The following is a 284,835-nucleotide window of genomic DNA, read 5'->3' on the forward strand; positions in this document are numbered from 1 at the left end:
GAATACTATCTACATAATAAATAAATCTTTAAAAAAAAGTTACAATCTGAGGAAGTTGAACATTAACCTCCTGAAGAGACCAAATTGGATGCCAAGATTTTGAAGAAATCATTGTTACATCTGTACCTATGTTTACCAAGCCCTGGATTTCAATGCCACTTATATGTATTTTTAGTTTTCATCCCAGATCAGCTAAAATACTTGTTTTCTGGTCTGTCCTGAAGTTTATCTTGTATCTATAGAAGTTGTTCTGTTTTTGGTCACATCCAGAGCAGTATGTGTTTTTTTGGATTTTCTCTGTGTAGTCCTGACTGTCCTGAAACTCAATTTGTAAACCAGGCTGGCCTTGAACTCATTGAGATCTGCTTGCCTCTCCCTCCCAAGGGCTGGGATCAAAGGTAAATTTAATGGATGATTGTAATAGAGTCCACAAGATCCCAGAATAGAGAGAAGACAGTTATTTATTGGGGAGTCACTCATGAGTGACAAATAAGATAGAGAACTGCCTTGGTCTTCTGCCCAGAGGTGCTGGAAGCTGCTGTCCCACCTGTGACCACCACCCAAGAGATCTGCAACACGCTTCTGCTTCCCCTTACAGTTCACATGTAGCTCCTGAGACTTAATGGGCTGGCACCCCAAAGGCTATTGGGCCACCACAGCCCAGCTAGTCCTTTTTTTTTTTTTTTTTTAGCTAGCAGTGTGGTTTTTTTTTTGTTTTGTTTTTTCTGTTTTTGTTTTTTGTTTTTTACGAGACAGGGTTTCTCTGTATTGTTTTGGAGGCTATCGGTCCAGCCCAGCCTCGAACTCATAGAGATCAGCCTGCCTCTGCCTCCCAAGTGCTGGGATTAAAGGCGTGTGCCACCACCGCCCGGCTGTTTTTCTTAAAATGCCTAGAAATTACTTCTGTCAAAGCAGCATCCAGCTGTAGCTGCATCCTGAATGCTGGGACTAGTCTTCAGCACCTTCTATTTAACATATGTGAATCTTGGTGGTGGTGGCACACGCCTTTAATCCCAGCACTCGGGAGGCAAAGGCAGGTGGATCTTTGTGAGTTCAAGCCCCCCCCCCCAGGTCTACAGAGCAAGTTCCAGTACAGCCTTCAAAACAATACAGAGAAACCCTGTCTTGAAAAAACCAAACCAAACCAAACCAAAACAAAACAAAAACCAAAAAATAAATAAAAACTCAGGGGTCAGATAGTAGGGTATGAACATGGTAGATCCAAAAAGCAATGGAGAAAAAGCCCAGCTGACCCTTCTCTTTCTTTTCCAAGACCCAAAAAGGCCTATGAAACTCCTAAGCTCCTCCTCATTCCCTATGTCCCTCTCTTCCCATCTGAGTGCACCAAAAAACAAAACAAAACAAAAAACCAAAACTTCTATGGTTTATATTGGTAAACTGAGCATGAACTGTATCCTCTGAGTCAAGGATTAGCTTATTGACTGTTTTGGGGGACAGAGTGAACAAATCTCATTTAACACACATCCACAGTCCGTTACACCAAAGGAGTTTCTGTGGTCTGTGCTGCTGTCAATGCCCATGGTCCCTGCTGTGTCCAGAAACCGTGTTGATGTCCATGATCCCTGTTATCTCCAAAAGCCATGTTGATGTTGTCTGAGGCCGTGTTGATGTTCAAGGTCCACGCTGTGGTCCTTGGTCCTGTTGCAGCTGGAGGCCATGTGGATGTCCATGACCTGTGTTCACCACTGACAGCCATGTGGATATTCCTGGTCTGCGCTGCTTCCTGAAGCCATGTTGATGTTCATGGGCCCTGCTGCTGCCGACTCAGGCAGTGTTGATGTGTGTGAGTGGCCTGGGCTGGGGCCTGGGCCATTTTGATGTCTGTGGTCTGTGCTGCCTCCAGGGGCCATGGCGGTGTCTGTAACCGACCCTGCTGGGACTGTGGCCATGATGACCTCTGTAGCCCATGCCGTAGCCAGACACCAAATGGAAGTCCACGATCTGTGCAGCCACTGACTGTAAAAGGCAAGAAGGCCTCTCTTACATCCATGCCTGCAGACTCACAGGTGAGAATGAGAGACGTAGAAGGCTTCTGTGTCAGCCTCTCTCCAAAACAGAAACATTCACACGTCTTTAATCCCAGCACTCGGGAGGCAGAGGCAGGCAGATCTCTGTGAGTTCGAGGCCAGCCTGGTCTACAGAGCGAGTTCCAGCACAGGCTCCAAAGCTACACAGAGAAACCCTGTCTCGAAAAACAAACAAACAAAAAAGATATGAGCCCTCATCTTCCTGGTGTCATGCCTTCACTGGACTCTAACCCCCTGAACCATAAACACTAATAAACTGTTCTATAAGTTACCTTGATCATGGTACTTGTTCTTGCCAAGGATCTGGGTTTGATTCTTCACAGCCACTTGGCAGCTCACAGCTGTCTATAATCCCAGTTCCAGGGGATCCCTCTTCTGAACTCCTTGGTCACCAGGCACACACGTGGTATGCACATGGTAAACACTCATACTCATGCACATAAATGTAATATGAGTAAATCTAAAAAAGAAAAAATAGCAACAACAACAAAAAGGTAACTGATGCAATAATACTCAAAGGCTGGAGAGATGGCTCAGGGTGTTGCACCCAAGTTCTGAACCCCCAAATCACCAAGAGACCAAATCCAATGCAAAAGCAAAGAGGCTTTTATTGTTTAATGCGTTAACTGTATTAACTCAGTTCCTTCGTCTATCCAACACAGCCGATGGGACCAGAAGGACCTGGAGGGACGGAGCAGTGGGGAATTTATTGGGGTGAGCAAGGGGAGTATCTGGGGGTCCACAACAGTCTCAGGATTGGTGTATTTCTGGGCTTGGACAACCTGTCCTGAGTTGATTGATCAACTGCAACAGATAAATTGCGGCCGGGCGTTGGTGGCACACGCCTTTAATCCCAGCACTCAGGAGGCAGAGGCAGGTGGATCTCTGTGAGTTCGAGGCCAGCCTGGTCTACAGAGCAAGATCCAGGACAGCCTCCAAAACAATACAGAGAAACCCTGTCTCGAAAAATCAAAACAAACAAACAAACAAAAAAACCCAGATAGGTTGCTATGGCCTATAGGCCCTCCCAGGGTGGTTGCTAAACTCTGCTTTCCACTGTTATCATAAATTACATCCAGAGCCCGCCAGCTAACTTCTAATTGGTTCCTGGCAACATGGAGGGTATCTGGCTTCCTGGGTAAGGGAGGGAGCTCAGCACATGTTGCCAAGTCAGGGACCTTTGTCCTGCTGGGTCTTTTCTGCAGCCTGTCATGGCTGCCAAAACAGGGTCCCTTCAAGGGGTTCAGAGAACATTCTGCTCTTGCAGAGTTTCATTCTGAGCACCCATATTGGGCTTATATAGCTTCCAGTGACCCCAGCTCCAAGGGATCATATGCCTTCTTCTGGAATCCATACACAAACATACACACACACAGACAGAGACAGAGACACAGAGAGAGAGACTGTAAACCCCTGAGTTTACTTACTCACCCAGGGTCTCCAGTTGGATTGAAGGGATCTCAGCCACCCTGAGGCTGAGACAAGTTTATTGCAAACAATCAGACTTTTAAAAATAATTATTTTTATTTTATGTTCTTTGGTGTATGTATGTCTGTGTGAGGGTGTCAGGTCCCCTGGCACTGGAGTTACAGACAGTTGAGCTGCCATGTGGGTGCTGAGAATTAAACCTGGAATTGAACCCAGGGAGAGCATCAGTGCTCTTAATCACTGAGCCATCTCTCCAGCCTCTGCAATCAGACTTTTTATCCCCTTCCTGGAAACACAATACAATGGTAGTTGCCAGAATATGATGACATTTGCAAGCTAGGCATGTATACAAGATAAATGTCGGGGCTGGAGAGATGGCTCAGAGGTTAAGAGCACTGGCTGCTCTTCAGAGGTCCTGAGTTCAATTCCCAGCAACCAATGGTGGCTCACAACCATCTATAAAGAGATTTGGTATAAACATGCCAGAACATTGTATACTTAATAAATAAATCTTAAAACAAACAAAAACAAAGCCGGGCATTGGTGGCACACGCCTTTAATTTCAGCACTCGGGAGGCAAAGGCAGGTGGATCTCTGTAAGTTGAAGGCCAGCCTGGTCTACAGAGCGAATTCTAGGACATCCTCCAAAACAATACAGAGAAACCCTGTCTCGAAAAACCAAAAAAAAAAGATAAATGTCTAAGACTAATGTCCAACCAAGCTTCTATATGCTTTGCTGACGTCTAAGGACAGGGAGATAGATACATAAGTAGCCTGAGGGAATACCTCACTTTTCCTGAACTGAAAGACATATAGTGCCCAGGCCAGGGGCCATGGCTCTAACCTGAAAAGCCTATGCTGCGTGCCTCTCAAAGCAGCTGGGTCAGACCAACTTCATGATTCCCTGCAACACACACACAAAATAGTAATCGTAGTAAAATTGAATCTTTTCTCTTTTTATAGTTTAGAGCTAGAGAGCTGGCCCAGCAGTTAAGAGCACTGGCTGCTCTTCCAGAGGACCTAGTTCAATTCCCAGCACCCGCATGGTGGCTCACCACTGTCTGTAACTCCAGACCCAGAAGATCTGATATCTGGTATGCACATGGTACACAGACATACATGCAGTCAAAACACCCATACACATAAAATTAAGGTTTTTTTCCATTAAAAATAATTACACAGAGCCCAGTGTTGGTGGCACACTCCTTTAATCCCAGCACTGGGAGGCAGAGGTAGGCGGAACTCTGAGTTCGAGACCAGCCTGGTCCACAAGAGTCACAGAGAGACCCTGTCTGGACAAATAACCACAAATAAATAAATAGATAAATAAATACACAGGCCAGGCAGCTCACAACTATCCATAACTCCAGTTCCAGAGGATCTCACACCTTCATACCAATGCTCATAAAATAAAGTTAAATAAAATTTTTTTTTAAAGATGAGTGGTTTAAGTCATTGGTAGAGTTCCTGGCACCCAGCCCTGCATTTGTTCTATCACCAGTACTACAGAAAAAAGCAATGCAAATTTGCGGGCCGGGCGTTGGTGGCACGCGCCTTTAATCCCACCGCTTGGGAGGCAGAGGCAGGTGGATCTCTGTGAGTTCCAGGCCAGCCTGGTCTACAGAGCGAGTTCCAGGACAGGCTCCAAAGCCACAGAGAAACCCTGTCTGGAAACACCTAAATAAATAAATAAATAAATAAATAAATAAATAAATAAATAGATTTGTGTGCTGCCTGGCATGGTTTCTCATATCTGTAATCCTAGTCCTCCAGGTGCTGAGGCAGAAGGATTGTTTTTAGTTCCAGGCCAGGCTGTTAGACTGAGTGAGATACAATTTCAAAACCAAACAAAACATAACATAAAGTGCATAATGGCACAAATATTTAATCCCAACAGGCAGAAAATAGAGACAAGGGGAACTGTATATGTTCCAGATCAGTCAAGGTTCCATAGTGAGACCATGTCTCAAATAAAAATAACCATTTTAAAGACTCTGCTTTCAGAGTGCCCATATGGCCTCATGTTCCTGTTGCCTTCCTCGCCATGATGGATAGATCCCCTCCAAATCTGTCAGAGTCTCATGCCTGCCTGCTGCCCTTCTCTGAAGGTGTGATGCCTCCGGGTGCAAAGAGTGAACTCTACCTATTAGAGACATCACTGGGTTGAAGAATTGTAACAGATCCAATGGTGCTTGCTCAGGCCATTGCTGGAAACGGGGAGAGATGGGTATTTCTAGCCCTCTTCTCATTTCCTGCTTGGTCACAGGACCAGCAAACAGCTGGGACAACAGGCAACTTTCACGGGCCTCGGAGAGCTGGCGCTACCACCATTGCTGCTGCGGCTCTTCCAAACACAAGACCTAACTGCAGAGCTAGAGGCTAGGTGGAGGAAAGGCCATCAGGCCACGGGCTCACAGAGGACCGGAGAACGAAGGCAGAGATGGTAACAAGTGCACAGAGACTGTTCATTTATTTTATTTCTTTAAAGATTTATTTATTTATTACGTATACGGTGTTCTGCCAGAGGAGAGCACCAGACTGAATTGTAGATGGTTGTGAGCCACCATGTGGTTGCTGGGAATTGAACTCAGGACCTCTGGAAGAGCAGTCAGTGCTCTTAACCTCTGAGCCACCTCTCCAGCCCCCATTTATTTTTATTTTATGCGAACGGGTGTTAGGTGTGACTGTATGTATGTGCACCACAGGCCCATAGGAGTCCTTGGAGGCCAGAGCTGGTTGTGGAATCATAAGCAGTTGTGAACAGCAGGTGTTTTTAAACCTGGACCAGCTCCTTGCAAACATTTCTTTTGTTTCATTTACTTATTTATTTTTGAGACGGATTTCTATGTGAAGTCCTGGATGTCTTGGAATTTTCTCTGTAGATGAGTTTGGCCTGGGGCTGGAGAGATAGCTCAGCCGTTAAAGGCTAGGCTCACAACCAAAATTATAAGATGAGTCTGGCTTCCAACTCACCGAGATCTGCCTGCCTCTATATCCTGAGTGCAGGCCCTAAAGGGATGCGCCACTACTGCCCAGCTTACAAGACATTTTCGTGTGGATAATTCAATGACATTTATTTAGTGTCCTTACAATGCCAGCCAATTACAAAACATTCCTTTCCTTCCTTTTTGTTTGAGACAGGGATTCTCTGTGTAGCCCTGGCTGTCCTCTTTCTTTTTCTGTGACAAGGTCTCATGTAGCTCAAGCTGAACTCCAAGTAGCCATATACTAGAGGATGACCTTGAACTCCAAATGTGCTATCTCAACTTCTATAATTCCCAAATTTTTGCTTTTCGCCCCGGGCCTGGTTTTCATTAACTGTTAATGAGGTAATCATTTATGATGAGTGTCAGATCCCAGGAAACAAACCCCTCATCATTGTAACTAACAGGAAAAAAAATGATCCTAAGGGTATACCATTCCCCAGAGAGAGTTGATTACTGAAAACCGGCTCATTAATTTCCCTCAGTAATTTCACAGAGATCCTCTAGGGGGCGACATCACCCCCTGGAGAAGAGGGTGAATCTATCTCTTCATGGCACCTTCTTGCTAAAAGCTGGTTTCCTTACAAAAGAAGAGGCAAAGAGAGATTAGATTGCACACAGCAGGGCCAAGTCAGTGTAACACCGCTCTCTTTTTTTCTCCAGTAGGGGGTGTCTCCAAGACAGTGCTTTTCTGTGTAGCCCTGGCTGTCCTGGAACTCACTCTGTAGACCAGGCTGGTCTTGAACTCACAGATATCTGCCTGCTGCATGCCTCTGCCTCCTGTGTGCTAGGATTAAAGGAATGTGCTACCATGCCAAGTTTTTTTTTTCTGATGGCTTCCTTCTTCCTTCCATTTTTTTTTTTTTTTTTTGGTTTTTCGAGATAGGGTTTCTCTGTATTGTTTTGGAGGCTGTCCTGGAACTCACTCTTGTAGACCAGGCTGGCCTCGAACTCACAAAGATTCGGCCTGCCTCTGCCTCCGGAGTGCTGGGATTAAAAGTGTGTGCCACCACTGCCCACCCTTTTTTTCTTTTTTTTTTTTTTTTTAGACAGGGTTTCTCTGTATTGCTTTGGAGGCTGTCCTGGAACTCATGTAGACCAGGCTGGCCTTGAACTCACAAAGATCCACTTGCCTCTGCCTCCTGAGCGCTGGGATTAAAGGCGTGTGCCACCAACGCCAGGCGGTTGTTTTGAGATAAGGTCTTACTATGTAGTTTGTTGTTTTGGAACTCACTAAGTATCCCCGGTTGGCCTCAAATGCAAGGTGATCCTCCTGTCTCAGCCTAAGAAGTGCTGAGAGGAAGAGGTAGAGAGACAGAGGTAAGAAATAGCTCCTATGCCTGGAGTCTTTAATCCCACCACTGGGGAGGCAGAGGCAGGCAGATCTACAGAGTTAGGACAGGCTCCAAAGCTACACAGAGAAACCCTGTCTCGAAAAACTGAAAAGAAAAAAGAAAAAAAAGAAAAGAAAGAAATTGCGCCTATTAGATTAGGAACTGGTTCTGGGTGTCTCAGAGAATTTGTATAGGAGATACAAGGGTTGGGACTCTGCCCAAAGAAATTAGATTAGGAATTGAATCCCAACATATACTTTGGTTAAAGATCAGAAGGCTCTTTAGTTTTTTAGAACTAAGTTTTATGTCACCACCAACCCTAACACGCATCTCAGGTGACTTATGAATTTTGTTTTCTTTCATCACAAGGCCCCTGTCTCACTCTTTTGAGAACCCATGAGATACTTGCCTCTCCATGGGGTGAAAAAGAGCTATTTCCTCCCTTCTTCCGTGTCCCTACCTGTACCCGGTCTTTCCCTTAAAGGCAATTTCCATTACTAAGTTCCACGATGATGTCGTGCCCATATTTTGTCACAGAATCTAGCAGTGTAGAAAGAACTAATGAAAACAAAACGTAGCTCTCTGGGTGCAAAAAGAATCGAACAACTTCTAAATTCGTGTGAGCCCGTGCCTGAGGTTAGAGGGCATGGGATCTGTCGGAAGTCGGTTCTCTCCTCCCACCGTGCGGGTCAGGATGACCTTGAATTTCTCATTTTCCCACTCCTCCCTGGGCCGTGCAATCGGTTTTAGCCAGTGCCTTGGGTTTCAGGTATGATGAGAATCAAGCACTGCCAACTGAGCCTTTTCCCGAGATCGTGGTCCCAAACCTATGATCTTAAAAGCCAGTTGAGCCTGCCGCCTTCGGCTTCAATCTCCATCTATAAACTAGGGGCAGGAACTTGGGCCGGTGGGGAGGGTCAAAGGGTTTCCTAGGTGGTTTAAAGAACCTTGACTTCCACTACGCCCGCACAGCCAGTCCCCGCCCTTCTCGCCCCCGAGGATGACGTCACCGGCCGAGTTATGTAGTGACGTCATCTCCGGGCCGCCTCTGCTCCAGCCCCTCTTCGGAAACGTCCGACTCCTGGGACCGGTCTCCAGCTTTCGGTTAAAAATTTTTTCCCTCCCATTCTCCCACCTAAAACTTTTTGGCTCTTCCCGCCTTTCTTCAAACTAGCAGTTTTCGGTTCTTCTCGCTTGCTCTGGGGCGAGTTCCTGAAAGTCATTTACTCTTGCGTTAATTAATCGCCTTTTCCAGCCCCACCCGTTCAGCTCGTTCGCTAATTCCTATTCGCTCGGCTCGATTTATTCCAGCTACTTCCGCCTCTTGCCGCGAGTCCCTTGGCTGACTTCGGCTCTTCCCGGATTATCTCAAATCCTCGGGGGTGGGGGGTTTCTCCAATCCCGAAGCGCTTCGGCTGTTTCCGGCTCTCCGCGCCTTCTGTAGCCCCACCCCGCCACGACCACCCTTGATTCTTGAGGTGGGTCTTTGATCCGCTCCAGGTTCCTTCAGTGACCTAGATCCTCCTTCGGCTCCTTCCGGCCTATCCCAGGCGCTCGGGTTGTTTTTTTTTTTTCTTCTCAGCGGCCTTCGGCTCTTTCCGGCTCCCCACCGCCTCGCCCTTCCGCTTCGGTTCTTTCCGCCTGCTTTCGGGCGGGCCGTCTCTGCCCCTCTCCACGTGACGCTCGCTCGGCCTCTCAGTCTCCCCCCCACCTCCCTCCACGCCCTTCCTCCGGCTTCAGCCTCGGTGCTCGTCCCGGCCGTGCCGCCATTTTGTGTGATTCCCGACCGCGGCGGGGGCCGGGCAGCTGGGGGCACCTAGGGCGGGCAGACAGTCGGCCCCTCTCTCCGCAGCCCGTTCCCGCTCTCCTCCCTGGATTTTTCTTTTTTTTTTCCCCTCTCTCTTGTTTTTTATCTAACCATCCCCTTGCTCGCTCTCCTCTGTCCCCCCACCCCGCCTCTTCCCCTCCGCTTGCTCCGTGGCGCGCGGCCCGCGCTAATTACACCCAACCACCCACCAGTGTCCGTGTGTCCCCCGGGGTGTGCGGCCTCGGCGGCCCGCACGTGCGTGTGTGTGCGTGCGTGTGTATCCGCAGGGGACCCCTCGCCCCGATGAGGGTCCCGCGCCGCCCGTGAGCGAGTGGCCGCAGGGGCGGGCTGCGGAGAAAGCAGGCGGCGGGCGGCCTCGCCGGGGCCTTAGGCCGCGCGGCCTACGTGGAAGTCGGCTCAGAGGTGATTCCGAAACCGAAAGAGAAAAAAAAAACCAACTAATATGATATACATAGGGACCTATATATATATATATAGAGAGAGAAAGATGGCCAGATAGACGTGCGCCCACCTCCCCCCAGGAGCCCCGGAGAGCCCAAGTGTGTGTCCCTCCCGCCACGCCCAAGCAGTCCTTTTTCGTGCATTAACATCCCCTCCCCCCCAAAAGGAACGATGGAGGCCGCGCCCGGGACCCCCCCGCCGCCGCCATCAGAGTCGCCGCCGCCATCGCCATCGCCTCCGCCATCGCCGCCGCCGCCGCGGGCATCAACGCCTTCGCCTCCTCCGTGCTCCCCCGACGGCCGCCCGGCCACCCCGCACCTCCTCCACCACCGCCTCCCGCTCCCTGACGACAGGTCAGGCCCCCCGGCCTGGGCCGGGCAGCATCCCCCGGGGACGGGGGGGAGGAGGAGGAGGAGGAGGAAGGGGACGGCCGCCATGTTGGGCCGGGCCGCGGCGGCGGCGGAGGAGGAGGAGGAGGAGGAGGAGGAAGGGCGGGGTCGGTGGGTGTCTCTAGCTCGCTCGCTCTTTCTCGCTTCGCTTTCTCTCCCGGCCTCATGCGTTGCCCCCCCTCGCGGCGTTCGCCCGCTCTCCCTCGCTCTCGCTCTGTCTTTTTTTGGGCGCCATGCTGAGGGGAAGGTGAGGAGGCGCCCCCCGGACCCCCCGCGCCCGCCGGTCTGTCCGTCCGCACGCCCGCCCGCACGCCCGCACGCCCGCACGCCCGGGGCACGGGGCCGCCGGGGGGGGGGGGTGGGCTTGCCGAGGCCCCATCAGGCTCCTCGGCCGCCCCTGCTCCCGGAGCTGGCCGTCAGCGGCCTGTCTGTCGCCTGGCTCCCGGGAAGGCTTGGGGGGAGGGGCCCCCGGATTCTCTTGTTTTAGGGGATCTCCAGCTTACAGCTCCTCTTTAGGAGTTCGGAGTTGGGGGGTCTTCCCAGCCCCTGACAGTATCCTTTCTCCTGGGGGAGGTATAAAACCCTACCCATTTTGGATAGGTACCCGAGGCTAACGGAGGCAGGATGGCAGAATGTGGGGTTTCGGATCAGCCTTCGCTCCATCCTTCTGTGAAGGGCTCCTTAGGACGGGGGCTTCTTGTGCACTCTTTTTTTCTTTTTTTTTTTTTGGCGGGAGGTGTTTTCTAGTTACTCCCTATAAGGCAGGCAGGGAAGGGGTGCATCTCCAGGTCTTTTGATGAAAGCTCCTGACCTTTTTTGGAAACCTGTTTTTCTCAGAGTCCTCTCTCCCTTTGTACATAGGTGATAGTGGTGGAGAGTCCTTAGTCCTAGGTTTTGGGGTTTTTTTTGTTTTGTTTGCGAGGAGGGTGGGTGGTTGAAGGTTGCTTTCCTAGCTGCGGTTGGGAGAGGAAGTTGGCCACCGCTTTTCTCTGGGCATCTCCCTTCTTTTAGGGTAAAATGGGGTGCGATTGCTCCTTCGGGAGCAAAGGAGATCTCCTTGTACTTTGGCAGGACGTGAACTGTGGCGCCCCTGGTCCTTTCTAAGTGCGAAGTGGATTCCCCCACACCCTTCTCTGGCGGGCGATAATGGGGACAGCCCCGGGCCTTTTCAGGATGAGGTTTGGGGGCCCCTTTGGCCCTGCTGGAGCATAAGGGTATGGGACACAGGGTTTGCTGACTCCTGGGGGCTTGAGCGAGGAGGTTTGAAAATAGAAAGGTGGGTTTCAGTGGGTAGGAAAGCGAGTCTTGAGGCAGTGGGGGTTGGGTGGGGTGAGAATGCGCTGGACAGATGGCTCAGCCGCCTGGGGAATCGCAGAGCACCCCTCCAGACAAGGGTCTCAGCCCTTTATCCCCACTCCCACGTCCTGTTTTCCCTTTCTCCTTCACAGACCCTCCTTTGCCTTTTAAAAGAAATGGCACCCACATTCAAAGACACAGGTGCAGCAGTTTGGTGAGCTTTTTACATTTTTTTTTCCTGTTTTGTTCTAATTAAATGTATCGTCCTGGGAATCGCAGCCCTTCGCAGCCAGACTACAGTTGAAGGAAATAAACAGATTAGCGGAGGTCTGTTCGCTAAGCCCACGTTGGGTTCCAGGCCCTCTCGGGGGGCAGGTGCCTTACTCAAAGGTGCTTACGAGCTTTATCCGACCTCTAAGGAGTTCTCTTATGTCAGAAGTGTATGTCTTACAATGGGTTGGGATGGTAAGTAGCCTCTTTTATTGAGTAATTCAATTATCTCCCTCTTTTAGTCCCTTTCCTGCCTGCTTCCTCCTCGCCTTTAGACCAAAGTGATGCTTGAGAGTGGATTTATTATGTTCAAATCAGGATTCTAATCCTATTGAGCCCTTTTTAGATTGCACATCCTTTCAGTGTTTAATTTTTTAAAATTTGATGTACACAGTTTTCTTTTTAAAAAAAAGTGTTACTGTAACATGACAAAAATCCTTGGAAAAGGTCCAGTATGTTTTCAGACCCTTGGTCTCCCTCTTTCCGGATCCATCCATTGCTTTGTCTCCAGCCTTCATGTGAAAGTGGCTACTTCAAGTGTAGGAGACAAGCTTACTCATTTGGTTTATACTTGTATTCAAGTTAAAGTCACATTCCCCTTCCCTTCCCCCCAAAAAGACTGTTTCAAGCAGGTCCAATCCTTATTTTACTCGAATGTTTCTTACGGTAATAGACGTTTAAATTGAGCAAGTCATTTGTAAAGTACTGTCTAAGCACAAAATGTATCTGTAAAACTGTGTCAAGCCCTGATCTCTCCTGTCTCCACTGCTCTTTGTTCGAAAGCACATGCCTGACCGTGAAAAGTTGCTGTAAAACGTGTTACACGCCCAGTCATGTTGGAGAGAACACCTCCCATCCTCAGTGTCCCCTCATCCTACACGTACAAGTTAAAAAGAAACAACCACAACAAAAACGGCAATGACTTGCAGGACCTAACACTGTCCTTCCAATGTGTTTTACAAGCATAAGTTCTTCTGTTAAAAGACAAAAACATGTTGAAGTTCCATTGTCCCCGGCCCACTTTTGGTCCCTGATGTACTTTGTTAGGAAAGTCTTTCTCACACATATGCCTAGTCCCTTCCAAAGGACTTTCTGCGTCCCTTTCTGCGTTCTCAGGAGAAATGATGCCCACCTGCACTTGAGGACCATGCAAGCTGCAGTTTGTCAGGGCCACTTGTTTTATACCTTTAATAATTCACCTGCCATGCAGTGGTGGTCAGTAGTTTGAGGATGAAGTTTCCATAACATACAGTATTCCTTCCTGCACAAAATGTCTAAAGCACGAACTCATCACACTAGCCAGTGCGCTGGGTCAGCTGGAGAAAACATTTGAAGGTTCCCATCTTGTGTAAAATCCCTCCTCCAGGAGTTCAGAGCAGAAACTGGATGCCAACCGATAACCCTTCTGTTCTACATGTTTAGGATAACTAAGTGTAGAAGGATATTTAAACTAGAAATAAAATGTTAGAAGGAAATGGGATTCCTTTTGGAAACGAGAATTTTAGCAGTCGTTTTGTTGAACTTGAAAATGTTTCCTCCAAACATTTAAAAAACAATCTTAGGCCTATCCACACAAGGGTTTGTTGTTTTCTGTTTTTGTTTTGTTGGTAATGGAGCCCCCCATATTAAGTCAACTGCATTTAGGTATTCCTTATTTTTGAAATGTCACAGTAGTACCTTTTTTTTTATGCCCCAAACTGATGTACCATTATTAGTTAATAATTAAATTAATGGATGTTGCAAAAGCAAAAAAAAAAAAAAGGGTGTCACTTGGAATCCCTGATTTTAACAACAAAACTTATATACTTTGTAACCTTGGAGGTTTTTGTTTCCTCTGGATGAAAAGTTTAATTTGAAAGCAAGTCAAAAATCTCTCAATAGGAGCACAGTGGGCTTTGACCATGACATTGCAGATGCACCAAGTCAGAGCTGCTCCCCTCCCCTCCCCCATTCTCCAGCTTACTCCTCCAAAGAGAAAATGATTGACTCAGAACAGGGGCTTTCTAACTCCTAGTCTATCTTCTAGGGCTTTCCTTCATTCACTATAAGGTTTAGATTTTGATTCCTGACAAGACAGAATTTTCTGGAAGTAAAGGTAGCTAGCTGTTTTATCATCTATGTGGTTCTGCCTTATTCAGGAACCTATCCCCAGGGGAAGTTGTTTGGAAAGGAAGGCTGCCCTGACTGCTCTGCCTGGCAGTTTAGAGGTGACTGTGGCTCTTGAGTTTGAGCGTTTATGTATAGCCCGATTCCAGGACAGGTTCCTAGGCTCTGACACAGCCTCCACCCTGCGCATCCATTGCTCTTCAGTGTTTTACCTTCCTGTGGGCTGTCTCAGAGCCACCTCAGGTTCTTTGCTATTCTGTGGCTTCTCTAGACACCTTTTTCATGGAGGTGAGGATTAGGGATCCATTTTCCAGTGAATCCTTCTGTTGAAAGGCACTGATTAAATTGTCTCCAGTTCTCTGTGGATAGCTACCAAAGTCAAACCAAAGTCAGGGAACCTACATGTGGTCCCTGTGGGTATCTTCTGGAAGTACCAGAGTCACTGGTTCTGCCCTGCTCTGGGATCTAAGCGATATGACTTGAGTTGAGCCAGGTCCTTGGCCACTGCTGGGGTGCAGGGCCAGGATGAGAGGGAAACAGGGTTGCAGTATTCTGGCAGTTACTTGCTGAGTGCTTTGAGGGCCTGAAGGAGAAGCCTGCTCATTGGCAGAGGTAATGGAGGAAATGGTCTGGAGTCAGTTACATAATTAAGGCCGTGGCAAGCTGCTTGTTTGGATAAGTTAAGGCAAAAAGTGAACTTGCCCAAAGGGAGTCAAACTTTCCAGCTCTGGCATTCCTGGTTTCCAGGCCTCATCTGCTGCAAAGCTCTGTTGTGTGTGTGTATGCTCTGGACACAGTGTGAGAGCCAGTGCAGGGTTTGTGTCGTGATAGTGTTATGTGGTGAGGTGGGTTGGTTTCAAAATCAACTTCAGGCACATTGGCCATTGGAGTGACTCTTGAGCTGGTGTGACAAATAAAGACATGGCCTCTTGGTTAGTGCTAGGTACAGCTATATCATCACAGATAATTTTTCATCAGCAGGATGGAGGTTGTCTCCTGAGTAACTTGTTTCTCCTGGCTAGATTGCTTCTCCCAATAGAGAACTGTACTGTGTTCCCTGCTTAGGCTGTGTTGGTGACTCAGCTCCCTGTTTGTCAGGCAAGCTGTGACATCTCTGGACACTGGAGGCGGCAGCAGGATGTGAAGAAAGAGTGTGTTCTTTGGAAGCACCTACTGCTGTCCAGGGCTGGTTCTCAGGGGCACCACAGTCCAGTGGGCCCTGCAGAGCACCCACACAGCCGCTGCAGCTCAGCACCTCTCCTTACAAGGAGGAAGTTGTGAATAGAACACTGGCAGTCCTTGTGTCAATAGAAGCAGGGTGTGTGTGACCGAGGGAGCTTACTCATCCTGGGCCTCTCAGGCTTTGGGTGGCTTTGATTTTGAAAAGAGCCTGGTGGGGACGAAAGTCAGTGGAAGCCATCTTGTGGCACTTGTTCCACAGTGCTTGTTCTGGATGCTAAAACGGTCCTGCTGTCTTGAGTCAATGCCTCTGTCCTGCCATGTATTTGCCTTTGCAATTAGAGTGGAGTGAGTCAGCGTTTCAGCTGAATTTGGCCCCCTGAGAACCAGGAAGCTGGGGATCCAAAGCCAACCCTCACTCCCACCCCCACCTCGTTCTGCTTCAGCCAGCCCTTCCTGGTCTGAATCTCTGAGGGCCAGGCCTGCTGGTTCCAGGATCTGTCACCCCTTTAATTTGGCTGAGTCCCTGAGGGTTATGTTTATTCAGCAGCAAGGCTTGTCCCGCATGCATTTTGCTTGGAACAGGAATGTTCATTGTTGTGTTTTGTTTTCAGTACTAGGGAAGGAACTCAAGTCCCTGCACCTGCTGGCTCTGCTATAAAGCTGCGTCCCCAGCCCTTGGTTGTCTTGTGTTTTGTCTGTGAGAAAAGGTCTCACAGCGTAGTCCATGCTGGCCTCCAACTCCAAGTGATGCTCTTCCTTAGACTTCAGAATGCTGGGGTCACAGAGGTGGCCAGCATGCCTGACTAGTGCCTAGTATTGTTAACAAGAGAGGTTCTCACACAGCCCTCGCTGGCATAAAACGCTGACTCTCTTACTATACTGAGTCCCATGGACGGCAGTAGTCCCGCCTCTGCCTTCTAAGTGCTGGAAGTGCAGGTGTGTTCCACTGTGCCCTTTGACTTTTTGAAGCTGGGTCTCAGTTTGTAGCGCAGCTACACCTTTATAAGTGGAAAGGTCAAAGGGTAACCTTCCCACACTGGCTCCTTAACCTTTGCTGGGAAATCAGCAAAAAGATCTAGTCACAAGTAGTGCTGAGGGTTGTAAGTGACAGATGCTGTCTCCCTACTGTGCTGTCTTGAGTCTTCTACAGTATTCTTCTTTCTCTCATATAGATTTAGTTTTATTTTCAAGAGTGTGTGTGTGTGTGTGTGTGTGTGTGTGTGTGTGTGTGTGTGTGTGTTGGCATGATACATTAGCTTAGGTGCCCCAGAGGTAGTAGTTCCCCTGAAACTAAGAGTTATACATACTTGGGGGCTGGGAACTACTCAGGTCTTCTAGACTAGCATTTAGTGTTCTTAACCACTGAACCATCTCTTTAGTCTTCTTTCTTTTTTGCCATGAGGTCTGATTCTATTGTTCAGGCTGGCCTTAAACTTGAGGCCGTCCTTCTCCTTCAGCCTCCCAAGTACAGTGGTATAGTACTTTTTTGTTGATTTGAGACAGGTTCTCAACTCAATATATAGATCAGACTGGTCTCAAACTCCAGATCTGCTTGCCTCTGCCTCCTGAGGTTGGGAGTAAATGCAAGTGCCACCATCCTCACCATACCTCATACTGGTACTTTTCACACTGTAGGCTATGGTCATTAGTAGGCTATGAAGTCCATTTCTCCATATCTTCATATTAGACAAACATCAGAAGAGGGTAGGAATGTAGTCAAATCAAACTTGCTTTACCTTTTACATACAATGTAAAAGGAGATATAGATCAAGGGCAGAACGTTTGAGCCTGGCATGATGATCAGACCCATAGTCCCAGCTTCCTGGGAGGCTTAAGGCAGGGGGATCACAAGGCCTGCCTGAGCTAAGCTCATGGGTGCCTGGGTAACTTTTGCAAGACCCCGTCAAGATAGAAATAGAAAAGGGAACTAGCTAGGGACGTGGTCAGTGGGGTTTAGTTTGCCTGGTATGTACAAAGCCATTCTCAGCCTCAGTACTGCAAAAAAGAAATTGACATCTTTATTGTGTTCAGCAGCAAATGGCAGAGCTGAGAAATTGAGACCTGCAAAAAGCTGACTGTTTTCTCTGGGCTCTTGACCGGGCCTGCTGGCCTTTGCACACAGTGGCCATAGTATGCTTATGTGGGAGCAGATGGGGAGTGCAGGTATCTCATGTAAGATTGGTTCTGCAGAAGTGGGCCACACTGCCAGCCACCCAGTCTGCAGAGTGTCATCCTTTTGTTCCATGCCTTGGCATGTAGAGGCCCAGGCCCAACCTTTTCAGCTGCAAAGTGGATGGATGGATTTTCCTTTTTGAGGTACTGGGGATTGAATCAAGGATGTTCTAGACAGATGCTCCACCACTCAACTATATCCCCAGCCCTCATAGAAGGGATTTTCACTCATGAGAAGAAACCAAAGTCTTCCTGAGGCCCAGCTCTAGAAGTGATCACAGCACTCAGGGCTACACAGAGAGACCCTATCTCAACCCCCCAAAACAAACAACAAAAACCCTAACTTTAGTGGTCAAGAGCACTTGGTGCTTGTCCAGAGAACCTGAGTTCGGATGCTTTATAGCACTGTGGTATCTGCCACCTTCTGGCCTCCATTGGCACCCACACAGAGGTACAGGTACATATCATACACAGAAAAATCGTTTTTTAAAAAGATCAAGCTGGGGTGGTGGAACAGCCTTTATTCCCAGTACTTGGGAGTTAATTCCAGCTCTTTGGAGGCAGAGACCGGTGAATCTCTGTTTGAGGCCAGTCTGGTCTACAGAGTTAGTTCCAGGACAGCCAGAACTATACAGCGAAACCCTGGGGGTGGGGGGTGTCAAACAAAGGCGGGGAATATGGCGCAGTTCAAGAGTGCTTGTCCAGCTATTGGGTAGCAGTGTTGATTCCCCTAAAAATTAGAAGGCAGAGTCTTTCTTCATATTAATTAGACATCTCCTGAGTAATAGAAATGCGGTAGATAGCCTTGCTTCAAACCGTCTGAAGCTCCTTAGCTGGTACTACATGGCTAGGCTATTTGCCAACTGGTGGGAGTCAGACGATGGCTACTCCTGCAAAGGAAATGGCAACTTTGTGTCTGGGAGGTTCCTCTGGGCTGGGTTTCTTAGGGAGTTGATTGGAAACTTCCGTGTGAGAGGTTTGTGTTTGAATTAACCTCACTGCTGCAGCTTGTGGATACAAGTGTCCATTAACTTTGAAAATTTCCTCTTTTGGGTTTGCATTGCTTCCTTACCCCTCCTACCCATCCCAAAGACAATGTCTTACTCTGTAGTTAACTTGTCTTCCTGATCTGATGGATGGCTCTCCTACCTTTACCTGGGTCTCACGGCTCCTATCATCAGAGGCAAGAGCTTTAACTTGATAAAGCATCTCACTGGCCCTCCTCTGCCTCATTTTGACATTTCATGGAATACTGTCATTTCATCCATTTCATATATCTATTGCTTATTTTGTTTGTTTAATAAGTTATTTCTATACAGATGATTTCTAGTTATCTTTAAGTTTTTTTTATTTACATATGTTTGTGTACAACATATGGTTGTGAGTTGTCTCACATGGGTGCTGGGAACCAAACTCAGATTCTCTGCTCTTAACCAGTGAGCAATCTCTCCAGCCCTGATTTCTACTCTTTTTTTTTTTTTTTTTTTTGGTTTTACGAGGCAGGGTTTCTCTGTATTGTTTTGGAGGCTGTCGGTCCAGCCTGGCCTCGAACTCACAGAGATCCGCCTGCCTCTGCCTCCCGAGTGCTGGTGTTAAAGGCATGCGCCACCACCGCCCGGCGATTTCTACTCATCTTAAGGCTGGAGATAAATGGCCTTTGGGATCAGAGTCCTGATTTCTAGTTCTGCTTTTTCTGTGACAGATTTTTTTTTTTTAGCCTCAATTTGCTTGTCTATAAAATGGTGATGAAGCACATGGTAGGCTGAAGGCAGTGTGGACTGCCTTCAGACTACCCAGGACCCCAGGGTACAGGAAGTAGGGCAGAGAGATGTCAACCTGCCCTAGTCTGCCTTTTTTTTTTTTTTTTTTTTTTTGAGCATCAGGCTGTCTCTCTTCCTGTGGTTAGTTTGTGCCAGTGGCTCATCTGGTTGTCACAAGGCAGGCATGTTACCATGGAGATGTCATGACATCACAGAGCAGGTTATGATTGTGCCTGCAAATGCCAGGGGTGGGGGCAACAGAGCCCACTTGTTCTTGGTTTCTGGTTGATGAACTGGGTAGTAAGGACACTGACAAACATGTGTGAGGTGCAGAGGCTTACTCCAGGCCTCTCCTAGCTCTGCAAAGCCCTCAGTGCTGTCCCCTTTGGCTGCTGTACCACTTTCTAGATGAAGGAAGGGAAGGTCATGGGTCGGGGTGGGAGGTTTCTTTTGGTATGAGCCCAGGCCAGCCTTCTAAAGGAGAAGCTCCATGCCTGGGTTCCTAGTGACCGACCTGTCCTACAGGGCCAGGCCAGGACCCTTGACTTCTGCACTTAGGCCGGTTGTTAAGCATTTGCAGAGGCAGCACCTCCTTAAATTTTTGTGATTTTTTTTTTTGACCCCAGTTAATAGGTCATTAAGAGCCTACCTAGGCAATTTGTTGAGAGTCCGGTCAGTTAATGATCATACCCGACCTTCACATTAACCTAGCAGCCTCATGAGTTTCAGGTAACAGCCACGGTTCCATGAATTTCCACTTCTGCCTGTGGTGTCTCTCGCCTCCCCCTGGCTCCCATGTAAACCAGAGCCACAAGCTCCGGACGTCTTTCAACTTGGTTCAACACTATGAGTTGCTGAGAGCTACAGGCTTTCCTACCAAGCTTGATTGGTCCCACTGTCCTCATGAGTTCTGCCTGTCTCAGACATTCTGAGGCTTTGTGGTCCCATGCTGAGGAAATGGAGACAGTTTTGTCAGCAGGATTGGTTGAGAGAGAATGGCCACAGGGCAGTGAAATAGTCCCTTGGTGGTGGGCAGTCAGCAATGTCCTCCAAGAAGAACTGGCTATTGCTTCTGCCCCTGCCTGTTCCCCAGGTCACATGTCACCTCCTTTAGACTTCTCCATGTTGTATGCTCTGGTACTCCTGTTGTATCTTGTTCTTTGGGTTCTGGTTTTTGAGATGGTCTCTTGTAGCTTACTTAGGCTGGCCTCAAAGTTGCTCTATAGCTAAGGATAACTTTGAATTCCTGATGCTATTGTCCTGTCTGGTGCACTAGCTCCTGCTTGGACAAGTGTAGGTAGCGTCTCCTCTGTTGCTTACTGTATGGCTGCTCCTTGTTCAGAGCGTTGTCTTGTCATTTAACTCTCCCACCCTAGAAATCTCTAAGCCTAACCCATTGCCCATATGAGAGCCCATTCTAGGGAAGCAGAGATGCTTGTGTGTCACTTGGTCTGTAGGAAGGAGCGCATTGTCCTGCTCCTGGACCTGCCTGGGAGTACTAGATCTCCCTTCTGGATATTTTTGTAAAGCCCAAGCTGTATGAGTGAGCCCTCAAACTAAAGACCCTGGGGGGTGTGACCCAGGAGGCATCACTTAGACTGGGCATCTAGGTGTATATGTTCTCTGAGGAGCTGCAGTGCGCTCTAAAAATGAACCTGGATGTCTTGGAAGATTTGTTCAGGAGGTTGGAGGCAAAGCTGCAAGAAGCGAGGTTATGTCTGTCCTCTTCCCATTTCTATCTGCTGGCCAGGCAGCCTCCTGGGGCTGGCTGGTTCTTGTCTCTAGGGGTCCTGGGAGTGTCTCCAGCTGCAGGCAGGCTGGTGCACTGCTAGTCGAGTCTAGGGAAATAATGCAGTCTCTGCAGCCCAGCTATAGCATTTTCCTCCTGAGCACCTGTCTCAAGAGTGTCTGGCAGGTCTAGATTGCAACTATTAGTGCAATGGGGCTTCCCCCACTTTTCTTGGGGGATTATGCCACAGTCTATTAAGTGTGCTCCCTTGGTATTTAATCCCACTCTGACGTGGATTTTTCTGGCAGTCTGCTAAAGTGCCATTTCGTAAAGCTGCTAGCTGTTTTCTGTCCATGGCCCTTGGGATATCCACCTCTCCCAATGGGCTTCCTTCCTTTCTAGTGAATAGTCTGATAGCCACACAGGCCTCTTAGCTGGGAGGGCATCTGCAGCATGACCATGCAGAGATCATATAGGTCTCTGAGGGCTGAGGGCAGGGCACAGCTGGGTATGTCTACAGATATAGTGTCCAGTCTACTGTCACCTTTCCAGTGCTTCTTCTAAGTCACAAGCAGTTTTTTAAATCAATTTTTAAAAAATTTTTGTCATTTTGAGACAAGCTCTTGCTCTGTAGCCCAGGTAGGCCCGAACTAGAGATCCTCCTGCATCAAGGCCCCCTGAGTGGGGTTACAGGCACAAATTGCCATGCCTGGGGTAGATTTCCAAAAAAAAATCTATTTTTATAAGCGTCTCTTCATTCTCCACAACAGTTTTAAGCACGTATGCATGTAGCTCTTACTGAGCCCAGATTTGTCTGGACCTGTTAGCCACATTATTGGTGAGAATGTTGGGCTGAAGTCTTTATAGGGAGGGGAAGCTTTGGGAAGGAAAGCTGTAGATTCTTGATGACAGTTAATCTTGTCACATGTTCTCAGTGTGTTAGAAGTGGGGCACCTTCATCAGAGCCAGCTGTGGCATGGGGACAGGGTGGGAGCCTCACTTGACCCTAGACAAGGTCTTCACCTAGCCCTTTTGCTAGTGAACTATCCAAGGCTGCCAGACGGACTGGATTTCATGTGGTTGCTGCTGTTTTCTTACAAGGAAACTGCAGGAAAGGAGGAAGTCGGCCACCCATGCCCAGCACCTTTAGCTTTCCTCCACAGGGAATCCCAGCCTTGCCCCTCGGCTCTGCCTGCTCTTCCCTCTTTTCTCTGAGGCGTGGCCCTGCCTCGCCCACAGCATTCCCATCAGAGACACTAGGTGGGTTTGTTCCCATCACTGCATATCATCACCAAGTAACAGCTTTTTCTTTGAGCCAAAACCAGTTTTCCTAGTCAGGTTTCCCCATTGCCACTGGTTGTGAGCTGAACCTGCAGCGCCTCACTTACCAGGAGTGCTGCTCCGTGCCCTGCCCCATTGAGGGTTGGCCGTGTCTGCTGGAGCAGGTGGGGTCCCACAGCCGAGCTGTTAGGTGGAAAGCCTCTGAGGCACACAGGCCTCCCTCCCTTCCCACTGTGGTTGTCTTTGACAAAGCATTGAGCCCTGTTGTCTGAGTGCTGTCCTTGACCTCCATCCACTCTGTGTGTCTTTGGGGCCAGGCCTCTTGGGTGTTGAGCCTGACTCCTTTGAATTGGGCTCTAGATTAATTAGAGAAGCACCTCTTGAAGTTGTGAAAGGGCTGTGGAGGGCTGGGGAGAGAGGCTGCTGTTTCCCTCGGAGCCCCTCACGACCCTCAGGCCTTCCAAGTGGTTATTCCCTCCTACAAAGCCTCTTGGCAGGACTGTTCCCTACTCCCCCTTTTTGGTTAACTTACCCAGGCCTTGTGTGTGTGTGTGTGTGTGTGTGTGTGTGTGTGTGTGTGTGTGTGTGTGTTGTTCCCCCACCACCACAGGGTTTCTCTGTAGCATTGGAGCCTCCTATTGCATTTTTTTTAAAGATTATTTTTTTGCACTTGGGAGGCAGAGGCAGGCGGATCTCTGTGAGTTCTAGGCTGGGCTTGACCGAATATATTTTTTGGTGTGGTGTGGGATAGACCCTAGAGTATATGAATGCTTGGCGGGTAGCTCAGGCTGACCTTGAACCTGTAATCTTCCAGGTTCAACTTTAATTCTCTTTCTCTTGTCACTATTATCATATAATCTCTTTTTGACCCTTATTGAGGTGTAAGGGACCTTTCTGTTGTTGTCATTTATAAGCAACATAGGGAGCTGTGAAAATGGTCACAGTGTTTCTGTGTGTAGTGCTGGCTGTCTTGGAACTCTACATGTAGACAAGGCTGGCCTTAAGCTTATAGAGATCCTCCTGTCTCTGCCTCCTGAGTGCTTGGCTTAGAGGTGAGTGCTACTGGGCAAGGCTGAGAACTTTCAATTTCTTTTTTAACCCCAGGAAGGGGGGTCTCACTGTATACTTTGCTGGCCTGGTACTTCGTAACCTGACCTCAAACTCAAAGAGATCAGCCTGCCTCTGTCTTCCACGGCAGCAGCTAAATTTAAAAGATTTTTCCATTCTCCCAACTTCCATACTTAGCAACATCTGTGTCTGTGGGTCTGGCTTGAACATTGGACTTCTTTCCCATCTGCTACTTTCTTGACCCTGCCTTGACTCCACCCATAGATACCTGCCCCTCCCCCAGCCTATCCACAGCTATTTACACACGTTGGGTGACTCATAGCTTTTACTTTTCAAAGTGCTAAGCTCTGACAGTGAGGGGTGTTGAAAGGTCAGGAAAACTGCATGCATGGGAGGGTTGGGAAGGTGTACCTAGGAACAAGGTGAGGGGAGTCAGTTGGGAGAGGAACAGACCTCAGCTAAGGGAGAGCTCTTCAGTTTGCTGTCTATCTCCGTAAACCAGAGTGTGCCAGCTGGGTTCCCTGCAAACGAACTTCTATGGTCCAGTAGGTCTTGGCAATGCTGTAAAGAAGAAGTCTGTGGGAGCTGGGCAGCTAGACCACTCAGCCTGTGGCAAGACCCAGGAACACACTCCTGCTCTATGGCCACAGGACCTACTGTTTCTCTGCTGAGATCGGTTAGGTTCTGGAATGGTGGGGAATACTGAAATAGGTTTGTCCCTGTGTGAGGTGTGAGGGAGCATAGTACCTTTCTTTTTTTATTATTTGTTTTTGAGTGGAGTTGGGTGTTTTTGTTTTTGTTTGTTTTTCTGTTTTGTTTTTGAGACAGGTCTCACTATGTATGTAGCCTTGATTGGTCTCAAACTCTGAGATCCCTCCTGCCTTTGCCACCCCAGTGAGCTTTTTTTTTTTTTTTTTTTTTTTTTTGAGTTCTAGAACTGGGACTCAGGGCCTTAACACTAAGCTGTACTCCTTGTCTGCTGGTGGTAATCCCTCCACCTCTTTTTTGGGGGGCGGATTCGAGACAGGGTTTCTCTGGCTTTGGAGGCTGTCCTGGAACTAGCTCTCATAGACCAGGCTGGTCTTGAACTCACAGAGATCCACCTGCCTCTGCCTCCAGAGTGCTGGGATTAAATGAGTGCGCCACCACTGCCCGACTCCTTCCACCTCTTGTGACCCAGTTAAATTCACAGCCACAGTCCCTTTTGGAGAAGGATGAGAGTTGGCCCTGTAACCCCGGGGGCTTATCCCAGCCACTAGAGCTGTACCACCTTATTTGGGCTCTCTGCTGCTATTGGTCTCGCTAACTCAGGGCAGGAAAGGCTACCTGAAGCCCTGAGTTCACAGTGGTTTGGGGTTGGTTTGCAGGGAGGATGGTGAGTTGGAAGAAGGTGAACTGGAAGATGATGGGGCTGAGGAGACCCAGGATGCCCCTGGGGGACAAGAGAGGAGTCGGAAGGAAAAGGGGGAGAAGCACCACAGTGACTCAGATGAGGAGAAGTCTCACAGGAGACTGAAACGGAAGCGGAAGAAGGAGCGGGAGAAGGAGAAGAGGAGGTCGAAGAAAAGGCGGAAATCCAAACACAAAGTAGGTCCTTGAGGGTTCCCCACACTTCCTTGCTGGCTCAGAGCCCGCCTGCATGCCCAGCGGGCACTCTTAGTAGCTGCCTTTCCTGGCCTCTGGGGCCTGAGGACAGTTTATAAAATCTGGAACTTATGCTCTGTTGCCACCCAGTGCCCCCGGGTGAGGAGTTTTCAGGCGGAGCGCAGAGTCCTTCCAGACACATTCCAGCATTGTTTGTCCTGGGGCTGGCTGTGCTGAGGTGACCCGCCAGCAGCAGAGTCGCTCACAGTGCCTCCTCTCTTTGCAGCGCCATGCTTCTTCCAGTGATGATTTCTCAGACTTCTCAGACGACTCAGATTTCAGCCCCAGTGAGAAGAGTCACCGCAAGTACCGGGACTATAGCCCACCATACGCACCGGTGAGTGACACTGTCACTTGCATTCTGGTGTGGGTCAGTAGCTCAGAGGCAGTGGGCATTGTTTTCATCCCTACGTTATGGATAAGGAACAGACACTTAGAATGCATGGGTTTGTGTCAGAGCAGTGGCTTTCTCCACAAGGCCTGCTCCTGAGCTTGACCAGTGTCAAGTCTCCCCCATGGCTTGGCAGGACTCCGCATGTCTAACTCATCCAGGTCACAGGTGACTGCTCTCCACTGTTCATAAGTGACCTTTTGTGGGAAATTGGCAAGAGAATGAAGTGGCCAGGAGAGTCAATTATCTCCAGGGCTGCACAGTTAGAAGTTAAATACCCCATTACAACTCTGAACTTAACCATAAATTTACTTTCTCTTTCAGAAAAACTTGTAAGGGAAAAATAAAACAAGGGCTGGGGATGTACTCAGTGGTATAGTGCTAGACAAGAAAAACAAACAGGAAATGGCACAAACTGATAATCCCAGGACTAGGAGAGCTGAGGCAGAAAGATCAAGACTTGGAACCTAGCGGCCGTAGAAATGAATGGTTCAGTGGTTAAGTGCACACATCGAGGATATGTGGTAGCTACAGCTATTCTAGGAGATCTGGCCTTTGTGGGTAACTGCAGGCATGTTGTGCACAGATATACATGCATCGAAACACTCATACATATGAAAATAAATAATAATAGAGTTTATCTTAGTTAGGGTTTCTATTGCTGTAAAGAGACATGACCACAACAACTCTTATAAAGGAAAATATTTAATGGGTGGCTTACAGTTTCAGATGTTTAGTCCATTATCATCATGGTGGGACATAGCAGGCAGACATGATGCTGGAGATAAGAGTCCTACATCTTGATTGGGGGCAACAGGAAGTGAACTGTGACGCTGGGTATAGCTTAAGCATATGTGAGACCTCAACGTCCACCTCCACATTAATACACTCCTTCAATAAGGCAATACCTACTCCACAAAAGCCAACACCTCCTAATAGTGCTGTGTCTGTGAACTTATGGGGGCAGTTACATTCAAACTACCAGAGTTGGAGCTCTGAGCTAGAGCAAAACCCTGTCTTGAAAAACAAATAAAATAAAACCACAGACTAGGCAGGGTGTGATGGCACTTTTTTTGTTTTGTTTTGTTTTTTCGAGACAGGGTTTCTCTGTATTGTTTTGGAGACTGTCCTGGAACTCGCTCTGTAGACCAGGCTGGCCTCAAACTCACAGAGATCCACCTGCCTCTGCCTCCCAAGTGCTGGGATTAAAGGCATGTGCCACCAACACCCGGCTTAAAACAATCATTATTTTATGTGTCTGTTTTGCTGTCTGTGCACCATATACATGTTTGGTGCCTGCAGAGGCCAAAAGGGTGTGTCATATCCTCTGGAACTGGAGTTGTGGTCTCTATATAGGTGCAAGGATCCTACGTTGCCTGGAATAGCAGCCCCACAACGGCACTTTTTAAAGCCTTTCCTGTGAGATCATCATCCATGATAGCCGATGATGGAGGATCTAGTGCAGTAATCCAGACTGATTACTGCAGAAGGGCATCCTCTCCATCCTAGGGGATGCTTTGATCATGACACAGAGCTTGAGTGGCTGTGTGTCTGTACCTACCTATGTCTTGCATTTTCCTGTAGTGAGTAAAGGGTTTCCTTTATTAGTTGAGCGGCTCTGTCTCTGAAATGTAGCATAAGCATGCTACAGTGTTATAGCGCAGGATGTTGACACATTAGTATCCATTTGTTGGGTTAGTTTTCCATAGCTCCTTGAGCTTTGTTGCAATGATTTTACTGCTCCAGTGCACCATGCTCCTCAGCCCTGTCACCAAAGCCACCTAATCATACATTTTATAGTACATGGGGACTGCCTAGCTTTTCCTTAACAATATGCTGAGAGGTTTATTATTTTGTTTTTGTTTTGTTTTCAGTTTTGAGACCAAATCTTTACCTTGTTACCTAGGGCAATCTTGAACTCGTGGGTACTCAAGCACGAATTTTCTGCCTCAACCTCTCGTCTGGATGGGACTACAGACATGGGCCACCATACCCTGCCTTAGCAATGTGTATATAAAGCCGGTTATGATTGTATAGGTTTATAATCCCAACAACACTTGGGGTACGGAGACAGATCAAGAGTTCTGGCCCAGGATGGAACTCCCAGCTATGGGAAGCAGAGGCAGGAAGATTTCTGAGGGGAAGTACTGCATGGTGGGTTCCAGGACAGCTAGGACTACACAAAGAAGCCCTCTTGTTTGCTTTTGTTACTGTGTTGTTTATTTGTTTTTTGAAACGGGTTTCTCTGTGTATCCTTGGCTGTCCTAGAACTTGCCCTGTAGAGAAACCCTATCTTGAAACACCCCCTGCCCCCCCACCAAAAAAGAAAAAATGTTCCTGACCAGGCTGGGCTACATAAGACCCTGTCTCAAAACAGTAAATTGTTTATTGCTCACAGCTTCCATTGCTAAGGTGGGCCTCATTGTCTGAATGGACTACACTGTTCACCTCTTGAAAGATATTTTGGGAAGTGTCTTTGGAAATAGCAGTTGGGTATGGCCATAGCGGGCCGTTCATTGAAATCCAAGGCCCTAGGGATAGCTTGGACAGCTTGGACCCCTCCTCCTGCCTCCAGGCTCCTCCCCAGGTGTGTTAGCACTGCATCTTTGTCCTTGGTTCACTAGGGACTGTGGGCTCATGTTTCTCCTTTCCCTCCAAACCTTGGCCCTTTTCTTAAGGACAAACTTGGACCAATCTGCTGCCCCCAGCCTATCAGGGTAAACATCTGCAGAGAGGCCAGGACAGTAGAGACACCCAGACAAACACACAAGTTTGAGAACTGAGGTGACCGTGATGGTCCTGACCCAGGCCATGGGTACTGACTTACCCTCTCCCTGCTCTTTCCTGAACCCAGTCCCACCAGCAGTACTCCTCATCACACAACACGCCCCTGCCCAAGAAGTCCTACTCCAAGATGGACAGCAAGGGCTACAGCATGTACGAGGACTATGAGAATGAACAGTATGGAGAGTATGAGGGGGATGAAGAGGAGGACATGGGCAAAGAAGACTATGACGACTTCACCAAAGAGCTGAACCAGTACCGGCGTGCCAAGGAGGGCAGCAGCCGGGGCCGAGGTGAGCCCTTCAGCCCCTCCTTTCCCGGTGCTTCTCCAGGACCAGTGCTGCTGCTGAGAGTGCAGATGTGTAGAGTCCAGGAGCCTGTCCTGAGTCCTAGATATCTAAGGGAGCTAGGTAGTCTCGGGGATGAGCAAAGCGTATGAAGCTGTACCCCAGAGCATAAGGGGTAGGGGCAACCTCGGAACAACAGGGGCAGGGCAGGGCAGGGGCAGCCAGTATCATTTGGGCCAGACTGAGGACAGCTGGTGACCCAGCTCTGCCCACTTCCATCCCTGGACTTTTCTATCACCAGACAGAGCATTTTGTTCACCTCTGAACTTTGGACTTCAGGAAGTTGGTGAGCTTGTGGCTGGAAGGCTTACGAGAAGATGGGGGAGGGGATAACAGCTCAGCCGATCTTCTAGAGCTGGAAAAGACAGATAGCTAGAGGCTTCTAAAGTCTTCCTGCTCAGGTTATGATCCAGGTTATTGTCTTGTTTGTTTTGGTTCTGTAACTTTGGAGTCTGTGAGTCTGTCCTGGAACTCACTCTGTAGACCAGGCCGATTTCGAACTCACAGAGATCCTCCTGCTGGGATTGAAGGCGAGCACCCCCACCACCACCACCACCAGCAGATCCAGGTTATTGTTAAGAGTGGCTGTTCACGTTTGCTTTGGCCACCTTTGGAGTAGGCTCCACTTAGTGGGGACTGTAGACCAGTGATGCCCAGAGGATGCAGTGGATCACCCACACAGTACAGCAAGAAGAACCACACCTCCTGTGTCTTATCAGTCTCACCAGAGTCTACAACGCACCAAGACTTTGGTGTCCTCTTCCTCTGTCTCCCTAAGTCTTGAAAATGGGGTATTCATCTCCCATTTGGAGCCAGCAACATGTCCTGGCCTTGTTAGCCACAAAAGGCTGGTGGCTGCTGTCTTGGACAATGCAGCAGCCATGAGTATCGGGGGCCAGGTAGTGAGGGCAGGAGTTGCTGTGTGTCCAGGATGCCAAGTGAGCCCCTTCAAGGGGACAAGAGGCACTGTAGTCTGTAACCATGGTAGGCTCACTGTGCCAGTCACCCCACAGGTAGCCGAGGCCGGGGCAGAGGCTACAGGGGCCGTGGAAGTCGAGGAGGATCTCGAGGCCGAGGAATGGGCAGGGGCACCCGAGGCCGAGGCAGAGGCTCCATGGGAGAGCACCCGGAAGACGAAGAGGACTTGTACGAGGAGGAGATGGAAGTAAGGTTTCCTGCAGCTCTTGGGGATGCAGGGTGACTGGCAGGCTCCCTGGGCTGCAAGTACTGGGGTGGGCACTGTGAGACTTAAGGTAGGAGGACTGTACATCCCTAAGGAAAGGCTTTGACAGGCACACACACGCTGAAGTGTTCCTTTTGGAAAGAGATAACAAAATACTTCAGTGGCTGAAGCAGGAAAGACACCAGATGGTAGACTGGAAAAACCCTGACCTGAGACAGGGATTGTCTTCTAGAATGTCTTCTGCCTTTTGAGGCAGACAGGAGAAGTGTGCAGATCACACACCATTCTGTTCCTGTCTTCTAAGTCCCTGTTGTGTGACTCATTTCTTGAAGTCCTACTGCTGTCCCTTGTGCCCAGAAACCCTGTGCTTGGCTCTGCCCAGCTGAGCGTGAGTCTGAACTGAGAAGGCTGCAAGGGTAGAGCTTGGGACTACCCATCACCCATGAAACCACTCAGGTGACACTTCCGCCCTGTTCTCTCTCGAATCCAGTATGGAGAAAGTGAGGAGCCCATGGGAGATGATGATTACGACGAATACTCCAAGGAGCTGAACCAGTATCGAAGGTCCAAGGACAGCCGCGGCCGAGGTGGGCAAGGGCTCTGTGGGAACAGGCTGGCTGGCCTTCAGCAGCTGCTGGACTTAGCATGGGAAGTAAAATCCCTTCTCTCCTTCTCCATAGGGTTAAGTCGAGGCCGAGGCCGGGGGGCCCGAGGAGGTCGCGGGAAGGGCATGGGCCGCGGTCGAGGTCGAGGCAGCAGAGGGGGAATGAGCAAGGGTGGGATGAATGATGATGAGGACTTCTACGATGATGACATGGGCGTGAGTACATTCTGTGATCTGATGTATGGTGATTTGCTGGATGCCTGTGTCTGCAACAAGTGTGTGCCTAGTACCCACAGAAGCCAGACAAGGGAATTGGATCCTCTGGGACTTGAGGTACAAACAATTGTGAATGGCCATGTGGTAACTGAAATTGAACCCAGGTCTTCTGGAAAGAATAGCCAGAAGGTTTTTTTTGTTTGGTTGTTTTATTTGTCTTTTTCAAGTTAGGGTGTTTTCTGTCCTGGGACTCATTTTGTAGACTAGGCTGGCCTTGAGCTCAGAGATCTGCTTAGCAGCCAATTGTTAACCGCTCTTAATCAGGGAGTTCTCTCTCCAGTCCCTGATGTTTTGACCAAGTCTACTTCGGAGATTTTTGTTGTTGTTTTCTAATGAGCCACTCTCTGAAGGCTGATCCTGACCTGTTTCCATCAGTCCTTGATCCAGGGGCTTGATCAGTGTTTACCAGTTCCCCTGTTGGTACAACCCTCTGTTTAAAACCACACCTTGGCAGTGTTTGCAGCCATCTTGTTGAGTTTAAGGTGGAAAGGTTCTAAGTGATGCACCCCAAAGTTCTAGGGAAGTAACTAGAAAGGCTTGGCTGCCCCTCTAGGATGGGTGTGTCCCTGCATTGCACATGGAAGAGTTTTTTCAGTTTGAGCTCTGCCTTGCATGTGGTGTGACTGGAGCTGCCTGCACGAGTCCTGTTCTCTGCACACTTAATGTGTTCCCCCTCCATTACTCACAGGATGGTGGTGGTGGAAGCTACCGGCGGAGCGATCATGACAAACCCCACCAGCAGTCTGACAAGAAAGGCAAGGTCATCTGCAAGTACTTTGTGGAAGGACGGTGCACATGGGTAAGAGGACGTGGACCCAGATGGGTGGGCTGCCACAGTGCGCTGTTGGGAGGGGAGGGTTGTGTGATGCCCTGCCCTGCCCTGCCCTGCCCTGCCCTTCTGGGGGCCAGGAGACATCTGGGCAGCCTGGATGTCTTAGCTCACTTCATAGAAGACAACTCAGAGCAAACAAGATAATGTGTTGAGAGTTTGAGGCTTAGGGATACTTCTTGGTAGAACTTTTCATCCAGTCTCTAGAGTCTCAAATGAATCTATAAGGGTTAATCTGTTCTGGTTATGCTGTAAACTTCAGAATTGAAGAGGATTTTTTTCTTCTTTCCTTTTTTTTAGACAGGGTTTCCCTGTATAACCCTGGCTATCCTGGAACTCACGCTGTAAACCAAACTGGCCTAGAACTCACAGAGATCCTATGGGAGAGGGCCTAGACCCTGTCCCAAATGATGTAACAGATTTTGATGATCTCCCATGGAAGGCCTCATCCTCCCTGGGGAGAGGATGGGAGGTGGGGTGGGGGGCAGGGGAGGAAGGGAGGGAATGGGAACTGGGATAGATATATAAAATAAGACTGTTTCTAATAAAAAAAAATACTATATATACACATGTAACAAAAAAAAAGAAGAACTCTGAGATTTGCCTGTCTCTGCCTCCTGGGTGCTAGGATTAACGGAATGCACCACCATGCCCGGCCTGGAAAAGAATTATTAGAGACTCCAGGCAGAATCAGCCTCAGACTTCAGAGTTGTGCAAGAGACAAGTGTAGCCACTTAGGACAGTTGACTTGTGACTATGATACAAAGGCCGCAATCAAGCAGGAGGCACATCCGCCTGAGGGTACTGCTCCTACAGGAAGCAGGAAGAAATAAGTATTTCAAACAGATAGGTTGTATATAAAATAATCCTTATTATCGGTTTTAACTCTACTGATTTCAACACATACATGTTTGTCACTCAACAAGGACTCTCAGTCGGTGAGTTAAAGACCACTGCAGTGATCGGTGGCCCTCTGGAGATACTGACTCCTTCATACTTAAACATGTGGCATTTGGTGGATCATGGTGGTGTACACTTTTAATCCCAGCATCCAGAAGCAGAGGCAGGCGAATCTCTGTAGAATTTGAGGGCAACTTGGTCTACATGCCAAGTTATAGACATGGTGAGATCTTATCTCAAAAAAAAAATCAGTTTTAAGTCAGGAAGGAAATAACCTGCCTGGAAGCTTTTACCTGTGCTTCATTGACTAAATAAATATGGGATGTTGGGAAATGGAGTAAGTCTAGCCAGGCAGTTTTCCTCAAACAAAATCAGTATTCATTTAGGGAGGACAATCCATGGGACTGGCGTAGGCTATGAGTTTTTGTATGGTATGGAACAGAGTAGATAGGAGAGGAAGGAAAGAATGAATTAGGAAGAAACAGTATTGGCCAGATTTGGACCTGAGCAGAAGGGCCCAGGGCAGCCTGGGTAGTGGTCCTGGGTTGGGAAGCAGCATTTGGGAGCCTACTTTTCCCTAGGGAATATGTTCTTGTCTATGATCTCTCTGTAGATAAAGTGAATCAGAACTCCCTTCCCCAGTCCTCACTGTTCTGCCTCTCTTCCAGGGAGACCACTGCAATTTTAGCCATGATATTGAACTGCCGAAGAAGCGGGAACTGTGCAAGTTTTACATCACGGGCTTCTGTGCTCGGGCTGAGAACTGCCCCTACATGCATGATATCCTTTGCTGTCCGTCTGTCCTTTCTGCCCTGTGCTGCTTCTCCTGGGGGCCTCACCAGACTACCTCTCCCTTCTGCCCCTTCTGCCCACTGTCCGAGCTGTCCATGTGCTCACCTGAGGAAGCCCACACATCCTCTTCAGTCAGCGTTTGAGGACCTTTTCTGAGGCCAGCTCTGGAGGCCAGAGCTTGCTCTGGAGCGAAGCAGTGTTGAAAATGGCACCTGGCCTTGGGGCAGCTGCCAGCTGCTGCACAACCCTGAGTGTGTCCCCCACCTCCCAACAAAGGAGGTTGCTTGTGCTTTGGGTGGATTCTGAGAGGAAGCATTTGCCTTAATGAGTCGTGAACGTGACTTTCCCTGTAAGCTGTACCACACCACGGGGAACTGCATCAATGGCGACGACTGCATGTTCTCCCATGACCCGCTGACTGAGGAGACACGAGAGCTCTTAGACAAGGTAATGTCTGGGGTGATACAGGGGGCAAGGCTGAGGCAGACACCACTGTCCAGTTGGCACCATCTGGACTAAGCCTTTGTTATGTGGAAACAGCTGGGTTTCTTCCTGTAGGAGAAATGAAGGTCACACTGTGTCCTACCCCAGACCTGAGCCACTGTCTTCCAGTGAATGAAAGGAATGTCACCTTCTGGTGTTGTGTAGAGACAGACGCAGAGTGGAAATGTCAGTGTCTGTCTGTAGTCACAGGGACTTACACAGAGAAGGGTTGGGGTGACCATGAGCTCATGAACCAGGTGCTATTTGACACTGACCCTGGCGTCTGCTGTTGCTCTGCAGATCAGCACAGTTAGTGAGGATGCTTGCTTTGGCCCATCCTTTTGGGAACTTGTCAGCCTAGGATGAGATGATTAGCCTCCAGTCACTTACTTTGGGGTGACCCTTGAAAGGACCAGCAGTGTCTGATTGAGGCCGCCCCCTGCTGGAGGTTCGGTGTTCACACTCCAGCAGGAGCCCAGACCTGCCTCTTGGGTCGGTTTAGGGTTTTTTTTTGGGAGGGGGGTTCGAGACAGGGTTTCTCCGTGGCTTTGGAGGTTGTCCTGGAACTAGCTCTTGTGTAGGTGGCACATGCTTTTAATCCCAGGGGAGGCAGAGGCAAGTGGATCTATGTAAGTTCAAGGCCAGCCTAGTCTACAGATCGGGTTTAGGTTTTTTTTAAAGCTTTGTCTTAGTGTTTAAAGTTTGGTGGGGGAGGGGGGTGTCCATTTATTTGTTTGTTTTCATTTTTTGAGGCATGGGATCTTTATGTAGCCCTGGCTGTCCTAGAGCTCACTATGTAGAGTAGGATGTCCTTGAACTCACAGAGACACCCTTTTCCCCCTTGCTGGCATTGAAAGTGTGCGCCACTGTCTAACTGTGGAATTATGTTTTTATTGCCCTTTGTTGTGTACCTTTTCTTCTGCTTTGTCTTGTTGGGCAGCTTTGCTATGTGGCCCAGGCTGACTTCTTCACCCTCCTTCCTGCTCTCTTCAGTGCTACATATGCTGGTGTAGACTCTCAGCTTCACTGGCTAAATTGTATTTTGGTTTTGGTTTTTGGAGACAGGGTTTCTCTGTGACATAACCCTGGCTGAACTGGAACTCTGTAGACCAGACTGGTGTCAAACTCAGAGATCCGCCTGCCTCTGCCTCCTGAGTGCTGGCATTAAAGGCGTGCGCCGCCATCTCCCAGCTCACTTGCTAAATTTTGAAGGGGCTGATTTGCAGCTAGCTCTCTGGCCTCCTCTGGGAAGCATGCCTCCATTGAGGCCAGTGATGAGGCTTATGGGAGCCAGTGAAAAGAGGCATGGAAGACATGAAGCAGGCCCTCCCCCAGCCTCTGTGTGAGTAGGGTATGCCTTGTTCTCTTTCTCTCTCTCTCTCTCTCTCTCTCTCTCTCTCTCTCTCTCTCTGACTCTTGTCTCCCCCCCCCTCCTCCCTCTCTTCCTCCCTCTCTCTCTCTTTTTCTTTTGATTCTTTTTGAGACAGGGTTTCTCTGTGTAACAGCCCTGGCTGTCTTGGAACTCACTCCACCTCTGTAGACCAGGCTGACCTCATATCCATAGATATCAGCCTGCCTCTACCTCCAGAGTGCTGCAATTAAAGGTGTGTGTCACCACACCTGGTGGTGACTATCATTTTTGCAGAGGTGACAAACTTTTGGGATACTAGCCTCAGCTCCACTGGAAAGTTTGGCGACACAACTGGGCACTAGACGTCATGTTGGATAAGAGCCTGTTGGCAGTGGTCATTGCCTATAGCGAGGCCATGGAAAGGCTGCAAGGGACAGATATTTGTATGCTCCCTCCATCTGTGCTGAAATGGTGGATGGGTAGTTTATGTTGTGTCCTCTAGTCATTTTGTCACTTGCGTTTTACATGCCTGTGTCACTGGAAGGCCAGGTTAGCAATGGACTCGAGCATCCTTCTTAGGCTGTCGGGTTTGTGTTGTGAAAGGCAAACGGGTATCACCTGCTTGCACATGGAAAGCAGAAGCCAACTAGGGCTGCTTGAGAAAGGTGGTGTGTCCATGTTAGAGGGCATCTGTGAGGATGCTGAGGTGGGTACCAGCGAGACTGCTTGATCCCCTTTGTAACCTGGCGATTCTTGTTAGGGTTGAGCCCCAGGCCCATCCTGTCTGGTAGCTGTCCCTTAAGGATATTGGCCAGGTTTTCACATTTGCTCATTGGTCGAGAGAAGTGCACTGTGTTTTGAAGCCTTGCCAGGTGAATCTGTCTCAGCACTGGGGGCCTGTGGACATGGAAATGGGAAGCGTAGCAGCGAGGGGAGGTCTTCCTGCCTTAGCATCCCCAGTGCAACGATTGCAAATTGTACCGCTCTGCCCAGCTGAAAATGAATTTAGTCCTAGACCCTGTGCTCTAAAGGCCTTCGGCAGGATGCTGTTTTTCGTTTTTCTCAGAAAATTTAGCTCCACAGTCTGACTTGGTGCAGCCTTCTGATGCCGCCTCCTTTGCTCCCCGCAGATGTTGGCTGATGACGCAGAAGCGGGTGCTGAGGACGAGAAGGAGGTGGAGGAGCTGAAGAAGCAGGGCATCAACCCCCTGCCCAAGCCACCTCCTGGCGTGGGGCTCCTGCCCACCCCGCCACGGCCCCCTGGGCCCCCAGCTCCCAACTCTCCAAACGGCAGGCCCATGCAGGGTGGCCCTCCTCCCCCACCACCACCCCCTCCCCCGCCTCCTGGCCCTCCTCAGATGGCCCTGCCCACACACGAGCCACTGTCACCACAGCAGCTACAGCAGGATATGTACAACAAGAAGATCCCCTCGCTGTTTGAGATTGTGGTGCGGCCCACAGGGCAGCTAGCTGAGAAACTGGGCGTGAGGTGAGTACACTGGTCACAGACGCACAGGAGCCTACCCTGCTTTCTCCGAAGCTGTCAGACCCTATTTGGGCTCTTGGCCTCAGGTTTCCAGTGAGCACTGCAGGTGTGCTGGGCTGAGTGCCGCTACCTTTCTTCGGCAGCTTCCTCACAAGCACCATTTCCTCCTCTAGGTTCCCTGGACCTGGTGGACCCTCAGGGCCAATGGGTCCTGGCCCCAACATGGGACCCCCAGGGCCTATGGGGGGGCCAATGCATCCCGACATGCACCCTGACATGCACCCCGACATGCACCCCGATATGCACCCCGATATGCATCCCGACATGCACCCTGACATGCACCCCGACATGCATCCCGACATGCCGATGGGTCCTGGCATGAACCCTGGCCCTCCCATGGGTCCTGGTGGCCCCCCGATGATGCCCTATGGTCCTGGAGACTCCCCACACTCGGGAATGATGCCTCCCATCCCGCCAGCCCAGAACTTCTATGAGAACTTCTATCCACAGCAAGAAGGCATGGAAATGGAGCCGGGGCTCGTTGGGGATGCAGGTATGCAGGCACCAGCTGGGCTGCAGAGCTGGGCTCACCAAGGTGGGCGTGGGCAGAAGTGGCTTTTCTTCCTTGGTCGAGTCTTACAGCAGCATTCCAATCCCATTCCTGCCCCGTGGGTGTTTTCATTATCGTGGGACCCTTTGCCTTGTGGCAACAGAAGAACCATTGTGTTGGTTGTCATTTGTGCTCATAGTGTCTGGCATCAATCAGAAGCAGGGCAAAATGCTCATGCAATTGTCCTAGACAAGACCCCTCTTTAGGTAGTGCTGGGCTTGGTGGCTGCCTGTCTGACCCCATGACCCCATATGTTCCTTCCTCTCTTTCCTATGGTGTTAACCACCTCAGTGTCCAATAGTCAGGGCTAGATGTTGCGGGTGGTAGTAGGCTATTCATTGCAGTCTCAAAAAGGAGGAGGGACCTGTCCCAGTCAGAGCTGAGAGTGAGTGAGTGTCCTCTGTCCTTGCAATGCTTGCCTTTTAGTAGAGGACGGGACAGTGGGATACAGCCAAGGCCCTAGCAGGGACAGTCAGCTAGAGCTTCTGAGAAAGTACGCAGGTACCACAGCTAGCCAGCTTGTCTGAGGAGAGCAGACATGACTATGTTACAAAGGAAAATGTGTCGTCTGCCAGTAGTGGCCTTGTCTGCTCTACAGAACAGTGGAGTGATTGATGGTGGTGTGTCGGTGGTGGTGCTGCTTACTCAGGAGGCTGAGGCTGGAGGATCACTTTGAGTTCTGGGCTAGCCCAGGATACAGTAAGACTGTCAAACAACCAGAACAGTGGAGGAAATTTAGAAGCTTCCATAGAGTTGCCTACAGCAGGTGTGCCCAGGTGGTGGCAGTGATCTAGCCAACCGTATAGACAGGTCACATGTTTTGGACATGGCACTTTAAAGCTGGTGTGCCCTGTATGCTATGTAGGGCTGGAAGGAGCAGCTTGGAGGATGGGTCCAGGCATGGGCAGACCTTTACCAAAGCTCAGGCTGGTGTGTTGGGGATGAGCATCCATAGCGTGTGCATGGCCCATGGTAAGGAGTAGGGTTAGGATGCTGGAAAGGGCAGGCCACTGAGATTGAGGTACTAGTGCTTATAGTTTGTGTTCGGTGGAGGTGGAACCTCAGCCTGTGTCCCCAGCTCCAGTGGCTGTAGCCTAAATTAGATTAGGTCTAATTAGGCTCGTGGACTGACCAATTCAGGCGCTGGCAGTATGTGTGCATATTTACCAGTTTTCAGCTTGTAGTGTGTGTGTGTGTTTGCTTGTGTATGTGGGGATGCACATGAGCAGTGTGCACGTGCGTGTAGGCCAGGTTGACTTCAGTTAACCACTGTATATATAGAGGCAGAGACTCATTTGAACTTAGAGATCTCCACAGAGACTCATTTGAACTTGAGATCTAAGTTTCAGCTAGTTCAGCTACTGGATCCAGGGATAGCCTGTCTATAGCATTACGAGCCCTTGCCATGCCCTGCCTTGCTTTATGTCTGTTGGGGATCGGTTGTGTGGCAGTAGTCCACTGAACCATCATTCTAGTCCCAAGTGTTTCATTCTAACTATTTAAAATACCACACTGGCTTTCTTGGTAGCATGAACCTCTTCTCTGGTGTTGAGTATATTGCCCCATCTGGTTGAGAGTCATTGCCACATGTGGCAGGAACAGAGGACTCTTGACGAGCTGTCCTGGCGCCCTGGCTCACCCTTCTACATCCCAGGAGTGGGAGTGAGATAATGGCGCTGTGGCTAATGCTCGTGATAGACCCGGTTGGTGAGGAGGGAAGGCTTGGTGTGGCCATGCAGAGAAGCTGTCTTGCGCTGGCATCCATCTGCCTATGTGCTCAACAATTCTGCTGTCCAGTATCTTCTAGAGGGCAGGAGTGCCCTGGGCTGGACTGAGGGGTTGACAGTTTTCTCTTGGGGTTCTGCTTCTGGGAGATACAGTGATTTTCTTTCCTACAGGCATGTCCAACCTGCAGTTTAGACACTGCACACAGCTGAGAGCAGCTGTGAATGCAACATAACACAGAACCTTTTGTTTTCTGTTTTGGTTTTTCGAGACAGGGTTTCTCTGTATTGTTTGAGCCTGTCCTGGAACTCTCTGTAGACCAGGCTGGCTTTGAACTCACAGAGATCCGCCTGCCTCTGCCTCCCAGGGATTAAAGGCGTGTGCCACCAACGGCTGACCATAAGCCAGAATCTTAACCCTAATTAAACATTATGACTAGACTGGTTATGGTGGCTCGCACCTTCAGTCCTAGTACTTGAGAGGCAAAGACAGGTGGATCCCGGTGAGTTCAAAGCAGTCCTGGTTTGTTAGAGTTTCAGGACCCTTTTGTGTAAGATTATTTTTTCTTTGATTACGTGCTTTCTCAAGCATGAACTTGGTAGATGACGTCACATCACAATGTCAAATGGTTGGACAAGCCTGCTTCCTGTGAGGACAGCAGCAGCTACCTAGCCTAAGAGGGATATGGTCTATCTCCAGGAAGTTTCTGTCTGAGGCGAATGCTCGCAGTTCTGCTGATATCCATAAGCATCCACCATGCCCTCTCTGCGCCTCATCCTTTCCCTGTCAGCTGACCCACTGTAGGCTCCTGCTGGACTCTCAAGGCACCCAGGCCTGGGGAGGAGGAAGGGACGGGTGGCCATCCTCATCCTCGCACTCGCCATCAGGCTTGGCTTTTCCAACGGAGGCCTTCCCGACACAAACCCTCTTCCCTGCCACAGAGGACTACGGGCACTACGAAGAGCTGCCGGGGCAGCCTGGGGAGCCCCTCTTCCCCGAGCACCCTCTGGAGCCCGACAGCTTCCCCGAGGGAGGGCCCCCAGGCCGGCTGAAGGCGGGCGCCGGTGTCCCCGACTTCCTGCCCTCGGCCCAGAGGGCCCTGTACCTGAGGATCCAGCAGAAGCAGCAGGAGGAGGAGAGAGCGAGGAGGCTGGCTGAGAGCAGCAAGCAGGACCGGGAGAATGAGGAAGGCATGTGTCCCCCGGCAGGGACCCAGCCGGCTCTGTGCAGGGACGAGGGGGGGCGAGCTTGGCAGGGAGGCCTGTCCTGAGCTGCTGCCTCATGCTGAGGAAATGGAGGCCTGGGTTGGGAGACTCCTGACTCAGTAGCGGAGGGAGGTGGGCTGGTTCCTAGCAGAGACAGTGCCCTTCCCGAGCAAGCTTGAGTGATACTCTCGTGGCCCGATCCCTAGAACACACACCAGCCATAGAGATGCGGATCACCGGTGTAGTCATAGGCTCAAGTGGTCATCCCGGTGGTATCCACCTCAGGGCTCAATGAACCAAGGGTCTCAGGAACTTGGAGCAAACAAGTGGGGACAACAGGAGGAAGGACAAAGTCGGCAGCCCCTCCCTGGTGGCTCACATTTCCCTCCTGGGCTCTGTTTGTGGTGGCACCTGCCTTCCCCTGACCCCTGGGCTGTTGTGTGGGGCCTGGGGATGTGTGTGTGTGTGAGTTGTCAGCATGCTGTTGTCCAGACCTCCAGAGAGAGGTGACTAGGGCTGGTCTGGGCCAAACCTTGCCCAGCCCTACCCTGACTTAATGGCACCATACCTCCATTTCCTCATCTGTCCAGCGGGCATGTTGACCACAGGATCTCCTGGGGTGGTTGTGTGAGTTACTCAGGTCAGATCACCTACCAGGAATGGTACTGGCCTGAGAGAGAAGCCACGGTGATATCAACTCCCACAGCCAAGTTGTGCACCCCTGGCTCCCAGCCGGGGCCACAGGAAATGCTAACTAACAGCACAGAACCACACACCAGGGGCACCCAGGGGTCCACGAGGCCATTCATGCCTTCCATTGCTCTGCTCTCTTTCAGGTGACACCGGAAACTGGTATTCAAGCGACGAGGACGAGGGGGGAAGCAGTGTCACCTCCATTCTCAAGACCTTGAGGCAACAGACGTCAAGCCGACCCCAGGCTTCAGTTGGGGATCCAAGCAACAGTGGACTGGGGGATCCGCGCCTGCAGAAGGGACACCCCACAGGAGGCCGACTGGCTGACCCCCGCCTTAGCCGTGACCCCAGACTTAGCCGCCATGCAGAGACTTCAGGAGGGACTGTTCCCGGGGACTCGGGGCCCTCTGACCCTCGGCTGGCCCGTGCCCTACCCAGCTCCAAAGCTGAAGGCAGCCTTCATTCCAGCCCTGCAGGCCCCAGCAGTTCGAAAGGACAGACCCCTGCAGAAGAGGAGGAAGGGGAGCGGGCTTTGCGTGAGAAGGCCGTGAACATTCCCCTTGAGCCCCTGCCTGGGCACCCACTGCGGGACCCTCGCTCTCAGCTGCAGCAATTCAGCCACATCAAGAAGGATGTGACGCTGAGCAAGCCAAGCTTCGCCCGCACTGTGCTCTGGAACCCTGAGGACCTGATCCCCCTGCCCATCCCCAAGCAGGACGTGCCGCCAGTGCCTGCTGCCCTGCAGTCCCTACCTGCCCTGGATCCCAGGCTGCACCGCTCCACACCTCCTGGACCTCCCAACACTCGGCCGCGTCCAGGCCCCACAGATCCCAGCACATCTGGCTCTAACCTACCTGACTTTGAACTCCTCTCTCGAATCCTCAAGACTGTCAATGTCAACACCCCCGGCCAGAGTGACAAACCCAGCGACCCCAGGGTGCGGAAGACCCCTACTGACCCCAGATTACAGAAGTCAGGAGATACTGCAGCAACATCCCGTGCAGCCAAGCCCTGTTCCACAGAAGCGTCACCTCCTGCTGCCAGCCCAAGTGGAGATTCATCCCCACCGGCCACGGCTCCCTATGACCCCCGAGTGCTGGCAGCTGGCGGCCTGGGCCAGGGCAGCAGCAGTGGGCAGAGCAGCGTGCTGAGTGGCATCAGCTTGTATGACCCACGGACTCCCAATGCAGGTGGCAAAGCCGCAGAGCCAGCCTCTGACACGAGCGCTCAGCCCAAGGGTCCCGAGGGCAATGGCAAGAGCTCAGCCTCCAAGGCAAAAGAGCCCCCGTTTGTCCGCAAGTCTGCCCTGGAGCAGCCAGAGACAGGGAAGGTCAGCGCAGACGGGGCCACAGCCACAGACAGATACAACAGCTACAACAGGCCCCGGCCCAAGGCCACTGCAGCTCCCGCTGCTGCCTCGGCCACCCCGCCCCCTGAGGGGGCCACACCCCAGCCTGGTGTGCACAACCTGCCAGTGCCCACCCTCTTTGGGACTGTGAAGCCAGCACCCAAAACAGGCACAGGAAGCCCATTTGCTGGCAACAGCCCTGCCCGTGAGGGTGAGCAGGATGCGGGGTCCCTAAAGGACGTTTTTAAAGGCTTTGACCCCACAGCCTCCCCCTTTTGCCAGTAGTGTCTATGGGGGCCAGGACTCCCTCCACTCCACCACCCTTCCAGGGTGACATTTAAGGGCAGCAACCAGAGTTATGGGGGGGGGGAGGCAGGCAGGGTGTTCTTTCTTTACATTTTCTCCCCTTTTTTTCCTTTTTAAGTAGTACTTTCTTTGAGTCATAAATTGTATCTAACCATCTTGGGTTCTGGTCAGTGCTGCAGGCTCCTGGGCTCCCTCTGCCCAGTGAGCAGCTAGTGCCCTGCATTGGACGGTGGCAGGTTCCCAGCCCGGGGCTTCCCCTGGAACAAAGGGAATTGTGAGTGTCTAGAAAGGCACTAGAAGCCGCTCCCCCTGTGCTGCTGGGAGATGACGGAGCCACGTGAGGTGGAAGGAAGCTGGTGCAGGAGTTTCTGGAGCTGTCTTGTCTTCAGCACGCAGCCTGCCACAGCCTGCTTCAGGACAAAGCAACAGGGAAGTGAGAAAATGTCCAGAGGAAGAAGAGGCCCTGGCAACCCCTGGCCCTGACCTGCTCGGGCCTGTACACCCCCCCTCCCCTCCGTCCAGGGCTTGTCCTGAAAGGGACGCCCTCTAGCCAGCCCTCCAGGGGACTTGGGGTGACACACCTGACCTGCAGGCGGTACGCCTAAGAGGGGTGGGCAGCCCCTCAAAACACTCTCCCTCAGTATTACCTGTCCAGTGCCACTGGCCTGGCCCCGAGACAGCTCAAGGATCCGTGGTGTGGCCGCCTGCCAGACTCCCGGGAAGGGAGGCCAAGGGCGGCCCTGGCAAAGTGTGTGTGCTTGCTGCTTTCCTGCGCCTTAGCCGTGTTATCTGTAGAGTACCAGATAGTGTTTGCTTGTCCCTCCCAAGCTGACAGAAGCAGGGCATCAGCGGTCTGATGCGGGGTTGGATGACTGCTGCTCCCCAAAAGGGGGCCTGAGGAAAGCAAGTGCGGGAGTTGAGCGAGGGCCAGAGTGGTGCGCTGTCCTTTCAAGGAAAGGACCGCGGGTGGGGAGGCCCAAGGCTGCCAGATCCCACTCAGCGGAGGCATTTCCACTGCCTCCCCTACTAGCCACCTTAGAGCTGGCCTTGTCCAGAGCCCCAGGAGACTTCCTGTGACCATGTCCCCAAGATTGGATCAGGGAACTGGGTAAGATCTACAGACCTTTCTGCCTCTGGGTCACTCGCCAGGCCCTAGAGGTCGGCTTTCTTGTAGCCTGCCTTTCCTGTATTGGGTCTCTTGGCCCAGCTGCTTCCTCTTTGATGATAAGGAGACCTGACACAGCCAGTGGATCCCCTCCGCCTCAGGGGAAGACAGGCTCCCTCCCCATCCCTCGCCATCCCACCTTCCCTCCACAACCCAAAGAGAAATCCCTTCAAAATAGTTTGGGGCCTGAAGCCAGAATGGGAGGGGCTTGTGCCCCACAGGGTGTTAGCGCTGTTGGGTCAGTGCGCCAAGATCAGGTTGGTTTTGTTTGTCTTTGTGGGCTTTTTTTGTTTTGTTTTGTTTTTTTGTTTTGTTTTCTTTTCTTAAACAATCATCAATGAGATTTGTCTTTGGACTCCAGCCTTGACCTCCAGGACTGGGGCCACCGTAAATGTAGGATAGGAAGAGTAAAATGTGGCAGTGTTTGCATCCCCTCCCCCTCCCCCCCACCCCCTTGAAAATCTCTTGTGAAAGCCAGGCTTGGTAGTGTGTACCTGTCATCCCAGCACTCAGGAGACAAGGCAGGAGGATCACGAGTTCAAAGCCGGCCTGGTCTACATTAGAAAAAGAAACCTTCTTTTGTTAAAGAAAAATTAAATGAATTTTTAAATTGAAATCTGTGGGTGCGATGGAATCTGGAGCCCTTCTCTTGAAATAGTTAGCTGAAGACCCTCATGGGACAAGGAACTCCGCTTGAATCCCCACTCGCCATCAGGCCACAGTTTTAAAGAAAAATTGTTCTCTAACCAGGATTGTAACAAAAGTGTAAATAGTATTTCTGAGTTGAAAGTCGATGGTGCAAATATGTATATAACGTACTGTATTTTTACAATGATCGTCGCATGGCTCGCCCGCCCCCCTTTTGTACTCAGTATCTGTCTTCCAGAAACCTCACCTGCCTCCTCTCATGTGGTCTCTTAATCCAGTAATTGTATTACTGCCATTAAAGGATGCAGTTATTTTAAACAGCCTGACAGTCTAGTCTCATCTCTGTCCTGCCGGGGAACAAGAAAGAGGTTATGGAGTGTAGCCGGGCTCTCATGTGTTTCCTTACAGTGAGATCAAGCCCAGGGCTTTGTGCCTGCTGGGGAGCACCAGGCCCTGCCACATGCCCAGACCCACGGATACGTGATCCTACCACTTGGGAGGCTGAAGCAGGAGGATGATGGATTTGGACTTCCACGCCTTTAATCCCAGCACCTGGGAGGCAGAGGCAGGTGGATCTCTGAGCTCGAAGCCAGCCTGGTCTACAGAGTGAGGTCCAGGACAGCCTCCAAAGCTGCAGAGAAACCTTGCCCCAGGGAGAAAAAAAATGTGCTTTGTATTTTTCTGTGCATAAGTGTTTTTGCCTGCATGTGTATCTGTGTGCCACCTATGTTCCTGATGCTTTTGGAGGCCAGAAAAGGGTACTGCATCCTGGAACTGCAGTTGTGAGCTGCCATTTGGGTGCTGGGTGGAGAGCCTGGATCCTCTGGCAAAGCAACCAGGGCTCTTAGAAGTACACATAACAGGCTCAGACCTCCTTCGTGTGTCCCCAGCCAGCAAGCAAGGGACTCGTGACATCCCCCAGCATTCAGAAGCACAAGTATCCATCTTTTCAGCCAGGATCTTGTAGCCCAGGGTGGCTTTAACTGGTGCTTCTCCAGCCTCTGTCTTCTAAGCACTAGTACCACAGGTATGTGTATTCCTACTTTGTCTTTCCCTTGATATTCATCATTTTCTGTTGCTGCAGACTGTAGATGCTTTCTGTCAACTTCCCAGTCCCTGCCAGCTCTCCCCCTACTTTTTGGTGGTTCTTTGTTTATTATTATGATCTCTACATAGCCCTGGCTGTCCTAGAACTCACTCTGTAGACCAGGCTGGCCTCAAACTCACAGAGATCCTCCTGCCTCTGCCTCCCGAGTGCTGCGATTGAAGATGTGGGACACCTCCATCCAGCTCCACATAAGGGTTTGTTTGGTTTTGGTGTTTCAAGACAGGATTTGTCTGTGAAACAGCCCTAGCTGTCCTGGAACTCACTCTGTAGTCCAGACTGACCTCAAACTCAGAGTTCCGTCTGCCTCTGCCTCCTTAGTGATGGGATTAAAGGTGTGCAGCACTCTGCCCAGCGAGGCTTGTTTTTTGTGTTTTGAGACAGGACTCAGAGACTGGCCTCTACCTTGCTGTACCAGCATGTTGGGGAGGGGGCAGTGTCTGCCATCTCTGCCACCATGCACTGGGGTTACAGGTGGAGTATCACATCTGTCCAGCATTTATGTGGGTGCTGGGCATCCAAACTTGTGTCCTTAAGCTTGTATGGCAAACGCTTGACGCACCAAGCCATCTCCTGTGACCCTGAAATTATTTCTGGGTTTCAGAAAGAAGCTTCCACGTGGAGCTTAAGAGGGAGAGGAGGAGAGTAGAGTTTCTGCGTGACAGAAGGGTAGACTTCTTAGTTTCAGTAAATTTCGTTTTAACTTGAAATGACCCGGCTATTGTAGTGCACACCTACAGTCCCTGCACTTAGGAGGCAGAGGCAGGAGGATGACTACAAGTCCAAGGCCAGCCTGACTTACAAGTGCTTGGCTCTTGGTTAGAGAGAACGGCAAGCATAGCAAATACTTCAGCAATCTATTAGTGGAGTTTAGGAACGCCACTTGGCTTGGGCTATGCACACAACTCTCTTCAAACAGTGCACTGGGGACCTAAGATCCGTCACCTGTATTCTGCACACAGACCCTTCCTCTAATGATACACTCACCTAGCAACTGTTGGCAACCTGGGATCCCCACTAGCTTGATAAATCTCCATGTAAACACTGGAAATAAGTTATTCCCCTTGGCAAACCCGTGGTAGTACCACATCCCAAATACAGTATAGGAACTGTAAACAGTGCATGAGCTAATCTGCTTTGAACTGCTTTGGTGCATGCAGTAAAGTGTGTCTGAGTGATCTTTTATGAAGACTCTTCCCACTAATTAAAATGTCAGGGAGGGCATCCCAGGTCCCAGCACTCAGGAGGCAGGGGCAGACAGATCCCTGTGAGTTTGGGGCCAGACTGCTCTACATAGTGAATTCCAGGATGGCCATAGATAGCTACAAAACAACAAAATTACTGGGGGTAGGGGAGCCGGAGTGATTGCACAGCCTTTAAGAACACCCACAGTTCTTACCACACCCTAGATCAATTCCCAGGACTCGTGTTTGATGATTCCAGGTCAGAGAAATCAGACTCCCTTGCCCACACCGCACTAACATGCACAAAACCACACCCGCATAAAAATTTTAATGGTTTTCTTACTTCATGTGCATGGGTGTTTTCATGTATGTCTATGCATGTCTATGGGTGCCAGAAAAGGGCACTGGATCCCCGGAGCCAGAGTTAATAGATGGTTGTTCTGAGTCTCATGTGGGTGCTGGGAATTGAGTCCCAGTCCCCTCTGCAAGAACAGTGAGTGAGTGTTCTTAACTGCTGAGTCATTGTCCCAGCCCCTATACACAGAGTTTTAAAAAATATAATTAATTAGCCGGGTGGTGGTGGCGGTGCACACCTTTAGTCCAGGTACTTGGGAGGCAGAGTCAGGCAGATCTCTGTGAGTTCCAGGCCAGTCTGGTCTACAGAGCGAGATCCAGGGCAGGCTGGAAAACAATACAGAGAAACCCTGTCTTGAAAAACAAACAAATATATAAATAAATAAATAAAAAGAGAGATGGGAGAGCACCTGCCTAGAATCTTCCAGCAAGGGGTCAGGAACCTGGTAAGCCATAGGTTCCTTCTCAAGTCCTGAGGTTTTATGTGGTCACATGCTGCTGCGCATTTGCGGAACAGCTCAAAGTTTAGGTGAACAGAGGCGAGCGTGACACCAGTTCACACACAGGACCACAGTTACCCCAGTGCCATTGGCAAGGCTGGCGTCTCCTACACACCACGACTGCGACTGTCCTATAGGGCACACAATGTATAGAAGAGTTTGTTTGGACTTGCAGTTATAGAGGGGTAAGTTCCATCAGGGAAGGAAAGAACAGCAGTCAGTACAGGAAACGGAAATCCTTCCCACCTCAGCTACAACCAGGAAACAGAGCAAACTGGAAATGGGGGGTGAGGCCATAGACCCTCGAAGCCCTGCCCCCAATGGTGTACTTTATCCGGACCATACCACCTAAATCTTCCCAAACAGAATCACCAACTGGAGGCCAAGTGTTTATTCTTTTAATTAATTAATTAATTAATTGTTTTGGTTTTTCGAGACAGGGTTTCCCTGTGGCTTTGGAGGCTGTCCTGAAACTCGCTTGGTAGTCCAGGCTGGTCTCGAATTCACAGAGATCCGCCTGCCTCTGCCTCCCGAGTGCTGGGATTAAAGGCGTGCGCCACCAACACCAGCGGGCCAAGTGTTTAAATATGCAGGCCTACAGAGTGTGTGTGTGTGTGTGTGTGTGTGTGTGTGTGTGTGAGAGAGAGACAGAGACAGAGACAGAGACAGAGACAGAGAGGCAGAAAGATGGTAGAGACACATGCCTTGCCTTTAATCCCCGCACTCGGGAGGCAGAGGCAGGCAGATCTCTTGAGTTCGAGGTCAGCCTGGTCTACAGAGCGAATTTCAGGACAGCCTCCAAAGACACAGAGAAACCCTGTCTCAACCCCCCCCAAAGAAAGTGTGTGTGTGTGTGTGTGTGTGTGTGTGTGTGTGTGTGTGTGTGTGTATGTGTGTGTGTGTGTGTGATTTAAACCACCAAACATAGGATTTGCAAGCCCTGGGAGATGGCCCAGACCCAGAAATACACAGACATTAAAATTTGTAAGTTTTGTGGCTTCCAAAGGGAGGACTCAATTTTTTTCTTTTTGTACTGTTGGACATGAAAATTTAGGGCCTTGGGGCTGGAGTGATAGTTTATCTGTTAAGAGCTGAACTCTTTTGTTTTGTGTTGTTGTTTGTTTTTTGAGACAGAGTTTCTCTGTATTGTTTTGGAGGCTGTCCTGGAACTCATTCTTGTAGACCAGGCTGGCCTCCCCGAGTGCTGGGATTAAAGGTGTGTGCCACCAATGCCTGGAGAGCTGAACTGTTGTTGAGGATCCAGGTTCAATTCCTGTCGCCCACATGGTGGCTCACAGCATGGTATAACTCTAGTTCCAGGGACTATAATGCCCTCTTTTGATCTCCATGGGGGCCCAGGCACATATGTTGGGCAAAACATTTATACAATAAAAATAAACACAATTAAGAAAGAAGGGCAGTGGTCCATGCCTTTAATCCCAGAACTCAGGAGCCAGAGTCAGGTAGATCTCTGAGTTCGAGGCCAGCCTGGACTACAAAGCAAGTTCCAGTACATCCAGGGCTACACAGAGAAACCATGACTTGAAAAGGAAAAGAAAAAAGAAAAAACAACAAAAACAAAAGCTTTCCACCACCCAGCCTGCCACAGACCCAGCCTGCACTGCTCTGCAGTGGACTAGCAAGCTGACATTTTTAGAGTTCCCCAGTTAATTCCCCTTCAAACCTCAAGTCTAATCACTAGGCGACCACAGGTAAAACCTCTTTAAGGAGGGTTTCTCGGCCATGACCCTTCCTGGCATTCAAATGATTGTTATTCTTTCCTATTTAGTGTACACACAGACCCAGAGCATTTCCCTCGCCAAAGAATGTGAAAAATGCTGTTTCTGGCATTCCCTGTTCTCATTTAAGCCTACTGTGGAATGTCCCCTGTAAGCAAGCAGGGTGGCCGTCTGTCCATTTGAGCCCCCCTCTCTCCAAGGCTGGCCCCTTGCTCATCTCGCCCTGTCTTCCCCTGAGTTTCAAGCCCTTGAGCTGGGGTTGGAGCTCAGTTGGTAGGGCACTTGCTCAGCAGGCCCAGCGGGCCATCCCCTACCACATAAGACAGACATGCAGCCCCTAATCCCAGTGCCCTGAAGGAGGCAGGAGGATCAGCAATTCAGAGTTGTTCTAAGCTACCTAGCAAGTTCAAGGCAAAGCAGCCCAGTCTGAAAAAGAAAAAAACATCAAGTGGTAGATGAAAGAACATATGTCATGAGTGTTCTGAGCTGGGCACGATGAGATACATGCCTGTGATCCCTGCATTCCTAAACAGGGAAGGAGGCAGCAGGATAAGTTCAAGGCCAGCCTGTAGAACACAGTACCATAGCCTAGGCTACATAGCATCTCATTAAACCAAGGGCTGGAGGTGTGAAGACTTTCATACCTTGTGCAAAAAGAAAAAGGAGGCCGGGCGTTGGTGGCGCACACCTTTAATCCCTGCACTCGAGAGGCAGAGGCAGGCAGATCTCTGTGAGTTCGAGGCCAGCTTGGTCTACAGAGCGAGTTCCAGGACAGCCTCCAAGACAATACAGAGAAACCCTGTTTCGAAAAACCAAAAAAAAAAAAAAAAAAGAAAAAGGGGAAAAATTCTCCCACCATGATCTCTGAGACCCCTGGGACCTGACTGTCTTTCCTCTGTTGTCTCTGACTCCTCTCTCTGACATCACATCACTCCATTGCGGTCTGCTGGCTGCCCCTCTACCATCCCAGGCACACACCAGCCACAGGCCTTTGCACACGACATCCTGGTTCCCTCGGGCCTGCCCTTTCTGCCTCCCATCATGGCTGACTATTCACAGACACATGGTCCTATATATCACTTCACATTTAGCAACTTAAAATTGACCCCCACAGCCGGGCGTTGGTGGCGCACGCCTTTAATCCCAGCACTCGGGAGGCAGAGGCAGGCAGATCTCTGTGAGTTCGAGGCCAGCCTGGTCTACAAGAGCTAGTTCCAGGACAGCCTCCAAAGCCACAGAGAAACCCTGTCTCGAAAACCAAAAAAAAAAAAAAAAAAAAAAATTGACCCCCACAGCCCCGCTCCATCAGCACTCGGGAAGCAGAGGCAGGGGGATCTGTGAGTTTGAGGCCAGCCTGGTTTACAGAGCGAGTTCCAGGACAGGCTCCAAAGCTACTCAGAGAAACCCTGCCTCGAAAAACAAAACAAAATGTATCTTAATCTTCGGCGAAAAGCAGTTAATATTTCACCTTTAATGGACAATTGAGCCAGACTGCTCATCTCTGTAACTGCAGTTTTTGAGATTACAGGATGCTGATGCAGAAGGACTGTTAAATTGAGTTTAGGCAGCAGAAAAAGACGAGAGGGGGCGGGGGAGAAGGAAGTGTTATGGAATAGCAGGCCCTGTTTGATTCCCAGCACCGAGGTTAGGTAGGGGACAAACACTTTTGAAAATAATGTAAGGTCAGGTATGAGTGTGATGGCATCTTACTTTACTAACATCTGCACGGAATTAAACACGGAAGAGGAATACAAGGAAATAGTCGTGTGTCCTCTTTAGTGAGGCTACTGGCTGAAAAAGCTTTCTCCCTGTTACCTACTGGTCCCTCTCAGATCTGATAGCGTCTGATGACCAGGGTTCCTGTAGCTCATCAGTTCATGAAGCTAACTTTCCTGCTGAAAGTACAGAGACAGGTGTGCCTCGTTTACAGGCTTCCTAGTCAGGGGTCAACAGGTTTCAGATGCAGCTTCAGAGGTTCAGAGTCTTAAATTTCCTCTGACCTCCAAAAATGCCCGTGCCTATTAACATAAGCTTAGCCTTTTGCTATGACACCAAGACGTAAATCTTGTTCCCGCTGTCTTATAGGTACCTGTAGTTTCCTGGGAGACGTTCTTCTATATCAAGAAATCTGGTCTGGCCGGGCGGTGGTGGCGCATGCCTTTAACACCAGCACTCGGGAGGCAGAGGCAGGCGGATCTCTGTGAGTTCGAAGCCGGGCTGGACCGACAGCCTCCAAAACAATACAGAGAAACCCTGTCTCGTAAAACCAAAAAAAAAAAAAAAAAAAAAAAAAAAAAAGAAATCTGGTCTGATTAAAAAAAAAAAAAAGGTCTCCAGAACCCATTTTCAAGCATACCTTGCAGGTTCTCTCCTCCTGTCTGGGCCAAGGCCAACCCACAAAGGGTCATCCAGATGACTCCAGCAGCACCTCCACGAGCTCTTGGGACTTCACCATCAGCATCACTAGGCTTAAGTGGGCTCCTCTTTAGGATACTTGGGTCTGTCCAGCAGCTGGGACCCTCCACCCTCCGGTTTTCCAAGATGTCCCAATGAAGGACACACGTGGCTTTCCTGTCTCACTCACTCACCCTCGCGTCTTCTGTACTACAAAGGCCACTTCTCCATTCCCAGCATTCTGGCAGTTATCACCCCTCCCATGGCTAGCCCCGTGCGTAGGGCCAGTGACAACCATCTCTTCTTTCTCCTAGCAAGCCGCCTTCTCTGCCTGCTCAAGGAACAGGTGCCTGAGGTCCGCAGGGTGGCAGTTCAGGGGACGCTGCTTCACTCATACCACCTGCTGAACAGAAAAACACCGACTCCTCCCTCCCCCCACATTGTCCCTTGTCAGCAGGAAGAAGCCAGACGTGAACCCGCGTCCATAAACCCAAGAGTCTGGAATGTTATAGCGGAAGTTCCATCCGAGCCCCCTCCCATCTCACTCCAAACCCTGCTGCATCTCAGAAAGCCCGCCAAATGATGACCCTCCCTCCCCCAGAGATGCTCAAGGCCACATTTAAACTATCCCCCGGAGAGCAAGACTCGTGGTTATTATGGTCTTTCCCTTTCCTATCTCCTCTCTGTGGGGCGGGAAGGCCATTCAGGACCGTTGTATCCATTAAACCTGGGCTTTTTCTAATTTGGTTTGATTGCTACATTGGCGGGGAGGATTACCAGGGTGTAGAAACTTTTCACCTAGGTTATCCCGAGTCTTGCAAAGTTTCTACATCAAGCTCCTAGTACAAGTTTTGTTTCCTGGCTGTCGCGAGCAGTTATTTTTTTTTTAACTACAAGTCCCAGCAGACATCACGCCGTGGCCTCCTGCAGGCCGACCCGCCTTGAGCTCATTGATCTCTGGAATTTGTAGTCCTAACTATAAAATAAGGTGGGCCACACACTACCGGCACAGAGGACAGAGGTGGAGACACCACCAGAGTGACCAATAGGCACTGCGTACCAGAGTAGAGTGGCGGGGAGTTCACCAATCGGCGAGGCGCTCCTCGTGAGTGACCTGGCAGGCAGCCTACAAACGGCCCGCGGGGTGGAGCGTACGCCTCGGCCCCATTGCGAGCTATGGGAGGCGGCTGGTGGTGGGCTCGGGTCGCGCGCCTGGCCCGCCTGCGCTTCCGGGGGTCGCTGCTGCCACCGCAGCGGCCCCGCAGCGGGGGCTCGCGCGGATCCTTCGCCCCCGGCCACGGCCCACGCGTGGGGGCCTCGCCGCCCCCGGTGTCTGAGCTCGATCGCGCGGACGCTTGGCTCCTCCGCAAGGCACACGAGACAGGTTTGTAGCGGGGACCCTGGGTCGGCCGCTGTGCCGGAGTGGTGCGCACGTGGGAGTGGGCGGCCAGGATGCAGCAAGCATCTGCTGGGACTAGGGCCCGGGCTCAGCGGGGGCAGCTTCTACATGCAAGCGCAGGGAAACGCGGGGTGGGAGATTTCGCAGCCTGGCCGCATAGGGTACCAGTTTGCGGGTCCTGGCTGATGGGGGGGCACGGCACGGGTTAAGGCGGGGGTGGGGGCGGGGGACCACGGTTAGGAGAGATAGCCCGACGGCACCACACCTGCCTGGGGGAGAAACGGTTCTAGAGGCACCTGAGAGGGAGCGAGATGCCTGCAACCGGGAGGTCTGTTCGGATTGCAGAGGGGAGCACCAGGGATAAAACAAGAGTGCGGCTAACCCGCAGAAGATGGGGAAGTTCCGGATTGGGCCAGCGCGCAACCAATGGTAGAGAACATGTGTGCTGATTGGAGGGAGAGATGGTCTAGGCTGCAGGGGGAGGGACCTCAAATAGAGCAGTGGGTTGACAGATTGGAGCCAGTTGGGGATGGGATGAGGCTGGTGGTGGAAGCGGCCTTTTGGCGGCGCTCAGGGAGCTGAGTGGCGAGATGTGGACACACGGAGGAAGCCGTACTAGGTAGCAGCTGTTTCCACTTAAGAGATGGGGGAGGCTGGAGGCAGGCCCGGGAGGAGAAGTTCGTCTCAGAGGTCTGAGGAAGAGAGAGGGAGGTTCACCGGGTGCACAGATAAGCCGACTTGCCACGACTTCTCATCCTCAGACTGGGCGTCTTAATTCTTGCTTTCGATTCTCCTCTGGGTTGACAGAGACTGTCTTCAGTCACTGCTCAGAAGGGACTTAGAATGTCCGGGGGAGACGGGTAGGGGGAATGGGGCTTGCAGACAGCTTCCCGGAAGGGATGCGCGCGTGGAATACTTGTCTTGCGGCTGGATAGGGTGGGGTTTGACTTGACTGTCTGAGTGAGAGGGTAGCGACAAAACAGGGCCTGACTGATTCAGAGTCCCACTCCGCCCATCCCCAACAGCTTTCCTCTCCTGGTTCCGAAATGGCCTTCTGGCATCAGGCATCGGGGTCATCTCCTTCATGCAGAGTGACATGGGCCGCGAAGCTGCCTACGGTGAGTACTGATCCTCCTGGAACTCGCTCCGTAGACCAGGCTGGCCTGGAACTCACAGATCTGCCTGCCTCTGCCTCCTCCTCTCCCCCCCCCCCGGGATTAAAGGCGTGTGTACCACTGTTGGCTCCTCTGACCTCATACTAGCTGGCATTAGAGGCCGTGCTCAGCCCCGTGCCCACCCATCATCCCGGGGCCTCTTGGGTACCCTGGACCCTGCAACTATTGAATGCTGCTCCTTCTTCCGTAGGCTTCTTCCTGCTGGGCGGCCTGTGCGTGGTGTGGGGCGGAGCCTCGTATGCAGCGGGGCTGGCAGCACTACGGGGACCCATGCAGTTGTCTCTTGCGGGTGCTGCGGCTGGGGTGGGGGCAGTGCTGGCCGCCAGTCTGCTGTGGGCTTGCGCTGTAGGCCTCTACATGGGCCAGTTGGAACTGGACGTGGAATTGGTTCCTGATGATGATGCGGCCGCCCCTACGGAAGGCCCGGACGAAGCAGGCCGGCCACCACCCGAGTAAACAGCTGTGGGGACTGGCTGGGCCGGAGGACTTGGGACATTAAACCTGACCCTTCAGCAGTTCGAGACTACGAGTGATGGCTCCTGTTATCTGGGGAGGTGGGAGAGGGAGACGAGGCCGATGGAGGTGTCTGAGGAAGAGACCAGATGGCTCGTTGCGTAGAGGCATTCGCTCCCAAGCCTGGCAACCTGAGCTTGATCCTCAGGACCCACATGGTAGGAGAGAGCTAATTCCCACGACGCACCACACACGCACCCCCCCAAACAGATAAGCAAATAAATAATTTAAAGGGACAAGTAAAAGCAATCACGCAGGGTCCCTGGGAGTGGAACCTCTCCGGGAGTGGCGTTTAATTTTCAAGGAAGACTCCAGGCCTTGATATACGCCCCAGGTTTGACTTCTCAGTCTCCCTTCCGCTGCACCCTGGTACCCGTGGGCCCGGGATAGGGCAGGCCCAGCGTGGGGTAAAAGGCCTCTGGGAGTGTGGGACCCGGGCCCAGCCTGTGCAGGTGTGGGTACATCAGACTCAACTCTGCGGGGCCGTAGCGGATGGTGCCTGGTGTGCACAGGCCCCGCACCACCGGGGGCAGGAAGCCTGCGTGAAGGAGGGCAGGTGACGCGTCCCCAGGAGTTGTCAGGGCCCACGGCAGCACTGGATCGTGCTTCAGGGCTCCTGCCCGGATGACAGAAGTAAACTCTGGCCTAGGTGGGGCTGGAGGGTCTGAGAGCTCCTCCTCCGCACTGTCCTCTGAGCCTCTAGTTTCCTTTGGACCAGGCTCCACTTTGATGCGTTTGCCTCTGGCCTGTGGGTCCTTGTCCTGGTCCTGGTCCACAGGGGCAGCCTGCTTTGGGTCCACCGGAGGCTCATCCTCTAAAGAAGATAATTTATTTTTTTTCTTTGCAGAGCTCTACCACTGAGCCACGCCCCCAACCCCTCACTGGGGAATTCTAGGCAGGGGATCTACCAGTAAGCCACACCCCAGCCCCTCACTGGGGGATTCTAGGCAGGGGCTCTAACACTGAGCCATACCCCTAACCCCTCACTGGGGGATTCTAGGCAGGGGCTCTACCACGGAGCCACGCCCCCAGCCCCTCACTGGGGGATTCTAGGCAGGGGCTCTACCAGTGAGCCACACCCCTGAGCTTCTGAAGGAATGTGTGCTGCGTCTCCAGCCCTTGATCTTGCAGTGTAAGCAAAGTGTGGCAGGCTGGCACTCTGTAGCCCCCGTGGTTTTTCCCTCTCGGGCACATGGCTAGACCAAGAGTTCATCCTGATAATGCCACTAAAGCCGGGACTAAGAAGCCCCCAGCTAGACCACTGCAGATTATGGAACTCTCCAGAACCCTCTCCCCACAGCCATAGAACTTTAAATAATTCTGGACATGTCTCATCTGTATTGTACTGAGAGACAGCCAATGGCCACCTGCCGCTGCTATTTGAAATCTGACGGGAAGATTTGAGGATGAAGACATCTAATTTTGAGGCAGAATGGGAGTTTGGTTGGTTGGTCAAGATAGGGTTTCTCTGTGTAGCCCTGGTTGTCCTGGAACTTAGAGGTCTGTCTGCTTCTGCCTCACAAATGCTGGGATTAAAGGCATGCACCATCATGCCCTACTTCGTCGTGTTTTTTTTTTTTTAAGATTTATTTATTACACCTCTGCCTACATGCCAGAAGAGGGCACCAGATTGAATTGTAGATGGTTGTGAACCACCATGTGGTTGCTGGGAATTGAACTCATGACCTCTGGAAGAGCAGCCAGTGCTCTTAACCTCTGAGCCATCTCTCCAGGCCCTGTCGTGTTGTTTTTGAGGCAAGGTCTCACTGTGCAGCCCTGGAGCTCATTATATAGACTAGGCTGACCTAAAATTTACAGAGATCCACCTGCCTCTGCTTCTGAATGCTGGGATTAAAGGTGTGTGCTATAACACCTGCCCCCCCTTTAGTTTTTAGGGAACTTTTTAAAAATTTGTTTCATGTGTTTTGAGTGCTTTGCCTGTGTGTGTGTCGTCTGATGTCTCTGGAGGCCAGAAGCAGGTGTCACATCCCCTGGAACTGGAGTTACAGATGGTTGTGAGCTGCCACGAGGGAGCTGGGCATTGAACCCTGGTCCTCTGCAAGAGCAGCCAGTGCTCCTATTTGCTGAGCCGTCTTCCCAGCCGCATTTAGACTTATTTTATGAGTATGGGTGTTTTGCCTGCAAGCATATCTGTGAATCACGTGAATGCCTGGTGCCCACAGAAGTCAAAAGAGGGTGTCAAGTCCCTGGGAACTAGAACTGTGTATGGCTTTGAGCTCTGTGGGTGCTGGGAATCAAACCTGAGTCCTCTCTCTCTTTTGTTTATTTTCAAGACAAGGTTTCTCTGTGTGCAGAGCCCTGGCTGTCCTGGAACTCGATCTGTAGACCAGGCTGGCCCCAGAACTCACAGAGATCTGACTGCCTCTGCCTCCTGAGTGCTGGGATTAAAGGCATGTGCCACCACTGCCCTGCCAACAACTGCCAACAGGGTTTCTCTGTGACTTTGGAGGATGTCCTGGAACTTGCTCTTGTAGACCAGACCAGCCTGGCCTCGAACTCACAGAGTTCCACCTGCCTCTGCCTCCCCAGTGCTGGGATTAAAGGCGTGCGCACCAACACCTGGCCCGACAAGTGCTCTTAGCCTCTGAGCCCTGTCTCCAGCCCCTTCACTTTCCATTTTAAAACAGGCTCTCTTAGTCAACCTTGAGTTTGCCAATTCAGGGTCCGTCTGTTGTACTTCCCCAGTGCTGGGATTGCAGAAGTGTGTTTCTGCACCTGGCTTTTCTTTATGAGGAACTAAACTCATACCATTAAACCTTCCAGGCAAGCACTTTTCCTACCGAGTCGTCTCTCCAAGGACATTGAACTTTAGTGTTAGTGTAAATACCCACAGATGTCGAGTGGATTCCGTAATGGGTGGTCCCAAAGGTCCCTCCGTCTTTTGTGGGTACAGAGGTGGGAAGGGGTTAGCTTGTTAGCTTACCTGTGGGCTCCGGGCCTGGGCTGGGAGGGTCCTCATGAGAGACAATGGCTGGAAGCTGGAAGGCATCCAGGGGTGTTTGGCCCTCTTCAGCGTGGCTGGGGACAAGATGATGGCACTGAAAACCAGAGGTCTGGGGACAGTAGTGAGTATAGACATTCCCAGCATGGAATCTGCTGATACTACCCTGAGGCACTTAAAAGTTTCTAACAGGCCTATTAATTCCATGTCGGTTACACACTTACACACACACACACACACTCAATTAAACCCAGAATCTCCTATGTGCTAGACAGGCCCTCTACACTGAGCCACACCCCAGCCCCTCACTGGGGGATTCTAGGCAGGGGCTCTACTGTTGAGCCCTCTATTTATTGAGACAGAATCTCCCCCAGGTTTCCCAAGCTGGCCTGAATCAGTCTTTCCACTGGCTGGGCTCAGAGGATCAGGCCCAGCTCCAAAATACACTCTAAGTCAGCTGAGCTCTCCCTCCTATGGGCAAACCTATGCCACTGTCAGCCACCTGATATTACATGGGGATCCTTTAAGCATGTCATGGCCATCTTAGTCTCTTCCTTCTAAATCTCCTGTTCTAGGATCCAAAGGGGCAGATGGTACCCCTCCTCTCTTGGCTTCTTTATTTGTTTGAGACAGGGTTTCTCTGTGTAGCCCTGGCTGTTCCAGAACTCGCTCTGTAGGACCAGGCTGGCCTGAAACTCACAGAGATCTGTCTGCCTCTGCTCTCCAGTGCTGGTATTAAAGGCGTGCTACGTCACCACCCGGCTTCCTGGCATTCCTTAAACCATGCATGCCCCAGCCCCCTCTTGTTCTCCAGTTCCTATGTTTCCCTAGTCAGCTCCCAGCAGACATCGTCCAGAAATGCAGATTTCCTTGTGATTTTTCCCTCCAGACACAAAACCTTCACTATCTTCCCGGTGCTCCCCAGACAAAATGTCCTGCGGCCTTTCACAACTTGTTTTCTCCTGACTAGGCTCCAGCCCCAGACACCTTCCCCGGGGCAGTAGGGCTGTAGACCTGAGGCTCCATCTGCTCCGTGCCCTCTAGGCAATGCGTGTATATATTGCACCACTCTGGTCCTGCCTATATAGAGTCTGCCGCGGCTCCCCAGTGACCTAGAGTCAAACCCACACCTTCAGCTGGAGGTAGACCACCCTGAGCCTCCTCCCCCTGCCTGCCTCACAGGTAGGCTCCTCCCACTCCTCTCCGTGCCCACCAAGGGAGGCCCCAGCCTCTGCGCTCCGGCTCTTTCCCCTTCAAGCCTACAGAGCCCTCCCTTGAGGGCCCTGGCTGGGACGGGGAGCGGCTGCCGCTAAGGGCCACCTCTCACCTGAGCACGTGACTGACCCACAGCACGTGATGCTCCCCGGCACTCTTCCCGTTCCCGGCCACAGTGGCCACAGATTGCAGCCACACGAAGCCCCCCCGCACGCTGCAGCCAACGGTAGTAACCAGTCACCACCTGACCCTTGTCCAGCACTGCGTCCATCCCAAGAGAGCAGAAGCCCAGAGGGGTGGGGAGGGCGGGGAGGGCCAGGGCAGGTGGGCAGGAGACAGGCAGAGGCGGCAGGAGTGGGAAGGATCGAGAAAGACAGAGAAAGTCAGAGACCCCGAGGTATCCCAGCATGGGTCAGAGACCCCCTCCTACCCCGCTTACTGCCCCGCCCCCTGAGCCATCGCTCAAGCTCTTTGATACTTTTCTACTCCAAACAGAGCTCCAGGAGCTGCGGTACGAGCAGAGACTGTGGTTAGCCCTGAAGAAGGACTTCCAGGGAACAGAGCAGCGGGGGGGCATTCAGGCCTTTGTGGCGGTAGGTGGGCGGGCGGGCGGGCGGGGAGAGGGCACGGAAGTGTGTCTCACGGTCCAGATGGCTTTGCCGGATCCTGGTGGCATCCTGCCCGTGGACAAACTGGTAGCAGCTGCGCCCCACCAGCTCCGAGGGTCCCATGTCCATGTGGTCGCTAACCCTGGAGGAGACAGAAAAAAGAAAGGGGGGGAGGGAAAGGAGTTGGCGACACCGCGTGGTGTGTGTGGGAGACGGCAGAGCTGGCTTCAGCGTCTTCCAGGGTCTACGCCCTTGCGGTCTCGGTTTCCCTCTGTAAAATGGGCACAGTAATAACAATACAGGTGAAGGGCAGGACAAGCGATGCTCGGAGAGCGGTGGAGCCGGGCCCACGCCCCCTTCTCCCGGGCATCTTGCGTCTCCCTGGCTCTGCCTCACCCCCCACCCCCGCCCCGCCCCTGTGGTCCCCCACTGCCCCAGCCAGAACTGCCCCGGCTTGGACTGATTCCCACACATTTCCCTATTTCCAGTGCACCCACCTTCCCTCCCGTCCCTACCCCGGTACCTGCTCTCACAAGCTAGGATGGTGAGGCCCAGGCTGAGGCGGAAGACGATCATGTGTCCGTGCAGAGGCAGCTCGGCCAGCGGGGCTGGGGGCAGCGTGTGTCCCAGCGCCACAAGACCCAGGGCTCGGGACCTCAGGCGCCCTGTTACGTGAATGACCTGTGGAAGGTGGCGGTGGTCGGAAGGGATCGCGTGGGGCTAGCTGGGCATGGCGAGGCGGGATCGGCATGATGGGGGCTGCCGGGGAAGTGCCAGGGGGGGGGCTGCTGGGCAGGAGGACCACAGCCGAGCCAAGGCCCCGCCCAGCGCCACCCGATGCCCACAGGGCCCTTGGCACCGGGGAGGCCATGAGTGTCTCCGCGTTTCTGTCCTCGTCTCCCTGTAACCTGGGACACAGCCGGCGTACAGGAGGGAGAGAGACAGCGCCTACCCACCTTGTAACCCGAGGCTTTGACGTTCAGGCCTCTCTTGGTGAGGGTGGACTTCATGCGGACGAAGAAGGAACGTTCCTGGGCCCGGAAAGCAGGGGATGTCTCGGCGGGGCTGGTTTCTGGGGGGCAGAACAGGAGGGGACCATTGTAGAAGTTTGAAGGCTCCTTGTCACCTCCAAAGCAGCCTCACAGTGTGCTGGCACAGTGGTCACCGCAGACACTCAGACACATCACCGATAAAATAATCTCGCTTCCTCCAAGGGACAGCAGCCGGGTTTAAAGCCGCATGAGCCCAGTTCTGCTCAGAAGCCACCACAGTTAACTAGGGCTGTCCCCAAGGTATGAGGTCTTAGTCCAGACTGGAGCAGCCAGCCACCTGCTCTGGCTCTGTCCGACCAGTGGTCCCCACCCAGGGGCAGGCTAGTGTCCCTCCCTCCTCAGTTGGACTGTGAACCTAGGGAAGTTGGGCTAAGGCTGTTGTGGTCATAGCCATGTCCCCTGTCACAGACTAGAGATATAAAAGGAAGGGGGAGCCGGGCGGTGGTGGCGCACGCCTTTAATCCCAGCACTCGGGAGGCAGAGGCAGGCGGATCTCTGTGAGTTCGAGGCCCGCCTGGTCTACAGAGCGAATTCCAGGACAGCCTCCAAAGCCACAGAGAAACCCTGTCTCGAAAAACCAAAAAGAAAAAAAAAAAAAAGAAAAAGAAAAGAAAAAAAATAACCCTTGCTAGCCCAGAGTAAGTATGAAAGTATACTTTGCTCTTACAAAAACATTCACACCCACGTGGCCTGTTTCCTCAAACTCAGGCGCATACTCACTTGTTAGAGGACCTACCCAGATCCTCTAGGTGACCAAGCCCACGGTTCTCCACTTTCCTAATGTGTTTTATACAGTTCCTCATGTTGTGGTGACCCCCAACCATGAAATTATTTTCCTTGCTTATTTTTTTTAAGATTTATTTATTTATTATGAATACAACATCCTGCCTCCATGTATGTCTGCACATACCAGAAGAGGGCGCCAGATCCCATTACAGATGGTTGTGAGCCATGTGGTTGCTGGGAATTGAACTCAGGACCTCTGGAAGAACAGTCAATACTCTTAACCTCTGAGCCATCTCTCCAGCCCTTTCCTTGCTTCTTGATAACCATAATTTTGCTGCGTTAATGAACTGTAATGTAAATACCTGTGTTTTCTGATGATTTAAGTGAGCCCCGTAAAAGGGTCATTCAACAACCCTCTCCTGCAAAGGGATTGCCAACCACAGATTGATAACCACTGGCCTATGCGGACAGCGTCCTGGGCAGGGCATGGACATGTCCAGCCTCCACAATGCACCAGGGTCCAGACAGCCTAACAGCAGTCACTCCTTCCAAGCTACCATGAGCCAAGCCCCACCCAGGGCATGAGTGACCCCTGTCACATAGCTTGAGTCTGGTATTGCAGTCTCCTACCTCGGTCATGCACTAACTAAGCCCACTCCCTTGCAGTATGTGATTTCTCCTCCCCAGAGGAAACTTTAAAGTACACCTTTGCTCTCCTACCTCTTCCTGAGATGGCTTCAGAGTCGCCCCCCCCCCATTTGGTCAACGTTAAGAAGACTACATCCCTCGGGAGGCAGAGGCAGGCGGATCTCTGTGAGTTCGAGGCCAGCCTGGTCTACAGAGTGAGTTCCAGGACAGTCCAAAACAATACAGAGAAACCAGAGAAACCCTGTTTAGCACTTGGCTAAAAAAAAAAAAAGTCTCTCACCCTTATTCCCACCTCCATTCAGCAAACTCAAATCTTTGTGTATCTAGGCCATTTTGGGCACTGCCTAGTGTCACTGCCTCAAGTGGGTTTAATCTGTTTTACAAAATCTTGCTTTGTAGTATGTTACTCCCAAACTCCAGGATCTACCCTCAGGCTTTCTTCATTAGCAAAGAGGGGGTTCCTGGAAATTACCAATTTCGGGGGTGTCCACCAACGAGGAGGAAGATGATGAGGAGGAAGAGGATGACACAGAAGGCGGCGTTGGGGGCCCGGGGGTCGCAGTCCGCAGTCCCAGTTGCTCCAATACCTCCGAGTGGTCCCCGGGATGGATGTAGTCGAAGACGCTGCTGCCCGTCAGCTCCACCTAGCGGTGACGGAGGGGAATGCAGGCGCGCGTGAGCGCAATAGCCGAGGCTGGGTGCCGCTCGCCCTCAGGTGCCCTTCACGCTAGTCTTGTGTTTTTCTTTAGAAGTTTCCCGCCTTTTTAAACGAGGGAGGGAGAACTTTTGTTGCTTTGAGACAGGGTCTCACTCTGCAGCTCTGGCTGTCCTGGAATTCATTATGTAGACCGGGTTGACCTCGAATGTAGAGATCCGCCTGCCTCTGTACCTCTGGCGTTCTGGGATTAAAGGCATGTTCTGCTATACCTGGCTCGTTTTGTTTTGTTTTTGTTTTTAGACAGAGTTTTGCTAGGTAGTCCAGGCTGGCCTCAGACTTGTGGCGATCCTCCTGCTTCAGCCCCCTGAGTGCTGGAAATTACAAATGTATGCCATCAAGCCCGGCAGTTTTCAGCTCTTTAATGAGTTTGAACTTCGGAGACTGGGCACCTCTCAGATCTCACAGGCACCCCATGTTCCCCCACTTCCTTCAGGGCAGCCTCTAACTTTTCCACACTGACTCCACACTGATCTTCTGACCTTCAAACTCCACTTAAAACTTCTGAAAACCGCGTATCTGACCATGACAATTCTTACTCCAAAGCCCACCATGCGCGTCCCACTGTCCCTCTGCTTGGGGTGAGTGACCCATCTTCCTCTTCCTCTCTGTACACACTCACCCCTGCTTGTCTCTTCTGCTTTTTCAACGAAGCCTTGTCTAAAGTCCCCTCCTTTGGGATGTGTTTTTTTTTTTTATTTTTAAGACAGGGTTTCTCTGTGTAGTTCTGGCTGTCCTGGAACTCGCTCTGTAGACCAGGCTGGCCTCGAACTCAGAGAGATCCACCTGCCTCTGCCTCCTGAGTACTGGGATCAAAGGGGTGGGCCACCACCGCCCAGCAGGAGTGTTATTTTTCAAACTGTTTTATGTAGCCTAAACTGACCTCGAATTTCTAATGCTCCTGCTTCCACCTCCTGGAATTTATTGTAGAGAATCTAATCCAGGGCTTTGTGAATGACAGACAAGCATTCTATCAACCAGGCTACAATCCTGCCCCAGCTACAGTGGATTGAATCTCAGGACCCTCAGAATGCTACACAAGCGACGTACCTCTGAGTCACACCGTCAGTGAGCCCAGCTCACCCGGGAAGATTCTAGGCAAGCACTGCGCCACGGAACTACCGATTTTTAATTCTGAGACCAGGTCTTACGAAGTCGCCCCGGCTGGCTTTGGACTTGTGGTCCTGCCGAGTTCCTCCAGCATGTATGTACCGGGGTGCTTTGTAGGGTTTCAAGGAAGGCTGTCTTTTTCATGTTGGGGTTAGAGATACCAGGCAAGGGCTTGCATAAGCCAGGCGGTAAATATGGCAGCCCAGTGTGGGGGTTCTTACCTGTGAGAGACCCAGGTAGATGGACACTGTCTCTGAGATGTAGAGGAATTTTCCTTCCTGGTTCAAGGCAAACACGAAGCCATCCAGGGACTAGAATTGAGAGGAACGGAGCGGGTGTAGGACGGGCCCCCGGCCCCCCGGGAAGGGACAGGACCAAGGGTCCTTCATCCCAGCGCTCCACAGGGGACAGACGCAGGAAAACGGGTGATATTCCCATGTGCGACCACCAGGTGGCAGCACGGAGCAGCGGGCTGGGACGGGACCTCACCTGAAGGATGTGTCCACCCAGATGTTGTTCGAAGACTTCGGAGACCAGAGCCACAGGGCCTCGGCGGCTTGGGGCTAGGGACAGAGGGAAGAGGAAACTCAGGGCCTGTGAGTCTGGCTCGCTGCGTTCTGCGCAGCTGGTAGGGACCCAGCAGTCTTAAAACACCCCAGGCACCATGGAGAAACAGGTTCACAGAAGTTCGTCCCCTGTGGAGCAGAGGTGGCTGGGACAGAGACCAAGACTGAGTGACAGACCGTGAAGGGAAGGATATTTTTTTTCACCCTCCCCCTTAACGGGGTTTCTCTGTGTTGACTGACCTGGAACTGGCTGTGTAGACCAGGCTGGCCTCAAACGCTACAGAGATCCGCCTGCCTCTGCCTCCCAAACGCTGGGATTAAAGGCGTGCGCCACCAACGCCCAGCCATCCCTTTATACACCAAAAAGGCCCTTACGTCGTACTGCTACTACCAGGTCCTATACTCTACAGGCAGTCTGGTGACACAGAAGGAAGGTACCAGAAAACCACAGCCAGTCTTCGCTGGGCCCTGAAGCCAGGTCCGATGAAAACTAAACCAAGGCCACTGGGCTGGTGGTAAAGGCCGGTAATGCTAACTACCTGGCAGACTGAGGCAGGATAATCAAGAAGTCAAGGCCTGCCTGGGTTCTATAACGAGATCCTATCTTAAAAACTAAAAAGAAGATTAACAACATAGCTCAGTGGTAGAGCCTCTGCCTAGAATCCCCCAGTGAGGGGCTGGGGTGTGGCTCAGTGGTAGAGCCCCTGCCTAGAATCCCCCAGTGAGGGGCTGGGGGTGTGGCTCAGTGGTAGAGCCCCTGCCTAGAATTCCCCAGTGAGGGGCTGGGGTGTGTGCTCAGTGAGGGCTGGGGTGTGGCTCAGTGGTAGAGCCCCTGCCTAGAAATCCCTAGTGAGGGCTGGGGTGTGGCCCAGTGGTAGAGCCCCTGCCTAGAATCCCCCAGTGAGGGCTGGGGTGTGGCTCAGTGGTAAAGCCCCTGCCTAGAATCCCCCAGTGAGGGGCTGGGGTGTGGCTCAGTGGTAGAGCCCCTGCCTAGAATCCCCCAGTGAGGGGCTGGGGTGTGGCTCAGTTCACATGGCCCTGGATTCCATCTTCTGCCCTGACAAACAACACAAGACAAAGAAAAACAAAAGGGTGTGGTTAGAGAAATGGATTCTCTTATCCTTCAGGGTGGAGTGTAAACTAGAGTAGCAGCTGAAGAAAACAGTTTAGTGATTCTTCAACAGACAAAACAAAATGATGTGAGCCTCTGGCAATCCCGTCACAACCCAGTGAACTGAAAACAGGTATTGTGAGGAGTGCAGCACAAACAAAACCCCAAATGTGCATCCCCCAAGGGGTGGATAAACAATGTGGTACGTCCATTCAGAGGAATATTACGTAACCACGAAGAGGAGTGAAGCTTTGGTACGTGATGCAAGGTTTTGAGACCCAAAACGATGTCTGGAAGTGAACAGGCACAGAAGGCACACAGTGTGTTAGATCCCACGTCTATGAGATGTCCACAACCCACGGCAGCAGCAAGCAGGTCTGTGGGGGCAGCCCTGGGGAGATGGCTGCTCCATGGCTGTGGGGATCCTTTGGGAGTGAGGGAAAGATCGGGTCTGCATAGGTGATGATGGTCTTGCCGCACTGTCCCGGCGTTGATTTTGATGTTCTGAAACTGCCTTGGCTACACAGCAGGTTCCAGACCAGCCAGAGTACAGTGTGATCAAGTCTAAATAATAGTGTGTGAGTGCGTATGTGTGTGTGTGTGCGTGTGTGTATGAGTGTGTGGTGTGCGTGTGAGTGTGTGGTTATTGTGTATGTATGTGAATGTGTGAATGTGAGTGTGTATGTAAGTCTGAGTGTGTGTGAGTGTATGTATGAGTGTGTGTTGAGTGTGAGAGTGTGGTGAGTGTATGTGAGTGTGAATTGTGTGAGTGTGCATGTGTGTCCGAGTATGAGTGTGTGTGAGTGTGTGCAGAGATGGTTCAATATTAAGAGCACTCACTCCGGCCAGGCGTTGGTGGCGCACGCCTTTAATCCCAGCACTCGGGAGACAGAGGCAGGCGGATCTCTGTGAGTTCGAGGCCGGGCTGGACCAACAGCCTCCGAAACAATACAGAGAAACCCTGTCTCGTAAAAAAAAAAAAAAAAAAAAAAAGCACTCACTCCAGCTCTTGCTGAAGTTCTATTCCACAGCTGCTCACAACTCTGTCACTCCAGTCTTGGAGAATCCGATGCCCTCTTCTGGCCTCTGTGGGCATTGCACACATGTGGTACACAGACATGCAGGTAAAACACCCACACATGTAGAAATCAATCAATCAGTAAAATTTTCAAATGCTGTTGAAATGATTTAGTGAATAAAGGCCTGGGCTATCAAGTGTGGAGATCTGAGTTTGATCCCCAGAATCTGTGTGAGCAAATGGGACTTGATTCTCACAAATTGTGAGCTCCACATGTGTGCTGTGTCCTGCCCACATACTTATGCACACACAATAAACAATATAAAAAAGATAATTTTACCCTGGATAAATTTTGCATAACATTTTTTAGTTTAAGATCAAGTCTCAGCTGAGTGTTGGTGGCACATGCCTTTAGTCCCCCCCCCCCCAGCACTCAGGAGGCAGAGGCTGGCGGATCTCTGTGAGTCTGAGGCCAGCCTGGTCTACAGAGCGAGTTCCAGGACAAGCTCCAAAACAGTACAGAGAAACACTGTCTCGAAAAACAAAACAAAACAAAACAACAACAGCAAAAGATTGAGTCTCAATAAACAGCCCAGGTTTGACCCAAATTTGCCATCCTCCTGTCTTAGCCTCCTAAGAACTAGATTGACAGGGATGTCCCTCTAGGCTGGGGTGCAGTGCTTTTACTTCCTCTCTCTTTTATTTTTTCAGTGTTGTTGATTGTACCTAGAGACTTGTACATGTTAGGCAGATATACTTCCATTGAGCCACACCCCCAACCCCTCCCTGGGGGAATCTAGGCAGGGGCTCCACCACTGAGCCACACCCTCAGCCCCTCACTGGGGGATTCTAGGCAGGGGCTCTACCACTGAGCCCCTCTCCCAGCCCCTCACTGGGGGATTCTAGGCAGGGGCTCCACCACTGAGCCACACTCCAGCCCCTCACTGGGGGATTCTAGGCAGAGGCTCTACCACTGAGCCACACCCTCAGCCCCTCACTGGGGGATTCTAGGCAGGGCTACTGCTGCTGAGCTACATCTCCTGCTGATAGTTTTACATAGTGAATCATGGCATAAAAGGGGGTAACTTTGGGAGATGTGTTGAGATGAAAACATACAAAGAGGAGAAACTTAAATTTTCAGAGAGACATAAATTCCTCTAAGACATAGGCTGGATGACAGAGGCCCTCCCCCTGAGTCAGGGGAACTGGGGTCTCAGACCTCCTGTTGGTGGTTGGCAGACACACTGCAGTCCTGGACGGCATCCAAAAGACTACTGCTGCAGAGGACGATCCTCCTACCCCCACCCCTGATAAACCAAGCATGCTGGGACACTGTCAGAGGTCACTTCTCTCTGCTAGGTCTAGAGTCACCCTTTCCTCCTTGGGCCTCAGTTTCCTCTTTCAGTGGGTTTGCTGCAGAGGTCTGAGCTCCTAGGCTGCCAAGCATCTGGCCAGCATGATGGAGAAACAGTAAGGGATCACTGCTGTCCCTAGGCAGGGGCATGTCATTAGGACTCGCCCAAGTCAGTCAAGAGTCTACCCCAGTCCTCCCTAGCCACATCTGACCGCTGTTCCTCCTGCTCCCTCCTCATCTGAACCTCCAGGAACAATAAGTGTAGGGGGTGATGGGGACCCCTCCCCTGAGACCCAAGCTCCAGGCAGCCCCGTGACAGGCGGGAACAATGCTGCCTGCTAATTGTGGCAATTTTCCCCTGTCATTTTCGCTAATTCCTTCATTTTCCCTCTCCGCGGATCAGCTCGGGTCAGACCAAGATGCTGCAATTAACGGCTTTAACGGGTGCGTTGGGATGGGGGGCGCACGGGGCGGGGGAGAGCTTGGGGACCTGATGCCTCCCCTCGCTCCCCGCCGTGCACACGGCCCATCTGGTCACAGGGATCCCCAGGGTGTGCCTAAGGTTGCCGATGGATGTCTTCATACCCCCATTTCTGCCTCCCCAAACCTGACAGCTCTCCTGCCCACAGCCTCTTCCCTGTCTATTCCCCAATTCAACAGGTGTCTCCCCTGCCCCTCCTGAAGCCCCGAGCCCCTGAAATCACTTATTCACTTAATAAATCTCCATTTAGTAAACATTTGTCAGCAGACGGGGGGGCCGTGATAGTGGAAAACTGAAATGCATGGGAGGGGGAGAGGGTACACGCAGAAAAGGGAGGACAGTTAGGACCCCTACCAAGTATCGGGGGTCCTCTGCCTTCCCATTCATTTTTTTGATTCGGGGTTCCTCTGTGCAGTTGTGGAGCTTGACCTGGAACTCGAACTCACAGAGATCCGCCTGCCTCTGCCTCCCAAGTGCTGGGATTAAAGGCGTGCGCCACCACCGCCTGGCTCCTTTTCCATTCTGTAAGTCTTCTGTCTTGGGTCTTTAGGGATGAAGGGCTAGGTCTTTGCAACTCTGGGGGGTGGAAAAGGGGTGCCCCAACATTAAGTGTCTGTTCTCATGGGGCTAGATTGACATGGAGGGGACCTCAACTCACTCTGGGAATTCCTCTCCCTCTCTCTCTCTCTTTTATTTTGAGACAGGGTTTCTCTGTGTGGATCAGGCTGGCCTTGAACTCCTGGAGATCTGCCTGCCTCTGCCTCCTGGGAGATATAACACATTAAACATGTGATATACCACTGGCTCTTCCTCTCTCTCTCTCTCTCTCTCTCTCTCTCTCTCCCTCTTTTCTTTTCCTTCCTTCCTCCCTTTCCTTCCCTCCCCTCTCCTCCTCTCCCCTCCCCTTTCCTTTCTTTCTATGTCATGTAGCCCAGGCTGGCCTGGAACTCACCATGCGTCAAAAAATGACCATGAACTCCAGATCCTCCTGGGCCCACTTCCTGGGCCCTAGGATCACAGGCCTGCACTGTGCCTGCCTCCTGCAAGGCTGGGGTGGAGCCCAAAGCCTCCACCACGCTAGGTCAGTGCTCCGCCACCTAAGGCCCACCCCCACTCCGGAGCTCTGAGCCCACAATGTGTGTGCGGTTCTGAGAGTTCCATCTGCTCTGCTTGTGAAATGGGTCTAGAGAGGGTGAAACGGGTACATCGACGGTTTCCACAGGCATGCAGTAGGCGGCTAAACATCCCTGCAAATAGTACTAGGGCATTGTGCCAGCCTGGATCCCCCCTGGGAGTTTCTGCGTTCTCTCTCCCCCCTGGCTTTCCCTGACCGATAAATTCGTTCTCCGCACCCCCCATCCAGTCTAGCCCTCAATGCTTTCTTCTGGGTTTTGCCTGAATCAGGCCCTGTGTTCCAGTCCTGCCCTCTGCCTGGCCCTTCTCTCGGCCGACTCCCTCCTTCCTGCAAGCCTCAGTTCAGAAGGTAAAGAGGCCATCCTCCCGAAGTAGCATCCTACCCGTGGAGACATCACATTTCCTACACACACTCAACTTCACACTCCCTGCCCTACTCCCCACTCTTTTGGCTCAGTGAACAAATGATTGGGGGTGGGGGAGAGCTGGGGAGATGGTTCAGTGGTAAAGCATTTGCTCCACAAGCGTGGAGACCTGAGTTCGAATCCCCAGAACCCATGTGAAGCTGGACTTGGTAGTGACCACCTGTAATTCCATATTCCTACCAGGAGATAAGAGATGGAGACTCCCGGGGAAGCCCTGGGCCAGCTAGCTGGGCCTGTGCAGCAGGAAGCAACGGACCTTATCTCAAAAAAGGATGGAGGGGCCGGGCGGTGGTGGCGCACGCCTTTAATCCCAGTACTCGGGAGGCAGAGGCAGGCGGATCTCTGTGAGTTCGAGGCCAGGCTGGACCGACAGCCTCGAAAACAATACAGAGAAACCCTGTCTCGAAAAACCAAAAAAAAAAAAAAAAAAAAAAAGGATGGAGGGGGTGAGGTCGAGGGTGGGGGCAGGAGGAGGGGTGGGGGGAGAACTGTCATTGGAAAGTAAAATAAAAATTAAAAGAATAAATAAATCTTTTAAAAAAAGATATCAGTTAAAGTAAAAAAAGACAGCGGCAAGGATTGATACCTCCACGTGGGTACACTCCCCCCATCCCCACCCCCGCTCAGTGGGTCAGCAATTAAGAACACATGAACCAGAGGACCCAGGTTCAATTCCCAGCACCCACATGACAGCTCACAACTGTCTGTAACTCAAGCTCCAGGGGATCCAACGCCCTCGCACAGACATTCAAGCAGGCAAAACATCAATCAAGGCACAACACAGAAAGATAAATAAACCATTAAAAAGCACATTAGCCAACAAACAAAAAGATGGGCAGAGGTGGCAATCGCCGTTAATCCCCTGCACCAAGGAGGTGGATCTCTGAGTTCCGGGATACTCAGAGGAAACTGTCTCAAAAGACAAAACAAACAAACAGGCAAATCAAAATCCCAAACAATACTGCTCTTGCAGAGGACTCGAGTTGGGTTCCCAGCACCCAGGTTGGGCGGCTCACACTTGCAACTTCAGCTGCTGGGGCTCCCAGGCGCACACACGGTGCACACACACATGTGTAGTCACAAACACATACATGTTTTGTTTTGTTGAAACAGGGTTTCTCTGTGGAGCCCTGGTTGTTGACTTGCTCTGTAGACCAGGCTGGCCTCGAACTCACAGAGATCCTCCTGCCTCTGCTTCTTGAGTGCTGGGGTTAAAGGTGAGCGCCACCACTGCCTGGAGATCACGTACTTTTTTTTTTAAACAAAGGCAACTTTAAAAAAAATAAAAAATCGTGAGTTGGAGGCCAGCCTGGTCTCTAGAGTGAGTTCCAGGACTGCCTCCAAAACAACACAGAGAAACCCCGTCTCAAAAAACCAGAAATAAATAAATAATAAAAATAAGCCCAGGGATGCCGGGCGTTGGTGGCGCACGCCTTTAATCCCAGCACTCGGGAGGCAGATGCAGGCGGATCTCTGTGAGTTCGAGACCAGCCTGGTCTACAGAGCAAGTTCCAGGACAGCCTCCAAAGCCACAGAGAAACCCTGTCTCAAAAAACCAAAAAAAAAAAAAAAAAAAAAATAAGCCCAGGGGTGGTACCCCTCATCTTTAATCCCTACAATCTGGAGACAAGAGTCAGGTAGATCTCTGAGTTCAAGGCCACCGGGACCATACAGGGAGTTCCAGGCCAGCCAGGGTTTCTTAGAGAGACCCTGCCACTAACAACGATATCGGGTGAAAGGGCTCAGCGACTACAAACTGAGTTTGTTCCCCGGGACCCACGTGATGGAAAGACAGAACATACACCCACAAGCTGTCACTGTCTCTCCATATACGTGCAGAGGTACACAAGCACCGAATACATACATGAACACCGAATAAATAAAGGATTTAAAGAGGCTTGGGGAGAGAAGGGATGGCTCAGTGGTTAAGAGCACTGGCTGCTTTTCCAGAGGACCCAGGTTCAATTCCCAGCGTCCACATAGCGGTTCGAAACTGTCTATGGCACCAGTTTCAGGGGATCTAGTGCCTTCTTCTGGCCTCCATGAATGCCTGGCAGTGGTTTACAGAGAGACAAAGCAAGCAAAACAGCCATACACAGAAGATTAGAAATCCTCGCCAGGCAGAGGGGGCGCACCCCTTTAACCCCAGCACTCAGGAAGCAGAGGCAGGCGGATCTCTGAGTGTGAGGCCAGCCTGATCTACAGAGTGAGTTCCGGGACAGCCAGGACGACATAGAGAAACCTTGTCTCAAAAAACAAAACAAACAAAACCAAAAAAATAAAATAAAACGGACAAACAAAAGACCCGTATAGAAAATGAACCAACTGGAGCGGTGACGGTGCTTGCCTTTAATCCTAGCACTCGGGAGGCAGAGGCAGTGGGATCTCTGTGAGTTCGAGGCCAGCCTGGTCTCAGAGCGAGTTCCAGGGCAGTCAGGGCTGCACAGAGAAACCCTGTCGGGGATGGGGGAACAAATCAAATAGCCACCAGGTTCCCTCTGTGTGACTTTGGGCAAATAACTCCCTGGGCCTCAGTTTCCCAGGGATATACAATGGAGTCACAATGGGCATCCAGCCTAAGATGTCTTCAGACAGTTAACTCGAGGGCAGATTGGCAGAGGCCTCGGGCTTTGGATTTCGTTGCCTTGAGTCAGAATGTTGAGTCACCCACGCACACTGCCCACTGCCGGGACCAGTTAGTTCCCATACTGCGGAAGTAGCCAGGACATGACCGGGGAGCTGTGACCAGAGTGAGCCCCTCTCCCTCGGAGCCTCCCAATGCCCCTGCAAGTATTCGGGGCCGGACACACTCAGGGCTCTCTCAGCCCCCTCCTTCCCTCCCTGGGGCTCCAGGACAATAGACAAGATGTTTATCCCCTGCCGCGAACAACATGTGCGCCCGTAATGACAGTAATCAGCCTCTCTAATGCTGCATTCTCTCAACGCCAGTCAATTCGCCTAATTACCGCCTGGGAAGCCGGATTATTTAAATTTAAATGGTGATTTATTGCGGGGCTTAATCAATGCTATTTTCTCTCCCCCCACCTCTTCCCTGGGCACTAGGGTAGGAAGGGAATAGGAACCCTCTCCAACCCCACCCTAAGGACACCCTATTATTCAGTTGGGCGGGGCTTTTCCACCTGTGACCTCAGGTAACACTTGTAAAATAGAACAATGAAAATCTAATACTTCTATGTATTAATAACCAAAGGTGGTAAGTAGGAAAAATGAGGTATCTGTCTATGTGTTGACATCTTTCGTAGCTCTACAGTTTTACACATTATAGATTATAATTTTTTCCCTAATGTATCACATGGGCATCTCCAAGGCGGGGGCTTTCCGCTTCACCCCCCTTTCTTTGAGTTAATTAATCATTTTTGAGACAGGAGCTCATGTAGCCCAGGCTGACCTTAGGACTCACTATGAAGAACAGGCTGGACCCAAGCCCACAGAGATCTGCCTGCCTTTGATCCTGAGCAGGGATGAAAGTGCCACCAGGCCTTGCTTTATTTGTTTCTGATTTGAAACAGAATCTGACTTTGTAGCCTAGGCTGGCCTCATAGTCATGGTGATCCTCCTGCTTCAGCCTCAGGAGCACTGGGGGAAGACAGGGACTTTGGTGGAATGTTTCTCATTATGTCCTGGGCACTCACAATGGTATCACACATGAGGTTGACTCGGTGAGTGATTAGGTGACACAGGCCACATTCCGGAGGCTGCCTTGCCCTTTCTTTGCAGGGAGTTCCAGGGGCCTGGCAGATGTTCATTCGTTTCTGGTCAGTCTGAAGGGTGCAATTTTGATGGTCATTCCTTTTTTTTTTTTTTTGTGGTTTTTTGAGGGTTTCTCTGTGGCTTTGGATGCTGTCCTGGAACTTGCTCAGGCACATGCCTCAGTGCCGCACATGCGTAGGTCAGAGCCACCTACCTAGGACTGCAGAGCTAAGGGGCTGAGAGCCAGGGATGGCCACATGGCTAATGCCACCTTCCCGATCACCCTCCCTCATCCTCATCCCAAATGGGGAATTCAGCCCCCAGAGTCCCAGTGTCCCCTGGGAGATTTTCCTTACTGGCTGAGTGGAGACCTGGGGACAGGAGATTCCAAAGCTGGAGACTTCTTTTGTGATATTAACAGTTCGTCTCCCCTAACAACATTAATAGCCTTTCCTGGGTGTGGCGGCAGACACCTGTCTTCCCAGCACTGAGGAGCTGGAGACAGGAGGGTCCTAAATTCAGGGCTAGCCTCTGCTACATATCAAATTTGAGGTCAGGCCAGCTTACAGGAAGCATTGTCTGAAAGACAACAGTCAGGCCTGTCATGGTGTAAATCTTTAATCCCAGCACTCGGGAGGCAGAGGCAGGTGGATCTCTGTGAGTTGGAGGCCAGCCTGGTCTACACAGCAAGTCCCTGGCTAGCCTGGACTACATAGTAAGACTGTGTCTCATAAAAACCGACAACAACAATAATAACCTAGTGATCTGGATTGTTGCCAGGTTCTGATTTAGGCCAAAAGTTTATAGAAATCTCAACTTGTTGTCCCCTAGAGAGCCTAAGTCGCCAGCTAGGAACCCACAAAGGGTCTGGTGGACTCTCCCGAGCCAGGCCAGGGCGGGTGTTGCTTTCTCAATCCGGTCCCCAAGTCTGCGGGTGGAGGGCAGGGGAGGATTTGGCAGCATGCGCATGCGCACTCACCGAGGCCCGCCGGAGGCCCGACGGCCCGCAAGCCCCAGGGCGGCGCCCCCAGCGCAGCGAAGCGTCGCAGGCGGAGGTAAGTGACACTGAGACGCACGATGGACGCCTTGTCCAGCTGGCTGGAGATGGCACCGGGCAAAGGGAGCAGTTTGGCCAGCTCGAAGAACTCTAGATTTTCCTTCCCGCGCCGCCAGCGCGCCGCGTTGCGGGATTTCTCTTTGCGCTGGGCCTGCAGGCTGGGCGGGCGGCGTGGAGGAGGCGTCAGTGAGCGCCCCGGGCGCACGGTCCCCGCACTTCAGGAAGTGGGGCAGACCCGAGTGCCAATCCTACAGCCCTGTTGGCTTCAGGGGCAGAGTCTTTATTTATTTAATAATAACTATTATTACTGTTATTATTATTGTAGGGGTTGAACCCAGGGTTTTCAGCACTTTACCGCTGAACTACAACCCTCCGGCCTGTTTTATTTCTTTTTTCTTTTTTTTTCTTGTTGAGACTGGGGTCTCACGATGTAGACCAGGCTGGCCTTGAATTTACAGAGACTTGCTTGCCTCTGCCTCCGGGGTACCAAGATTTAAAAAGACATGCGCAACCACACCCGGCTCTTGTTTTTGCTTCTTGAGACATGATCTTTCTATTTTTTTGCTCAGGCTGGCCTTGAACTGGCGAGCCTCCTTCCGTTTACCGAGTGTTGGGATGTCAGGCCCCTGGGCTCGGCTGGGAACAGAGCTTTCTCCTTCGTCTGGGAGTGTGTGTGGGTGAATTCAGAGCTGGGGGACAAAAAAAACGCGAACTCCGGAATGGGCGAGGGTGACAACGTCTAGGCACAAGGTCAGGGCGCCGACCTGAGCATGACTTGTCATCCGGAAGGCTGTGAAGTGCCCCCCACCCCAGGGACACCTCCGGGGACAAGGCCATGGCCAGGGGAGTTAGATTAGCTCACCAGGGTCCTGGCGGGGCCTTGACCATTAACCCGGGCAGGAAATCCCAGGGGACGCTGGCTCCACGGCCTCCCCCGCACTTGACTTCACCTCGGCCGCTGCTCCTGGGATAGGGGGTCGCCATCTCGGCGGGGACACGCGAATTCAGGCGCGAAGGAGTCTCAGGCGGGGCTCAGTCCCCTGGGGGGAAGAATGTCTAGGGAAAGTGAGGTGCGTGCTGGTCCCCAAGGGTCCAGACGGGAAATGGCTTGCACGCGTGCCTCAGTTTCCCCCTCCGGGGAAGCTGCGGTTCCCACCCTGGCGCTCCGGGTGAGGACGTGCCCCGCCGCCTCCTCCCCCGCGCGGCCCGCCAGCGCGCCCGCCTCACGCCCGCGCCGGGCCGGCTCCCGCATACCAATGGGCGCACGCGGCGCGCATACGGATCGGACCGGCCCGCGCGCTGCGTGCCAAGCATGCCCAAGCTGCGCTCGGGGCGGGCGCCTCGCCAGGGCCCCGACGCTCCGGGCTCCATCCCCCTCAAAGCTCCCAACACCCCCGGGACCCTTCCCCCAAAGCCCACCCCGGGGATCCCACTCCCCGGCTCTGCTGCTGCACCCATTTCCTAGCCTGGGCTAAGGAGGCAGGGAGGACAGAGGGACCCCACCCCAAATCCTGCCCAGGAAGCATTCGAGCCCCTGGGGTGGCGCCACCTGACCCGCTTGCTAAATATCTCCAACCCACAAGTTCCTTCCGAAAGACCAGGGCGTGAGACCCTGACCCATTGACACCGCTGGTCACTGTGACTCCGGGATGGACGCGACACTCGGGACCCAGGTGTTCTGGAATCCAGGTCCCCTAGAACCAGGGACGTGTCCAAACTGGCTCTTCCCCCTCCTTCACGATTGGGTGTCCAGGCCGCTCATGTCCCCAGCATTCGGGTGGCCCCCAAGCCTTCCCCAAACGCTCTGACGTCTAGTGCCCTGAGCCTGCGTGGCTAGGACCCCAACAACCACGCACCACTCTCTGGATCCCGCCGGTACAGTCGTCCCGATGCCGTGGCCTCCGGGTCACCAGAGTCTCGACCCCGCATCCCAGCAGGACCCAGGAGGTCCCCATTCCCTCCCGCCAAGCCTTCAGGAGTCCCGCACACTCCCGACCGGGTTACCTGGCCTTGGGGTGGGCTCGGGGCGCGGCGTGGGGCCGGCCGGGCAGCGTGGAGGGGCAGCTCCATAGACCCTGGGGCGCGCGGGCTAGGGCTCCCGGCTCGCGGCGCCCAAGGCGGCCTCGCAGACTTGGAGACCACGGACAGCGGCGACGAGGGGCGGTGCCTGTGGTCGCCCCGCCCACGGAGGCCCCGCCCAGCGCCGGCCCGCGCTCCTCTGCCTGCTGGAGAGTTCCCATCCCGGCGGTGTCAGGCTGGTCCTGCGTGTCTGAGTTGCATCACCCCACGACCACATCAGGCAGGGCGAGTGTCGAGCCTCTCCATCCTGGATTGCCATCCTCAAAGGGTGGATTCCCTCAGCAGCCCCTGGGGACCCCGAGGGCAGTGCGTACCATGATTCAGTAAGAGTGGACACTCAGACGTCAGTGTCCCCGCTAGAGACATAAATCCAGGCCTTTGACGATCTCCCTCCCCAGAAGAAAACTCCAGGGTGCCAGTCTCCACTCAGGGCAGGACCTGGCAGACGACACCTCCCCTTCCCCCCACCCCGGTGTTAAGGGAACTCAACAGTCCAGGCCTCTCTAGATCTTGTCTCTGTGGCTCCCCCTTGGGACTAGCACCCCAACTGTGGGCGCCCAACTTTATAAATGAGAGTGGTGCCAGTGTGTTGGCGTTCATTTGTTAATCCCAGCCTTTGGGACAATGACAAGTTGGAGGCAAGCTTGGGCTATGAAATGAGTTCCAGCCTAGTCTGGGATTCAGAGTGAATCCCTGTCTCAAACACAATAAAATAAAATGAAATGAAACAGAGAACAGCTGGGCTGGGAGAATGGCTCAGTGGGTAAAGCTGGCTAGGAGAGTGTGAGGACCTGAGTTCAAATCCCAGGATTCCCACTAAGTCAAAGGCAGTGGTCTACTTCTGCAGGGCGCAGCAAGAGATCCCCGGGGGCGGAGCTCGGGGGCAGCCTGGTCACACAGCAAAGGGCTGTCTCAAACAAGGTAAGAAGGAAGGAACACCATGTGAGATTGCCCTCTGACCTACGTATGTACGGCACTGTGGCATGCGCGTGCGCGCACGCACGCGCACGCACACACACACACACACAGTTTTAAAGGGGGCGGGACCAGCCAGATGGCTTTATGGGGGTCGAGTGCTTGCCACCAGGCCGGACAGCCTGTTTAGTCCCCTGAACACACACGGTTGTGGAAGGAAAGAACCGACTCCCCAAGCTGTCCCCTGACGTCCACAAGCACATCATGGCGACCTGCACCCCCCACACTCACACATGTGCACAGCCACAAAATGGAAAAAGTAGAGAAAGAAAGAAGAAACTCAAAGCTCGTGATTCAGCTCGGTGGTGGAGCACCCTGGAAATAAACAGGCCTCCCAGGTAACTAAACAGAGGGATCACACACACACACACACACACACACACACACACACACACACACACACACACACACACACGATCTCATGTAACCCAGCTGGCCTTGAGCTCTTTTTGTTTCATTTTGTTTTTCGAGACAGAGTTTCTCTGTATTGTTTTGGAGGCTGTCCTGGAACTCACTCTGTAGACCAGGCTGATCTCCAACTCACGGAGATCCTCCTGCCTTTGCCTCCCGAGTGCTGGGATTAAAGACGTGAGTCACCACTGCCCAGTGAGCTCTTTTTTTTTTTTAAGATTTATTTATTTTTTATGTATACAGTGTTTGTCTGCCTGTATGCCTGCAGGCCAGAAGAGGACACCAGACCTCATTATAGATGGTTGTGAATTTAAATCAGGACCTCTGGAGGAGCAGTCGGTGCTCTTAACCTCTGAGCCATCTCTCCAATCCTGGGTTAATTTTATTCTGTGTGTAAGAGTGTTTTGCCACCAGGCGTTGGTAGTGCACACCTTTAATCCCAGCACTTGGGAGGCAGAGGCAGGTGGATCTCTGTGAGTTCGAGGCCAGTCTGGGTTATAGAGCGAGTTCTAAGACAGGCTCCAAAACTACAGAGAAATCCTGTCTTGAGAAAACAAAACATATACACACAAACAAATACATAAAGTGGAGGCCCCTTGCTTATATGGTGAGCCTGGGTCTTTACTGACGACCTCCGCCATGCTGTATGTCAATAAGTATCTTGCCAGGCTGGAGAGATGGCTCAGAGGTTAAGAGCACTGACTGCTCTTCCAGAGGTCATGAGTTCAATTCCCAGCAACCACATGGTGGCTCACAACTGTCTGTAATGAGATCTGGTGCCCTCTTCAGATGTGTGGAAATACATGGCGGCAGGATGTTGTATTCGTAATAAATAAATAAATCTTTAAAAAAGAGTATGCTTAAAAAAATAAGTATCTCGCCTAGAGCATGGTTCCACTCTGTACCCCTCCCTCCCCATCTTCCTCCTCCTCCTCTTCCTCACTTCCTAAGGCCTAACTCATATAAAACAGATTCATTAATTAATGGAAATGGAAGGGCTGTTGCACCCCCCCACCCAGGGCAAGGACCTGGGTGTGCAAGCGGGGGGGGGGGCTTCCGTCTCCCGCAGATCATCCCACACTTTCAGCTCTGAATGCCCCCAGAACATCAGGTGCCCTGTGGTGTTGCTGTCCTGACTTCTTCCAGTGATGAACAGTGACACGGAAGTGTAAGCCTCATAAGCCCTCCCCTCCCCAAGTTTGGTCATGGTGTTTCGTCACAGCAGTAGAAACCCTAAGTGATACACCTAAAAGCACTTGGGCTGTGTGACCCACGGAAGGTGACACACACCAGCCTGGAGAGGCAGCCCAAAGTCTCAGGTGACTCTGTGTTGTTGTCATAAACACCACAGCCACAAGTGCTTGAGGTGTGTGTTGGACAGCTGTTTTGTCCCCCCCAGAAGGTTTCTCTGTAGCTTGGGAGCCTGTCCTGGAACTCGCTGGCCTCGAACTCACAGAGACCGCCTTCCTCTGTCTCCAGAGTGCTGGGATTGAAAGCATGCACTGGATGGTTTGCTGTCAATTTAAGGAGTAGGAGTCATCTGAAAGGAGGCAACCTTAATTGAGAGGATGCTTCCATAGCACCCTGCCATAGGACATTTCTTTCTTTCTTTCTTTTTTAAAGCTTTATTTATTATGTATACAGCATTCTCTTTGCATATTTGCCTGCAGGCCAGACAGGACACCAGATCTCACTATAGATGGTTGTGAGCCACCATGTGGGTGCTGGGAATTGAACTCAGGACCTCTGGAAGAGCAGTCAGTGCTCTTAACCTCTGAGCCATCTCTCCAGCCCCATAGGACATTTCTTAATGATGGACGGGGAAGGGCCCTGTCCACTGTGGGTGGCGCCATCCCTCAGGCTGGTGGTTCTGAGTCCTGGAAGAAAGCAGGCTGAGCAAGCCATGAGGAGCAAGCCAGTAAGCAGCTCCCTTCCACCTTCTGCCTCCAGGATCCCACCTTGTTTGAGTTTCTGACTTCCTTCAGTGATGAACAATACAGAGGTGTAAGCCAGGGGCTGGAGAGATGGCTCAGAGGTTAGGAGCACTGACTGCTCTTCCAGAGGTCTTGAGTTCAATTCCCAGCAACCACATGGTGGCTGACAACCATCTACAATTCAATCTGGTGTATATGTAATAAATAAATAAATCTTTAAAAAAAAAAAGAAGGCCGGGCGTTGGTGGCACATGCCTTTAATCCCAGCACTCGGGAGGCAGAGGCAGGCGGATCACTGTGAGTTTGAGACCAGTCTGGTCTACAGAGCGAGCTCCAGGACAGCCTCCAAAGCCACAGAGAAACCCTGTCTCGAAAAACCAAAAAATAAATAAATAAATAAAAATAAAAAATAAATAAAAAAAGAAGTGTAAGCCAAATAAACTCTTTCCTTCCAAGCTACTGTGGTCATGGTGTTTCTTCATAGCTATAGAAGCCCTAACTAAGCCAAGTTGGTACGACGGCATTGCTGGGACAGCCCTGACACGTGCTGCTTTGGGGAGGATCGTGGAAGGACTTTGGAGCTTTGTGCAAGAAAAGCCATTGAGAGCTGTTTTGTAGGAGCTTGGAAGATAAGAACCTCAAAGGAGACGCAGAAGATGGGGGCCCGGCTTCCGAAGTTTCAGAGGGAAGCTTAACGAATCTATTGGAGTCAGGTGTTGGTGGCACACTAGGGAGGCAGAGGCAGGTGGATCTCTGTGAGTTGGAGGCCAGCCTGGTCTGCAGAACGAGTTCCAGGACTATACAGTGAAACCCTGACTGGAAAAACCAAAAACCGGCCGGGCGTTGGTGGCGCACGCCTTTAATCCCAGCACTCGGGAGGCAGAGGCAGGCGGATCTCTGTGAGTTCGAGACCAGCCTGGACTACCAAGTGAGTTCCAGGACAGGCTCCAAAGCCACAGAGAAACCCTGTCTTGAAAAACAAAAACAAACAAACAAACAAACAAAAAAAAAAAAAAAAACCAAAAACCAACCAACTAACCAAATAAAAAACTAAGCGCACATCCTAACACAGGGCTGCCCCCTGTATCTTTGTAAAGCCATTTTCCTATGTGTCACCTCTGAGGTCTCCTCTCTGTCCAGAGACAGTCCTTTGTCCCCTTCCACGACAAATATTCCTGCTTCCCTCCCTTGTTCCCATCCTCTTCTCTCTCACCCTTTATTTCTTGGTTTTGTCCCTTATTCCTCCCCCCATTCCTCTGGGGTAAATAAATCGCCTTTGTGCTGAGAACTTGCTCTTGGGGGTGGGGGGCCCTGAGCCGATACTTTTCCTTCCATTCAGTCCCAAGGACTCCCCATCTAACTTGAAAACACATTTTCCCTCTGCTGGGGTGGGAGAGCAGGTGTAGCTTAATGGCTGACAGCTTGACCAGCAGGCATGAAGTCCTAGGTTCAATTCCCTATCTTGGGAAAAAGTAAAATACATATCACACACACACACACAGACACACACACACACACTCCAATAACTATTTTTGTGGTTCTGGGGATGGAGTTTAGAGCCTCCTGCATGATAGCCCGCTCACTCTACCCTTGAACAATATCCTCATCCCCTCATTGGGGAATTCTAGGCAGGGGCTCTAACACTAAGCCACGCCCCCAGCCCCTCACTGGGGGATTCTAGGCAGGGGCCATACCACTGAGCCACGCCCCTAGCCCCTTAAGGAGCAGTCTAGGCAAACCTCTACCATTGAGGTATGCCACAGCCAACTCGACTAGGTGGATGCCGGTCACGCTAAGCCCCACACACACTTAGCCTTGGTTGGCCTGGAACTCTCCAAGTAGACTAGGCTGGCCTGGACTCACAGAAATCTGCCTGCCTCTGTCTACCAAGTGGTGTGATTAAATGTGTACCATTCTGCCCAGTTTCTGTTTCTGTTTCTTCCTTCCTTACTTTTCTTTTTCTTTTTTTTTTTTTTTTTGAGACAGGGTTTCTCTGTGTAGTTTTGTAGACCGGGCTGGCCTTGAACTCACAGAGATCTGTCTGCCTCTCCTGAATGCTGGGGTTAAAGGCGTGAGCCACCACCTCCTGATCGTCTTTTCGTTTTTTTGACTGAGGATCTTTGTAGCCCTGCCTGGCCTGTAGCTTGATGGTAGCTTGCTGGGCTTCCAGCCTGATTTGCCTTTTTATATATATATATATTTTTTTCTTTTAAAAATTTTCAAGACAGGGTTTCTCTGTGCAGCTTTGGAGACTGTTTGGAACTTGCTCTGTAGACCAGGCTGGTCTCAACTCACAGAGACACAGAGATCCGCCTGCTTCTGCCTCCCGAGTGCTGGGATTAAAGGTGTGCGCCACCACCACCCGGCTTCTTATTGTCTATTTTAAAATATACTTCTCAGCTTTTAATTTCAAATATGGCAATATTCATTACCTTGCAGATCAAAAACTTTTGGGGTCTCATAAAAGTACCAAGAAACTGGCCAAAAAGCACACGAAGTGCTGAGTTGTGGAATCCTGGCGTACCCCACACATGCTGGGAATGTATTTGCTCCCAAAAACCACCGCGTGTCCTCAAACACACGCTCTACTCTCAGAGTCACAAACCTGTAGACACATGCTCCATTTCCCGGGTCTGTGTCCCATCTGTGACTCGGCGGGTCTTGCTGCAGCTGCAGAGCCTGGGCTCTAAAGGAAAGGTTTGAGGAATCCCGAGGGAGGGACGAGGGCAGGGCTGGCAAGGCGGCAGTCGGGAAGGGCATGTGTGTGTGTGTCCTACCCACCGCATTCCCGTCTTAGGCTGACACGTGTGCGAGCAAGGTCCGGGCAGGGAGGAGCTGGGGCGTAAGCCCAGTTTCCCCATGTCTGTGTTTCAGGCCTCCTGCTGGCCGAATTGTGCAGCAAGGTCTCTGCGTGGATGAGGCCACCAGGGTACGAGCAGGATGGGAGACGGCCTCCCCCCTTCTCTGAGTCTGGGTCTCCCTATATACAGCCCTGGCTAGCCTTGGAACTCAGACCAGGCTGGTCTCACCGTTACAGAGCTCCTCCTGGGCTGGGACCAAGGGCGTGCGCCACCACGTCTGTTAGACTCATGTGATATTTCAAAGGTATTGCTGGCAGGATTGGCTGGCAACTGGAGCTGGGTGTGGCCGAAAGAGAAGAATGGGGAGCCAGTGACAACTTGCAAGGTGGCAAGGCCTCCTGCTTGGGAGGAGTCGGTTCGGGAGTGCAGCCGAAGTTCCACTCGGGATCGCCAGAGGGCGCCCGAAGGTCATAGAACTGCCACCTTTGAGAAGAGGCTTGTTTTTGCCATGCGTGGTATGTCAGGCCAGCTAGCCTGTCTCTGCCTCGCTTCTCGAAGTAGAATCTTCGAGATTACACAGTTTCAGGCTTGCACGCCTGGCAAACACTGCTGAGATTAGAGGCGTGCTCCACCACACTTCTATTTGGTCCTGGTGCTCGAACCCAGGGCTTCATGCACACAAGGCAAGCGTTCTAGCATCTGAGCCAGCATGTAAGGCCCTAGACTTACTGTTATTATTTGTGCTGTTGTTTTGAGACAGGAGCTCACTATGTAACCCTGGCTGGCCTTGAACTCACAGAAACCCACCTGCCTCTGCCTCCCAGGTGACAGGAGTACAGTTGTGCGCCACCACAGTCACATTTTTTTAAAAATTGACTTAATTTTAATTTTATGCATGTGTGTTTTGCCTGAATGTATATCTGTGAACCATTTACATGCTCTTGGACCCAGAAGAGGGCGTTGGATCACCATGAGGATGCTAGGAATCCAACCTGGGTCCTCTAGAAGAGCCGCCAGTTCTCCGAACCGGTGAACCATGTCTCCAGATCCAAGGTTTATTTTTATATATTCTTATGTGCACAAAAGTCTGTCACAGGTGCAATGCCTCTGGCGGCCAGAACAGGGCATCAGATCCCCTGCAACAAAGAAGCCCAACAGGCGTGCCAAGACTCTCAGGTCTTTTGGAGGGACAGCAAGGGCTTTCACCGCCGAGTCATCCCTCCAGCCCCTATTGACTGATTGATTGTGTACGTGTGTAGAAGTCAGAGGGAGTCCATTCTCTCCTGCCACCATGTAGGTCCTACGGATTGAACTCAGGTCGTCAGGCTTATTGGCAAGTCCCTTTACCTGCCGATCAATTTAGCTAGCCTTTTTGTTGCTATTTTTTTGAGACAAGGTTTTGTGTAACCTAAGGGGACCTCAAATTTATGCTCCTCCTGCCTTAGCTTCCCCAGTGCCAAGAAGATTACAGATGCCTGGCACCCGGCGCTTCGGCTTAATCTATCTTCTTAGTCTATAAAGCTCCGTGTGGCCTGGCTTCTGACGTCCCGTTAATGGATGGCAGAATAAGTTCAGGCACTAGGGTGGGGGGATAAGAGGGGATGGTGGTGGTGGATGGATGAATTGACCGAGACAGAGGGAACGGCGGAAGTAGTCATTACCCTCCTTCTCGGATGCCACGTGAGACACTCTGATTCTAGGCCTGGTTTTTAGAACATGTCCTCTCCCAGGCTCCCAGTCCTGGTTTACTTCTTAAGATGCTGCTTTCTTCACGGAGAATCCCCAACCTTGACTTCCCTGCTCCGCAGGCAACAGGCCAGGGCGGTGCTCTGCCGCCCCCTGGTGGCCACAAGGAACAAGGCAGTGCATTCTCTGCAGGCTCGGACTGATGCCAATCCTGGTGTCTCCCGCACTGGTTCTCACAGGTGCACGCGAAGTCTGTTGCCTGGCCTCCAAGATGCACAGAACCCCACTTCTCCTTCCCATGGTCACATTCCCACTGTCTGCTAATCCAGTCGAATCTCAGTTCAGCACCTCAGGCTGGGATTCACTCAAATCTTTGTCTTGGGCTCTGATACGAAGATCAATCCTTGGTTACTGATTCTCCAATACCCCCCCCCCAGGGTTTCTTTATATTGTTTTGGAGGCTGTCCTGGAACTCGCTCTGTAGACCAGGCTGGCCTCGAACTCAGAGTGCTGGGGTTAAAGGTGTGCGCCACCAACGCCCAGCTGGTTAATGTTTTTAGTGATTTTATTTTTATTTTTTTTTGAGATGGGGATTACAGGCATGAGCATCTATATTTGGCTTAAGATTTTGCTGTTTATTATATAGTCACTTACTTGCTGTGCTGAGAGTGACTGAACTTAGTCTTCTGTCTTGTGCATGCTAGGCAAACTCTACCACTGAGTCACACCCCTAGCTCCTCACTTGGGGATTCTGGGTATATGCTCTACCACCTAGTAACATCCCCAGCCTTCTTTTGCCATTTTTGTTTGTTTTCCGAGACAGTTTCTCTGTGGAGCTTTGGAGCCTGTCCTGGAACTTGTTTTGTAGATCAGGCTGGCCTCTGCCTCCCGAGTGCTGGGACTAAAAGTGTGCACCACCACCACACCACCTGGTGTTTTACTTTTTATTGGGAGACACTCTTGCTGAGCCTTGAGTTCCTCTGTCCAAGCAGGCTTGGGAAAGGCAATTCTCCTGCCTTAGCCCGAGTAGCTAGGATGACTGGTCTGTAATATCAGGCTTGGCTACTTTCCTTTTTGTGGATTTTAAATGTGTATATATTACATGTGGGTACAGGGGCTGATGGAGGACAGGACGGCACGAACTGGTAGTTAGCAGCCTGCTGTAGGTGCTGGGAATGGAACTCAGGTCCCCGGCAAGAGCAGTATGTGCTCTTAACCATGGAGACATCTCTCCAGCCCTGGATTTTGTGTGTTCTTTACCTGGTCCCTTTGTCATTTTCTCATGGAGGCCTTTTGGAGCATCCCACTGGGTCTGCTGGGTCACAGCGGGTACACACTCAGCTGGAGTTGCAACTGACACGGAGGCAATGTTTGCTTGCTTCTTCCACTGGGAAGTGGGCTCTGGGATTCTGAATTAAATGGATGGAGATGATCTAAATAGTGCTAAGTACATCAGAGAAGCTTCCCAGGCAGGCGTGAGTGGGCAGCCTATCTGCGATCCCAGTACTTGAGTAGGTGGGGACAGGAGAAATCAATTCAAGGTTACTTTCAGCTACATATGGAGATCCAGGTTAACATGCACTCTACTAAACTAATAGTAATAGTAGTAGTAAAATAGGACACCTCCTGGGAATCGCGTCTCTCTTTCCACTGTGTGGGTCCCAAGACTTGGTGGTCAGTGCCTTTACCCAATGAGCCACCTTGCAAGCATGGAATTAGGTGAGGGCATTCTGGGTGAGCACAGAAAACCCGGACATGCCCCTAGAACCTTGGATTTGGGTGAACGGTGGTTTTCACCTGTAATCTCAGCATTCAGGAGACTGAGGCAGGAGGATTGCATGAAGTACAAAAACCTGGGGCTGGAGATGGTTCCATGTCCTAGAGTGCATACTGCTTATACAAAGGGTTAGAATCCTGTTCCCAGCACCAAGGGCGAACAGCTCAGGACTCCTCCAGGTCCAGGAGAGCCCTATGCCCTCTTCTGGCCTTCACAGGTACTACATTTACCTACAAACAACTCAAAAAATCTTTCATCTCATGTTTCAAAAAACTAAAACTAGGGACTAGAGAGATGACTCAGGGTTTAAGAAAGCTTGCTGCTCTTGCAGAGGTCCTGAGTTCAGTTCACTGGGTGGTTCACAACTGCCGGTAATCACTCACCCTTAGGAGGCAGAGAAATAGGTACATTTGTTTCAAGGTTGAGGCTGCCTGGAGGCGCTTCCCCATCAACCAACCACCGGTCTTTAAGTAGCATCTGGGAGGTGCAGCATAGAGCACACAATTAACAGGTAAGACAGAGATGGCTCAGAGGTTAAGAGCACTGACTGCTCTTCCAGAGGTCCTGAGTTCAATTCCCAGCAACCACATGGCTCACAACCATCTGTAATGAGATCTGGCGCCCCCTTCTGGTATGTGCAGACATACATGGAAGCAGGATGTTGTATTCATAATAAATAAATCTTAAAAAAAAAACCAGGCAAGACAGATGCAGTATGGATGACTTTGTGTGCACATGGGCGTGCATAGGCGAGCGTGGAAGCGCACACACACACACACACACACACACACACACACAGGGTTTCCTACAATCTGAGCTCATCTTTTTTTTTTTTTTTTTTTTGGTTTTTCGAGACAGGGTTTCCCTGTGGCTGTCCTGGAACTCGCTCGGTAGACCAGGCTGTCTCGAACTCACAGTGATCCGCCTGCCTCTGCCTCCCAAGTGCTGGGATTAAAGGCGTGAGCCACCAACGCCCGGCCTGAGCTCATCTTAAACTCAAAATCCTCCTGCCTCGGTACACCCAGTCCTAGGATTACAGGTGTGTAACCCCACTATAGCTACTCTTTCAACATTTTCAGGGGTAGGTGGGTGATGTTTTTGGTGGCGGTTTATTTGGAAGGGTTTATTTGCCCTTCCTGGGAATACTATCTTGGCAGACAGCAACTGGCTGGTGGGTGGCCGGCCGGCCTTCCAACTTCTTAGACTTCCCAGAGCACCCGCAGCCCACCCTCAGGACACTGTGGCAGAGGATGACTAGAGGCCAGCGTGGCCCCTAGTTGGCCCCCAGGCTGCGCTGGAGACTGCAGCTCCTGCATGTCTCTCAGGCCTGTGTTTTACTTTTATTGTACAAGATTGATTTATTAACTATGGTACATCACATAAGGCCTTTTCAGTTTTTTTTACACCATTCCCACTGAGACAAGTACAATACTTTGTAGCAAATACATGATTTTAAAAAACAAAACCAAACAAAAACACCTCAGTCAGAGATGCCTTGGCTGCCATGATGGCTGCCCATGCACTAAACAGGCAGGAGCCTCAGAAACCCATGGCTTATTAAAAAAAAAAAAAAAGCAGCCTGGAAATGAAGCAGACATTCCTGACGCCAACTAGAGAAGTCCTGGTTCGAGCCACCATGACACAGGAAATCACTGTTACACTCGCTTTACAGACAGGGTTCCACTTTCGCTGCAAAACATTAGTTTGGGCACACGCCAGACTACTAACACACTTCAATACCATGTTTCTGTTCATTCTCAGGAAACTCAAAGCATTTGTTAATCCAACACAAATGTTAAGATCATTTAACATGTGAAAATACAAGTACCAGAAAAAGAAGCCGACAGCAGCACTATTCCAAATTTTCAAACAAGTTTTATTCCCATACAATCCCGAGACGTTTCCTTTGCTTAAAATGTACACGGGGAACATGATTCTTTAATGTGAACAATAACTTATGACCTGGCTCCACTACTTGGGTGGCTTCATGGCTGGGTGATAGGTAAGGGACCATCTAGGGCCTCCAGCCTTGGCCTCTGTGATGTCCCTAGCTGGTGCAGTCCTGGACTGACACAGCTCATCCCCGACCCTCCCCATGCATGAGGGTGACGTGGAATGGAGAACCACCTCTCCTCGACTGCCACCTGCAGGTGACTTTGGGGGATGAGGACTGCAGCTGGCCCACTGTTAAGTCTTAGGGTCTGGGGGGCAGAGCACAGAGTACCCTGTGGGATCCTCAGGGGATGCGTGCCTTCAGGGATTCCTCCCAATAGACCAGGGGCAGAGGCACAGGTCACAGGAGGGCTCACTCCACCCCGCTGGCCTGTAAGATGCTCCTGTAATGTCACCCCACATAGTGGCAGAGACTGTGAAGGTTCTAGAAGTCTGCCGCCGCCGCCTGCCTCTGCCGGGGAGAATGGCGAGCACGGGGGGCAGACAGCAGCAGACCTTTTCACGTCCCTTAAAAGACCGAGATGAAAAGGGTAGGGTGGTGCAGGACATACACCACCCAGCGTGCAGCACAAACCCGGCCTTGGGAGCTGTGGTGGTGTCGGGTGGTCACAGGCTGAGGCCACCTCCAGGGCTGCTTTCCAGGTAGGCAGCAGCTGACCTGGCCACCCACTTGAGGCCTATGACAGCACACCCACCCAGGCCCCGAGTGTTCTCTCTTCTCAAGGTCCCCAGGTTGCCTTCTAGAGTGCCTGCAGAAGCAGGAGTGGGGTGCCCCAGCCTGGTGTCTGCAAGATGAGGCTGACAGCAGGGCTCTAGCGGCCACTTGCCTGAGCCCCTCAGTCTGCCACCCGCTGCTGACATTACACAGTGGGCACATGCAGCAGCCTCCTGGACAGGCGGCCCGGGTCACAACTCTGAAGACCCAACACAGAAGCTACTGAATGGAAGCCATTTCAAATAGCGTGGGGCTAAGGGCATGAAGTCAGGGCAGGGGACTGTCAATGACCTTAATGGACACAGCACACAGATGCTCCTGCTGACCCCAGGCCTACAGCATCCAACACAGACCCTCAGGAGGAAAAGCTTTTACTCATTAACACCTTTGTACCTTGGGTTTGGTCTGGTCTTGGAAATTACATTTTGCAGGGGCAGCATAGTATTTGCAAGCACCTTATGTTGCCAAGTACTAGACACAGGGGGACAGCCAGCTTCTCTAGGGCAGGACCCTTGGCCAAGCGCCAGTCACCCTCCTGCCCCAGAGGTAAAGGCAGGGTGGGTACCTACCCGGGGATCCTGGAACACACCCACATGCTATTCCTAAAGTGCGATGGTGGGACCCAGGACAGTGCTGTGCGACCCAAGCCCCTCCTATGCCCAGGGTACCTTAGTGTCAGGTTTCATGACCCAGTGCTAAGATTAAAGTAGGAGGCAGAGGCAGGAGCTGATTAAGGCTGCCAAATCTGGACCGTGGGGGGAGGCTGCTGGGGTGGGTGCAAAGCTGGGCTACAATAGGGTGGTGACAAGCCAGGCACTGTGCCTCTCCTGAAAACAGGATGCTCTGTGTATAACCACATGCTCATTTCTGGAAGGTGCCACAACTGCCCATGTCCCAGACACCCTTGCTGGTTACATCTGCAGCACGGGATGAAATGACCCCACTTTAACAGCAAACATGCCAACCTGGGTGCTGTGTGTACACCCCTGTAGTTCTATGTGTGTAGTGTTTCTATAGTGTGCTGATCAGCGGGAGGGTAGGGACCTTGCCAACAATCCCTCCAAAGGCTCTGTCTCTCAGGGGGCAGCTATGGGGGCCCAGTGGGTTTGCAGTCACTGCCCAGGTGTCCTTACTCTGCTGCTGTCTCACACGGACAAGGGGCTTTTTACCCAGCAGCCTCCTGGCAGGTGGGAGTGGAAACTTGAGGTCTGTTTTCTCCCCGTGCTGTCTTTCTGTCTTTCCGTCTCTGTGGAGGTTCATCTTTCTTCCAGTGTTCCTTTGCTGCGGGGAATGGATCAGAAGCCTGGGAGGGGCTGGAGGGAACCCCCACACTGGGTCTAGACACAGAGCTCTCTTCTTGCTGTGCTGATGGGCCATGCCAGTGCCCCAGTGTGTACTGTGGGGTAGCAGGGCCAGCGCCCACGTTCCCCACGACCCCACTGCAGGTGCGTGGAGGTATGGAAATGAGAGGACAGACTGGGGAGTATCCTCTTTAGAGGGGCCAGCCCTGCTGGGGTATAACCTCTGCCCCTGGCAGAGGCTGGGACGACGTCCTGACGCTGGTGCAGGCAGACAGGTTGGGCAAAGGGTCCAGGGAGCAGGGAGGGTGCTGGGGCCGCTGTCTGGTCAGTTCAGTCCTCAGAGTGGCCCAGGCCAAGGGCAGGGCCCCACAGCTTACCAGCCAGTGCCGGATCAAGAGCAGGCTGCAGGGTATTTGACCGCCCGGCCGTGGTGAACACCGGCTAGTGCCACCACTGAACTCTTTAAAAGGCGCTTGGCTGCTGCAACCTCCACCCAGGGGACCTGATTTTGTTCGAGGCCAAATGCCACCCTGTCAAGAAGACGACTGGTTTTCCTGCCTCTCGACTGCGGTGGCTCACAGCGTGTGTTCGGCTTGGAGCTGAGAGGAGAGCAATGGCTGCATTGGGGACTGAGGGGTTGGAGGAGGTGACTGGGGAGGCGACGGCTGAGTGGTAGCAGGTGTAGAGGTGAGGAAGGGGACAGTGGGGGCCACAGCTGAGGGGGAGCCAGGTGCACCCCCTGGAGGCTCGCTGATGGGCCGGTTGTAGAAGAAGAAGGGGCACTGCTGAATGAAGAGCTCGATGATGGTCTGGTAGGAGCGCGTGGCTGTGAGCGCGTCCATGCTGCTGAAGTCAGGTCGCATCAGGGTGGGCCAGAAGCAGATGGACAGGTTCTCACTGGTCATAAGGTTCACCTTGTTGTTGTGGCTGACCCTGCAGGTGACAGCAAAGCCAGGTCACATCTGCACAGGGCTTCCCTGCCTGCCACTAGCTCAAGGAGCCACAGGGGCCAGAGGCCCTACAGGTCCCTGGAAGGTGCCTGCAGGGACAGACCATCACCCAGAGTGGTGGCGATGTTTGGGATGGGCAGGAGTGAGTTTGTGCCAACAGGCTACCCTGAGTGCACACCCAGGCCCTGCTTGAGCACTCTGCTCACACGACAGACTCTTCTGACCCCAGGCACCTGATAAGCGCTCTGCCTCCCACCAGTGCGGAGACATGGGCAAGGGGCAGCTGTGAGCTCTGCTTCTGCATGCAATGTTTCTGAAGGCACCAGCATTGGCCAGAAAAACTACCCCCGCCGTGGGCTTGGAGCCAGAGCCAGAAGGAAACTAAGGATGCCACGGGCCCTGGCTATGCCACTGGCTGCTGCAGCAGAGGACCCTGCTGGCTCCTTCTCCCTCAGTTAGCCCAGATGCCTGTTTATTACAGAAGGAAAACCACTTGGCAGCACGAAACCTACTTGTTCAGGTGGGAGATGACATATTTGAAGACTTCATGGTTTTCCTTTGGGAATTTCTTCAGCACCTCCTTAAGAGCATGTAACTTCTGTTCTCGGTCGTTGATTTCTAAGAGAGAAAACCAAAGGCTTTTCAGGGCTGAGTTAGGTGGGTGTTCTGCAGGTGTAAAGGAGCTACCAGACAGCCAGTAGGCCCTGTGGCCGGTGGCCACCTCAGAGTACTCTGGCAATCCTCTGGGAGGGCAGCCCAGGGCTTTCTGACAGCTCCATCCCACCCTCATGCCCAGAGCCTGCATCCATGGCCGCACACCTGGACTGGGGTCCAGGCCTCTTCTATGTCCCAGGCCCCTGCTGAAGGACAGTACTGTATGCTTGGGCTTCCTGCCCCCCTCCTGCCCCCAAGATGAGCCATCCACAGACTCTACCATAAAGAACACCATTCTTTGCTCATCGGTTGCCCCTGGAGACAGGCACCCCGATGCAGAAAGACTGCTTGCTTCCTGGCCAGACGGGAGGGCACTGCCACCCACCCACGCTGACAGACCATGGAAGGAGGGGGTCTGCCACAAGACCAGGGCTCTGTCCTTCCCTGTAGACGTGAGGGGCTTTGCACATGGTGCTGCTGCTGCAGACAGTGGGCGATTCTCACGCAGCTCATCAAAGGGACCACATGCCTCTGCTTGCTGCCGCCTACTGAGGGTTCCAATGTGCTGTGACAGGAAGCATGTCACCCATGCCACACCAGGGCAGCGTTCTACGGTCTGCCCTGCTTTGAGGATGGGAAACAAGAAAGCAGACAGGAAGTCTGTGGAGCAGGGATTTGAGCTGACCAGCTGCAGAGCTGAGCTGAATTTGGCTCATTTTAGCAGGAAAGCAAATCCGGTCCAGACTCCATCTAGAGTGACACCTGGCCAACCAGATTCCTCTGCACATGGAAAGAGATCGTCGTGTCACTCTTGAAGTGCGGGCTGACAGTGGCTAGGAGAGTGGCTCATGGGTGTGAGCACTATCTGCTAAGTCTGATGACCTGAGCTTCATTCCTGGGACTCACAGGGTAGAAAAAAGTGACTCCTCTAAGTCATCGGGTGACTCCTCCTTGTGCAAACATGCCTACACACACACACACACACACACACACACACACACACACACACACACACACACACACACACACACACACACACACACCATGGCCTCTGTTTGTTTGGGGCACAGCATCCTTGGACGGCACTAAAGCTCTGAAGTCCTGGTGGCTCAGACTCACCACACCGTGTCTCCTAGATGAAGGGCATGTGGGCGTGGTGGTGTGAACCTGAAATCCCAGCCCTTGGGCAGCTGAGGTGGGAGGACTGTTAGTCTGAGGTCAGCCTAGGCTATGGGATGAGACCCTGTCTCTACAACAACATAATAAAAATGATTAAAGTAAGAAAAGTACTTTAATGATTAAGGTAAGAAGTCCCCATCCAAAACCTGGAAGCTATTTCCAATTGATAGCTGCTCACAAATGAAAAAAGTTTTCTCTACTGGAGTCCCACCGGGTGTGCAAAGCACTCTTCAGGGCAAATCCCATGCCCAGCAGCAGATGGCCAACATGAAATGAACTCAATGGTATTTTTTGTTTGTTTTTTTTCAAGACAGGGTTTCTCTGTGTAACTTTAGAGCCTGTCCTGGAACTCGCTCTGTAGACCAGGCTGGCCCCTGCCTCTCGGAGTGTTGGGATCAAAGGTATGTGCCGCCACCACCACCTGGCCTCAATGGCATTTTTGGAGGCTGTCTCACAATGCTCCCACCTGTCCCCAATAAGTCCTTCGCACATACATTATGGCTTCTCATTCTGTGTTTTTATGGGATCTCTGTGTGTGTCTCTGTGTTTCCTGAGTTTTTTTCTTCGGCACTTTTCTTTTGCTAGTTTGTTTCATCCTATTCTGGTTTGTTTTTATTTATCTTATTATTATTTTTTAGATGTCTGTTTATTTTCTAATGAAAGAAATGGTGGGGAAGTGTGGAGAATCTGGGAAGATAATTATAATTAAGATTTTCCATTAAAAATAAAATCTGGCTGGGTGGTGGTAGCATACGCGTGCCATTAATTCCAGGACTTGGGAGACAGAAGCAGGTGGGTTTCTGTGAGTTTTAGGCCACCATGGCATACATAGTGAGTTAGTGAGTTCCAGGGCAGTCTGAGCCACATAGTGAGACCCTGTCTCAAAACAAAAGAAATCTGTTTTTAGTTAAAAAAAAAAAAAGGTACGGCCATGGCTTCCTGGTTGGGAACCTTTACAGTAGAGGACATGGCTACAGTTCAGAGCCCAAACCTGACACAAACCACCCAGAAGCTGTGAGCCTGGGCAAGTGACACCTGCGGGTCACTCAGCCTCCTGTCTGTAAAAGACTGGAGGCAGCAAGAGGTTAAGGTAAGTTCAGAGTTGGGGGCATGTCCTGGAGCTGCTCTACCTGTCAGAAGTTGACACAGGGATAAAGGTGAGCAGTCAGCATCAGTTTCTAACCAAGAGTTCTTTCAATGGTTTAGCCTCCATGCTGATTTCTAGTCCCGAGTCTTCAACTCATTTGCTGTGGTCTGTTTAGCAGAAGGAAGCCACGGGAGGGAGGATGGGCGACTGATTACGGAACACATGAGAATCATGAGCACGGCTCACTTTCATCCCTTCAGATGCAAGCATGCCCAGGTCCCTGTAGGTACCCGGTGACACACACACAGTTGTGTCTCTTTTCATCAGGCACCTGTGCAGCAGCATCTCAGACAGCAGTCTCACGCAGGAAGGGGACCTGGCCTTCCCTCGAGAGGATCAGTGGAGCAGCAGTGATGGGTGCTTCCTTTCTTCCTGGGGTAGTGATGGATGCCCCTCCCTGGAAAAGCTTACCCTCCTCCTGCAGCCTCTTGAGTCAGAGGCCCAAGAAAGGCTCAGATGGGCTCAGATGGTTCCTGACCTGTATTCCCTCTCCCTTCCCGCCTGTGTGAGTCTCTGCTGGGTCTCTGCACTCATTAACACCTAGGAGCACCACGTGTCTAGTGGGAGGACCACAAGGGGAGCTACAGAATCTTCCTCACCCAGCTTGGCCCCGAGCCTGTGACACCAAAGCAAGGCTGACTCTCCCGCTTTAAGGTGTTGGGGGATGGAACCGAGGACCTTGCAGGCAAGCAGTCCACCTGACAACCCACTCCATCACTGACTTTTATTTTGCCCATGCTCTCCTTAGTCAGTACCTAGCATGACATTCCTCCTGTGGAGGAGGCTCAAATCAAACTATATCCAATCAGAAAGAAGCTGGTTTGAACCATAACTGTCGTGCCACCACTGTACCAATGGACACACCTTGCCAGGCAGGATGGCACTGTATATGCAGGGTTGAGCACTGGGTAAAAATATCGATGTCTTGCTGGGTGTTGGTGGTGCAAGCAGAGGCAGAGGCAGGCAGATCTCTGTGAGTTCGAGACCAGCCTGGTCTATAAGAGCTAGTTCCAGGACAGCCTCCCAAACAATACATAGAAACCCTGTCTGGGGTGGGGGTGGGGGGAAGAATCATGTCTTTCTCCCACAGCAGCATGCAAAGCACCTTGTAGGACTACACAGGCCAGCCAGCGGAGAGTTTTCTTTTCTTTTCTTTTTTTTTTTTTTGGTTTTTTCGAGACAGGGTTTCTCTGTGGCTTTGGAGGCTGTCCTGGAACTAGCTCTTATAGACCAGGCTGGCCTCGAACTCACAGAGATCCACCTGCCTCTGCCTCCCGAGTGATGGGATTAAAGGCGTGCGCCACCAACGCCCGGCCAGTGGAGAGTTTTCTGTTGAGGTTCAGCAACAATGTCTTACTGAGTTATGGTGGGCCAACAAGCACCATGGTGATACCTGTGTTCTAGGTGCTTCCCTGACCAATAACTAGTAGGAGGTATCCCATGTTTGGCAATGATATTTCATTTAGTATCCCCTGTCTTCTGGGACACAGAGGATGCTTCTATCTGCATGGTGGTACAGTGCCCCAGGGACCATTTCCAAGATGTTCTCTATGCAATCCTCAGTATGCATCAGGCAAAAAGTGGGGCTAGACCTCAGTTCTGCTCTCTGCTTTGGATCCCCTGCCATGTCTTGGAGCCAGTGAAAGGAATGGGGTTGGGCCGTGAGCAGGCACTCAGGGTCCAGACAGGCCAAGGTGAAGTCTACATACTTCTGGTTAACAGCTGGTTAACAGCTGAGTCCTCAGGAACCCATAAGGAAGAGGAGAGGGAAGTCAGGACCATCAGGGACCTTACAAACACCCTCACAGTGGACACAAACCAGGGCTTGAAAAGGCACAAAGACCCTGAAATCCTAACACTGGGGAAGCTGGACAGGAGAAGGAAGAGTTTGAGGGCAGCTTGTACTATAGAATGTCTCAAAACAAAACAAAACCCCTAACCCCAAAACCAAACAAACAAAAACCCAAACTAACTGGACATTGGTAGAGTACACCTTTAATCTCAGCACTTGAGAGGCAGAGGCAGGTGGATGTCTTGAGTTTGAGGCCAGCCTAGAACAGAACGAGTTCTAGGACAGCCAGGAAAACAAGAGAAACCCTGTCTTGAAAAACCAAACCAATTCAACACATAGAAACACAACAATAACTACAACTCTAAACTAAGGAAAAACAAAAAGGTACAAGAACTCTCTCTGGCCATAAAATCTGTCAAGGACCCTGATCCTATTGTCCCCAACCTGGCTGTTTACCACAAACCGAGTTCCGGGCTGGGAACTGTTGCTTTCCCCCCAGTGTCTAGAGTGGCAGTCGCTGACCCTCTGCATATTTCTGCTACTGGGAAAGGGGAAGCTGGGCAGAGGCTTGAGCAATGCAGGCAGGCCCAGGTGTGTCCCTGTCTTCCTCCCATGTGGCCCACCCTCTGCTTGGTGTAGAGTGGAAAACTCAGACTATTCTAGAGGCATGATCATGCAGCGCAGCAAGCTGGGCAGTGTCCCTTCTTCACCAGACTGCAGCTGGAACCATATTCTGTCTGTCACTGTCATGGGTCCCTGAGCAGCTATGTGCAGACAAGAGAAAACAACATCCTGAGGTAGTATGGGTAGTGAGGGCCATCCACCCCACGACCTTGGCTGCCTGCATCTGTCTAGTGGGAAAGGAAGATGATAAGCCTGCATTGAGAACAGTTTCCCTTGGATGGCCACGTGGTAGACGCCACAGGTCACTGGCCTGGAACCCTGTACCCAAAGTGGACCTAGCTCCAGGATGCCTGCCAGTACAGAAGCCTTGGGCAGCCTGTGGGGCCCAGAAGAACTAGAGGGACCCTGGACAGGGAAGGGATTGGTGGTGCTGGTGGCGGACAAGAGGAAAGAAAAAGCCCATGCAGCCTGGGAACAAGTTCTGGTTGGAATGGGGTATCAGGGAAGACAGGGTAATACACAGCCCCACTTGCTGCCTAACAACTCCAGCCCCTGCCTCAAGTCATAGCTCATGATCCCGCCTCCTCACTACTCTCTGCCTCCCCCCCATCATGGAGAGCTCTGCACTTACAGCTCAGCTTCCCCCCAGGGAAAGCAGGGACTCAAGTTCCAGCTTGCCAGTTCCCAGCCGTGTGACCTGGGCCTCCAGCCAAACTGTGTCACTCCGAGAGCCTCGGGCTCCTCTGTACCATGGAGAGACAATCCTCTACCTCACTGGTGACTAAGAGCACACACCAATACCCAGCAGAGCCTGTTGCACACGGCAAGCAACAATCTGTGAGTTCTGCTGGTGCGTGAGTCTCCACGTTACCTTGACTAAGCTGGGAAGACAACTGCACACACACACACAGATTCCGCTTGGTGTGAGTTCTGCTGGTGCGTGAGTCTCCACGTTACCTTGACTAAGCTGGGAAGACAACTGCACACACACACACAGATTCCGCTTGGTGGACACTCTTCAGCAGTGTTCAAATCGTGAAATTCTGATGCTTACACAACCAATGACCTTGATCATGTTGTGATGGGAGGTTGGAATCGCATGCAAGCCGGAACACACAGACACAGCTGCTCTGAGGTGGCCAGTAAAAAGAGCTGGTCAAGTTGCTGTTGTCATGGAAACCTATGCTACTATAAGGCATGGCAATCTCCCTTCTACCATGTCCCCTGACACAACTTTTTCAATGCCTGGTATCTGACTCAGCTAAATCCACCCTGAACCATGGAGCCCGGGGCTCCACTTGCTGCTTCTGCTGTGAAGGGCATGTTGGTGAGATCCCCTCCTCCCTACCCTCCTCTGTCAGGCTGTCAAGAAAGGACAGACAAGAGGTGGCCCAGCTAGCATACAATGGAGAGGAAGCTCTGAGGCTCCACCCTTCCCAGGCTACTGAGCAGCCACCTTCTGAGCTGTGGGAACCTACAGAGTGGGTGACAGAAGGATGGGAGGGAAGTGGACCCCCTCTCAGCAGCAGTCTCTCCTGGCCCTCCCCAAACAAAAAGGTGCCATGTCAGCTGTTCCAAGAAACAATGGCTTTCTCTTAGGTGCCAGTACTCAGCTTGCCTCTAGATGGCGCCAGGTCAAGAGAAATGTGAGAACTGGGTCTTCAGCAGCTAGGTACCAACCAGCACACACCTCCTGAACCTCCTCTAACTCCCCTTAGAGAGACAGCATGAGGCTGAGATGGTCTCCACCTTAAGCGCTGCCTCCCGGCCTTGGTAGGTGGGCAAAATGGAGAGGCGGCAGATGTGGAGCCTGAACCCTGCACCCTTCACAGCTGGAATAGCTTCTTTAGGAGGAAGGACCCAGGAACGGGAGCCACTTGACCTATAACCAGCCCCACCACAGCCTTGCGAGTACACCGCTTGAGTCAGGCAGTGAAAAGCTAGCCCAGGACCACACTTCCCCTTTTCTTGCCTGACCTCTTTCTTGGCATTCGACAAGGTCGTCCCACCCCCATCTTACTACATATTTTGGTTGTCTTAGAACTCACAATGTAGACCAGGCTGGCCTTGAACCCACAGAGAGATACGCCTTTCAGTAACTGTGGAGGAATTGCTGTTTCAGGGTCTTCCCCCTCTCCCTCAAGGGCATGCAAAGGCTTCCTTTGGCTAAATAATAAGTGCTCTGTCTGTGGTGGGCAGCTCCAAGAGGCCAGGGCCTTCATGGAATATGACATACCCAGACAATGAGAAAGTAGTTCTCAACTATCCTAAACGCTGTGACCCTTTAACACAGTTCCTCCTGGGGTGGTGACCCCAACCAAAAATTTATTTTTGTTGCTACTTCATAACTGTGATTTTGCTACGGCTATGAATTGTAACATAAACATCCGATATGCAGGATATTTGATATACAACCTCATGAAAGGGCCGTTTGACCCTAAAAGGGTCATGGACCCCAGGTAGAGAACTTTGCCCTAGAGACTGCCATTAAAACTAGAGCTTCTGAGTCAGGTATGGTGGTACATCCATAATGCCAGCCCATGGGGGGCAGAAAGATAAGGAGTTTGAGAGCACCCTACAATACACAAGACACTACCTCAAATAAACACCAAAAAACCCTGGAGGTCTTATGGGCTGCAGAGCCCTGTGATCTTCTGACTAAGGCCACTGGAGAGTTCATCCCCCCCCCCCCCATTTTCTTATTTTTTTACTTTTTAATTGATTTTGTGTTTTGCTTGCATGCATGTTTGTGTCCCACAGGTATGCCTGGCATCCTCAGAAGTCAGAAGAGGGTGTTAGATTCCCTAAAACAGGAGTTCTGGATAGCTGTCAGCCTCTATGTGGGTGCTGGAAACTGAACCCGGGTCCTCTGGAATAGCAGCCTGTGCTCTTAACCACCGAGTCATCTCTCCAGCTCCATAGGTAACTTTCTGAGTCTGTATGGCCTCAGATGACGGGTTTGCTGCCAGGATGACCTGTTTCAGAAGAGCAGGTCCAGCTTTACCCCAAGGAGCAAACTATGGGCAGACATGGGAAAGTCAGTCATGGCAGAGGGGCATGGATGGCACCTACATCAGATGCTGCAGCTGCTGTTGGGGAATAGTATTTCAAGGTGTGTTATTTTTTTTTTATGTTGCATTTGGTTAATAACTCTGTGAAGCTGGGACTCTTTGCCTGATGGTCTAATAGAGCTGAATGGTCAGTAGCAAGGCAGGAGAGACGAATAGCCAGGGCTGGAGGCAGAGAGGATAAATATGAGGAGAAATCTAGGGAAAAGTATCTGGGAATGAGAGAGGGGCAAGACAGAACAAGGAGAGGAGGACATCAGGGGCCAGCCACCCAGCTAGCTATGGAGTAAGAGTGAAAGTAAGATTTACAGAAGAGCAAGACAAAAGCCCAGAGGCAAAAGATAGATGGGGTAACTTAAGGAAAGCTGGCAAGAAACAAGCCAACCTGTGGCTGGGCATTCAGAAAGGCAGGGCTGTCTGGGACCCCGTTCCAGCTGCTGGTACTCACTGTGCGCCTCCACCAGGTCAATCTGCATGCTGTACGGTACCAGGGGGTCTGGTAGCTCAGAAAAGAAGCTTTTCATGGCCCCCGCCACAGTGTTCACAGTGAAGTCTTTCTCTGCCAGGTCCAGATTGTGGTCTGAAAGCAAGTCAAGAAGTGAGGCCGGAGTCATCTAAGTCAGCAGAAGCCACAAGAAAGCTCCCAAAAGGCTTCTCGGTGCTGCCCAGGGCAGGGACTACAGGGGAGCTGGCAGCCTGGGCTCCCAGACATGACTGGAGAGGCTCCCTGCTCATCGCACTGGGTTCTGATGGGCGTCACCTTTCCCTTACTTCCTTCCCCTCCTGCCATCCAGACGATGATGGAGGGAGGAGGGGTCCCCACTTCCTTCTCCCTGGCTCCTCCCGGCCCATGGCTCCACTGAGCCCTCCTTCTCACCTTCCTTCTCTCTAGCCTCACTGCATGCCTGACTCTGAAGGACTTGTCTACAGATGGACACCAAGGGTCCCTTTCTGGACTACCAGCTATTCAGATTCTTACAGGTACAGCCATGTACCACAAAACCACTCTGGTCAGCAGAGGTCCTGAGAAAATTCCATGCAGTTCATTGGAAACGTACTATTTGACACTTGCTCAAAAACAGGGGCGTTCGATTACAAGGTATCACTGTCAGCTGGCCCATGACAACAGGTGAGTTGGCTGCTCCAGAAACTGGCCGTCTTGTCCCCTAACTATGCTCACCCTCTGGCTGCGGATAGCAGAGAGTGTTCACTGTTCTGCTCTGGCCTGGTGGCATGGCTTGGCATTCAGTGTGGGCATTTCTCACATTAAGAGCTGCATTCCTAGCTGGGAGCCTCTCACACTTGACCTAACTTAGGAGCAGAAGTCTAGTGCTTCAATTATCTTGAAATGTTGTTGATATAGACACTTCTGGACTGCCAAAAAATATTGGATCATTGGCTGGGTGTTGGTGGCGCACGCCTTTAATCCCAGCACTTGAGAGGCACAGGCAGGCAGATCTCTGTGAGTTCGAGGCCAGGCTGGTCTACAGAGCGAGTTCCAGGACAGCCTCCAAAACAATACAGACAAACCCTGTCTCGAAAAACAAAAACAAACAAACAAAAAATTGAATCATTAATTAAAATGCCACCACTCCTGGCCCCAGCCTAGGAAGGCAAGGCCCTTCTAGAAGTGAACCAGGGCCAGGAAAACCTCTAATGGCGGCTGTGGATGGCAGTGGGACCAGACTTGGCAGGGACGGTATGTTGATAGGCCTGGTCCCCCATGGGGGGCACATGTGACCTCTGTCTCTGAGCCAGTACTTCTTGGTTCTGGTTCAGATTCAGGTTCATGGGTGGCAGGAGTACCCATGGCATCTGCTTTGGAGTAGTGATGCACAGCCAGGCTGCGACTCACCTTGATCGAACTGTCTCTGTAGACTTTCCATCTCTGACTTGTTCCCGCTGACCCGGTAGATGCCCTCAGTGCTCAGTCCTGTGGAGAAAGAATAAGCAGGTCCCATGAACCAGAGCTGGAGGGCAGAGGGACAGGGGCTCACTGGGGAGACCACAAGGTTCCACCACAACGGAGGAGCAGGACAGCAGTGCTGTCTTGTTTGGTGCTTCAGTTAAAAACACTGTAGTACCGAGTCCCATCCTCCTTTTCCTTTAAAGGTAGGGGCTCATCTAGCTCAGGCTTCTCTCCAGTTTCCAAGTGACAGAACTGCTCACGTTTGCTACATTTGGCTTAGTACTCACCGGAACTTGATATGTAGACCAGGCTAGCCTCAAATACCAGAGATCCACCTGCTCCTGCTTCCTGAGTGTGTATCACCAAACCCCACCGGTGTTACCCACTTTTTAGTGTACAGTCTTGAATATTTTACTAAAAGAAATCATATGTATGAGACTTTTGCCTGGTATATGCCCAGTACCAATGAAGGCCATTCAAAGGCTGGAAAACTGAAATCAGGTCCTCTGGAAGAGCAGTCAGTGCTCTTAACTGCTGAGTCATCTCTCTAGCCCCTTTATCCCTTTTTTTTTTTGGTGGGGGAGGGGGTTCCAGACAGGGTTTCTCCATGTAAGAGCCCTGCTATCCTGGAACTAGTTTTGTAGATCAGCCTGCCTCTGTGTCTCAAGTGCTGGGGTTAAAGGTGTGTGCTGACACAGCCACTACCACCACCAGGCCCAAACAAAAAAAACCCCTAAAAACATTAGTTTTGTATGGTTTGTGTATGTCACGCGAATGCAGGGCCCACAGCATACAGACGAGGGCATGCCCTGGAGCTGGAGTCACAGGCAGTTATGAGCTGCCTAAAGTCAGGTCCTCTGAAGAGCAGCCAGGGTTCTTAGTCACTGAACTGTTTCTCCAGACTGAGTGTTCTTCTGTTAAAGATAAAAAGCAGGCATGGTGGTACATACTTGCAATCCTAGAAGGTAGGGACAGAGGTGAAGGATCATAGCAAGCTCGAGGCTAGTCAGGGATACATAATGAGTTCCAGGTCTCCATGGATGAGAGAGTGAGACCCTGTCTCAGAAAGCCAAAAAGGGGCTTGGTGAAAGGCTGGAAGCGTGGTTCTATGCTGCGGCACTCGCCTGCTGTGAGTGGGCTTCTGTCCCAGTGCCAGAGCTGCAGAAAGCAGAAAGGGAGGCGCAGTCTGCCTCACCTCAGCTGCTGTCTTGCTGTGCACTCAAGAAGCCTTTCTGGACCCCAAAGAATGAAGAAACACTGTCCCTTCTTTCACACACAGAGCATCCCGGGAACTTTTCCTATGTAATTTAGTGTGTTCATGTTTTTGTAATATAGCTCTTAGGAGCTGGAGTACAGCTTGGTGGTAGAGCACCTGCCCTGGTTTTATCTCCAGAACCATAAAAACCAAAACACAAAACAAGAATGTCACGCACCAGATGCCTGTGTACACAACGACTCCAGAGACAGTTCCATCCTTGTTTAGGTTCCACCAGGCTTTCAAGGGTAGAAAGTCTTAAGTGGCTTTTTCTGGTTGTTTCCAAAGCACTGGGAAGGAACCACCTGGGGGTGCCTTGGGCCTCTTCTACAAGGTACCCCACACCCCAGTCTAGGTCTATTTCTTACTATCCATGCTGCTTATTTCGCTCCGCAGTGCTTCTCATTTTGCACTTGAAAGAGGTCTTTAAGTATTACATGTTTGAGCCGGGCGTTGGTGGCGCACGCCTTTAATCCCAGCACTTGGGAGGCAGAGGCAGGTGGATCTCTGTGAGTTCGAGGCCAGCCTGGTCTACAGAGCTAGTTCCAGGACAGTCTCCAAAACAATACAGAGAAACCCTGTCTCAGGAAAAAAAAAAAAGTATTACATGTTTGTTTTCCTACCCCCTTTTCTATTACTTTTTTCAAAAAAGAAAGCATGAGTTTTTCACCCATCTTCTTTTCTTTTGCCCAAGTGTCTGCACAACAGCTCGGCGGTTGCTCTAACATATTCAGTGGCCCGAGCAATGGGAGCTCCAGATGAGTCCGCAGTGGTGGGAGGCACCTGTACAGCATCAGTACTTGAGCTGAGGAGCTGGTGTGGTCCATGCACCCACAAAGTCTTCCCTTGGTCACAGTCTTTTCAGCTCTGCTTGTTCCTTTTCAACTTCTTCAGGATCTCTGCAGAGGGAGAGATCAGGCGTAATCTCCCATAGTTGCTCATGGGAGGTAGTTCCACACGTGTACAGAACTTCTGGGGCCATCAACCACATGAGACCCACCGAGTGAGCTCTCTTGTTGCTTGGATTCTCAATGTCCATACAGCAGGAGAATCTGTGTCACACAGAATGACGGGAGGCAGACTGATGGAGGACGCCTCAGTGGGGGACTAGCAGTCAGCCCTGGGATCTGTTGCCACCAGAAGTCGTGGCTTCCTGGAGTTCCTGAAGGCTGCTTGGATCTGGTAAATCAAGGACATGGAGTCAAGTGGCCAGCATTCTTGGAGATGATGCTGACATCAGGGCTTCTTCCAGGTCCTCTTCAGATGCAGATGCAGATGCCATCACCTTTCCTTTTGTAGATATACTGTTCCATCGGGAAGCCAAGGTTGGTACCACCTACTCGGGTTCCTGCTGTAAGGAATTTAAGGAAAGGTTCCTCCACCCTTTGCAGGATATCAAAGAATCTGGTGTAAATTCTTAAAAATTAAGACGGGAATCAAGAACATCACTAAGCCAGGCATGGTGGTGCACACCTTTAACCCCAGCACTCGGGAGGCAGAGAGGCAGGTGGATCTCTGTGAGTTCATTCAAGGCCAGCCTGGCTTACAGAATGAGTTCCAGAACAGCTAGGGCTACACAGAGAAACCCTGCCTTGAAAAACCAAGAACAATAACTGAAGTGATATTTATGATTTATTAGTTTGCCTGAGGATTCAGAAAGCAAAGTCAGCTACAAGCCATAGAAGCCAGGCACACACCTTTAAATCTATGACTCAAGATTAAGAGGTAGACAGATCTCTCTGAGTTCAAGGCCACCCAGAGATACATGAGATTGAGTCAGCCTAAAAAGAGTAACAGATCACACACCTTTAATCCCAGCACTAGAGGGACATAAAAGACAGAAGCGGGGTTTTCAGTATTCAGTGGCAGGCCACACTGAGGAGAGGCAGCAGGATCAGCCCATTCAGCCTGAGGTAAGAGCTAGTGGCCCGCAACTACTATTTCTTTTCTATTCTTAGGCTTGAAGTTTGAACCCCAATGTCAGCCAATGAGTCTTTTCTTTATCGTGTTACAAATAACAATAAACAAACAAAAATTTCTATGTCTGTGTATGGGTTTGTACATGTAAGTGCAGGTGTCTTCAGAGCCCAGAAACATCAGTCCTTTGAAGTTGTTAGCCACATGACGAGTGTGGCTGACAACCAAACTTGCTGTGTCACCACAGGCTTATACACGGTAAGTAAAATCTCTACCAACTGAGCTACACCTCAAGCTTTTTCAAAAAACAATGATGCTGCGGTCCCTAGCAACAACGATGGCTACCTTGATGAAATGGCATCTTATGTAGCCCAGGCTGGCCTTGAGTTTTTTGCCTCCATCTCACTGGGATTTATGGGCACGTGCCATTATACTGGTTTTAGTAATCTCACGATGAACTCGTTTCTCAATGACTTAAAAATGTTCTCAGACAGATTTAACCTTTCTACCCATTTCACATGTTAGGCGACACATCCACAAGTGTACAGATGGGACTGGACATATGTGCCCGCAGATTCCAGCTTTCATGAACTAGTCTGAAAACACTGTCTAAGCTCTCTTCCTCAGCCCCCTTCACATGGTGATATGATGGAGTCCTACGTCCCAGATGGGAAAGGCACTCTCGGCACTGTACAGGTCAGGCATCCCCATCCTCTGCACAACAAACAGCACGTTGGCTACCTGAGAACCAACCAGGCTTTTGGCTGCAGCTCCACTACAGGATCATCACAGGACGGCACATCTGAGAGTAAGAGCTAGCTCCACAACATCAATTAATCATCAGCTCAGCATTTCCTGTAAGCGGCCTGCCTGTTTGTTTTACCAAACCTCATTTTAGAATAGCAATCCTGCTGCTGTTGTACCCAACGCCATGGCATAATTTAGGAAAGGTATCATTAGCCTAGCAAGCACAATTTATTACAACTACCACTTAGAATCAATTAAAAACAAACAGCACCGAAAGCTGACTGTGCCTATCATGACAGCTAAGAGTGACCAGTGGGCTGGCAGGATGCTGCATAGAACAGGGCCACTTGACGAGAGCCTGGAACCACATGGAGGACAGAGGGGACCGAGCAGAGTCACAGGCACTCACACCAGAATCCAGCAGGGCATGCCAGGGTTATCATAAACATGGGCAGAACATTCTAGGTGTCTAGCTAACACCTGCCAGCCAAATACTCACCATTAGTGGCTCTGTGTCAATCTATCAGAGAAATGGAGACTGAGGCACTCTGCCTACCATGAGGAAGTCTCCAAAGAACTCTACTTTAAGGCAATCTCATCCAGCAGTCCTCCATCTTTTAAATACCTCGACAAGTTTCAAGCATTTTCTCTGGGGGCTGGCTGTGCAACCAATCTAGTTAAAATAGCAAGTTCCAGATTCAGTGAGACCTGGTCTCAAAACACGACAGCCAAGTGAGAAAGACATCTGATGTGTTAACCTCGGGCCTCTGCACGAGTAAGATGTGCACTCCCCCTCACCCCATCCCACCCTACACACCGAAAAATAATAGTGGCAATGTTACTATTTTCAAATATCTGAACAACTGCCATGTAGGACAATCTTGTTCCAATGGCTCTAGGGAGCAGAGATATGACTAAGAATGGAAATTACAGGATGGCAAATATTCTCTCAATACATAAAATAACTATTAATAGTCATGGATGCCATTTAAAAGAATGGTCCAGAACTTCTCATTTCCCTCCTTAGTGGATAAATACATATCTGGGATGCTGTTTAAGATTAGAATCTGGCCCAGGGAGGTGGTACCCAACACTAATCACAATAATGAGCCATGTGCTAAGTTCTTACAATAACTCCTTAAGGCAGGTCGCCCCAGTTTCACTGCACGGATGGGAACGCTGAGATTAATTGATGAAGTAACACAGACAAGGTGGAGGGCTTCCGCAGACATGATCTTCATCAGTCTGCTGTATCTCACCGTTTCAACAGGATAGTTTAGCACACTCTGGCTCTCCAGTTTTTGTAGCCAAGCGTCAAGAGCAGGGGGGGGGCTTGTATACAACCGGCTCCAGTGCCCTGGTTTGCTTTGGAGGGGGACAACACATTCCTAATGTGGTTCTAGAAGGCAGCCTACAATTTAGAATTTAAGTCTCTAGAATTTAGGTCTCTCCACTACCTAAATCCCACAAGTATCAATGAAACCAGGGGGCAATACAGGCAAAACAAAAAGATGCTTTAGGAATAAAAGCTGTCCCGGAAATGCTGCGACAGCTTAAAAACAAAACAAAAACCCATTACTTTAAAATTGTGTATGTGAGTGCATACGATGCAGGTGACCCAAGGCTAGGTGCTGGCTCTCCTGGAGCTGGAGTTACCAACAGTTTTGAGCCACCCAATGTGGATGCTAGAAACCAAACCCAGGCCTCTGGAAAAGCAGCCCATGTTCTTGACCACCACTTAAGCAATGCTCCCAGTTACTCACAACCGAGCCCTTAGCCACCACTGCATTTTTAACCATGGTCACGTATGATATTGATTAAAAACAAAACAAACGAAAAAAGCAAGCCAAGTGTGGGAGTGGTGGTATACACCTTTGATATCAGCACCAGAGACAGCCAGATCTCCATGAGTTTGAGGCCAGCCTTGTTTACATAGTGAGACCCTATCTCAACTACGGTCCATACTACAGACAATAGCAAGATCTATTCCTTCTTTCAGTAGATCACTATTGCTTTTTTGTCCTTTTGGCTATGACCAAGTGTGACATCATGAGCTTACTAAGCGTGCAGATGACAGGCAAGTTATTTTACAGAGGGCTTGCTAAAACTAGTTTGACTATGAACGGCCCATTTTCACTCTTCAACCATCCAGTTCCTGAGAGAGGCCAGTGGCATGATGTTTTACAGGAGCCTGAAACTGAGGGGAGAATCAACTCTTGGCCTAACCCCCCCCACCCCAACACAGGGTTTTTCTACGTAGCCTTGGCTAGCATGGAACTCACAGAGATCCAATTGCCTCTGCCTCCAAAGTGTTAGGACTAGAGGAGTCAGTCACACACCACCATGTCCAGCTTTATGGACAAAAAATTAATATCCAAATGAGCTTTTCTCTCCCCACTGGTGGCCCTCTTGGCCAGAAATCCTTCTGTAAGGCCCTTAAGTAAGGCTACACCATTGTTCCTGCATAAGCACCACTCGGTTCTTCTGTTCTTCTGATTTTCTTTTAAGCAGTGAATCAATACTTCTTTTGAGACAAACTTGGAGTTGCTTATGTTTTTACTTTCTATATTTGGATATAAAAAAAATCAGCACTTTAGCCTTTACTTCTTCCTCTGAAGTAACTGATGCTGTTAGCATGTTAAAACACTCTACTTTTTCTTCTTCCTCTGAAGTAAGTGATGCTGTTAGCGTGTTAAAACACTCTACCCAGACAGGAAGCAATACTGAGGACTGGCTCTCTGGGGAGGGAGCAACAGCAGGAGCATTCCTTTGGGACATATGACTCCTACAGAGGGTCTGCTGCCGTCACCTCACCAAACAGGGTTAGGTGATGAGGGCTGGCCCAAAACCAAGAGCAAAAGTGCTGCATCCCCTTCTCTGGGCCCTGAAGGCACAGGCCCTCTCTCAGCAGAGTGGTTTGTGTTTAGTGACATCTTGGTGCTGTGTTTAGAGTGGCTATTATCCTAATGTAGCACTAGCAGGTGTGCAAGACACCGTGTCCCACTGCCTGAGCTCCTCCATGTAGCTGCTTCCGTAGCGTGCATTCTTTTTAGGTTTTGGAGACAGGGTCTCACGTATCCCAGGCTGGCCTGGAACTTGCTATTTAGCTGATGGCTGATCTTGAACTCCTGATCCCCCTACCACTATTTCCCAAGTGCTGGGATTACAGACTGTGACATCACACCTGACTCTGTAGTCCATACTTTTTTTTTCTGAATTTATTAAAAAAATATTTATGTGTACAAGTGTTTTGCCTGCACATGTCTGTGTACCATGTATGTACAGCACCTTTGGTCCAGAAGATGGTGCCAGATCCCTGGAACTGAAATTACAGATGGTTGTGAGAGACATTGTATGAGTGCTGGGAACTGGAATCAGGTTTCCTGCCAAAGCAGCGAATGCTCTAAATCACTGAGCTATCTCTCTAGCCCTGTAGCCGGGACTCTGAATAAGCCTCAGGAATTTGCCTGTAGACATGGCCTGCATTTATAAACAGCAGAAAGCACTCAGAAATACTTGGTACCTAGGTGGGTGGCGGCGGCCCATGCCTTCAGTCCCAGCAACTCGGGAGGCAGAGGCAGGTGGACCTCTCGGAGTTCAAGGTCTACATAGGGAGTTCTAGGACAGCCAAGTCTTCATAATGAGATTTTGTCTCAAAAAACCAAACAAGCATCTAATCAAAAAACCAAGCCTACACAAAGTGTTCTCACTTCAGTAGCATATATATCAAAATGGAACAATACAAAGAAGACAGCATGGCCTCTGTACAAGTATGACACACAAATTCATGACATGCTCCAATATTAACTAACTCTCCCCACCCGGCTCTGCCTTATAGCTGAGCTGGGTGACTAAGAACAAACTGTATGTCCTGATGCTAGAAATCTTCACCAAAAATCAAGATAATTGTATAATTGGTTTGTCTGTTAAGAAGGTGTGCAGGCAGGAGGTGGTGGTGCCTGCCTTTAATCCCAGCACTTGGGAGGAAGAGGCAGGCGGATCTCTGTGAGTTCGAGGCCAGCCTGGTCTACAGAGTGAGATTTAAGACAGCCAGGGTTACAGAGTAAAATCCTATCTTGTGTGTGTGTGAATATTGATTATATAAATCAAAGGCATATTGAAATGGTGCCAAAATGTCAGTAACAATCACAGTGAAGACCTACCATGGGCCAGATACTGCACTGAGCTCTTAGCCAGAAGCAGAATGGCAAACCCTCCCATTAACTCTGACATAGATTTCTGCTGTTGCCATTGGTTTGTAAGGCAGGAAGGTTCTCCTTTAGCTCAGTTTTGTGGTGGGATCAGTCTGTGGTCTCATGAACGTGCAGGAGCTTGAGTTACATCTCGGAGGATCAGGAAGCACAACGTGGTAGCAGATTTGTTTTATTTATTTATTTTTTTAAAGGAAGGGTCTCATGTAGCCCAACCTAGTGTTAAACTTTTTACATAACAGAAGTTGACCTTAAAATTCTGATCCTCCTGCCTCTACCTTCCTAATGCTGGATTCACAATAAGCGCTACCACACACACATAACTTAGACACTATTCTTATTTTCATTTTACAGAGCAACAGAATGTTCAGAGGCCAGACTGTTTGCCCAGGGCCACAGAGCTGGCTAGGAGATAGAGCTGGGATGGGACCCTGCTTATCTGTATTTCCCCTGATGGAGCACAGAGGTGTCATGCTATACCCAAAGAGGGCCAGAATCCCCGTCCCCACTTCTACCTCAGGGATTCATCTGTACCTAAGGGGAACAGGTGTTCCCGACACCCCTTGTCCCCAGCCAGTCCTGCTACAGCACTCCTCCAAAGGTCAGCAGGAATCCCAGCTGGCATGTTCCACTAGGTTCTCCACTGCCTTTCTGCCTGCTGTGCAACCTGAGCTGCTTGGCTCCTCCAGAGACCCTGTCATTTGTTCCCTGACAGAGTGCTACACACACTGTATATGACAAGCCTTGTATTAGCTGGACCGCAGGCAGTGGGACTATGCATTTCCAGTGACACAGTACATCTGCACAGCACACCGTCAATCCCAGGGCTGCCTGGGGAGGAAGGGCAGGGTAATATGGAGGAGAAGACACGGAGTCCTTACCCAGTTTGGCTGGGTAAGGACTTACACATCAGATGGCTCAGGCATCTGACTGGGCTTGCTATAAACTATCCAAAAGCAGGGCTTCTGGAGTGGCTCTGAGCAAAACACAAGTTCTGTGCTCTCCTGATGTCCAAGGGAACACACCCCAGGTCCCAGGCCAGCAGTGTGAAAGGGGTATAACCCACAGCGGAGGCAAGCACACTTCTCTCCGAGGAGCAGGAAACAAAGTTCCTAGCCAGACAGTTCAGAGAGCCCCCTTGTCAAGAACACGAGCTGTGCTCCCGCTCTAAGTGACTCCTACAGCATACCTCTATGAGCCTAGAGGCACAGGGGTGGTGCCAGAGTGATCACGAGTGGAGCTGGTGTGCCATTCCACGGGAACTAACTCATGGCTGAACAAAGCTGTCAGAGCCACAGTCTCCTAGTGTCTGGCTGCACTGAGTCACCACACCACTGTCATCGCCTCTACACAGGATGCCAAAACTCCCCAGAGCAGCCAGGTGGAAAAGTACCTCGAGGTCAGAGGCACACCTCTCCAATGCTGCAAGGAGGGTAGAGGTTCCCGATGTACAGTTGCCCATGAAAGGAATCAAGTCACCAATATAGCCCTGGTCTCTAAGGAGTGCTTTTTATAGTCAGAAGTCTCTGGGACAAAAGCAGATCCCAGACCCTGAAATCCAAACAAAACAAACAACAAAGAACCCAACTTTGTCTGTATGTGGCCAGGGAGGGTTACTGTCACCTCACTTTACTCCGATGCTCACAGCCTTTCTATGAACATTCCTTGTTCCCTTTGACACTTCAGTCAATTCTTTGTGGCTAGACTTAAGAAAAAAGTCCCCTGCTATGATAACCTCCAAGGTGTGGCACTTAACCCTGGGGCCAAACCACACCCAACACTCCCTATATTCTCTCTATAGACTTTTACAATTGTCCAGAGTCCCAGGACAAGAAAAAAAGCAGAGCACGCACCAACAAGGCGGAGCTGGAGAGAAGCGGGCAGTTCAGACCACTCTTCCTGCAGAGTACCAAGCACTATCTACAAGCTGCTGTATACTGGTTATCTGTTAAGTGCTGGGGCCCAGGGTCCCCACAGACCATGAGAACCACCATATTTCCCGATGGCGGTGTTCAGCATGCTCCAGTACCTGGAAGAGCTTCAGTGGCTGTGAGAGAGAGGCTGCAGCAGGGAAGGGGGCAGCAGCAGGCCATTCCGTCAGCCACCATCTCTCCATGTGCAGCCTCACCTTCTGCAGGTCTTCCTGCTCCCGGAATTTAATGTCTCCATTACTTCACCATGGCTGCCATTTGTTTTTGTTCTCTGCTTACTCAGCACAGGCTCATGGCTTACTTGTGTCTGGGACGGCCCAGAACAGGTGGCACTGCTCTGAGAACTTACCTACGTTCTTGTCCTCTTGGCCCCTTTGATACACTCAGTCCTCCCAGTCAACCTATGTGGGTCTTCAACATTTTTACAACTGGCCTGAAAGGGAGGAACAGGGCCTGCTGCAGAGGAGATTTTTTGGCTTAGGCAGTGATGCCGAGTGACCTGCCCTCCCAAATGCCCACAGTCTCTCATCTCAGATCTGTATCTGAAAAGCAGGAAACAAAAAGATCTGCATGCTAGGGCTATTGTGGCCATGTTGCCTAGAGAGCATGCGCACTGGGCCCTGCTTGCACCAGTGGTGCACTCAGGACCCGGGAATGACATACTGCAGGGTGGCAGCACCTGCAAGCACCCTCCCACTGTCACCACCAGGACTGGCAGGACACTGAACCTTTAGTTCCTGGAAACTTCAAGTGGGAGGTTGGGAGTGTGACACTCTACCAAAATAAGATGGAGGGGTGAAAGGGAGGAAAAAACAGACACAGGGTCAGGAGCCAGGGCCACAGGAAGTCCCAGGTCCCAGCTCCATGGGACGGCAGGTCAGTTCTATGAAGGGACACTCACACAGGATAGTCTGCTGTCCCCATGACCCTGCTCGTCTTATATGGCACAAGATACCTGCTCTGTTCACAAAGGGCAGAGCAGCCTGTCTTTCGGATCTTCCCCAACACACAAAGGACCAGGACAGTTGAGACAGCCAGGCAGAGTGAGCCTGTTGGAACTATGCTGGGGACTTGGGCTGACACCCAGACTATTTCTGTCTTGGATGGAAAGCAGGGTTACTTGGTGCGACACTCTCGACTTCTCTGGCTGCTGGTCTCTCTGGGCATTATGCCAGGGCACGCTGTTCTGATCATGAAGGGCACCGGGTCCTGAGGAAATCCTCTAGCAAGGCAGAGTCACAACCTAAGTGAACTGCACTTATCTGGATCACGCAAGAGCTGGCGAGCTGACCGCCTGGATATGTGGCAGTGAAGAATTTTTGGAATGCAAATGACTTGTGCTTGCTTCACTTACAAGGAAGCAGAGAAACAGGAAGGTGATGAGGGACAGGTATGCAAAGGTAGAAAAAAAAGGCAACCTAGAGCAAGAGGTGATACTAACTCACAGAGACCCCCCAACCACAGTGTATGAAACTATACACCTTACATTCTAGCATCTCAGGAGCACTGAAAAGGGCACAATGAAGGCGATCACCTGCAGTAGGCCTGGTGGTGTGTCCAGCCTTGTTCTCACCGTGCATTTGGAGGCGTGTCTAAGGCAGGGAGCCCCACAAGAAGCCGTTCCAGAGCATGGCCTGACAGCCTCAGGCAGCTCATCTAGAGGCTCCCCCAAACAGCTCTGCTGCACCAGTGAGGTGTGGAGCCTCCTGGTTAGAAAGAGCTCTGCTAATCCAAGACTGCAAATCACACTCCCGTTAGCTCAAAGCACACGAGGTCTGCCATGACGCTGGGAGCAGCCAGTGCCCAAATGACTCTGCAATTGTTGTTTCCTATTGTAAAAAGGGATGAGTGCAGCTTGGAGATTGACACTGTCCAGCTCATGGGAGATCAGCTAAGGTATGGTGACCCTGGTCTGATGCGGACTGGGCTCCTCCCAGTGCACTGTTCAGCTTCAGGTCGTGCCTCTGGTCTCCTCATGGGTCCCCTCAGGGGCTGGAAGAAGCCTACCTCCAAGGTATCGACTGAAGGAATACTGAGGAGGGGCTGGGTAAGCAAGGTGGTGACAGGTGCCGGGCACAGAGCTGCTATAAATGCTAACCCTAGGAGGCAGGCCCTCAAGCGCAGAGGAAGAGTGCTGGGAACAGAGTCCAGCGCTATCAGGCCGAGTCCACTTCCTGTAAGGCTCCAGGGCTCTATCCAGCATGCCTTCTCTGGCCTCGGGTAATTTCAACCATGGGAGGTTAGGAGGACAATGCCTCTGGGTTGGAGTCCCAAGTCTGGTCTTCTTCTTTCTGGATCTGGTTTTCCCACCAGGTCAGTGGAAGTGACAGCTTTCAGGGATGTGAGGATAGAACGAGAATCAGGAAACCCAGAGACTGGCAGGTGAGCACGTGGCTTATGCTGCTCCTTAAATGTCCACAGGTGCTATTTTTGTCTCATGCAAGAGTGAAGGAAATGGGAGATGGAGGAACTTGCTCCGAGCCATGCAGGTCACGATGCCCGCAGACACTGTGCTGGCACCTTGTTTGCCAGAGGCGCTGTGCTGTGTGCTAGGTCCAAATAGAGTGCATTTCCTAACTGGACTGGGCAATCCGGGAGCTTACCCTGGGAGGAGTCAGTTCAGGCGAGAGTTGGCCTTTTGTCCCACTGTCCCCCATCAGGATGACACTGTCGTTTGCTCTGTTAGAGCTGAAAATATTTGCATGACTAAATTCTTAGCAGCTATTTTCCATTTCATAGTTTGGTGGAATTTTTTGGACACTAGTTCCAGGAAAAACTGTGTTGGCCTTTTCTGAACCGTGCATCACACTCTCAAGTGCTCCGTATTGCTGGACATCGACTTCCCAAGATCACGTGAAACCTAGTGAGGAGTGTGCTACCGAGGGGAGATAAACTGAAGCGGCCTTTAGATTCCAACACCACCAGATGAAAGTCTGTATAAGACATTCATTTTCATTCTGTCTCATGGAGGTGAGATGTGGGAGGTGGAGCCAAGAGTAAACTTGGCATTCTGTTCAAATAGCTACTGGTCACCACCAACCATGTCTGTTGTCAGTATACTTGGTCACTGACTATACTTTAGAAAGGATACAGCAGCAGCAGCAGCAGCAGCAGAGGTTGGCTTTAGTAACATGGGGCCTACATCAGGTGACTGGGACTCAGTTAGGCCTCCCTCCTTGGACAGCTGTGAAGACCAGGCTATGATTCAGAGGTTCAGTCACTCTGACCCCTCCCTCTGACCCAAATGGCGGGTATTCCACAAACACTTTGGCCAGTAGTGTGATGGCTCACCTTCAGTGCCAGCTTGACTGGGTTTACTATCACCTAGGAGACAGGCCTCTGGGCACATTTGTGAAGATGTTTCCAGACAGGCTTAATGGAGGCTGAGAAGATCCACTGTGAATGTGGATGGCACCCTTCCAGGGAAAAAGGAAATGGCAAGCTGAGCTCAAACAGTGAGCCCAAATAATCCTTTCCCTCCTAAAACTGCTTTTGTGGCAGCAATGGGAAAAGTAACCAATTCAGACAGTGCCCCTGGCAGGTGGAGACATTCCTTATTCTTATTACCAGAAGAAGCATATAAACATTTTGTAAGTGTGATGGGTATGACATCTCCATGGTGACTTGCAGGTTCAGATCTCCAGACACTCAACCGAAACACCTAACCCAAACCACCAAGGTAAATACATGTGATTTGTCTTCCAAATGAAAGGTGGCAGGGGTCTGAGAATCTGCTGTCCTCTTGCTCTGCATTACCTGGGACTCCACATAGCAAATGCTTAAGCAAACTCCAAAGGCAGTCCTACAGCAGCAATACCTTGTAGCAGTCAAAGACGTAATAAAACTTGTATGGGACAAAAAACAGAAATATTGAGGCTAAAGGACGGTGAAAGTGTTGACTAACCCCAGGCAATCAGAGGCCCCCAAGGGGTCAGTACGCGAACTCATCCTTATTTGCCTTACTCTTTCTCTTGAAAGTGTCTGGTCACAGCAATGAAAAAGATAACAGACCAACACCATCTCCCTCCTCAGTCTCCAGTGTTATGAGAAGTGAACAACTCTGTGAACAGGCCTCTTTAAGGGTCCACCTCAAATGCAAACAACCAGCTGTAGACTCAGTGAAAAATGACCAATCCTGGAGGAAAATATCTATTTGATCCTCCACTTACTGTTGCTATCAACCAACAATTCACATTTATTCAATTCATTCAAAACATGACACAATAGCTTCCCCCTGCCCCAGCATATTGGGAAAAGTCAACCATTAATTTTACAACCCTTGTATCAGCCCATAAAGAAATTGTCCCCATGAGCAGACACCCCAAATTCCTGTCTCCTTGAAGCTGCTACCCTACTTTGTGAATGGGCAGGTTTGCCTATTTTGGACATTTTGTGTAAATGGGAGCATAAATCCTGGTTTTTGTAACTGGTCTATTTCATTGACTGCACCGTTCAACAATTTTAGGTACTCCCTCTATGGCCAAGTGACAGGCTAGTGTATGATTGGATGTTATTGTATCTCATTATTCAGGCATTTACCACTCTGGCTACTATGAATAACGATCTCTCACAATCTTTTTCCAGCCTGGGGCAGATGTCTTGGAATCTCTGTTGTTAGCTCCCACCTAGAGGACACCATGTTTCCCATCAGACTTTCCAGGCTGACTCTTGCCTCTCATTCTGCAGACCGGCAGCTACAAGTTTCACACATTGCTCCCTGTTTGCAATCTTCCCTAACCCCCACACCCAAGACATAGGGCATTTGTTCCCACCAAGATACTGAAACCTTGACGAGGACCTTAGTATTATATGCATCTCTCCCCTTCTCCTTTTATATGTACACATTCCACATTTCCATAGCTAAATGGAGCTTTTGAGGGATGAGGTCTTTTGAATGTTCTACACTATTCAGGCATTCATAATCTAGAGTCTTGTGCATTTGGCTTGAAGGAAACAATGAAAACCCAGACTCTTCTCTTAAGGAACTTAGGGTCTACTGAGGGTCTCCCACAGAAAGTACTTCTAGAGAAAGGTGCAGGGCACACGGATGGTTCAGTAGGGGCTGTGACTTAGAGGGCAGGCCAGATGGATTCCAAGTAGGACTTTTGAGGAATGGCAGCAGTTCTGATTGTGACCTGAAGTTTGGGGTGAATGAAGAAAATATCAAGGGGCAAGGCTAGACCCAGTTTCTTCCAGGATGATGGAGAACACTGACAGGGAGAAGTTATTATAAACTCCACTGCAGCAATTGGGAACTGGAGAGATGAGACCAGAAGCAGAGAGACCACTCCGTAAGAAGTTACGCTAGTAAGTCAAGGACAGAGTGAGAACTAAAGCTGGAGGCAGGGACCAGATTCAGAATACCTGGAGCAGAAGACACAGCAAGACTGACTGACAGAGGTTGACAGTTGGTGGAGTCATTCCCTAGGTCAACTGAGGCAGGCTACCAACTTCTCCCACATAACCCCATCCCAAACCCAATTTTTCAAAACCTGTCTTCTCACTGGAGATAATGATGGGAGAAGTGAGAGAGAAAAATTACTTTCCCCAAGAAAATCTTTAACAGATCTTTAAGAGTGTAAGTGCATCAGCATCCTGGTGGTATAGCCTTCCTTTGGCTCCAAGGAAGAGTCTGCAACACCCTGAGGTGCTGCAGGCTGACTTTCAAAGGGTAAGAGCGCTACATCACCTCTGTCTGCCACCCCTGGCTTGCACCAGCCCACCTTTCCCTCCTAGAAGATTCTTTCACCCTCCGTCAGAGGCAAGCCTCCACCCAGACACCCCTGCTTCCTTACTGAAGTTTCCAGCACCGAAGGCCTGCTGGTGCACAGACAATGGGTAAAGATGCCACAGGAGCTCCTAAATATGCTCTCAGCAGTCACCTCTCCACTGAGGCCTGGAAGCGTTTTCAAATGGACTCAATTGCTGCTAAACTCATTCTGTCCCGTCACCCTTAGAAAGATAAGATACCAACTAAAGGTTCCATTACTCTTCTAGGGATAAAAATGTGACAGAATCTGTCACATGGTCATAGCCTCCTCTGTCCCAATATTACCACAAGGCCCATCTTGGCAAGACAGGTTCTTAGCTGCTGAAACCCTACAATTCCCAGGTCATAGCTATATATAAAGAATTGGGTTAGATGCTTAACCAAGACTTTTATGTAAGGTTAACACACGAAGTCTCAAGCTGACCACACTCACGGGTCAACAGAGATGGGCACATATGGGACTTAACCACAAGAGCCTGCGTAGCCTTAGCTATATACAGCTGCTGTGGTGTGACATGTAATAACACCAGACAAATATACACCTTTCAGCTGCCAGCTGATTAAACAACCTGATACATCCAAAGAAAGAATATGCAGAGGAAGGGAAGGTGGCGGGGTTACATATATAAGATAGGTTTAGAGGAAGAGGTCTGCAATCCTAACACTCAGAAGATTGATAGCTGGAGATATCAGCAAACACTTTGTCTCTAAAAAGCAAACCAACTAAAACCCATCATACAACTGCATTATGTCATCTCAATTTTCTTTCCTTCTTTTTTCAAGACAGGGTTTTCCAGTGTAGCTTTGGAGTCAAATATGTACACTCACACACACACACACACACACACACACACACACACACACACACACACACACACACACACACACGGGTGGGTGTGTGGGACAGGCATGGTGGTATGGGCTTTTAACTTTAACACTCAGGAGGCAGAGGCAGGCAGATCACTGTGAGCTCAAGGCCAAAATGGCTATATAATGAGTTCTAGGTCAGTCAGGGCTACATAGTGAGATCTTGTCTTTTAAAAACAAAACAAAAACCTGTCTACTGCTCTCCTTACAATGTTAAGGCTACGAAGGGTGGGAAGATGGCTCACTTGCTGTATTACCTGACTCACAGAACCATGAGAACCTGAGTTCAAAACCTCATTACCCACAAGTTGGAGGTGGCAGTGTACCTAGACCCTGGCACTGGGGGTAAGGGTAGAGACAGGTGGGTTCCTGGAGCTTCCTGGGTAGGCAGTCTAGCTAATTAGTGAGCTTTGGGTTCAAAAAACAGTGGAGGGGCTGGAGAGGTGGCTAAGCAGTAAAGAACACTGACTGTTCTTCCAGAAGCCATGGGTTCAATTCCCAGCACCCACATGGCAGCTTACAACTGTCTGTAACTCCAGTTCTAGGGGATCTGGCATGCTCACACAGACATAGATATGGGCAAAACACCAATGTACATAAAATAAAAATTAAAAAGAAAAACAAAGTGGAGCATTATGAGGAAGCCACTTGACACCCAGCTCTGGCCTCCACATGTATGTTTCATGCTCAACCACACGCCCACCCACAGGATGTAACATAGGTCACCCTCACTCTGGATTTTCAATGGCCTCTACTCTTTCTTGTCTTTATGTCCTCTTCAGGAGTTAGCCCCCCAGGGCTGTTGCAAAGACCAGAAGAGATAGACCCAGTAAGGTCCTAGTCAAGTCATGGAAGTCCTGCTTTAAGTTTTCAAATTATGAGACCTTTTTTGTTTGTTTGTTTGTTTGTTTTCTTTGAGACAGGATTTCCCTGTATAGCTTTGGAGCCTGTCCTAGAACTAACTCTTGTAGACCAGGCTGGTCTTGAACTCACAGAGATCCACCTGTCTCTGCCTCCCAAGCGCTGGGACTAAGGCGTGCGCTACCACCACCAGGCAAATTATGAAGTTTTATAACTTAGAAAGTATCTACATGCATACATTTCTGTATGCATTTGAGATCACCTTTCTTCCTAGGCAGGGAAGATAGGACCTCGCCAGGTGGTGCTATTTTATACAGAATGTATTCATTATAAAATACATCTATTTTATACAGAATCTTTAATAACTCAAATCACACCCCTCCCCAAAGATAAAGACATAACCATTTGAAATAACTTTTTTCTTTTCTAAAAAGATTTATTATATATACAGTGTTCTGTTTGCATGTATCCCTTCACACCAGAAGAGGGCACCAGATCTCATCATAGATGGTTGTGAGCCACCATGTGGTTGCTGGGAATTGAACTCAGGACCCCTGGAAGACCAACTAGTGTTCCTAACCACTGAGCCATCTCTCCAGCCCCAAGATTTTTATTTTTCAACAATGTCCAGGCAATCATTCTATAACTAAGCTACACTCTGAGCCTCTCAGTGGTAGATTATTGGCAGGAGGCTCTACGACCAAGCCACACCTCTAATGTGTTATTATCAGGGTCTAGGCAAGCAGTCTGTCACTGAACCATGCCTACAGTCCTACTTCCTAATTCAGTCTAACTTTAAACTCCTGATTCTCCTGTGTCCACCTTCCAGATGCTGGGATTACAGATATGTGTTATCATGCTTGGCTTGATAAATAATTTTAAATGCAGAAAGCTAAGATCTATAAACAAGCCTTTCCCAAACACTTAGAAACAGTTAAACATAGGACAAGCAGATGCCATGGCATGTGCCTGTAGTTCTAATTGCTTAGGAAAGTGAAGTAGAAGGCTCCTTAAGTTCACAAGTTTGAGCCTAGCTTGGGCACCCAATTAGCTCTTGCCTGCAAAACTAAAACTCCAAGACAACACAATATGAGATGGTTGGCAGATAAAGCCTGATGACCTGGATTCTATCCCTGGGCTCCACATGAGTGAAAAAGAGAACCGACTCCCTCAAGTTATCCTCTGACCTCTACATGTACGTTGTGAAACTGGTGTAGTCAAGCCCAGACATGGAATGGATGCCTCCAGCTGGCTGCTCCACATTTCCAGTGACATGATGTTTAGATCTGTGCAAGGTTTGCGTTTTCTTTTTCTTTATGTATTACAGAAGGAAAAAGACGGACTTGGGGTGTGGATTTGTGGCCCTGGAGTTTACCTAGCAAGGCTTTGTGCTTCGTGTCTGTACCCACAAAGGAGGGTGGGTAGGTGGGGAGAGACTGCACATCAACAATACAGCAATTGCTATTTTCTGAAAAAAGAAAGAAGAATAAGAAAACTTATAGTCCTTTCTTTCAAAGATCACTCTAAAGATACAGCCAGCCTCCCTGCACCAAACACAGGAAGTATGAACCAGTGATTAGGAGATTTGTGCCTACTGTCAAGAGGTCTGCTGAAAGGTAGTCAAGGGATGAAAAGGAGCATATGCCTCTACAACAGTAAATATCCCAATCATTATTATTATTAAAAGAGCTATTACCACATTCTTCTCATCTAGCCTACACCCATTTTAATGTTTTCCAAACTGGGCAAACTTAGTGTTAATGCCTAAGCCGCCCAATACCACCCATCTCTGACAATTGTAAGAGTAACTACGGAGGGGCAGCATGGGATCAGATGAGAACTGTGCTCAGGGGTGGAGGAAATGGCTTAGCAGATAAAAGTCGGTGCCCTAGAACTCACAGAAAACAGCCAGATGCAGCAACATGCAACTCCAAGGCCACCACTACTTTTGAGATGGGATGTGGAGAATGCCTTGGTACCTTCCAGGCCACCCAGCTTGGAGTGCATAGTGCATCAGCAGAATCAGAGTCTATGCCTCAATAAGGCGGGTGAGAGCAGATTCCTGACATTTGTTTTCTGACTTTCATGTTGGTTAACAGTGCACATGCGCGTGCATACAGCAACATAGAGAAACTATGGTGAGGCTGAACAGACAGGAGAATTGAAAAGTTCATGTCTGCAGAAGCAATAAATGAATTCCTATTTAGTCCATTCCAGGGTGGGCATTTCTATTTTGTTTTCCCGAGTCTATCACCACACACTTTGTTGTTCTAAGATGATAGGCTAGGGCCATGCTGAAAATCTCCTCAGAAGACTTGTGAACTAGGGTCCTGTAGCACCTTCTAGTTAGAAGAAAACAGGCTTCTCCCTTCTCAGAGCAGCCAGCCAGAAGTGAACATCTCTCACAGACCAAGCTGTTCCACAAACACCGTCTTGCTGTTATAGCCCAAATGCTGGCCCCTGACAACCACAACAGAAGAAAAGAGCTCTCTGTTGTGGCTTTTGAAACCCACAAAATAGATCACCAAGCACAAACACCAATTGTAGTTTCACTTATCAGGAGCTCTGGACCACGTACTAGAAAGGTTTCATTTCAACAAAACTGCTGCTGACGTGAAAAGATAAACTGTGTTTTGTTGTATTTTAAGCTGTCAGGAGGTCGCTGAATTTAAACAGCTGAAGGATTCCAGCCAAGAGCGAAAGAACCCAAACCAGGGTGAAATCACAAGGTCTTGTGCCATCTCTGCTTGCAAAAGTGGTGTTCCATTATCCGATTCCCAAGTCATCTTCCATTTCAAACCAGCTCAGCAGCTGAGAGCCAGGAATTATACAAAAGAGTACCTTTATCTTTTCTGCCTAGGGCTCAAGTGTACACCTCACATCTCCATCCCCGTCTTGTCCTTCTGACTGTTGCCTCAATTCCCATTCCTGCTGACCTAGTTCTCTGCTGTGGTCATATGGGCACAACACCTCGTATTGAGGCTCTTGGGAACTAGGGAGTGGGACTGAAGAAGACTTCAAGTGTTCTGACGCCTGTAGCAGTCCTTTTGCTTCTGACCCCAAAACAACACTCCAGGCACTGGAAAACAACACTATAGCACAAATTCTAGTCGTTATTAATAATAAAAGCCCAGAGACAGATACTGTGTTTAAAGCTGAAGATCAGAGAAGCAAGAAGCAAATCGGCCATCCTCTAGAATTCTCATCTCTACCAATGTTCAGACCCAAAGGGCAAGCCTGTCCTCAGACTGCACTGCTCTCCATCAAACCTCAGACTCACTCAGCTCCTGTCTCCTCCAGCCTTCTATTCCTCTCTAGTGCTGGGATTAAAGGCTTGTCATCCCAAGTGCTGGGATCAAAGGTGTGAGCTCTATTTCTCTTTTACACCGATGCACTCTCATGTAGCCCAGGGTAAAACTCACAGAGATCCATCTGCCTTTGTCTCCCAAGTGCTGAAATTAAAGGTGTGTACCACTACTGCCTGTCCACTATGGCTAACTAGTGGTTTCTTAGTGTATGTGTGGCTAACTAGTAGCTTAGCTCTGCATTCTGATCTTCAGGCAAACTATTTGTTAGATTACAAACAAAATATCACTACACAACATTTATGTTCTGACACTTGTGGAGCTGGAAAGTTCTAGATCAAACTGACAACTCAGTTTGTGGTGATGCCCCCCTTCTGACCTGCGGAAGGCCTCCTTCTTGCTGTACCTGCCCATGGTCATAAGAGAGCAAGAACAGGGACATTCTTTCATGTCTCTTCCTACGAGTGGCAACAGACAGACACATAAATAACCCACCTACAAAGAGAGGTGTGCTATACTAGTAGCCCGCTAGAGTGGGGAGCAGGGACACGGCCATCAGACGGGAGGGAGTGATGAACACTGAAGAGTGACTGTGTAAAGACATCCAGCTTGGGCAGACAAGCTCCACTCCCAGGTTAAGTGCATCATTCCAGCTGGGACTACACATCTGGGGGATGTAGGCTAGCAATGAGGGGGACCAGGAGCTCTGTGCCTTCTCTCCTTCCAGAGAAGGAGCAGAGTGAGACTTGTAGAAAGGCAGCTACAGCAAGCGCCCTTGAGCCCTCTGGGGTCAGGTCCTCCACACAAAGCTCTCAACCAACAGTGCCCTTCCTCAGAGTGCCAGGGCTCTGCCAACAATACTCCAGTCTCAGGACATGGCCACTTACAATCTCTCTGTCCGAACAACATAAATGGCTCCAACTTTCTTTTCTTTGGAGTACTAATCACTGAGACCATGTTTTATTATCAAGCCTTGCCCTCCTCTTACCCAACTGTACCATATGCTACAGAGGGGCAAGGACTTGTGTCTGTTGTCCAGAGGGAATGTCTTGCATCCTGAACACAGCACTTGGTATGAGAGCCTCAATCTCTACTTGTAGAGCCTTTACTGCTCTGGGCCCTCTACTTTGACTCCATGGAGAAGGCAGAGAAATAAACACACAAGAATGAGATAAGTGGAGGTATGAGACCTCTGGGGGAAAACCAATTCCCAGGTTGCATGCCAGGCCTGGACAGCAGGGAGGGCTATAAACAGGAGACCAAAATCCCAACTACAAGAATGAACAGCAATTAGTTAAAAGTGAAATCTCACAGCATGGCTGTAACAGCTCCCCACTCCCTGTTCTGAGGTTGGTCGAGCTAGGCAAGCACCTCACACAGAATTTCTGAGGGTCAGTCCTAAGAGGGAGGCAAAGTGGCTTTGTAGACAGGAAGCAGTTCAGCTAACATACATAGTAGAACCGGGATTTTACAGCAATTACATGGGTTTCAGAGTCCATGCTGACCCACCCTGCTATGGTCTCCAGCAATTCACAAAGGAGTGTCCCTCAGGCAAGCTACTCTCTGTGGGGAGTAACCTATTCTGAACCCTGAAAGCTAGGACCTCTGTACAGGGGGCAGATAAGGGTGCAGTATCCTGGACAATGTCAATAGCAGCAGCAGTGGCAATGGCAATGAGTTTACTACTTATGGCCACTAGCTACTGTTACAAGGTCTGTAACATAATGAGTCATCCTACTGACTCAAAGTACTTTCATTAGTCCCACTTTATAGCCAGGGGAGTGAAGGCAAGGCAAGGTTAAACATTTGCTAGTAAGCAGCAAAGCCAAGGCTTGGCTTGTGGTTCAGCCTGTGTAGACGATTCACTAGGAAGAAAAACACCACCAAATGTGCAGAATGTATAGCAGGTGCCCGTGCTGAAGGCCTCTGCAGCAGATCCACTGTTAATGACAGCAGTACTCTGTACCCTGCCCCCACAGGGATGTTCAGTTGGCCCTGAGAGTGTTTGTTCCAAGGCTGTCTCCCAAAGGCCTCTGATCTAATGGCAAGAGCTGCTCCCTGAAGATGTTCCCATCAATTAGTAGTGAAACCTAAATCTGCCACACAGAAAGCACTCAACACATTTACCCAGGCAGCTGAGCTCAGGGGAAGGTCACAGCTCTGAGTCTTCCTTTTTATGGAGGGTTTCACTTGTGCTGAGGAGCTGGGGGCTGCCTCTGGGTAGAGACATAATACCCAGCCCCACACACAAGTGCACAGGGAATGACAGGGGCGTGGCTGCAGGCCAATTGATTGGCTAGAGCTTGCTTCCTAACTCATCTGCCCACACCACCTGAGAGCTGACCCTTCTGTTCTGCAGTCTCGGTGAGACCTATGCATCACCATGACGAGCCGGGGAAGGTGCCACCGGCCGGTTCCTCACATAGGTAACATTTAAACTGAGAACAATGGCTGGGCAAGCAGGACCCTGGAGTCGTCAAGAGTGTATGAATCAGTCTGCACTGGAAGCCACAGAGCAGTAAAGAGTCACTGCAAGGCACAGGTAAAAACACTCAGCTACTACAGGACTGTGGGCCACTTTGGCGTCCCCATCTTCATCCCTGATCCTAGAAGACAGCAAATCCCAAAGCCGTCATGTTTAGAATGCTAAACTGATTATTCAACCCTGTTTTCCTTCCAGGCATATGCTGAGTCAAGTGTACCAACATGCAGTGTAAGAGTGCTCACTGCAGATACAATGCTGAGGGAGAGAAGCCAGGCACAAAATGAGTAGTCTACCCTGTCAGAAGCCAGGACAGTGCTCATCCTTCCTGGGGGCGGGGTTCTGTCCCTTCTGTGTACTGGCTGCAGTGGCACAGACATACTCTACCATGCACATCTGTGTTCATGAAAGGTGCACTTCTCTTAATGGAGACTCAACTTCAATGTCAAATTTAAGAACTCTACTGTGGTGCCGGTGGGTGGGTGGTGGCGCACGCCTTTCGTCCTAGCACTTGGAAGGCAGAGGCAGGTGGATCTCTGTGCTTTTGAGGCCAACCTGGTCTACAGAGTAAACTCTAGGACAGCCAGGGCTACACAGAGAAATCCTGTCTCAGAAAAAAAAATCCATTGGGGACACAGTTCAGTGTTACTTAGCCTACTGTTCTGGGGAGATCTCATTTTTATGTTTATCCCACAATAAGTCACTGTTAGGTGCCACTGAAACAATGGCTAACATCAAGCAAGCCGTCGCCAGACTTTCTGCTAAAAATACAGACAAGATTTTGATTCTCAGAATCTGCTGAGTGACAGCCTGGTACAAGGGTAAAGCTGGTGTGACTTCACACACAGAGGAATCATATTAGGTCCCCAAACTCTTCTTGCCAGCACTCACTTTGTTGAGGTTGAAACAGCTGTCTTATAAATATAGCACATCTGAGTCGTCCAGTAACTTCTTCTGATACGGTTAGGATGCACTGTTAGTGGGCAGGCTACGCTCAACCACACTGTTAGCATGGTTAGGCTTAGACTCCAGCATAAAGTACCTCAATCACTAATTAGTACATTTAGTGATTTTTTTCTTTTGGGGAGACAAGGTCTTACTGTGTAGCCCTGGCTGGCCTGGAACTCACTATAGTTAGACCAGGCTGGCCTCAAACACATAGATTCAGCTGCCTCTGCCTTTGGAGTACCAGGATTAAAGGGATGTGCCACCACCACCAGTTATTCATTTCTACATACACACATGATTTGTTATTGAAACAGCATCTCCTGCTCAAGTCTCTCAAGTGATGAAACGAGAGGTTTGAACTATCACAGCCAGCTTAGGTTGTAAGATCATAATCAAAGTTCTCTATCCCATTCAGCCAGCAACTCTTTCTTTGGGTATCTTAAGATCAACTTCACTAAGGCAAGATTTACTAAGGTATTCATTTAAAGTGCCAATTATAAAATGTGCGTATGAACAAAACTGCAGCCATCAAGACACTGAATGCTGTTCCTCAGTTTCCTTACGTTCCGCTGCAATAAGTCATTCCAGGGCCAGCTTCCAGGCTGCACTGACCTTGCTGCCAGAGTGGCCCTCATTCTACAGTGGTTGCTGTGGTTTTGGGCCTGGCTTCTGTCATTCTTGGCAGAGCGGCAGTCTATCATCTTAGTGGTGTGGTGATGTGAGTACCTTTGGGTTTCAAGTTGTATCCCACCGGGTGGATGCACCACAATCTTGTTCTTTCACCTGAGGAGGGATGTCTGGGTTCTTTCCAACTTGGGGTTCTCCAGAACACAGCCACTACAAACTGTGGCGTCTAAGTCTGGGTGAACATATGTTTTTATTTCTCTTGGGTAAATAAATACCTAGAAGTGGATGGCAAGTGTATATTTAACTTTTCCATAGTGTGCCAAAGAGCTCTGCAAAGCCACCCACCTTCCCTACATCCCTTGGTTTCTGTGAGGTGCTAACTGCTCCACCTCCTTGCCAACACTTGATCCTGCCAGTCACTTTATTCCCTAATGATTTTCAAACCCAATCATGTTCTGTGCTGATTTATTATGGCTGTATGATTATGTCTCTCTCTCCCATCCTGGACATGATGAAGGCAACCCAAGTTCAATATAGTGCTTAGCATACAGCAGGTGCTATTAATAAAAACATTAATTGAATATAGGCTAGCTGAAACCTGCCACCCCCAGCAGCAGATTATTTTTAGACCTACTCATGAGTTCTCAGGAAGTTTCTATCTCTCTACAAATATGTGGTCCTGTATCTGGAACTTCACCACTCAGGCAACCTGACCCGTTATGCTGTCCAGCAAGGTCCAGTATCCCCTAAGGCTAGATGAGACAGTACCATCTGCTTCACAGAACCACTAAATGATCACACATTGCACCATAACCAAGGCAGGGTGGTATGACTCCATTCTAGGACTCCCCACGAAAAGTCTTTTTTTAAAAATTAATCCATTAATTAATTAATTAATTTTGTGTGTGTATGTGTGTCCTTCACTATGTAGCCTAGCTGGTCTGTAACTCACTATGTAGACCAGGCTAACCTTAAACTCACAGAGCTCATCTGCCTCCTTGAGTGCTCAAGTGTCACCACCACACCTGGCCTACAAAGAGCTCTTACAAATGAATGGGTTTCAGTCGCAACATTGTACTCAACTAGGAGCAGACTCAAAGGGATGCCAGGCTGTCTTAAGGTTTATGCATCACAGCTCCTGAGATTAGTGAATGGGAACACACACACATTGTCATCTTCTTGCCAGCGATGCTAACCCTGTACTGTGATGACACCAAGATCCTCCCAGAAGGACTACAATGTTAAGAGTCCCTGCCCAGTTCCAAGGGCCAGCTTTCCACCACACCCAGATTTCTGAAGCAATAGAACAAGCTATAAGGAAAGACAAACAGAAACAAGAAGGTCCTAAAACAATGATTGCTCACACTAACATCTGCAAACATGCAAAGATTAGAAAGCGGCTGATGGGCACGACATTATTCTTTGACAGATGCCAAGCTTCCTTGCCTTCAGGGATTTTTTTAATCCATGGGAGCTAACTAAAGTTAAAATGTATCAGCAGGGTGCTGGAGAGATGGCTGACTGGTTAAGTATAGTGGCTACCTCTTCAGAGGATGTGGGTTCAATTCCCATCACTCACATGGTGGTTCACAACCATCTGTAAGCTCAGTTATAGGGTTCTGATGTCCTCTTTGGCCTCCTAAAGCACTGTACACACACACAAATACATGCAAGCAAAACAGTCATACATATAAAATAAAAACAATGAAGTTTTTTTTTTTAAAGTAACAACAGATTTGAGGCCTACCAGTTATGTGCACAGAATGGTCTGAGTATTGTGATTCAGGATGTCAAACATGTACCCTCTGCCCATGAAACCACTTCACCACTCCCCACAATGGCTCCCTGCCATGCTCATGCTTGCTAGAGGGCTAGGGGCTGGGTACCTCTCAGAAAGCAAACCAATTAGGAAAGGACTAGCAGATGGGAACACTGAGTATCCCCCATCCCACCCACTCCGAGAACAGGGCTGGAAGTCACAGGAAGGTTTGGTCTCACACGTCACTCTATGCCAAGAGAACTGTTTAGTTAAGCGGCTACAGATGAAGCTGTGTCACAGTCAGGGGAGGACTGCTATGTCAAGTGCCCGGTGCTGAGCATCCAGGATGCACTGGTGAGTGAGGGCCCTTGAAAGCTCTCTCACAGGTTCCTGGGATATATGGCATGGTCATTTCCTGAAACACAGGAAACCTTGATTCAAATCTGACTCAAGACCTAGGCTTTGAAATTTATTTCATCAACCAGGGCAATTACAAACTCAAGCCTTACTCTAGGCAGGTACTCTCAGAACAGCGAGGTTCTGAAAAGTGACCCCTCACCCCTCTTCCAGACACATAAGCGGTACAGAACTGAATACTCCTACTTCCTGTCATCAAGCAGGGAACTCAATTAACTTGGCCAGCATTCTCTGTTACTTAGGAATCACACAGGTTCCACAAGGGAGTCGTGACTCTATGGCCTCAACCTATTTTCTACATAAATGAAACCAAGGGCCAGGGAGACCATAAGACAGAAAGACAGGCCCAGCCTCCCCACCACACAGTGACTCCCATGGAGGTCCCAGAGCAGCTGTGGAAGTAACATGCCCTCTCCCAGCTTTCCATGTAACAGGAGCTGAGAGGATGAAAATATAACACCCTATTAGCGCAGTAACACAGAGGCTGACCCTGCAGCTGCCTAACAGCATCTGCAAATCAATGTGAGAGCTCTTCTAACCACTGGCCACCGCCTCGGCAAAAAGCAATTCCAGGCAACATGAAACAAAGGTAAAGGAACTGGTCAAGAAGAAAACAAGGACAAACCAGAATCAATCAGCACCCAGGATGTCCCAACTTTACCTAAGGAGGAAAACATTCTCAGGAAGAGCTTTAACAGAAGTCGGGTTATAAGCAAAACAGCAGGAATGGCAGTTTTTACATGAGAAGGCCACAATCCTGGCACCTGGGAGGTGGAGGCAGGAGGATGAAGAATTCATAAGTTCATCCTCACTAAGCAGCAAATTCAAGGCCAGCCTGGGCTCCATGAGACTCTGCCTCAAAAACAAAACAAACAACAAACTGCACAATTTTTAAAGGTGCTGGGATGGCTTAAGTTGTCCTGATCTGCATATTGCTAAGTCTTTCCCTTACCACAAAGTTCTGCCCTGCTGTCTATGCTCCTGCTGGCTGTGCTCTAGTTAGGCTGAGCGGTGGGTGGGGTATCATCATGGGCCTTGAGGCTGGGGCCTGAACTCTCAAGCCCTGCTTCTGAAATGCAAAGCACAGTTTTACCGGCCAGGGCCATGTGTCAAAGTGCCAACGGAAACTGGGATACGAGTCCTTTTGACACCGGTCTGTTCGGAGGAGGTTTGGTGGGATGTTGTTTCTGCTTGTGTGGGAGTACTTGCCTGGCTGGGCTCCATACTATACTAGAGAGTGCAGGGCTATTCTTCCTATGGGGTGGGGGTGGGGGTGAGAAAGTGAGAGAGAGGGAGTAGGGAGAGGGGAGGAGAGAGAGTCCCCCCACCCCACGCGCTGCCAGTGACAGCACCCATCTTCCTAAAGAAAAGTCCAAGCTGGAGAAACAGTTCATCCAATCACTCAGCAAAAACCCACAGAGGTCTTGGAGTCCACGTCACAGACAGGCACTGCTCAAGGGGGAAGCAGTGGTCCTGCGCCCACTGCTTGCTGGGGACTTATCCAGAACCACACTCTGAGGAAGCTGTACATGGTGGTGAAGTGGGCTGAGGGTGACGAGAGACTCAGACTACTCTACATCAAAGGACTATTCTGTGAGACAACTATCTAGACACTTCAGAAAAGGTCATGGTGTCGGTAGGAGTGGCAGTGCAGGGAAGGGGCTGAATGTAGAAAGATAGTTCCCGTAGTAAAATGTAGTATACAAAGGTTGCATCCAGGAATTAAAAAAAACTCTACCATAACAAACAGGATAAAGTCAGCTGAGCAAATCCAAACATGGACTACACATGAAATGTACTATCAAGGATAATACTGTTTCTCTTTTAGGTGGAAAGGAACCCAGTGCTCGTGCTGAGCAGATGCCTGAGCACCGAGATGTGCCCCAGCCTTGGCAGACACTTTTAAAAATGTATTATTATTACCAAGGTGTGTGTGTGTGTGTGTGTGTGTGTGTGTGCGCTCGCGCACACTGCGGGGCATGTGTGGAGGTCAGGGACTTTTAGGAGGTGGTTTTTAACTTTCCACCATGGGTTGTAGGTTTGCCACCAAAGCTTTTATTCACTGAAGGTCTTGCCAGGGCCCCAGTGAATAGTCTTAAGATGACAATGCCAGTGTAGCCAGTGTAGTATGAAGCTCTTTCAACTTCGCAAAAGCTTTTACTAGCTTCAAACTGGCAAACCGAGAGAAGGGGGTAGGGGGGTGTGGAGCAGGGACAAGAGATGATGTAGATCTAACAGGCCTGGGATGTGATCAGACGAGCCAATGTTTGCGGGGACAGTGATGCAATCTGGCAGAGTTTACAGAGCAGCAGCTTGGCTTGGCAGTGACTGCAGGTGGACAAGGGTCAGGGTGAAAGGATTAAGAGAACACAGATCCCTGTGTCCATGCATGCTCAGGAGGGATGAGACTCTTGCACATGTCAGGTAAGTGCTCTAGTACTGAGCTACACACAAGCCTCTGTGTTTTCCATCCTAAAGACTTATTTACTTTATGTGCCTGGGTGTTTTGCTTGCATGTATTATCTACATTTATGCAGTGCCTACGGGTCTAGAAGATGGTACCCCAGAAGGCATTTCAGATGGCCGTGAGCTGCCACGTGGGTGCTGGGAATCAAACCCCAGTTGCGGAAGACACAGTGCTCTTAGCTAATGCTGAGCATTCTTTTAAGCCTCCCAAATTTTTATTCTTTTTTCTCCTCCTCCTCTTTTTTTTTCTTTCTTTCTTTCTTTTTTTTTTTGTGGCGGGGAGGGTTGAGGCAGGGCCTAACTGTGTATCCTGGGCTGACCTGGAACTTGCCATGTGGAGCAGATCCATCTCAAACTCACAGAGATCTGCTCGTCTATGCCTCTCTAGTGCTGGAATTAAAGGTGTGTGCCGGCTCTCAAGCCTACATCCTTAAGCTCAACCAATAATGCTTGGGAATCCAGACTGACAGGTACCTGCAAGGACCTCCTCTTCAAAGACCCCTGAAAGCAGCTAGGGGAAGGTAGAAAGAAACAATGACATGAAGCTGGATGGCAAAGAGACATGGAAGAGCCCTAAGTCAGTAAAACAAAGCATCCTCACAAGTAAAATTTTATTATCTCAAGAATGGAAAAACCTTAAGGCAACATCCCATGTGCAAAAAACCAGCTACATGATCCCAAGATATTCAAGCACTGTGATTGTTTTCTAATCTCAGAGCAGAAACCATAACTATACATGAGTCTCATCAGAATGCTAGGAATGGTAACAGTCTCAAGTACTTGTTCCTATTATTAAGTGCGATATGTGTTCCATATAAAGCCCTTTCCCGCCCTCATCCAATTTTCAGACCCACAAGGGGACAGCAGCAACACAAACTTCCGAGTAACACGTCACACGCCAGGGCTGACTGAACACATGAAGGCAGAGGACAGAACTGCTCCCACTGACTAAAGTCTCAGTGGTACATCCGCCAGCTCCTCTGCTGGCATCTGTCACTTCCAGAGTTCACAAATTCCAGGCCTCTTGGAAGCTCCCTGCAAGGAGTGACAGGTACTATCTGTTGTGGGAGATGCTTACCTGTGGCTTCAATGTACTCAATGCATCTTTCAATAAAAATGGGAATTGGCTTCTCTGGAGTCACCACAGTTGTTAAGGGCACCCCAAAGTAGTTACTCTCCCAAGTTGCCTTCGTGATGGATGGTCGGGGTTTGGGCTTTGGTTTCTGTTCAGGAAACAAAAAAGGAAGCACAAAAACAAAGTGAGTATCATACGCATCTGCAAGGTTTCCAGAGACAAACAGACCCAAATTTGCTCATCCTCTTAATAGCACTTTCTGGCCTCCAAATACCACACAAGATGCTGGAAAGCTATCACATAGTCACACCTTTAGTGTGAGAGTGCATTATTAGAACTAAGATGTTTATAAGAACCAGGCCAAGTTTATTCAATAAAGTAACAACATAATCGCATCCACATCCTCCATTGGGGGACACACTGGAGTAAACAGGAAGTTTCTCAAACAATCAACATGATAGATGGTATATACTCAGAGATGGCTGTTGCCTTAGAAAGACCAAACATAGGTGCAAAAACTAGCAATGTCCTCTTTTCAGAAAAGAAAAAAAGTGCATATTCTGTTAGAGCTGACAGTCTCAGTGAGATTTCCCTTTGATATATCAGCCTCGGGTTAATTCCTGCTAGGAAATGGTAAAGTCAACTAATCAAACAAAACAAGTAACATGACCCAGGCCCATGCCTGTAATTTCAGCCCTTGGGAGGCTGAGTCAGGGCCAGCAGTAGTTCCAGGCTAGCCTGAGCTACACTGTAATTCTGTCTATTCTTTCAGTTCTCATGAAGCAGCTGGAAGGAGCAGTGACAGTCACTGAGATTTTTCTATGTTAACAAACAAGTTCCATATGCATTTACTTTAAAACCTCACAACCTTTCACTTTCCAAGAAAATGAAGTCCCACAGGCCTAAATGACTCAATTAATGACAAACAATGCTTGATCACCAAAGCCCCTACTGTTCAACACTATAAATGATATAGTCTGCCACAAAAATCACTCAAAACTGTGCCCCTCCACCCACATTAAATTTCATATTTTTATTCTGAAGCTCATATTGGGGGAACAAACAAACAAGTTTTATACCAACAGAAACTCCCCAAAGCCAAGGAAATGGGCTTAGAGCATTGACCTTTCTTAAAATCTCTAATAAAAGAGGGCAACTGATGGGGCCCAGGTAAATTAGACAGTACATCTCTAGTAGTCAGACTTCATGTCCAAGTGGCTCAAGCCCAATGCAGCAGGGACTATAAATGTATTTAGGGGTCTTTCCATGAAACCCACAGAAGGAGACAGCCAATAACCAACACAGGCCAACCTTCCCCTTTCCTTCTGCCCATTTTCAATCCTTCTAGTACTCCTTATAAGGGAACAAGTTACTTCCTGTTTAGTCTGAGATTCTCTGAGAACTTCCTGTGCAAATCAGAGGGGTGGAGGTAAATTGAAAAGTATACTGGGCTGCTAACTGGTAATACCTCAGAAAACAACCAAACGGCAAAGAAAGCACAACCATCAGCCTGCTAAGTAATCCAACGTGGAGGTTCATGTACCCCATGTGGCTTGGCCCTGCTAATAAACACACACCTGCTCTTGAGGTAAGCAGGCACTGACGTTAGGGAAAAGCGAACTGGACTTGAGATCTGTCTTTATGAACAAATCTAGAGTGCCCAGCAGTGTGCTATGGATGCCTGCCATCTATACTTAACGAAGCTCAATAAAGAATCTAAGCTTTGCTGATAGACACTGTGTGTAACGCCATGTGCAACAGTGGCATGGCTGCTATGGGGTAACCAATTGCTGTCTGACTGGATCTGAGGCCTGCTTCACAGGAGGGAATCCTGGGACTGTAAAGCTGGTGAAAATTCCAGCTGGGGAGACAGGGCACACAGCACACAGAGGACAAAGGATTTATCATTGTTTTGCTAAACAGACATGCTACCAAACTGCCTTCTAAATATTTATGTTTACACCCATAGACTACTGCTTCTTCCAACTCTGGTCAGAGAAGTTTCTGTACCGAGTGGCAGTCAGTACAAAAATTCAAGACTGGTCAAAGTGCTGAGAATAAGTGACTGTTGAGTGAGTGCTCAGCTCTAAGTGGAACACTGATTATCAAACCACACAAGGCTAAGGGGACATCTTCAGAGGGAGGCAGAGAAAATGTAAGAGCCAAAGGATGAGGAATGGTGCTATGAAGTGCTGACTTCTGGACAGAATGTGTCACTGCACTTACAAGTCACAGCAGCTACAGTTTTGACCTGCACAACATCAAGCCAGCAATAATTCCAGCATGGATGGTGGAAGGGCTCATAAAGCTTCATCTAGGTGAGGAGCTATTGACAATTAAGGCTGGTCTGAGAGAGAAGTAATTTTCCTTCTAGGTATGTTGCCTGTGTGCACTCAGACAACACCAACTGGACTCAGCATGCTAGAAAAAAAAAGACATGATAGCTAAGTGGGTGATTTGGGGGATGAGGGTTGGTGAAGGTAGATACGATCAAGCTATATGATATACACATAACATATAGTGTGTGTGTGTGTGTGTGTGTGTGTGTGTGTGTGTGTGTGTGTGTGTAGGAAATTGTCATAGAGCCTGGTGTGGTAGCCAACACCTTTAATTTCAGCACTTAGGATACCCCCAAAAGAATTTAACCCACTGGGGATTTGGCTCAATTGGTAGGACACTTGCCCAGCATGCATAAAACTCTGGGTTTGAAGCCTAGTACCACATAAAACTAGGTGTGGTGGTACATGCCTGTAATTACAGCACTTGGAGGTGGAGGAAGAGGATCAGAGGTTCAAGGTCATTCTTGACTAAAATAGCAAGTTTGAAGCTAGGTAGGGTTTATATAAGGCCCTATCTCACAGGAGAAAAACAGATTTCAGGTTTCAATCGGATTGATGTGGCTTGGGGTCAAGTACTGTATCCTCTCTACCTCCCTGACAGCACCCTGGCCACATAGTATTATGGGCAGGCCCTTTCAGCTGATACACACTGCTGCAGTCACATAACCTTGGGTCAAGCAATGTTCTCCAAGTAAATGTCTCTGCTACTGAAAAAGTCAGTTTCTGGAATGTGAATAACCAGTGATTGATCATCTGCATTAAAAAAAAAAAAGCACTTCCATCAATCCCACCAAATTTCTTGTCAAAATAAAGAACACTATTTCTCAGTAAAACTGAAGCTTTCAAATTGAGAGTGTTGCCAAGGTAAAGAGTGGGACCAAAAGGCAGAAAGTGACCCCGATTCTCCCAGTCATCACTGGGATGCTTGCTAGCCCTGGTTCTCAAATCTAGTCAAATTGAAACAATGTACTCCTCAGAACGATGCTCAAGTGTGTGCTTCCACGTCACTGGCTAAAGAGGTTTTCTTACCTATGCATTTTCTATGTACCAGACCCCAAGTCTCTCTCTTTGATGGTACCAGAGATTGAACTTAGTGCAGAGAACCTGACAGGCAAGCACTCCACCACTGAGACCCCAGCCACTTCTGGTGGATTCTAGGATAGCATGCAACTGTGGGCCGTGCCCCCAGGATACTCCACTCCCACAAAAAAACGTGCATACTAAGAACCTTGTGGCCATTGAGTTGGCTCAGCAGATAAAGGTATCTGCTACTAATAGGGCCTTTTTCTATTCCCAGGACCCTCATGGTGAAGTAGAAAACCCATTCTTCAAAGTGATCCTCTTATCTTTATAGGCACAAGACATGCCTGAGTCTACACAGAAAATAATGGAGGAGGAGGAGCAAGGAGGGGGAGGAAGGAGGAAAAGGAAAGGAGGAACTCTGAAGGTAAGTCCAAGGAAATCCCACTGTGGTGGGTCTCTATGACTGTAGAACTTGTGCTTTATAGCACTACAGTTTTATGTAAGTTCTTGCATTAGGCAGAAAGAGTAAATGGATGCTAAGTAAGGAACAAAGGCAGGTACATCGACTATCTGGAGAACTTCTAAAGGTCTACTCAAAATTTACTAGGGAATTTTTGAAGACTGTGCGTATGTGTGTGTGTGTACACACATGCTTGCTTTTTATTGCTGTGATAAAACCACAAACAACATGGGGAGAGAAGTTTTTTACTTGGTTTATAACATCACTATTACAGTTCACTATTCAAGGAAGTCAGGGCAGGAACTCAAGGCAAGAACCCAGAATCGAGAACTAGATCAGAGACCATGGGGGAAGGCTCTTCCTGCCTTACTTCCTTTTTCTTATTTTGGTTTTTGAGACAGGGTCTCACTATGTAGTCCTGGTTTGCTATGTAGACCAGGCTGGTCTGAAACTCAGAGATCCACCTGCGCCACCATACCCTATACTAGTGTTTACTTTCTTATGTACCTCAGGAATACCTAAGGATGGTACTACCCACAGTGGGCTGGGCCCTCCTATATCAATCATCAGTCAAGAAAATGCCCTGCAGATCAATATGATGGGGACATTTTTTTTCAATTGATATTCCCTCTTCTCAAATGATTCTATCTTGTGTCAAGTTGATAAAACAAAACAAAATAAAACAAAACAACTAACCAACCCAGTGTGTGTATGCATGTGTGCCTGCTGATGCCAGTGGTGTTAGATTCCTTGGAGCTGGAATTATAGGCAACTGTGAGTCATCTGATGTGGGTGCTGGGACCTGAACCCTGATCCTATGATAGAGTATTAGTGCTCTTGACCTCTAGGACAAGCTCTCCAGCCCCAGATGATATAGTGTTGTTATTATTTAAAAGACAGAATCTCTCATACATAGTCCAGGGTGGTCTTAAGGTCCTGAATACTCTTGCCCTTTCTCCCAGTACTGGGATTACAGCATGGGCCACTATGCTCAGTTTCTATCAGGCACTTTCAAGCTGGAAAAAGGAGAGCCCTAAAGCGGTTTATGTTCACACAGTTGTAGAGCTGCCTACTGCTACTAAGGAGCAGGCTTACTTTGTACAGTCATGCTGCAGAAATGAGAGCAGGATAAAAGATAAATTAGTCTGCTTATCTCTTTCACCTCAAAGAGTCCAAGATCTAGTTCAACCCTACAATTTATGAATGTGGTCCACCTAACCACCTCACGTGCCTTCTCTTAAGCTTTCACTCCTGATCAAGGGTGTCAAATACATCCTTTAGATAACTTAAGGCTCTCCAGAGCATCACAAAATTGGAAAGGAATTCTTGAACAACTTTCCAAGCTTTCCTCATCAGGAAGTCAGTCTGTGGAATGTCATGCCAAGAGCTGGGCTGGCTTCTGATATTACCAACACTTCTGGCATCTGAAGGGTTACTGAGTACATTTTAGCTAGAAATACCATTCTCCCAAGTGGCTTGCCAGATGCCTTGTGTCCCCAGTCAGGCGCATGTCCCTCTTTAGGGAATCACAGGGAGCACTTTCACAGCAGGTGCTCTCAACATCCATCTTCTTTTGGGGTACTCAGCAGGCCAAACTGGAAAAAGCAGGAGAGGCTAAGCCCTAGAATGGCCCACACACCTGGGTCAAACAATGCAATAGCAATTCCCTAGGAAGCTAGCTAGGTGCTGAAACCTCACAGCAGCCATGCTGCAAGGTAAAGGTGAAGCCAGCTTGGACAATACAGTGAAAGCTTGTCTTGAAAACAAAACAAACAAACAGCATCACTCAAGGCTTCCTCCACCCCTTCTTGCATTCGTCGTCAAACCTGTGATTTTCTAATTAACAATTATTCTCTCATGTTTCCAACAGAGCTTCAAGGGGCCCTTTCAATTAAGTTACACATGCTCCTGGCACTCATCAGCTTAGAGCACCTTGATTTAGGGCAAACCATGAAGGAAAACAAACCCCGGCTTTCCCACCATCTAACCCCCTATATGACAGGAAAGGGAAGGTGGCTGTGACAGCATCCTGCAGAATGAAGGAGTCTGACACGCCAAGGATCTTGAGACTGAATTCCTGCCCAGTGCAGTTGCAGGCAAGGTAGGAAAGGGGGCTGGATGCAGGTACAGGTATGCAACGCCCTGCCTGGAATCCCATGCACACTGACTGGGTCCTGCAGAAGCATTTGATATAACCAGGTGATGGAGGAGAACCAGCTGGCTTAGGGAAGCATCACAGCAATTCTTTATCCTTTGAAAAGAAGATCTGGGCTCCTGTTTTATTTAAGGAACAGGTGTGTGCAAGTTAAAGCAGATAGTTAAAAGATGTTCTATTTTTCATCGCCATAACACACTACCCAAGTTCTTTAGGCTTAAAATAAACTAAGGCATGATGGTATACATAATTCTAGCACTCAGGAATCTCAGGCAGGAGGCTTGTGAGTTTGAGACCAGCCTGGGCTACATAGAAACTGCCTCAAAATACACAATAAACTGAAAATCCATTGGCATGGATTTACAACAACTTGTTAAAAGTTCCAGTGGCTAAGTCAGTCCTTCCCATGCCTATGTGGCCTTATTTGACTAGCCACTGAAGGCAGAAACAACAGCACCATGCTGTTCTTAGGAGGGACAGCATAAAGAAATGGATGTAATAAGCTCAACCCTGTTGGAATGAACACACTGAATGGGCTCACTGGTCTGAACATGTGCACGAACAGTGAAAACCAGCAACTTTCTTGCACATGGTAGAGTAGCAGCTAGAAGACTGGTCTCAAAAGCTCACCCACTCCATTGCAGTGGTGGTAAACCAGGCACGGTGTTGTTCACTTGTTCGTTCTTGAGACAAGGTCTCATGTATAGTCAGACTAGTCTCCAAGTCACTATGGAGCTGAGGCTGGCCTTGAACTGACTGTTATCATACAAGTGAAAACATAAACCTACCAGTATATTTTCTGTGATCCAGCATGGTTTTCCTATTTCTGTGGCAATCACACTACAGACTGTACCCATATGAAGAGATTCTGGTATCCTCTCCTAACTCTAAATTCCACACTGTATCTGAGATAGCTCTCCTCATGAACTCTCCATCTTCAAATGTCTGTCTGGTGCTGCATTCACGCTAGTTTTACATTACCAATTCCTTAGAGAACTTTCCCAGATGTCTCAGTTGAGGGTAAACTTTGTTCAATAACCCCTCAGTATTTAGTACCACTCCGTCTGGTAATACTTAAATACATAAAGTTTTCGTCCAGAACCTATCACCAAGGAACACATGAACTAACTACCACATCTAGGACACCTAAAACACTAGGCGGGAGACAGGTGGCCGCCGATGTCTCAGCAATGAACCAAATGTTGCCTTTCTAAAAAGATAAAGGTGCTTGTATACTTAAGTCAAAGTACTTCTTTAGAAGAGGTACCTGGTCTTACAACTCACTCAGTAGGACTAAGCTCAGAAGCACACACTGAGTTTTTCTGACCAAGTTACAAAGGGCTCTTATCATATTCTACTTGTCTGTCAAAACCAATATCCCTCCCAGGGGTGTGGGCAGTCCAACTCCCCAGCTGGTTTTCATTCACACTAGAAACTTTAACTCCGTTCTAGGCCTCACAAAACGAGAGCTGTGTCCACACAAAGCCACAACAACCAGTCAATTCACTGAATCCAATGAAATAAGCCAATTCACTGGGGGGACACAAACTGTCAAACTGGGTCCTTGGTGCCTTATAGACCAAACAATGCGTGATTCAAGCAGTTCACTTTTCAATAGGTTGTCTTGTCATGTGGCAGCTACTGTAAGTGAAAGATTTTCTTTATCACCATTTCGTCTTTTTATTAAACACAAGAGTAAGAACATATCTGACAGAAGGATAAATAGTCAATAATGCCTAGCCTTTAAATCGTGGTCAAACACACCAAATTTCAGCAAAATGAATGAGCATCAAGGACACAATTGTGGAGTAAGGCTCTGCGGCCTGCTTTTTGGCTTTAAAATAAGAGCTGCTGGTCCCGATCTCATCTTTGCAAATGCACAGCCTTGGGAGACAGAGACATGAGCAGCAGCAGCTTTAGACAAAGCTCTATTCACAGCCGCCCAAGTGCGATCTTGGAGTTTCAATTTCATTCAGTTGAGTGCGGAAGGCTCCCACTGAGGGTGGGCTGCTGAATGGTTCCGTTGGGAAAGGGACCCAAGAAGGAGCATTGGCTTTACAGTCTGTACTTTCATTAGAAGAGATGAAAGCGTCCCTCTGACTCCAGTTCTATAGTAAGGTACTAATCTAGCAAATTAGCAAGGGTATTGAGCTAGCTTTTCTTTCTTTCTTTCTTTCTTTCTTTCTTTCTTTCTTTCTTTCTTTCTTTCTTTCTTTCTTTCTTTCTTTCTTTCTTTCTTTCTCCCCATCACATTGGTACCCAGAGCAGAGCTTCTCTTCATTAAGGTGGTTGCTAGGACGAGCACAGAGCAAGCATCTGAATCACTGTGGGTTAAACCTTGCACCAGGGAGGAAGTGGTGTGGTCAAGAGGCCCACAGCAGTCTCCTCCCAGTACAGTGCCGTGTTCCACTTGCTGCTAGGGCTTGTCACCTTATGCCATACTTCACCTTCATCCCTCTTCTATGTCTAGTTCCATGGTGAAAACGGCCCAAACTTCTGGTCCACAATACTCAACCCTCTAAGGATGATGTTCCCTTTTACAGAAGGAACCAAAGGTCCAAATAAGAAACCAGGGAATTGGGATATGAACCTAAGACCTCATTCCCAAGACCTTAGCAGCTAACAATGACCCACACTCTACCGGAGCTATCCTAACATGAGCTCTGCCCACAGGCCTTCCCTGGCAGATGAATGAGCTCTTCACAGTCACCGTGTAGGTCTGGCTGTCCTTTCTGGGTGCTATGGCCTGGGCTAGAAGGGGAGTAGCACTTCCCCAGCAGTCTGGCCTGAAGGAGGATCTGAGTTGTTTTCTATGACCAGCTGAAATTCAGAATGCTTCCCCATGCCCCACTTCAAATAAATGCTGTACTGCTTTGTCATGCCAATAAAAATCAAAGGATAAATCCCCCACGGAGGGTGGCTTGCACTCTCTGCCCTGATGGTATCTTGCTCTTCCAGTAAAACAAGTGTCAGTCTGCATTCCCAATGGTAGCAGTCCTAACAGGAGGTTTTCTCTGTGGCAAAGGCTTTCATCTTCTTTGCAGGGATGACAAAGCAGCCCTGCTCATTCCAAAACACCACTCTCCAAGTCAGGAAAACACAATGCCAGCCTCTACCCATTCTTCCCTAAGGATATTCCTAAAATGACTGCTGGCACGCCATGGTTTTTGGGCCAGAGAAATCATTTGTCTGATTTGGAGAGGCGTGGCCTGCATAACTCAGACAGGCTGGAAGCTAGTACTTCTTGCCTACTGATCCAGTAGCAGGGACATGCCTGGACCCCAGGAGGGAGACAGCTCAAGATGCAGAGACCAGCTGTTTCTACTGAGTAAAGCCTTTGCCACGGTGAGATCTAGATATCATGTCTTGTTTGATAATTTTTAAATTATTATTTATTTTGATTGTTTTGAGAAAGGTTCCAGGCTGGCCTTAGGTTTGGTAGGATCCTCCTGTCTCTACCTCTTGACTGTTGGGGTTACAGATGTGCACCGCCACGCTTGGATTTTTTGTTTGTTTTTTCAAGACAGGGTTTCTCTGTGTAACAGTCCTGGCTGTCCTGAACTCACTCTGTGACAGGACAGCCTCTGGCACATTTGGTTTTATGTAGTGCTGGGACTGGAACCCGGGGCTTCCCAAAGGTTTGGTGCACTCTCTATCAGTTGAGTTACATCCCCAGTCTGGGAATGTGTTTTCAAAGCATCGTTTGCAGCATTACAAATATTGCCAGAAGTCAGAAAAATACTTTTAATTCAGTGTGTCATTATGCCACCTTCCTAATTCCCAGGTGTGCAAACACCCCCACAAATCAGAAGACTGTCAGCATTCACATAAGCTGTTCCGGCAACAGTTTTTTACCAGGACTGGTGGTGGAAGAAAGCCAAAACGTTCAAAATGTTCAGATTCATTATCATCAAACAGGAGAGCTTGGGGGAAACACAGGGAGGTTGGTTAGCTTCCTAAATAAGGACTATTTTCACTGGGTCTTCCCTCTAAGTTTTGAAGAACAAAATGCAGAGGCAGACACAAACCCTGAGTAGACATACAAGCTGTGGAAAAACTAATGGGAAGAATATAGTGACCCGAGATAGGGGCCCAGAACCCACACAACACAGTTCTGACCTTTCTGACACTGCACGGACAAGAAGGCATGGAAACCCTGGTCAGCAGTGACTGAGGAGCACCTTACATGTCCAAGGTTACAATGGTGTCATGTTCCTCCACCTCCCTGGGCCCTGGGCTACCACAATGGCCTCTATGCTGCCTCTCAGTACTCCATATTATACTCCAAATACTTTTGATATGGTATGTCTTCTAAAGCATTAATTTCTGGCAACTTCCCCCTCTAAGGTCCTTGTAAAGCCTCATATGAGTGACTGATTTCGGCTGTTTCCTGGCAGGGAGTAGAGCGAGCACCATCCTGTGTATGATGCTGGCCATAGGTTATTATACCCCTATCAGAATCTCAGCAAGATGTCATTCTCTGAACAGTACTTCACCACTACAAATGGCCAGGGGAGAGGGGTGATACTTTCTCTGTCTCAAAGCTTAGACCTAAGAGGACAGGGCACTGCCTCTAGTTCTCTGCCCTGCAAACATCAAGCTGCAGTCTTCAGAAAGAAAAGACATTTCATCTGCTACTACTAGTAACTTCTTCCTTCCCTTGGTGATCTCTGTCCCTGTTACGCCTGTTGTCCCTGAAGTTCAGAGACTCACTAAGGGAAGAAGTGACTGCAGACAGATGAAGTAAGGTCATGTAAAATCTCCTTTCACAAATATGGATAAACTCTGTGCTGAGATTTTTTTTTCTGTTTAAGCACTTTCACGGATTTGTGAGTGCAGAGAACCATCCACTCCTCACTAATGTAAAATGCAGCACCCTTTTGTGATTAGCATGGGAAAGCAGCATTTGAGAGCCATACAGATGATGTATGTTCAGGCCAAGAGGTGTCACTGGCTTGGCCACTTGTTAAGACACTGAAAAGCTCTACACCACCTGCTCATTTGGGTAATTACTGTTCTAGGCAAAGGCAAACCTAGGGTACCTATCCAAGGTGCTAACTGCAGGAGAGCCTGCCAGTAGTAGGTATCTACTGCACAGGCTGACTCTTAAGTCAAAGAATAAATGCTCTCTCGTGCTTATGTGCTCTCACATCCAGTTTTTTTTTAAACCATGTTGTTCTTGAATAGTTGTCATCAATCAAATCAATCAAATCTCACCAAGATACTGTGCAAACCCCTACTGACTCATCCTGAATGAGGTCTTACCTTGGTGTTCCTCCTTAGACTTCGAAGGATATTCCTCCTCCTGGGGTCCTCATCTGTTTCATATGGAATGACAGCATTGTCCCCTTTATAGCCCTGGGATGCCTGATCCTCCTCTTTCTTCCGGATGGGTCCCAGTTCATCATCACTCCCCACACTGAAGCTAGTGCGGTAACTAGCAAACCGCCCTAGCCGGGTGCATCTCGTCCTGTACAGCACAGGCTTACTCACGGCGGATACCTTGCGGCCTCGCTCTAGAGAACTCGTGTCCATTTCACTGTCAGAACCATTGCCACTGCCATTGGACTGGGCTTTGTTGATGTTCCGAATGGTGATGATCTTGCCCTGGGTGCTGTCGTGGGGCACAGAATATATGTTTTCTTCTTCATTCCTTGGCTTGACCACAGCATCCATTGGCTCTGCGTAGTCAGAAGGATCAAACCCGTCCTGAGGCAGCCAGGGGCTAGAAGATACTGACTTCCTCTGTCCCTCCCGATGGCCCTGGTCTAAGTAGGACAGATCTTTTGTGATCTCAAAATGGACAGGAGGCTTTGGTTTGACTGGTGGAGGTACTTTGTTGTTCAATTTACTCTCAAAATTGCTCATTATGAAAGACAGCCCGTCATTTCCCTCCAGCTCCATAGAGAACTTGGAATGGTCTTTGGACAGGGAGGGCACTGTCGCATCTTCCCGAAACAGGTGGTATGATGGAGGCTCCACGTCTTCTTCCGAGTCCTGCAAGTTTGAGTTGCAGAGTGGTGACCCAGCCCTGGGGGAATTGAACACTTCTTCAGTGGTGCTGCAGGCCTCAGCAACATTGTCATACATGTGCGTGGCCTCAATTATGTTCTTTTTCTCCACCACGTCTTTAAAGAAGGGGTGAAAGATCTCAAGTTTATGCTGGGGTTGGCTACAAGGGATGCTTGTGAACCTCCCATCAATTTCTTGTGCAATTTCTTCCCCTTCTGTCAGCTGCTCTCGACTTAGGTCATTGTCCAGGACATCTATAGCGCCATCAGTGAGTGCAACAAGCTGGATGGGGATAATATCCTGCACTTCACAAAGAAAGGCACGTAACATTGCCAGGGAGGCCTTACGTTTGGCTGAATAAAAAACAATGTACCCATGAACCAACCGACTCTTTCGGATGCTGAACGAGGAATGGTATGAAAGGACAGACAGCTCAATGCGCTTCTTGTGTAGTCCAATTGGAAGTTCAAGTAAAACAGAGTTGCTGCTCCCACAGTGGGAAGATTTACAGGTTTGGGACTGCAGGACAGGAGAGAGTATGTCATCTGCACTAAAGGGATCACCACACATCAGACACATGACAATTCGAAGGTCTACATCAGCCAAGTCTTTGATACTAGCAGTGGAGCTGACCAGGTTTAAGTTGCGCTTAGAATCCAGGAGTCCCTTCAGAACTTGACTGATCTGCTTCTCGTTAATGTTTCGCCCGTAACCAATGCCAGCAGAAGCAGGGTCGAGAAAGACACACTGTAGTTTGCTAGCAATCTGCTGGCCTTGTTGTATTAAGCTGTGCAGAGTCTCTCCACTTGTGTCCCCTCTCTTGTTAACTAAAATTAAGGTCAAGGGGAGGTGAACTAAGTGATTATCCCGCCTGCCCAGTGTGGACTCTCTGCTCTTCTCTATACTCTCCACCACATAGGACAGTGACTCCTTTGAGTTGTAAAGGCAGAGGCAGCCATGGGGTTGGAAGGTTGGTGTCTGGAAAGAGTTCACAGGAAGCCTGACATTCCCCTCTATTGGCCTCAGGGACAGCTCATACATTTTACCATCTATCACATATTTGTCATCATTTGTACAAAGAGCTCTAATTTCATTGGCTAACTCTCGGGCAAGGCCATCTTTGCCTAAGATAACCAAATTGATCCTATCAATATTGGGGTCAGACAGAGAGTTCTTCTGATTCCTATCAGAGGGGCGGATAAAGCGAGAACTAATCAAGTGCTCAATCTTAGCATCCACACAAGCTGGGCAGCTTGGGCATGTCTCCTTCGTGGGATGGTACACAAAATGAATGTGCTTCAGAATGAGGGCATCACGCTCTGCTTGGAGCTTCTGCAACGCTTTAAATCGCTGCTCTTCCCCCAGAACGTCCTGGATGACGCCCATCTTTTCCTTGCTGGGTTTGGCATCCAGCTCCAGCTCATAGAACAACTCTGAGTACTCCAAAAGCAACTCCTGGAACTCCTCCTTTGCTCGGTCTATAATCTGCTTCTGGTGCTTGCCGTAGATGTCCATGTACACAGACTCCTCCAGCCATTGGTAGAAGTCTTCATTCATGATGAAACTACGAGCCTCTTCCCAAGGTTTCCCGGGAGTTATGAAAGGAGAGGTCTCCAGGTTTTCTTTGAATGCCTTTCGCATCTCAGCTCTCTTCCTCTCATTCCTCAGCTTCTCCAAGTGGGTATCATACAGCTGCTCAGCAGGGACAGTATCCATCAAGTCAAAGGGAATCCGCTCATTTTCCATGTTGTCAATGTGGCTGGTGGCGTCCCATGGCGTCTCTTCAAGCACAACAAACCACTTTAAGAACTCTGGCTTGGTCTCTAAGAGTTTTTTGGCTTTAATGCAGCTCAGGTGATCTACTTCATCTAGGTTAGGTATGAGGGCTTCAAAAGCCAACGGCAGGGCTGCCAGGTATAGCTTTCTCCGGCGCTCAATATGCTCATGCTTGAGGCGGTGGATGTGCTGCAGGAAGAGCTTCTTGGCCTTTTGGGTCCCTTCCAGGTAGACATAGTCCTGGTACTCGGGGGAGGCCTGCATCTTTCGGCTGACATTCAGCCAGTTCTCGTTGTGGTTTTTCACAATGCGGCTCACCAGCCACTCATACTTGTCCTTTGCTGTAGCTATTTGCTGACTCTGCTGCTTGAGAGCTTCAAAGTAAGGAATGATTTTTGTCTTCCCTCGACTCTTATCGATGAGTTGCACTAAAGTACTGAAAGCCAAGTCCACATTCACATTGGATCTTGCTGAGGTCTCTACAACCTGGAGGTTCTTTTTGCTTAAGGCAAAAGTGTGTGCATCTCTAATGTACCGCTCAACACCCTCGTCACACTTAGTCAGGACTACCACTATGGGCTTTTTTGTTTTTGCAAGCTGATTGTAGAGATTAGACACAAACTTGAGCTGGTCATCGAAGTTCCTGTTCATGCCCCTGCTAACATCGATGCCCAGAAGGAAACCATCGACCAGCAGCTTTCCATCTGGCATCTGTTTCTGCTCAAAGTCCTGCTCCAGCCCCAGCTGGTCAGTGCAAAAATACATGAGTTTTTCAGCTGATGCGAGTTTGGTGGCCGCAGCTCTCTTGATGTAGGGCTGCAATGCCGTGCTTCGATGAGGTTGAAAAGTCTGATCGTCAATGAACTCAGTCTGCTCCACAATGTGCATCTTACATTCCACACAGTCCTCCAGGGAGCGGCTAACTTCTCCCCAGTAGAGAAAGTGGTCATTATTGACCACCCGCCCACCAAAGTCACTAGTGCTGAGGACAGAAGTGTGGTCCAGGTGAAAATCATCTGCACTTGGGCGCACGAAGCGGTTACACAGACAAGACTTCCCAATGCCACACTGGCCTTTCTCCTTCTCAGTCCCAGACAACCCCACCACGCTGATGTTGTAGGTGGGGATTCGAACATCTTGCTTTCTTGCCATCATCATCTTCGAAACATCCTGCCACAATCAGCTACTTCCGAGATCAGATTAGTGTTCTGCAGTAGAGTTGAGAGGGCTTCTCAGCAGTGCCAGTGGAGGCCGGCTGCCCAAGCAGCACAAATGTCAGGTCCCATAGTGTTGTAAACCAGTATGATGTCAGTTCTTACTACTTCTCATCGCCAAATAGCCAACATGTCTGCCTAGATAGATGGGGGAGGGGGGAGAAAAATCATCAGCATCCAAACTCTATTTTAACTACTGGATTACAATAAAATTATTTTTTAATACAACAAATACTTAGTAAACTAGTGTGCCAGGCCTTATGCTGGGTGAGTGATTAAGGCTGACATCAGAGTTGTGGGACTGTTCAGAAGGTAAAGGTGTTTGCTGTATAAGTCTGACAACCCAAGTTCAATTCCTGGATCCCAACAAGAAAGGAAAACAAAACAAAACAAAACCAATTCCCCAAAGTTGTCCTCTGACTGCACACAACTTGATATGGCACATGCATGCCTGTACAGACGGGGTGCACACATACACCATGATAATGATAATAATAAAAAGGCTGATATCAATGTTTTCAAACAGGTATAGTCTAAACCAAGACAGGAAGACAGAAATAAGGAAGTGTAAAATGCTAAGCTGACAAGTGAGGGCCCTGGAGGAGATGTGGCTAACTCCAAGGCAGGGTGGTTATAAGAAATGTCTTCTGTTGTTTTGGTTTTGAGACAGTTTTTTGATGTACTCTGGCCGTCTTGGACTTGAACTCAGATCCTGTCTCTGGATCCAGTGCTGGAATTAAAGGCGCGTGCCACCCACTATGCCTGGCTGAGTAAGAAATGTCATGTACAAGTAAAAATAAAGGGCACTTCACAAGGGCAATGGTGTCATCTTCAAGGGTCTCCCACAAGTAAGGTCTAGGATAATCTGCGAACCAAAGTAATTGTAATGGATTAGGGCTCACTGTAAAAAATATGAACTAAAGCCCAAACAACTGGATCAGGTGAGAGTCATGATGGAAGGTTGAATGTAGGGGAAATCTTGAGGGGCAGGATGTTGACAGATAACTCAAGTGTCTCCTAAGGGTGCCCACTGATTATCAGGAAGAGAAAAGCCCTCAATATTACTTACAGTGTGGAAGGCAGACAACACCTTCACTCGGTAACCAAAATTCACATCATCAGTGTGGCATGGAAGCACTTAGGAGACTGAGGCAGGGAAGTTCAGGAATAGCCTTGGCTACAGAGGAAGGGGGAAGACAGACCAGGAGGAGGAAGAAAATAACAAACTTTCTGGAAGACTCACAATCTTGTTTTCAAACTTTACTACAAAGCCACAGCAATCAAAACAGTCCTGCAGTGACATAAAGGTAGACCAATGGAAAATAAACAGAAAGCTCACAGCTAAATCATCATATATATCACTGACTCTATGTGGTTTGTGTGTGTGTGTGTGTATGTGTGTGTGTGTATGTGTGTGTGTGTGTGTGTGTATATGGTTTGAGACAGGGTCTCGTTTATATAGCCCTGAAACTCACTATGTAAACCAGGCTGGCTTCAAACTCAAGAGATTCACCTGTCTCTGCCACCAGCTGGCTAACTGACTTAATGAGGCTGTTGAGACCATTCATTTGGGAAAGGGCAAACATTTATTTTTTTGCTCATTCATTCATTCAATGTGCATTGGCGTGAAGGTGTCAGATCCCCTAGAACTGAGTCATAGAGAATTGAGAGCTGTCATGTGTTGCTGGGAATGAAACCTTGGTCCTCTGGAAGAGCAGTCAATGCTCTTAGTCACTGAGCCATCTCTCCAGCTCGTAAGGACAGACTTTTTAACAGCTGGTGCTGGGGAAAGTGGACCTTCACACAGGAAAGGACAGAGGTAGGTCTTTATCTACATCATTTAAAGAGGCTAACCCAAGAGCTGGGGATATGACTCAGATGTAAGTTCTTATCTAGCACATGATAGGCACTAAGCTCAATTCAACAACAACAACAAAATCTAACTCTAGCAGTGTGTGGTGGTTCATGCTTTTAATCCCTTAAGAGGCAGGCAAATCTGTGAATTCAAGGTCAGCTTGGTTCACACAGCAAGTTTCAGGGTATCCAATACTACCAAGTAAGACTCTGTCTCAAAAAACAGAAGACCGACCAACCAACCAGTAACTTTAAATGGATCAATGACCTAAAACTACAAACTGTAGAAGAAAACCTAGTGCCAAAGAACCCACGGGCACCGGTGAGGGTACAGAGCTGAGAGTTGGCCACTGTGCCTGTCAGAGAACATGTACCCCACCACATGCACACTGCAGTGTGCACACACATAGACACATCTACACGTGCACATACACAATGCACACAATCAATTCTGAAAACGATTTATAACAGTAGACTGTTTCTATCGTAAGAGTTGTCAGAACAAGAAAGTGTAATGCTAATTTTGTGTCACATGACATGTCTTTTACATAATAAAATTAATGGAGTGAGGGAATGAAGATCAATGATAGCACACTTGACAAGGAAGAGAAAATCAGAAAAAAATTCAATACAAATGTTTATGAAGTAGGTGGCTATATTGTATATTGAGATAAAGTATTTTTACTTTTAGAGAAGTCATACTAAAGTATTGGAGGGGTAAGCCAAAATGAATATAAATGTTCAGAAAAAAATTCTCAGAGAAACCCTGTCTCGAAAAACAAAACAACAACAACAACAAAAAAATCTGTGTGACAAAGAGTAAGAATGCCAACGAGGGACCAGGGCTGTGGCTCAGTTAGTCAAGGGCTTGCCTAGTATGAAGGAAAACCTGGGCTTCATCCTCACCCCAGATAACTGAAGTCACCTAAAGGTGCAGGAAGAAGATCTGGGCATACAAGGTCACAGCCAAACCCAGTTCCAGGCCAACATGGGTCATGTGAGAACCTTTCAAAACAAAACAAACCAATTGCAGATGAAAAAAAAAGCTAACAGGTACATCTGGATTAAAGTGTGCATGCTGGCTAGTTTTATGTCAACTTGACACAAGCTAGAGTTATCCAAAAGGAGGAAACTTCAAATGAGAAAAATGCATCCCTAAGATTTGGCTGTAAATCCTTTTCCTAATTAGTGATCAATGGAGAAGGGCCCAGCCCACTGTGGGTGGTACCATCCCTGAGCTGGTGGCTCTGGAGTCTCCAAGGAAGCAGCTGAACAAGCCATGATGCCGGTAAGCAGCATCCTGCACAGCCTCCATCAGTTCCTGCCTTTTGTGTATTCTTGCCCTCACTGCCTCTGACGATGAACTGTTTGCTTTATGGTATACGCAACGGTGTCCCTTTCCATCCCAAGTTGCTTTCTGGTCATGGTGTTTCATCACAGCAATAGTAACCCTAAGACAGTATGTATGATATTCCTTTGTGTTGTTTTACTGTTATCAAATTCTCAGGAGTGTAAATATGCAGCGATTCCTCTGATGAGAGCTGCCCTGTAAAGTTTTCAACTTCGCTGCGGGGTCTTCCATCTGTGATACTTACAGAGGACTGAGTACCACAGTAGCTACAAAGGACGTGCAAGGCTCTTGAAAGTCAGCCTTCTAGACTTATGCAGCTCCACAGGTGATCTTTGTAGAGCATTTTAGACACTACAAAACTGGACTCTACAAGAACTGCTTCCTCAGCAGGAAAAAAAGTCAGCCTTGTTGCCACTTAAAATAATGCAATTTGTCTGTCTGTCTGTCTGTCTCTCCCCATCTCTTCCTCCCCCCCTCTAGTTTTTCGAGATAGGGTTTCTCTGTGCAGCCCTGGCTGTCCTGGAACTCATTCTACACACCAGGCTGTCCTTGAACTCAGAGATCTGCCTGCCTCTGCCTCCCGACGCTGGGATTAAAGACATGTGCCACCACGGTGTGGCTAATGCAGAGTCTTTCACTAGCTAGGACAGGAGGAGGCAAGCACAGAGTTGAGGCGAGGCACTATAAGGGACTCAAAGTTTTAACAATTTCAGTCATTAACAAGTTATCATAGTCTCACACAAAGTCTTTGGCAACCTTTCAGCTGAAGTAAAATAAACTGTCCCTGTCTACCTCAGCAACACAGGACTCTGGCACCTACTATTCTGCAGCATGGACACATACTTGCACACTAAAGTGTAACTGTGTGACTGCCAAGCCTGCAGCCAAGCAAACCATCTCCAGAGACTATCTAAAATAGACCAATTTCTTTTGAATCTCATTTACATCAGGTAGGAAGGTGGCATTTCTATAAACTTCATGCTTCTGTGTGCTTCACAGAAATGTCAAGAAATCAGATCTTTAAACTTTTTAAACCTGTGGATCATGATGGGGGGTGTGAATGACCCTTTCACAGGGAATACTTAAGACCATCAGAAAACACAGATATTTACATTACAGTTCATAACACTAACAAAACTGCAGTTGTGCAGTAGCAATGAAAATAATTTTATGGTTGGGGTCCTTACAACATGAGAAACTGTATTAAGGGTCACAGCACTAAGAAGGTTGAAAACCACTGCTTCATAGCCAAAGCATCACGGTGTTTTGTTTTTATGTGGTGCCAGAGGTGGAACCAAGTACTTTGCACATGCCAAGCAAGTGCTCGACTGCTGACCCACGCCCCCAGACCCTCCACGGGTGAATTCTAAGTAAGCGTTCTTCTAAACCTTGTCCCTCGTTCTCTCCCTTCCCCCTTCCTTTCATTGTTCCAACTTGGCATAATCCTCCTGCCTCTGCCTTTTGCTTTGACACAGGATCTCACAGGCAAGCCTTGAACTCTATGTTCCTCCTGTCCCTACCTCTTTCAAGAGTGAACCACTGGACTCAGTAATATCACATTTTATTCTGAGGGACAAAAGAGAGAGCGCTGCTATCCACTGTGATGACAACCTCAAGCGGTCATAGGTCACTTCTAAACATCTTCCGGGACAATTCAGAAAACTAAAACTTCTAAAGAAATCGGAAAAGATGTGGTAGGTAAAAAAAGACTCAAAAGAGAAACCTCAGGGACTATATGTGAACAGCTGCCTAACGATGTCAAGCTGCAGAAGTCAGTCAGCAAGAACAAGCAGGGCACCTGAGAGAAACACCCCCCCCTAAGTGGTTGCCACATAAACAAAATTAAGACCTGCTTGTAAATATCTCAAGTGTATTTACCTCCCCTCCAACACAACAGGAAAGAGCTACACAAAAATCAACCAATTTGGCATGGGATCTGACTTGTGACAAGAGGATGCCAGAGCTCGGGAAGGACGGCTGATGAAGCCCCAAGAAGTCAAAGTTGCTCACTCTCCCCTAGCAAGTCCTCACCCCAGGGCCAGGGGTCACAAGGTCTCAAACTAACCTGTCTTGAAACATACTTAGCAACAGCATCCTCCTTTGAGTGACTACTACATATATAACTGGCGATCTGTGATCAGCTCTCGGTACAGTTGGGTCTAATAACATCCTTTCCCAGGAACCCCAGGGAGGACAATGTAGTAACAAAAACACGGGCTCAAATTTGAAGCAAAAAATCCAACACCTGTTCAATCTTTGCAGGATGGTCTTAGCTGCAGAAAGCTGAAATGAAAAGAACGGCCAACTCTGAAGAGGATAGCTACTAGTATGTATGTAGTTTTGCTGCTGTTGAGACAGGGACTCATTAGTAACCAAGGCTAGCCTTGAACTCTAATTCCTGTTCAACCTTCTGGGCACATTAGGATTTCAGACAGGTATGTGCCACCATGTCTGAATACAACTGATAATTTAAACTCCAAATTATGTTCACAATCAAAAATGTTACCAAAACTTAAAAATCAGGCGGCATGGAAGTAGTTAATTTCAAACACCTGATAATTTCTACTTGTTAGAAACCTAATAAGTTCCTTGGTGTGACCGCACTCTCAGCTTTGATGTCTGGATAATGCAGTTTTACTAGTTCCTCAACTGGACTGAATTACACAGTAAACAAAGCTGGTTATAAATCTAAGGATGTCTCAAACACTTAGTTTAAAGGAAATAACTTTAAGTGCCTGGCCACATACACGTTCAACTTTTCAAAGAGGTGGCTAAAAACAATTAGCAGAGCCACTAAACTTAATGATCAAAAGACCATAAAGAGAGCAGAGAGAACAAGGAAGGTGTGTGTGCCCAAGACTTTACAATGTCCAATCTTCCATCTGGTGAGAAACAAATCCTCCTCCTCTCAAGACACAGGGTTTCTCTGTGTAACAGCCCTGGCTATACTGGAGCTCCCTCTGTAGACCAGGCTGGCCTCAAACTAACAGAGATCTGCCTGCCTCTGCCTCAGGTGTGCTGGGACTAAAGGCGTGTGCCACCAAGTCTGGCTTAACTACAAATTCCTAATGAGAAACTAAGGACCTTTCAAAAGAGGAGAGTGAAAACAGGAAAAACACTTCCAGGGACTGGAATGATGACTCGGTGGTTAAAAGTACTTTCTACTTTTGGCCCGAGTTCTATTCTCAGCATCCACATGGTGACTTACAACCACTAGTAACTCCATGGCACTCATACGATGAACATTCATACACATAAACTAAACCTAAAAAAATAAATAAAACAAACCCAAGCTGCTGTAAAGGCTCATGCTTGTAATCCCAGCAGTCAGGAGACTAAGGCAGTAGACTGTTACAGGTTCCTGGCCACACCCTTAGCTATATAACCTACCTCAAAAAATATAAAGACAAATAAATAGATAAAGATCTACTAAAAGGTTAAAAAACAGTAACTCCTTATATTATTGAATTCTGTAGAACTACTGATACTAGGTAAACCAACAAAACACAGAGCCTAAAAGCTTAACATTCTGTGCTGGGAGTCAAGTTTGAGAGGAAGACACTTCAGGAGTACTTTTTAGCACAACTGTGTGCTGCAGCAAAAAACATGCAGACACTTGTGTGCTCTGCAGACCTTGTCACCAGGTATCTAGAATTTGTCTGAGAGACGTGTAACACCAACTCTAAACTAGAGCATCTACTCTAGAAAGGGGAGGACACTTTTTATCCAATACCCAGAGTACCAAGCCATTCTCAAGACAACACAAGAAGTACCACTGTGACCCAACAGTATAAGGACCGCTACAGCTCAGGGGTTGTGCCTGGAGGTGTATTCTCCGATCAAGCTCCCAGTAACACATGCTCCTGAGCTCTGGTCTAGAATGATCCAAAAGACACAGAATTCTTACCTCTATCCTTCGTCAAAACTACAAAGTTCAAATATGAAAAAATGCAACAACCCTCAAATGCCACAAAAGCTAGTTTTCCAAAGAGCAGCTATGAAAGATCCTGATACTCTGGTCAGAGTATTTGCAAACAGTCCTTCTCCTTCTTCATTGTTTTCCCGAGTCCTGGTCAAAGTACCCTGAGTTCCAGGTTGGAGACAGAACTACGATGACGTTCTTACCACCCCAGCCAGCCCATACTCAATACAGCACCATCTCTTTTTCCACCCTCAACACAATTCTCAAGCTTTGAGGGTAGCTAAATTCTACAAACTGGTCTTAAAGCAGCAACATTTCTAAGCCAAATTATACAGAGGATAGAATCAGATTCCCATGATCAATGAAGGGGGCTGGTTCAGCAAAAGCACTTCCTTAAACTTTATTCTCCGCAGCTGCAACCAGGCAGCTTCAGAATTCTAGCCAGCCTATCTGATCAAAGTATAAGACAAAAATAAACAGACAAATCAGAGCCTGAGGAACTGCTCTGCCTGATTCACTAGATCTCTCTGGGTTACCTGCCTGTTACATTATAAAGTATGTACCTGATTTTATTCCTGCCTCTGGCTTACTACTAAAGTCTTTGGAATCTTTACAGTAATAAGTGTTCTTTTATATGCTAATGGTTTAGAAGGCAGGCAGTTCACAGGGAAAACCAGGGCAGGATTAGATTGAGATCTGTAGTTCCAGCCTCTACAGAGATGAACGCAAACAGCCAATGATCTAATTAATCATGCCTATCTACTGAAGCTCCATAAAAGCAAAGGAGAGGGCTCAGCCACCTTTATACAACTGGCAACATACAAACTCAAGGAGGTTACGTGCATAACCATTCTGCATCCCTTCCAACTCACCCTGCCCTCTCCATCTCATCTGTATCCTTTATAACATCAACGGTGTTTCCCTGAGCTTTGTGGACCACTCTAGTAAATTAACCAAAACCAACAGACAGGCTGTGGAAAGGCTGATATACAGTTAGAGTACAGGTGAAATAAAACACTAGACTTACATGGGAAGCAGGGCAGATTCTCAACGGATGGAGCCCTGAACATGAGACATGACATTATCCCTGGGGGTACAGTATCAGAGCTGCATCAAATCTGAGAGACCTGATGGTGTCTGTTGCAGAAGAGGCTGTTTGCTTGATGGGTGGGTGGGTGTAGTGGGGGGTCTTCTCCATTTCTGATGTTAAAATTGAGGTATCAGAGTATAGTGGGGAAACACAGAGTTTATATGCATTCCTGTGTTCTCTGTACTGGTGTCGTAACAGGGTTTGCTGAGCCGGACGTGGAGGCTCATGTCAGCTCTTACACAGTGGACACAGAAGGGTCAAGTAGTTCAAGGTCAGCTTGGCCCACATACGGAGGCCAGCCCAGGTATTCCTCCCTGGGAGCCCCCTTCACCCTCAGGAGTTTATCCCCCCTCCTATTTTCCCTAGTAAAGCTGTCTGCTCTGCTTTTTAAAAAGGGGAGTGTGCATGTTAAAAAGATTGTCTCAAGGTGGGTGTTGGTGGCGCACGCCTTTAATCCCAGCACTCGGGAGGCAGAGGCAGGTGGATCTCTGTGAGTTCGAGGCCAGGCTGGACAGACAGCTTCCAAAACAATAGAGAAACCCTGTCTCATACAAACCAAAAAAAAAAAAAAAAAAAGATTGTCTCGGTGATTAAGAGCACTTGTTGCTCTAGCAGAGGAGCTGAGGTGGGTTCCTAGCACCCATGTGGTGGCTCACAACCACCCCTAAACTCCAGTTCTAGGGAATCTAATGAACAATTCAGTACCAGACATGCCCATGATATGTGTGTATATAGTCCAAAACACTCATACACAGGAAATAGATCTTTAAAAAAAAAAAAGGATTGACAGATAGACAGACACCAGGCAGTAGTGGGGTACACCTTTAATCCTAGCACTCAAGAGGCAGAGACGGGCAGATCTTAAGTTCGAGTCCAACCTGTTCTACAGAGCAAATTACAGGACAGGCTAAACACAGAGAAACCCTGTCTCTGAAAGCAAAACAAAACAAAACAAAAAAGAAAGAAAAGGGGACTTCCAAAATAATGCTGGTTCACAGAAATATGGACTGGGAGGGAAGATCAAGGGTAGGAGGTGAGGAAGTTTGACTCCTGGGTGGTCATGTTATCTCCGAAGATATGGAGTCTGATGTGCTCACTGTGCTCAGTCACCAAACTATTTAGTGATATGTTTGAATTCTCGGGAAGTTGGTTCGCTTGCTGGTTGTTTAAGAAAACACAGAGGCACACAACTTTAATCCCAGAACCCAGAAGCCAGCAGATCAGCCTGGTCTACACAGTTCTACCTTGCTGTGGGACACTGAAACTATTCCTGTGCTGAAAGGCATAAACTGAGAATCCATGTCGGTGAGTCACTCCTGGGCAAGGTGGAGAAGAGTCCTTAGGAACAAGAGGCACTCTTCACCCTAGGACTGACTCTAAGGAATTTTGGGTTCTAGTGATGCTTGGATAGTGTCTTATAACTGTTAAAACAGTCCCAGAAGCCATAGGATGCATGATCAGCTACCCACTTGGGAGGACACCCCTGTCACGGAAGCAGGGCTGGGGGAATGGCACACGGCACTGCACAGTATGTGTCTGGGTCTACATGGACACACATGCAAGGACCAAAAGAGTTTGTTTATCCCCATATTTTCAGACTTATAGCAAAGAAAACAAAGGTCAGTATTTAGGATATGATGTACAAGCACTACACATGAAAGGTAACACAAAACCTAAGCGATTCAAACTTAAAAGCATTGCAATAAGCCACACATCACAGAGCCTATCCAGCCATTCACACAGTGCATTTGGGTTTCCTTACCAAACTAAAACAAACAAGTGAGCCTTTTCCTCACACTAAGACCAGTTTTACCCAGACGGTGCTTGGGTGATATGGGAGGAGTTGGAGATGGGAAAGGGAGGAGCAAAAAGATATAAATACAGTATGCTCATGTATGAAAGTCTTAAATAAGTAAAAATAAGGTTAAAGCTGAATGCATTGGTATGACCCTGTAATCCCAGCAATCCTATGGTGAGAAGGGACACTAGACACTAGAATCATGCAGAAGCCCCGTGGCCAGGAAGCCTGGAATACACAGCATGGAAGAAAACAACAGAGATCTTGCCTTAACAAACAAGAGAGAGAAACAGCTGCCAAAGTTGTTCTCTTGGACTGTAGAGACCATTCAGTCATTAAAGTCTAAGTTTCATAACCAAAAAAGTTGTCCTCTGACCTCCACGTGAGTGCCTTGGTACATGCAGAGCTCCTCTTCCCCCATAGTCTCTTTCTATCTCATACGCACATCACAATAACAAGAAAAACGGTGGTTGCTCATAGATTTATTGTGACTCTAATATGTAATGAAGCTTACAAATCTGAGCTTTAGCTGGGGTCTACAGTGTTTTAAACACAAAGGGAATTCTACAGATGAAGTATATGAACTGAGTTGGAGAAATGCTTTGGATCTGTTTGATATCGCATGATGTACTAGGTTCCTGGCTCCATGAAGGCATAGGATGCCAGCATTGCTTTTAAAAACAAACAAGAATCATGTATATAATCTAGTAGAGTTCTTCGCTTGTTAATTTCTTGGCAGGAAAAAAGGTCTTTGTGAAAAAATACTCTTGCCAGGCGGTGGTAGCACACACCTTTAACCCCAGCACTCAAGAGGCAGAGGCAGGAGAATCTCTGTGAGTCTGAGGTCAGCCTGGTCTACAGAATGAGTTCCAGGACAGCCAGGGCTACACAGAGAAACTCGGTCTCAGGGGGTAAAAAAGAAAAAAGATCCCTAATTCCAGAATTTGGGAGCTGAGGAGGTAGAAGGATTGCACGTTCAGGGTAACTAGAGACCCAGAGTGAGGCCTGTCTGACAAGAGGAAGTGACTATCTTTGTGTTTCTGAATACGCAACAAGACTGCACAGTACAGAAGACACAGGCATTGATGTTAACTTAAAAAGAAAAAAACACATTAGCCCAGTTTTAAGTCAAGCAGTAAGCCTGAATATTCCCGACAGCATTTCAACATGACAAATTAGGATTCAATGCACTATTTCTAATTATTCCTCACCATTCATTTGCATTATTCCATAATTTGCCAGTCCTAAAACAGGCTTCTGTGCATAACCTTTTGGGGGCTGTGGCTCTACTTTATCTAATGTGCCTGAACTCAAGGTAAGGGATAAGGACAATGTCGCAGGCTAGAACAGAGTCAACTTCTACACCCAGCAAACATTAACAGATATCAGCTGAACTCTAATGTTTTCAAACTAATTTAAGTTCACATAGCCAAAACCAATACTCATGTTCATCTCAGCCATTTTCTGGTCCCCAAAAGTATGTATACGTCTGTATTGTTTAAAATGAAGTTAAAACCAGCACCATGAATTAACTAAACAGAAGGAAACACGCACAACCGTGGTAAAAGAGTTGGACAAATGACTGGAATCTGCACAAACTGTGCCCTAGGCCTAATCTTATCTCAAAATCTGCTAAATTGGGGGTTTGTTCTTTGTTCTTCTGCAGAAAACTGTTTAAAATAAGCTGAATTTTCTTTTTCTTTTTTCCTTAAGGCAAGGTCTCACACCCTGGTAGTCTCCAACTGGCCATGTACTGAAGATGAAACAGCTGCCTCTATCTCTATTGGAGTTTACAAGCATATTCCATTGTGCCTCTACTGACGCTAGGGCTGAAATCATGGATTTGCACATGCTAGACACACACTCTACAAGCTGAGCTACATTCTCAGCCCCAAATAAATTGAACTGTCTGAGAAAAAAAAGTAGTTTTATTATTAGCAAAAACATTACAAAAACTAGCTAGGTAGCACCTATTGTTAGGCCTACCCCTGGCAATCTATCTGAGTGCCACTCTGGAGCCCTGGAGCCCACATGATGGAAAGAGCCATCTCTGCCATACACTCACACACATACACACACTGGGGGGAGAGGCTGGACCAATTATCATCTTCCACAATGTACAAAGCCCATTTCAGGTCTTCTCTGAGCCAGGACACAGAGGTATACTTTCAGACTGCACAAGCTTTATATACTTTTATACTGTTTTCTGGGAGATATTCAAACCAAGTTCACACAGCTAGCAAGTACATCTGGGAGTCTAAAAGGATACGTTATCATAGTCTTGACCCTTTTCCTCCAAGCCCCTGCTGGGGTCTTGGCAACAGATGACACTAGTCCTCACTGGTGCAAATACTGAAGCCATATCCTGAGGAACTAAGGATGTAACTGGCAGTTCTTCAAGCCACTAAGTAAGCTCAACAGATGACACACCAGAACTATCAGCCCCAAGAGAACAACTCTAGCTTAGTCTGCTTTTATACTCTGGGATCCCATATTTAAAAAAAAAGGTGCCAGTTGTCCAGTTGTAGTGGTGCACACCTTTATTCCTGGCACTCTGGAGGGAGAGGCAGGCAGATCTCTTGAGTTTCAGATCAGCCTGATCTACACAGCAAATTCCAGACACTTAGTACTTGGGAGGGAGGGAGGGAGGGAGGGAGGGAGGGAGGGAGGGAGGGAGGGAGGGAGGGAGGGAGGGAGGGCTGTGGTTCAGTAGACAGAATGCTTGGCTAGTATTCACTAGACCCTGGATTCAAGCCCCCCATAAACTATCTGGACATAGTGTTATATACCTATAATCCTAGATCCCAGAGGCAGAGGTAGGAGGATAGGAAGGTCAAGGCCATCCTTTAGTACATAACCCCAGAGACCAGCCTGGGCTACTGGGGGACCCTACTTAAAAACTCCCATCCCCTCAAGGCTCTACGCTTTTGTTTTTTTAAAACAAAACACTGAATGCTCAGACATTTGGTGGTCGAATTCCCAAGATTCTGCCTAAAGGTAGGGGTCAAATAAGCTACTATTATCCCCTCAGATCCTTTCTCCTCTTCCCCCTCCTGGGAAGTCTGTCCAGATAAATAGGCCTGAGACAGAGGAAGGAAGTATCTGTTTAGCCAGGGGCCCTGGTTCACCAGGGTGCCAGCCTTCACTCTCAGGAGCCCGGGCTTGAGTGTGCTTGTACAAACGCAGGGCAGATCTGGAGTGAAGGAGGCCATTTTTGTGCTCTCTCCCTGTCTCCATCCTGCTCTTCACTCTCATAGGAACCCGCTTCCCATGCCAAGGCCAAGTCCAACCTGCTTTTTCACAAGTGCTGCGCACAAACAACTGCCTTCCTTGCAATCACTGACACAGTGGTAGTGTGGGACACTCCTTTGAAAAGCCTTGTCAGGTCTGCGCTGTGTAATTTAGTGGTGGCTCACAGGAAGTGCTGGGAGCCAGATTCTTTCTGCCTGTGCTCAAGGCCGCAACTTCCTTCCCATACTTAAATCAATGACCCTGTGGCTCTCAGTCAAGGGAGGGGGCTGAGGGTAAAGGGCAAAAAAATAAGAAGCAAAATCTGAAGAAAATAGGCTGATCTGAAAAGATTCCTAAGATTCTTCTCAAGATTAACAGCAAGAACCCAATCTGTAGCCTCTCACTGAACAAACGCCCCACATGGCAGGCAGGGCTGGTGGTCCAGAAGCTGGCAGAGAAGAGACAATCCCAGAAGTCACTTCAGACCTGGACCATCCTGTGCCCCGCCAGCACGGGAGAGGTTAACCAAAATCCTAGAAGCAGTATGACTTGGGGGGGGAGCAGGCAGCAGAGGGAGGGAGGCTAAGGCTAAGGCAGAGATCGAGATGAGCGTGAGTGAGGCCGGCCAGTGCCACTGACTTAAAGCAGCAAGCTCTGCCTCTACCACAGGCAGACTTTATGGCCTGCTTGTCTGTTTCCTACAGCACCTGTTCACCCTTCAACACTTCAAGAGCAACTTTAAACTGTAAAATATGTCTTGCTATAAAGTCAAACGTAAGAAAACTGCTATGTTCCTATGAGGAATCTAGTAAACAGACTTTTCTGAATAATGCTAGCTTCACGATTTCCCTTTAGATAACAGACCAGAATAGTAACTAGTTCCTCCTTATCAGCCACCATTCCTTAGAAAGTGCTTGGCCTGTAATTTTTTGAAGTTCAGTGAGTCATGTCTTATCACTGCAGGCCCTTAGACTAAGAAGGAAAACATGCCCAGCCCACTCTTCCGAAACAGCAACAGCTCAACTACAGGATCTTGTGCATGCATTTGGCTCCCTTCAGAACACCTCTTTCTCCTGGTCCAAATTACTAAGAACTGCACACCTTTTGTCAGCTGCACACAGGACACTACACAGTACCAACAAACGCAGAGCCTCCCCTCTGACCTTCCGCCTGCCTTGGACACACAAACCTGAAGAGCATAGTCAGCCACACAGCTGCAATTTTAAAATTAAGTGAAAAGGGGGCTTGTGGCTAATGTGATTTTCTGTAGTGTACACCATTCTGGGAGGATTTGGGGCCCACATCTCCTTCTCAGACCTTAGCTCTGCCCCTGCCTGAATCTATCTATTTCTATTGCCTAACAAGAAAGGCCTGTGTGGGGTTTAAAATGTCACCTATACCCTAACAGGCCCTTCCTGATGTTAAATCTCAGCAGCATGGTGTGGAATACAAATGCATATAATTTGTGCAGGCAAAGATGCCGCACCAAACATAGTAACTCTCCTGCAGTCTTTATGAAAGATGTCTTAGGTCACACTCAGCTAAACAGATGACACTTTTCTGCCCCGAGAAGAATCACATACAATAAACAGAAGGAGATGAGGTTCCTCACTTCATGAGGGTAAGGGTGCAGTAACAATCTGTCAACCTGTAGGCTCTTCACCTGCATTTAAAACAAAAAAGCAAACCACTTCAGGCTGAGGAGATGGCTCAGTGTAAGACCTGACTCAGATCCCCAGGTGTGATTGCACACCCGCACCTCCAGTGTGGGCTGGTAGGGATGTGTGTTACTGGAGCACAATGGAGAATAGAGCAGAGAGCAACACAGCAGGCATCTGATCTCTGACCTCCAAACACAGATGCACACACAGTGGGCCATTTCAAAAATGGAGACAAAACACACCCCCACCAAGACTGAGTTCAAAACACGTAAGCAACACAACTCTATTTTCCTTAATTTTTAACAGAGAACTCAACTCAGTAGAATCATGAGAGTCAAAGCTAAGTCAAGCCACACAAAAGTCAACTAGGATCAAAAGTTCAAATCCCTATTCACACCACTAGGTCTACCATGTGTAACCAACACTTCCTGCACCACCCCCTATGGAGTGCCTTCAGTCTCTACAGGTGTACACCTCACTGCTGTCTGCAAAGTTTTATATCTGCTTCCTTATAATTAAAGCTCATCTAATTTTTAGAACTTCATAAAACAGCCATAAACCTGTACTACTCTGTAAGAATGTCAAGAATGCAGTGCCCAACTAATTTTCTTTCAGAGTGACCTTCGAAGGACTGCCTCTACTACTTTGCTAACTAACATGTCAGGAGGCAAAACATTCCTATCACAGGCTTCGAAACCTGGAAAGGCAAATACAATAGAAAAGACATCTTAAAAAAAAAAATTCAGAGGCCCAAATTCTTCTAGCAAAAAATAGTACAAAAATCTCAAAAAAAAAAAAAAAAAGCAGAATCATGCTGAGTGTCTTAATCCCAGCACTCAGGAGACAGAGGCAAGTGGATCTCTCTGAATCTGAGGCCATCCTGTCTACATAGCTAGACCCTGTCTCAAACAAACAAACAATGCAAAAAATGGACTTTAAAAAGCCATTCAGTGTGAGTGAGCAATAAAAAAGATTTCTAAGCAAGGTAATATTAACGTTTTCTTGGTAGAGTACCTGGCAAGTAGCCAACAAAGCCTGGACTCTTGTTAGCTGGGTCATCACGTCCTGCAGTGGGGAAGGAAAGTACACACAGATAAAAACTAGTTAAATGGCATTTCACAGCCAAGCTATCTTGACAACTCTCTTCTGTCAGCAAGATCTGTGGCCAGTGATGTTCTTTAAGAAGGCAGGTAGAGATCTTGGGTTAATCTAATAAAAACCTAAGTGCATACCATCATAATCAGCCTGATAACAATCGGTTCCTACCCAGGGATGGACACTTCAGAGACAACAGCTAAGAAAGACAACACGTCTGCTGCAAGGTAATCTGACCTGAATCCTACAAGCTTACGTGTTCCCGCCCATGCTTACTCGGCACTCTTGCTCTCTGTAAGTCAAACTCCCTACAGCAGCAGGCTACTTTTTAAAGAACAGATCTCATCTTGTCACACCTTGTTCACAGCTTAGCTTCCCTCTGCCCTTATGGTAACATCCAAATCCACTCAGCATGGCCCTACGTGGTCTCATGCCCACCTTCTCTTTACTGAACTTCGCCACAGTGGTCTTCCTTTGGTTCTCAGGATGCACTCATTTATTTATTTTCATTTATACATCCAACGACTGAACAAAAAATCACCAGAAAGTACACCTAATAGTGTCAGCACTGTATTAGGCACTGATACAACACCAGCAATAATAAGCTTAACACACTGGGATGTCTGCCCCTAGGAAGCTTACAGTTTGGCAAGGGGCTTCAGCAAGCAGGAAAACAGTACAATGTTAGAAAGATGGTCAAGGGCCAGCAAAAGGGCTCACTGATCAAAGTCCTTGGCACCAGGCCAGACGACCTGAGTTTTTCCCCAGGGTCCACATCGTAGAGAGAACACATTTTCTGCAAATTTTTCTTAACTTCCACATGTACATACATCAATGTACAGATGATGCACATGTGGACACAAAATGTTACAAAATGTGGAAAAGGTGGTAAGAGCAGGTCTCAATGCAAAAAGCTGAGAATGAAGTCACCAACTGGACAGTGAGAAGGTAATAATGTAGGGCTGCCAGGCGAACACTCCAGCAGAAAACACAGCATGTGTAAAAGGCCCTGGACTCAACACAGACAGGAAGATCAAAAGTTTAAAAGCAGCCTGAGCTACACAAGGCCTTCCTGAGTCTTCTGGTTGTTTTTGTTTGTTTGTTTGTTTTTTTGAGACAGGGTCTCTCCATATAGTCCTGCCTGTCTTGGAGCAAGATATATAGACTAGGTTAGCCTTGAACTCACTGAGATCCTCCTGCCTCTACCTCCTGAGTGCTGGGATTAAAGGCCCGGCTTTGTCTTTTGATTCTTTTTTTTTTTTTAAAGAAAAAAACAATTTCAGCTTGTGTAGGAAAACAGGAAATCAGATTTTATTATTTATGCTCATCATGTATCAGTTAAAAGCTTGCAGATTGTAGTTTTCTTCAACTCTACTACCAAGTCTTTCACTTCAAAGCTCATCCGGCTGTGAGGATCCCTGCAAGTTTGCCCAGATCAGGTCAGGGATGTCCCTAACCCTATTCCAAGTATCCTTGACAGGTGACTAAGTTGCTTCCTGTACTGCTATGAAATTCCCAATTCCACACCCACTGACCCCTTATCTGGAAAGTCACTGCACCTCTCCTCCACAATTGCACTGGCCTCAGCATGAAAGAATATCTCCCCCGCCCATCCACATCACACAGTATCATCCCAACACCTACAGCAGTGGTTCTCAAGTTTCCTAACGCTTTGACCCTTTGACACAGTTCCTCGTGTGGTGCTGACCCCTGACCATAAAAGTATCTTAGTGCTACTTCATAACTGTGATTTTGTTACTGTTATGAATCATAATGCAAATATTTTTGAAGACAGAGGTTTGCAAAGGGGGTTGCAACCCATGGGCTGAGAACCATTCACTTACAGCAGTCAGTAAGCCACACTTACTTGTATAACAGAGAATGGAACTAGAAGCCTACAAATTACATTTCCCATATTTCTCTGCCACTTGGCTCCAATCGGGTTCTGCCACTGGCCGGATGCAAACTGGATGGCAGGAAGAGGATGACGATGTAGCTGGTCTGTCTCCAGCAGCAAAGGCAGTGAGCCACTGTGGAGGAATGTAGGCAAAGTGCTAAACACAGGCTGCAGCAGCAGAGCCGACTTAACCACGGCTGACTGCAGGCTCCTGTGCTAGAGCACAGTTTGCTGGCTTTTAGTAACATCCCTTTCCAATAGTCTATAGCAGAGTCCTGGTGATTAGTGTTTGTATGTTCACATCATCTATAATAGTTTCTACTTTCCTGCTTGGACAACAATGAGGATGAGATAAAAGCAAGAAAAGACAACAGCAGCTGGGCAGTGGTGGTGCATGCCTTCAAACCCAGAATTTGGAGGGCAGAAGCAGACAGATCTCTGAGTTCACGGCCAGCCTGGTCTACAAAGTAAGTTCCAGAACAGCCAGGGATACACAGACAAACCCAGTCTCAAAAAAAGACAAAAACAAAAACACCACTACTACTACTAAAAATAATACTAAGTTGTAAAATTTAGTATAAAATAGCAAAATATAGGGATTTTTTGTTTGATTGTTTGTTGCTGGTATCCCAGAAATCAAAGCTGCAGAACATTTCCCTCTTAGGGATATTTCACTCCAGGCTGACCTGAAACAGTCATGGTGCTAGGCTGGGGCTGGTAAGAGGCTCAGTGAGTAAAGGTACTTCTCAGAAAGGCTGATGACCTGAATTCCATCTGTAACTCCAGCTCCAGGGGATCTGATGGCCTCCTCTGGCCTTCAGGGGCACAGGGTATACACATGGTACATAGACATACATGCCCAAAATTACCCATACACATAAAATAAAATAAAATTCAAAACAAAAAACCAGAACAACAACAAAACTACTGATTTCACAACTCCTAACCTTTTACCTGCTGAGAAAGCAATGCTTCATGAGGTGGACACCTTGGAGCACTCAAGTTTGCTCCTTGATGCTTTCCAGGCTGTCTGAAGCTAAGTGAGCCATCAGTAAACGGATGTTGGCACAGCTCCTTTTTCCTTATTTTGTCAGAACCTTCCTCTGTAGCCCCAACTGACCTCAAACGCTTACCAACCTTTCTGCCTCAACTTCCCCAGTACTGAGGGTATATGTAAGAGTGCATCGCCACACCTGCTGGAGCCATTCTTTAAATGTCTCTGCAGTTGTCTGTACAGACCGGAGCCACAGGCATGGACCACTGTGCCCAGTTTCACATGCATACTTCCTCTGACAAATGCCCAGTAGGTAAACACTACAGCAGCCCCATCATCACCTCTAACGATGAACCACAGGAAACACTACCACAGTCAGGTGCCAGCTGTTCTCAAGAACTGGATATAATAAATTCCTTTCAGAGAATGTAACTTCTGGTAAAAGGGAAGTTACTAAATCTTTCGTTGTGACAATACTGCTAAGAGTGTCTCACAGAAAACATTTCTCAGTAAATTAAATGTCTGTTAATTAAGCCACTGCTTCATAACATGGGCCCCAGGGTCACCACTTACTTGAAAGTTGTTGAGGGCCCCTTGGGGACAGAGCAGGAGTCCTGTGCCAATGTAAGGTCTTTTCACTACCCATAAATGGGCAAAGAGAAAGAACATAAGATGTCTCAGAACTGGCTTCAACATAATCTCTGTCCAAATGTTTCCTCATAAACCAGGTGCAGTACCAAGTAAAAAGGGTCATGACATGATATAGCCCAAATTTTATAGAATTCTTCACAATAACCCAACAAGGCAGGTACTACCATAACCCCCATTCTACAGAGAACAAAAGTATCTTAAAGACATCGAGTGACTCATTCCTGATCACTGAGTATACTTAGTAGGGTCACAGCTGCAGACATCTAAAACAGACGTGTGGCTTAACCATACCCTTTGCCCACTGTACAGATGAGAGAAACTATGCAGTGTGGCTTTCTGGGAACACAAATGGTTCCATTGCCACACCCCCCTTGGTCATTTGGCATGGGGACAGGCTCTTATCTGTCTAGACCCACAACTTTAACACTCCACTCCCCACAACACACTAAATGTACTTTATGCACAGGTATTTCTTCACTCTACATGTAAGAACACTGGGGCCTGGAAGAGGCCACACAATCCACGTCATGCCTACTGAGTACCAAGTACCAAGCCTCAAAGGCTTTCCTTTTTCTTAGATTTTTTTAAGGTGCAATCTCATGGAAAACCTAGGCTGGCCTGGAACTCATTATATAATTAAACCTGCCTCAAACTCTTGGCAATCCTCCTGCCTCAGCTGCTTCCTTCTTGAGTACTAGGATTGTGGGTATAAACTCAATTTCTTCCAGCTAGTCACAGATACCATGTTCAAAGTAAAACTAAAGGGGGTTTGGATTTTCAACATCAGCAATAAGAATACAGGGCCAGCAAGACGGCTCAGTGATGCTGCCAAGATTGACAGTCCAAGTCTAACCCCGAACCCACACGAGGGACCAGGAGAACAAACTCTGTCAAGTCATCCTGGCCTCCACATGTGTGCCATGAAGCACAGCTCTACTTGCATCCAGCAAGAATAATAAAATAAGCCAGGCGTTGGTGGCACACACCTTTAATCACAGCACTCGGAGGCAGAGGCAGGTGGATCTCTGTGAGTTCGAGACCAGCCTGGACTACCAAGTGAGTTCCAGGACAGCCTCCAAAGCCACAGAGAAACCCTGTCTCAAAAAACCAAAAAAAAAAAATAAATAATAATAATAATAATAAATAAATAAATGAAAACTGTGCTTTAGAGCTGGGCAGTGGTGGCACATGCCTTTAGCCCAAGCACTTGGGAGGCAGAGGCAGGTGGATCTCTGTGAGTTCAAGGTCTACAAAGCTAAACAGAGAAACCCTGTCTGGGGGGGGGGGGACAACAACAAAAATTATTTTAGCGTACTAGCATTTCAGTTGTCAGAGGGTTAAGGAAAAGAAGCCCCGTTGTACACCTTTCTTCGCTGTCCAAACCAGAAAAAGGGTAATACCATAAAGGTTTGCCTTTATTTATCCTTAATTTTCCTCATCCTACTGGAAAAATACTCGCCCCAAAGGAATACCTCTTAAAATAAAAAATTTCAAAAAGAAAAGAAAAAAGTCATTATGTAATGGTACTATTTCAGAGGTAACGTCAAAGGCTCCAGAAAAAGTACCTCTTTCCAGTGTTACTGTGGACACTAAGGAATTTGGTCCTTCATGAGGAGAATGATACAGTTAAGTACTAGGAGAAGAAAACCAGCCATGAATTTAAAGGAATGAAAGTACCATGATGGGGGACTGAAGAGATGGCTTAGCAGTTAAGATCTGCTCTTCCGGAAGACCTGGGTTCAAATCCCAGCACCCACATGGCAGTTCACAACTGTCTGTAACACCCTCACAAAAATATACATGCAGGTTAAACACTAATACACATAAAATTTAAAAAAAAAAGAAAGTACCATGGTAAGGAATAAAGAAGGAACTTTATATTAGGCCTCTTTATATTACCTTGCTCTTGAAAAATAGCTACTCATGAAATAGCAAAATGAGACATTGCACAGGGAACAAATGGAGCAAGGGCCTGGGCTCCACTGTTGTTCCTAGGAGAGGAAACAAGAACAGGACCAGACGGAATGCAATCAAAGTCCGTTCCATTTAAAGTTTCAAAGGGAAAAGCAAAGCCACTCACAGTATTAAAAACACACAGTTCTACTCGTAAGTCAGAGCTACTTAATATATCTTGCAGTAGTACTCCATGTGCAAAAGCCTTAGGAATCTCTCTTTCTAGGAGGCCATGGGGTTAGGGATGTAACTTAACTGGCAGAATGCTTGCCTAGCACACAAGCAGGAAGCCTTAGGATCTGCCCCAAGCACCACATAAACTGGACATGGTAGTACATGCCTGCAATTCCAAATGAGAGGTAGAAAGGGGAGGATCAAGGTCATCCTTAGCCACAAAGAGAGTCTAAAGTCAGGGGAAGAAGGAAGAAAGGGAAGTCATTTCTCCTTTGAGCTTTCATGCTATATGTAAAGTTTTCCTTAAAATCCATAGCATCAGGTTGCATCCTCATTGCATCATTTACTTGTTTTCAGAATGTTAGGGACAATCCTGTCACTGGAGAGAGTTGTGCTTAAAAATTATTCATCCTTGGCTGGGAGTATCACTCATGGCTCACCAACCATGCATGTCCAAGGCTCTGGATTCTATCCCCAGCATCAACAAAAATCAATCTTTTTTTTTTACTAGTTTTTAAAAATTCAGTCTAATAAAAAAATGGAACTGATCAGAGGACAACCTGGAATTATGCTCAAGAAAGCAAAGCTCCAGCATAATGAGAGTTTGGTTTTCCCTAAGAAGTAGTCTTGGCTGACCGAAACTGTATTTAGTAACAACAACAGAGACAAGCTGTCATCTTAAACACGAGAAACCCATGGAAGGGAGAGTAACCTAGTGCAGAAGCCCTTCAAAATTTTCCTAAGTGAATGCACTCCCCTCAGACAGGTTTTGCATGGTGAATATGGAATTACAATTCTACACCAAACCAGTCAAGGAATTCACTTATTAGTAAGGATTTAAGTTCTCAACTCTGCCTAGGTTCATGCTCTTCTGGTATTAACAGCTTCTATCCAACTTCAAATCATCTTCATCTGTTTAAATTATGGACAAAGACAAGAGGAAAAGCATTCATAATTACCAGGGAAGTACACTTTTCATCTTTAAGTGTTTCCTCACATGCTACTTAAAATGATCTAAAGCAGAGGCTCAACAAATCCTAACTGAGAATTTCAGGGCTGGAAAGCATGACTGAAAAGAAGCCATGCGTCCTAGCTTGGTTCTTATGCAGCCTCGTGTACGTCCCCAGTACAGCGTGGTACAGGGCAGCCCAGCAGCAGCACCTATGCCCAGACTCTTCAAGTGGTGTGCGTTGTTCAGGGTCTGTCTACGGCCTACAGTCTATACTCCAACTCTGAGAGGTTTCCCAAGCCTTCTCCAGATTTCAAATGGGCACCAGATAACTTTTTGCATTTTTAGCCATTTTAACTCCATAAGCAGGTGCTCTGTTCCTTCACATGCAACACTCTTTTTCACTTAATAAAGTTCCAGAACCCTCTATTAGCATCAACTCTAAGTCAGCAAAGCAGATGTTTTAAGCAGAGAGACCTCATGAGCTGACACAATCTGGAAGCATAGTGAAGAGACCGCCAAGTGGCCCAGCGCAGCTGGAGAGTGGGGGAGGGATTCCGAGCTGGGAGCTGGTGAGGCACATCTTCAGATAGTCCCTCACTTCCTGCCAAAAGGGCCCCCTGCCCCTTCCTCCCACCTCCACTTTCCACATACCTAACAAGAGCATACGAAACTTTCCAAGTTTCTACAGCTTCATTATGTTCTTTTTAATTGGGAAAAGTGCTCTTCAGTAACACAAATGTAACCGGGTGGTGGTGGCACATGCCCTTAATCCCAGCACTGGGGAGACAGAGGCAGACAGATTTCTTTGAATTCGAGGCCAGCCTGGGCTACAGAGCGAGTTCCAGGGTAGGTTTCCAAAAACCAAAAAAAAAAAAAAAAAAAAGAAGAACCTTCATCCTAACCACATTATGTAAGAAAAAGGCTCAAATAAAAAAATACTTAAGCCACTGTCTCTAACCACAATATCTACTTCCCCATTCTCTTAAGTACATTATTCTTTCTTCTGAATGGCCCAAGTAATTGGAGTACATGTGTTCATGTGCGCACACACATGTGTGTGTGTGTAGGTCAAAGGTCAGTAACAAATGTCCATCTCAACTGTTCTCCACCTTATATTTTGAGACAGGGTTTCTCAGTGAGCCCAAAGCCCCCCAATTTACCTAAACTGGCTGGTCAGTGGGTTCCTAGGACCCTCCAGTCTCTGCTTCCCCACCATGGCTGCCTTAAGTGAGCACAAGGGATTGACCTCGGAGTTCATGCATAGCAAGCACTCCATTGACTGAGGCTCTGCAACAAAAACAGGTGACAAAGAGGATCCCATAGCTTGCCAAGCCCTGTAGGGCAAGTACTAAATTATATTGTCATTTCACACAAGGGAAAAGAGAGGCCTGGCTAAGACTAACAAGCTGGATTTGGAGCTCTGGTATTTAATCCCAAAGCCCACAAAACAAAACCTGGCACCATACTGATTACTGAGACAGCTGAATGACACTGCCCAGTGCCATAACCCAATTACATCCATCCTCTTCTCAACAAGTACCATCAGATAAATACCTGTTATGTGGCAAGCCTTTAATCCCAGCACTTGAAGGCAGAGGCAGGAGGATCTCTGAGTTCTAGGCCAGTCTGGTCTATTTACAAAGAGAAACCCTCTTAAAAAACAAACAAAACAACAACAATAAATCTGTTGTGTGACAAGAACAAGGAGAACCTTAGACTTGTTCACAGAACAACAAAACAGAGTTTATTGTCTTTAAAAGGTAAAAACCAAGGGTAGGGGCACAGGCAAAAAAAGGGGAGGGTAGAGGGGGGACAAGGGTAGGCCAGGCGTGGTGGTGCATGCCTTTAATCCCAGGACTTGAGAGGCAGAGGCAGATACATGACTTTCAATGAGTTTGAGGCCAGACTGTCCTACATAGCAAGTTCTAAACCAGTCAGGGACATTGCCTCAAAAAACAAAGAGCCAAGAGTGGCGCTGCACACCTGAAATTCTAGCACTTGGGAGGCAAAATCAAAAGGACCACAAGCTCAAGGCCAGTCAATACGACAGTGCACTCCACATTCACCCCAATAAGTTCTTTGTGAATACCCACCTCATAACTAGGGTTTTAAAAATCACTGTCCTGTTTCCAACTGAAGCTCTCCAGTTGAGTAATTTCTCTGAGCACCTAACCTGTTACATCCTCACAAAAAGATCTGCAACACAGCAGAGCCTTAATGAGTGAAAGTCCCATCAAACATCAAGTTAGGGACTGGTCACCTTTCCCTGATGCCCTGACCTATTCCTTATGATCTACCTATGACAACACCCTATGACAGATGAGACTAAAGCTACCATTCTGTGCACTTATAATGCCATACCAAAAGTGTCCAGAAGACTGCACACACACTTCAGACCACTAATGCCCAGCATAGTCTTCAGCATATAGACATAAGATGAACAAATACCTCAGCTTGAAAAGCAACCCTGTTTCAAATATGAAGACATACTTAGTAAACAATCAAAGGAGACAAAGCTTTCAGAATCAAATGAACAAACTTAAAGAACAACTTACATATTTCTTCTTTTACAAGCTCCCAGCAGAGTTCTCTTGCACCAAGGACCTCTCCATTGAGTGTTAGGAAAAAACAAAAAAGCGCTCCACCTCAACTCTACAGTACGAGACAAAATGAGGCCATGGGGCTCAGCATTACTTTAAACCAATGGCTCTAAGCTTTTTTGGGTCATGAATTCCTTTGAGAATTTGACGAAAGCCACAGATCCACTCTCTGCAGAAAATAAAACCAAATTCAGGATCTGCCCAAGAGCACCCTAAGAGACTGCTACATCAGAGATACAGTCCAAGAGCATCATAGAGTCCCGTGCTCATCACCTTTGCTCTGAATTTGTATTTTTGGTCTTGTCTAACTAGAGGCCATGCAGAATGAAACTTGATGACTGGAGACAGGAATAAGGTACCCTGTACCTTAGGCGGGCCAGGAGCTTACTGTGTAGCTCAGACAAGCCTCAAATTCAGTCATCTTCTTTCTTCGAGTTCTCCAGTGCTACAATTAAAGGCATGTGCCACCACACTTGACTACAGTTTAGATAATTAACAATTATAGACTAGTTTACTAAACAACTGACTTAAAATAACACACATGCTTTTATGGTAAAGTGAGCCCTAAATTCAAGTAGTACAAGAAAAGATCATGCTGCATAACTAAGCAGGGTTTTAAAGACATTTCTTCAAATGGGTGTGAGTAGGAAGACTGCACTGTGAGTGAAGGTGCTGCTGAGCCTGATGACCTGAGTTCAATCCCTGGGACACACATGACAGGAGAGAACCAACTCCTTCAAGCTTTCTCTGAACTCCACAGTGTGTCTTAGTACATGTGCCCCGCCCTCTAAACATGAAAAACATAATAAAATTTAAAAACAAAAAGGTTATCAGGACTTCAAAGTCAGCTAGAGGTCGTGGTGCACACCTTTAATCCCAGTACTCAGGGGCAGAGATAGATGGATCTGAGTTCAAGGACAGTCTGGTCCACAGGACAGTCAGGGTTACACAGAGAAAAATAAAAAAGAATAGAAAAAAAAGTTCAAAGTTGTATTTGACTACACAACTAGATAGAGGGAGGGGACATAAAAAGAGTACTAGAACAAGGATATCTGGGGAGCCATGGTCTTAAAACTAAGGGACAGGGAGTTGGAAGGGAGACATAAACAGACAGGCTGGGACTGGGGGTAGAGGTGGGAAGGCTAATACAGACAAGTCTCACCTACATACATGTCTCCCTGGGTGCTCTTGCTACATACATGTCTCCCTGGGTGCTCTTGCTAGCATGACTTTTAAATATAATTTGAAATAATTTTAGAGAACATGCAGAAAACCCAGGTCTGGTGGCTTATGCAGGTCAAACACTCAAAAGACAAAGGATGATTGCTGTGCACATGAGGCCAGCCTGAAGTATACTCAAGAGTTCCAGGACAGTCTGGGTTACAATGAAGAAAAGCTGCAGATATTACAGTGTTACCCTATGTCCCTTGTCCAACTTTCCCTGTCCATGGCCATGAGATGTCTAAGCCGGACAGTTAGTTCAATCTCCAGGATCTGCATGGTAAAGGAAGAAAACTAGCTCTTGAAAATTGTCTTCTGACCCCCACACAAGTGCACCATGTCACATGTATACACACAGGCACATACAGGACTCAATCAATAAATAATGGTCAAAAAAATTAAGCCAGTCATGGTGACACACATCTGTAAATTCCAGTACTTGGAAGGTGGAGGCAGGAGACCTTGAGTTCCAAGTCAACCTGAACTATAGAATGAGACCTTGCCTCAGAAAGAAAGAAAGAAAGGAAGGAAGGAAGGAAGGAAGGAAGGAAGGAAGGAAGGAAGGAAGGAAGGAAATATTAGGACAAAACTTAAGCTACAGGTTATAGAGGTGAGGCTCAGTGGCAGAGCACTTGTCACTTTTGGTCACGGTTCTGGGCTCTACACCACTAAAAGGAAAAGATTTCTTTCCTATTTCACCAATTATCTATTAATTCTTTTCTCTTCCAGAATTCAACAAGATCCTACATGCCATTTCACTTCATTCAAAGGCTCCTTGAATCCCCCTTTACTTCTGAGCACTGCTGTTAGATTCTTTACCGTCACCCTCTAAGCCCCCATCTCCCCAACTTCAGCAGCCTACTAGAAAGGTAAATACATTTCAGCGCACAGCACAATTGACAAAACAGCCTGGAGTAAGAACTAGGGGTTCTCAGAAATGTAAAAGAATTAGAACTCACCTTTACTGGGAGGTACACTCTGTCTGTCTGTCTGTCTGTCTGTCTGTCTGTCTGTCTGTCTGTCTGTCTCTGTCTGTCTGTCTGTCTGTCTGTCTGTCTCTCTCTCTCTCTCTGGAATCTGACCTAACATGCTGCTTCTTCTATGGAAGAAAAAAAAAAAAAAAGACCCGTTTTTGCTTCTGCAGCTCTGCCCACAAAGACCCCAACACAAGCACCAGAGAACCCCTCAAAGAGCCCTCAGAACAAAACGCTACAAATCCACCTGGATTCTGGAAGGCTGGGAAGGATGACTCATCTGGTTCCCAGGTTTTCACGGAGGCCTCTGACTGTTAAGACAGTGATCCACCACATCGCAATAATCGCTGCACAGAGACTTTACCAGCATTAGTCATACTTCTGCTATAAATACTCACTCAGCCTTCATATCCCAAAACTCCCGAACAGCTTTGAGCAATGTCCACTTCTTGGGACCAAGGATAAACTCTGTGGTGTGGACTCAGGTTGGGTGCCTAACGTGTGAGTCCCTGGGCTCCATAACCAGCACCACAAGAAGAAGAAAAAAAGCCCCACTGTGCAGAAATCATTCCAATGCTGGTGCAAATGGTAAACCTATCCATAATTTTTAAAAGAGCTGTTAGAGCAGGGTATGATAGCACACATTTATAGCTCCAGCACTCAGAGGTTGAAGCAGAATGACTCAGAGTTCAAGGCCAACATAAGTTACCCAAAGAGATTTTATCTCAAAACCAAACACACAAGAAAGCAGCAGCCCTTCTCCAGAGGTGGGGTGGGGAAAGGGAGGGAGGGAAGAAAGAAAGGAAGAGGAAAGGGAGCAACAAAGTAGTCGAGGGTGTCTGTTGTGACGCATCACCATCCAGACTGCACCACAATCAAGTTCTTTGGTCATTCTGACACTTACTCAAAATTAGATAAACTTAAAATCCTGCTTTCTTTATCCACTAACCACGTTGCAAACCTGACAGGTGCTAATGCAGAGCACACTACTCGACAGTTTAAGTCACAAGCCCAAGTTACCAAGCCCAGGCCTGTGATACCAGATGCTTAGGAAGCTGAGGTAGGAGGATTGCAAGCTGAAGGTCATACTGAACAGTATGACAGTAGATTCAAGGTCATACTGAACAACTTACAGAGACCCTAAAGAAAAAACCATCAATCAAAAGAGTCAATGAGATGAGGATGCAGTCTAGTGGTACAGCAATTGCCTAACGTATGCAAGGTCCTGGGCTCAATCCCCTGGCACATACAGTAAATTCAGATGCTAATTCAAACGAGAATACAGGCATGGGTGGGGGTAACAGGCATAATGTGCATCCCAGAATATGCTGGTAACTCAAAAGCCACCAGCATTGTAGCAGCATCATGCAATACCAGAGCTCTTTCTCAAACCCAAGAAGCAAACATTTCAAGGAGGCATTAGAAAAATGAGTAAGCAACAGACTCTAATTGAACTTTGCTAAATTAAACTGGAAACCAAAACCAAAACCAAAAACCTAACAACAAAAAATACAGCCAGGCATGGTTACCCATGCCTGTAAGCCCAATACTTGACAGGTGAAGGCAAGAGGATCAGGAATTCAAGTGTAGCCTTAGCTCCAGAGTAAAAAAAATATAATAAAAAACATTATAATTTGTGTGGTTAAACACACAAATAACAACTACATTAAAAAGTTCAATTAGGACCCCACAACAAAAAAGGAGGGAAAATAGAGCTGGAATTAACTAACAGTTATTCTGGAAATCTTTAACAAGTAAATAGCTAAGCTACAGATCAAGGGAACATACCAAAAACATGCACTCTGTCCATCCAAGTCTTTCAGTGGAGAGTCAAGGTTAATGTGGAAATCAACTGTCAACCCTGAACTAAGAAAACAAGTCCTTACCTTCCTCTGAACCCTTTGGTTATGTCACCAAGCCATACTGCCTCAGCTTCCTCATCTGAGAAATGGGAGCAAACACAGTATCAAGTTCAAAAGGATGTGTTATGTGCATGGAGCCTGGCAGACAGGGTCTGGTGCTGGCTGCTACTATTACAATCGTCTACATACAGCTTGGAGGATCTAGTTTCCCTGGCTGAAACCTCAAAGGGTTTCTTTCCCTAGGGGTGAGCTCCCAGGGGGAGAGGGATGTTGTACTGACTACTGTATTAGGACATGGTTTCTGAAAGTCCCCTCCATCCCAACAGACACCTTCCGACCACGTCCTACGGGCTCTATGTCAGCAGCTGTGAGAGCAGCTGCAGAAGGGCTGCACGCTGAAGGTTCCCAGTAGGCTTTGCACCCTAGTAAGGCTAGCACCAGTTTCTGTCAGTTATCTATCCTGTCTCCTTCATCTTTTGTTCAGGCCTGAGGGGACAGCCTAGCATAGAGGTGCTGAGTCCAATCCCCAATACTAACAAGGAAATAACAACAAAGGGAACTAGTCCCAATTAAGCACTCATATGCCAGGTACCTTACTAAACAACACCACAACAGGAATGAACAAACCTACATTCAGAAGGGAGAGCCAGACTGGATGTGATGTACACAACTTTAATTACAGTACTCAGAAGGCAGAAGGATACTTACTCTGCATAGTAAGTTCTAGGATAGCCAGTGCTATATAGAGAGACCTTGTCGGAAGGAAGGGAGGGAGGGAGGGAGGGAGGGAGGGAGGGAGGGAGGGAGGGAGGGAGGGAAGGAAGGAAGGAAGGAAGGAAGGAAGGAAGGAAGGAAGGAAGGAAGGAAGGAAGGAAGGAAGGAAGGAGGGGCTTACAGCAGTAAGTGATCTCAGCACTCAGGAGGACAGAATTACCTTGAGTTCCAAGTAAGGTGCACTGTAGAGTAAGACTGTCCACAGAACATAAAAGGGACTGCACACACAACTCAGTTGGACTGAGTGCTTGCCCAGTATGCAGGACGTCCTGAACTTAATCCCCAGCAGTGTAGAACTTAGTATGATGCCCACCTATACTCTCAGTACTCAAGGTAGAGGCAAGAGTATCAGAAATTCATCATCCTTGGCTATACAGCAACAGTCCAATACCAGCCTAGGCCACGAGAGATCCTGTCTCAAAAGAAACAAAGAAAAAAAAGGGATTATTCTACTCCTCAGGGTTCGCCTGGATGGCAAATGGCCCATTGCAAGTTTTCTCTGCTGCACTAACTGTGAGCACACTAGCAATGCACTTGTCTAATGGAAGACCACGAAGCTGTAAGCAAAACAAAGCCCCCTGTGCTAATATGAAATGATCTCCTGAGACATTAAACAAAAAAAGATAGATACAAACACAGCATGGTACTATTCATGTAAAAGGAGAGGGCGCCACATCCACACCTCTGGTAAAACATGGATGCCTCCAAGGAAGGCACCAGGGCAGCTAGGGACAGGGGCAAGGGAATAGTGCAGGGTGCTTTATGACTACTGACATGGAACTCCATGAACGTTCACTATCCTGAAACAAGTGACATGTGCTGAACCACCACCGGAGTTCATGAACACACAGAAAAACTCCAAATGTTCAAGGTCTCAAAACACAGACCCGAGATGCTGGAGGATGGGCAGAGAACTCACAGAACAAAAGGATTGAGGGGGCACTTTAGAGTTAAGAGCCAGTTCACCAGAAACTAACAGAATGAGCACACTGTTCTTGAGTCCCAGGGGCTCCCCTTGGCTGAGAGCAGGCACCTAGCCGGGAGACTACAAGCTGGGCAAGGCAGACCAAACTGTCAAGGGTTCTGGAGATCACACAGAAGTCCTGAGGATTCATTCTTCTGGGTTTTTTGCTTTTGTTTGTTTTTAAGAGACTTATTTTTATTGTATGTGCACCACGTGCATGCAGTGCCTGCAGAGGCCAGGAGAGGGCAACAGAATTTCTGGAACTTGCAAGACCATTTGGGGCCCTGCAAAAGCAGCAAGTGCTCTCGTCTGAGCCATCTCTCCAGCCCCGAGCACTGAGGGGTTTTAACCATGGGAAATCAACTATCAAGGTGTTTCACCGTGACCCCAATGGCTTGTAGTGAGACGAAAGAGAAGACAGGGTACCTTACACATAACACCCAGCCAATACTTACTCTTTGGGAATAAAAAGGCCGATTAAGTGAACACTTACTAGAAGAAGATACTGTTTGCTTACTACCTAGACCTCTCATAAACACTCTGTCAGTTACTGATATTAATGTATTTTGTTTAAAGTGACAATGGAGGAACACTGTCACAAATCTAAGTCCGCTAACTACCTAGCCATACATTATTGTTGCTGGTGTGTGGCCAAGTTTCCCATCTACATAAAGTGAGATTTGAAAACACACACCTTCCCATGCCCATGCAAATCTACCAACTTTCTCAGGAAACACTATTTTCTATTCTGTACCTGGAGCCTACTTAATAAAACAGAGCTGAGAAATTTGATGTTCTTCCCTCCACAAGCCCCTTCCTTCCCTGGCAAAATTAAAGAACTTGCGGTTGGTAAACTTTCCCACCACTACCCTCTCAGTTGGTTCTTAAGAGGCAACTCCCAAGTATGACAGCACTAACAAAGGCATTTGCTGAGCATAGACCATGACCCAGGGAGTCATTCTTCCAAGCTTCTCAAACCCACATTAGAACTTGAACTTGCACTCTGACCCTATGGGTAGACACTGAGGCAGTCTGCTCTGCTCTGCACAGGAGGCACTTGAGGAACCTCAGTTTGTCTTGCCTGGGGGATGGGAGGAGTCAGCCTTAGGTGGGAGGAAAAGGACTGGGACTCCGCTGAGAGAGAAAGTGGCTGGGGCCTGGCCTGGAAGGTCTGACAAACATTAACAACTGATAGTTGGCCTGTGACCTGGAGTTAACATCTCCAAATAAGAGATACTTGCTGATAAGCCCCTGGGTCACTGTGACCTGGGGGCAAGCTACTAGCAGTTGGGCTGTGGAGACAGCTGTTGCACAGACCTAGAGATAACAAGCCCAGCAGCAGGTCTGCTCCTGCCTGGGTGCACATTCATACACTGTCCATCCTCTCCACAAGCTCAAGGGTTTCTCAACAGAGTTCTCATCATTGTACGTTTAATCCACGATGATAAAAGACTAAGTGGGCAGAATCAGTACTAAGCCCATTTTACAGACAACTCACATCACGATGTTGTTAAAAAAGCAAATGAAAACAGCAGAGGAAAGGACCAATGCACTCAAGCCTGCATCCCTTCCCGGTTTCTCCTGAAATCCTTACCTTTTGGGAGAGGGGGTGGCACAATAATGACAGGGGAGCTTGTAGCCCAGGCAAGCCTCAAACTCAAATACCTGATTTTTAGGCAGTGGATCCTAGGAATTTTGTGTATGTGAGGCCAACACTCTACTAGGAGCTAAATCTCTGGACTGCTTTCCCACCTTTTCTGGAGACAGGATCTTGTGCAGCTCAGGCTGATCTCATCGTAACCCTTCTCCATGTGTTGGATTATAGGTGGATATCATCATGCCCAGCATTCGTATTTTTTATTCAGCAAACACTAAACTCAGATTACCTGTCAGGTCCTGCTCTACAACTAAAAATAACACACCAAGGCTGAAGGTATGAGCCTTGAGGCCCTGGGTTCTTATGGTTTTGGGACTAAAACAAGAGGAACAACCAAAAGAAAATCCCACAGAGCTGCCCAAAGTCTTTTCTCATTTATTCTGCTTGTTCATTTTTTATTTTTGGCTTTTCGAGACAGGGTTTCTTTGTGTAACAGCTCTGGCTGTCCTGGAACTCTCTTTGTAGGCCAGGTGGCTTCAAACTCAGATCCGCCTGCCTCTGCCTCCCAAGTGTTGGGATTAAAGGCGTGCACCCCCCACCCCCAACCACCATCATCACCTCCCCACCTGGCTTTATTTTACTTTTTGAAATAGGATCTCATTTCCTAGTAGTCTGACTGCTTCCACCAGTTCTGGGAGAAAAGGTATGCAACACCACACCCAGGCTTGATTTTTTCTTTTAATTTAAAACATAAAGTAATTATGTAGACCAGGCTAGCCTCAACTCAAGGCCCTCAGCTTTCTTAGTGCTGGAATTACAGGTATGTCTCCACACTCAGCCTCAAATTTGCAATTTCATGGTCACACACTCCTTCACACTGCAACTGACCATCGGGTCTTCTGGAACTAGCCCCCAATGAGCAAAAATGGTAGCCAGTAAAAATATATTGCCATGCATGTGGGTGTTCCATTAAATAGCTACAACAAAAGTCATTGGAGTAAACATAATTTCTGAATTATTCTTTCTTCCCTGTGGAGCTAGCGATGGAGGTCGGATTTGTGTACAGACTAGTGCTCTATTACTCAGCTACACACCTGACCAAATTATTCCTTATTCAAGAGAAACATGAACCCAGACCAGTCTCCTAAATTTTTTTTTCATCAGATGAAATCTGACTTAGACCCAGTCAATGCATTCCTGCGTTGAAATGTTTAGTCACACTTAGTTCTTTTAGATAAGATCAGGAAGAAAGAATCAGGCCACTGGCCTTCTAAAATCTGCACTTTCTGGTACAGAAACAGTATGCTCCTTGTGCTACCTGTAAGGAAAGAGTAGCCTTTGTTTCCTAAGTGGCCCACATACTCGGGGAGAAAGATGCTCGAGTTGTGTAACTGGCATCCTCAACTTCTCATCATCACCCAAACAGTGGCTGAATGGGGAGGAGAAAAAAAATTCTGTTCTCCTATCGAGGAGCTACAGAGAACTAGCCTGCTCCCTTCTTCTGCTTAGCAGCTCGTAACCATGTAAATTATTTGATAGATGGGATTAAATGATTAGATGGTAAGTAAAACTGTCAATCTTTTTCGTTTCTTTGAGACAGGATCTGTAGCTGAGGATAGCTCTGAACTTCAGATCCTTCTACTTCCCACCTTCCTATGGGCGTCTGTGTTACTTATTTAAACTACTTAGCTCTTTAAAAACATTTCTGGCCCATAAAAGAGAAGACATAGGTCAGGTGACAGGTCAGATGACCCTCCCGTTCCAGTACTCCCAGCACTCAGGAGGCTGAGGCAGGATGATCTCCAGTTCAAAGTAAGCCTGGGCCACCTAACGCACCAAAAAACTGTCTCCTCACTGCAACCATTGCCACTAAAGTCCCAAATGTGAAAAAGACTAACTTCATGCTATTCCTGACTCTGACCAGATTCCTTCTCCTTGAACCAAGAACACTTCGGGGCTAAGGGATTTACTAAGCAGAACTATGTTCCAACTGCCAGCCACCAAACTGACTCTTCTTCAACTGGGGAGATCACTTTTGTGTAGTGCATCCTGGAAAGCCTAAGGCAGACCAGAGAAGCTTTTCACCCAGGATGGTTGGCCAGGTAGCCTCAGGCCAGTCCCTCAACTCACTCATGTGCCTCAGTTCCCCACCTACAAGTTTTAAATGCTCCCCACTTGGGAGGGTGATTGTGAGGAAAGGAAGGCGTTCCCGGCAGCCTCTGTACAAAGTAAGCCATGGCTGTTGTTAATAATTGATGTGATTACTCTATGAGAAACAGTGACTGCCCTGGAGGGACTAGAGCCCATAAGATCTTGCCATTCTTAATTTCTTGTTTTTCAACACATTTTTTCTTTCATGTACATATGAAAATTTGTAATACAACCAATGTTAACTTTTTTATCTTAAATCAAGAATGAAAAACAATAGCTGGGCATGGTGGTGCATGCCTCTAATCACAGCACTCAGGAGCAGAAGCAGGTGGATCTTTGAGTTCAAGTCCAGCCTGGTCTACAGAGCAAGTTCCAGGACAGCCAGGGCTGCACAGAGAAACCCTGTCTCAGAAAACCATGCATAGCGGCATGTATGCACAGCACTGCCCTCCACCCCACTCCATCTGCCAATGTTAAAATAATATTTTTTAAAAATACAGTAAAGGGAGCTGGAGAGAGAGCTCAGTGGCTAAGAGCACTGTCTGTTCTTCCAGAGGACACAGCTTCAATTCCTGGCACCCACACAGTAGCTTACAACCACCTCCAATGCCTTCTTCTGGCCTCTGAGGGCCCCAGGGAGGCATGGGGACACAGACATATGCAGATGTAACAATCACATACATTAAATACACTTAAAACACAGTAAGATCAGTGGAGCATCGTGGTACACACCTTTAACCCCAGCAGAACACATGCAGGGGCAGGCAGACCTCTGTGAGGCCAGTCTTATCTACCCACCTTAAAAAACACAGGGCAGGAAAAGGAAAAACACAAACAAAAACAAAAAACCCACAACACAGGGTAGGCGGACATGATGATACACGCCTTTAATCCTAGCACTCAGGAGACAGAGGTAGGTGGATCTCTCTGAGTTTGAGGCCAGCCTGGTCTACAGAGTGAGTTCCAATACAGCCAGGCTTGTTATATAAAGAAACCTGTCTCAAAACAAACAAACAAACAAACCCACAGGGTTAGTGAGACAACTCAATGGTTAAGCAAATTTGCAGCTCTTGTCAATGACCCAGGTTAAGTTCCCAGCATGTTGGGTCACAACCCATCTAAAACTCCAATTCCTGATCCAGTGCCCTTTTGACCTCTTTAGGGATCACCTATGTATGTGGTGCACAGCCACATATGCAGGCAAAACACTCTACATAAAATGCATATATCCTTAACACACACACACACACACACACACACACACACACACACACACACACACACACCCCTCAGGAATAAGGCCCCCCCAAATTCTACAGCAAAGATAGCTCAAATAGCACTTCAGTGAGTTCTTCCTTCTACTCTTTCCCATGTATGTTTTAAATAGATTCACCCTGGGTATACTTTTACATCCTGCCTCTCCATCCCAACACTTAATTTTGTGTGTACTTTGCCATGTCAAGTATTCTTCAAAAACATACTTTTCAAATAACTTCAGACTTTTCCTTAAGTAATAATTTCCCTAAAGTTAACGCATTTAATTTTCTTGTTTCAAATTTATAAATGTTCCTATATACAATATGTTCATACAGGATCTTGATTTGCATATCTGCATCTTAGCCCATACTGATACATCAAATAGTCCAGTGGAGGTGCATGCTTGCAACCCCAGAATTTAGAAGGCTGAGGTGAGGTATATCTGGGTGGGAAACAAGCGAGAGCTACATAAATCAAACAGGGGTGTGTGTGTGTGTGTGTGTGTGTGTGTGTAAAACTTTTAAAATAGTGTGTACGTGGCTGAGCATGGTGACCAATACCTTTAAATTCCAGTGTTCAGGACGCCAAGACAGAAGGGTTTCCGTGAGCTCAAAGCTACCAAAGTCTACAAAATATGTTTCATGCCAGCCAGGGCTACGGACGGACGGACGCTCGGTCACTCAGATTTCCAGGGCAGCCAGAGCTACATATCTTAACCCTGATTTAAAAAAAAAGAAAAGGCACCGGGCAGTGGTGGCGCATGCCTTTAATCCCAGCACTCGGGAGGCAGAGGCAGGAAGATCTCTGTGAGTTCGAGGCCAGCCTGGTCTACAAGAGCTAGTTCCAGGACAGCCTCCAAAGCAATACAGAGAAACCCTGTCTCGAAAAACCAAAAAAAAAAAAAAAAAAAAAAGAAAAACCAAAAATAAAAATAAATAAAAAGGCACAGAGCATAGAGACAAATGCCTTTAATCCTAGGACCAGGGTGGCAAGAGACAGGCAAATCTCTGAGTTCAAGGCTAGCCTGGTCTACATAGTAAGTGAGACCCTGCCTTTAAATATAATAATAAAAAAAAAGGTTAAAGTGCTTTCCTGACAACAATTGAGTACTAGTCCCATCATACACTCAACCTGGCTCCCAGGAAACAGAGACCAAAATAATATGAGAATACCAATCAAGCAGGAAAGACCCACCGTGTAAAAACTATGCTTTCATCCTTGCAGAAATACAATTAAATCACTATTTTCCCATGACATATTCAATCTTGATCAGACAGAAAAAGTGAGAAGTAACTAAGATGCCCATATTTCTGTCTTTTTTGGTTTTTGGAGACGGGGTTTCTCTGTGCAGCCCTGTCTTGGAACTTGCTCTGTAGACCAGGATGGTCTCAAACTCAGAGATCCACCTGCCTCTGCCTCCTGAGTGTTGGGATTAAAGGTGTGCTCTATCATCATCCAGAAATGTGTTTGTATATTACACACACAGCCAGAATGGAAGTGTCTTATCTACAGACTCGAATTAAGAAATACAAAGAAAAGGGACTAGTCATATGGCTCAGAGGGTAAAGGTACTTGCCACTAAACCGGATGACTTGAGTTTGATGCCCTATGTCCCACATGTTGGACCAGTCTCTGATCTACATACTTGTGCTTTGAGGGAGAGAGAGAGAGAGAGAGAGAGAGAGAGAGAGAGAGAGAGAGAGAGAGAGAGAGAGAGAGAGAGTATATTGATTGTATGGCACAAGCCTACTGTAATCCCAGCACCTGGGAGGTGGAGATAAGAGATTGCCATCAGTTTCAGTCTAGTCTGAGATACAACGTGAGATCCTATCTCAAACCCACTATCGAAAAAAAGTCAATAATAAATTAACTTGCAAAGATCTGTGCACAAGACAGTAAGTATTCTTTGTCAACACATCACAAGTCCAAAAGCTACCACTGCCACTTTTCAGTCTTTGTGGCTTAATTCTGGGCACATGCCAATGGCTGGGGCCCACTCCTGTATCAGTCAGAAACCTGCCTCCCTTTTTGACAAAAGTTTAAGCTGAATTCAATTGACCAATCAGGGGGAGACATTTTTTAGAGTCCAGCAACATTAAAAACAGACATCAGGGTTTCAAGCCAGTGAAAAGGTGGTCACCAACATCAGAGCCCCCAGCTTACTCTGCTATCTTAACAAGCATTTCTGAGAGTAGAGGAACTAGTTACTCTCCAGCATCAGGACCCACACCCATCCCAGGTGGTCCTCTTGCTGTGAATCATTCTGCCGAAGACATGGATTTCAAAACTCCAATAACCTTGTTTTAATGCAGCACTGACTTTCATTTGTACACAATCAAATTGTTATTGAACAAAGAGCCCTTTTTAATTACCTGTGGCAATTAACAGTGATCATTTTCTTTTGTCTCATGCCTAACACAGGCTGCAAGAGATAAATCCATGATTTTGACCTTTCATTTAAAGGCAGATCGGAAAAGGTTCAGTGCTACTGCACATGTATTTTTTTCTTAATTTTCATTTTATGTATATGGGAGTTTTGCCTGCATGCATGTTTGTGCACCATGTGAGTCTGGTGCCCATGGAGGCCAGAAGAGGGCGTTGGGCTCCTGGAGCTTGAGTTACAGATGCTTATGTGCCACCATGTGGGTGCTATTAATAAACCCAGGTCCTCCGAGAGACTGTATTCTTAAATCTTCTGTACTTGAGAAGACTATACATTAGCTGCAGCTGCCTAATATACTCTCACCCAACATTGTTTTTCAATTGCAACTCAAAAGTTGCTAAATAATTATAGTGAGCTGGGCTACCAAAATGGCCCAGTGGATGAACGTACCGGCCACCAAATATGACAACCTGAGTTTGACTGAGTTTGATCCCTAGTACCCACATGGTGGAGAGAACTGACTCTTGTAAGTTGTCCTCTAACCTCCGTATTCATACCAAGGCACATTCACACCCAAGCACACACACAAATGAACAAATGTGATAATTATAGTCAGCGGTGAAACAAACAAAAAATAAGGAGCAGAGTTTTTCTATCCACACATCTGCATTTCCATGTCCTGCCAGACCAGAAGACTACCCACCTAGTTTTTATTTTTAATTGTAAACTGACAAATTATGGCAGTATTCTATCTATACATTTCTAGTTGCCTAAAGAATATTTTCAAAAGAAAATCTTGGCTCTAAGACAGTGGTGGAGCACATGCCCAACAGCAGGACTTTCTGAGTTCCTCCCCAGAACCAAAAGAACTCACTTTTTGTCTCCTAATACAGAGTTAAAAGAAAATACAGAGTTAAGCAAGAGGTGGTGATGCTCGCCTTTAATCCTAGCACTCAGGAGGCAGAGACAGGCAGAATTCTAGACCAGCCTGGTCTACAAAGTGAGTTTCAGTCAGCCAGGGCTACACAGAAAAACCCTGTCTCCAAAAATCAAAAAGAAAGGGAAAAAAGAAAAGAGAGGAAAGGGAGAGGGAGGGAAGGAGGGAGGGAGGGAGGGAGGGAGGGAGGGAGGGAGGGAGGGAGGGAGGGAGGGAGGGAGGGAGAGGAAATACAGAATAAAGCAGTGAATACTTGACCAAACATTTGCAGCTTCTTTCTGTTAGACTTAGTTTTACCTAATTGTGTGATACCTGGATTTGAGTCTGGAACAGAAATAAAATGCTCAAGCTTCCCAATGTTTTCTAGCTGGCTAGACAATAACGCAGAGTAAGAGCACTGATACAATCCCTTCTTTCTACAAGGAAACATAATCTGCCCAAATCATATAGCTGGTAAGTCAAAGGGTCAGGACGGAGAGTTTTCTCAACATTTTTTCTAGTTGGTTTGATTTTTTGGGTGTTTTGGAGACGGGATCTCACATAGCCCAGGCTCGCCTTGAACTACCTCTCAAGCGCTGGGATTATAAAGTATGCCACTGTGCTTGGCTTTGTCAACATGTTTTTACAGCATGGGAAGCTTTCTCTCAATGGTTCAATTTCAATCACCAACTCACTACAATGACCAGGAGGAGGACATATTCAAGTCAGGAGAGGGCCTGAGAACAAAGATTAATGAAGACACTACAACAGGTGCACAAACCACTCCTGCTGCGAGTCCATAACACAGCAGCACTCCTTTCATAAGGGAAAGTGAGGGATATAGGCAAGTAGGCTATTTCCAGCAAAAACAAATACTACATTTCTGTAATGATGCTTCATGGCTGAAAGTGCCCAGTTCTCCACTAAGCTCAGTGGTGCTCCTCAAGATCAGAAATGCCCATAAATGAAAATCAGATTGACAGCTGCCCATTTATTTTCAAGAATTCTTTATAGATAAATTCTGATAAAATATTATACCACAAGTTAAACAGAAATAAACTTTTGGGAGGATGAACACCAATGATTTGTTTGCATTTCTTAATACCAGCAATTCAAGTACTGTTCAGACCAATGCTACTTGAGAGTCTAGGTCAACAATGACTCAGCTTGAGAAATTCCCTACCATTTTATAAAAGAGGTGTAAGCTGAGTTACATAGCTAATACAATCTGGACAGCCCATCCCCCACCCCACGTTATAAACTAATTTCCATGTGAATGGCTGAGAAAGTGGCAGTGTTGAAAAAAGGATCCACAAGGGTAAGCCTGTTCAGTCTCCTCCTAGCCCAAGAAAAGCCCCATCTCAATTCTGTTTTAGGACACGACAAGGGCAAGAGAGGGATCCAAGTCCCAGTCCCAGCTCTTCTAACATCATATTCTGCTGAATGGAGTCTAAATCAGGGCTGGACTTCAGACTTCAGACAGTGGTGTCCAGCCCTGTGGAGGAGCAAGCTGTCCCCAGTGCTAATTAATTAGGACATGGCCTAGACAGAAGGCAGGCCCCCTACTCATGTATCCAATGCTCTTCTAATACGGCAGAAACCTACAACATCACCCCAGGCAAACTTTTCATTTCCCCACTTGCAAATGGGGCACTGATTTTCAAACGAGGTTCCACCAAACCCCAAGACCCAAGATGGCATTTCTGCTGATCACCTTCCCTCTACAGGCAAAGAATCTTGGGGTTCATGAAAAGATAGGAAATGTAAATAATTAAATGACTGATCACATGTCACACAGCCTGGATAAGTCACACCAGATGCGGTAGTGCATATCTGCAATTGCAGAATTTCAGATAGGCAAAAGGAAAGCTACCTTCAGCCACATATCCAGATAGAGGGGCCTGCCTGGGCTATGTAAAATCCTATCTCAAAAACAAAAAATCAAAATAAATAAATGAACAAAAGACATTGTTTAGATTGCCAGAAGGTTTGCAAGAGGTCTAACACCTTTCAGGAGACTGCCTCAGACCAAGGATGGAAGTGCAATCTAGACTAGACTGCTCCGGCTGTGACCACAGTCCCATCGCCTGCAAGACTGACCACACACACACACACACACACACACACACACACACACACACACACACACACACACACAGCCATGCGGCTATGGCTCTTCATTAGCTGTATGACCTGCACCCTTTCCAGACGCCCTTTTCCAAAAGTCACCATTTGAGCCAGGTACCTGTACCCATCAGTCTGGTATGAAGAGGAATGATGGCTTCTGACTTGTCATTTGTCCTGAGGCATCACCAGACAAATTAAAACAGGAGGTGATGCTCAAGGAAGAGGAGACTTTGTACTCATGTACAAAGAAAGGTTAGTTTTAAAGAGGGGGAGGGGCTGAGAAAGGCTCACTCTAAAAATCTAGACGGGGTTAATGTTAGGAATATAGCTACGAGCCCTTAAAGACATGCTAGCACAGTAAAAAAAAAAAAAAAAAAAGTCTGCTGCCGTCTCTTGCTTCACACTCCACCCCAATTGGCACATGAGCTGTTCCAGAAGCCAAGGCTACCACCTCCCATTTCTGCAGCACCCAATTCCATCACGAAAGCAAATGTCAACTCCGGGATTGGAGTCCCCACTAGGATGAGAGAAATGTGACGGTCTTTGTTCTTGCTGTCTCTCCCCAGCTTTGAGCACACACGACTTTTTAGGCTGACAGTGTTAGGAGAACTCCGGGACACACTGTAGCGGTGCTGCACACACAGTTTCTCCTATTCTTAATTAGGTGTCACCTACACATGAGGAGTGAAACAGCAACACAACTAAGTGTTTGTACTGACATGGACAATACAAACTCTTAAATAAACTCTGGAGATTAATTGTGACGCGAGGCCAAAGACACACTACTGGAAACAGACCAAAGTGCTACATGGCACCAAAATCCCCAGACTCTGCTTGTCAGAGTTTAAAGTCCTGTAGCTCAGTCAGGGGCAGAACAAGCATAGCAATGTTCATGATGTTCATGATACTGACTTCCAACCATAGTTCCAACCGAGGGGGGAGGGAAAAAAAGTCCCAGACCCAGAAAACCTACAGTTCTAAAACTGAGTACTCTAAAAAAGAGTAACACAGATCTATTGTGCAGCCCCTCCATGTTCTTGTACACAAATGCCCCAACATTGGATGAGTCAATGGTCTAATTCTGTAGATGACAGTGAAGGTTTTTTATTTCAAATGTGTTCACACAGAACTATTTCTAAGCAGGTGCTGAAATAAACAGTCTGATCATAGCTCTGTTAAAAAGGAAAGTCCTTCCAGTAAATGTGCCTTCACAGCTGGATAGCTGTTTTAATATGCAACTGCCCTAGGCCACAGAGAGGAAAAAACAAAAACAAAACCCAAAAAACAAAAAAAAACAGGCTTTTGATTTAGATTTACTTAAGAAATAAGTTCAAGAAGAACGTGGTCAAACAGCTCTTTTGTAAAGACACCTACCTCTGAATACATTTTCTAAACCGCCATCACAAAATCACCGAGGAACTTGAGGGACACAGGTCGAAAGGCCCAGCTAGCTCACAGACATCAATCCCAAATCCACTCACATCAGCCAGCTCTTGGCAGCCCTCTCCAATTCCTCCCAGCCAGGTCCCTCACAGTGTCTGGGGATGTCAACTCAACCACTGGTTCCCTGTTTCAATTCCTCAGGAGCCCAGCAAACCAGCACCGATCTACCCAGAGGTATGGGCTTCTGTGACTGGGAGTGCCAGCAGTACCAGAGGGCAGAAAGGGTGGCTGTTTCTCTCAACAACAACCACAAAGAGCTTTCCATACACAGGCCCTCACCATTTTGAAGACTGGGAAGCTGGAGCCTTTGGGGGTAAAGGTGACAAAGGGAGAAACCCACTGGGTGTAGCCCCACCCTCAAGGTCACAGCATCAACCAAAGGCCAGGAGGGAAGGCCAGAGCAGTAAACACCAAGTGTGGTCACAATACCCCCTGGGACCTGCAGAACTTGAGAACTGGCATTTCCCTGGCCTGGAGTAACATAACAATATGATTTTTCAGCTAGGAACAAAAAAAAAAAAAAAAAAAAAAGGACAAAGAAGCATACTCCTGAACACTCCCCAGAGGTGCTGGTGTGGAGAAGAGGGCAGACAGTGTAGACAGTGTCTTCAACTGCCCAAAGAAAGCAAGGAGTGAAGTGAGAAGAATAAAGAGCCATGAGCGACTGTTGTCCCCTTTTCCAAGGACACAAAGCTGTGAGGCCCAGAGAGGGAGCAGAGAGAGCTCAGAAGGGGAAATGGGGCAACGGTCTACCCACCATCACTAACCATGGTACAAATCAGAGAAATGGGGAGATGCTCCCAAACTGCAGAGAACTGCAACCCTAGCCGCCCTACCCCTACCTCTGCAGCAGATCTCAGAACTTTGGGGACAAAATCCAAAACACTCAGGGCTCCACAGAGAATCTGCAATTCTCTGGGCCAGGGCCTGGAGAAGCTGGCCCCAGCCTATCTTGGCAAATGCTGGGACATGCATTAACAGGTAAAGACAGACCTAAAGGGGGATATCCTCAATGGGGAGCCTGTTGGCAATGGGTAAGGAGCCCCAAGAAGCAGGTGTGGTACTGGAAAGGGAGTCTGACAGGGTAGGAGGAAAAGGAAAAAAGCCTAGAGGGAGGAAAGCAAGAAGCCACCGAGGACAGGAACAGAGAGGGCATCAAGAGAAAATGAGCATCTACTCAAGAACTTGGAGGCTCCAAGAAAAGGGAAACAGAAATAACAAGAAAGGAATGGTTAGAACTAAGGAGACGAGGGCTTAGGAGGAGGTTAAGCGGCAGAGCAAAACAGGGACAGAGAATGAAGAGGAAGAAAAGCCGGGGAAGGCAGAATGGGGGGGGCAGGCTTGGAATTGACAAGGACCAAAGGTGGGAACAAGGAGATCAGTGGCAGAGAGGATCACTCTGACAGGGACAGCCACAGTAAAGTTAATGATGGGTTGAAAATATACAGATTCGTGGACAGCTCCAAAAGGGAGCTGTGGGGAGGGGGCACCCACCAAAGAGAATCAGGGGGAAAGCCAGTGGGAAAAAAGCAAGCCTAAGAAAACCAGAGTGGCTGAAGAGCGAAGGGTCAGAGGCATCTGGGGCACACAGGCACACCAGTAGCAACAAGACACAGACACGGGGATCGAGTCCTAAGTGGAGAGTAACTTTCTGGAGACAGGCTAAGGGGTAGGGGGGCAAATGAATGGAGGAGAGCTCAGGAGCTCTGAAATAAAGGTGAGAAAGAGGAGGGACTCAAAGAAAATACAGGGGCAGAGACAGGGCACCACTAAGACGGAGTTAGGGTTAGGGCAGAGGTCTGCTGCAGGGAATGGCAGAAAGGAAACACCCCGAGGGACAGAAAGAGGGGGGGACGGAAAGCCAGGCACTGCAGGGGAGTGCATGCAAGATCAGAGCTCCGGCAAGGGGCAGAGTCGGCTGGCAGAAGGGTCTGGAAAGACAGATAGGATCTGCATGCCAAACGGGGTGAGCACACAGTATGTGAATCCGAAAACGGTTGGAGTAGAAGCCTAGGGGCATCCCAGGGAGGTGCAGCAGGTTCCGCGTTACGGCCGGGGCAGATATGTGGGGCAGTTGGGCCCAAGTGAGGGGAGAAATTGCGTCCAAAGCAGAGAACGGGAGGGCAACAGTGCCTCCACCAAGAGAGGTCTACCATGGATCTCCACGGAGGTGGAACCGCAGGTCCTAAAGGGACAGCTCCTGCGGATGCAAGAGGTGCCGAGTCAAGAATAATAACAGCAGACAGGCCAGAGGAGGAAGACGGTGACCTCACCCCAAAAGTGATGCTAACAGAAAACAGATAAGGTAGGAGGGCCACGGATGTCCAAAGTGGGCACCAGAAGGGATACAGAGGGGTCAGTGCGGAGGAAGGTCGTCCCGGGAGCACAACCGACTCCAGGAGGCAGCAGCGAAGGGTATGACTGGGGGGGGGGGTGGAGGGAGGGGAGGAGGAAGTGGGAAAAGGAGGAGGCTCGGAATTGGGAGTCGGATATCTCGAGTGGAGGCTGAGAGACACCGAGAATACCCCCATCGGGTCGTGATGGGGCGTGTGGAGGCAGACGCCCGGGATTGCAGGGCTGCGGACAGCGGCGAACAGCAAGGGCAAGGCGAGCCGCGCGGGCCGGGCCCGGGCATGCAGCGGCTGGGACGCGGGGACCGCGGGGCGCTGGGGGGAAGGGGGGCGCTCCCTCCCCTCCCCCCTCCGGCTCCTCCATTGTTCGCGGGCTCCGGGCCCCGCGGTCCCCGCCTTTCCCCCCCCACCCTTGGATCCCGCAGCGGGGCGGCGCCCGGCGCCTCGCCCCGTCTCCACATTCCCCTCCGCCAGCTCCGCGGAGCCACTTACCAGCCTCGGGGGGCGCCCTCAGCGCGGCCCCGGCCTCCGCGATCCCGGCCGCAGCGACGGCGGGCCCGGCGCCATGTTCCCCTGGCGACTCGTTCCTGAGGCGGCTGGAGCGGTGGCGGCGGCTCCGGCGGCGGCGGGGGGCCGGGCGGACCCTCCCTCGCGGGCTCCCTCCTCCGCCTCCTCCACCTCCTCCTCCTCCCGCCGCGCCGCGGCTCTCCCTCGGGGCGGGGGGCGGGGAGGGGAAGGGGGAGGGGCGGGAACTAGGGGGAGGGCGGACCTGCCTCGCTCGCTCGCTCGCTCCCTCCCTCCCGCGCAATGGCGGCGGCGGCGGCGGCGGCGGCGGCGCCTCCTCCTTCCTGCGGCCGCCGCGGCCGTGCGCGCGCGCGCGCCCCCCCCCCCGCCTCGAGACCCTCTCGCTAGTGCGCGTGCGTGTCTGAGGTGCCCGTGGCGTTGGAGGGGGCGGTGGGGAGGGGGCGGACGGTGGATAACGGCCCGTCAGGGACACGCGCGCCGCCGCGGCCAGCAGCCCCGGAGGACAAGCAGGCAGAGGGCACGAAGGGCGCCGAGCGGGCGGGCGGGCGGGCGAGCGTGCGCGCCCGAGGAGGAGGAGGCGAGCGCCCGCTCGCCCGGCAGCTTGCGGCCGCGAGACTCGCAGCGGCAGCGCGAGGGCGCCCGCGAACCGAGCCGGCTCAGGAGGGCGCGCGGGGCGGGGGTGGGCTCGGCGCGCGTGCGCAGAGACCCGAGGGAGGGAGGGAAGGAGGGAGGGCGCGCGCGGCGGCGGCGGTGGCGTCGTCGTCGCGGCGCGCTCCGTGCCTCCGCCTCCCCCCGCCGCCCCTCCCGACACGGACCCACAGCACCCCGCGCCGGCTTCGGGAGAAAGCCAGCTCTGGGGGGGCTCGGGGTGGGGGGGCACGGCCCGGCTCCCGAGGGCGGGGACCTAGGGCTCCATCCCGCTCGCGCGGGACCTCAGCGGCCAATGGGAGGCAGGGGGCGGTGGGTTCGCCTAGTCCAGCCGCAGCCTCGGTATAACGGAGGGAGTGGGGGGGAGGCGTGGAGAGAGGGGATGGACGTAACGTGGGGCGGCGGCGAGGCGGGGCTGCGGAGGAGGGAGCGTACCCGGCGAGGGAGCCGATTGGGCGGGGCAGCAGGGGGCGTGGTCCTCCGCAGCCCAATCCGAGCCTCGCAGTTGGCCGGCCCGGAAGAGTGGGCGGGGACAGAGGGCACGTGCTCTTTCCCGGGCGCTGAAGAAAAACCTGTGGGCCTGGCGCGTTGATACAGGGTTGCTGGTGATTTCACCCAGCTCTTGGTCCCGGGCAGAGAGAGGACAGGCCCTGCATTGCAGCGTCGGGCAGATGACAGCAAGCCACGTGTCACTTGGGGGTGCTTTCGGGGGGGGGTAATGCTGACGGGAGAGGGCTCCCCTCCAACCCCTATTCCTCTGGGAGTCCTCCGGAAGGAGGGTATTGTGAAAGACAGGCTTTCCCGGCGCCTGGACTGTGTGCGGGGGTGCATGAAGGAAGTACGTGTTTTCCCATCCAACATTGCACTTCTTCATCTGTAAAGTGGGACAATAGTGCCCAACTCAGAGGCTCGCTGGGAGAATCGAATAAGGTGTCATAGTCCCTGTGGCCATGATTCCCAGGGGGCGCCCTCAGACCCTAGCACCCTGTAAAATGTGGGGGATCTCTGTAATAGTCGATGAGTTACTCTCAGCACGGGATTAACCACAACAATAATAAAGCCGCTATGAATATGTTATGTTGTAATGTGAGCAGTATGAATGTGATCTCTTTGGGGTCAAGACAGGCATTTGTATCTCCCTCTTGCATGGATAACGCAAACGTCAGAAAGCAACATGAGAGTTCGGGGAGCAGTACGGTGTTTCTAAACGTATAGGGTGGTGGCGTAGGGGAATAGCTTCCACATATTAAGTAAGCTTTGCTAAATAAGATTACATGCGCTCACATTTTAAAATTTGAGTAATGAAGCCTCTCATTGAAGTCTGTTAAGACGGCGGGTCCCGGTGGTGTGGCTGGGGAGATCAGCAGTTAGGAGTGGGTTCTTTGCTTGCAGCTGGACTCGAGTTCAGTTCCCAGCACCCACGCCAGGCATTTCACTACCACAGGTAGCTCCAGGTCCAGATGAACCCGAAGGCTATATTCTCCCTGGCCTCACAAAGGATGAATACATTTAATTCTTTTCTCACTAGGTATCCCAGGCTCCCCTGGAGTTTACTATGTAGCTCAGACTGGAGTTGAGTGTGTGGCCTCCCTCTGCCTCTGCCTCCTGAGTGTTGGAAAGAATGATGTTGGCATCACGAAAGAACACACGAACAAAGCAAAAATAACTCAGCAAGACAATTTATCATCATCATTAATTTTTCAAAATCAGTGCTTGCAGGGAGGTGTAAACATGGATCAGAGATTAAGACCATTGGCAGCGCTTCACAACTGCCTGAAACGCCAGTTCCAGGGAAACTGGTGCCCTCTTCTGGCCTCCCAAGGAACTGCAGAGACATACGCAAGCAAAACACCCACGCAATTAAAAATACATTTCTTCAAGGTGTGTGTGTGCGTGTATGTATGTGTGCTTGTGCCAAAACCCAAACCCAGTTTTCAAGCACACATGGCTTTGGTATTTTATTCCTGATGGAGGTGACTTTGTCTTATTCCATTGATGGGAACTCAACTTCTCAATTTGACATTAATTGGCTAATCAACTGGGTAAAGGGAGAGGGGAAATTTCAGGACTAACTTCCTTGGAGAGAAAACAAACAAATCCTATTTCTCACATGAGTTCATGCACTACCACAATACAGTCCAAAAAACTTTTTTTGTTTTGTTTTTTGAGACAGGGTTTCTCTATGTAGCGCCCGGAACTCATCAGTGTAGACCAGGCTGATCTCGAACTCACAGAGATCTGCTTGCCTCTGCCTCTCATGTGCTGGCATTAAAGGTGTGCACCACCACCGCCTGGCCAAAAACTATCTTTATTATAACACCCTTCCAGGGCTGGAGTGGTTAAAAGTACTGGAGGCTCTTCCTGAGTTATATCCCTGGCACTTGTGTGGTGACTCACATCTTTTGTAAGTACAGTTCCAGGGATTCTGATGCCCTTCTTCAAATCTCCACTGGCATGGAGCAAGAGTGTGATTCACAGATACACATGCAGACAAACCACCCACTCACATAAAGAAAGTATCGTTCCAAACCTTCCCAGTCTTGGAAAGTACATGAACTTTCGGTTTTCCTTTTTGGAGTTTGTCACCTTTTCTTCGAGTACCAAGTTAAAGTCAGTTCCTCAGAGTGGCCTAACAGATGTGACCTGGTTTTTTTTGGGGGGGGGTTGGAGATAGAGTTTCTCTGTATTGCTTTGGAGCATGTTCTGGAACTCACTCTGTAGAGCAGGCTGGCCTCGAACTCACGGAGATCTGCCTGCCTCTGCCTCCCAAGTGCTGGGACCAAAGGCGTGCGCCACCACCGCCCGGCCTCATCCTGGGTCTTTAATAGACGTATATACTGGGAAAGCATGCAGCTCAGCTGCTAGAGTGCCTGCCTAGCACGTCCCGGGTTCAGTCATCAAAGTCGTATAACTCCAGTGTACCAGCACACACCTATAATCACAGCCCTTTGAAGGCACAGGCAGAAGGATCAAGGTCAGCCTTGGCTACACTGTGAGTTCCAGACCAGCACAGGCTACGTGAGACCCTGACTCAACCAAAAATAAAAAACCAAACATAAACGTTAATGAATAATTAATTGATGTTAAACAAAATGGATAGCTGGCATTCAGTCTCCTGGTCGTCAAAAAGCCAAAGTTCTCTGCTCGCTTCCACTTTCACATGTCCCCTCAGGTTGGGTCAGGTGGCCCCTCTAGGATCCTAAAGTCCCTGGGTCATCCCTATCTCTTAATAATTCTTCCCTGTGGCATAAGAGCAGGCCTAATGCTCCCCCCACAATCACCATCAATGTCTCTAACAGGTCTAAGCAAAAGGGAGGGGCTCAGGAAGGGTTTTGTTGTTGTTGGGTGAAGGTACCTTTGGGCAGGGCCTTCCCAGCTCTGTAATTTCTTCCCTGTGCTTAAGAAGGAGAATCGTTTCTAGCTGAGTAAGCCAACGACAGGAAGCAGGCTTCCCTGGGGGCAGCCACCCCCGCGAACCCGGCTCCCCTCCACTCCAGGATAAACAAACATCCGACTAAACAATTAGCTGACAGAGAGGAGAGCGGGCTGCCGGCTTGGATCTCTATCAAGATTTCCCAAGCATGGCCCTGCAGGCCCAAATAGCTGGAGGGCACATCACCAGTGGTGCTAGGGACCATACATACAGGGCTTCAGGTCTGGATGCGTGTCGCAGCGATGGATAGGCAAGGGAGTAAAAAAGAAAAACAAAAATCACAAAAGTTTTAAGACAAATTAGCGATGCTCGGAGATAGTCTCCGTTTCCGAGAATTAAAGACAGGGTAGCGACCAGGGCCGAGCATGATCTAGGAGCCGGTGATCCTACAGCGCCGCCTACCAGCAGAGTAGAGAAAGCCGCATCTTGCTGCAGCTGTGGGAGAATTCAGCAAATGATGAAAAATCTTCCACCATTGGCCAGAAAGGCAGCCAATCACGAGGAAGGAATGAGAAGGGATTTGGGTGGGTGGGGGGTGATGCTGGCTATCGTCGCAGAATCCTGGAGTGCCAGGGACTGGAGGCATCTAGTATACAGTGCACCAGGTATTTGATGAGGTTGCACCATGACCCTATTTCTATAAATTTGTAAAATTAGCCGGGCATGGCATAATACCAGCACTTAAGGAAGAGAGGCCGGAGGATTAGGACAAGTTGAGGATAGATGGATCTGTGAAGTGAGTTAAAGGCTAGCCTGGGCTACTCAAAGGCAGCATGGGAAACAGTGAAACCCTGCCTCAGAAAGCAAGAGCGAGGAGGAGGGGAGATGTGATAACTTTAAGTAATGTAAATTCTAGTAAGGCACAGTTCACACCTTGTTTGTTTTGAGGCTGTTTGCTTTTTGGTGCTAGAGTGGTGGCGGGGAGTTCTCTCCCACTGAGCTACAACTTCAGATTTCTATCCCCTTTTATTTCGAGGCAGGATCTCACCTAGTTGTCCAAGTGACTCAGTCTATAGTCCTTTGAGGCTTGAATTTTCAAATCTTCCTGTTTCAGCCTCTGTAGACGCTGGGCTGTAGCTTGAACTTCTGAAACCTTAAAGCCCACCCCCCAGTGACACGCTTCCTCCAACAAGGCCACACCTCCTAATACTGCCACCTCTTGGGCTTATGGAGGCCATATTCATTCAAACCACCATACTGCTGCATATAAATGGAATGCCCCTGAAAATACTCTCACGGATAGCTCTGTTGTATAACTGTTTCCACAGAGGCTGAATAAAACATTCCATCCTGCAGGGAAGCGCCTTAAGCAGGAAAGTAAATGCCTCAAAATAGCTTCAGGAAGTCCCTGAAACTAACCAGATTCACTAGGCTCCTCCCTCTCATTGTCAACAAGCCAAGCAGGAAAAAAAGACTCTTGAGAGAGACCAGGTGTCCTGAAGAAGCAAAAACCACTTAAGATGCCTGGAAGAGGTTTAGAACAACTGAATCAACCTGTTGAGCTGTATGGCGTGTTCCAGGCTACCAGCTTTAGTAGCTGTCGCCCATGCACGGATGGGCTTTGGTGATACTATTGTTTTTGAGTCACTTGTGCTCCTGTAAGTAACCCCAATAAAACACAGTGGTTCACCAAATTGGACTTAGGTGGCATCTGTACTCAGGTCTCTTGTGGGATCCCTATCTGGGGTAGATAAATATATATGTTGTGTCTCCCCAGGGAAAGTGTGTCCCACAAATTCAGTCTTCCGAGTCTTAGAGTTTGTGACGTCCAGCCTATGTCAAGGTGGAACATTAGTTCTCCTCATGGTCATACTGCCAGATGCTACTTAAGCGTGTAACAGCTGGGCTAGAGAGATGGCTCAGTGGTTAAGAGCACTGGCTGCTCTTCCAGAAGTTCTGAGTTCAATTCCCAGTAACCACACGGTGGCTCTTTTGGCATAAAGTTGTACATTCAGATAGAGTGCTCATATGCATAAAATAAATAATTAAATCTTTAAGAAGAAAGTTGTTCACCAACTTGCGTACTCATGCTATAGCACACATTCACTTGCAGTCACACACAGGCCATACATACACACCCATACAAACTAACAATAATAAATTAACTTAAATTAAAGAGCGTTAACAATTGGCCCTTGCCAGATGTGGAAGTAAAAGCTTGCAATTACAGCACTCAGGAGGCTGAGGCAAGGATCAACAGATTCTTCAGGCCAGGGTTGGAGAGATGTCTCAGCAGTTTTGGAGTACTTTTTTTTTTTTTTTTTGGTTTTTCGAGACAGGGTTTCTCTGTATTGTTTTGGAGGCTGTCCTGGTTGGAGTACTTCTTGCTCTTGGCAGAGAACCTGAGTTCAATTCCCGGCACTCACATGAGGGCTCACAACCATCCTTAACTCCAATTCCAGGGGATACAGTGCCCTCTTCTGGCCAGGCATGCACGTGGTGCGCATATATACACAAAGGCAAAACACTCCGTGCCCTTTAAATCCTTGAAAGAAGAGAGAGAAATCCAGGTCAGCTCATTCTATCCAATAGATGTTATTACAAAAAAAAAAAAAAGGAAGGAAGGAAGAAAGAAAGAGCTGGGCGTTGGTGGTGCACACCTTTAATCCCAGCACTCCACTCGGGAGGCAGAGGCAGGCGGATCTCTGTGAATTCGAGACCAGCCTGGTCTACATAGCGAGTTCCAGGACAGCCAAGGATACGCAGAGAAAACCCATCTTAAGGAAAACAAACCCTCCAAAGCCACAGAGAAACCATGCCTCGAAAAGCAAAAACAAAAAAACAAAAAAACACCAACAATTAAAAAAATAATAATAAGTGAATGAATGAAACGGCTGCTCAAAGTGTGAGTTTTGTACATCTTCCCAAGAAGTTTTGTAGAGTGTGTGTTCCAACTGACTTCTTCGGAATTAAGCAAGTTAAGCGTATGTGCAGGCTGGTGATACCGCGCGCTTGTGGCTGTGAGGGAATAACCTGGGAGTCGGTTCTGGAGGGCGTTCCCAGGGATTGGACCCGAGTCCCCGCGCTTGTGCGCCTAGCACTTTTTTTTTTTTTTTCGAGACAGGGTTTCTCTGCATTGTTTTGGAGGCTGTCCTGGCGCCTAGCACTTTTACTAGATGAGCTGTCTGACTAACCTCATATTGCTTTACAGTTTTAAGAAGAGTGACGTTGGGAAGCTCCACCCAGTCTCGCTCCTCCCATTCCAGACCCCGCCCCTGAGGAACCCTGCAGTCAGCAGCTCCTCCCCTTTAGATGCTCAAGACCATGCCTATAGGCTATTTAAGGTGCGGCACCCCCCTCCCCCATTTACAGGGTAGTCTTCCTCCTGGTTTCTCTTCTAACCCAAGACCACCCAGTCAATAAACCTGGACTATTAATTCGGCCTGATCTGATTTGCTGCATCGGCAGAGAGGCTTAATATCGGGGTACAGAAACCTTTCAAGTATAAAGAAAGAAAGCCGAAGACGGGCTTGAACTCTCTATGTAGCTGAGGATGACCTTGAACTCCTGATTCATTCACCTCTATATCCTAGTGTTGGGATTACAGACATATGCCACCAAATTCAGCTCTAACTAACGTACTGTTACAAAGTCATTTGCACACCTTTAATCCCAGCACTAGGGAGGCAGAGGCAGGCGGATCTCTGTGAGTTCGAGACCAGCCTGGTCTACAAGAGCTAGTTCCAGGACAGCCTCCAAAGCCACAGAGAAACCCTGTCTCGAAAACAAACAAACAAACAACAACAACAACAAAAAAAAGAATTTTAGGGCTGGGGAACCTAATTTACTCGGTAGAATGCTTGCTTGCCTAGCATACCTGAAATCCTGGTGGGCCACACTGGTGATCTTGGGACTTGGGAGGTACAAGCAGGAGGAGGGTCAAAAGTCACGCTTGACTACACATTGAGTTCTGGTCAGTCTGGGGTACATGAAACCCTGTCAAGAAAAGGGGTTGGGGGGAGGAGGGAAGGGAAGGGGGAGTGTTTGGGAGGGCATGAAGAATTTCAGTTGTTCCATTATTTCCCAAACACTTGATATTGGCCGTTTATTCCCTTTATTTTGTGCACCAGGGGCGTACCTGCTGGGGGGGTGGCGGAGAAGAAGAGTTCATCAGACCCCCTGGAATTGCAGTTAACGGACAATTGTGAACAGCCACAGAGGTCCTGGGAATTGAACCCCGAGTTCTCTGGAAGAGGAGTCAGTGTTCTCAACCACTAAGCCATCTCTCCAGTCCTGAGAGTCAACCTTAGCTGGGCGGTGTTAATGGTGGTGTATGCCTTTAATCCAGTAGATGCAGGCCAGTCTACAGAGTAAATTCCAGGACAACCAGAGGGTACTTAGAGAAACACTGTCTCTAAAAGAAAAAAAAAAAGTCAATCTTAAGTGTTTTGTTTCCAGGACAGCCAGAGGGTACTTAGAGAAACACTGTCTCTAAAAGAAAAAAAAAAGTCAATCTTAAGTGTTTTGTTTCCAGGACAGCCAGAGGGTACTTAGAGAAACACTGTCTCTAAAAGAAAAAAAAAAAGTCAATCTTAAGTGTTTTGTTACCTTTTTTTGTTTCTGAGACAAGGTCTCTTGCTGGTCTGGAACTCACCAAGTAGACTAGACTGGCCAGTCTGTGATGGCTAATCTTGGTTGTTAACTTCAATTGAGCAATCGCCTCTATCAGATTTCCCCAAGGCCATATATGCAAGGCATTATCTTGCTTGCTAATTGGTGTAGGAGGGCCCAGTCACTGTGCACCCTCTGGGTAAGCACGGTGGAGGTACGGTAGAGATGGGGGTGGGCAGGAGAACCAGACAGCTAATGGAGTGAGAACCGGAAGCAAGCCAGTGTCTTCGAGGGTCTCTGTTTCCGTTCCTCCATCTAGGTTCCAGCCTTGATTCCTTCTTGGCCTCTATATAACTGTTGACTGTGTCCTGTAAGCTAAATTAAGCCTTTCCTCCCCAATTCGCTTTTAGCCAGTGAGGTCTTTTTTGTTTTGGTTTGTTTTGGTTTGGTTTGGTTTTTAATCAGGGCAACAGAAACCAACTAGAATAGAGATAGTTATCAGAGGATGGGCATTGAGGTAATAGATCTGTCCATGTGGTGTTTATTCCTTAGGATGTTTTGCAGGAGAAAGGGAGAGGATTTGCAAGCCCTGGGCTAGAAAAACCACCAAGTGCTCAGAGTTTGTTGAGCTGTTGTGGGAACTAGGAAGATAAGCATAGGAGCAAAGACCACCTGACCTGTAAGGTTGCAGCGAGTGAGGGTGCGTGCGTGCATGCGTGTGTGGTGTGTGTGTGTGTGTTGAACGTCTCTTTCAGAGCCATTTGTGTGTGATATATTTGAATTAAGAATCTGTGGAATCGGGGCCAGAGAGATGGCCCAGTGGCAAACAAATAAATAAATAAATAAATAAATAAATAAATAAAATATGTGCAATTAGGACCAGGTGGCAGCAGCACACTCCTTAAATCCTAGCAGTCAGAAGTCAGAGGCAAGCAATCTCTGAGTTTGAGCCCAGCCTGGTCTACAGAGTGAGTTCCAGGACAGCCAGGGATACACAGAGAAACCCTGTCAGAAAAACAAAACAAAACAACAACAACAAAAAAACCCTGTTTCAACCCCCTCCCCCCAAGCCCCACCCAAATCTGTGAAATTGAATTCTTCTTTGATTTACTGGCTCAGTTGATGCTAGGGCTGAAGAACCAGCTGTGACTAACAAGGGAGCAGCATCACTTAGAGGGAAATCTCCTGGGAAGCCGTTTCTTGGGGGTCAGCACACAGAGGTTGTGGTCCAGAGGAGCCAGGGCTGCATCTCAAGCAGGAAGCAGAACTTGGTCATATGTAAGAGTGTTTGTTCAGTATTGTACTGGTTTTGACAGCAGGAAAGCTGCAGGATTGATGAGGTCATGGACAGACTTATGTGGAGGATATTGGGTCTACCCCTGAAATGATGGGATCTGCCTGGATGATGGGATCTTTGCCAAGAACAGTTTTATTCCTTTTAAAAATTAAAATTAAAAAGTTGCACAAACCGACTTAGTGGAATGGTGAGGGATACCTTGCTCAGCCTAGACACAGGGGTGTGGGGGGTGGGGAGGTGCCTTGGTCCTACCTTAACGAGATGATGGGACAGAATTAGCAGACTTCCTAGGGGAGGCCTTACCCTCTCCATGGAGTTGATGGGGAGGTGTGGGGGTGGGGAGTGGGGGGACCAGGAGGAGAGGAGGGAGGGGGAGCTGGGATTGTAATATAAAAAATAAACTAATAAAAATTGCAAAAATTTAAATATTTGTGTGTGTGTGTGTGTGTGTGAATGCATGCATGTACATATAAGTGCAGGTACCCACAGAGGTCAGAAGAGGCTGTGAGAACCCTTGAACCTAAGGTCACAGACAATTGTGAGGCGCTCCACCAGGTTTCCAGGAACCGAACTCTGGTTCTCCGGAAAGGCAACAAGCCCTCTTAACCACTGAACCGTTGTCACCATTTTTTTTCTTTCTGCCTGTTTATTTGCTGTTTGTTTGTTTATTTTTTGAGACAGGATCTCTGGAGCCCACACTGGTCTTGAACTCACAGGAATCCTCCTCAGAGGTAGACTCCCGAGTTACACACAGGACTACAGATGCTAGCCATCACAACTGGAAGTAGTGGGATTCATGATAGCACATTCATATATAAGCTGTGCGCAACAGCCTCCCCTCCCCCTCCCCATCTTCATGTTTGCCATTTGAATAGCATGTTCCAGGATGTGCTTGTCCACATCTCTCGTCTGTCTCCTGCCAGGCTACGGCACAGCCTTGACACGATTTAGCCCATTGCTATGGTGCTAAGGATGACACCCTGGGGCCCCCACACATGCAGCATCAGTACTGTACTGATGATGGACTTTTGTTGTTGCTTATTTTTTCTGTTTGCTCTACTTTTTTTTTTGTTAATATCGAATTTGTGTGTGTGTGTGTGTGTGTGTGTGTGTGTGTGTGTGTGGTGTGTGTGTGTTGCATACCTATGACAGGGCATGCATGGAAAGTCTTTGTGTGAGGATAACTTTGTGGAGTTCATCCTCTCCTTCTATTAATAATATGGGTCCCGGGGATCGAACTCCGGTCATCAGGCTTGATAGCAAGAGGCTTTCCCCGATGAGCCATCTCACCAGCACTGTTTGATGTTTTTTTCCCCTTGTTTGCTTTTTACCCCCAAGCTAACCTCTTACTCAACCCCATAGTAGCCAAGTGTCCTGGTTACTTCTCTATCGCTGTGAAGAGACGCCATGACCAAGGCAATTTATGAAAGAAAGCATTTAACTGGGGCTTGTTTACAGTTTCAGAGGGTGAGTCCATGACCATGTGCTGGGGAGCGTGGCAGAAGGCAGGTGGGCAGTAACTAGGTACTGGGGAGCAGTAACCAAGAACTTACATCTTGAGACAGAGAGAGCTAACTGGGAATGACATGGGCTTTGGAAACCCCGGTGGCACACTTCCTCCAAAAAGGTCACACCCACTCCAATAAGCCCCACCTCCTAATCCTTCCCAAATAGTTCTACCGACTGGGGACCAAGGATTCAGACATTTGCGCCTGTGAGGGCCATTCCCATTCAAACCTTCATAGCAGTGATAACCCTGGGCTTCTGCTCCTCTTGCCTTCTCCTCCTAGGTGCTGGGTTACAAAGCTACAAAGCTGCACCTCTATACAACTTCCTATGATACCAGGGATGGAACCCAGGGCTTCATGCACGATAGCAAGCACTGTACCATCTTAACCCTCTTTTCCGTGTTGTGTTTTCTGGTTTTGCAATGGTGGTCATTGAATCTAGGGTTTCATAAATACTATGAAGCGTTCCTTCCACCAGCCAACTTTTTAGCAAAAAATAAATAAAAATAAAACATTGATCTTATTTTATCTTATGCATATGAGTGTTTTTCCCTGAATAATATATGTGTGCACCTCACGCTCGCCCGGTGCCCATGGAGGTCAGCAGAAGGCATCGGATCTTCTGGCATGGGAGTTACAGACATCTGGGAACCACAGTGTAGGTGCTGGGAACTGAACCCAGGTCCTCTGCAAGAGCAATAATGGAGCTTAACTTATGAGCCATCCTGCCAGGCCCTTTTTGATTTCTTGAGACAAGGTGTCATGTATCCCAGATTGGCCTCACACTCATTGTGTAGCCAAGGATGACCTTGAACTCCTGATCCTTCTGCCTCTACCTCGCAAATGCTAGAATTACAAGCATGCACGACCACCCCCAGCCCACTTTTAATTTTTTGTTGTTTTCCCATCTACATGTACACACACACCTATATGGAATTTTAAGCCGGGTGGTAAATGGAGGACTGCATGCCCAGCAGTCCTGGGAGGCAGAGGCAGGAGGATTGTCACACATTATAGAGGCTAGCCTGGTCAGCGTGATCAGCAGTAATGAGTCATATTAGTGGCATGTAATTTATTTATTTTCATAGTTTTTGGTTAGACGGTGTGATGGGGGAAGTCTTGTGTATATGTCAATAAAGCTCTGTTGGCCAATAGGGAAGCAAGATAGGTGGGACTAGGAATCCAGGAGGACTCTGGGAAGGAGAAACACAGGGAGTCAAGATGTAACCGCCATAGGGATAAGAAGCCCGGAAACTTCTCCGATAAGAGAAATACTTAGATTAACAATTATGGTTTTTTTGTTTGTTTGTTTGTTTGTTTTTTTGGTTTTCTGAGACAGGGTTTCTCTGGCTTTGGAGGCTGTCCTAGATTAACAATTATGGGGTAAATACTTAAGTCAGAGCTAGCCAGTAAGAAAAAAGCAAGGCCAACAGCTTCATAATTAATATAGCCTCCTGTGTGTTTATTTGGGACAATGTGGCTCTGGAACCAGGCTGGTGAAAAGGCTTCTCTTTACAATGGTGTCTTCAAGTATGAAGGCTGGCCTTGAACTCCCAAATAATGACTCAGAGACTTATCATTAATTATGAAAACTTGGTCTTAGCTTAGGCTTGTTCCCCACTAGCTCCTACAACTTAAATGAACCCATTTATATTAATCTATGTTCTGCCACCTGGATCATTACTGCTCCTTGATACAGTGTATGCCCAACTTCCTCCAAATCTCAATGGTGAATTCCCTGACTCAGATTCTTCCTAGAGTTCCTGTCTCTTTCAGGAAATCCCACCTATCCTCTCCTGCCTAGCTACTGGGGCTTCGGCTCTTTATTAAACCAACCAAAAGGTGCCGTAGGCAGATAAGGAAGAAAAAAGACACATCTTCACACTGACCCGATATCCAATAGCACAAAGGTACACAGGTGTGCCCTGTTTCAAGCAAGTCATTTATTTTATTGTTAACTAACTCATTTTTGAGACAGAGTCTCTTTACATAGTCCTGGAACTTGCTATGTACAACAGGCTGGCGTCAAACTCAGGAGTGTTGGGATTAAAGTCCTTGGATATTCTTGTTATTTTTGACACATAATCTCCATAAGTAGGTCAGGCTGACTTTGAACTGAACCTGAAAATCATCCTGCTTCCTATTGAACATTTTATCTTTTTTTTCCCCCCTTTTGGTTTTTTTTTTGAAACAGGGTTTCTCTGTGTATCCCTGGCTATCCTGGAACTCATTCTGTAGACCAGGCTGGCCTTGAACTCCGAGATTCACCTGCCTCTGCTGGGATTAAAGGCACCACAAACCACCCAGGTATATCTTTTTCTGTATGTTTCATGTGGAGTTTTTCAAAACACTCCATCCGGAGTTCATTGTAGGCACCTCTGCTTCCCCAGGGGCAGAGTGTAGCCTCATGCATGTTGAACATAATCAATAGCCAACTCAAATGTATAACCTTAGCTCAAAACTATTGGTGGAAGCCTCGCTCCTCTCCATCACCACAAGAATCTCCATCAGGACCAGCAGCAGCCTGTGATAAGGATCCAAAACATCTGGTCCCACTCCAGACCTGTGAAGCTGGGAGTTATCTGGCAGGTTAGCCTGTGTCCCATAGATGGCTCTCTTTCTCTTTTTCCTTTGTGATGCTACTCAACAGACCCAGGACCTTATTGTGCTGGGAGGTTTTACCACTGACCTCCATTCCTGTCTTCCCAAGGCACACATGCCTCCTTCTTTGTATAATTTCCACATTTGAGTCTGCCTCGAACTCACAGAGATCCGCCTGCCTCTGCCTCCCAAGTGCTGGGATTAAGAGTCTCTGATTTTTGATTCATATTCCCTGAAGTAGGGACCTACTTTCTTAATACCTCCCTCCCTCCCTCCCCCCCTCCCCCCCTCTCATATTTTCGAGACAGGGTTTCTCTATGTAGCCTTGGAGCCTGTTGTGGCAACTCATTTTGTAGACCAGGATGGCCCCGGACTCATCCACCTGCTTCTGCCTCCCCAGTGCTGGGATTAAAGGTGTGCGCCACACACACACACACACACACAGAGAGAGAGAGAGAGAGAGAGAGAGAGAGAGAGAGAGAGAGAGAGACTGAAAAATAAGTCTTCTCTTAAAATGAAGTTAGGCAGCGTTCATGTCCATTATGTCTTGGGTCTTTTCTTCTGCATCCCTGTCTTCTGTGGTCATGGTGCGGTGTCCCTGTCATACCAGCCATGATGAGACGGGAGTTGAGATAACTGGACCCCTGCAGCTGGACCCCTGACCAGCTACCCTAACTCACTTAGTTGGCAAAGTTCTAAGCCAATGGGAGCAGGCCTCAGAAAAAAACAGGTGAAAGTCACTGGTGGTGGCGGTGTGGCAATGAAAGCCTTTAATCCCAGCACTTGTGGGGCGATTGAGAAGGGGAGGCAGGCAGATTCCAGGAAGCTAGGGAGACACAGAGAAACCCTGACTCTACAAATAAACAAACACTTTGAAAAGATGGACGACACCTGACTCCATGACGGAACGCAGGCACATGCGCACACATGAAATAGATAAAAATATAATTTGTTTTTTTGTCTTTTCGGGACAGGGTTTCTCTGTGTAGCCCTGGCTGTCCTAGAACTCATTCTGTAGACCAACCTGAACTCACAGCGATCCTCCTGCCTCTTCCTCCAGCGTGCTGGAATCAGAGGTGTGCACCACCACTGCCTGGCTATCCAAACTATGAACTTCACTTTTGTGTAGTGTTTATTATTTATTGTGGGGGGTGGGGTGCCCACATACCATTGCATGTGAGTGGAAGTTAGGAGACAGCTTTTTGAGAGTTTTCTTCTTTCACGCTGTGAGTTCTGTGGATTTGGGGCAGTGCCTTTGCTACTGAGCCCAATACTTCACTTTCAGATGTTAAATTGCTCAGTAGTGTGGCCTGGGCTGATTCTGGCTCTGACTTGGACCCTGCAATTCCTATCTTGAGAATGGCTAAGTGTGATTCCCAATCATGGCCGCTAGGTGGTAGCACAGCGTTACCAGTGTTTCCTAAGAACTGCCTAGCCCATCATAGGCTAATTCCACACACACACACACACACACACACACACACACACACACACACACACACCCTTTAAAATGACAAGCTTCAGGTGAGTGTGAAACACTTGCATTCAGAATGGGAGGACAATTTAGAGAAGATTTGTGAAACTTCAGTGTGCTTATAGACCGTGGCAGCAGGTTACTGGTTTTAGTCTTTTTAAGAGTCATTTTTTAAAATCATGTGTATGTGCCTCTGTGTGTGTGTGTGTGTGTGTGTGTCTGTACATGAGTGCAGGTGTCCGCAGATGCCAGAGGCATTGGATCTCAGCAGAGATGAAGTTATTGTAAAAGGTCCATATTGGCTCAGAACACCCCAAGACCACACGTTCAGAGCACAAAGGAGATGTATTTGCCTCAGGGGGACAAAGGGAGGGAAATGAGAGACAAAGATAGGGGACAGAAGATGTGATTTGAAAGAAAATAGCCCCCAAAGGGAGTGGCACTACTAGGAGCAGTGGCCTTATTGAAGTAGGTGTGGTCTTGCTGGAGGAAGTATGTCACTATGGGGGCGTGCTTTGAGATTTTCTATGCTCAAGATACTGCCCAGTGTCTCGGTTCACTTCCTGTTGCCCTTGGATCAAGATGTAGAATTCTCCAACACCCTGTCTGCCTGCACACTGCTGTACTCCCAGCTGCCATGCTCCCGCCATACCTGCTAATGGTGCCTCATCTTGTGAGATTATGGGGGCTAATTACATTCAGAGTACCACAACAGTACACATACGCACAATTACACACATATACGTAAATTATACATATGTATTATATAATGTATGTTGTTAACCATGCAAGTCTTGTTATTCTGAAGCTTGCCTGGCAGTCTGAAATATAACTTCTAATTTCAATAATTTTAATCTATTACATTATAAAGTTTATCTTGTTAAATGAAGACATCAATCCTTTGTCAAAAACCAACTTTTAGGTGGGAGCAGAGGAGGGAAAGGGAGAAGGACCTGGAACTGACATGTGAAGCAACCTTGTTTCTAATTTAAATTTAAATTTAAAAATAAAAATAAAAAAACAAAACCAACTTTTAATGGAATTGACTTTTTGGCACAATTAATTTTTACCTCCATTCTAATCTTATTCCCTCTTCCATAGGCTGGTGGGCAGGTGATACTCTTTGTTGCCCTTTGGAGGTGGGGGTCTCATGCTTTAATATAAGAATCAAGGGCACCTTTAGCAAAACTCTGCACATGGGGAGACTGTTGCTTGGGTCTTAGCTGCAGTTGTGGGCACCGTTAGTGTAAGACATGAAGTCAGGTAGCTGGTGGACTTCTGATAAACCACACAACTTAAGTAAACCCCTCCCAACTCGAAGCCTTAGTTTTTCATCCGTAAATGGAAATGATTTTCTCATGACAGACACAGGTAATATACCCCCTGAAGGAACAAATAGAAGTTCATCATGCCGAGAGCCTTCCCCAGCTCAGCCCAGGGTGAAATCCTCACATTCATGCCTTGGCTTTCCCTCCTTGACAGCTGGCCCTGGCCTCTCAGCTGGGGACACTGCTCACATGGAGGCTGGAGTTGTGGCTGGGGTGGCTGTGACAGCATGGCGGGCACATTTCTTACATACCAAGAAGACTCACTCAGACTGTGCTGTGGGCAGGTCTGTGGAGCATTTTCTTGATTAATGATTGATGTGGAAAAGCCCAGCCCACTATGCACCTATATTTAAAGGCAGTCCAGCCTAGACTATTTAAGAAAGGTTGATAAATGTTTGCCTGGAAGTAAGCCAGGAAGCAGAATTCCTCCATGGACTCTGTTCTGGTCCTGCCTCCTGGTTTCAGCCTTGCCTTCCTTGAATGATGGACTGTAAACTGTAAACTGTAGGCTGAAATAAACCTTTTCCTCTCCCAAGTAGGTTTAGGCCAGGCAGTGGTGGTGCACACCTTTAATCCCAGCACTTGAAAGCAGAGACAGACAGATCGTTGTGAGTTTAAGGCTAGCCTGGTCTACAGAGCAATTTCTAGGACAGCCTTCAAAGCTACAGAGAAACCCTATCTCGAATACTCAAAACAAACAAAAATAAAAACCCAAGTAGGTTTGGTCATAGTGTTTAGCACATTGATGAAAACCAAACTCAGACAGGTTATCAAATTGGTGCAGGTGGTCCCTAAGAGTTTGAGACCAGTCTGGACTACACAGAGTCCCAAACCAGACAGAACTGCTCACACAGTGAAGTCCCATCTCCCTACACAAAGAAATTCACCCCTCAGGCCCAGAAATAAAACATCAACAAAAAAATTAAATTAATTCATTCATTCAAACAAACAAAACCCCAACACAAAACAAATGCCAGGCAGTAGGTGCACACCTTTAACCCCAGCACTTTGGAGGCAGAGGCAGGTGAATCTCTGAGTTCAAGGCCAACCTGATCAAGAAAGCAAGTTCCAGGACAACCATCACTACACAGAGAAACCCTGTCTCAGAAAACCAAAAAATACAAATAAAATAAAATAAACAAGCCAAGTGGCCCATTAATGCCCCCTAGATGTTAGCTGTTTAGTTCTAACATTTACATAGTGAGTTCTAGGCCAGCCTGAGCCAAAAAGAAAAAAAATAGAAAAAGAAAAAAGAGACCCTGTATCTAACAAAGAGAGAAACAATAGAACCAAATCCACAAATGTTAAGACAAGGATTTGAAGATACCTCCAGTAGCTACATCAGGCAGAGATGGATTCAGCCCTCAGCCTCTATGACAAAAAAAAAAAATCTTTTCAATCCTGCAGATGCCTAGATTTCCAGACTTCTGACTTCCAGGAGTATAAGCATGTCCGTGGGCTTTAATCTACCAATTGTGAAGTAAGAGATTTAAACTCATTTAAAAATACTGTAGACTTTAATCGAGGAGGGGGAGGGAGAGGGAGAGAGAGGGAGGAGGGAGAGGGCCTTAAGTGGAGCATAGCAGCACTAGGCTGGGATGAGTCACATTTGAGTGACTCTGGGAGGGGCTCCCGGGGCCCAGGTGGGAAGGAATAAGAACCGCACAGGTGTGAGGCCGAGCCAGAGCTGAGGCAAGCGGGTACTGAGACCATGGCGCCCCCTTCTCTGCTTTGCTGCAAAGGGCTCCTGCTCACCGGTGAGACAGCCCCCCCTCGCCCCCCCCTCAGAGAGGAAGAGACCCTGGGAGGAGACTCGTTCTCTGCTTCAATTCCAAGGGGACAGGGCACAGGGAGGGGTAGAGGCTGTGCCCCAGGGAGCCTCGGGAGCTGGAAATGTTTCGCGGGGAGCCAGATTATACTTTATTCAGTGAGAATCACCATCACCTGATGTGTGTTCTCTGAAGACTGGCCGGCCAGTCCGGGTGCGGAGATGGGTCACCATGCTTCGTACCCGAGATTGGTGGAAGTAGGACACACATGAGGATCGCGAAGGGAGGGCGCTGGCCCTGTAGGTGGGAATCATTCAAGGGTGTGGAAGGAGGAACGGGACCCTGCTTGGCTCTGCACATCCCGGCCACTTGGGGTCTCTTGGCAAGAGGATACTGTAGAAAGAGTGTCAGGAGAAAGGGGTGCGTTTGTAGGAGATACTGGAAGGACAGGGAGCTTTCAAAACAGGACCTGGGGGAATAAGGAAAAATTAGCAAAATCGAAGTCCCTCCCACGCATCGCCTACCTCTAAATTGGTTGACTTAGTGTAAAAGTTAACAGTCATTGGCAATTAAAGAGCACTTAAAAAGTAACAAATAGGCAGCCTACTTTTGTGACGGTGTCAATAACATAAAAAAGAAATTATAGCTGGAGGTGGTGGCCCGCCTTTTGATCCCAGCACTCAGGAGGCAGAGGCAGGTAGGTCTCTGCGAGTTTGAGGTCAATCTAGTCTATAGAGAGAGTTCCAGGACAGCCAGGGCTACACAAAGAGACCCTGTCTTTTTATGTTTGTTTATTTGTTTGTTTGTTTGTTTTTCGAGACAGGGTTTCTCAGTATTGTTTTGGAGGCTGTCCTGGAACTCACTCTGTAGACCAGGCTGGCCTCGAACTCAGAGATCCTCCTACCTCTGCCTCCTGAGTGCTGGGATTAAAGGCATGCGCCACCAACACCCAGCCGAGACCCTGTCTTAAAAATAAAATAAAAAAGAAATTCTAAAATCGGCAATTCATAATTAGCAAGCACTATGAAAGTTAAGTGTGAAGAGATAAAATAAAAATAAACACAAAATCAGTTTTTTTTAAAGTGGGTGTCCAGCACTTAGGAGGCAGAGGCAGGCAGATCTCAGTGAGTCTGAGGCCAGCCTGATCTACAAAACAAGTTCCATGACAGCCAGGGCTACACAGAGAAACCTGATCTTGAAAAGAACAAGAAAAAGTGAGTGTCATACCAGTATTATAGATTCCCATGCTACCTCCTTTTTCTCCTCTCTTTCTGACAATGCCTTCTTCCAAATCTCCAAACAGCAAAAATCTGCACAAAAGGAAAACAATATAGCCCATTTAAAGATAAAGCAAACGAGATAGAGAATTCATGCTGTGTGAAAGTATCCCCTGTGTAAAGAGCTCTTGTCCTCAGGAAGCTTCCTCACTCACACTGACCACAGATTACTTGTTTTCTTTTTTTGCATTTTTCCCCCCTGTGAGGTAAAATGTCTTTACTCCTCCAGCCAGTCTGAACGTTGCCTTTAGCACTGAAGCTGTGAAGCCTTGTTTGGCCTGAGTGCAGGTCCCCGAAGCTTAGGGGACTCTTCAGGAGGCTGCTGATAACAGAGTACAGCTGTGCCTCTGTCCCCTCAGAACTGCTATTGCTGGGCAATGTCTTCATGCACTGTTTATAGCTGTAAGGTGACACTGGACACAGGAAAGGCTAACATAAAACAATGGCACATTTGCCTGAGTACTCCAAAATGGAATAGGTTTTTCCTAAAGTCCACAAGACTGTAAATTCAAGGGTCTCGTATAATCAATCTAGACTTTAATTTTAAAAATGTGTAAATTTTGGTTGTTCCTTTCATCTGTAATCACTGCTCCAATAGGCCAAACAGTGATCTTCATTATTTTAACTTGAAATATAATAACCTGTTGTATTGAATCTGTTAAATATAGTCGAAATAAACTCAGAGACACCAACATTCATCAGTGTCACATGAAAGAAACCAGAGTCCCCCTTTCCGCTTAATTTGAGTAAGATCCATCCCAATTGGAATTCTCTCCTTGGCTCCTGCTCTTGTCCCTCTGTAGATGACGGTTATCAGCCTATCTGTAACCTGTCTGTTGTCTAAGTCTCAATCCGTGTCCTCCTGGCTGCCTGAATGCTGTCTGTCTTCTCTATCTTGGGAATCTGTCTGTCCAGAACAACAACCTTTGCTCTCTCAGTTACTGAACAGAACAGAAAGCGTCAAACATGGAAGGAATCAAGGAATGGGGGGCTGATGGTCACTCAGTGTGTCTCATCTCCCCCATGATGTGAGAGCTCTGTTTTCCATCAACAATCCCCGTGATGATGGATAAGGTACAAAGATCTTTCCTTGAGGCCACACGACTTATAGACAGTCACAGGGCATTCGGCAGAGTACAGCATGGGACTAGAACACACCTACAAGCATCACAGCTCAGAGGGAAAGGTATCCTGGCAGTGGGAAGCCAAGGACTACCACAAAGTCACACTGTGCCACAAACTTCACCAAGAGATTTATTGGGAGGGAAAAAAAACCAAACCAAAACAGGAGTGTGGCTGCCTCTGCTCGGGGAAGAGACAGCAGCAAACTGAACAGGATACAGAGCTTATGTAGAGATTCTCGGGGAGAGGGTGGAACCTGTCAGGGTGGAGCTTTCCAGGGTAGAGACTGGTGGGATTTCCTGTCCAGAGATTGGGTCCAGCTGTTAGGACAGTAGAGTGTTTTGTGGGTGGAACCCAGCAGTTGCAGGTCCCTGGGGGAGGGGTCTGGCCACTCACATGCCTGGAGGGGCTTGCAACACTGTCTGGGAAGATAAGGGAGTGTGTTGAGTGTGTTAGACACGGGAAAGAGAACCAGAGGATGTAGACATGTGTGGAGGAAGGGCAGCTAAGGTGCCTTCGCTGTAACGGGGCTGTGGAGGGCCGGACAAAAAGGCTTCTGGCTTCTGCAAGCCGGACAGCATTTTGTGTTCGCAGCAGAGCTGCAGGCTGCTGGGTAAGTGACTGGTAACAGCACTGTCGCATCGGGACAGTGTTATCCATGTGTCTGGTGGCCTGTTGGGCTGTATTTGATGAATTGGCTCAACCATCTGAGTTCAGCCAAGCCCCGTGGATGTCAGGATTCGGATGGCCGTCAGAGGCGGTCACAGTATACGCCAAGGAGTCTGTGATCGCTTCCTGGGCTCTAATGCCTTCTGCCTGAATAGTCTTTATCTGTCCCCATGTGGATTGGTCCACAAAAAGCAGTGTTCTCCCTGGAGAAAAGGGTAAAGTTGGCTCCATTTTCTGCTGCTGGGAGACTTCAGCCTCTCCCACTTTGTAAGGTGGCCACTGCCAAGTAATGGCCCCAGTCTGGAACTGCAATTAGGCTTTGTGAAAGTCTCTCCCTCTCTCCATCCTTCCCTCCTTCCCTCCCCTCTCCCTCCCTGCCTCCTCCTTTCTCCCCTCTCTCTTCCTCCCTTCGTCCCTCCACCCATCCTTTCTTCCCTTCCTCCCTCCATCTATCCTTTCCTCTCTCCCTTCCCCCTCCTTCTCTCTTTTCCTTCTTCTCTCCCTCACTCTCTCTTTCCTGTTCCCTCCCCACTACACACACACACACACACACACACACACACACACACACACAGAACAAAGATATAGATAAATGGGAAAAATATAAATCAACCCATGGTATTAAACACTCATTATCTCTAAAGCTCAGGAGTTTGTAAAAACAAGCTTGGGTACCCAGCCCCTGGTCACATTCATCCCATCATCCACTCGGCCACAGGTATCCAAGCCTTTCCCAGGCACCCGGCCTCCCACATAGAGCAGACTTCACGGAGCCTTTGTTCTGAGGCTTTATTTGCTTTTGTTTTTTGCATATGATCTTTTGCCTGAATGAATGTCTGTGCACTCCCTTCATGTTGTACTGGATTCCTTGGGACTGGAGTCACAGGCAGCTGTGAGAAGCCATGAGGGTGCTGGGAATTGAACCCAGGTCCTCAGGAGGAGCAACCAGTGCTCTCAACCAGTGAGGTATTTCCCCAGTACCAACAGGGCCTTCATTCTTTTTTTTTTAATTTATTTATTGTGTATACAGCCTTCTGCCTGCATGCCAGCAGAGGGTACCAGATCTCATTCAAAGTGGTTGTGAGTATCCCAGCACTAGGGAGGCAGAGGCAGGCGGATCTCTGTGAGTTCGAGGCCAGCCTGGTCTACAAAGTGAGTTCCAGGACAGCCTCCAAAGCTACGAAAACAAAACAAAACAAAACAAAACAAAAAACAAAGTGGTTGTGAGTGACCTTGTGGTTGCTGGGAATTGAACTCTGGACCTTTGAAAGAACAGTCAGTGTTCTTAACCGCTGAGTCATCTCTCCAGCCCCCAGGGCCTTCATTCTAATGGCCAGAAAGACAAAAGCAAGGGCAGCCAGGGGTTGACTGCAAACACAAAGGGAACAGAGCAAGAAAATAAGGAATGTTTGAAGGGGGGTGTGGGGTCTCCAGAGGAGGAAGTCAGGGAAGGCACCTCCCATCCCCAAAATACTCTTGAGAGTGAGCAGAGATGTGAGGATAATGAGGACAGGGCCGTGCAAACTCCTAAGAGTTCCCTACAGGCTGGAGAGATGGCTCAGAGGTTAAGAGCATTGGTTGCTCTTCCAGAGGTCCTGAGTTCAATTCCCAGCAACCACGTGGTGGCTCCCAACCATCCGTAATGAGATCTGGTGCCCTCTGCTGGTCTGTAAGGGTACATGCAGACAGAGCACCATACACATGAGTTCCCTACAGGTGGCCCGGCTTTAGAAGCACTGTGAGAAGGGGCTTGTGTTGCTTTCTTGCACCAAGTAGGGTGGGTGCACCCCACCTACACATCAAGGCTGAGCGATGAGCTGACATCCACAGGACACAGGGGCCCAATGTGATGGGTGTTCCTGCTTTCGATGCTGATGGGGGGTGTTCCTGCTTTCCTTCTAGCTGCCCTTTCGGCCTGCTGGACCTCAAAGGCTGTGGCGGGCCCATCTGTCGAGGCTGTGCCACCCTCTGTTCCTGAGGGGGAAAATGTTCTTCTGCGCGTTGATAACCAGGCAGAGAAGTTCCAGGCCTTTTTCTGGTACAAAGGGAAACGTGCCTTCGAAGAATTTAAGATCGCACATTATGAAACAGCCTCTCAGACACTTAAACGGGGGCAGAAATACAGCGGGAGGGAGAGGGTGTACAGCAACGGATCCCTGCTGCTCCAGAACGTCACCCAGGAAGACACCGGGATCTACACCCTAGAAACCTTTGGAACACATTATCAATGTGAAATAACACATGTCCACCTCCAGGTGTACAGTAAGTGACTCACAGTGACCTGGGGTGATGGGTGGGGCTCATTCCACTTAACACAGGTGTGTCAGGGCTGCCCTGTGCCTACCTCCCCTCTGCCCTGTGCCCCCTCATTGGGGTTTGAGCATTTAATGCGGGACACACATGGGGGAGTTAAACTGCAATGGATCAAAACCCATCACCAAGTCCACCCTGCAGAGGGGAGGACCCGCAGTGGGTAACTCAGCTAAGGACATTAGACTCAGTCAAGACTCCTGGGGCAGAGATGGACCCTGAGAGACTCAGGCAGGGCATGGCTGAGGAGAACACGGGATCCTCACACAGATGGGAGACCCAGGAAGCCCCAACTCCAGACTCCACCCCAGGTGACCCTGGGGACCCTGTCTCCAGGGCTGGGGTCAGACTTGTTGTTAGGGCTGACAGAGAACAAGGCTTTAGTGGCATATGTAAGCAGCCATCCCATTGCTGTGACAGCCACATCTAAGCTGGGTCCCTTGAAGACAACATGGAGAACCAAGCTGGCCTGGTACCCAAGCCATCAGCAAGCTGTTCTCATAGGTTTGCAGGCACTCATGGAAGCTGCCTATCATCAGGTAGTCTGATAGCTAGGCAAATGGTAATAGACTCCCGTGTTTTGGGTAGCTCTCCATCCCAAGGTCTGGTCGTTATTTAAGGTTAACTCACAGACACAGCAATGATCACTCCCCATGTGTCCTGTTATAGGGAAACAGAGACCCAGGGCCTAACTCAGGGTCACACAGGCCATGGGTGGCAGACGACAAGCACAGATGTCTGGCTGTAGCCTTGGCCCTGGATTCCCCATCGGTGCCTGTGGAGCAGAGAGGGCTGTCTGTCTGAGATCTCTGAAGATGTATCTCTCATTGGGTCTCTTCTGTTTCTATACAGAGATTGTGACACAGCCCACCATCCAAGTCCAGAGCACTATAGTGAAAAGACAGAATGCCGCAGTCCTCACCTGCAGGTCACCTGACCCTGGAGTTGACATCAGTTGGATCTTCAATAACAAGCCCCTGGATTTCAGCAGTAGGATGACGCTGTCTCCCGAAAAACACAGGCTCACCATAGCTCCCCTCAGGCTGCAGGATGCAGGGGAGTATCTGTGTGCAATCTCCAACCCCTTCAGTTCCAAGAAGAGTAACCCCGTCCACTTGTTCTTGATCAGTGCGTAATCTCTCCTCTCTTCCTTCACCGCAGTCAGTTTCGGGGTGTGTGTGTGTGTGTGTGTGTGTGTGTGTGTGTGTGTGTGTGTGTGTGTGTTTCTCACCTGTGTGCCACATGGATAAATGTTCCAGGGAGGAGACTGTCAGTGCTGACACAGAGACAGCCAGCATGGTGGTAACATAAACCTGCAGTCTCCAAATAAAACACCAGGAAGTAGGAATGTCATTCCAATCTAGTTACAGAGAGGCAATGAATTTACAGAGATCCGCCTGCCTCTGCCTCCCGAGTGCTGGGATTAAAGGTGTGTGCCACCACCGCCCGGCCTATCTCCCATCTTTATCTCTTATTCCTGCCCTCTGTTTCTCTGGAGGCAAATATATCTCCTTTGTGCTGAGAACTTGGTCTTGGGGTGTCATGAGCCTACTCTGAGGTTCCCTACAGTGTAAGCATGAGTGTTGTCTATTTACAAAAGTTCCAAACCTGTTCCGTTCCCTCAAGCCCCATCCACGTAAGTGATCACCATGCTACTTCTGTCCCTCTGTGTGAGGCAAAACAGGAATCTACTTGTTCATGGTTAATATCAGTGCAGAGAAATACAGCTCATCTAAGTGTGTTCTTTTGCTTGTTTGTTTTTGCAGATTTTGCTCATTAGTCTGACAACTTCGTGTGAAATCTTTAGGACCCTCTACAGACAAGTTCATGTCATCTGCAGAAGAATTTCCTGGCCTTGGAGTGGTAGACGTGTACTACATACAATGACATACATATCATACATTTTGCTCTCCATGGGATTTTTGTTATCCTTCTAGTTTTATTAATATCAATCAATTTCCTTATAAAATTAATCTAGTTTTAAAAAGTCAATATGAATCATTTGTCAAAACCCAAGTGTCAGTGGAATTGACTTTTCCATACTGTTAATTTATCTTCGTTCTATCTTCATTCCCTCTTTCCAATATGGGCTGGTGGGCACGGTGGGGGAGTGTCTTACATATTGCTTTAAGGATTTAATGTGAGCATCAAGGGCCCCTTTAGCAAAACTCTGCACATAGAGGGACTGTTTCACAGGTCTTAGCTGTAATCCTGAGCACCGTTGGTGTTAGACTTGAAGTGAGCAGCGGGGTAGACCTCTGATAAACCTCACACACTTAAGTGAATTTTTTAAAACCCCATTCTAAGCCTCAGTTTTTCCTCCTAATGTGAGTCCAATATCCTTATGACAGAAGCAAAAATATCCCAAAGAAACAAGTGATCTGCCCACAGTGTCCTCCCAGGAGCAAAGGCCTGTGGGGTGGTTAGTCTTCACAGTGTCTGTTACTGTTTTCAGCAAAGGGACTCCGAGTCAGCCACACTCACACAGCGAGAACCGCTGTTCTAGGTCCTGCTCTGCCAGGAGATCCTGGGCTCATTGACTATTCCCTCCTTCCTGTGTGTTTCCAGAGGGGATCTCTGCTTCTCAGACCTACTCACACTCTCTCTCCATCACTGTAAAAGAGTTGCCTGGCCGGGCGTTGGTGACGCATGCCTTTAATTCCAGCACTCGGGAGGCAGAGGCAAGTGGATCTCTGTGAGTTCGAGGCCAGCCTGGTCTACAGAGAGTTCCAGGACAGTCTCCAAAACAATACAGAGAAACCTTGTCTTGAGAAAACCAAAAATAAATAAATAAATAAATAAGAGTTGCCTGAGATAGCCCTGAAGTAGGCTCATTCCACCCAGGCTGGGCCACCCTAAGGGACCCGCACTTCACAGGACTCATCTTAATGTCCTCCCCCGTACCTCTATTACAGAGATGGGCACCCTCCCTTGGGGAGACTTCCCTTATCTTCTGGATCACCTGGGTGCTGTGGCCTCGGTGTTTCTCTTTGTCACTGGAGCATGCCATTAAGAATCACTTCTGAGAAAAAAGTCAACAAAACAAGAAGCCCGGTGTGGATGGTGGCGCATGCCTTGTGACAAGGGGCAGGCCAGCATAATGCCTGAATCCCTTCAGCGGGTAAAACACCCCCACACATAAAATTTTTAAAGATTAAGTATGCATCAAAAGTAGAAAAGAAAACAGAGCAGGGCATTCAGACAGAAATGTTGGCAGCTGCCTGGAAAGGGAGATGGAGACGAGGAAGGGAGAAGCCAGATATATGAGCCGGGTGTGGAGGTCAGCACAGGGCAGCACCACAGGGCAGACAAGCAGCCCCACCGGGGAGGGAGCGGGTGAGGGAGCTTCAGAAAAGAGCAAAGAAGCCCAGAGTGTCCAAGAAAGTAGGACCAGGCCATACCGAGTGCCCGGCAGAAAGAAAAGTAGCTAAGAGCAAAGGAGGAAAAACTACACATCTATGGATGATTTTAGAAAAGCAAGCAGGGTTAGCCCCGCCTCGTGACGATGGATCTGTACATGGCTGTGTTGGGAGTGCCCTGTGCCAGAAACAGATGAACGCGTTTGTGTCATTCCACAATGTCAGAATTGACTGAATAACCATCCACAACATGTAGGGGTTCCGATGACAGCAATTTGTCATCTAATCCACCCACCTTGGTAGCTTGGCTGAGGAGAATGAGGGTTCTTTTATTCTCATCTTAATCATTAGTAGGAGCTCACACAGCACACGGTAAATGTATCTATGTGTCTGTGTGCATATAAGCAGGTGACAAAATGCTACACGTTAGAGGCGGCAGAAGGGGTCTAGAGAGAGACGGTATTGATACGGAAGCCGACTGGATGCAGATCAAAGCTATTCAAGAACGCATTATGCCCAATGGCCAATCTGACCTCCTCCACCATGCCTCACTTCACGGACATGACTGTTCTTTAGACGGTGTTAGTATTAGGTATCAGAAACGACTGGAGCAGATTAGGGCATGTGCTTGGCCTCGTGCAAACGCTACCCCGTTTCCACGGGGCTTAGAGTTTCCACCACTTTTGGGGTGTGTTGGGCTCCTGAATTCCATTCCCCACGAAATTTGAGGGCTGACTCTGTATTTGATACAGATCCCATGGTCATGTAAACTCTGTTGCTCCTCTTGGACATGAAATGTTGGAAGGCTTTAACACTGATATCCCCAGCTTCTGCCCTCAGACAGAGCTATGCTGAGCTCACCTGCGGTTTTCAATGGGACAGCCTCGTCCTCGAGTTCAGTTCCGGGCTCTGGTTGTTGAAGACTTGCCCTCTGTGGATCCCAGTACCAGATGGCCAGCAGGCGAGGGGAACAGAGCCCTACTCTTGGGTTATGGTTTCTGTGATTTGGAGTGACAGTGGCGCCACAGGCTTTGTGAAGGAACCGAATGGGAGTAGTTCTCACGTTGGCAGATCTCAGTCATCTCTCTCTGGTCCACAGACATCTAAGTAAGACGTTTGGGGTGGAGGAGTTGCTGTAAAGCGGTAGCATCTCCTGCTTCATTGCTGTCCAGTGACTGATTCAACCACCGTGTTCTCAGTGTCTCTGTCTCCCAGTAAATGATCATTGTCGTGGCTGTGAGGTAACCTTAAGTATGAACAATGACCTGACCTTGCGACCTCGAAAGCATCCTGAATCAGCAGCCTGTTACCATTTGCATAACTGTGGGGTTTCACTGAACTGTACCCCTGAGTACAAGCAGTTGCCAAGAGGACGTGTTTCTTAGAAGTGTTGTGCCCGAATTCTGAACCACAAGAAATCACCAAGAGACCTGATCTGATGCAAAGGCAAAGAGTCTTTAATTAATTAACAAGTTAACTGCGTCAGCTTGGGTCCTCTGTCCGTCTGACACAGTGGGTGGAGCCAGAAGGACCTCAAGGGACCACGGGGCAGGGAAAATATTGGGGTAAACCCAGGGGAGTGTTTGGGGTCTGCACCAGTCTCGGGATTGGTGCATTTCCGGGCTTGTGCAGCCTGTCCTGAGTTGATTGGTCAGCTGCAGCTGCAGTAAGGTTGCTACACCTAGAGGCCCTTCCAAGGGCAGTTGTTATGCGCTGCATTCCAGAACCTGCCAGCTACCTTCTGGTTGGTTCCTTGTTACACAGAGAGTTTCTGGCTTCCTAGTGGCTAGGGCGAGGTGGGGCAGGGTTGGGAGCTTGGCACAGGCTGCTGAGTCAGGGTCTATGTCCTGCTGGGTCTTTTCTGCAGCCTGACATGGCTGTCAAATAGGGGCTGGGTGAGAGTGGGCCCTTCAGAGGTTCACCAAAGCAATAGGCTGAATGCCTGGGTACTCTCCATGCTGGGTCTCAGCAGAAGGAGATGGCTAGAAGACCATGCAGGCAGAGTTTTCCTGTCCTGACCACCTGCTACCAAATACACAGCAACTGCTTCCCAAATAATTGATTGGAGGCTTAATATAAATTAGAAATTCTCAGCTGATAACTCAGGCATATTGCTAACTAGCTCATATATGCATATACATATATACTTTTTTTTTTTTTTTTGGTTTTTGGAGACAGGGTTTCTCTGTGGCTTTGGAGGCTGTCCTGGAACTAGCTCTTGTAGACCAGGCTGGCCTCGAACTCACAGAGATCCGCCTGCCTCTGCCTCCCAAGTGCTGGGATTAAAGGCGTGCGCCACCAACGCCCGGCCCCATATATACATATTTTAAAGATGTATTTGTTTATTATAGTGTTTTGCCTGCATATATTCCTGCAGACCAGAAGAGGGCACCAGACCTCATTGTGGATAGTTGTGAGCCACCATGTGGTTGCTGGGAATTGAACTCAGGACCTCTGGAAGAACAGTCAGTGCACTTAACCACTGAGTCACTTCTCTAGCCCTAGCTCTTATATTTTAAGGTAGTCCATATCCTTATTTACTCTCTACCCCGTGGTATGGCAATAACTTTATTAGCATGGCACATTCATTTCCTGCTTCCTGTGCAACTGGCTTGCCAGCCCCTGATCCCACTGTTCTTACTCCCAGAATTCTGTGTCAGGCTGTCTCACCCAGTGTCTTCCTGCCCAGCTATCAGCCAATCAGCTTTTTGTTAACAATGAGAGCAATGCACATTTACAGTGTGCAAAGATTGTTCCACAGCAGGAACTGTGGATTTACATGTGGCTGTCATGGCAGTGGGCTGGCTGTTTACACATGCCAATGAAGCCTGGTTCCTGTCAGCTCAAGCAGGAAGTCAAACTTCACCCTGGAGGGAATGTCCCCATGGTCACCTGGAGTGGAGTCTGGGACAGAGGTCCTGAGCCAGGGCTCCCTAGTGCTCCTCCCTCTGTGAGGATCCCATGACTTCCTTAGCCAGGCATCTTCCTGACTCCCACAGGGCCACGTTCATGATGAGAGCACCCAGGGGCTGAATTACCCAGCACACACTGCCTTTCAGCAGGGGTGGAGTCAGCCGAAGAGCTGAATGATTCTTATAAAGTGGGAGTATGTGGGGTTTAATTTATATTCACCCTATAAGTTATAGAACTCAGTTCTTCTTGAGGCCATCATAGGGGAAGAAGTTGCCAGAGGTGTCTCCCCTGGCTCCACACCCCAACCCTCCACCATCACAGCCCCCTCACCCTGGAAGCTGCTAGCTTTACAGACAAAAGATGGACAATAAGCTGGCACAGACAGTGGTCATGAGACTCCAAATCTAGAGGAAGTTTTCTGGGAGGCAGCTATTCTGAATAGGCTGCATCCGGGAAGTCATTCCCCTGAGTCCCTGCCTGATCTCTAGAGGCAAGAGATTGGCTTCAGATGTGTGGGGTATCAGGTTTTAGGGTGATGTCTGTCCCCAAAACCATGTACTATTATTATAACGACCCAGGATCCAAGTATAGATGAGTCTAGGGTAGCGATTCTCAACATGTGGGTTGTGACCTCCAAGACCATAAGAAATCACATATTTACATTATGATTAATAAAAGCAGCCAAATTATAGTTATGAAGTAGCAATGAAAATGGTTTTATGGTTTGGGGGTCACTACAACATGAGGAACTGTTAAAGAGTCTCAGTGTTAGGAAGGTTGAGAACCACTGAAGGGGACTCGTAATCTTGGTGTTATTGGCATGCAACAAACACTAAGTAGATCTCTGGCCAGAGAAACCAAGGCAAAGGCTTTAATCCCAGCACTCGGGAGGCAGAGGCAAGCAGATGTCTGTGAGTTCGAGGCCAGCCTGGTCTACAGAGTGAGTTCCAGGACAGCCTCCAAAACAATACAGAGAAACCATGTCTCGAAAAACCAAACACCAAACTAAGGGAACAAAACAAAGGAACCCAAGGTAATATGCAAACCAGGCTGAGCAGGGGACTTTAGCAGGGACAGGCAGGGAAAGCTGTCAACCAGATGGATCTCAGCAGGACCTCTGAGGAATGTTAGCCCTGAGGGGATAGAGACACAATTCTACCTTGTCACCCTCAGGAGGAAGAGTTCCCCTAAGCTTTAGTGACTTGATTCAGGACAAATTGGGCTTCAGGGCTTTGGAACTTTAGGACTGGTTTGCAAAATAAAGACAGTTTCACACAGGTTTAGGTGTGAGAGTGAGAGGGGAGGGGAGGAGGAGAGAGACAGAGAAAGAGATATATATGACCACAGCTGATGTTGAGTGTGAATTCCTGAAGAAACATTGCCTTTACAAATGAGAAAAAGATTTTTTTGAACAAGGTCTCCTTTCGTATCTCTGGCTGTCCTAGAATTTGCTATGTAGACCAAGCTAGCCTTGAACCCACAGAGATCCACTGCCTCCCTGGAACTAAAGGTATGCACCACCATGCCTGGCTACATACAAGCTCTCTATCTCTCCCTGTCCCCACCCCTGCCTTTGATGTAGAATCTAGTAGAAAGTTGTTCCCAGAATTTATCCTTGCTTTTGTTATAGCCTCTAAAGTTTTTTCAGAATATTTATTTATTTTTATTATCTGCTTTGAACTGATGCATAGTCTTTAGGGATCTTATTAGCCATTGTGAATTATCAGCTTAAAATGTTGCTTGTGGATGTACTTATTCTTATTTTCTGAGTCCTCTGCTTGAGTGTATGTGTGTGCATATACCTGGTTCCTACGGAGGCCAGAGGAGGGCGCCAAAGCCCAGGGATCTGGAGTTTCGGGGCCTTGTCCACCACCAGGTAGGTGTTGGGAACTGGTCCTTACCAAGAATAAAAGTGTTCTTAACTACAAAACCAGCTCTCCTGCCCCTACAATATCTTTTGTGAATGCTTTAAAATTCCAGCTAAAGCAGGCTGCCCGTGTGTGACTTTTGCATGTGCACATATGCACAACTTTTAAAGTCAAGTATGCAAAACAAACCAATTTAGAGGAAGTAAGTGTTCCTCATGGAAGAGACTCTTACATGTAGATTTAGATTTCCCTGTTTTTGTTTTATACCTCAAGCATCTTTTCCTGCCTCTCTTCCCATGGTCTCAGTACCCGCTTGCCTCAGCTCTGGCTAGGCCTCACACCTGCGCTGTTCTTATTCCCTCCCACCTGGGCCACGGGAGCCCCTCCCAGAGTCACGCAAATGTGACTCATCCCAGCCTAGTGCTGCTATGCTCCACTTAAGGCCCTCTCCCTCCTCCCTCTCTCTCCCTCTCCCCCTCTCCCTCTCCCTCCCCCTCCTCGATTAATGTCTACAGTATTTTTTAATGAGTTTACATCTCTTACTTCACAATTGGTAGATTAAAGCCCACGGACATGCTTATACTCCTGGAAGTCAGAAGTCTGGAAATCTAGGCATCTGCAGGATTGAAAGAAATTAATTTTTTTTGTCATAGAGGCTGAGGGCTGAATCCATCTCTGCCTGATGTAGCTACCGGAGGTGTCTTCAAATCTTTGCCTTAGCATGTGTGGATTTGGTTCTGTTGTTCTTTGTTTGACACAGGGTCTCATGTTTTGGCTCAGCCTGGCCTGGAACTCACTATGTAAATCAAGCAGGACTTAGAACTCAAGCAACTAACATCTAGGGGGCATCAGTGGGGTACTTGACTTGTTTAATATATATTCTGAGACAGGGTTTCTCTGTGTATCCCTGGCTGACCTGGAACTTGCTCTGTTGATCAGGTTGGCCATGAACTCAGAGACTCACCGGCTTCTGCCTTCTAAGTGCTGGGGTTAAAGGCTTGTGTCACCACTGCCTGGCATTTGTTTCATTTTGGGTTTTTTGTTTATTTGTTTGTGTGTTTGAATGAATGAATGAATTTAATTTTTTTGATGTTTTATTTTTGGGCCTGAGGAGTGGATTTCTTTGTGTAGGGGGATGGGATTTCACTGTGTGAGCAGTTCTGTCTGGTTTGGGACTCTGTTTAGTCCAGACTGGTCTCAAACTCTTAGGGACCCACCTGCACCCGTTTGACACCCTGTCTGAGTTTGGTTTTCTTTTTTTGGGGGGTGGCTTTTTTTGAGACAGGGTTTCTCTGTAGCTTTGAAGACTGTCCTGGAACTTGCTCAGTAGATCAGGCTGGGCTCAAACTTATAAAGATCTGCCAGTGTCTACCTCTTGAGTGCTGGGATTAAAGGTGTGCACCACCACTGCCTGGCCTAAACCTACTTGGGAGAGGAAAAGGTTTATTTCAGCCTACAGTTTACAGTCCATCATTCAAGGAAGGCAAGGGTGAAACCAGCAGGCAGGACCAGAACAGAGTCCATGGAGGAATTCTGCTTCCCGGCTTACTTCCAGGCAAACATTTATCAACCTTTCTTAAATAGTCTAGTCTGGACTGCCTTTAAATATAGGTGCATAGTGGGCTGGGCTCCTCCACATCAATCATTAATCAAGAAAATGCTCCACAGGCCGGGCGTTGGTGGCGCACGCCTTTAATCCCAGTACTCAGGAGGCAGAGGCAGGGGGATCTCTGTGAGTTCAAGGCCAGCCTGGTCTACAGAGAGAGAGTTCCAGGACAGCCTCCAAAGCCACAGTGAAACCCTGTCTCGAAAAACCAAAAAAAAAGAAAAGAAAAGAAAAGAAAATGCTCCACAGACCTACCCACAGCACAGTCCGAGTGAATCTTCTTGGTATGTAAGAAATGTGCCCGCCATGCTGTCACAGCCACCCCAGCCACAACTCCAGCCTCCATGTGAGCAGTGTCCCCAGCTGAGAAGCCAGGGCCAGCTGTCAAGGAGGGAAAGCCAAGGCATGAATGTGAGGATTTCACCCTGGGCTGAGCTGGGGAAGGCTCTCGGCATGATGAACTTCTATTAGTTCCTTCAGGGGGTATATTACCTGTGTCTGTCATGAGAAAAATCATTTCCACTTAGGGATGAAAAACTAAGGCTTCCAGTTGGGAGGGGTTTACTTAAGTTGTGTGGTTTATCAGAGGTCCACCAGCTACCTGACTTCATGTCTTACACTAACGGTGCCCACAACTGCAGCTAAGACCCGAACTGCAGTCTCCCCATGTGCAGAGTTTTGCTAAAGGGGCACTTGATTCTTATATTAAAGCATGAGACCCCCACCTCCAAAGGGCAACAAAGAGTATCACCTGCCCACCAGCCCATGGAAGAGGGAATAAGAATAGAATGGAGGTAAAAATTAATTGTGCCAAAAAGTCAATTCCATTAAAAGTTGGTTTTTCACAAAGGATTAATGTTTTCATTTAACAAGATAAACTTTATAATGAAATAGATTAAAATTATTGAAATTAGAAATTACATTTCAGACTGCCAGGCAAGCTTCAGAATAACAAGACTTGCATGGTTAACAACATACATTATATAATATCATTAGCAGGTATGGCCCTGTTGGAGGTGGAGTGTCACTGTGGAGGTGGGCTTTGATGTCTCCCATATGCTCCAGCCATGCCCAGTATCACAGACCATTTCCTGTTGCCTGTGGGTCAAGATGTAAGAATCTCAGCTTCTTCTCCAGCACCGTGTCTGCCTGCATGCGGCTTTGATTCCCACCATGATGATAACAGACTGAACCTCTGAAACTGGAAGCGAGCCCCATTTAATGTTTTCCTTTATAAAAGTGGCCGTGGCCATGGTGTCTCTTCACAGCAGCAGAGCACTGACTGAGACAGTGCTGCTCACACAGCGATATGAATGCACTCATGACACTCAGCTGTGGTCATCAAAATGCTAAAGCAGTAAATCTTACACGTAATACCTGTGGGCCTTCAACCATCATTTGTAAAGCAAGAAGTTTGACCACGTTAAACGGATAAAGACATCTTAGCCAGGCATAGTGGGGTCTGCCTTTAAACCCAGCAATTGAGAGGCAAAGACAGGGAGATCTCTGTGAGTTTGAGATCAGCATGGTCTACAGAGTGAGTTCCAGGACAACTGGAACTAACTCATGAGACCCTGTCTCAAAAACACTATCAAATAAGTGAATGTAATTTTCCACACCAGAAACTGTTACGACAAAACATGATCTTGTGCAAGGTCCCACTGAAAACAAACAAATAAATAAAGCCAGACTCAGGACAAGAAACCCAGTGCATGGATTTTATATCTATGCAGCAAACAATCTAGAGATTGGGAATCGTCCAAAGACATATGTCCAGTGTAAAACACATGCAGTCCAATCCCCTGTCATTATTCCAACTTCACATGGATGACAGGGGTCTGAGCAGCATGGGTATCGGTCATCAGGAATGCTCTGAGCATGAGAGAAGATGTGTTTACTCTATGCCAACCCTGGAGCATTTTAATGGGGACTCTGAGTGTCACAGCTTTTGGAGAGTGTGAGACACCTGGCAGTGCCCTCTGGATCTGAGTTCATATGGGAATTCAGAAACTGAGCCCTACTTAACTTCTTTACAACTCTGTGGGGTTTCTTTTATTTTTGATGAATTTATTTTACGTGCATTGCTGGTTTTTTTGCCTACATGTATGCTTGAGGGTGTCAGATCTTGGAGTTACAGACAGTTGTGAACTGCCATGTGTATTCTGGCAATTGAACCCAGGCCCTCTGGATGAGCAGCCAGTGCTCTTACCCGCTGAGCCCCTGCTGAGGTGTTTTTTAAAAAAATGTTGTCCCACTGTGTAACTGAACTGACCTTGTACTCATGTTTCTCCTGGCTTGTGTTTTATTTGGGAATGCAAGGTTTATGTCACCATGATGGCAGTCTGTGTATGCACTGACAGCTTTCTCCTGTAACTTTTATATGCTTTGCATGCTGGGGACATAAAAACCGCAGCGCTCCGGTATAAGAAGCGAGAAGACATTAGCCGTAAGCCACCACAAACATCAGTGGGTTACTCCTCCTGGAGCTGAAGGAGTTGGAGACCTCGCACTGATAGATCCCAGCATCTGCCCTCCAGACAGGGTTGATGGTGAGCTTGTGTTTTTCAGGTGACAGCGTGGCCCTTTCCGTTAAATTGAGGGGCTTGTAATTGAACCACCAATTGATGTCAACTTCAGTGTCAGGTGTCACACAGGTGAAAATGGAAACATTCCTTCCCCTTTTCACTGTAGTGTGGTTGAGCAGGATGTACGGCTTTGTCACGATCTCTGTGTAGAAACAGAAGAGACCCAGTGAGAGAAACATCTTCGGAGATCTCAGACAGCCCCCTCTGTTCCATAGGCACCCAATAAGGCCTCTTCAATGGAGGAATTCAGGGCCAGATTTTGTGCTTGTGATCTGCCACTGTGGCCTGTGTGACCCTGAGTTGACCTGGGTCTCTGCTTCCCTATAATAGGACACATGGGGAGTGATCATTGCTGTGTTTGTGAGCTAACCTTAAATAAGAACCTGACCTTGGGATGGGGCAGCTACCCAAAACATGGGAGTCTATTGCCCATTTGCCTAGCCATCAGATTTCTCTGGGATGGACCCTGATGATAGGCAGCTTCCATGAGTGCCTGCAAACCTATGAGAACAGCTTGCTGATGGCTTGGGTACCAGGCCAGCTTGGTTCTCCATGTTGTCTTCAGGGGACCCAGCTTAGATGTGGCTGTCACAGCAATGGGATGGCTGCTTACATATGCCACTAAAGCCTTGTTCTCTGTCAGCCCTAACAAGAAGTCTGACCCCAGCCCTGGAGACAGGGTCCCCAGGGTCACCTGGGGTGGAGTCTGGTGTTGGGGCTTCCTGGGTCTCCCATCTGTGTGAAGATCCCGTGTTCTCCTCAGCCATGCCCTGCCTGAGTCTCGCAGGGTCCATCTCTGCCCCAAGAGTCTTGACTGAGTCTAATGTCCCTAGCTGAGTTACCCACTGCGGGTCCTCCCCTCTGCAGGGTGGACTTGGTGATGGGTTTTGATCCATTGCAGTTTAACTCCCCCATGTGTGTCCCGCATTAAATGCTCAAACCCCAACGAGGGGACACAGGGCAGAGGGGAGGTAGGCACAGGGCAGCCCTGACACGCCTGTGTTAAGTGGAATGAGCCCCACCCAGCATCCACAGGTCACTGAGAGTCACTTACTGTACACTTGGAGGTGGACATATGTTATATCATATAGATCATTTGTTCCAACGATTTCTAGGGTGTAAATCCCGGTGTCTTCCTCGGTGAGATCCCGGAGCATCATGGATCCATCCATATATATTTCTTCCCTGCCACTGATTTGATTCCCAAGTTTAAGTGAACCCTTGGCCTTTTCATACTGGGCAATTGTAAAATCTTTGTTTTCATCTTTCCCTTTGTACCATTGAAAGGAGACAAGGCTCTCTGCCTGGGTAGGAACAGAGAAAAGAACCTTTGCTCCTTTGGCAGCAGAGAACCGAATTTCTTTAGTAGTTCTTAGCGCCACGGTGGGTGAGGTCCAGCAGGCTAAAAGTGAGGCTAGAAAAGAGAAAAGCCCATCAGTATTAGTCATATCGTGTCCTGAGCAGCGGAGCGCAGCCTCCTAAGGGGAAGCATCTCTCCCTTAGGTGTGTAGGTGTGGGGGTGCCAGGACTTGCTACAGGAAAGCAACAGGAAGCCAAAGCCTGTTCCCTCCATCCCTCAGTGCCCCTGGAGCTGGGTCCTCTGCAGGGAACTCTCTCCTCCAGTGGCTGCATGGACCCCTCTCACTGCCCTCTGATCTCTGCTCACACTCAGGAGTATATGTGGGGTTGGGGATGCAGTCCTTGAGGCCCTGGCTCATCCCTTTTCAAAGTCTTGTTCTGTTCCCCCTGTGTTTGCAGTCAACCCCTCACTGAACCTTCTAGATGTTCTGGCTGTTACCAGTCCACTAGAACCAGGGCTTTGTGAGGACAGAGGTTGGACTGGTGAGGTCCCGGTGGTAGACAAGCTCAGATACCTGTGAAAGAATCAGTGTGCCCAGAGACCTGAGTGGCTGTGGGTTATTTATACATTCTCAGAGCTAATGATAGTTTTTACTTTCTCTTTGTTTTTTTTAGAAACAAAGTTTCTTCGTATAGCTTTGGCTGTCCTGGAACTGTTTCTTTTTTGTCTATTTGTTTTTTTAGAAACAAAGTTTCTCCATGTGAGTTCAAGACGAGCCTGGTCTACAAAAGCTAGTTCCAGGACAGCCTCCAAAGCCACAGAGAAACCCTGTCTTAAAAAAAAAAGAAAGGAGAGGAAAGAAACAAAGTTTCTCCTCGTAGCCCTGACTGTCCTGGAACTAGCTCTTGTAGACCAGACTGGCCTCAAACTCACAGAGATCTACCTGCCTTTGTCTCAGGAGTGCTGGGATTAAAGGCGTGTGCCACCACCAAGCTAGCTGATGGTAGTTTTTAATGCCTCAGTTTGATTTTGCTTTAAGGTTTATTTGGTGAGAGAGAGAAATTGTCACAAAGTCTAATACACAGGAAGCAGTCAATTTACAAAATGGATTCTGGGCTTTCCTGGCTGCAGTAGAGAGGAGGGAGGTCTAGGATGCCTTGGGCAATAAGGACATTTTCAGGTAAGAATAAGTATGGAGCAGGGCTGATGCCCAGGGTCCTTGTGAATGTAGCCTCCTAAAGAAAAGCATTGTTAGCCAGGCGTTGGTGGCGCAAGCCTTTAATCCCAGCACTCGGGAGGCAGAGGCAGGTGGATCTCTATGAGTTCGAGGCCACCCTGGTCTACAGAGCAAGTTCCAGGGCAGCCTCCAAAGCAATACAGAGAAACCTTGTCTCAAAAACAAAACAAAAGCATTGTTTATGCATGGGGCTTTTAAATAGAGCAGCGGATCTTTCTTTGTTTCTGTCTTAATGTCCTAAAATGAGTCACAATGGTTTCCTTTGTTATAGAATTCTGCTGTTAGAAGATACAGCATGAAGAAGAAAGGTCAGAGACAAGAAACATGGAATGAAGGAGAATGAGAACTTCTGTCACCTAATTCCTTCATCCCTGTCTAGCTTGTGGAAGACAGATGAGTCAGTGTCCAAGACTGTTCTTCTCCTATAATCTGTCTCTTCATCCTGTCCCCCCCCCCACACACAATGCTAGTCTTGAGTTAGTGGTTAATCATAATATATACTCCTAACATTTACAAATGCTAGCATCCAAGGACTCAGGATTGTGTCTATAAACTGGACCCTGTGTGTTCCAGACTTCTGGAAAATTTTAATTCCCAAGGGGCAGCTTCCTCCCTGTCTCCCACAGCCGCCCTTCCAGGAGATTCTGCCTCCATGAAGCTGTATGGAGAGGGAAACAGCCTGTCTCTGTGTGTAAGACCATGTGCTTCCTAGGTGTCCTGATTCCTGAGAGACAGGCACCTGGGAACATGTGACGTCAGACTTCACTGGATCAGGGCACGTCCCCTGCTCACCTACTGAAGTCACCTAAGGACCCTCCTTGACTCCACCCTACTCCTCAGGTCCCTGTCCCTGTAGTGACGAACCCCTCTCTGCTTCCCAGACCCCCGATGGGTCACAAACCTAGAACCTGGACCTGACCCGGGACATTTGCAGCCCTCTTGTGTACCCCCTTGCTGAAATCTCGGGTGGGAAGCACACCCCATTACCATGGGCACCCCTTCAGGACCCCCGGACTAACTCTGAGTAAACAAGGATCTGGCTCCTCCTCCCTCCTAACACTCCCTGTTCCCTGAGAGCTGCCAGCAGAGCAGCCTCTGTCCCTCCTTGTGCCCTCTCCCCTCAGGCTGAAGCAGAGAGTCTCCTCCCAGGATGCCTTCCTGTCAGAGCGCCCCCCACTCCCCGCGGGTCTGGTCTCACCTGTGAGCAGCAGCCCTTTGCAGAGAAGCAGAGAGGGGGACTCCATGGTCTCTGCTCCCCGACGTGCAGTCGCGGTGTCAGTCCTGCTGCTGTCCTTCCCTCCTTTATGTCTCCTGTCCTTAGCCCCAGGAGCATCTCCCAGAGTCACATGGGCTGTGACAGGGTCTCTGCCCAAGGCCATGTCCGTGTAAACCCCTGTTCCTGCTGTGGCCTGGGCTTTCCTGCCCCCCACTCCCCACTCCCATCTCAAGGACCTATTCCTTTTTGTTAGTTTGTTGTTCCTTGGTTTTGAGACAGAGTGTCTCTGCGTTGTTGATCCAGTTTTTCTGTAACTCCCTCTGTAGCCCAGGCTGCCCCGGAACTCAAAGAGGTCTGCTTGCTTTTGCCTCCTGAGTTCTGAGATAAAAGGTGGCTGAGATAAGTAAGCCTGGCTGATTTTTTGAAAGGTGTTCATACTTCTTACTTTATGAATGATGGTTAAATGCCCATGGATATTTAAGTAAGTCCTGACTCACTAGATTTCATCTTTCCTCACCCTGCTCCCAGACCCCACCTCAAACCCACCATTCTATTCCTGCTGTCTCCTGTGGCGATACAGTATTTATGATTTAATAAAGATTGCCTGAAGAATCAGAATGCAAAGCCAGCTGCACTCGTTAGCTATAGAAGCTGGGCTTTAATCCCAGGACTCCAGAGACAGAGGCAGATGGATCTCTGTGAGTTTGAGGCCACCCAGGGCTACATTAGAGTGAATCAGTCTGAAAGAGGAACAGCTCATGCCTTTAATCCCAGCACTAGAGGGTATATAAGGAGCTCAGTGCAGTCTCAGAGGGCAGTCTAGGATTCTGAGCTTGGTGGAGAGCAGTGCCGTCTGGAGAGGCAATCTGAGGTTCAGTGGGTCTCCCCTTCAATCTGAGCATTGGTAGAGGCGAGAGCTACTGGCTGGATGCTTTGATTCTCTGATCTTCATCTTGCATTCCAATATCTGTTTCTGGGTTTTTATTATTCGTGTTACAGTTTCCAATTCCAGAATTCCAGCCAGGTGCCCTTATTCTGACGTCCTGGAGTGCCTGCCTTTCTCTGCAGCTTTTGCATGTGGACATGGTCACAGGAAGTGATGACTGGCCAGCTGCCAGCAGGGCCTATAGAGCAGTTCTCCTGCTCCAAATCCCACTGCTCTCCCTGCCTGCGACACGGGAGAGGGAAGGTGACCCAGCACCCCAACACTCTCTGGAAAATGTGTGTGTGTGTGTGTGTGTGTGTGTGTGTGTGTGTTTCTTATTGCCTTTGCATCTCTCTGATGCATTATGAGAAGGATGCAGAAAAGGTACCTTTGGCCGGTGCCTGAGGTGTGCCACTAAGAGACCATGCCAGGCAACAGATAGAATGCAAGAGGTTTATATGGGGCTGGACGAAAGACTGCTTCAGAGTGGTGGTGCATAAGAGACAGACAGAGACAGACAGAGAGAAGGAACAAGACAGATCTGGGGTGGTGATGACCTAAAGTGGGTGAGCGTTGCTGTGCGATACTTGTAGAAGGCAAACCTGGCATTGGCTGGGGTGACATAAGCTGTTGCTGCTGCGGGGGGGGGCTGGGGGGAAGGCGGACAAACCCACAACATGATGGGTGAGCATCCAGACCTCAAGTCCCACCTGGTTCCTGGGGCTCTGGTTGATGTGACTTCGAGCTGTGCAGCCCTCCAGGGTCACACTGGGAAATCTTGGTAGAGGTTCAAGCTGGGCCCCCACTTCTTGCTATGTGATAATTGGCCACCTGCACATCCATTTGTGCTGGGGTGAGGGTGGGCTGGGGCTGGGGAGATAGCAGCCCCGAAGAACCCTGCTTCCTGGCTCTGGCTTTCTTAAGTGAATAGAAACAAGGACATTCCCAGGCATGGTTGAGGAGAGGTTTTTATTGTTAATTTGAGGAGAGAACAGCCAGGGGCATCTGAAGAGTCTAGAGCAGATAGGGAGAGGGGCTGGAGAGATGGCTCAGTGGTTAGGAGCACTGGCTTCCAGAGGACCTGGGTCCAATTCCCAGCACCCACGTGGCAGCTCACAGCTGATTGTAGCTCCAGTTCCAGGGGACCTGATACCTTCACACTAATGGGCATAAAATAAAGTTAAGTACTATATATATATATATAATCTTTCTTAGAGTTCCTTTGACCTGCTCCATAATATAGAGCAGGGAGAGAAGTAGAAGACTAAACATGGCCAGTAGACAAAGGGTCTCCAAAATGACTGGGTTTTATAGGTATCAGAAACTGGGGGACTGGAATCCAAGTTCAGGGACTGCAGAGGTTTAGGATAGGGGTGAGAAGCACTGAGGGGAGTCAGTACCCTGGTGTCCATGGGCTTTGGTAAGTTAAATAGGCACCACAGTTGGCCATTTGTCCTAAAGTTCTTTGGGACCTGACGTGAAGCTCTGGAAAGAGTCACAGAGCAGAGAATGTCCTTCCCAACGGTACTTTCACCCCAATGCACAAAGCAAGCAAACACACAAAACACCAATCTCCCGAGCCCCTTCCTTGTGGTAGGGACATTGGTGGTGGCTGTGGGTCATGAGAGAGGAAAAACTCACTTAGAGACAGGAAAGAGTCAGCGTAGCCAGGGGTCTGTGGGAGCCTAGAGGGCACATGTGACTCAGCTGATGGACATCTGCAGGTAGACTCAGAAAGGACAGCAGTCAGTGTGTGGACAAGAGCTTTGTCTTTTGGCTACCCTGAGATTTAATCCCAAATATACCTTCGGTTTACCATTGAATTCATTCAATGTTCATGCACATTTATTATTTTACATTTGCTTTTATACTGTTGGTGGAGCCTAGTAAGTTTGGAACTCATTATACATTCCCATCACACTGGTCCCTAGTAAATGTATCCTCCTGCTTCAACCTCCTAAACGCAGAAACTACACACATGCAAAAGTAAGTGTACAGGACAGAGGCGGCACACGCCTTTAATCCCAGCACTTGGGAGGCAGAGGTAGATGGATCTCTGTGAGTTCAAGTTTAGCTTGGTCTACAGAGACAGTCCTGGGACAGCCAAGCCTACACAGAGAAATTCTTTTAAAAAAAAAGTCAAAAGAGTGTTCCCTATTAATAGTATTTATACTTGTGCTTTTGTTTGAGACACACTCTGGTGTTGCCCATTCTGGCCTGGCATCACATGGCCCTCTTGCCCTCCTGCCTCCAGCTCCCCAGGATGACAGGGAGGTGCCAGCACTCCTGGATTATGTGGTGTTGCTGTCTCACCCAGAACATGCTAAGCAACCTCTCTGCCTACCGAGCAGTTAGTCTAATGTAGTATTAAAGACCCAGGCACAGCCCAGCCACACAGGGAACTCAAGGTCTCTCCGGATCCTTCCACAGGAAGATGGACCCATATCCTCCTTCCAGGACACAGGTCACTTCCCTCCCCCCACCCCAGGATGTCACACTCCTGACACACCTGCTCCTGGACACCAGTCCTGGAACTGAACTCTGGGATCATGGATAAATTCCCTCACACAGTCGTCATCCACTTAGTTCCTTCCTAGGCCTGGGAGACATTTGTCACCTGCACACTGGATGTAAATTCTACCTTCAGGGAAGTCTGGATGATCAGCTAGGTTTCTGTTATAAAGCACAAGTGATGTCTCTCATGAGGATTGTTTTATGAGGGGGGGAAAGTCTGAGATAAACAAACAAACAAAACATAATTGTCAGGTGGGTGATGGCGCAGGCCTTTAATCCCAGCACTCGGGAGGCAGAGGCAGGAGGATCTCTGTGAGTTTGAGGCCAGCCTGATCTACAGAGCCAGTTCCAGGACAGCCAGGGCTACACAAGGAAATCTGTAAGAGTGAGGTACACTGGAAAGGATGGAGCTAACTCCATCCTCAGAAAAAGCCACCTTGAGAAATTCCCTGGGTGACACAAGGCTGATTCAACTCCAACCATAAACAGTTCCAAGGAGCACCCAAATTGTGTGCACCCCAGACAAAGTGACCCCATCTGGGTGGTCAGGCAATGACTGATTTTGATAAATAACATCTTCTCGCCACAACTCTCCTTGTGGGCAACCATTAGTAACAGTTTTGAAACTCCCCTAGCCCCCATGCCAATGAATCCAAAGGTCACCCACTCTTACCCAATCCTGAACAGCCAAGGCACGTACCACCCTGTTTGCAGCTTTTTCCTTTAAAAAGCCCTCACGATTGAGGCCAGGCGCCCTTTTCCTGCAGCTGCGGGGCCAGTTTGCAGGACGGGGTCCCTGCTGAGGCTTGTAACATTAAACCTTACACATTTGCATCAATTGAGTTGGCTCCTTGGTGCTCTTTTTTGGGGTCTCATGGACTTGGCATAATAAAACCCTGTCTCAAAAACAAACGAACAAAAACATAATTTTCTGGGGGATTCAGATGAATGCCTTCAGACAGAAAAGGATCACCAGGTTACAAACTACATCTTTTCCTAGCATTCCATGAAGAAGACAGAAAAATGTCTCCTTCCACTGAAGAGTATAGTGGGAATTTAGTAGGGACCTTCGTAGCTGGTATAAACATCAGAATGAAGCTATCGATTTTTTTTTTAGTTGTGCGTAGGCTTTGAAGATAAACAGTGGTTGTTTTCTGTGAGTTGGTTCTCGGAAGGATCTTTGCAGCCTTTGGATGATTCAGTCACTAGACAGGAAGCCTTGCACTATTGAGCATGGCAAGCATTGCCCTAATTTGGGAATCCTTAAGACTGTTTTACCTTTCATTAAATCAAATCCATGCACAATGATTGAAAGACAGAAGGAGGAGTCTGGGTCGCATTGCCAGCTGCTCCACGGATCCTGCTGGGGTACCAGCTCTCTGCCTCTGCACAGTAACCTCCTCATTCCTCAAGGGTCAAGGATCTCCAAGCCAGTTCCTTCATCCCAGGGAGAGCAGGAGACCCTCCTCCTCAGTTCTTTGCCACACCTTCTGCATAATCCAGAAGAGAGGACCGTTCTGATTGAATTATGCTTAGAAAAAACATTGTTTCTAGGAATGCCCTGTTTACAATCCATTTTAAGGTGACCTTGTTTGCCATAATTGAAACACTTGACATTTAGATTTTTCTTCAAACCTCTCTTAGTCATCTCTCCTATCCAGGCATCATCATGGTCATGAGACTCAACGTTGATTGTATCTCGGATCCCTTCCTCCAGGGGTGCTGATCTTGCCTTTAAAGGCCGAATTATCCTTTTGCATTGTACATTAGCACTTTTATTTTTAGTTGTGAGCCTAGCCTTTAGCGGCTGAGCCATCTCTCCAGCCTGTACATTAGCATGTTCAAAAGCCAGAGATTTAATTGTTATTTGTCTAGCTTCTGAATTTGGTATCATTCTATTTACTGCTGATGTCAGTCTTTATAAGAAATCAGTGAAGGTTTCTTTTAGGTCCTGTATGACTTTAGTGAATGACTAAATCTTCTTTTCTACATCTTCCATTCTGCCCCAGGCATTCAAGGCTGCTGTAGGGCATAAAGCCAGGATGTGGCCATCATCGAGGGATTGCCTCTCTATAGTAGCATCATCTCCTTTCCCCAAGAAGTTGATCTTGGGAGATTTCCATACCTCTAGCCCTACTCTGTTGCTCAATGGTCTTAGCTTCTTCTATCTGCCAGGTCCTCCATTGTAATTGTGGACCAGGCTCTAAGACTGCCTTTATCAAGTCTCTCCAGTCTTTAGGGGTAATTCTATTACAAGCTGACCATGAGTTCAACATCTGTATCACAAATGGTGAATGCATGCCATATGAGACTATCACGTCCTTGAGTCTCTTTAAATCTAACATTGGCACAGGAGTCCAATCGACTTTGACAGAGCCTCTATCATTTGGCAATTCCTGTAAGGTTACTGGATATATTAAGGTTGGTTGTTTGAAAACCTTAGGCATTCCTCTGTAACCTTAAGATGCAATTCTGAAATTGGTACTCCCTTAAATTCTTCTGTCTGGGTTTGATCACCTCTATGATCTGTTTTATCAAGTTTTTCTAAGGTCTGTGACTTGGCACTCATACCAAACTTTTTTGTGTGTGAGATAAGCCAAGAATTATCAAAACGACAAGGATTGTCAAAATAATGAAAATTATGACAATCCCAGTTAAGTTGATTTGTTGTGCCCAAATTCTGGACCCCAAAATCGCCAAGAGGCCCATTTTGATGCAAAAGCAAAGAGTCTTTTATTAAAGTTGTTTAATGAGCTAACCCCATTAGCTCAGGCCCTGCACCCTGCCACCATGGCAAATGGCTGGAGAAAGACCCCAAGCAATCTGGAGGCAGGGACCTTAAAGGGCAGCATAAGGGGAGTGTCTAGGGGTATGAAACAGTCTCAGGATTGGTGCACTTCCAGGTTTGGGTGACCCACCCTGTGTTGATTGGTCAACTGGTTGTTATGGCCCATAGGCCCTCCCAGGGCGGTTGCTATGTTCTGCAAGTCACTGTTGTGCACTGTCTGAAAAGCACACCCAGAGCCGTAAAGCACAGCCCTGACAGCTAACTTCTGATTGGCTCCTCGCCTCGAGGAGGGCATCTGACCTTAGTGACCAGGACAGGAGCAGCAAGGTCATGCAAGCACATGTTAGCCTGTCATGGCTGCTGAAACAGAGAGGCTGGTCACTACAGATTCATCTCTTCATTTAATTGTTCCATTTTTATATCATGCATTTTGTAATCATACAGAGACCTAACTTTCTCTACCATAATTGTTTCCCATTTTTTTTAACGTAGGGGAGAAAACTCTCTCTTTTAACTAATTCCTCCCTGTAAGAATTTCCAATCCTCTCTCCAAATATGCTGACAATGACGATGATGATGTGAGGCTGGCGGCCGCTGGGGAACAGTAAAAGCCTGACCCAGTTTGCCAGAAGCCTGAGAAGTGGGTCCAGGGAAAGCCAGCTGGTGGGCAGTGACCCTGACTTCATGTAGCTCTGGCCTGTGCAGGTGGCTGCAAAGCCACAAGCAAACAGCTTTTTCATGAATTCATACCCCAAAAGTTGGGTGCCAGATATAGTACGGGTTCTAATAGTGTTGAGGACTGAGTCCTTCGGGGCTGTGATTGGAGCCAGTGGGACAACCCTGGGTCCTGCCCTGAGTGGGGGAGTGTGGATGAGGGAAGGCTAGCTGTCCAAAGGCGTTAAAGAAAAGACAGAGACATCTGATCATCAAGGGAGGGCAGGGTCAGTCAAAACTGAAAGCACCCAGTTTATTGATACATCATCTTAAGTAACCGTTTGGTACAAAGGGCTGATAGATCAAAGAAGCAAAACAACCAGTCATTAGTTCTTACCTCTCCTGAATCCTCAGACCAAAGGGGTGAGCCTGTCTCTAGGAATCCTCAGACTGAATGCATCTCAGACTGACTGCCTGTGCTACTACCTACACTATTGCCTCAGACTGACTGCCTAGACTACATCTGTCTCTACACATCCCCAGACTTCTCTCTCTTTTCTCCTCCAGCCTTATATTCCTCTCTCCACCCAGCCATATCACTCCTGTCTCCACCTCCCTCATTCTGGGATTAAATATGTGTGATCCCAAGTGCTGGGATCACCTTTGTGTGAGCTCTTATTCTCTTTTAGACAGATTCGATCTCATGTAGCCCAGAGAACCATCTGCCTCTGTCTCCAGAGAGCCTGGCCTCTATGGATACCTAGTATAGCTAGCTTCGCATTCTGATCTTCAGGCAAAATATAAACATCATAAACAAAATATCACCACAAGCGGCAACCTGGGCCAACAGCCTGGTCACGACACTAGAAGAAAGGACCAGGTAACCAAATGGCTGGATTATACAGGGAAGGGCAACAGGGCGAGGGAAGCTCAGGCTGAAGGACTCTGTAACAGGTAGGGGCTGAAAGATGCTGGGAGAACTTGGTGGCCAACTCCACTTTGATACCTGAAGTAGGCACCTCAGCTCTTAGTCCTGGGTTTGGCCCCTAACACTTACCTCTTGCAGTAAGAAAATATTTAATTTACTTTTGATTTTATAGGAGCACACAATTGAGAGTCTATGGATTTTTGTAATAAATTTATATTTATTTATTTTACCTCCCAGCCTCAGTTTCCCCTTCCTCTTCTCATCTCAGTCCCCCCTGTACCTTCCTCTGTTCCCATGCCATAATCCACTCCTCTGTTTAGAAATGTACAAGTCTCCAATGAGTATCAACAAAACATGGCGTATCAAGTTGCAGTAAGACTAAGTACTTCCTTGTGTATTAAGGCTGGGTAAGGCAACCTAGTATGAGGAATAGGTTATCAAAAACCAGTTCAAGTGTTAGGGACAGGTTCTGTTCCCGCTGTTAGGAGTCCCACAAGAAGATCAACTTACGCAGAGGGCCTAGGTCAGTCCCATGCAGACTCCCTGTTTGTCGGTTCAATCTCTGTGAGCCCCTGTGAGCCCAGGTTAGTTGATTCTGTGAGTTTTCTTGTGATGTCCTTGGCCCCTCTGGCTCCTATACTCTTCCTCCTCTCCTGCAGGATTCCCCAAACTCTGTGAGTCTCTGCATCTGTTTCCATCAGTTACTGGATGATGCCTCTCTGATGACAATTGGGCCAGACACCAGTCTAGTCACAGGAGATGGCCAGTTCAGACTCCTTGCTATTGCTAGGAGTCTAAGGTGGGGTCTTCCTTGTAGATTCCTGGGAGGCTCCCTTGTGCCAGGTTTGTAACCTGACCCCGAAATGCCCCCATTTCCAGTAGTCTTTTTCAATACGCTCCCACTCCTGACCCCCAACCTGATCTCTCATGTTCCCATCCTCATTGACCGACCATCTACTCAAGAAATCTCTTCTGTTTCGCCTTCCCAGGGAGATCTGGGCATCCCACCCGTGAACCCTCCTGGTTACCTAGTCTCTCTGGGTCTGTGAATTGTAGCATTGATATCCTTTATGTTATAACTAATATCCACTTATCGGTGAGTACAGACCATGTTTGTCTTTCTCAGTCTGGGCTACCTCACTCAGGATGATTTTTTCTAATTCCACGCATTTGCCTTCAAATTTCCCAGTGATTAACAGCTGAGTAATACTCCACTATGTAAATGTTATCACATTTTCTTTATCTGTTCCTTGGTTGAGGGACATCTAGGTTATTTGCAGGTTTGGGCTATTACAAGTAAAGCTGCTATGAACATAGTTGAGCAAGCGTCCTTGTGGTATGGTTGAGAATCCTTTGGGTGTAGGCTCAAGAGTGGTGTAGCTGGGTCTTGTGGTAGGCTGAGTCCCAGGTTTCTGCGAAACTGCCACACACACTTCCAAAGTGGCTTACAAGTTTGCACTCCCACCAGCAGCACAGAGTGTTCCCCTTGCTCCACATCCTCTCCAACATGAGCTGTCACTTGTGTTTTTGATCTTAGCCATTTTGACAGGTGTAAGATGGAATCTCAGAGTTGTTTTTGATTTGCATTTCCCTGATGGTTAAGGATGTTAAGTGTTTCTCAATAATTTGAGATTCTTTTGTTGAGAATTCTGTTTAGATTTGTACCTCACTTTCAAATTGGATTATTTGGTTTGTTGCTATCTAGTTTCTGTTTTGTTTTTTTTTAAACCCTTCTCTGGGAGATCTGGGTGTCTCACCATGAACCCTCTTTGTTACCTAGTCTCCCTGGGTTTTTGTTTGGTTTGGGGGATTTATGGGGGGTTCGAGACAGGGTTTCTCTGCCTGTCTCAGAACTCATTCTGTAGACCAGGCTGGCCTCAAACTCATAGAGATCTGCCTGCCTCTGCCTCCTGCGTGCTGGGATCAAACCGTGGCTACCACACCCAGCTTCGGTATCTAGTTTCTTGAGTTCTTTATATATTTTGTAAATCAGCCCTCTGTCAGATGTGGGGCTGGTGAAGATCTTTTCCCATTCTGTAGTCTGCCATTTTGTCCTTTGCCTTACGATTTCATGAGATCCCATTTATTGATTGTTGGTCTTAATATCTGTGCTGTTGGTGTTCTGTTCAGGAAGCTGTCTCCTGTGTTCAAGGCTACTTTCCACTTTCTTTTCTATCAGGTTCAGTGCAACTGGATTTATGTTGAGGTCTTTGATGCACCTTGGACTTGAGTTTTGTGCAGGGTGATTATTGTATAATATTATTTTAAGATGTGTTACATTTGTTTTGTATTGTGGAGTATTTGTTTAATGATGCAAAGATGTGTTGCATTCTTTTATGTCGCATTTGTTTAACTCTGTGAAGCTGTTTTGCTTTGCCTGTGTAAAACACCTGATAGGTCTAGGAAAGATCTGAACAGCCAATAGTAAGGCAGGAGAAAGGATAGGCAGGGCTGGCAGGCAGAGAGAATAAATATGAGGAGAAATCTGGAAGGAAAAGTTGAAGGAGCAAGAAAAGGAGGAGGACATCAGGGTCAGCCACCCAGCTGCACAGCAAGGCACAGAGAAAGAAGAAAAGAAAGGAATATAGAAAGATAAGAGCCTAGAGGCAAAAGATAGACAGGATAATTTAAGTTAAGAAAAGCTGGATAGAACTGGGCATTGGTGGCATACGCCTTTAATCCCAGTACTTGGGAGGCAGAGGCAGGCAGATCTCTGTGAGTTCGAGACCAGCCTAGTCTCCAGAGTGTGTTCCAGGACAGTCTCCAAAGCAATACAGAGAAACCCTGTCTCAAAAAACAAAACAAAACAAAAAAGCCGGTTAGAAACAAGCCAAGCAAAGTTGGGGCATTCATAAGAAAGAATAATAAATGTTCCATGTTATTTATTTTGGAGCTGGGAAGCAGGTCCCTCAAAAAAGCCAAAAGAGAAAAAAACAAACAAATAAACCCAATGACAAGTGATAGACATGGATCTATCTGCAGTCTTCTACATGCCAACATCCAGTTATGCCTGCACCATTTGTTGAAGATGCTTCCTTTTTTCCATTGTGTAATTTTGACTTCTTTGTCAGAAGTCAGGTGTCCATAGATATGTGGATTTACATCTGGGTCTTCAATTTGATTCCATTAGATCTGCCTGTCTGTTTTTAAGCCAACACTAAGCTGTTTTTATTACTATGGCTCTATAGAAGAGCTTGAAGTAAGGGCTGGTGATAACTCTGAAAGTTCTTTATTATTGTACAGGATTGTTTTAGTGGTCTTGGATATTTTTGTTTTTCCATATGAAGTTGAGTATTGTCCTTTTAAAGTCTGTAAATATTTTAATGGGGATTGCACTGAATCTGTAGATTGATTTTGGTAAGGTGGCCAGAGAGACTATGAATTTTAAAAGACTTCGAATTTTAAAAAAGACTTTGGAATTTTTAAAGAGAATGAGATCGTTTTTGGAGGGGCAGTGGTTATAGTTCTACAAATTAATTTTTTTTGAGACAGGGTTTCCCTGTATTGTTTTGTCCTGGAACTTGCTCTATAGACCAGACTGCAATGGAACTCACAGAGATCTGCCTGCCTCTGCCTTCTGAGTGCTGGAATTAAAGGCGTGCACCACCAATGCCCAGCCAAAGTTAATTTTTTAAACTTTCTTTTAATTTATTCTTTGTGTCTTTTACATCGTACATCCTGATCCCACCCATCTACTGTTCCCTTTGCCCCTGCAGCCTCCATGCCCCCAAATAAAATAAAATTTAAGAAAAAAAAGGAAGGTAGAAAGGGAAAATCTCGTCATGGAAGCTGCAGGATAGCACAGTGAGTCACGCAGTAAACCCTTTGGTCCGTACGTGTTTACACGAAGGCACTCAGCACTGAGAATCGTTGGTCTTGTTCAAGACCTCTGTTCTCTGCTACACCTGCTGTCCTTGACATTTATCCAGCAATCCTGACATCCTCAACACACCCGGGTCAACACTGCAGCAGAGACTTCAGCGTCATCCATGGCTTCCTAGCCTCTCTTCAGGAAAACTCTGACCTACAGTTTACATCCCACACGGCAAGGCATAAATAGAAATATGAGTTAATTTAAGTGTAAGAGTTAGCTAGGCCAGGCAGTGGTGGCGCTCGCCTTTTATCCTAGAACTTCGAGGCAGAGGCAGGCAGGTCTCTGTGAGTTCGAGGTCAGCCTGACCTACAGAGTGAGTTCCAGAACAGCCATAGCTACACAGAGAAACCCTAGTAACAAGGTTGAGCTATCAGCCAAGTATTTATAATTCATCTTGTGCCTGTGAGTTGGTTATTTGGGACCGCTGGATGGGGCAGGAAACATCCCTTTACACTAAGTATTGGGAATGAAGAAGGGTGCCAATAAGGCTAGCTAAAATTTCTTTTTTTAAATATATGTTCAAATTTCTTACTATAGAAATTATTGAAGGCCCACAGATAAACAAAGACGTCATGGCTGGATTTCATTTTTTCTCACCCTGCTCCCAGACCCCATTTCAAACCCACGTTCTGACCGCACAGGGTCTCTAGCCCTGACCTTCAGCCGATTGCCCGAATTCTGATGTCCTGGAGTGCCTGCCTTTCTCTGCAGCTTTGGCACAAGGACAGGATCACCAGTGAGCCGTGGCCGGCGGGGCCCGTAGAGCAGCTCTCCTACTCCAAATCCCACCGCTCTCACCGCCTGTGACACAGGAGAGGGAACATGACCCAGTGCCCCAACCCTCTCTGCAAAATTAATGATTGTTTGTTTATTTATTATTAATTTACTGCCTGTCCATCTGCCTGACTGACATCCAGACCTCAAGCCCCACCTGGCCCCTATGGCCCTAGGCGATGTGACTTCGGGCTGTGCAGCCCTCCAGGGTCACACTGGGAAATTTTGGTAGAGGTTCAAGCTAATAAAAAACCTTCTTAAGTGCTTTAGAACGCTCCACATGACAACATTTGTGCTTTCGTTGCTCTTTTGCTTTTGCTTGTTTGAGTCATGGTCCTGGACACCTGTACTGGATGGCACAGGACTCTGACTCATGACACTAGTGATCATAGATAAGTTCCAGTCCACAGGCATCATCCAGTTACTCACTTCCTAGCCTAGGGAGACATCTCCATCACCTTCCTGCCTTCAGGGAAGTCTGGATGAACAGCCGGGTTTCTTCGTCACAAAGGTCCTGAAGAGGACAGTGGTTCCTCTCTGGTTCTGGCAGAACTAGGTCAGGACTCGGCAGAGGCCACCCCTGGGCTGAGCTGCCTCTCTCTCAGGGCACAGATGTTTCTCAGCCTTGCTGCTTCCTGTGTGGTGTGGAGACTGAAACTCCAACAGGGAGAAGGGGAGAGGAAGAGGGGGCAGCATTGAGAGAGTTGGGGGCAGATCAGGGCCTTGGACACAGACACACTAACCGTCCATGTGATTCTATAAGGTGCTCCTGCCTGGGAGGAGGCTGAGCTCAAAGGCAGGAAGACAGCAGAGGCGACAGCATAGCTTGGAGCAGAGAAGCAGGGCTGAAGCTCCCCTCCACAGAGGGAGGACTGAGGAGGCAGCAGAGACCATGAAGCCCCAGAGACAGGCAGGGGTCTCCCCAGGAGAACAAGGGCTGAGAGGAGACTCAGGCTTTCTGTCTGCAGCCTGGGAGGAGAAGAGGCTTAGGGGACAGAGGCTCAGCAGCCGGCAGCTCCCAGTGAGCATGGAATGTTAAGGGGAGGAAAAGCCGGACTGTCCCCTACTTGAAGCTAATCACTTTGGCCACTTTATTCTGAAGACTGATGTTCCCAACTGTGACAGGGAGACTTTCCAAAACAAGACATCAGACAAGTGGGCCCCTCAGATACCTTCAACGTTAGAGGAATTGTTTCAAAGACTGACAACAACCTGACTTTAATCTTCTGATCCAACATTAAGGAGAGAACTGAGTGATTCACTTTGGCCTCTGCCTTCATATATGTGTTATAGCACACACACACACACACACACACACACACACACACACACACACCAAGTTAAACCAAACTGTGATATCAAATTGTCATTAGGTTAAAACCCGAGGATTTGTGGCTGCACCTCGGCCACACAGGGCCCTGGGACACTCGTGGATCGATTGTTTCATGGGTGCCTGAGCCTTTTCCAGGCACTGTGTCTTCCAAGAAGAGTAGACCAGCTCCTGTCCTCATGGAGCCCACTTGTAATGAATTGTGACACCATCAACTGCATTTAGAAGTGAAGTCAGGGCTTTATTGGAACAGAGATGAAAAGAAAGTCAAGAGCCAGGGACTGGAGAGGAAGAGCCAGGGAAGCCACCCACCCTGTCCAGGGACCGGCAGTGACAGGCATCTGAGGACAGTGAGCCATGCAGAGTCCCAAGGAGAGAGTTCACACAGGTGAATTGAAGGCTCAGGGGCAATAAGAGAATGGAGGCCATGTTGCTTCCTTCACCTAGCAAGATAAACACCCTCGCCCACACACCTAGGTTGAGTTCAGTGTAGGTGCAGTTCAGGACACAGGGCCCCATCTTTCCCCCCAAGACAAAGGTCTCAATATTGATGGATTTCTCTCTTTATTTCTAGCCTGGTGTTTGGTCCTGTTGGATTCCTACCACCTCTGCAGAATCCCTGCCTGACTGTGCCTCCCATGCTGGTGTCCCACGCTGCTGAAGGGGAAATGTTCCTTTGGTGTGTCCCTAATCTGCCTGAGAGCCATCAAATCTTGTCTGGCACAAAGAGGTCACTGTAGACATCTGCCAAGAAACTGAATGATTTCTGTAGGCTGGGGTCTAAACATACGGGCAGATAGACATACACTCCACAGAATGCTTGCCATTCCAGACCATCACCCAGGAACTCACTGGATTCTACTATCTCAGAACTTTTTTTTTTTTTTAGATTTATTTATTTATTTTATGTATACAGTCTTCTGTCTGCATGTGCTCTGTAGGCCAGCAAAGGGCACCAGACCTCATTTAAGGTGGTTGGGAACCACCATGTATGGGGTTGCTGGGAATTGAACTCAGGATCTCTGGAAGAGCAGCTAGTGTTCTTAACCGCTGAGCCGTCTCTCCAGCCCCTATCTCAGAACTTCAATACATGTGTTATGCACTGCGTTGTAGTGGCATCTTGTCTTGCCAATGGACTTGTAGTGTTGGCCACACCCTTTGGGAGTGGTTTCAGGTGCAGACCCGATCCATTATAAGGTAGAGGAGAGGCTGGTTCATGCTCTCTTGGGTGGTGGAGAGTATCGGAAGGGCAGAGACAGCATCTTTTGGAGTAGGAAGATCACAGTGGTTATTTACTCCTATCTGTGTTAAGTGCTTCCCTAATAAATACCTGTTTATCATTTAGCTTGGGTCTGGTGGGCTCATTTAAACCGTGTCTTCACTGGGTCATAGAGAGGCACGCCTTTAATCCCAGCACTCAGGAGGCAGAGGCAGAGGCAGGCAGATCTCTGAGTTGGAGGCCAGCCTAGTCTACTAAAGATTGAGTTCCAGGACAGACAGGACTATGCAGAGAAATTCTGTCTCAAAACACACCCCACACCCCAAAAATACATATGTTAAAAATGAATAGATATATATGTTCATCCATGTACACAGTAAGTGATTCTCTGTGATCTCTGCATTCTGGGTGGGTTAATTCCAATTCAGTGGTTCTGAACCTCTGGGTCAAGACCCCTTTGAGGGTCAAAAGACCCTTTTCCAGAGGTTACCTAAGACCATTGGAAATCATAGATGGTTACATCACGAATCATAGCAGTAGCAAAATTACAGTTATGAAGTATCAATGAAAATAATTTTATGGTTAGGGGTCACTACATCATGAAGAACAGTCTTAAAGGGTCCCTGCATTAGGAAGGCTGAGGATCACTGGTCTACTTTACACACGCAGTCCAGTAAGGCCTGGCCTTCTCTATCTCCCTTCTGTATTGGGTCTCCCTGGGGGTGTTGGGCGTTTACAGACAAACTGCAGCAGACTCACCCTTTACCCAACTCCACCCTACAGAGAGGAGTGGGTACAGTGGGTAACTAGAACACCAGACTACACCTAAGTTCTTGGGGTTTTGTAGTGAGAGATTTTACATATCCGTAATGCTGACCACTCCCGTGTGGGTGTATTCACGGGTACGTAGAACATGGGGGCAGGGAGATAAAAAGAGCTAGGGGGAGGAGACTCTTTCTCTTTGGGTTTCAGTTTCTACCTGGAGAGCAGCGTGTGGACCTTTGGTTCTCGGCTTTCTTGGCTTCTCACGTAAATGATTTTTCTTTCAATAAAATGTCATAGGACATCCCTATTTTTGTGTAGTTTAATATTCCTGCATTATTTGGTGTCAGTAAGTAAGCTCACCCACCTTCCCGGTCCTCCCCCTCCCTTCCCGGTCGGGTGCCAGCCGCGAGCATATGTGCCTGGTGCATCTCAACGCCCCTGGAGGTTCTCCTAAGTCACCGGGGTTTCCCAACTCAGTCCCGTTGTGCTAGGCGTGGTTTCCTTCTGCCTAACCGAGTTCCAATCTTTTTTTGTTCATCTGGCGTTACCACGTGTCTCTGCAGCCCTCCCACTCACCCAGAAATCAACACTTCCACCGCACCAGCTTGGCAACCCCTGGTTCCCAGGAAGCTTGCATAAACCGGTGCTCTGAACAGCCACTAAACACCTCAGCTTCCCTGACACAAGCTGCACCGCTATCAGCGGCTGCCGAAACAAGCATCCCAAAAGCCATGCGGCATTCGCTTTTCTTCCTGCCTGTAAGGTTCTGCAGCACTCCAGAAGTGCAAGTTCCTCGCATCTCTGTGAGTTCGAGACCAGCCTGGTCTACAGAGCGAGTTCCAGGACAGCCTCCAAAACAATACAGAGAAACCCTGTCTCGAAAAAAAACCAAACAAACAAAAAAAAAAAAAAAAGAAAGAAAGAAAAAAGAAAACCAAGAAAATAAAAAAATAAAACCCTCCTTGCTGGGCATTGGTGGCACACGCCTTTAATCCCAGCACATGGGAGGCAGAGGCAGGCAGATCTCTGTGAGTTCGAGGAAAACCTGGTCTCCAAAGTTACACAGAGAAACCCTGTCTCGAAAAAACAAAAGAAATCAAAACAAAAACAAAAACAAAAAAAAACAAACAAAGCAAAAAAAAACTCTCCTTGCTAACTTTTGCAAAAGCTGCCTAGCATTTTTCAGATTCCACAGGTAAAATACAGAGCACCCGCGGCAGAGCTGTGTTTGGCGGCACACCTATGCCACCTGCTGGCCAAGCATAGGCATTGCAGGTAAACATCCTTTTCTCAACCGGAGATCGTTTTGCATTCTGGTAGTCTAAGTTTGTGATAAGGTTACCTACTCTGTACCATGGCAGATAATCTTATGATGCAGAATGCTAGAGATCTCATTGAATATTACATTAATGACCTCATGGGAGAGGATTATAACATGCCTCAAATATATTTATGTCTAATGCTAACAATTAGCTTCATAATCCACATAATATCCTGGAAGACAGGGCAAGATCATAAGGCAGAAAGCAGGGAAGTTGTGCAAACTATTGGTAAATTAGAGACAAAAATTCAAAATAGTCAGGTCTATGGGGAAATGTCTAACAAAGTAGATAACTTGGAACTGAAACATAACAACTTACAACACAGAACTGTTTCCCTGCCCACTGCCCTTATGGCCAAAATAGAATCGATTCAGCAGGACATTATCAGGCTTGCAGAAACAACTCATTCTATGTCTGATGACTCAACTAATAAAACTCAAAAACTGGAAAATTAGATAGTCAAACTACTAACACAACTCGTTCCATGTCTCAACATAAGGAATGGCTGGCTGGTAGGACAATATTCCGAGAAGGCAACTTACATGCCATTCAGGCCTCTAGGAATGGTAGTGTTACATGCTTGGAATCACACATAACTGACGAGGCCAAGGAACAGGCAAACTCTATTAGATCCTTAGGAAACTTTTTGACCCAGGAAATTCAATCACTCAGAGAAACGATGGTCACAAGACTGCAGGTCTTAAATGACTTACTATCTGATACATCAGATTCAGCAGTTCTAGCAGCAAGTCGTGACAGAGGTTGACTTAAACCTCAAAGACACGGGAAGACCTTCCTAAGGTTGTTATGCCATTTCCTATGACTTTCCCAGTATCTATGACTGAAAACCCACCAATGAAGAGGAATCCTAATGGTTCCATTGCTTACCAATGGGAACCCATACTGATGAAAGACCTCAAAGGAATGAAGCAGGCCATTGTCTTTTACGGAGTCCACTCCCCGTATGTCCAAGAACTGTTAAAAGCTTGGGAAATCACCAATAAGGTTACCCCCAAAAGACTGGAGTCATTTGATTTCAGTGGTGCTAGACAATTCATCTCACATACAATGGAAGTCTTTATAGAGGGAGGAAGCACAGGCCCCCAAGCTTCAAGGCCTAAAGAAAGGTTTGAACCTCCCTACCCCAAGATAAAATTCTTGGTGAGGGCGCTTATGCTGACCTACAGGCTCAAGCTGAATATGATGAACACCTCTTGTCTTTATGTCTGAATGCTTTGAATAAGGTTCATGAACCAGGAGAAAAAATTGAACCGTATACCAAAATGATACAGGGTCCTAGAGAAAAGTTCACTGAATTTTTACGAAGATTGTCCAGAGCAATAGAATTACAGGTAACTGATTCAGATTCTAGGTGACTCTTTATAGAATCTCTATCTTATGAGAATGCAAATCCACGATGTAAATAAACAGGTTCTTTGGCCATTAAAAATCAGATCAGCACCATTGGACGAATGGGTCTTGTATACAGTTAACACTGAGTATAATGATCAAGATACAGGAACCCGGGTAGGAGAGGCCTGAAGAGGCACCAAGATGCCAAATGCCTTAATCATGAGGAGATACAAACTTGGGTTGGAGATGCAATCTCCAGAAGTTTAAAAAGGCATCATAATACCAAATGTTTTAATTTGTGGTATAATAGGACATCTGATTAGGAACTGTAGGCAAAGCATTCCTAGAGATAATGCTCCTCCTAGGAATGATTCAAACAGAAGGCCTCAGCCTTCTGGATTATGTAGGAGATGTGGCAAAGGCCGATACTGGACCAATGAATGTAGGTCAACCACAGACAAACAAGGTAACCCTTTACAATTAGGAAACTCCTTAAGGGGCCTCTAGAATGCTCCCATGTCAAAAGTGGTCCAGTCATTCCCAGTCACTGTGGAAGACGATTTCTCTCAGGACAATTAGAAGATCCACTGCCTATTGTGAATGACAGATTAGTTACTGAGGATGAACCAATCAATACTCGAGGAAACAAAAACATGTATGTTTTGACAGACTTCTATAAATGATTAAAGACAAAAATTAAGAGTGCAGATAAATAATATTATGCAGGAAGGCTTACTGGCCACAGTGACATACATTACTATTATAACTCAAGAATCTTGGCCTAGAAAATGGCCCCTGCGAGAAGTAAATGTTCAATTGTTAGCAACTGGAACCCTATCTCAAGTAAAATAAAGCACAAAAAGGGTTGAGCGTGTAGGGCCCGAAGGACAAAGAGGAAGACTGAGGCCATATGTTGCAGACATTGCTATAAATCTCTGGGGTCGTGATTTATTGCAACAATGGAATACCCACATTAACATTTCTCCTGTGTCAGATATGAGTCATAAACAAGCTCTTAGTGAAGCCGGGCGTTGGTGGCGCACGCCTTTAATCCCAGCACTAGGAAGGCAGAGGCAGGCGGATCTCGGTGAGTTCGAGGCCAGCCTGGTCTACAAGACCTAGTTCCAGGACAGCCTCCAAAGCCACAGGGAAACCCTGTCTCGAAAAAAAAACCAAAAAACAAAAAAAAAACAAAAACAAAAAAAAACAAGCTCTTAGTGGTAGAAAAAATATTGAAAGGCACTACAGTACACAGACGCCAAACATACAAGCTGTACAGAAACAGGATGCTAGTGCCACACCTACAGAGGAACCAAAAGTACTACCCTTAAAATGGCAAATAGATGAACCTGTCTGGGTAGGGCAATGGCCTATGACATCTGAGAAGCTAGAGGCTTTAGAAAAGCTGGTTCAGGAACAGTTAAAAGCCAAACATATTGAAGAATCCACCAGTATGTGGGATTCTCCTGTTTTTGTTATTAAAAAGAAATCTAGTTAATGGGGAATACTTACTGATCTGAGATATATCAATAAAGTTATTCAGACTGTGGGCTCTCTACAGCCTGGATGCCATTACCTTCTCTGATACCTAAAGGATGGTCAATTATAGTAATAGATCTAAAAGATTGCTTCTTCACTATACCTTTACAAGAAAAGGATAGGGAAAAATTTCACAGTGCCTACTTATAACAATTCTCAACCTGTAAGGAGATTTCAATGGAAGGTTTTGCCACAAGGAATGTTAAACAGTCCTACTTTATGCCCGCATTTTGTGCAAAAACCTTTGGAAATAATTCGCAAACAATTTCCACAATAGATAATCCATAGTTTACCATTATATGGATGACATATTGCTGACTGATTCAAAAGAAGGAGCATTGGAAAAGATGTTTGAGGCAGTAAAGGTACTTTTACCTCACTGGGGATTACAGATTGACCCCGAAAAAATACAAAGAGGAGATTCTATTAATTACTTTGGTTATAAAATAGATCTACAGAAAATTAGACCGCAAAAGGTCAAGATCAGGAGAGATCGTTACCAGACTCTTTTTCTTTTCAAGGTTCCATTTATTAATTATTTTTTACAGTTTTTATTTATTTTTTAATTTAAATTAGAAACGTGCATGCTTCAAATGTCAATACCAGTTTCCCCCTTCTCCCTCTACAAGCCCCACCCCTACCCCAGGCCAATCCCCACTTCATTCCCCAGGGAGGGTGAGGCCCTCCTTGGGGGGATCTCCAGAGTCTGTCATTTCATCCAGGGCAGGACCTAGGCCCTTCCCCATGTGTCCAGGCTGAGAGAGCATCCCTCCATGTGGAGTGGGCTCCCAAAGTTCATTCGTATGCCATTGTGAACACTAATCTACTATGAAGAGACCTCGGGAGGAGGAAAGATGACAGCTCATCCACAAAGTCACATTTCACGAGATATATGGAGACCTCACAAAAGGAAAGGGAAGTGTCTTGTTTTTGTCTTCACAGGAAACCCATCTCCAAACAGCAAAAATACTGAACATGTAGATACCTAAAGAAGAGAGAATAGCTACCCAAAGGACCATCAAACAAAGAAGAATCTAATGTTTGGTATCAATATCTAATTTTCTTAACTTACATCCTTATAATATCTATTTCCCTTTACTTCCTAATATTCATTTTGTCCCAATTCACTTAAACCAACACTGGTTTTTGAGTTGGATTGGCTCTCCTCCTCTAAATCCAAGCATGTTGTTAAAATAAAATTCAGAATTTCTATATTATATCACGGAGCCATTGATGTAAGACAGAAGAAAACAAAATCTAGGGACTGTCATCTGTTTATACTCGGTTCTTTCTCTGAAAGTCTAGTTTCCCTCACATTTACCATCTTCCTTACTGTTGCCTGTCCTGGTATGCATACATGTAAAAGTTGAAAACTTCCCTGTTAACATTAATATTTGAGTTTTCCACAGAGAACAATGAATTTTCCAACAGCAATCCTCTAAAACTTCGGAAAGAAAATGGGGCCCCACATCATCGACTCCACCTGACAAGTACCATCCTGAAACCGGTTGGTTTGGGACTACATTACTCTACACAACCCTGGACCAATGAACCAATATGTTGCACCTTCTACAATATGACCAGAGCTTCAGACAAGAGCTTCAATCAACATTAGAACTTTAGTCAAGAATCTCCCACCGGGCTGGAGAGATGGCTCAGAGGTTAAGAACACTGGCTGTTCTTCCAGAAGTCCTGAGTTCAATTCCCAGCAACCACGTGGTGGCTCACAACCATCTGTAAAGAGATCTGGTGCCCTCTTCTGGCCTGCAGATGTATACGCAGACAGAACACTGAATACATAATAAATAAATCTTTAAAAAAAATCTTGCCGGGCATTGGTGGTGCATGCCTTTAATCCCAGCACTTGGGAGGCAGAGGCAGGCAGATCTCTGTGAGTTCGAGGCCAGCCTGGTCTACAGAACGAGTTCCAGGACAGCCTCCAAAACAATACAGAGAAACCCTGTCTCAAAAAACCAAAAAACAGAGCCTGAATGCAAATGAGACTTTCATTACACTAACATTTTCTTCCTTCAGGATCCCATCAGGTTGTCATCCTATTTCTTCAGGAAGTAATTTTGAGAATACTATGCCCCCTTTCCCTATTGTTGACATTGAAGGATAGTTTACCCTGTTAGTGTTAGTTTTCAATTATTTAGTGTTGGGATTGGGAGGAGGTGTTCAGACTTGGGCATTTCTTTCAGATAAGTTTAGGATTTAGATGGGATAGATTTAGATTAGTATAGGATATAGGTAGATTATAATTTGTTTATCATGTTCATGTATATATGCTTTATATATGTTTGAGACGTTTTGTATATTGACACAATTTAGTTTTGTCTTAAGTCTAAATCTTTACTTTAGACTAAAAGGGAAATTGCAGGGAGAGATTTTATGTATCCTTAGTGTTCCCCACTCCCGTGTGGGTGTGTTCAAAGGTACATAGAACATACAAGGGATAAATAGCGCTAGGGGGAGGAGACCCTCTTCTGACATGCAGATGTGTATGCAAATACATAAAATAAATAAAGCTTAAAAATATATTTAAAAAAATAAATAAAGGTGTGTATCACCACTGCCTGACCTCTACAGTTTGAGGCCGAATTTGCTTTCTGAATCCTCAGGCAAGCTTTAATAAATCATAAATAACATATCACCACACAAGTCTTTATATGATGCCTGTGTCTTGCAACATGTGAAACCAGCCATGCACTACCATGACAATTACATTTAGGCTAGGTCACCTAGGCTGCAGGGGCAGCAGGGGAGGAGGGTCATAGCAGAACAAGTGCCTAGGCCCTCAGCCAACTGACCTGATGGGTTATGAAACTTCACAGGAGAGTCGGGGTTTCCAAGGGAGAGAACAGAGGACACTGGTTCTCCTGGCAAGTGCTTGTCCTCTGGGATCCAGTCTGAGGTAGGCAAATAGTAACAGACTCTGCCAATGTGGATAGGAAGCCAGACATGGACTGCAGTTCCCCCTAGTCATCACCAGGAGGCAGCATCAGGCAACACACACACACACACACACACACACAAACACACACACACACACACACACACACACACAGCACTTCTCAGAAAAGTGGTTTTTTCCTGAGCCAGAAATTTACCTCTTAGCCTGGCTTAAATCCCTGTCGCAGGGAGCTGCTGGGCCCCCCTACCATCCTGCGCTGACCTCCTGGAGTTTTCTATGCCTGAGCACACCACTCCACCACTCCGTCGGGAGACCCTGGACAGTCCCCTTCCTCCTGCAATCTCCCATGAGAAAAGACAGTGTGACTACAGGGGAATTACCTAGGCAAAAGGCATCCCAAAATATCCAGGGAGGATGTGGGCGCAGGTCCAGGTCAGCCAGCACAGGAGTTGCTGGCTTTCCTGGATGACATCCCAGGAGGGATGGAGCCACCGCCCTTCTCTGCAGGACTTGGGTCACATCCTCCCAGATACCCAGAATGTGAAAACCCTGAGCCAGCTGCTCCCGGGCCTCTCCCCTGGATCAGAATCCTGAATGCTCACACTGGTGATAACGGATGGACAGAGCCTCCTCTCCAACCTGCACTCGGGCTGTCTGTCCCCTTTCCAGTCCTCACAGACATCTCTGTCGCATTCCTGCTGGGAGTAAGTCCCACCCTCCCCCTGGAACACCGAGAACACGGGGCAGACTGTGTGTTCACTCTGGTCTCTGTGTCACAGGGTGCAGGGTGAGTGTGGAGGCTTCCCTCTTTGGTGCGGGCAGACCCAAGGCCTGAACACGGCAGAGGGCAGGCCTCGGGTGAGCTGCTGTTCTCCACGTAGGATGCTCACCAGCCTTGCTGTTCGCTGTGTGGCCGGCAGGACTGAAGCATAGGGAGGGAGAAGAGGAGAGAGAAAGGGACAATGCCCAGAGTGGAAGGTGTCAGAGCGGTGACTTGGACGCAAATCCCACGCACAGCCAGTATGATTGTGGGAGAGGCTCCTCCCCGGGGAAGGACAGCAGAGATGCCACCGGAGTTGCTGGGCTTGGGAGCCAAAACAGAAGCTGCCCTCCGCAGAGGGAGGGCAGAGGTGGGAGCAGACCAAGGAGACCCCTCCCCACTGCCCTTCAAAGGATGTACCCACAGCTCCTGACTCGCGAGTCCTAGGCAGAACAATTATTCAAGTGTTCATTTATAGGGCAGTAAAAAACGATGTGTCTCCATGGTGACATCCAGGCCTGAGCAGCTGCTGTGGGCCATGTCTGGGTCTGTGGTTCTGCTGCAGCTGAGGTCTATGGTCCGTCTTACCATCTGTGGTTGTGAGCCACACAGGGCATGCTGGGAGTTAACCTGGGATGCTCTCAACTGCTAAGCCATCTCTCCAGGCCCTCAGTTCTTTTCTAAGTCCTGTCCCCTTGGGCTTACTTATAGTCAACCCTGGCTGCACTTTGTAACTGCCCTCACCAGCTGTCTTCCAGACCCCAGAACGAGGCCATTGTGAGGACAGGGGCTAATCTGATCCTTTGGAAGTCCCACTGCCTGGAAAAGGCCCAGATATCTGTGCATGTGTGAGTGAATGAATGAATGAATGAATACATGCACAAAGAAATGAATGAGTGAATGCATGCACAAAGGAATGAATGAAGGAATACATGCACAAAGGAATCTCCTAGGTGTCTAAGGCTTACTTAAGAGCTTCTTTGGTTTGGAGCTAATGAGAGGGCTTCATGCTCCAGATTGAGTTAAGCTTCTTCTAGATTTACTTATGATTCTAAATGTTTGTGTGTGGCTGGGTTGAGTGTGTGTGTATTGGTGAAAGCAGCCCAGGCCCTCTTGCGTGTGTCAGTGGGTGCACCAAGTCTCAGCAGCCATCTGGAGTTAAGAGGACAATTGAAGGAGCTGGTGCTCTCCTAGCACCGTGTGGGATCTGAGAGTTGACAGTCACCCCGGAGACATCAGTCTGCAGAAGCAAGATGAGCTCCATTCCCCCTCAGGGCCCCTGAGAGCGCCACTGCATAGGGAACAATGGGTCTCACCATTTCTTGGTTACTGAGAGTTCTCTGCTGCTACACCTGGGTCCCTCTCTGTGTTCCCTCCCCTCTCATCCTCCTTAGGAGACAGCATACAGTCCCTGGCTCAACTCCTCCACCTCCTCTCAAGGAGCGTGCTCCTCTCCTCTAAGCAGGAGGCCCATCTGACAGGTATGTCTCTGCGGGGTCAGAGGTCCCCATGGCCATTGCTCACCTCGTCTTCCCTCTGCGGAGCTGAGCTTGGCATCCCGCCTACCCTCCTTCCTCCTCTGAGTTCAGCCTCCTCCCAGGCAGGAGCAGCTCTCAGGATCACATGGGCTGTGGGTGGCATCTGTGTCCCCGACCCTGTTCTGTCTCCTCCACTCTCCATGCTGCCTCCTGTCCCCCTGAACTTTTCTCTCTCTGTGTTTCAGTCCTCTAGACTACACAGTGAGCAATGAGGCTAATAAGCATCGTCCATGGAGAACTGATGGAGATGCCCTTCTGTATATATGTTTCTCTTATTGGTTGATGAGTAAAACGCATTGCCCAGTAGTCAGGCAGGAAGCATAGGCGGGGGCACCAGACCAGGAGAATGCTGGGGAGAGGAAGGCAGAGAGGGGTGGAGGAGAGACGCCGTGCTACCAAAGGAGCAGCATGCCGGATTACAGGTAAGGCACAGCCTCGTGCTAATATGTAGATGAATAGAAATGGGTTAATAATTAAGACAGAGATAGCCAGTAAGAAACCCTAGACATCGGCCAACAGTTTTTGTAATTAATATAGCATCCATGTGTTTATTTGGAGCAAAGTGACTGTGGAACCAGGCAGGACAGAAACCTCCATCTTCAGAGAACAGTAGCTCACCCCAGGACTCCCCCCTGTCATGTCCTGGCCTTGGGTCTGTCAGCATCAAAGAAGGAGCCCCTGCCCTTGCTAGGTTTCCTTGTGACACTGAGACCCAATTGAGCGTCCAATCTGCCTCATGTGCTTGGTGCTCTGGAAGGGTGGAGTTTACTCCCAGCAGGAAGGTCACAGGGTTATCTATGAGGACTGGAAAGGAACCATCTGAGTGATGCCAGCTGACAGGGATGGACCCATTGTCTCTAGTGTCACTGGTCAAGGTTCTGATCCAGGACAGGGTCCAGAAGCAGTTATATGAGGAGTTTCACATCAGGAGGAGGTGACCTGTGTGTCCTGGACTTAGGACTGTGGGCACATTTATCCTGCGGAGGGTTTCGGATTCGTCACCTTCCCCAGTTGGCTGAACTGTGCCTGGACACAGAGCAAGTGATGTAGCTTGGTTAGTAAAGCGACTGGCCAGCGTCCCCTGGCCTCCATTCTCAACACCGCGTCAACTACAATGGTGACAAGGCCTGGAATCCTAGCACTTGGGAGGTGGAGGCAGGGGGATCGGAAGTCCAACTTATTTGTTTTTTATTTTTATTTGTAACTTTGTTTTGTGTGCGTTGGTGTGAAGGTGTCAGATTCCTCTGGAACTGGAGTTATAGACAGTTGTAAGCTGCCATGTGGATGCCGGGAATTGAGCCTGGTTCCTCTGGAAGATCATCCAGTGCTCCCAACCACTGAGCCATCTCTCCAGCCCATACATTTTTTTTTTGAGACAGTGTTTCTTTGTACAGCCCTGGCTATCCTGGAACTGGTTCTGTAGATCAGGCTGACCTCGAACTCACAGAGATCCTCCTGCCTCTGCGTCCCAGGCTGGGGTTAAAGGCGTGCACTGCTCAGTTCGACGTCATCTTCAGCTACACAGCAAGGGTGGGTAGACTGACTGAGCTACAGTTCTGTTGGTGAGACTTCCCTGAGGTGTTTAACTGGTTTATTGAGGGTTTTCATTTCCAGAGCTGTAACCTGCTGGATTTTAAGTTTTACACACAGCTCCCCCTTCTCCCCCCACTCTCATAAGAATGAAAAATATGGAAGCCGAGAGTGCTGAAAACATTGCTATGGTCAGCGTGGCTGCCTGTCCTCAGGCCTAACACAACAGACAGTAACGATTCCAGCTCATTTGCGATTTTCTGTTGTTTTTTTTTTTTTTTTTTACTCTTTTTTCTTTTTGCTCTTTGCAGGGGGGGAAGACGGGCAACTACCCAGCTCCCAAAATAAATCACATAAAGACTTATTCTTACTTATGGATGGCTGGCCTTAGTTTGGCTTATTTCTAGCCAGCTTCTTAAATTAGCCTGTCTGTCTTTGGCATCTTGGCTTCTCTTTTTCTCCTGTTTATAGTCTCTGCCTGCCAGCCCCACATATCCTTTCTCCTGCCTTGCTATTGGCCATTCAGCTCTTTATTAGACCAATCCGGTGTTTCAGACAGACAAAGCAACACGGCTTCACAGAGTTAAACAAATGCAACACATCTTTGGGTCATTAAACGAATGTTCCACAGCATAAATGAATGTAACACATTTTAAAATAATGTTCTAGGGCCGGGCGTTGGTGGCGCACGCCTTTAATCCCAGCACTCGGGAGGCAGAGGCAGGTGGATCTCTGTGAGTTTGAGACCAGCCTGGACTACCAAGCGAGTTCCAGGACAGGCTCCAAAGCCACAGAGAAACCCTGTCTCGAAAAACCAAAAATAAAATAAAATAAAATAAAATTCTACAAGATTTCCCTCTGTGTGTGCCATTTGCCAAAGGTTACTTGATTATTGCATTAGGTCTTTAAAATAATGCATTGAGGGCTGGAGGGATAGCTCAGCCGTTAAAGGCTAGGCTCACAACCAAAAATAAAATAATGCGGTGAAGTACTGCTTTTTAAGATTTATTATTATTATTAATCAAGATAGGGTTTCATTATGTAGCCCTGGCTGTCCTGGAACTTAATTTGTAGACCAGGCTGACCTCGAACTCACAGGGATCAGCCTGTCTCGGCCTCCCAAATGCTGGGATTAAAGACGTGCGCCACCAACGCCCAGCTGTCTTTATTATTTTTAATTGTGTGTGTGTGTGTGTGTGTGTGTTCTCTGCGGGTTTGTGCATGTGAGTGCAGGTGTCCACAGAGGTCTCAGGTGACAGATCCTTTGGGGCTGGAGTCCTACAGGGTACGAGTTATCTGTTATAGGCAATGGATGGGAAACTTCATCCCTGCACGAGAACGGATGTGCTCTTAATCGCTGAGCCATCACTCTTGCCCCAAGCATACGCTGGCTCTCTCTTATTGCCATGTTGGGTTAGGGATCGGAGCATCAGAGAGGATAAGAATCATGAATAGGTACTGAAAACACCTTTAGCTACAAAGTTTTGCATTTCAAAAGGAAAATTGCAAATCAGCAATATAACTGAATACTATAAACATACAGAAGGAAGGAAGGATTAAGAACAAACTAAACCAAAAGCCAGTGGAAGTTCAGGGTATGCGAGCTAGAATTTCCATATTTGGGAGGCTGAGGCAAGAGGGTTTAAAGTTTGAGCCTGGTTTAGGCTACATAATGAGGCCTCTGTGTCAGAAAAGAAAAGGACGACACAACGAGACCCCCATCTCTAACCTCACAATTAAAGCCAGTGGGAAGCAGAGATAAAGAATAGAAGAAAGATAGCGAAAGACACCCAGTCTACAATCCACAGCCCCAGAGAAGCTAGGACCCTCTTCCAGAAACAGATGGAAGCAGATGTAGAAATCCACAATTAACCAATGGGCCAAGCTCCTGGAGTACAATCAAAGTGAGGGAGGAGTGATAATATGCACAAAGGAGTCAAGACCGTGATGGGGAAGCCCACAGAATCAGCTGACCCGAGCTAGTGAGAGGTCACTGACTCAGGTCTGACAAACGGGGAACCTGCATAAGACCGAACTAGACTCCCTTAATATAGGTGACAGTGGTGTGACTGGGACAATACATGAGGCCACTGGCAGCAGGTCCAAGACCTAACACTAATGAGGGAGGGGGAACTATGATTGGAATGTAGAAAGAAAATTAATTAAAAAAAGAGAGAGGAAAAGACAAGTAGAAAGATGTATAAACAAACGAGAAAACTAATGCACCAAAAGTTGGACCTTCAAAAATCATTAGCAACATTGACAACCTTTATTCAGATTAACTTTGTTTTTTTTAAAAAAAGTAATATTGCTGGGCAGTGGTGGCACACGCCTTTAATCCCAGCACTTGGGAGGCAGAGGCAGGCAGATCTCTGTGAGTTCGAGACCAGCCTGGTCTACAGAGCGAGTTCCAGGACAGCCTCCAAAGCCACAAAGAAACCCTGTCTCGAAAAACCAAAAAAAAAAAAAAAAAAAGTAAGAAAGAAAGAAAGAAAAAGAAATAGAAGAGGGGAAAGTGACAGTAGGTCATCTTCGGAGATGTCAGGCATCCCTCTCTGGCCCATGGATACCTAACGAGGTCTTTCGGTGGAGCAATCAGAGCCGAGACTGCAGACAGCTAGTTTGCGCTGTGGACCTGCCACTCATGGCCTGTGTGATTGAGATTCGGCCACTGTATTTCATGTCTCTGTCTCCCTAAAATAGAACACATTGTAGATGGCCATTGCCATGTCTGTAAGGTGACCTTAGACCTTATAACAGGAGAGCTGCCCAAATTAGCAGAGACCATTGCTATCTGCCTACCAGAGAAGTCCATGGGATAGAACCCCTAACAACAAACACTAAACAGGAAGATGACGAGTGTCCCATCTTCCCGTGACATCTCATGAAGCCATCAGAATGGGTGGCTAATGGCCTGGGCGCCTGTCCTGCTTTGACTTCCGTGCTTGGACGCAGAAGCAGATGCCCAGGTGTCCTAGCCTAACAGCTGTAATACGCAGGCCGACTTCTTCCAACTCTTTGAGACTTGGACAAACAGCAAAGCATCGCTCCCTATCAGCTAAACAGGAAGTCAATCCCAGCCCTGGAGAAATGCTCCAAAGTCATCTGGAGTGGAGATCGGAACAGATGTCTGGAGCCAGGATGTCCTGGTACTCACATCAGTGTGAGGATCCCATTACTTCATCAGCCAGGCTCTGCCTTACTCCCCCAGGGTCTTCCTCCGGGCCATGTTCATGATGACACCCCCAAGAGTCTGGGCTGAGTTCCACGACACAGGCCTGCTCTCCCCAGGTGGAGTCAGGTGAGGGGTTCGGATCTAACGCAGTTTGGTTCTAAAATGAATGTCCTGCACTATAGATTTCCTCAAACCACAATATGGGGACACAGTGCAGTGGGCAGAGCGCAATCTGTGCCTGGTGTGTGTGTGTGTGTGTGTGTGTGTGTGTGTGTGGTACACTGGTATCAACCCCACCAGTACCCAGAGGTCACAGAGTCACTCACTGTATACGTGGAGATTCACACACAGCTCTTCATTTGTAAGGCGTATACGGAAGGTTCATAGGACGTGTATCTGTGTTCCATCAGGGTGACCTTCCACAGTGGCAGGGACCCATTAGTGCACAGTGTCTCTCTACCACTGGATGTATTCCCCATCCTGCTTGATTACGGGCTGTGATGTACTTGCCCGATTTCAAAGGTCTTAGCTGGGAATGGCGGTTTGAACGAGGAAAAGGTTCCAAGGTTCTCTGGCAGGTAGTGAACAAGGAGAAGAGTGTTTTCCCCTTCAGCAGCGTTTGGGGACACGACATCAGTGATGACACGCAGTGGCAGGCAAGTTCTGCTGGGTTAGAAGTGAAGCTGGAATGGAAGAGAGAGAGCGCTATCGGCCTGTGGAAAATGCCGCCTCTGTCCTGAGCAGGCATAATCATCCCCTCCGCCCATCTGGACTGGTGAGGGTGTGCCTGTCCTACATGTGGTGAAAGCAAGCTGACCTCCATTCCCTCAGTGGCCCTGAGTCTGCCACTTGCTCTGTTGGAGATCCTCCCCGGGTGTCTGCCTGGTCACCCTCCCACTGTCCTCAGATCTGCTCACACTAGTAGCCTTTGGTGGAGACGATGCCTTCACTGACCACATCCTCCGGAGTCCTGGGTCTTCACTTTCTGACCCTTTAAAAAAAGAAAGCAACATACCTTCATGATAAAAGTCTTGGAGAGAATAGGTATACAAGGAACATACCTAAGCATAATAAAGTCAATATACAGTACACCAACAGCCAACATCAAACTAAATGGAGAGAAACTCAAAGAAATCCCACCAAATCAGGAACAGATTAGGCTGTCCACTCTCTCCATATCTATTCAATATTGTACTCCAAGTTCTAGCTAGAGAAATAAGACAACAAGAGGAGATCAATGGGATACAAATTGGAAAAGAAGAAGTCAAACTCTTGCTATTTGCTGATGATATGATAGTTCACATAAGTGACCCCAAAAATTCTACCAGGGGACTACTGGGACTGGCAAACACCTTCAGTAATGTAGCAGGATACAAGACTAACTAAAAAAAATCAGTAGCCCTCCTATATACAGACAATAAATGAGCTGAGAAATAAATCAGAGAAACATCACCCTTTACAATAGCCACAAATAACATAAACTATCTGGGGGGGGGCGGGCGTTGGTGGTGCACGCCTTTAATCCCAACACTCTGAAGGCAGAAGCAGGTGGATCTCCTGAAACTGAGAAGCTTCTGTAAAGCAAAGAACACAGCCAACAACATAAAATGGCTCCCTACAGAACAAGAAAAGATCTTCACCAATCCCAAATCTGACAGAGGGTTTATCTCTAAAATATACAAAGAACTCAAGAAACTAGACAAACTACCAAATAATCCAGTTTAAAAATGGGGTACAGATCTAAACAGAAAATTCTCAACAGAACAATCTCAAATGGTGGAAAGACATTTAAGGAAATGCTTAGCATCCTTAGTCATCAGGGAAATGCAAATCAAAACAACCCTAAGAAGCCATCTTATACCCATCAGAATGGCTAAGATAAAAACACCAATGACAGGTTATACTAGAGGGGATGTGGAGTAAGGGGAACACTCCTCCACTGCTGGTGGGAGTGCAAACTTGTACAGCCACTGTGGAAACCAGTATGGTGATTTCTCAGATAAGTAAGGATCAACCTACCTCAAGACACTGTAATATCACTTTTGAGCATATTCCCAAAGGAGGCAAATTCATACCACAAGAGCATTTGCTCAACTATGTTGATAGCAGCACTATTCATAAAAGCCTGAACTTGGAAACAACCTAGATGCCCCTCAACTGAAGAATGGATAAAGAAAATGTGGTACATTTACACAATGGAGTGCTACTCAGCAGCAAGAAACAATGACATCCTGAAGTCCACAGGCAAATGGACAGCACTAGAAAAAAACATCCTGAGTGAGGTAACCCAGACCCAGAAAGACAAACATGATAATGTACTCACTCATAAGTGGATACCAGACATAAAGCAAAACATACCTATCTTATGATCCACAACCCCATAGAAGCTAGAAACACATGGAAGCAGATGCAGAAATCCACAATGGATCCACAGAAATCCATTGGGCCAAGCTCCAGGAGTACACTTGAAGTGAGGGAGAAGCGATAGCAAAGGAGTCAAGATCATGATGGGGAAACCCTCAGAATCAGCTGAACTGAGCAAGTGAGAGATCACTGACTCTTGTCTGACAAAAGGGAAACCTAGCTTCCCTGAATATAGGTGATAACAGTGTAGCTGGGGCTTCATTTCAGGCCACTGGCAGTGGGTCCCAGATCTACCTCTAATGTTCAAACTGGCTTTGGAGAGATACCTTACTCAGTCTAGACACGGGGGTGAAGGGGTACCTTGGTCCTGCCTCAATGAGATGATGGGATAGAATTAGTAGACTTCCTAGGGGAGGCCTTACCCTCTCCAAGGAGCAGAGGGGAGGGGGAGGGAAGAGAGGGGGGAGCAGGAAGTGAGGGGGGAACTGTGATTGGAGTGTAAAAAAATAAATTAAAAAAAAATACTAGTCACTCGATGGCTGCTGCGAGTCCCAGCGTCTTCCTGCTCATGGTCAGCAGGCAGGTGGAGGGCACCCAGGTTCCAGGGTATGATGACCTCTACTGCAAGCACTGCTTTGTGTATGGTCAGGACTGGGCCCCCACAGCGGGTCTGGAGGAGGGGATCTCACAGATGGCATCCAAGAGTCAGGATGGACGGCAAGCACTGGTATGGAACTTCCCCATCGACGTCATCTTTAAAAGCACGCCTTTAATCCCAGCACTCAGGAGGCAGAGGCAGGCGGATCTCTGTGAGTTCGAGACCAGCCTGGTCTACAAGAACTAGTTCTGGGACAGCCTCCAAAACCACAGAGAAACCCTGTCTTGAAAAACAAAAATCAAAAAAGTACCAACCCCTATGGCTGGCCACAGATAGTGCTCAGTGTGTATAGACCAGACGTGTTTGGGAATGATGCAATCCGAGGCTACTGAGTGGTGTACGTACCCTTGTCTCCCCGACGGCACAAGAGGACCATCCCCAAGTTGGTGCCGGAGTCTCCATCTACACTGCAGAAGTTCACAAACAGGTTCACGGGACGGCGGCCTGAATATACAGACCCCAAGGTGGTGGCCCAGGGTGCGGGCCAGGATGTGACATGTGTCTGCTCTCAGGGATTTGTCACCCTCCTCTTCAATGTGGTGACCAAGGACTTGAAGAAGCTGGGCTATGATACTGGGCCTGTGGACGCACAAGGAGTCCTGGGTCCTAGCCTGCCACAGGGCAATCCACAATGAAAGTATCAGCCTTTCTGCCTGCCATTGGGGCCCAGGTGCCCCGCAGCCCACACACAGTCAAGGACTCAAGCAGCCTGGCTGGGAAGTGGGAGAGCTGAAGATAGTTTTATACAATGAAGCATCACATCTTTTTCAGAAAATAAATAAATAAACAAAACAAAGCAACAACTCTGTTCCCTCTGTGGCTCTGATCAGTCCCTCGGTGCACCCTGGAGCTGCCTTGCCAGGCCACTGCAAGAAGACCAGTGTGAGGAGGATGGGGCTCGTGTGCCCTTTTTGGAAGGCCAAGTGCCCGCAAAAGGCTTATATGCGGGCGAGTGGATGAATGCGTGAAAGCCTCGGGTCCAACGGGAATCTACAGTTTACTTGTAAACTTCTCACGTTCGGAGATAATGAGGGTGTTCAGTGTCCCAGGGTGATTTCAATGTCTTTTAAACATTTTCAAATGTATTGTCTCTCTCTCCCCCTCCCTCCCTTCCTCTCTCCCTCCTTCTCTCTCTCTCTCCTTCTGCCTCCCTCCCTCCCTCCCTCTCTCTCTCTCCTCCCTCCCTCCTTCTCTCTCTCTCTCTCCTTCTCCCTCCCTCCCTCCCTCCTTCTCTCTCTCTCTCCTTCTGCCTCCCTCCCTCCCTCCCTCTCTCTCTCTCTCTCCCTCCCTCCCTCCCTCCTTCTCTCTCTCTCTCCTTCTCCCTCCCTCCCTCCTTCTCTCTCTCTCTCTCCTTCTCCCTCCCTCCCTCCTTCTCTCTCTCTCTCTCCTTCTCCCTCCCTCCCTCCCTCCTTCTCTCTCTCTCTCTCCTTCTGCCTCCCTCCCTCCCTCCCTCTCTCTCTCTCCTCCCTCCCTCCCTCCCTCCTTCTCTCTCTCTCTCTCCTTCTCCCTCCCTCCCTCCTTCTCTCTCTCTCTCTCCTTCTCCCTCCCTCCCTCCCTCCTTCTCTCTCTCTCTCCTTCTGCCTCCCTCCCTCCCTCTCTCTCTCTCCTCCCTCCCTCCCTCCCTCCCTCTCTCTCTCTCTCCTTCTCCCTCCCTCCCTCCCTCCTTCTCTCTCTCTCTCCTTCTCCCTCCCTCCCTCCCTCCTCTCTCTCTCCTTCTCCCTCCCTCCCTCCTTCTCTCTCTCTCTCTCTCTCTCTCTCTCTCTCTCTCTCTCTCTCTCTCTGTGGGGGGAGTGTGGGTGGTTGTCTGGGAGCAGGCACGTCTGTCTACTCTTGTGCGTATGGTTTGGTAGATGCCACAACAGGAATCTAAAGGTCGGAGGACAGCTTGAGGGCGTGTGGTCTCTCCTATAACCATGTGGAAACAGGTTGAATTGAGATGGTCAGGCATGGCAGTAAGTATCTAGTGAGTTGAACCATCTAACTGCTCCCCCCACACCCCCTCATATTTTTCTTTGGAGAGTCACCCTTCGATGCTTGGAAACGTCGATCTTCAATATATAGTGGCCAATGGGAATCAGCTTTGAGTAGGAAACATTCTGATTACACGCACGTGCACACACACACACCCCGTCTCCCCCATCCCCCATCCTCCCCATCCCCCTTACCATTTCCTGTTAACCAAGGGCTTCTTGCTGCTGAGTCTCTGTCCCCCACCGTGTCCTATCCCCTGAGAATCAAGCACAAAGCCTGAATCTCCCCTCAACGTCCCTTGCTTCTTATATGCAGCATGGAGATCGTAGTTGGACAGTTGCCCAGGCCATCAGCCAACTGTCCTTATGGGCTTATGACACTTCACAGGAAGGTCAGGGTCCCCTCTGCTCCTCCATACACTGTCCAAGAATTGCCCCCTCACCTGCCAGCAGGACACCCAGCAGATGGTGCCCTCTGCTGGAGGGTACAGGAAGGGCCTCCATGGCCGCTGCTGCCTGCTCTGTCTTCTCCCTTGAGAACTGTCCCAGCTCTGCTGGCCTCCTCCCAGGCATCTCTCAGAATCATATGGGCGGTGGGTGGGGCTGTGGCCAAGACACTGCCCTGCACCCCACCCCTAAGTTCCCATGATGCCTCCTGTCCCCCTCTGCTTTTAGGGTTAGGGTTAGGGTTAGGGTAAGGGTTAGGGTTAGGGTTAGGGTTAGGGTTAGGGTTAGGGTTAGGGTTAGGGTTAGGGTTAGGTTAGGGTTAGGGTTTCTGTCTTGGAGAACACTCATTGACTAACTGACGAGCACCCCAATGTCCCAAGAGAACAGCGCGTCACCCCAGAGCTGACCTAGGCTGCGTTCTGGCCTTGGTCTGTCAGCCCCAAAGAGGGAGCCCCTGTCCTCCCCATGTGTCCTTGTGGCACAGAGACCTATGTGGGCACCTAGCCTGATCTGTGTCCTCGATGCTCTGGGAAGGTGGCATTTACTCCCAGCAGGAAGGTGACAGAGATGAGTCATGGGATAGCGTGTGGCCACTTGAGAGGTGACCAGGAATGGAGTCTGGTCCATTATCACTGGAGTCACCAGTCAGGCTTCTGGTCCAGGACAGAGGCTAAGGGACAGCTGTGTCTAGACTTTGAGGGGTTGGGGGGGTACACTTACGTCCTGGAAGAGGACTGAGGCTCCATCTTACTATGGAGGGTTTCAGGGAGGCAGTGCAACTCCTAGTGTTGGCTGAGCCATGCGTCTGGCCAGCCCCTGCCCTTCCTCACCCATCCTGGAAGCCTGTGTTCTTTGCCCGGGTGATCCCCCTGTCTTTCTTCCTACACCCGAGCACTGTGCAGGGAGGGAACTGCACAGGTTCCTGGAACAGCACAGTGCTCAGATGTAGGAAGAGGCCAGGAGATCACATAGACTTGTGGAAGGGAGCTCTGGTCTTCTGGGCTAGGGTTGGAAGCCCTGTTAAGTTCCTGACTCAAGCACCCTTCTGAGTGTCGATTGTGTGTGCTAATGCCGCCCCCTGGAGAGCTATGTGAGAACTGCAGCTCATGTCTGGGAGCTGTCCATCCAGGTCAGTAGAGCCTGTTACCCAGTGGTTACTGGAGAACCCTTGAGCTAAATCCCATAAGACAGGGCCTTGTCAGGAGGACCTGTGTCTTCTGTCCCTCTGCCTGGGGACCCTGACCTTCCTGTGAAGTGTCATAAACCCATCAGGACAGTTGGCTGATGGGCTGGGCACCTGTCCACCTGTGATCTCCATGCTGTGCCTCAGGAGATGCCCCGGTGACGGAGACTAAATACGACCTACACGGCAGTGCACAGTCGGTTCTGTGTGTTATGAAGATGTTGGTGCTAAATAAAACCTTGTTCGCTCCCAGCTCTAACAGGAAGCCGGATTCCGGGTCTGGATTGAATCTAAGCAGTCACCTGGGCTCAACCCTGGGCGGAGCTGTGCAGCCAGAACTTCCTGCTGCTTACCTCTGTGACAATGCCATGCTTTCCTCAGCCAGCCCCATGCCCAGACTCTCTCAGGGCCACGTTCACGGTGAAACCCCGAGAATTTGTTTTGTTTTGTTTTTTTCCAGACAGGGTTTCTCTGTGGCTTTGGAGGCTGTCCTGGAACTTGCTTGGTAGTCCAGGCTGGCCTCGAACTCACAGAGATCCGCCTACCTCTGCCTCCCGAGTGCTGGGATTAAAGGCGTGTGCCACCAATGCCCGGCGAAACCCCGAGAATTTAAGTTCAGCCTGCTACCCTTGGTCTGAGTTACCTGTCACAGCCCCTCCTCTCTGCAGGGTAGATTCAGACGAAGGTTAAAATTTACTGTAGTTTGTCTCTGCCGTGTGTGTCCAGCACTAAATACTCAAATACACACATGGAGAGGCAATACAGAAGGGAGATTGCCACAGGCCAGGCCTGACAACCCAGTGTGCAAATTAGAATTAGCCCACCCAGCACCCGGAGGTCACAGAGAACCGCCTACTGTGTCCATGGATGAATACTGTGGAATATTTAACTAGGCAAAGATTTGTTACATTTGTTTATGTTGCAGAATATTACTTTAACTGTGTAAAGGTGTTATATTTGTTCATGATGTATTTGTTGAATGATGTAAGGACCTGTGTTTAATTTCATAAAGATGTGTTGCGTCTGTTTCACCTGGCCTGCCTAAGGCACCTGATTGGTCAAATAAAGACCTGAATGGCCAATAGTTAGACAGAGAAAGGGTAGGGGCGGGGTCTGGCAGGCAAGAATAAATGGGAGGAGACATGTAAGCTCGAGAGAGAATAGAGAAGGCGAAAGAATATAACGAGAGAGGAATTGGGGAACATGCCCAGAGCAAGAAGCCAGGGAGTCACCAGACAGCCGGACATGAGATCAGTGAAAGTAAGATATACAGAAGGAAAGAAAAGCAAAAACCCCTGAGGCAAAAGGTAGACAAAGAGAAGCAGGTTAATTAAAAAAAATGTATAGCTGGGTGTTGGTGACGCACGCCTTTAATCCCAGCACTCAGGAGGCAGAGGCAGGCGGATATCTGTGAGTTCCAGGCCAGCCTGGTCTACAGAGTGAGTTCCAGGACAGTCTCCAAAGCCACAGAGAAACCCTGTCTCGAAAAATATATATAATTCTTTATTTTTATTGTTTGTACACTGGTGTTTGCCTGCATATATTTTTCTAGTTCCAGACAGTTGTGGGTGCTGGGAATTGAACCCAGGTCCTCTAGGAAGATCAGCCAGTGCTCTTAACTGCCAAGTCATCTCCCCAACCCCTGAAACATGTTAATTTCAGTAAAAGAGCTAGCCAGAAATGAGCCTATGTTAGGCTGAGCATTCATAACTAATAAGAAGTCACTGTGTCTTGATTCTGGAGCTGGTTGGTGACCCCAAAGGAAAAAAATATAGTAAAATGAACATGTTTGTTCTTTTATTTTTTTTTTTTTTGGTTTTTGATTTTTTGGGGGACAGGGTTTTGACCATGCTGGAGGGGACAGTCAACATAGACCGGGAACACTTAGGAGATAATGAAGGACAGGGGGTACAGAAACGGACAAGACAGGATTGCGGTCAAGTCGACAACCTTTATTCATCCCAAAGGGGTTTATGTAGGGGAAGTGAGGAGGAGAAGGGAATAGGGGTGTTGACTGCAGCTGCGGTGAGTGTGGCAGGGCAAAGGTCAGTGGAAGGGGCAGGTCATCCTGTGTCCCTTGGTAACCTAACTGCAGGTTCTAACTTTATCTTTCACATTCTACCCTCTATTGCTCAAGCCTACCCCCGTGTGACTTGGTAATTTACACTAGGCGAATAAGTCTGTTTTCTCAGAACTTGCTTCCTATCTTAAGAGGTGGTATATCTGCAGTGTGGCCTGGAGTCACGTCTTCTCTATGAGGAGGGCATGATGATGCTATGGCTGGATTATGGCACGGGTCCCTGACAGGGTTTCTCTGTTTAACAGTCCTGGATGTCCTGGAACTCACTCTGTAGACCAGGCTGGCCTTGAACTCACAGATATCCACCTGCCTCTGCCTCCTGAGTGCTGGGATTAAAGGCGTGCGCCACCGTCACCAGGCTGTGTTTGTTCATTTTTAATATATGTACCTGAACTTCATAGGGTGTAGAATTCAGTGTGTTTCCAGGTGATACTCCGGCGTGTATTGTCTCTCTGCCCGTGTGTTTAGACACCAACCTATAAAAACTTCTTACACGTCATGCAGTTTCATGGCTGATGCCTACAGTGACCCTTTTGTACTAGGACAAGTCTTGATGGCTCTCAGGCAGATTAGGGACACACCAAAGGAACATTTCCCCTTCAGCAGCGTGGGACACCAGCATGGGAGGCACAGTCAGGCAGGGATTCTGCAGAGGTGGTAGGAATCCAACAGGACCAAACACCAGGCTAGAAATAAAGAGAGAAATCCATCAATATTGTGACTTTTGTCTTGGGGGGAAAGATGGGGCCCTGTGTCCTGAACTGCACCTACACTGAACTCAACCTAGGCGTGTGGGCGAGGGTGTTTATCTTGCTAGGTGAAGGAAGCAACATGGCCTCCATTCTCTTATTGCCCCTGAGCCTTCAATTCCCCTGTATGAACTCTCTCGTTGGGACTCTGCATGGCTCACTGTCCTCAGATGCCTGTCACTGCCGGTCCCTGGACAGGGTGGGTGGCTTCCATGGCTCTTCCTCTCCAGTCCCTGGCTCTTGACTTTCTTTTCAATAAAGCCCTGACTTCACTTCTAAATGCAGTTGATGGTGTCACAATTCATTACAAGTGGGCTCCATGAGGACAGGAGCTGGTCTACTCTTCTTGGAAGACACAGTGCCTGGAAAAGGCTCAGGCACCCATGAAACAATCGATCCACGAGTGTCCCAGGGCCCAGGATGGCCTTGGTGCAGCCACAAATCCTCGGGTTTTAACCTAATGACAATTTGATATCACAGTTTGGTTTAACTTTGTGTGTGTGTGTGTGTGTGTGTGTGTGTGTGTGTGTGTGTGTGTGCTATAACACATATATGAAGGCAGAGGCCAAAGTGAATCACTCAGTTCTCTCCTTAATGTTGGATCAGAAGATTAAAGTCAGGTTGTTGTCAGTCTTTGAAACAATTCCTCTAACGTTGAAGGTATCTGAGGGGCCCACCTGTCTGATGTCTTGTTTTGGAAAGTCTCCCTGTCACAGTTGGGAACATCAGTCTTCAGAATAAAGTGGCCAAAGTGATTAGCTTCAAGTAGGGGACAGTCCGGCTTTTCCTCCCCTTACCATTCCATGCTCACTGGGAGCTGCCTGCTGCTGAGCCTCTGTCCCCTAAGCCTCTTCTCCTCCCAGGCTGCAGACAGAAAGCCTGAGTCTCCTCTCAGCCCTTGTTCTCCTGGGGAGACCCTTGACTGTCTCTGGGCTCCTCTTCTCACTGTCACAGGAAGGACTCATCACCTGTGTGTCAGGACACTCTCCTGCACCTGTAGACCAGATCCTGGACCTGGGAATGCTCCCTCAACTGCTAGGGAAGAGGCAAACTGAGGCCCGGCCTGACAGCTCTGCCTGTGGCTCCTCATTCTCAGTGCTCCTGGTGACTTACGCTGAGCTGAGTGATGAGATGTGACACTTCCCAGCGGTGCTGGCAGGACAGAAGCAACCGGACTTTCCCTTTGTTCTGGGAGTTGGTCCAGGACTCTCAGGGAGAGTGTCAGGGATTTGATCCTGAGAAGAAGGATGCTATCTGAAGAGGTTTTGTGCCCCCCTCCCTGTTTCCATCCCTGTCATGGATGGCAGTGCGTCCCCTCCCTCCTTCTCTCTTTCCTTCCCCCCTCAGTTTCATCATAATGAAACTCTTCTCCAGGCTTTGAAGGAAAGTTTCTCCTTCCTTTAAGTCCCTGGCATGTCTAGATTCTCCCACATCCTATTGTTTCTGTGTATCCTTTCCTCCAACCTCCAGGCTCCTCATTATGGCCTTGAAACTCTTTTAGTAGGTATTCTGTCCCACAGCAATAGGTTTTTCCTCCATCAATGCTGTAAGTCAGACCAAGCCAAATTGAAATATATATATATCAACAGATTTTTGAACCAAGCAACCCCCAAATGGGTTCTCCAGGCCCAGAGACTGAGGCTGCACACCTGAGCTAAAGCAGGGAGATTGTATAGCTTGTAGGCTACAGGTGATGACATGTCTGCCATGAGCTGGGTTTGTGCCCAAGTTTGGTCAAAAGCTGACCACTCTAGATGGGGACTTCCACTGCTGGCAACTTCAGGGGAGGAGCTGCCAGAGCCACCAAGAGTGTGGAACAAAGATTCTCTAAAAGGGCAGGGTTTAGGGAGACAGAAATGGGGCTTTCCAAATCATGCCTGGGTGTGGAGGCTCCAACTGAACACCTTTGTCAGAACAAGCCATGCTGAAGGGAATTGGTTCAGCCTCCTGTGGGATCGCCCACCCCTGATGCTTCTCTTACAACACTGAACAGAAGCCCCGGCCGTCAGGGCTGCCATTGGCTGGGAGGCGGGAGGGTCTTCACGGTCTCTGCTGCCTCCTCAGTCCTCCCTCTGTGGAGGGGAGCTTCAGCCCTGCTTCTCTGCTCCAAGCTCTGCTGTCACCTCTGCTGTCTTCCTGCCTCTGAGCTCAGCCTCCTCCCAGGCAGGAGCACCTTCCAGAATCACACGGACGGTTAGTGTGTCTGTGTCCAAGGCCCTGATCTGCCCCCAACTCTCTCAATGCTGCCCCCTCTTCCTCTCCCCTTCTCCCTGTTGGAGTTTCAGTCTTCACACCACACAGGAGCAGCAAGGCTGAGAAACGTCTGTGCCCTGAGAGAGAGGCAGCTCAGCCCAGGGGTGGCCTCTGCCGAGTCCTGACCTAGGTCTGTCAGAACCAGAGAGGAACCACTGTCCTCCAAGGACCTTTGTGACGAAGAAACCCGGCTGATCATCCAGACTTCCCTGAAGGTAGAATTTACATCCAGTGTGTAGGTGACAAATGTCTCCCAGGGCTAGGAAGGAACGAAGTGGATGATGTCTGTGTGAGGGAACTTATCCATGATATCAGAGTTCAGTTCCAGGACAGGTGTCCAGGAGCAGGTGTGTCAGGAGTGGAACATTCTGTGGGGGGGGGGGAGGAAGTGACCTGTGACCTGGAAGGAGATTATGGGTCCATCTTCCTGTGGAAGGATCCAGAGAGACCTTGAGTTCCCTGTGTGGCTGGGCTGTGCCTGGGTCTTTAATACTACATTAGACTAACTGCTCGGTAGGCAGAGTGCTTGCCTAGCATGTTCTGGGTGAGACAGCAACACCACATAATCCAAGAGTGCTGGCACCTCCCTGTCATCCTGGGGAGCTGGAGGCAGGAGGGCCACAGGTTCAAGGTCATCCTCATCCCCATGTGATGCCAGGCCAGAATGGGCAACACGAGAGTGTGTCTCAGACAAACAAAAAACAAAGGACAAATGTCATAGTTCAAAGCATTCTAAAGCATGTAAGAAGTTATTCATTCATTCATTTGCTTGTTTACTTATTGGTTTTTGGAGACAGGGTTCCCTGAGTAGCCCTGGCCATCCTTGACCTCACTATATACAACAGGCTGGTCTCCAACTTACAGACTTGGCTGTCTCTGCCTTCAAAGTGCTGGAATTAAAGGTGTGTGCCACCGCTGCCACCACCATCACTGGCTTCTTTTATTTTGCTTTTTAAGGCAGATAAGACAGACTTAGCTGAATAGTCCTAACAGCGACCTTAGAGGTTTTAAAAGTCAAGGCTACACAACTAGGAAATGCCATTTTAATTTTACTTGTGGAATTTTAGCACCTACGGGGCTCTGAGGCAGGAGGATTCTTTTGTTGGGAATATACAATGAGTTTCCAGGCTAACTAGGCTCAACCAAAAGTAGAAATAAATTAATAAATGTGAATAAACTAATTCAGTGGTAAGTCAAAGGCCTATTTGGGAGTCAATGTCATGGTAGTCAAAAGACAAAGCTCTCGTCCACACACTGACTGCCGTCCTTTCCGATTCTACCTGCAGATGTCCATCAGCTGAGTCACATGTCTCCTCTAGGCTCCCACAGACCCCTGGCTACGCTGACCATTTTCTGTCTCTTAGTGAGGTTTTCTCGCTTATGGTGGAAGGGCAGAGCCAGGACTCACAGCCACCGCCAATGTGTCTAACCTAGAGCAGGGTACAAGGCAGGGGCTCAGGAACTGGGGTTCCTTTGTGGGTGAAGGGAACTGGGCGGGGCCTACCCTGCCTGTAGCTCTCTCCAGTACTTAAGAAGGGGAATGGTAGCTGCGAAAGCAGGCTTCTTTGGGGGAGCCATCTCCCCATCCCCACCCCACCCTCACACCTGGCCATCATCTGCTCCAGGACAAATGGATGTGAGCCGATCAATTATCACGTAGCAAGCTTTGAGGGACCAGCTTGGACCTCCACCAAGATTTCCCAGTGTGACCCTGGAGGGCCACACAGCCCGAAGTCACATCACCTAGGGCCATAGGTACCAGGTGGGGTTTGAGGTCTGGATGTCAGTCAGGCAGATGGACAGGAAGTAAATTAATGATAAATAAACAAACAATCATTAATTTTGCAGAGAGGGTTGGGGCACTGGGTCATGTTCCCTCTCCTGTGTCACAGGCGGTGAGAGCGGTGGGATTTGGAGTAGGAGAGCTGCTCTACGGGCCCCGTTGGCCAGGGCTCACTGGTGATCCTGTCCTTGTGCCAAAGCTGCAGAGAAAGGCAGGCACTCCAGGACATCAGAATGCGGGCAACCGGCTGAAGGTCAGGGCTAGAGACCCTGTGCAGTCAGAACGTGGGTTTGGCCCAGTGGCGGTTTCACACGCCTTTAATCCCAGCATCCTGCGGGCAGAGGCAGGCATTTCTCTGTGAATTCGAGGTCAACCTGGTCTACATCGTGAGTTCCAGGACAGTCAAGATTACATAATGAGACCCCATCTCAAAAAACAAAAAACAAAAAAACCCACCAAACAAATAAATCTTAAAGAATGGATCGTTGAGACAGGTGGGGGGGAGGGCAGGAAAGCCCAGGCCACAGCAGGAACAGGGGTTGACAGGGAGCATGGCCTTGGGCAGAGACCCTGTCACAGCCCATGTGACTCTGGGAGATGCTCCTGGGGCTAAGGACAGGAGACATAAAGGAGGGAAGGACAGCAGCAGGACTGACACCGCGATTGCACGTCGGGGAGCAGAGACCATGGAGTCCCCCTCTCTGCTTCTCTGCCAAGGGCTGCTGCTCACAGGTGAGACCAGACCCGAGGGGAGTGGGGGGCGCTCTGACAGGAAGGCATCCTGGGAGGAGGCTCTCTGCTTCAGCCTGAGGGGAGAGGGCACAAGGAGGGACAGAGGCTGCTCTGCTGGCAGCTCTCAGGGAACAGGGAGTGTTAGGAGGGAGGAGGAGCCAGATCCTTGTTTACTCAGAGTTAGTCCGGGGGTCCTGAAGGGGTGCCCATGGTAATGGGGTGTGCTTCCCACCAGAGATTTCAGCAAGGGGGTACACAAGAGGGCTGCAAATGTCCCGGGTCAGGTCCAGGTTCTAGATTTGTGACCCATCAGGGGGTCTGGGAAGCAGAGAGGGGTTCGTCACTACAGGGACAGGGACCTGAGGAGTAGGGTGGAGTCAAGGAGGGTCCTTAGGTGTCTTCAGTGGGTGAGCAGGGGACGTGCCCTGATCCAGTGAAGTCTGACGTCACATGTTCCCAGGTGCCTGTCTCTCAGGAATCAGGACACCTAGGAAGCACATGGTCTTACACACAGAGACAGGCTGTTTCCCTCTCCATACAGCTTCATGGAGGCAGAATCTCCTGGAAGGGCGGCTGTGGGAGACAGGGAGGAAGGTACTCCTTGGGAATGAAAATTCTCCAGAAATCCAGAAGGTCAAGGTCATGTGACAGACTCAATCCCAGGTCCATGCCAGATAGCATTCATAACACACCCGGGAAATACGTTCTGTTTGACCACTACCTCAAAACTAACATTCCAGCCTCCTTGCTCACACACACACCTACGGATAAGGGGAGGGGATAAAGCTACACATTATGGGAAAGATTGTTCGTGGACACCAACTCATCCGGCTTCTACAAGCTGGACAGGGAAGAAAGAAGGTAGTCCTCTTGCCCCTTCGTTCATTACTCCTCCGTGGATTGTAAGCAGTAACTCATGGGCTCTTATAGGCACTTTCCAATCAGGAGGGTACTGTCCATTGTCTGAGCAGCCAGTTGGGCTGTGTTATAGATGAACACGTTCAGGTCCGCATTGAGGTGGGACCCAGGATACGAGCATTGGGGTAGTTATTAGAGGCATCATGTCTGGTGTCTAGGTACTGCACTGAGTTTTGATGCTGTCAGAGCCACTGCTCAGTGACTCTTGCCTGGGTTTGGTAGCAGGATCCGCTGGCCTCTTTGCGGAGGACCCAGCAACTTCAGAGACCTGGGGGACGTAGGGGATGAAGGCTTCCTGCGCCAAGTAGGGGAGGCACACCCTCACCACACACAGGCTGAGAGACGAGCACTTCTGCTCTGGAACTGGGGTTCATCTCTCCGCCAAACACTAGGTCCCCGTTTTCATGGATCTTCCTCTCTTCTCAGCCTTGCTCTTAGCATGCTGGAACACACCCACCACTGCCCAGCTCACTATTGAACTAGTGCCCCCCATGGTGGCTGAAGGTGGAAACTCCGTTCTATTCGTGCATAAAATGCCATTGAACGTGCAGGCATTTTACTGGTACAAACAGAAAGATCCCACCAGGAGCTATGAAGTTGCGCGGTACTTAACACCCGATAACACAACGTCGAAGATGCCTCAACACATTGGCAGGAGGACGGTATTCTACAGTGGATCCCTGCTGATCAGAAACGTCACCCAGGCTGACAGTGGACTCTACACCTTGCTAACATTTAACACAGAAATGGAAAGTGAGCTAACACACGTGCATCTGGAAGTACACAGTAAGTGATCCTGGGACCTCTGGGTGCTGTGGTGGGGTCCATTTTACACATACAGGACCACCAGGCACAGCCGATACCCAGCTCCTTTTTCTGCATGTGTGTCTCCTTGCTGGAGACTGAGCACTTAGTGCAAGACACCCTGGGGAGGAAAACACGACACTAGGTCAGAGTCCTCTACCTGACTCTGCGTCCAGAGGGGAGGGCGTGCACTTATGTAACTCGGTCTGAGGATGTCATCCTCAGAACACGCTCTCGGGGCTTCACCACGAACATGGCGCTGAGAAAGACGGTTGGGATTCAGGCAGGGCCTGACTGAGGAAACCGTGGGGCCCTCACAATGAAGTGACCACGAGAAAGTCCTGACTCCACATCTCTGTCCCAGACTTGACTCCAGGGAAGCCCGAGACTTTTCCTCCAGTGCTGGACTTTGACCTCCTGGTAGAGATGACAGGGGACAAGGCTTTATTGGCTGCCTGTCTCATATCAGGTGGAACCAGCCCCGGCACTGAATGGAGGGCCACAGTTAGGCTAGGTCACCTGGACATCTCCTTCTGGATCTCAGTATGGAGACCCCAGTTGTTCTGAGGGGCTCATGGGGGTCCTTCTGGCAGCTGCTTGCCCTCAGGGGTCCAGCCCAGTCAACTCTCTCCTGTAGGCAGAGGAACAGACTAGGACGTTTTGGGAAGCTCCCACCTTTGAAGATCAGGTCCTAGTTCATATTTAAGTCACCTTAAGTATGTCACTAATGGACATGGCAGTGATCATTTGTCATGTGCCTTATCATCATCATCATTATTATTATTATTATTATTTTGGTTTTTCGAGACAGGGCTTCTCTGTGTAACTCTGACTATCCTGGAACTCACCAGGCTGGTCTCGAACTCACAGAGCTCCACCTGCCGCTGCCTCCCTAGTGCTGGGATTAGAGGTGTGCGCCACTGCCACCCAGCCACGCCCAACTCCTCCACCCCGGAGGCCCTACCAGGTCTCCGTGGACCAGAGAGGGCTGGCTGGGATCTGACGGTGAGCCGCCATCATTTAGTCCCCCCTCTGTTCTTTCACAGAGCCTGTGGCACAGCCCACCCTCCAAGCAGACAAGACCGCAGTAACAGAAGATGGCTCTGTGACCCTCACTTGCCTCACGGAAGACCCTGGATTCTCCATCCGCTGGCTCTTCAATCACCAGAGCCTGTATCTCAACGGCAGGATGACACTGTTCCAGAAAAACAGCGGACTCAGCATAGATCCCATCAGGAGGGGGGACGCTGGGGAGTATCAGTGTGAGGTCTCCAATGGATACAGTTCTAAGATGAGTCCCCCAATCCAAATATCTGTGACCAGTGAGTGACCTCTCCTCTCTCTGGGCACCACAGCTGAGGGATTTCTTTGTCAATGATATGGAAAATGGAGAAACGTTCGGGGGGCGGGAGGGAGGACTATCAGTGAAGATACCAAGGCAGCCAGCGTGGAGACACAGACCAGCGGGTTAAACACGAGTCAGGAGGAATGGGAATTTTTAACAGCCAAGGCTAAAAAGAAAGACATAGTCTCAAAAAAAAATCAATATTGTAAGCAAAACTGCAAAGGGATTAATTAAGGCTTAGGTTCTGAGTCTAGTATGGCCCATGGAGAACTGATTTCAGAAACCCCCAACTTCTGGATGTTCTGAACCCCCTGTTAAAAAGCAGTACCGTGTTCCCAGAGAAGCAAGCATATCCTCCCACAGGCTGGAATCACTTTGATGCCTAACACCAGTGCTACCTGCACACGAGTCACCCACGAGGACAGGAGAGGGACTGCCCATGCTTCTGGACATGGCTTCTTTCTGAACACTTTCGGTTCACAGTTTATTCCATCCACAGATGCAAAAACCCGTGGCATAAAGGCCCCTTGGACTGTTTCTATCCCGAGATTGGCATGTGCAGTGTGACCTCAAACACGATTTTTCTTTTTCTGTTAGCAATATTTAGGTGAGTGCTAAGTATGTGTGTGTGTACACATGTGTGTACATGTGTATATATATTTCAGCAGTTTCCCATTTTAACCCTTTGAAGTGCACAGTTCATTGGCATAAGGCATCTTTGTATTGTGGTGTAAACACCACCACTGTCCGTTTCCAAACCATTTCTAAGCATAAACCATTTCCGGCAGCCCCTGACGACGGTCATTCTACTCTGTCTTTGTGTATGTGACATCTGTCCTATTTTTTGTTAGCATCATACAAAGTGTGACTCTGTTCTCTCAAGCCATTCGGTTGGTGGCATCCTGCTGGCTGGATAACTATTAAAGGACATCCCTGGTACAGCTGAGGCCTCTTTTGTTGGTTATTTTACGTGCTCGTCTACTGTGGGTTACCAGATAACAGTTTGTCTATTTGACTTTCATCCTTAAATCCATTTGCAACTCCTGTGACTCCTATGGAGTCGGTATAACACCCAAGAACCTTGGGATTAATTAGTTTTGCTAAGAGCAGGAGAGCCAAAGACGACTGAAGGCCAGGGGGAGGGGCGTGGTGAGTTGAACCAATGCAAGGGTCCTGTATCAGTTGGGTGGGGGCTTGAGCAAAGCTGTGCTGTCCACGGTACTCTGCGGTGTCAGCTCAGGACAGTGAGTGGCGATTGATTCCTGCATCCCTTCTGTTGCGTGAGACATAGGGAGGGGGGGATGAGCACCTATTACTCTGCCATGTGAGACCCGAGCAGTAATTCACCGTCCCTGCTGATGAGGACGTTCCTATGTGACAGTTGGGAGCAAGTCTTATCTCCCCATGCTTCCTTACCCCACAACGAGGCTAGCATGCATTTACTCCTGTAGGGACTCTATGTCCCATCCAAGGGAAAAGGGCACTTACTGTTGAGCCTGGGGACATCCTGCAATGTGAGCGTATTAATCACGTTTATTAAGTATGTGCACTGTTACGTCAGCACGTTCTATCCAAGCTCTCATTCTCCGTATCCAGTTTCTCTCAGTACATTAGGCAAAGCCCAAAGGAAAACTAGGGCTGGAGAGATGGCTCAGAGGTTAAGAGCACTGATTGTTCTTCCAGAGGTCCTGAGTTCAATTCCCAGCAGCTGCATGGTGGCTCACAACCACCTGTAATGAGATCTGGCGCCCTCTGCTGGCCTGCAGGCATACGTGCAGGCAAAGACTGTATACATAAAAAATAAATCAATCTACAAAGCCACAGAGAAACACTGTCTCGAAAAACCAAAATAAATAAATAAATCTAAAAAACAACAACAAAGGATAGTCTACCAACAATATATCCTTTAGGTCGCCAGGTACTGTCTGGTTCCTTGCAGAGTTAATCTTATGGGATCCACAGATGATCCACCTGGGAAAACTCAAGACACATGTCTGTCTGCGCAAGAAAGTTCCCAGGTTACACTATACATTTGTCTGCTTGGAGAGTTAGCAGGAAGGCTCTTTTAGCTGTTAAATAATCAACACTGGAATGAACTCAGCTTACTTGGGAAGCAGAGTGCAGACTGGTGTTTTGTTTGTTTGTTTGTTGTTGGTTGGTTGAGTTTTTTTTGTGTGTGTGTGTTTGTTTTTTGTTTTGGAGACAGGGTTTCTCTGTGTAGCCCTGGCCATCCTGAAACTCACTCTGTAGACCAGGCTGGTCTCGAACTCACAGAGATCCACCTGCTGCTGCCTCCTGAGTGCTGGGATTAAAGGCGTGCACCACCAACATCCGGCATACACATGGGTCCAAGTCATACAGTTGTGGCCAAGAATAGAGTCTGCACTGTGCTGGGTGGTGGTGGTGCATACCTTTAATCGCAGCACTTGGGAGGCAGAAGCAGGTGGATCTCCGTGAGTTCGAAGTCAGCCTGGTCTACACGAGTTCCAGGACAGCCTCCAAAACAATACAGAGAAACCCCGTCTCGGAAAAAAACACCAAACAAACAAAAAAAAAAGCGACACATCTGTAATGTTTGCTCTTTTCTTACTGGACAAAGAGTTGCTTTTTAGGTTACCAGTCGAGCCTTTTCCCAAAAGATAATTGCGGAAAAAACATGGCACTTGGCCAAGGAAATACCTGCTGGAGTGTGAAGTCAGTATATTCTACTGTAACTCTGTAAACATCCTCTTCATTTTGAGGGACATCTGGAGAGTGCATTGTCCTGCCCTGACGTCAGTCCAGAAAATCTCCTTCAATTTCCCATTTTCGTATTACTTCCTACCCAGCTAGCTTCTTTTTTTAATATTCATTTATTTGTTTATTTATTATTTATACAGTGTTCTGTCTGCATGTATCCTTGCAGGCCAGAAGAGGGCATCAGATCCCATTACAGATGGTTATGAACCACCATATAGTTGCTGGGAATTTTTATTGCTTTTTGAGGTGGGGTTTCTCTGTGTAGCCTGAGTGTCCTGGAACTCTCTGTAGTCCAGGCTGGCCTCAAACTCACAGAGATCTGCCTGCTTCTGCCTCCTGAGTGCTGGGATTAAAGGCGTACGCCACCAACGCCCGGCTCGGAACCTATGTCTTTGTACATTCTAGGCCACCAAGCCCAGCACTGTACCCACAGACTCCTCCTTCTGATTTTTGCTTTTGTTTGTCCAGTGCTGGCTAGGAATTTATACTCTAGGCAAGGGCCCTCCTTTTAGTTTGTTTCTTCATTTCCTTATTTGAGACGAGATCTCACTATCTAACCGTGTCTAGCCTGGAACTTGCTATGTAGACCAAGCTGACCTTGAATTCAAGGGATCCACCTGTCCCTGCCTCCTGAATGCTGGCATTAAATGCATGAACCACCATGCTCAGCTTACTTCTTTTTAAATCACATGTGTCCATGTGTGTCCATGTGATAGCACATGCACGTGAGTGCAAATACTCCCAAAGGCTGAGTCATTTCTGCCAGCCATTTCTTTTTTTTTTTTTTTTTTTTTTTTTTTTTTTTTGGTTTTTACGAGACAGGGTTTCTCCGTATTGTTTTGGAGGCTATCGGTCCAGCCCAGCCTCGAACTCACAGAGATCCGCCTGCCTCTGCCTCCCGAGTGCTGGGATTAAAGGCATGCGCCACCACCGCCCAGCCTTCTGCCAGCCATTTCTAAAGCCTTTCTTTTTGGTTTCTTGATCTGAGGTCCTCATGTAGCTCAAACTTCATAAGTAGCCAAGGATGATTTGAACTCCTGATGCCCTTGTCTTCACCTCCCAAATGCAAGAATCATAAGCACTCACTATCATGCTTTTCCTGTGGCGGGATGTGTTATTTATATACATGCACACCCACACGCAAAATTTTAAACCAGGGCTTTCATTGAATGCCTGTAACCCTGGTATTTGGGTGACTGAAGTAAGAGGATTATTACAAGTTAGAGGCCAGCATGTTCTACATAGTGAGTATCAACATGGAGAGATCACGTGCCAAAAAGAAACACACACACACACACACTAAATAAATAAATAAATACTGTGATTTTAAAAAACAAAATTTAAGTCTAGGTTCTGCAGATGAGAGAAAACATTCAGTGTTTGTCTTTCTGGGTCTGGCTTTTTTTCCCTCCTGGTATAATGATTTCCAGGTGTATTCATTTCCCGGCAAATATCAGAGTTTCATTTTAACTCAGGACCATATAGCACTCCAATATCTGTATATACCACATTTTCTCATCATTCATCCACTGAGGGACATCAGGCTTGTTCCAGTTTCTAGGTAGTGGGAATAATGCAGCCATAAACACAGACGCGAAAGTGAAGCAGAATAAGACAGCAAAGACCAGTTACTAGATACTGATTTTGAAAGACCCTGCAGTCTTTCTCCCAGGACCCTCTCCCAAATACCACCACGGAGCCAAAGTTCGTTACAAAACGCAAGAGGATTTTTATTAAGCCGGTGCACCAGGGTTCAGCAGCCTTGGGAAGGAGTGAACCCCGAGCAGAAATGACAGCAAGTTTTTAAAGCCTAAAACTGCTTTAAATGGGGTGGTCTGGGTACAAGAGGAGTTTGGAAGTTGGTGCCAGACCTTCATGAATCACGTATGCTTGTGGCTGGCTGGCTGACTGGCTCGTTATCTGTCTCAGGCAACGTCTGTGCCCTGACTGAACTTTGTGACCGACCTGGAACCTTGAGGTCTGAGGAATGTTCCCAAGTCCTTGAGGACTGAGGTCTAGGAAATATTTTCAAGTCCTTGAGGACCACCAGAAGAAGATGTTTAAGTGTAGCTGCTCACGTCCAAGGACAGGACATCTTAGCAATTTTCCAACTATTGAGGGGCTAAGTGTTGGGGCTCTTCAATTTATTTATTGA

General features: G+C 48.5%; 7 protein-coding genes, 1 long non-coding RNA gene, 1 other non-coding gene and 1 pseudogene across 16 annotated transcripts; 7 read left to right on the plus strand and 3 right to left on the minus strand.

The window, feature by feature from the left end:
• Positions 1 to 8,833: 8,833 nt before the first annotated feature.
• On the plus strand, positions 8,834 to 44,409 carry Zc3h4 (zinc finger CCCH-type containing 4). Of its 7 annotated transcripts, none has more exons than XM_005086434.4 (15): positions 8,834 to 8,898; positions 10,230 to 10,416; positions 24,684 to 24,903; positions 25,187 to 25,297; positions 28,206 to 28,428; positions 29,496 to 29,647; positions 30,156 to 30,252; positions 30,346 to 30,485; positions 31,234 to 31,344; positions 32,943 to 33,054; positions 33,404 to 33,513; positions 36,031 to 36,389; positions 36,560 to 36,939; positions 39,663 to 39,911; positions 40,763 to 44,409. In XM_005086434.4, exons 2-15 carry the CDS (start codon positions 10,235 to 10,237, stop codon positions 42,250 to 42,252), a joined length of 3,936 nt encoding a protein of 1,311 aa, XP_005086491.1. In that variant the 5' UTR covers positions 8,834 to 8,898; positions 10,230 to 10,234; the 3' UTR covers positions 42,253 to 44,409. The 7 variants fall into 7 exon arrangements, with proteins under 7 accessions (XP_005086491.1, XP_040590208.1, XP_012980969.1 ...); XM_013125515.3 differs by having other exon boundaries at positions 8,879 to 10,024; XM_021223263.2 differs by lacking the exon at positions 8,834 to 8,898 and adding an exon at positions 11,901 to 11,962 and having other exon boundaries at positions 10,311 to 10,416.
• Positions 44,410 to 52,510: 8,101 nt separating this feature from the next.
• Tmem160 (transmembrane protein 160) lies at positions 52,511 to 54,457 on the plus strand. 2 transcript variants are annotated; one of them, XM_040734429.1, is made up of 4 exons: positions 52,511 to 52,746; positions 53,107 to 53,190; positions 53,787 to 53,879; positions 54,127 to 54,457. In XM_040734429.1, the coding sequence occupies exons 1-4, from the start codon at positions 52,539 to 52,541 to the stop codon at positions 54,390 to 54,392; spliced, it is 651 nt and encodes a 216-aa protein (XP_040590363.1). In that variant the 5' UTR covers positions 52,511 to 52,538; the 3' UTR covers positions 54,393 to 54,457. The 2 variants fall into 2 exon arrangements, with proteins under 2 accessions (XP_040590363.1, XP_005086490.2); XM_005086433.4 differs by lacking the exon at positions 53,107 to 53,190 and having other exon boundaries at positions 52,518 to 52,746.
• A 251-nt stretch (positions 54,458 to 54,708) lies between these two features.
• Npas1 (neuronal PAS domain protein 1) lies at positions 54,709 to 76,473 on the minus strand. Its single transcript, XM_013125525.3, is given in 13 exon segments — positions 54,709 to 55,263; positions 57,394 to 57,488; positions 58,739 to 58,833; positions 58,835 to 58,887; positions 59,270 to 59,376; positions 59,758 to 59,915; positions 60,191 to 60,306; positions 62,133 to 62,304; positions 63,707 to 63,796; positions 63,975 to 64,048; positions 74,265 to 74,500; positions 75,205 to 75,398; positions 76,347 to 76,473. Coding segments are annotated over 12 exon segments (1,788 nt in total). The 5' UTR covers positions 75,327 to 75,398; positions 76,347 to 76,473; the 3' UTR covers positions 54,709 to 54,793.
• Positions 76,474 to 87,860: 11,387 nt separating this feature from the next.
• Positions 87,861 to 192,829, minus strand: Arhgap35 (Rho GTPase activating protein 35). Its single transcript, XM_005086431.4, has 7 exons — positions 192,650 to 192,829; positions 143,178 to 147,052; positions 131,939 to 132,083; positions 101,244 to 101,321; positions 99,837 to 99,968; positions 91,437 to 91,542; positions 87,861 to 90,907 (listed from the first exon to the last, which is right to left on the minus strand). The coding sequence occupies exons 2-7, from the start codon at positions 146,856 to 146,858 to the stop codon at positions 90,550 to 90,552; spliced, it is 4,500 nt and encodes a 1,499-aa protein (XP_005086488.1). The 5' UTR covers positions 146,859 to 147,052; positions 192,650 to 192,829; the 3' UTR covers positions 87,861 to 90,549.
• Positions 108,917 to 109,023, plus strand: LOC121135609. The gene has a single exon (XR_005872712.1). It is a non-coding gene; the product is annotated as a U6 spliceosomal RNA (small nuclear RNA).
• Positions 191,781 to 201,103, plus strand: LOC121135517. Its single transcript, XR_005872617.1, has 3 exons — positions 191,781 to 192,111; positions 199,915 to 200,047; positions 200,834 to 201,103. It is a non-coding gene; the product is annotated as an uncharacterized LOC121135517 (long non-coding RNA).
• A 9,991-nt stretch (positions 201,104 to 211,094) lies between these two features.
• Positions 211,095 to 218,680, plus strand: LOC101833903 (carcinoembryonic antigen-related cell adhesion molecule 15). The gene is made up of 4 exons (XM_005086462.4): positions 211,095 to 211,279; positions 216,262 to 216,621; positions 217,522 to 217,797; positions 218,436 to 218,680. Exons 1-4 carry the CDS (start codon positions 211,234 to 211,236, stop codon positions 218,447 to 218,449), a joined length of 696 nt encoding a protein of 231 aa, XP_005086519.2. The 5' UTR covers positions 211,095 to 211,233; the 3' UTR covers positions 218,450 to 218,680.
• Positions 218,681 to 228,604: 9,924 nt separating this feature from the next.
• On the minus strand, positions 228,605 to 233,111 carry LOC121135516 (carcinoembryonic antigen-related cell adhesion molecule 15-like). The gene is made up of 3 exons (XM_040734409.1): positions 232,736 to 233,111; positions 230,055 to 230,414; positions 228,605 to 229,142 (listed from the first exon to the last, which is right to left on the minus strand). Exons 1-3 carry the CDS (start codon positions 232,914 to 232,916, stop codon positions 228,856 to 228,858), a joined length of 828 nt encoding a protein of 275 aa, XP_040590343.1. The 5' UTR covers positions 232,917 to 233,111; the 3' UTR covers positions 228,605 to 228,855.
• A 32,443-nt stretch (positions 233,112 to 265,554) lies between these two features.
• On the plus strand, positions 265,555 to 266,312 carry LOC101825186 (annotated as a pseudogene).
• A 10,510-nt stretch (positions 266,313 to 276,822) lies between these two features.
• LOC101824922 (carcinoembryonic antigen-related cell adhesion molecule 3-like) lies at positions 276,823 to 279,926 on the plus strand. Its single transcript, XM_005086430.3, has 3 exons — positions 276,823 to 276,874; positions 278,219 to 278,578; positions 279,643 to 279,926. Exons 1-3 carry the CDS (start codon positions 276,829 to 276,831, stop codon positions 279,924 to 279,926), a joined length of 690 nt encoding a protein of 229 aa, XP_005086487.1. The 5' UTR covers positions 276,823 to 276,828.
• Positions 279,927 to 284,835: the final 4,909 nt, after the last annotated feature.

This window comes from Mesocricetus auratus, unplaced genomic scaffold (assembly GCF_017639785.1).
Source record: "Mesocricetus auratus isolate SY011 unplaced genomic scaffold, BCM_Maur_2.0 Super-Scaffold_100038, whole genome shotgun sequence".
NCBI classification, from domain to species: domain Eukaryota; kingdom Metazoa; phylum Chordata; class Mammalia; order Rodentia; family Cricetidae; genus Mesocricetus; species Mesocricetus auratus.

What these genes read in the sequence shown, in the direction of transcription:
- LOC101824922 (XM_005086430.3), top strand. Translation starts at nt 276,829, where the DNA reads ATGGAGTCCCCCTCTCTGCTTCTCTGCCAAGGGCTGCTGCTCACAG. An exon ending in CCAAGGGCTGCTGCTCACAG is followed by an intron (nt 276,875 to 278,218) that starts GTGAGACCAGAC and finishes CTCTCTTCTCAG; the next exon opens with CCTTGCTCTTAGCATGCTGG. An exon ending in CGTGCATCTGGAAGTACACA is followed by an intron (nt 278,579 to 279,642) that starts GTAAGTGATCCT and finishes GTTCTTTCACAG; the next exon opens with AGCCTGTGGCACAGCCCACC.
- Zc3h4 (XM_005086434.4), top strand. Translation starts at nt 10,235, where the DNA reads ATGGAGGCCGCGCCCGGGACCCCCCCGCCGCCGCCATCAGAGTCGCCG. An exon ending in CTCCCGCTCCCTGACGACAG is followed by an intron (nt 10,417 to 24,683) that starts GTCAGGCCCCCC and finishes GTTGGTTTGCAG; the next exon opens with GGAGGATGGTGAGTTGGAAG. An exon ending in GCTGAGAAACTGGGCGTGAG is followed by an intron (nt 36,390 to 36,559) that starts GTGAGTACACTG and finishes TTCCTCCTCTAG; the next exon opens with GTTCCCTGGACCTGGTGGAC.
- LOC121135516 (XM_040734409.1), bottom strand. Translation starts at nt 232,916, where the DNA reads ATGGCCTTGGGCAGAGACCCTGTCACAGCCCATGTGACTCTGGGAGAT. An exon ending in CAAAGGGCTGCTGCTCACAG is followed by an intron (nt 230,415 to 232,735) that starts GTGAGACCAGAC and finishes TCTCTTTTCTAG; the next exon opens with CCTCACTTTTAGCCTGCTGG. An exon ending in TGTCCACCTCCAAGTGTACA is followed by an intron (nt 229,143 to 230,054) that starts GTAAGTGACTCT and finishes GTTTCTACACAG; the next exon opens with AGATCGTGACAAAGCCGTAC.
- Tmem160 (XM_040734429.1), top strand. Translation starts at nt 52,539, where the DNA reads ATGGGAGGCGGCTGGTGGTGGGCTCGGGTCGCGCGCCTGGCCCGCCTG. An exon ending in GGGCCAGCGCGCAACCAATG is followed by an intron (nt 53,191 to 53,786) that starts GTAGAGAACATG and finishes CATCCCCAACAG; the next exon opens with CTTTCCTCTCCTGGTTCCGA. An exon ending in GGGCCGCGAAGCTGCCTACG is followed by an intron (nt 53,880 to 54,126) that starts GTGAGTACTGAT and finishes CTTCTTCCGTAG; the next exon opens with GCTTCTTCCTGCTGGGCGGC.
- LOC101833903 (XM_005086462.4), top strand. Translation starts at nt 211,234, where the DNA reads ATGGCGCCCCCTTCTCTGCTTTGCTGCAAAGGGCTCCTGCTCACCG. An exon ending in CAAAGGGCTCCTGCTCACCG is followed by an intron (nt 211,280 to 216,261) that starts GTGAGACAGCCC and finishes CTTTCCTTCTAG; the next exon opens with CTGCCCTTTCGGCCTGCTGG. An exon ending in TGTCCACCTCCAGGTGTACA is followed by an intron (nt 216,622 to 217,521) that starts GTAAGTGACTCA and finishes GTTTCTATACAG; the next exon opens with AGATTGTGACACAGCCCACC.
- Arhgap35 (XM_005086431.4), bottom strand. Translation starts at nt 146,858, where the DNA reads ATGATGATGGCAAGAAAGCAAGATGTTCGAATCCCCACCTACAACATC. An exon ending in ACAGAGACAGTTCGATCAAG is followed by an intron (nt 99,969 to 101,243) that starts GTGAGTCGCAGC and finishes ACTTGCTTTCAG; the next exon opens with ACCACAATCTGGACCTGGCA. An exon ending in GTCATCTCCCACCTGAACAA is followed by an intron (nt 90,908 to 91,436) that starts GTAGGTTTCGTG and finishes TGTCACCTGCAG; the next exon opens with GGTCAGCCACAACAACAAGG.